At 38.1% G+C, this 285,885-nt stretch overlaps 3 protein-coding genes and 1 non-coding gene across 7 annotated transcripts; 1 reads left to right on the top strand and 3 right to left on the bottom strand.

The window, feature by feature from the left end:
* The first annotated feature begins 41,514 nt into the window (after nt 1–41,514).
* LOC127445308 (E3 ubiquitin-protein ligase NEURL1-like) lies at nt 41,515–98,821 on the top strand. The gene is made up of 6 exons (XM_051705295.1): nt 41,515–41,682; nt 61,392–61,633; nt 62,869–63,190; nt 88,002–88,697; nt 95,041–95,190; nt 97,550–98,821. The coding sequence occupies exons 1-6, from the start codon at nt 41,649–41,651 to the stop codon at nt 97,789–97,791; spliced, it is 1,686 nt and encodes a 561-aa protein (XP_051561255.1). The 5' UTR covers nt 41,515–41,648; the 3' UTR covers nt 97,792–98,821.
* Nucleotides 98,822–109,302: 10,481 nt separating this feature from the next.
* Nucleotides 109,303–249,740, bottom strand: LOC127445307 (SH3 and PX domain-containing protein 2A-like). Of its 3 annotated transcripts, XM_051705292.1 has the most exons (15): nt 247,476–249,740; nt 231,975–232,055; nt 202,784–202,859; nt 199,388–199,464; nt 195,308–195,399; nt 167,124–167,149; nt 156,478–156,525; nt 148,809–148,937; nt 130,629–130,742; nt 127,632–127,715; nt 122,945–123,062; nt 119,013–119,392; nt 118,022–118,071; nt 117,810–117,929; nt 109,303–117,416 (listed from the first exon to the last, which is right to left on the bottom strand). In XM_051705292.1, the coding sequence occupies exons 1-15, from the start codon at nt 247,545–247,547 to the stop codon at nt 115,476–115,478; spliced, it is 3,408 nt and encodes a 1,135-aa protein (XP_051561252.1). In that variant the 5' UTR covers nt 247,548–249,740; the 3' UTR covers nt 109,303–115,475. The 3 variants fall into 3 exon arrangements, with proteins under 3 accessions (XP_051561252.1, XP_051561254.1, XP_051561253.1); XM_051705294.1 differs by lacking the exon at nt 127,632–127,715; XM_051705293.1 differs by lacking the exon at nt 156,478–156,525.
* A 1,962-nt stretch (nt 249,741–251,702) lies between these two features.
* Nucleotides 251,703–269,003, bottom strand: LOC127445314 (CST complex subunit STN1-like). Of its 2 annotated transcripts, none has more exons than XM_051705305.1 (10): nt 268,915–269,003; nt 267,427–267,618; nt 265,390–265,485; nt 263,189–263,266; nt 262,115–262,294; nt 261,783–261,903; nt 253,824–253,974; nt 252,456–252,581; nt 252,094–252,166; nt 251,703–251,992 (listed from the first exon to the last, which is right to left on the bottom strand). In XM_051705305.1, exons 2-10 carry the CDS (start codon nt 267,557–267,559, stop codon nt 251,835–251,837), a joined length of 1,116 nt encoding a protein of 371 aa, XP_051561265.1. In that variant the 5' UTR covers nt 267,560–267,618; nt 268,915–269,003; the 3' UTR covers nt 251,703–251,834. The 2 variants fall into 2 exon arrangements, with proteins under 2 accessions (XP_051561265.1, XP_051561266.1); XM_051705306.1 differs by having other exon boundaries at nt 262,115–262,282.
* A 626-nt stretch (nt 269,004–269,629) lies between these two features.
* trnae-cuc (transfer RNA glutamic acid (anticodon CUC)) lies at nt 269,630–269,701 on the bottom strand. The gene has a single exon. It is a non-coding gene; the product is annotated as a tRNA-Glu (tRNA).
* Nucleotides 269,702–285,885: the final 16,184 nt, after the last annotated feature.

Here is a 285,885-nt window from a genome sequence, read left to right as displayed (position 1 = left end):
CTACCTTTTGGAACAGCCTTCGTGTCGGGAGCCTGTGATGCCTTAAAATGCTGCATCCAGAGGACGCTCACTAGGGATGTGTCTCAGTCAGCTCCCTAACTCCCTATGTCGTGAACACGAATTCAGGCGCTGGCAAAGGTAACAGATAAATGACATAAATAAAGAAATAAAAATATAAAGGAGTGTATTTTAAACCTTCTTTTAACAACTCTAATATTTAAAAGATTGTTTCCTTTTAATTGTGGATGACAGACAAACAACATCTCTTTTAAGCGAAAATAAGGCTTTGACATCATATATTTACACTCGTGCTCGTCATCTAATGACTTGAGAGACCACAGAAGACATGACGACGTTTCCGGTAAGGGAGCATCGTTGCTTCCTGGTTTTTACGGTGCACTGTGGGATTTTTTAGGGAGTGAACGTTTCAGTGCACTGGGACGATTTTGCGATTGAGACAGCCTTGACTACTGAAGGGAGCTGACTAAGACACGCCCTAGGTTTTGGAATAGACCCCTGGTCACCATTTACTTGCATTGTATGGACCTACAGAGCTGAGATATTCTTCTAAAAATCTTAATTTATGTTCTGCAGAAGAAAGGAAGTCATACACATCTGGGATGTGGGCAGGGGTTAAATTGGGATTTCGGAGGTGGTGGAACCCTAAAATCGGGTGATGTCTAAATATGGATTTATTAATAGGCCTGTTTGGTATGTAATTCATAGAAGTTTTTTCTTTCAGATGAATCGATTTGACTGGGATTCTGTTTTAATGATCCATCTATCATTATTTATGTGTCATTATTCAACTTAAATACATAATTACATGGAAAATGTGGTTTCTCAGATGACAAAAAAATTAAAAAATTAAGAATGAAATCACATGTATTTTATACATTTTATAAAAATCAGATGACAGCTTGGACAAGTTACCTTCTTGCCCTACGTTGGGAGTCATCTTATAAAACCGGCTTAACTTACACCGATCAGCCACAACATTAAAATCACCTGCCTAATGTTGTGTAGGTCCCCCTCATGCTGCCAAAACAGCGCCAATCCGCATCTTAGAATAGCTATTCTTCTCACCACAATTGTACAGAGCGGTTATCTGAATTACCGTAGACTTTGTTAGTTTGAACTAGTCTGGCCATTCTCTTTTGACCTCTCTCATCAGCAAGGCATTTCCATCCACAGAACTGCCGCTCACTGGATGTTTTTTGTTTTTGGCACCATTCCGAGTAAATTCTAGAGACTGTTGTGTGTGAAAATCCCAGGAGATCAGCAGTTAAAGAAATATTCAAACCAGCCCATCTGGCACCAACAATCATGCCACAGTCCAAATCACTGAGATCACATTTTTCCCCATTCTGATGGTTGATGTGAACATTAACTGAAGCTCCTGACCTGTATCTGCATGATTTTATGCACTGCACTGCTGCCACATGATTGGCTGATTAGATAATTGCATGGATGATTGTTGGAGAAGTTTTGTTTTTCTATCCCTTTAATTATATTGTTGATCCTTGCCTGAGTCATGCTAGTGTGGTTGTTTTCACGTGTTTAACCAACAGCTGTTACAAAATATGATGATATTTAAATTTCAGTTTGGAAGAATTCCCAAAAATATTCTTATTTAAGTGGGGTTTCAAAACAAGGTGTTTCAAACTAACATAAAAAATAAAATATAAAAAATAAAAACACTGCTAGAGAAAACACGTATTTGTGTAACTGGACCTTTGACACTTACTGAGATAAGTCAAGCCCTTATGACAACTTAGCCCCGGTCTCTACCTAACCGTGACAGTTTTCTGTCCTATCTGGGACAAATCCTTTACAAATCTCCATACTGCACATGCACTCGGATTATGCATTATGTCGAGAACACAATGTTATTTAATTACTTTTTAATGACACTTCACTGTCCCCAGCCATGCTGAATATGATGCAGTAAGAGGTGTGGAAGTTCTACAGACATGTTGAGTCACTAGCACTAGCAGGGATTAGCTTGTTCATTCTAGTAGGTGACACCAGAGACTGTTTAGCACGAGTCGGAGCACTTGTATTAAAATGAATGGGAGAAATTGGAACGCCCAAGTCCCGCCTTACAGGTCAAAGAGCCGATCAACTTTCAGATACAGGTATCACCTGTCAGTCAATTAAAAAATAAATGCTTATGTCTTGGACTGATCTGAAAAATAGTGTTTTTTTTTTAGTGTGATCTGAGTTAAAGATGCACAATTTAAGATGGAATTGTTGTCAGATTTAAATGCTGATTTGAAATATGTTGTTTGATCGCAATCTTGACCTACCGTTTTGGAGATTCCACTCTTTCCCCATTCAAGTAGATAGTAGCTGTACTTGTATGACGCTTGTATCCATAGGAAATAGCTGCCTGGGAGCATCTCCAAGATGCGTGACGTGTGAACTAAGTGACACCCTGTCTACATCGGATGCAAGCGAAGTCGAGCGGCTTCTCAGTGCCTTAAGGCTGTCTACACTGGATGCGTCAAAGGCAAAGCTAACGTTCTAAACCACTTATTTGTCTTTTTGGCAGAAGTAGCGCCAACATGTGCAGCGCAAAATAAAACGTGGCATCCGTTTATTGTTAGCGCTAAAAGTCGTGACGTGATGGACATATCCAGTGTAGACAACATCATTGATTATAATGGGACCGATTTGCTTTTGTCGTATCCCACTGCACCGCTAGCATTTGATGTTGACAGGGAGTGACTTGCCTTAAGAGGGACTTTGATGACACAGTCATCACTCTATACATTGGCAAATCCATAGGCCTGTATAATTTAGGACCTATCCACAGTTTTCCTTAGCAACCACTGGGCGGCGCCATGATGATTCTAATTGCCTGTTTTCTGTTTATGGTCTCGAGATGCAATGAAAAACCAGAAGGAAAACAAGAACCATTTAAGTGTTATTAGGTGTAAAATTTAATTTCAGGCTCAACTTGTGCAGTTGTTGGCTGTCATAACAATTCAAAGTAGTTAATGATATCGTTATCAACATAACTCACTTCGGACCATCGCTTCATGACATCTACACACTCAGGTGAGCCACTGTTAAAAAAAATGGTCATCTTGACTCATGAAGTATCAGCACTCTAGAGCCACATGTTTTTTGGACAATTTTTACAAATGTAATACTTTAAACATCACATTACCCGGTAAGAATACACACAGATGCGGGTGAAAACACTGGAGACTGGAAAATGAAAACAGGCGAATCGTAGAACACAACCACGTTCAGGAAAAAGGTGGATATACTAAAGGATCAATTCAATTTAATGTAATTTTGTTATGAAATTAAAATGCATTTTTTTAGTATACTTTGTTGTACTTGAGCTCAAGGCAGTTGCTTGACTACTTCTGTGCCTCGGAAAAAATGACTGATAAATCCTGTGTGACCAGGGAGAGATTACATGTAGCCTACATTTCAGAAAGTATGTCGTATGTGGCGTAATACTGCCCGATGTTGTTTGTTTAGAATCAGAATTTGCCTTGCCCGATTGGCGAATGAATCACTCTCTTGAGTCGGTTCTTTTCATTGGGTTAGCGGCCAAACGATCTGAATCGTTTCACGGTTCAGTTTGAATCATTCTAACAGCTCACTCGTGCTGAGGCTTTTTAAATAGTTTTTATTAATTTTTTAAGCATTTTCTCACTTAGTAAAACAGTAATGGGATAGGTTACACTTTTTATTTATTGGGGATGTGCCAAGCCCCCAGTACTGCTACTAGACGCGCCCCTGCTTGAACTCTAAATTTCTGATCTATAGCAACAGATCAAAGTATTTAGTGATGCCATTTACTCTATTTACTTGTTTTTTCATTCTCTGCTATGCATCAACATTTCCAAAACACGCCTATAGATTATCAGATTATATAATAATGAGGATGCTCCTGTGCTAATCACCGAGGCAGGATGTGTGATCTCATCGTGGAGACAGATGCGCGTTAAATCCCCGCTGGAGACGTGCGTCAAAAACTGTCCAAAGCAGGATGCCAAACAATATCCGATAATAACGTAGTTAGCACGTCAAACCGATTTTTGAGATGATCTACTTATAAATCTCCGATTTAATTTGATTTCCATTCACTGCAAACCTCCTCGTGTGTCTTGATTTGGTTGAGATTTGTGTGATATCCCGAAGCGCATACGAGCGTGTCCACCTGCAGCGCGAGCGCGTTTGGGCAGCTGGTGTCTCTTTTGATGACAGAGAGAAACTTTTGCGTCTGTAGTCGGTCGGGCAAAGCTTCAGACCCAACTTGTCACCTACATAATAGCGTCAACAAATCTAGAAGGGGACGATCAGGGTGAGTTGTTAAAGCCTGACGCTTGAAGTGCAACATCTGGAGCTCAGCAGCAGCAGACATGGGCAACAGTGTGTCCGGAATCACAGCACTACATAGAGGACAGCAGAGCAGATTTCACAGACTTCCAAACTCACACAAAGGTCAGCTGCTTAAGTTAGGTCTTTGTATTTTTTGAGGCTTTTTAGTAAGACATCTTGTTCTAGTTCTATTTCTTAGCCATCAAGCTATCCTAAAGTCTCTTAGATAAGCACTTTGTACATTTTTGTAGCTTATTATATCAGTGTACTGTGTTATTCTCTGCCTGTGAAACTCATGGTAACTGTTGATTCATGTGGGTGCTGAAGGACACCACTCAGACAGGCCAAAGGTTCCTACACTGAACCTACAAAATGTGCTTCATGTGGTAGTATTTACATTAAATGGTTTAATTGTTAAAAATATGATCTAACATCACTGAATCAGCCTGAATACACGAGGTTACACCAACAAAACGAATGGTTTAGATCAGGTAGAAATAGCTCACGAATAGTTCACCCCAAAAATGAAAAATCTCTCTTCATTTGCTCACACTCATGCCATCCCAGATGTGAATGACTTTCGTTCTTCTGCTAACTACAAACAATGTTTTTTAGAAGAATATTTCAGCTCTGTTGGTCCATTCAGTGCGAGTGAAAGCCAGAACTTTGAAGCTCCAAAAATCCCATTAAGGCAGCATAAAAGTAACACATATGATTTCAGTGGTTAAATCCTTTTCTTATGACGTGATATGATAGGGGTGGGTTAGAAACAGATGAATATTTAAGTCTTTTTTTAGTATAAATCTACTTCCATACAGCCCTCCTATGCATGTTCATGAGAGTTCTTCTTTTTCTGTTTTTTGCCGTTTTGCATTCTTTGTGCATTTTGCCACCTACTGAGCTGTTGTGCAAATATGATTTATTTATTCTTTTCCTTTGTTTTATCCCTCTGTTTTCTTTCTCCTCATTGCCCAGTAGGTGGTGATATGCATTAAGAGTGTGAATCAGCAAAAAACAAGAACTCGTCCTCTTTTGAACGCATAGGAGGTGCAGAGTGATAGTAAAAAAGATCAGTATTAAATATTGATCAGTTTCTCACACATACCTGTCATATCAATTCTGAAGATATGGGTTTAACCACTGGAGTCATTTGGATGATATTATTATTATTATTATTATTATTATTATTATTTATTTATTTATTTATTTATTTATTTATTTATTTATTTAGCTGCCTTTTATGTGCTTTTTGGAACTTCAAAGTTCTGGCCACCATTCTCTTCCATTGAATGTACCTACAGAGCTGAAAATTGTTCTAAAAATCATTGTTTGTGTACAGCAGAAGAAAGAAAGTAATTCACATCTCGGACGGCATGAGGGTGAGTAAATAATTAGAGAATTGTCATTTTTAGGTGAACTAATCCTTTAAGATATCAACTGAAGGTTAGCACGTTTTACAGTTTACTCTTGTGCCACATGTATGCATGACACTTTCATACAGTGAAATATGAATTGCATTACCAACTGCTTATAGGTAAAAACAAATAAACAGAGATCCAATAATCATGGAAAACCTAGACATTTTTTAGTTGAGATTTCCAAATTTTACGAAGTAAAATTGTATTTCTATAGCTAAGCTTTTTTTCTTATGGTTAGCTAAAATATTTAATTGGCTAGAAATTGCTCTTCATGAGTGCAGTCTTTATGAAATTATATTTTAAAATCCTTATCCTTTAAACAAGAATGATTGTAAAAATAATGGAAATTCTGTGGATAAATGGTGTAGGAGCCCTGAACCATGAAATCAGAAGTAAAACTTTATAGTGTCCATGTTACACATATTGTGCATGCTACTCTAATTAAAGGAATATTCCGGATTCAATACAAGTTAAGCTCAGTTGACAGTATTTGTGGCATAATGTTGATTACCACAAAACATTATTTTGACTCATCCCTCCTTTTCTTTAAAAAAGCAAAAATGGAGGTTACAGTGAGGCACTTACAATGGAAGTGAATGGGGTTAATTTTTGGAGGGTTTAAATGCAGAAATGTGAAGCTTATAATTTTATAAAAGCACTTACATTCATTCTTCTGTTAAAACTCATGTATTATTTGAGCTTTAAAGTTGTTTAAACTGTCATTTTAGGGTCATCATGGAAACGAAGTTGTAAAATTGGTTATAACTTTACACAGAAAAGGTTAGAAAGTAATTTTATCACACTAAAATCAAGTTTACACACATATTGTTTATGTCTTGTGGCTTTACTTTTGAAAAAGTGAGTATTTTAACATTCAAAAATTGGCCCCATTCATTCCAATGTAAGTGTCTCACTGTAACCTTGATTTTTGCTTTTTTTAAGACAAAATTAATTTTTGTTGTAATCAATTTATGCCACAAATGCTGTCAATTTAGCTTAACTTGTATTAAACCTGGAATAGTCTTTCAATTACAACAGTCATAACCATAACAATGTGTAATTACAATTCAGGACATGTTGTTCATTTTTATTACTCAGCCTTTACTTATGTAAATACACAGTGTAGCCTACTGTACTCTGTCTAAGATCCCTGTACTGTACAGTGTGAACCAAGTGATTAATTATGAAACCATTTAATAAGTCAGCGACACACCACTAGGATGGCCATAGCCAGATTTTAGTGGCCTATTTCCTCTGTCTGTGCCGAAAGTTCAACTAGGCCTGATTCATCCGGGGAAATGTTTGATGGTCCCACTTTCTTTAACCGAATGTCCTCCAAAAGCATGATTAAACAGGCCAACACTCTCCCAGCTCTTGAACTCCTTGATAACGGTGTTGCGTAGGAGGTGTGCAGTGATGGAGGTAATTTCGAGATTTTTGAGATTTTGTTCTGTTCCAAAGCTCATCTGATTTATGCATAACAGAGCATCTGATTATGAACATGATGCCTCTGCAGATATAATTGTGCCCCTCATTAGCAAAAAGTAATTATATTCAAAGAAGTGTTAAATGGGGCTTTAATTATCTGCGCCATTGACAAAGCACTACAGTACTTTTATCGTGGGCACTGAAGGGCAAGTAACAACAATCAACGGGTGAAACAAATGATTTGTAAATTTCGACAATTTGCAATTGATCCAACACAGGCTTAAAACACAGGCCTTTTTTCAAGTAATGTCCTAAGTTATTAAAGGAAATCTCAGAAAAACAAAAAAAGCACACACACACACACACATATATATATATATATATATATATATATATATATATATATATATATATATATATATATATTTTTATTTTTTTTTTTTTAAACACCTTTTTTTATTTATTATTATTATTTTTTAGAGGTTGGAAGCATGCAAAACACATCATCAGTTCTTTGCACACAGCAGTAAATACAAACATTAATAAGCTCCCAAAGGAAATCCAACAGCCATTTGCCTACAAATTTAGTGATTAAGTGCTTGTATATGTGTGCTCTTGTGTTGAATTGAAACAGGAGGCAGAACGGACAGAGGAGCCCATTATCCTGTCAGACGAGATCTCCTTGACAACAGTGCATAGCGTGTAAACCGTTACCATGGCGATTGTCCTTCAGTGTTATAAGATGTAATAACAGGATAAAGGTTAGGTACTCAGACGTTTTCCTTTTTGTCTTGCTGTGGAGAAGTGGAGTCACTTGTTTTGCATCAGAAATGATGCATACTACATTATAGGTTGGAACGAAATTGCTATATTGAGCAGTGAGATGAAACCTGTGATGTTTAATTTCATACTATAATGGCACAGAATTAGGCCTGCTTCCTTATTCTTCTTGATTATAGTCAAATTCAACTGAAGTAAGCCATTTTGTTTGCTCTGAAAGAGAGATGTCACACTTTACAGGAAATGTTCATCCAAAAATGAAAATTCTGTTGTTATTAACTGACACTCATATTTTTTTCATGGGACACAAAAGGTGAATTTTAAGAATTTGATGAGCCACTCTTTTCCATATAATGAAAGTGAATGAGGTCCAAAATGAAAAAAGGGCCATAAAAGTATCATAATAGTGGTCCAAACAACTAAAATGTATGCCATTATTCACTGAAAATTTTGACATTTGAGTGAATTAATCATTATTGTGAGTTGGATCTTTTTAATGAATCTGTTGACCCAGCTAATAATAATAAATAAATAAAAAGTTAACAAATAATTAACCAGTCAGACTTCTTAAGTTCAGCTCATATATTCAAATTTAAGGCTACAATGGTTAACAGTACACAGATTATCAGTGAATAATTACTTAAATTTCAATCTATTCCTCACACAAAGTTATCGTATGACTTGCAATAATCAAAAAAGTCATTTGGACCACTTTCATGACACTTCTATGGTGCTTTTTTGTCATTTTGGAGCTTGACAGCCACAGTCACCATTCACTTTCATCATATGATAACAGAGGAACAGGATATTGTTATAAAAGTATATTTTGTGTTCTACGTACGATATAAACCCATACAGGTTTAGAGTGACATTTGTGTGTGTGTGTGTGTGTGTGTGTGTGTGTGTGCGTGTGTGTGTGTGTGTGTGTGTGAACTATCACATTAAGCCAGTTCCTTTCTCATCATAAACAATCAAGAGATTGTTACCACATGTTTCATTCAACAGCAGTTGGCCCCAGTGACATCAGAAGAGAAAAACTCTTTTTCTGACCAAATGACTCACTGTAACTTAAGATGAATATGAATGTGATGAAAATTGATGAAAATCAATTTGCTCTGCATATGAAGTATATCTGTGAAAGCAGACAACATGAGATGCGAGATTATTCATGGGTTTCACAAAGGGAGAGGACGTGAGAACAGTTGCACAGTAACCAATCCAGAAAATGTGAGCCTTGAGGGATGATATGTGTGTGGTTTTTATGCAAATGAATCAGTGTCTTTGCATCTGTGTACTGCACATATCATCTGTGGATGTATGTTTTTATTCATGCAGGGTTACATGTGTGTACTGATTTAGACTGTACAGATATGTTGGTGGGTGTGCCTCTAAACAGCGCAGTTCTAGTTGGAAACAACATGATATATGGTTCATTTAGCAAATCTGACATACTGTATGTGAAGTCTTTCTCAAAATGTGCTGTAATGGATAAATGACATCAAACTCAGGTCAGTCTTGCAAAACTCGCTCACTGCATGTTGTATCCACGCAATCAACATCAGATTCAAATCAAAGATCGTTCTCTCACAAAGCAGAGGCAGGAAGAGGCCATCGGGGAGATTATGTTACTGATTGCTTTTTGAACACACTGCCCATAAACACATTTGCATAGAGCACACACACACACACACACACAGACATGCAAAGATGGACAGATACTACATATATATATATATATATATATATATATATATATATATATATATATATATATATATATATATATACACACACAGTTGAAGTCAGAAGTTTCATACACCTTAGGCAAATACATTTAATCTCAGTTTTTCACAATTCCTGACATTTAATCTAGAAAACTTTCCCTGTCTTAGGTCAGTTAAGATCACTACTTTATTTTAAGAATGTGAAATATCAGAATAATAGTAGAGAGAATGGTTTATTTCAGCTTTTCATCACATTCCCAGTGGGTTAGAAGTTTACATACAGTTTGTTAGTATTTAGTAGCATTGCCTTTAAATTGTTTAACATGGGTTAAACGTTTTGGGTTGCCTTCCACAAGCTTCTCATTCTGGAATATTGGCCCATTCCTCCAGACAGAACTGGTGTAACTGAGTCAGGTATGAAGGCCTCCTTGCTTGCACAACGCTTTTTCAGTTCTGCCCACAAATTTTCTATTGGATTGAGGTCAGGGCTTTGTGATGGCCACTCCAATACCTTGACTTTGTTGTCCTTAATCCATTTTGCCACAACATTGGAGGTATGCTTGGGGTCATTGTCCATTTGGAAGACCCACTTGCAACTGAGCTTTAACTTCCTGGCTGATGTCTTGACAGGTTGCTTCAATATATCTACATAAATTTCCTTCCTCATGATGCCATCTATTTTGTGAAGTACACCAGTCCCTCCTGCAGCAAAGCAGCCCCACAACATGATGCTGTCACCCCCATTCTTCACAGTTGGGATGGTGTTCTTCGGCTTGCAAGCCTCACCCTTTTTCCTCCAAACATAGCGATGGCCATTATGGCCAGAAGTTCAATTTTTGTTTCATCAGACCAGAGGACTTTTCTACAAAAAGTAAGATCTTTGTCCCCATGTGCACTTGAAAACTGTAGACTGGCTTTTTTTTTTTAATGGCAGTTTTGGAGCAGTGGCTTCTTCTTTGCTGAGCAGCCTTTCAGGTTATATCGTTGTAGGACTCGTTTTACTGTGGATATAGATACTTGTCAACCTATTTCCTCCAGCATCTTCACAAGGTCCTATGCTGTTGTTCTGGGATTGATTTGCACTTTTCGCACCAAACTACGTTCATCTCTAGGGGACAGAATGCATCTCCGTACTGAGTGGTATGATGGCTGCGTGGTCCCATGGTGTTTATACTTGCGTACTATTTTTTGTACAGATGAATGTACTACCTTCCCAAGGATGAACCAGACTTGAGGAGGTCCACAGTTATTTTTTTTCAGAGTTCTTGGCTGATTTCTTTTGATTTTCCCATGATGTCACTTGCGAGGCACTAAGTTTGAAGGTAGGCCTTAAAATACATCCACAGGTACACCTCCTATCAAAAGCTAATTATCTAATTGTCTAAAGGCTTGACATCGTTTTCTGGAATTTTCCAAGCTGCTTAAAGACACAGTTAACTTAGTGTATGTAAACGTCTGACCCACTGGAACTGTGATATAGTCAATTAAAAGTGAAACAGTCTGTTGTAAGCAATTGTCGGAAAAGTTACTTGTGTCATGCACAAAGTAGATGTCCTAAATGACTTGCCAAAACTAAAGTTTGCTAATATTAAATCTGTGGAGTTTTAATGACTTAATGAACTTAAGTGTATGTAAACTTCTGACTTAAACTCTCTCTCTCTCTCTCTCTCTCTCTCTCTCTCTCTCTCTCTCTATATATATATATATACAGTACATATATATATATATATATATATATATATATATATATATATATATATATGTAAACATATTCACCACAAGATTAATTTTCCCTTTGAAAAACAAGAGTTTAGTTCCGGTACATTTGAAGTCACTTTTTAACATGGCAGGACAAAAAAGGAAAAATCACAGTAATCTGGTGTGAAGAGAAAGAATAATGGCTCAAGCCTCATATGTCTCAGTCAAATTAAAAAGGTCAGACTCACGGAGAGTTGTTAATAGCTCAAAGGCTTTTTGTGGTTTATTAAGCATTGAAAAAGTGCAAATTTTTTCCTGTTGTGAGAAATTAACTCCTGCACCATGCAATTTAACTCATTTGAACTTTAAAGGATTGGTTTAATGCTGATTATCTTTATTTTTTTATGCTTTGTGTGGTGAAAGAAAGAAAGAAAGAAAGAAAGAAGGAAAGAAAGATACCAAACTAGGTTTGATTATAACTATAAGAACTAAGATATTTAAAAAGACATTTTTGCATCAGCTCCAATGTATTGGGATTTCCCTGTGGTGCAACCAGAAGCATGTTGCGTCAGCAGTATGGGAGACATGGGTTCGGAACCAGGGGTGAAACCAGGAAGTAGTTATATTTGCATAATCAGTGATGAGCGCGATTCGAAAGTTGCAGTTTTTTCTTTAACGTTACATTTTTACTCCGCTGATGGTTAGGTTTAGGTTTGATGTTGTTTGGGTTGTGGGGTTCAGTTTATGAAAATATGCAAATATCACTGTATTACAGCCTGTACAGCTGAAAACAACACGCTTCATAACTCGCTTTTGGTGCCCCTCTGTGGATATTACATTCAAGAAATGGAGCTCACAAGTGCCCAAATGCCCAACAACACTTACCTCTTTGGCCACTGGGGCAGTGTTTCACATTTCAGTAAGCACAGACTGATTTCAGCTAAAGAAAAGTCAACCTGTTTCTGATTTCATTGTCAAATAAGTCTGGTTAGGGTGTTGTGGATGGTTGCCAGGATGTTGTTAAGCTATCGTTAAGTTGTTCTATGTGGTTGCTAGGGTCTGTGTTTATGATATTCTGGTCACTAGACTAGATATTGTCCATTCATTAATGTAAATCTATGTTTTGTTTTGTTTTCTTTTTTTATTTCATTTTCTGGCAGTCAAAAATTGCAAGTCCATGTGCTTAGAAAAATAATAGTCCCTCAGCAAGTCTTAAAGATTTGAGGAACCTTTCATTTCCATTTCACAAACAGTGAAGGGAGAGTTACGTGACTGATCTCACTGTGAATTCAGCAGCAGTAGGTCGAAAGTTCTGCAGTTGAAATCGGTCTGTGCTCATCGAAAATCAAACCACTGCCAGCAATGGCTAAAGCTGGAAAAGTTGTTGAACATATGGGCACGTGTGAGCTCCAGTTTCTGAGTAAAATATCCACAGATTGGCGCTAAAAGCAAGTTGCAAAGCAAGTTGGTTTTAGTTGTAAATTATGTAGTACATTCAAAAGGAATGCATATTTTTGTAACCATATACCGTAACCCAAACCTCAACCCTAAGCCTACCCCTCAGTGGAGTAAAAATGTAACCTTGGAGGGAAAATGCAACCTCTAAATCATGCTCATCATTGATTATGTGAATGCGATTACTTCCTGGTTTCCATGGCACCAGGATCCGTGTTTCTGAAGCTGCTAGCGTAACACGCTGTCAGTAGCACCACAGGAAAAGGTAAATACATTTGAAACCTTGGCAGGATGGTGTCGATGTCAGGGTACCGGAACATTCGGTAGCAACGTGGTAATTCCCATGTGATCATATATAGTACTTTGAGGTTACATTCATGTACATAGCACAAACTGTCCATGAAGAGTTATAAGATGAAATGTATTACATAGGGTTAGGTTTTGTTCAAAAAGCACCACTAATGAAATATGTATATACATATATTAATATATTTGTTCCATATATTCTCCTACTCTTTTTGTAGGAAAATATTCTCCCATATTTGTTGAGTTACAGAATAACTAGGCTGGCATTCCTGAATAAGATTTTCAGCTACAGTCTAGGAGTTTTTATCCAATGGAAAACAGCGCACAGAACTATTGGCAGCTCAGGACTATTAATCAGCAGACCTGACTGTGCAGACCAAGGTCATTGATGGGAACATTTCCTCCAAATTTATGTGTGGAAACTGTGAAACACACAAGGCTAACCTGACTTTGACTGCATCCAAGCTGCCCTCATCCAGGTTGCTCAACTGGGAGGGATGATTTCAACTAATCAAAACTTGACCTTGTCTTAGAGTGTCTTCATTAGGGAAATTATGTTTGTTTAGTGATTGCATAGCATTGCAGACATCATTTGGGTTAAGAGTATATTCAATTAAGAGTGGATACTTGAATGCCATCTGTGATCTGTCTCTGACCAGCATTGATTTTATTGGCAGTTAAAGTTGATGCATGTCATTTTTAAAATGTAAAAATAGTGTCTCATATCCTAGCCTGATATGAAGAGCCAACCATAAATAAGCCATTATAGAGTCAATTGAGTCAATTTAAACATTTAAAAGTACAATTCATTTCTTTAATTTAAATGTTTTTTCACTTTTGAAATACAACCCCAATTTGTGAAAGTTGAGACAGTATGGAAAATGCTAATAAAAACAAAAAATGTAAATGAGATTCACCTTGTTCTATTTTGAAAGCACTACAACAACACATTATTTGATGTTTTACCCTGTGAATAATTTTTTTTTTTTTTTTTTGGGTGGGCTACTTACTAATTTTTACTACTTACTAATTTCAAATCAGATGATGCTCCAAAAAAGTTGGAACGGTTGAGTGTTTACTACGGCGTAACACCACCATTTCTTCTAATAACACTAACTAAGCATTTGGGCACAGAAGACACAACTTTGTTGAGTTAAGCAAGCAGAATTTTCCCCCATTCATCCATTATGCAGGTCGTCAGATGCGGGATTGTCACGGTCCTGTCACTTTGTTCTGTCATGTTTTTTGTCATAACAGAATCCTGACACTCATGTTCAGGATTAAAAATCTGTGTGACGAGGATGAGGGCGAGGCCGGGCCGTGACTTCGCATGCCTGGCCCCCAGTTGGGCTAATCAGCCGAGGAGAGGGATAAATGCAGCGGAATGCGGCAGTTTGGGAGAGAGAGAGCCACATGCAGCTGCAGTGTGTGCGTTTTTGTTTATATTTTGTGTTTGTTTTAATTCCTCATTAAATATTATTTTGACTGTTCAGCCAGTTCCCACCTCCTCCTTTCCCAACCTTACCGTGTTACATTGGTGCCGAAACCCAGGAAGGGGAGGGATGTGCTGTCGTAGAGTCCTCGCCACTACCAGCCAACCCAGGAGCAGCTGCGGCCGTCCGCCCGGGGACGGAGACTTCACTGCCGGCCGCCGAGGATCTGAGGCATGCTGCCGTTTCCTCCCATAAAAAAAAAAGAATAGAGAAAAAAGAAAAGAGGGGGGGGTGGAGCGTGACCATCTGCCTGGGGCCGGAGGACCCACTACCGTCCACCGGGGGAGGAGCGAGCTGTTGTCCGCCAGAGGTCGGGGAGTGGCTGAGGGCCGGGCGACAGCGTATCTGGGCACCGGCTAACCAGGTATTTCCTCTCCTCTCTCTCTCTCGCTGTCGCTCCGCTTTGCTTTTTCCCTCGCCTCTTTTTTTTTTTTTTTTTTTTTTCTCGTCCCCCTCCCAGCCCTAGAGAGGCGGGGAAAAGCCTGCCAGCAGGCGGGGCCAAAAGGGCAGTTTATCAGGTAAGTAGAATCAGATTTTCAGAGTTTGTTTGATGCACTTTGTAACAAGTGAACTTGATATCCACAAGCAGAATGGTATCCTATATTCTGCTTAGTTTCCTGAGTTATGTCTGTTAAATAATCAGTACTTATTACTAGTGGATGAACAGAAATTCTGAACAAAATTTTCTACACAGATTTTGCTTTCTGTTTTCTCTATGTTTGCAAAGATTACTAAACTGTGGTTGCTTGCTTTGCATGTCAGTCAGACATTCACTTCCTGTCTAAGTGGGCAGTTCTTAGCCAAAATAAGCTGAGTTGTGCACCAGACGTTATGCTGTTACTCAAAGGTCTCGTTACATAAGACTAAATTTGTGTAGCTTATGGTAATGAGTAGGAATGTCGACGTTGTAAGCCATGTAAATGTGATTTATTCTTTGACAGATGATCGACTGATTCTTTGTGTATATAGTGTACATACCACATAATTACAAATGCACAAACAAACTGAAGAATGCAAACATGTGAAAAATACACATGTTGAACCTGTCTCTCTGGGTTTGCATTGTGATTATTTTGGGTGTAGTATTATCATCGGTCTATTTACCTGTCAGTTAAACTAATATATATATATATATATATATATATATATATATATATATATATATATATATATATATATATATAAATGCTTAAAGAGAAAGGTTTAATGAACACTACCCCCATCTGCCATTGGACAGAAAAACAGATAGTCCCGCCCCAAACTCATGCTATTGGTTGAGGCTATTGGTTGTGTCAAGCTAGTCGATATACTCAAACAAACAGAGAAACATTTTGATATCATATTAAGCTATCAAATTAAGCTTGGATAGAAGAAAGTATTTTGACATCGGAAAAATAACATCACCTTTAAGACCTAATCTGGTTTTATGACCGTGTTGGTTACAGATGTACATGATGTTTCATCTTTCCCATAGTAAAATTGAAAACTTCTGTTGTTAATGGAGACAATAGTCATGTATTTACTTTCATTGGGTCAACAGTCATGATCTAAAAGTGTGTTTATACACTATAATGACTTTATGGAGTCAAGAGAAAAACAATTTCAGTTCCACTTAGGTACTTTACAAAGAGACAGAGGCTGTTTTGTTGTCAGAGTCTCCTGTTAAGCTTGGGAAAACACCTTCCCAGTTTTACTTTGTACCTCATTGTCATGAGGTGCGTATATGTGGTGATTCAAGAAGGAATGGTTTTTTATGTGCTTTGGAAAAATTGCTGTAGAATGCAACAAAATTATATTCTATGGGAAACACAATAAGCATGAGCCATCTGCTTTATATATTAAACTGTGACAGTCTTGTATATTGACCATATTTGTATGCCAGTTCCCTTTACACTAGCAGAGCATGAATTCTGTTCCAAGCAAAATGATTTTAGCAAGATTTGATGATGGGTTTTTGCATGGTTGTTTGTTGAAAAAGTAAATTATCTCTGAACTGAACTGAGTCATTAATGTTATATATTATTTATGTGAGTGCTATGAGCAAACAGACTGGCATAGTGCAAGCCCAGAGACTATAAAACTAGATAAAAGGTAGATAAACAAAAACAGGGAAAAAGAAAGAGGGATAGAGTGAGATAGCAATGCTTTCTTGACCCAGGCTGAACCAAAAATTTAAATGTCACTGTGCAGCTTTAGGCTCGAAACATATTCTACGCAAATACGTCATCACAGATGCTTCAAGCGAACGCAAGCTTGATTTCAAGCCCTGTTGCATTCTGAAATGTGTCAGAACGTAATTCTAATATAATGCAGCATAATGCCTAGCATAATACAAGTACGTGTTACATTCTAAGCATTGCCACAAGGGGCGCTCTTGTGGACATTAATGTAAACTGTCTACGATCAGTTATCTCTTTCACATCAAGTACTGTCATGGCGGAGAAACAGTTTGAAGAGATTCTTGCTGAACAAGTTAAACTGTAGACATATTTATAGCTAATTATTAGAATAATACAGCCTGATCTCATGACAATTACGTGACTGTGGCAATTTGGTTTGCAAAATGATATTACTCTATCAGCTAAGCTATTGTGCTGAAACAAGCTTGTAAATGTAGTTGATTATGTAATGCAAATGTTCAAATGTGTCGCCTAAGAAGTCATGTGCTATTACAAAAGTGTTTTTATGTCATAAGATTGTATAATGTGAGGAACACAGTGAAAATTAAGTGATTATGGAACTGATAATCTGCCGTTTTACTTCATGTTAAACATTATGATTTATTTCTGAGAGGGACTGAAAATAATTGTCGTAGCACCTCTAGTGTTCATTTCACAAGGTAACTGCAGTAATATGTACAATTAGGCACGTAAAAGCATTTTGCAAAAGTGTACTGTAGGTATAGTAATGTGATTCTATTAGACAAGGTTGGAAAAATAACATATCCAGTTTAATGACACAGGAATTTAAAGGCAACTCTTCTTTCGCACTGATGTTTATTACCGCCACTGTAATGCAAGAATACACATTAAGTATGAACAACCACATACTTATGTAACCGGTCCTGCTTGAACTGCTCCAAGCGGGATTTGAACTGGCATCAGACGACATGGGAGGTGGGCACGCTAACGAGGAGGCTTAAAGCTACAGCCTCTAGCATCAGTTGCTAGTGCGCCTCTTGAGGCCACGGGAGTGAGGTTTACACATACCACACAGCTACCACGTACCAGCTGGCTCCTGTTACACTCAACCCCCTAAAAATACACCATTGTAACCGGTCCTGCTTGACCCGCTCAGAGCGAGATTCAAACCGGCGTCAGCCAGCTTTGGAGGCTGACGTGCTAACGAGGTGGCTAACGGCTATGACCTCTAGCATCAGTTGCTTGTGTGCCTCTGGCTCCCATTAAACATATAATACATTGGACAAACATTTGCACAATTTTGTAATGTATGTTTCTGCCATAAGTCTTTATTAACATGAACAGTACCACAATTGTTAAGGCTAAAAACTTGAATTATTGCAAAATCAACATCAGACGAGTCACTAAATTAAACTGTATTTCTTTATTCAACATGAGTATATGCAGAAGAGTATAAGAGAAGACTTTTTTGCCTGGGTAGCTCAGTGGTAAAATACGCTGGCTACCACCCCTGGAGTTCGCTAGCTCACTAGTTCGAATCCCAGGGCGTGCTGAGTGACTCCAGCCAGGTCTCCTAAGCAACCAAATTGGCTCGGTTGCTAGGGAGGGTAGAGTCACATGGGGTAAACTCCTCGTGGTCGCTATAATGTGGTTCATTCTCGGTGGGGCGCATGGTGAGTTGAGCGTGGTTGCCGCGGTGGATGGCATGAAGCCTCCACACGCGCTATGTCTCCGTGGCAACGCGCTCAACAAGCCACGTGATAAGATGTGCGGGTTGACGGTCTCAGACGCGGAGGCAACTGGGATTCGTCCTCTGACACCCGGACTGAGGCGAATCACTACGCGACCACGAGGACTTAAAAGCACATTGGGAATTGGGCATTCCAAATTGGGAGAAAAAAAATAATAAATAGACCTTTTTTAAATTCATAAGGACTGGTCAGCTGAATATAACATGCTAAGATGCACACTAGCTCTATGTACTAAACATTGGTGCATTGGAAGAAGAGGTACTGTAACTGAACCAGAGATAAACCTCAATTGAGGAACCTGACAATATGATTAAAGAGCCCTTAAAAACCGTACTGAGCTGACCCCCTGGCTGAAACAAGCTCTTTCAGAGTCAAAAAAATTGCTTTGTCTGTTTGTACAGAAGAGCTCTTTATGGAGGAATGTTTGCCAACTGAACGCAGAGGTCATTTGTCATAACGAAACTGCAGTACATAAGTAAGATTAATCTGAAAAAAAATTTGATACTTATGAGGATATTATTGTAGAAGAGGATTTTCTGTGCTCACAAAGTGAGCAAGACTTTACTAGAACATACGTAAGATATAGGTTTGGAATGGAATGCCAAAACACAGTTAATTGCATACTGGTGAGTATACACTGAAAACAGCCTTCTATTTTACAAAAATAGCATGTAAATGTACGCATTATGCATTTTTGCACTCTGAATCTGAGCATAGTTGAGCGAAATCCATCTGCCACTGGACAGATCATAGTCTATGGGATCTGATTTCAGTCTTAATTTAATGTTGACAAAATGTGTAGATACTGTGTTTGTCTTTGCACAGCAGTATGGTAGTACGCTATTCTGAACAAAGCCTTAATCACCGATAATCACATAGGATAAACACTCATTATAGTGCTATAACTTTTACATTATAAGCTCACAAAAGTTGCAAAATTGCCATGCTTTTGCTTTAGTATTTCACAGATGCATGGTATATACATTAAAACCTCACTGTACTGGATGTGTATTTCCATTGTTAAGTAGGACCAGACTTGGAACTTGCCTGATGTTGGGGGTTTCTTGCCAAGTTTCTCTTTGGAGCTGAAAGGGATTCTCTGTGTTACAGTTGGGGGATTTGTCCATGTTTTAATGTATTTCAGAGCTTTAAAATCCATGCGTGATCAGTCAGCCATTCTGTTTAGCCCCCTAAAGAGACTCCCTTTTGGGGTTTCCCCCACCACATCAAAAATGGATTCCAAACCTATTCAGAAACAGATGATTTTTTGTCTTTTTCTCGCAGAACACACTGACTTTCCCTGCAATGAAAATGCAGTGCACGCATTACCAAACCAACACTGAAGCTAACAGGGCACAATATATAAAATTTTTAGCAGCTTTAGAGTTACACTGTTTTCGAAACATGTCGTGATAAACTGTCAAGCGATTGAAATCTCCTCCATGAATTTTACACAGTTTTTGTTCTAACCAGCCACAAATGCAGTGAGTGACAAGTTATTTTGTCACTCAACTGTTTTTGTTTTTTGTTTTTTTATCTGTTTCGTAGCCTCATCCACAGTTGGATTTCATTGGTTGATAATTTCTCCCAGCTTGATCTCATGAATATTAAGTAACAACATTTTTGCAAAACAATATTACCTGGTTCCTTTTGAGTGTAACGGCAGTTCAGAGGTGAAATGTCCACTGTGTGGCACTAAAAGCAAGTTCAATTTTCAACCAAACCAACTTTCCAACCTAAACCTTAAACCTTAACTTAACCGATAGTGTCATAAAAAGCCAATAAGATGAAAAACAGAAGAGGTTTTGAAATGTAATTATCTATCTAGTTGTATTTAAAATATAGTGTCACAAAAAGCAAATGTGACATGGAAAATGGAATTGCTGAAGCAACAGTGTCATTCTATGGTGCTTCTATTACACTTTTGCATCACTAGCCAATTCACATGCTCGTAGGACTCATTCTATGGTCTTTTTGCATCGCAAGTGCAATGCTCCATCAGTTGAGTTACCCCACAATTTGATTGCTTTCACACAAGCTTGTAAATGTTGTTGGTTATGTAATATAAATGTTAAAAAGTACCCCCTTACAAGTCATTCACTATAGTAAAACTGCTTTGATGTCATAAGATAGCATTGTATGAGGAACAGGGCAAAAAGTATGTGATTCTGAACTGATAATCTACCATTGAACTCTTGATTTATGTAAATTGGAATAAAAGTAATTGTTGTTTTAGCGCCTCTAGTGATCATTTTACCAGGAAACAGTCCCATTAAAAAAAACTTGCCGCAAATTCGCAACTCATTATTTTCAATTGTAAATGAGCTTTGCGCAAAATCTTCAGTGTCGCCAAAGGTTTGCTGCAGGTTTACCACTATCAGTGAAGAGCTGCAAACTTCTGGCCAACATTTGTGGCGAATCTCAAACTCTTTTGCATGTGAAAATAAAGAGTTGGAAATTTGCAGCTAGGTTGCAGCAAATGTGTGGCAAGTTTGTCAGAACTTTAGATTTTTTTTGTAAGGGTCGTGATACGTACAACGAGCCACGTAGCCTGCAAAATCATTTAGCAAAAATGTAGGTATAGTAAAGTGATTCTATGAGACCAGGTTGATTTCTTTCCACATGACTATATATTAAATACCAAGTATGTTCCGACTGGCTGTGAATTTGTAGTGTCACGCAGCATTTTTGGTTTCAGTGTGAACCAGGTGGCCAATATTTGTAACTGGTAATATAACTGCCATTTGTGTGACCTTATCCAGGAACCATTTCTCTCTCTCTCTCTCTCTCTCTCTCTCTCTCTCTCTCTCTCTCTCTCTCTCTTCTTCCTTATCTCTCTTTTTATCCACCTCCACATCCCAGCCCTCAGGCCTAGATTACACTGTGTGGGCCTCGGCATGTGTACTTGTGTGAGTATGTGTGTGTGTTTGTGTGTTGTGACCTATTGATGCCATGTCAACATATCACTCAGTACTGGATGCTGCAGATACATAAGCCGATAATAACACAGGCATTTCAGTATTACACAATCAGAGCGCTGGCCAATGTAATCGGTATTGTGATATTTTAATATTTTTGATATTTCCCCCAAAAGCAATTTACATGATGTTTTGTGGAATTTTGCTGCAATATTCTTTGTGGTAAGAGTCAATGAAAGAGCAGATGGCATTATACAACCAATTCTGAACTCCCATTAGTCAGTGATGTATGTATTCCTTGTCTTCGCAGTGACATTAACATCTATACACAGCCACATTCACACAGCAGCAGAATGAGGTTGTCAGTCCTGTTTTGAGTGCTTACGAGAGTGACAACCGCATTCTATAACCGAATTGACACCTGCCAATTTTCAAGTCTCACAACCGCATTCTTGGCAAACCGGTGCTGTGTGAACGGAACTGTACTGGACAACTAGTTGTTAGTTACATCATGTAGAGTGAGGGCCACGCTGCACTGTACACGAGCATGTTTCATGTGGGGTTTCGTTAACTCACGGAGATGGAGAAATGAGCTGCGTGCTATCCGAAGATTCAGCCATTGTTTTCCACCGGCTGCTCACGAGCACGAGCCACGTGACACAAAAGCTGCGCTCTGCACGTGGTTAAAAAGCATTCAAAGCCGCTGTCAGTTCATTATGATCTGATGGATAAACTCGCGCCTCAATTGGACTTATTTATTAAATAACACAGCGTCAATTGTGATTAGACATGCCGGTGTTATGGACGTCGCCATTTTCAATATTTACTTTAGTCACTGTCACTATGGTTACAGCTGTTAGAATACAGTTGTGACTTCGGTTGTTCATTCATACAGACAGTATTCAAACTGCTATTGTAAGCTGTTGTATGAACAGGACATTTCAAGACTCACACCTGTAAGTAAATACAGTTGTCAGTCCCAAACACTGACTATGTGAATGTAGCCTGTGAGTCAACAAAGCTTTATTGGCATTGACTGCACAAGAAACAATATTTTTAATATCACCAAAGTATTCAGATACTACATAGGTGTATAAGGTGTATACAATAAATGATTAGTAACAAGATAAAGTTAAAAATGTAAACTAAATTTTCAGGCTTTTTCCAGTGCAAAGGCTGCAGCCAAAATGACAGGGAGTTGTGGGTGGTTGCCAGGGTGTTGCTCTGCAGTTGCAATGGTGTTCTGAGTGCCTTTTTAGGGGAGTTGCCATGTGGTTGCTAGGATGCTCTGGGAGGTTGCTAGGGGATTGATTACTGGCTCATGCCAAAAGAAAAAAAAAATTATATTCTGGTCCCTAGATATGGCGCATGTACCTTCTTCAGTGCAAGTCTATGGGGTTTTACGTAAATTGTATTGTATGCCAGGTAAAAACACACAAGTCTGATCGATTAGAAAATAGTATAGTAATAGTAATAGTAAGCTCCTCCTTAACAAGCTGCACCATTTGAGGTATCATTTATGTTCATAGCACAAACAGTGCTGGACAAGTTATGCGCCAAAATTGAATACCTGGTGTAAGGGCAGTATCAGCAACAATGCCTTAGCAAACACCACCAATTCATTTCAAGTGTAACAAAAAGTAAGGTGACAAAAGGTTGGATGGTTTAAGTCATATAAGACCTATACATGTGTATACTAACAGTAGCTCGCAAATTATAATTATTCAGATGCATATATACAGTATCTTGGCAATTGAATTAATTATTTTAAAGCTCTAAAATCTTCATTCACTCTAAATCCTTCCTCTCAAATAGGCACAGGAAAAAACTACACTATCCATCTCTCTCCCACTCTTTCTGATAGGATAATCTGAAGAGTGAGCCTCGGTCCATGTGAGGACAGGATTACACTTTTATGCGGGGAGTTTTTATCCCACTTGCCATCTGTCAGTGGGACACGAGAGAGAGAGAGAGAGAGAGAGAGAGAGAGACTTTTACTTTTAGGGTCTGTTTCTGACCACTCTGCTCAACAAATTATGACCTCTCACACACTGCCCTCATGTGCTGAATGCAGACACAAAAATAAAGCTTAAAAAATGAGCAATAGGAACAATGAACCCCCCTCACCCCTTACTTTTTTTCTTCTGCGTAACATTGCAAAGATGGCCTTAGACTACTGTCTTGTGATAGATGGGTTTGACCTAACTATGCTCAGATGCACAGAAAACTATTTTATAATCCACATTTGGCTGATCAAATAAAACATTTTGAAGCCATTTTTCTCAATTTCAGTGTTGGCGTAGTTACTGCATTTTGGCTTTGAAAGGCAGTGCAGTCCTATGCCCCCTTTAAATCTTTTCCCCACTGTCCTTAGTTAGTATTGTTAGCACTGTACATAGGCGTAATTTACAGGTGGGATGGGTGGGACATGTCCCTACCACACTTTGACCTTCGCCAATTTTGTCGCCACCATTTTTTGAAATAGCTTTTGTCAGGTAAGTGTCTAATGCAGAAGTAACTTCTTCAGTTCTGATCGTGTGTTATTAAAAGTGGTGATCCAGTGCTGGAGTATGTTATAATGAGTACTCGTTGCGGTTCTTGTCAGTGGCGTTGAGTAACAGCGGGCAGCTATGTTCTCTCTTGCACAAAGATGCATGTTCTACTCACTCCGCTGTTGAGCAACTCGTGCTCCTTTCCAGTTAATTGGAAAGCAAAATGCAAACAGATATGTCCCCGCCATAGGTGGAGTGGTAGAGTGTGTGGAAGGGTTCTTGAATTTACAATAGAATCGACACGCTGTTACACACATCCATCAATAGTGCTCGCCATGTTTGCAATCTGTCACACTGCTGGCACGCACTAATGCTAAAGTTACCTTTGGTTTAGCTCTATGTTTGTTGGCAGATTTATTTCTGCCCAATGCGTCTGAATGAGGGCTCATTGCAGTACCATATTTGACCACAGATTTCCATTGGGGAAAATGAGGGGCGCTATGGAGTTCAGGAGGGCAGCAGATTCTCTGCCCACATGCACGTTTGTCTATTTCAAACACAGTGTAACAGAGGTTTCAGCAAAAATACGACTGTACAAATGTCAGCATTTTGAATCAATTTACGTGGTAAAATATAACAGTATTGGCAGTTTATTGTATGGATCTATTTTCAAGTGGATGAATATTTAGGTGAGGCTCTGCTCCACCTGCCCATGTGGATGAGCCGCCAAAGTCCTCCTGCAGAGGAGCTCAGATAGAGGTCAATGCTTCACCCTTCAGGATCAGTCTTGTCCTTCATCGCCTGCAATTAACAACATAGTGTGCAATCTGATCCACGAGCCGCCCTAGAGGCAACTCTCACTGTCACCCAAAGGCTTATCACCCACCTACCTTTCCTGGTTCAGTTCCCACAGCACTCTAAAGTATTTCCCAGGTTCTCAGCTGCAGTGGAAAAGTGATTAGATCCCGTATTCCCCTCAGCAAGAGGGATTTATACCTTGATAATTAAGTATGCTGGTGTATGTCATGTCTTTGGTTGCCACTTGTCCTGCTGTTTAATGTAATGAGAATGTCGCCTTAGGTCTGAATTTGAAGAGAACTAAACTGAGGAATGTTCTCACATCAGAAATTAACACAAAGATGATACCTGACACTTGTTACATAGATATACCTGTGTTTGTCAACACACAGAGACTTGTTCACCTATACGTATGAGAAACTCACATTGGCATCTATTGTTCTTAAATGTAACAAATTACCAAAAATACCACACCCTAACCCTATCCCTTTCAGATACCTTTTGACATTTTAGAATTAATATCACCCAAAAACTGAAATTCAGTAATAATTTACTCATCCTCATGTCGTTCCAAACCCATATGACATTCATTCTTATGCAGAACGCAAAAGGAGAAAATCTAATGCATATACCATTACATCTTTTCAATACAGTTGTAGTTGAGAGTGACTCACTTTAAAGCATAAAAAACACTTAAAAAGTATCATATAAGTAGTCCATCAGACTCATACATCATATTTGAAGTTTTCCTTTCCAAGGCATTTAATAGGTTTTGTGGAAAACAGCCTAGAATTTAAGTCATTTTTTTCAGTGAATAGTAGGGTTGCCAACTGTCCCGTATTAGCCGAGACCAAGGTCAGAAGTTAATGGAGGGTTGGGGTAAAAATGCCACTGATAATGAGAAAAATGCACCTGAACTTGAAAATGTAGCCCCCATAGTGAGTTGATGCAAATTTACATTTAGAGTAAACAGCCTTTGTTAATTAATTTAGAATTTCTAGTATTTCTAAGAATTTCTAAATATTTTTGAAAGCCTTCATAAAGATAAAAAATAAATAACAAATGCCCCTAAAAAGGAGGCAAAAATTGCCCCATAATAATAAAAAAGTACAATTCTGACCCTGGCCGAGACGTCCCAAAATTTGGCTGAAATTGCAATGTCCCATATGGGCTACCTCTTGTCTCATATTTCAGCGGTGTAACACTCAAGGTGAACCTCACACAGAAAGTTTAATTTGCCAACTTTAAGGAGTACACTTACAGTATACATGACCTCAAAACTAACAGACATGAACTTTCAAGCACAAAACTTTGTCATTTAAGAGGTTACTACACTTAAAGAAAAAAATCAGTTACATTTACGGTAAAATACTGGCAGCTGTGGTTGCCAGAAATTTGCTGTGAAAAGTATGGTGACCATGTTTCAGCCTTTACGGCATGTCATTTTGATGCCAGTTTATTTTACTGTTCACTGCCGTTTATGTTTTTTTAATAATACAAACTTGATATACTGACCTGCTGGAACTGTAAAAGTCTGCTTTTCGCTTGGTGTATTGCTAATCAGGGGAAACAATTAATGATGCCAACAATTAAACAATTAATGTACATGTTAATTACTAACACTGTTCAGTGCACAAAGCACCTTCAGGGCAACACATGTGACACTAACATAATGTAATAAACATTAACTAATCTACCTAAAATAAAACACGCAACATTCCAATGCACATAAAAGATATTCAAATTAAGTAGAAACATAACTATTATACATCAAATATAATGAAATCTGATGGGTCAAGCAGGGACATCTGGAAACACCATTGTTTTTGTTTTGTTTTTTACAATAAGTTTAACAATAGTTTACTGTAAAAAAGTACATGTATTCTCTTGTTAAGCATGAAATAGCTTTTTACCATTAATTATTTGGTAAAATCATACTTTTTACATCTAAAAAACTGCATTTTAACCAAACCGTACCGTAAAACTGCATACATGTTTGTCTTATTACATATATTATCACTTTTTACTGTATATGCTACGATAACTGCCCATTAACCAATTAAATTTTTTTTTACAGTAGCATTTTTACATTCTTTTACCATTCAAATTACAGCCATTTTTTTTTTTTTTTTACAGTGTATTTTACTATTTTTGAGGATACTTTAAGAAAAGTATAGGACAAGGACTTTCACACACAATATAGACATACAAACTTTTCACAACAAAAAGGGTATTGTTCTTTCAGTTTGTAACAGCAAGTGTTTTTGTGGTAGTCCTATACTAGAATGTCCAAACATGTAGTGCTGTCTCAATTTTAGAACATCACTGTCCTTAGAAACTCTACATGGCCTGCTTTTAATTCAGAATATTAATGTTCTGACTTAAAACCTCCTCTGTGTCCTTTCGAGCAAGAACCTTCACCTTAAACAGCATGTAATGTCAGGTCGCCCAGGCTAGAACTGTGACCAACACAATCATTGCAGACTTATGAGAACAGCATTTATCATATGTGTAATATGACTGTCAGGGGCTGACTAGATTTTAAATATGTAACAGTTTTCTTGTATCCACATGGCCTTGAGGGACTCTCAGGTTTGTGATCAAATCTGTTATGGTGTGTAAGTTTGACTGTTTAACTTCTTCCACTGTGTTTTGCAGCCAGAGTTCAGTGACTGATTGGCCCAAATGTAATCCTGAAACCACAGAGAGTATTAGAGTTAATACTTGTGGCTTCATCTCATTGGACATGCTTTAGCACCAAATCATGGCATGATATATCAGACGTGTGTCTTAAGAGAGTTTTAAACAGAAACAGACTTTCTTTGTTTAAAGCAGCATATGGTTTGGCTGCTATTTCACAATGATAATGATATGCATTACAGCCATGCATTACAATGTTTGTGGCCATGGTTACAAATGTTTTGTTGATGTTTATTTAATGTTTAACATTCTATTTTAGAGTAGATTTACAGCAGGGGTCGGCAACCTTTTTGACACGAAGTGCCCTTTTTAAGTTTCCTTGTTAATCACTGTGATTTACTGACCCCTGATTTATAGCTATGCTTCAGTTATGCAGCAGACAAGGGTGCCAAGTACTAGTTTTTTATTGTGGAATTGTGCTTCAGTTGCCACAGGTTTTTTTTTTTCGTTTCATGGTTTGAGTGTTTGACATATCGTACTAATTAGATTTGAATGTAAGCATTTTTTACCAACCAACATTCAGTCTTCTTAGGTCAAAACCGGTTAAATAGATACTATCTTAATGACAACAGACAGGCCATAAATTAAGTTATAATTTCAATACAGTGAATTTACAGGTAAAACAGTGTCTAAACAGAAAATAGGGAAACTACAGGTAATAGGTCATACTAATTAAAAGTAGCACATTACTATATGCATTAATATTATCCAAGAATACCTCTAAGTCCTTCCTCAGTTGAACTGTGTATTGCATTTTGTTACTTTGTAAATAATACAACACATTATTCAATGATGACGTTGACTTTGTCCTCTGTTTTTCTATGCTGTGAATATGGTTGGTTTTTAAACATTGCAAATGTTCAATACAGATTCTTACTTAGACCGACAAATGAAAGGAAATCTGAAAAGGGTAACCCTAACCCCAACCCTAACCATCAGTGGAGTAGAAATGTCATTTGTGAGGGAAAATGCAACCTTGGAATCATGCTCACAATTGTTTATGTGAATGTGGTTACTTCCTGGTTTCCATTTGACCAGAACTCGTGTCTCTGAGGTTGCTCATACAATCAGTAGCGCTTAAGGGAAATGTGTTCAAACTCGAATTATGCAAAAATGACTGATGGGGGATGGTGCTCGTCAGTAATTGTGCTAAATGGGGTTGATTTCAGGGTACATGAACTTTCGGAAGCAACATGTTGATTTTCCTTGTCATAATTTGGCATTGGGACTCTAAAATCTGTGGCTTATTTAGGCTTGTTTTGATGGGTCATTCATTACGCTGTCTACAGTGTATCACACAGACCTGGCAACCCTGGTAGCAGGCTACCTTTCACTACTCATCTCACCCCCAGCCCTGTGTTCTAGCAACACCCTTGACCGAAAACCAAAAACATGTGCTGCCCAATAAACTAATATAACATCCATGTGGTTGCCTATAGGATAAGATTACTATATTAGTCGTGAGTGACCTGCTGCTGCTAGGTTCAAAGTGAAAATCTTGCATTGCACCATCATGTTACCAAAAAGAATTGGTCACAATTAAAATCAGGTGCCAAAATCAGCCTCTTTGTAAAAATCAGCCCAGCCAATGTCCAAACATACTCATCAACTGACTGCAACAATGTCACGGTTCATCTGGTCCGGCTCTGGAGGATGATTAAAAATTTTTATAAAACAAACCTGCAAACATTGATGAAATATCAAATTTGACTCAACAAAATAAATGAAAATATGAAACATCTGGAGCATATTAACACTAATATAATGAATAATAAACAGCCTGTCAAGATCAGAACAGCAATGTCCATGGGCCCGAGATGATGGCTAATAGACAAGAATAAACAAATAATCCACAGAAAAGTGGCATTTTTAGCTGCATGCTAGAAGTGAAAGGCCTGTGTCTTGCTTTTGAATCTTAGACAAGCTACAGTATAGGGCTCCTTTTAGATATAATCTTGCTCGCTCTGTGTGTATTATTAAACCTGAATGACAGATCCTATTACCACCTGACTCTCATCACCTTTTACTGTGAGCTCATGAGTCTCTTTTATTAAAGCCAATGAACCCCACACCCCTCCACCCAGGACACACTCTGATATAAGAGGACATTTTTATGAAATTAATAAATAGTCTAGCGACAGTCTTCGAGACACACTAAAAGACAAGCAGAAAGACATTGAGGATCAACTTGATCAACTTCATTGACAGACGATATGTTTGTGTGACTCATCAATGTACAGACACTTGCAGTAAATACTGTACCGTAGTATTACCATGTTTTTGGACATGTAGCAAGGTAATATCAATGGTATTCTTTGAAATACCTTATAAAATACCATGGTATATGAGTATGTTAAGTATCAAAGCGCCATGGTATTACCATCTAATACCAGTTCTTTCTCATGTCTATTAATGACAGCATCTAATTTTTCTTTGTAAAATTTTGCACATGGCATGTGGCTGTACAACAGATCTGTGTTTGAATGGTCTGTTTGTTTAAAGACTTTATAAGTGTGTGTTTGTGTACGATTGTGTGTTTGTCTATAGACCCTCCTTGCTTCCCATTGCAGCTGCTTCCATATTTAGTTACTGCAGTGACTCACTGAAAGTAAGAGAGAGATTCATCCTTCCTTCTCTTCAGTTTGGGGAATAGAGCACTGCAAAACATCATACTAGTGAATCAGTGTATAATTATCATGGTATTACCATGGTTTTTGGATATAGTAACATGGTAATACCATTTTTTATGTTGTACCATAATAATACCAGGTTTTTGTACATGTGCCATGGTACAGTACCATATCTATTTGTTGTTCTGTGTTTGCACAGGGGATGCTCACTTGCCTACAAAAATTATACGTATTGTCATTACAAACGTTTCTATATATAAACATTGAATTTAAATGCACATATTTCAGAGTAAAAATGTTTAATGTTGTTAAATGTGTGTGTGCATTCACAGTGTTATTCTTTATCTGTCCTCGTGGACGTGTGATTTGAGTGCTATGTGATCACGATCACTGGTTGTCGTGGAAACCTCGACTACTCCGCAGCTGCTGTTCAACAGCAGATGATATCAGCAGAAACGACAGCGCGCACACACCCTCTCATTCTTCCTGGGGCGTTGTAAGTGGGGGGGAAAGGGTGACTGAGAACACAGGGCTCTGGCATGTGAGAGGCCCTCGAAGATCCTAAAATTATTATTACCATTATTATTTCACAATTGTGAAACTGCACGTATACCGCATCTGTGCTACTTCTCAGTTTGTTCCTCACCTGTTTGACAAGCTCAGGCACACGTCTGTGTATGCACAATATATGCGCAATTTGCTTTTGATTGGTTGTCTAGGAGCGATGCCAAATGCCAATTGGCTGTGAGGGAGAGCGGAGAGAAGCAGTCATCTGAGTGTGGTGATTTTTTAAGTAGTGATGCGTACAATGTCCAAACAAAAAAAATGGGATACCAGAAAAGAAAAGAGAGGGAGAAGAAGAAAAAGAAACAAAGTGAGGGGAAACAACTCACAAATTTCTTTCCAAAGAGAGCAGGTTAGAACAAAATTGTTCGAGGCGACCTAATATGCCGGTATGTTGTGTAAATAGATGCCACGTGGTAGTCTGCATTTCGCTACATCTGAGAAACAACTTGTTTCCAAGCCAGTGATAAACGTTCTTATCTCACTCTAAACACCGAAGTAACGTGTAAAGGGTGCGAGCTTGAGACAAATCTTCAGAGATAAAATATTAGCAAATATGGAAAACAATATGTAAACGATGTTTGTAGATACAGACTGATTGCTTGGATCATGCATCAAAATATTAATATGACCAAACTTGGTCATAAAATTAAAATGGGAGGATAATAAATTGGAAAAAATTATATAAATGAAAAATTAAACATTAAACACTTCCAAAAACAGTCGCAGAGAGTGAAGCAGCTGGCCCATTACAAGATCCTACTGCTCTTATTAATGTTGCTGAGGATGTGAGTCAAGGTAAGCCCAGAGTGTATTTAGGCAACTGTACATTGTTTAATCATCCAACACACTTCTAACATTTTCAGCAGAAAGGATATTTGGCCTGGACTGTGAAAATATAAATTGGCCATCTTTATGAATGCCAAGTACATAGCATGTATTGCATATGTATTCTCAGGTTCATTTACATAGTGTAATAATAGCTACATAGTGTAATAATAGCAATAATAACAATCTCAATCACAATCATAAAAGACTAAAGTATTAGCACAAGTGCCATTACTACTACTACTTATATTATTCAGTATACTATGCACATGAACCTGATGGTAGCATACATATCAGACATGTCATTTATGGCTCAGGGTAATCTCAATCCTGTGTTCATCATGCTTGTAGAGGGCTCTGTACCTACACCAAATGAAGAAGAGGTAGTAGAGACAGGAGATAGAAGTAGGACCTGCGAAGAAGGTGATGGAGGTGTAGACACTGAAGAAAATGATTTCTCAGAGGACAGTGAGAAGGACACTGTGATGACAGTGGTGGAGGGAGAAAAAAGTGATGTTAGTGCTGAGTATGTAACTGATGATCCGGCATTATGGCCAGAATCGCGTAGGTTGACAAATCAGCAGAGGGATTCAATTGTTCTCAAACTGGCAAACAGAAGTCCTGAAGAAGCTTTTTGTATTTTATAACATTATATTACATCAGTAATTTTCCAGTGATTACTCTACCAGTGAGTGCTGTGTGTATAGTTGTACACTATTATTTGAAGAAATAAAATAAAAATAAAAATGTGATATATAGCATGGATCATGGGATGATGGGAAAGGGGCCTCCACACATTGTCTTTGCATAGGGCCCAGGATTCTGTGCTACGCCCCTGCATTCTTCCTAACGATCACACACACAGACACACACCTTTGGGAGACAAGGAGTGTCTACTCAGTACACGCCAGCTTGCACAGCACCATGACGCTAGTAGCAATGTCTGTCCTTGATCAATATAATCAAGCTAAATTTGGCTATGGCCTGCAGTTTTCTTTTTTTTTTTTTTTTTTTCACCAAACAGCAAGAAGGAGATACTCCGCTGGAGGCAACATGACCAAAGTGATTATTCGAAAGTGTGAAATGCACTCTGACTTCAGAATATGACAGCACTGTTTCAAAATACACAGCTTTAAATCCACATAATGGAATAATTTGCAACTTTCCAACTACACTCCAAAGTCCATACAGCTGACTGTGTAATTTAGCAATTTCTTAATTTAAATATTTCTAAACAACAAATGGAAAACTTTGTAATGCCACACTTCATTTCATTTCTACAGGGCATTCTGTACAGACTGACCTCACAGTGAAATTGGAAGCAGTAGGCTGACTTTTCTTTAGGTAAATTCGATCTGTGCTTACTGAAATGTGAAACACTGCCCCCAGTGACCAAAGGCGTAACTGTTGTAAGGCACACATGAGCTCCATTTTCCATGTGAAATGTACACCAAGGGGGCGCCAAAACGAGTTTTGAAGCGAGTTGTTTTCAGCTGTACAGACTGTAATACAGTGAATAGGAATGCATATTTTATAATCTGATCAATTACTTTTTAATCCACATGTCAGGAAAAGTCTATATGGTCAGCTATAATTGCCAGCAATTACCTTACAGATATAAAATAGTTCTGGCCCTCTTTTTATCAACCAACAGGACACCTGGGAGAAACAAGGCAAACAAAGGTGACAATGTAATCAGATCTCTGAGGACGAAATATGGCTTGCAGTGAGAGATAACAGTAACCATGGCTGGGCTCCAACAGAATACAAAAACATGAGTCCTATAGGGGCCGTTCACACGGAATGTGTTCTTGCGTCTGTCTGCAGTGTTTTTTATTTGTTTTTGTTTGTTTGTTTTCTTTCTCAAAGACACTTGCAAAATGCAAGAACATGTCCCGTGTGAAGGGCCCTTAAAGTTTACATGTACCATACTATCATCTGATATCCTCATACAATCTAATGTTTTCTGGCAAAATAATGTGTTAATTTTTTTAATCTGGTGCAATAAATACCTATTTGTTCTGACTTTTTCTCCCCCAAAATAATTAATTAGAACGAGACCTTAGACTAAGAGCATTAGTAGGTTTAATGTAATTATGAGGTCTAATTATAAAAGGTAAATTGAGGTATCTTGACATAGGACTAGCAGTATAATGGATGGTTCTATTAACAGGAGCCTCACCAAAGTGTTTTTATCTCTATGAGTGTATTATGTAAGACAATATGTATCTGGAATTAAAGGAGAGAGGGGCATTCCCATGACAACCTAATGCATCATTCACAAAGGCACACACACAGACACACACACAGCCTCAGCAAACTCAACTTTGGCTGCAGAAAAGGAACATTCTCACTTTGCGATTTGATTCTTAAAAGTCAGCATAAATGGCCTTGGCTGACTCCCCAGCACTCAAATGCAGTCTGGGGATCTGCTGCAGTACTTGTCAAGTCATCCATAGTGCTGTTGCAGCATTAGTTGTCTCTTGATTTTAATGAGGATAGTATTTCATGGACTGTTTGCAGGTTGAGCTCTAATTACAATGTACTTCTAGTCATTTCAGGTTTCAGAGTGGTGTGTAGGCTACTGTATCCATTCTATAGAAACATTCATATATGCAAAGCTGCATGATGAGAGTGTTTGAAACAGCAAACTGTAGTCTCATGACAACTCATAATAATTTGTATTAGATGGTGAAATCATATGATATCGTACGACTTGGCTCGTATGAAAATATATGACTTTTATTCCCATATGACCAGCCAATTAACAAACAGAATTTCAAATTGATACTATACAGGCATCAAATTTTATCCAGCCTCCTATCCAACACTTTATTTTAAGAGAGGAAACGTCTGTTAAAGGAATACTTCACCCAAAAATGAAAATGTTCTCATCGTTTACTCACCCTCATGCCATCCCAGATGTGCATGACTTCTTTCTTCTGCAGAACACAATTGAAGATTTTTAGAAGAATATCTCAGCTCTGTAGGTCCATACCATGCAAGTGAATGTAGACCAAATCTTTGAAGCTCCAAAAAGCACATAAAGGTAGCATAAAAGTTATCCATACGACTTCAGTGGTTTAATCCGTGTCTTCTGAAGTGATCCAATCGATTTTGGGTAAGAACAGTTCAAAATGTAACTCCTTTTTCATTCTACATCTTGCCATTGCTGTCTCAAGGCATGATCATGATTCCATGATCGATTAAACTGCCTAGTGCATGCGCAGAGTGCTAGATGGCGATAGAAAATGTAATCGAGCTTGAAATCCTGATTGCCAAAGAGACTGCTGCTGTCAACATTGATATTGAAAAAGTGTTATATGCTCCTGCACATATATATTGTTTTTTGTTCTGTGTTATGTATAAGAATAAATAAAAAACAAATTCATATAAAAAGGAAAAAGAGTTATATTTTGGTCAGATCTCACCCAAAACTATTTGGCTTGCTTCAGATGACATGGAAAGCAACTTTTTTTATACCACGGAAGACAGAAAATGAGATGAGGGAAGCATATTACAGGTTATTCACATTTATCTGTCATTTGTACTGTATTGCTTAAATAATATCAAATAAGTAACCAAATTAGTTTAATGGAATAGTTCACCCAAACCTGGAAATTCTGCCATCATTTACTCTCCCTAAGGCCATCGCAGATGTGTATGACTTTCTTTCTTCTGCAGAACACAAATGGAGATTTTTAGTAGAATATCTCAGCTCTCTAGGTTCATACAATTCAAAAAGTGAATGGTGACCAAAATATTTTAGCTCCAAAAAGCATATAAAGGCATAAAGGTAATCCAAAAGACTCCAGTGGTTTATCATGATTAGGTTTAGGGTTTAGGTAAAGGGTTACACTTTATGGTTACGTTTAGGTTTGGGTTAGGGGTTAAACTTAGGAAAAATCATAATAACATTGTTCATTGTTTCATTTATTTTTCTCTATGGGAGTAAAAGTCATATATTTTTGTGTGAAAAAAACTCATTCGATTTCACCATCTCGTACTATTGAGACCAGGTTTAGTACAAAAACTGTTTGCACTGTTTTTGGACTATTCCCCACAATCTAGACTATATACATATAACACAAGATCTCATCTGACATGTATCAGAAATACTGTTTTCAGAAGTTGTTTAAAGGTTGTAGTGGAATTGTTCACCAAGAAATAAAAGATCTGTCATCATTTATTCCCCCTTATATTGTTCCAAACATGTATGCTTTTCCCTGTTCTGTGGAACACAAAAGGTGAATTTGCTTCATTTTTACTTTCATTATATGGAAAAGTAAATGGAATGGGTGAACTATTCCTTTAATGTGATGTACATAACGGTAAAGCAAATAAAGAACATTTTGTTTGGCTGTCATGTGGCGAGAGGCGTTGAAAACTGTTTACACTATGGAATGGCACCTTGGAATCATTTATTACTTCCTTTTAATTACTTCTTATCAATGTAACCTCTGTAGCAAGAGTAAAAAGTGTGGACACTGTACACTCTATGTGTGGGTATATTTACAGTCGTGCTCAAAATTTGCATACCCTGGCAGAAAATGTGAAATTGTGGCATTGATTTTGAAAATAGGACTGATCATGCAAAAAAAACTGTGTTTTATTTAAGGATAGTGATCATATGAAGCCATTTATTATCACACAGTTGTTTGGCTCCTTTTTAAATCATAATGATAACAGAAATCACCCAAATGGCCCTGATCAAAAGTTTACATACCCTTGAATGTTTGGCCTTGTTACAGACACAAAAGGTGACACACACAGGTTTAAATGGCAATTAAAGGTTAATTTCCCACACCTGTGGCTTTTTAAATTGCAATTAGTGTCTGTGTATAAATAGTCAATGAGTTTGTTAGCTCTCACGTGGATGCACTGAGCAGGCTAGATACTGAACCATGGGGAGCAGAAAATAACTGTCAAAAGACCTGCGTAACAAGGTAATGGAACTTTATAAAGATGGAAAAGGATATAAAAAGATATCCAAAGCCTTGAAAATGCCAGTCAGTACTGTTCAATCACTTATTAAGAAGTGGAAAATTCGGGGATCTCTTGATACCAAGCCAAGGTCAGGTAGACCAAGAAAGATTTCAGCCACAACTGCCAGAAGAATTGTTCGGGATACAAAGAAAAACCCACAGGTAACCTCAGGAGAAATACAGGCTGCTCTGGAAAAAGATGGTGTGGATGTTTCAAGGAGCACAATATGATGATACTTGAACAAAAATGAGCTGCATTGTCGAGTTGCCAGAAAGAAGCCTTTACTGCGCCGATGCCACAAAAAAGCCCGGTTAAAATATGCCGACACCTTGACACGCCTCACAGCTTTTGGCACACTGTGATTTGGAGTGACGAGACCAAAATAGAGCTTTATGGTCAGAACCATAAGCGCTATGTTTGGAGAGGGGTCAACATGGCCTATAGTGAAAAGAATACCATCCCCACTGTGAAGCATGGTGGTGGCTCACTGATGTTTTAGGGGTGTGTGAGCTCTAAAGGCACAGGGAATCTTGTGAAAATTGATGGCAAGATGAATGCAGCATGTTATCAGAAAATACTGGCAGACAATTTGCATTCTTCTGCACGAAAGCTGCACATGGGACGCTCTTGGAATTTCCAGCACGACAATGACTCTAAGCACAAGGCCAAGTTGACCTTCCAGTGGTTACAGCAGAAAAAGGTGAAGGTTCTGGAGTGGCCATCACAGTTTCCTGACCTTAATATCATTGAGCCACTCTGGGGAGATCTCAAATGTGCGGTTCATGCAAGACGACCAAAGCGACATTTGACATTTTGCCAAGACGAATGGGCAGCTATACCACCTGCAAGAATTTGGGGCCTCATAGACAACTATTACAAAAGACTGCACGCTGTCATTGATGCTAAAGGGGGCAATACACAGTATTAAGATCTGAGGGTATGCAGACTTTTGAACAGGGGTCATTTAATTTTTTTCTTTGTCGCCATGTTTTGTTTTATGATTGTGCCATTCTGTTATAACCTACAGTTGATATGAATCCCATAAGAAATAAAAGAAATGTGTTTTGCCTGCTCACTCATGTTTTCTTTAAAAATGGTACATATATTACCAATTCTCCAAGGGTATGCAAACTTTTGAGCACACTGTACATATTTTACAAGTAATTTTGCAGGAAATTGCAATATGGGAAATAAAATGTATTCAGTATTAAAAATATATATATAATAATTAAACTATTGCTCCAACAGTCTTTACGTAATACCAACAGCCATATAACAACAAAGTGGCAAACTTGGATTGCCTAGAGAAGGATTTTGTTAGAGCACAATTGATTTAGTTTTGTCAAGTGTCATAAAGGGATCCTGATTCATCATTCACAGTGCTACTAATGAAAGCCGTATGAATATCCCCAATCCCTGACAATGAATGTAGCACAAGCGCTTGCACGTTTTGTGCATGGGCTCCCAAAATGTGTCCACCATGTGTGAGCAGGAGTGCCTTTTCCACAATCAGCCGATCGTTGGGGAGTAAGCGATGATTTCATTTTGATCAAAGTGGTGGTGTTCTGAACCGAATGTCCGTGGTTTGTTATGGTTCCTTTCAAAGTTACAATTGTTAAAAGGGGGGGACAGCAAATAAGTAAATATTATTGCTAACATGATTGAAGTGGATAATGTTTTCCATATAATCAGAGACACAAAGGTGAGAATGAGTTTAACTGAGTTGATGCCCAGCAGGGCTTTTTTTTGTTGGTCATGTGATTCACTTATACCTGTGTAATTATCCATCTGTTTGGTCATGAGTAAATGTATAACTTTATGTAACGCATATGTTATTTATTTTGAGTATAATTTGTTACCTTATGTCAATTCTAAAATGTGATGAATTAAGATGAGATGCAACTGCCCCTAAAACTGTATCAGAAATACTGCAGTATTGGAATATGGAGCACAGGGAGGTGTTTGTGTAAGATGCAGTGAAAGAGAATGGTGACTGAGGCTAACATTCTTCCTAAAAGTCATATGGGTTTTAAACAAACATAAGGGTGAGTAAATGAAGACAGAATTCATTTTGGGGTTAACTATCCCTTTAAGGTTAGAAAAAACTGGTCTCAGATCAGACTTGGACTCATAGCATTTCATCTAAGAGTACTGTGGTAAATTTGTCAGGAATCAGTGATTGCACTTTATGGATTATTATAAGGTAATTTGCTGTGCCTAGAACAAATGAGACTATTCCCAGACTGGGTGAATAATGCTTTCTCATGAGAGATATACTGCTTATATGTGAAGCGGGTTGGCCATAGGGCCTTTGTTTGGAGTTATACACTATATTGCCAAAAGTATTCGCTCACCCATCCAAATAATTGAATTCAGCTGTTCCAATCACTTCCATGGCCACAGGTGTATAAAATGAAGCACCTAGGCATGCAGACTGCTTCTACAAACATTTGTGAAAGAATGGACCGCTCTCAGGAGCTCAGTGAATTCCAGCATGGTTCTGTGATAGGATGCCACCTGTGCAACAAGTCCAGTCGTGAAATTTCCTCGCTACTAAATATTCCACAGTCAACTGTCAGTGGTATTATAACAAAGTGGAAGCGATTGGGAATGACAGCAACTCAGCCATGAAGTGGTAGGCCACGTAAAATGACAGAGCGGGGTCAGCGGATGCTGAGGCGCATAGTGCGCAGAGGTCGCCAACTTTCTGCAGAGTCAATCGCTACAGACCTCCAAAGTTCATGTGGCCTTCAGATTAGCTCAAGAACAGTGCGTAGAGAGCTTCATGGAATGGGTTTCCATGGCTGAGCAGCTGCATCCAAGCCATACATCACCAAGTGCAATGCAAAGCGTTGGATGCAGTGGTGTAAAGCACGCCGCCACTGGACTCTAGAGCAGTGGAGACGCGTTCTCTGGAGTGATGAATCACGCTTCTCCATCTGGCAATCTGATGGACGAGTCTGGTTTTGGCGGTTGCCAGGAGAACGGTACTTGTCTGACTGCATTGTGCCAACTGTGAAGTTTGGTGGAGGGGGGATTATGGTGTGGGGTTGTTGTTCAGAAGCTGGGCTTGGCCCCTTAGTTCCAGTGAAAGGAACTCTGAATGCTTCAGCATACCAAGAGATTTTGGACAATTCCATGCTCCCAACTTTGTGGGAACAGTTTGGGGATGGCCCCTTCCTGTTCCAACATGACTGCGCACCAGTGCACAAAACAAGGTCCATAAAGACATGGATGAGCGAGTTTGGTGTGGAAGAACTTGACTGGCCTGCACAGAATCCTGACCTCAACCCGATAGAGCACCTTTGGGATGAATTAGAGCGAAGACTGCGAGCCAGGCCTTCTCGTCCAACATCAGTGTCTGACCTCACAAATGTGCTTCTGGAAGAATGGTCAAAAATTCCCATAAACACACTCCTAAACCTTGTGGAAAGCCTTCCCAGAAGAGTTGAAGCTGTTATAGCTGCAAAGGGTGGGTCGACGTCATATTAAACCTTATGGATTAAGAATGGGATGTCACTTAAGTTCATATGCATCTAAAGGCAGATGAGCGAATACTTTTGGCAATATAGTGTATATCACAAACATGATGGAAAAGTGATTGTACATTACATCATTTCCCCATAAGCACATGCCTTTGTACTTCAGTGGATGTCTAAATAACATTACAATTTATAGCTGAATATACAGTATAATACTTCCTTTATACATCATCTTTTGGCATTGTATTGTGACTCTTTATCGAGAAAAGATTATTGTAGTAAAGCTGAAAAAATTTGAAAATTGTCTTTTGTGTCTTTATGTTGGCATTGGAAAATTTGTTGGTACAGGCCAATCTACAAACACCCCTACCCAGCACAGTTCCTCTTTTTTTTTTTTTTTTTTTTTTAACTGAATGCTGTCCTTCCTCTTGAGATAACTGTTTAGGCTCAGCCACATTAGAGAAGAGTGTATATCCTCCTGAGACCCATTTGTGTTCACTGTAGTGTAGTTTTTTGTTAATATAAAATGTTAGAATGTTAGTATGTAAATAAATATAAAAATTAAATGTAATACTATACAATGTAGGGTTGTTAATATAGCTATCTGAGACCTTTTTTTCATATAAAGTATTATTAGTAATTATTATTATTTAATATTTTCGTATAATTAATAATACTACTACGGTAATAATAGAGGGCATTCTAAACTTTTCAGATATCATTTTAATAATAATAATCATAATAATAACAATAACTAGTATTATTAATATTATTTATATAATATGTTTTATAACTAATCATATTAATTGATAAAATTGGACATCCTAAGACTGAGATAATTTGTAAAATAATATTTGAATAATAATAATAATAATAATAATAATAATAATAGAGATGGAATTAAATTTTTACATTGTAATACATTTACTATTAAATAAACTTATATACTATATACTGTGTGTGTGTGTGTGTGTGTGTATATATATATATATATATATATATATATATATACACACACATATATATATAGTATACACACACACATACTATATATATATATATATATATATATATATATATATATATATATATATATAGTAATCTTTTTTTTCTGGGTTTCAGGAGGAAAACAATACGAATTATTTATTTATTTATTTATTTATTTATTTTTATTCTCTGTACTGTTTCTTATTCACCAAGCACTATAATACGTTATTAAGTAATAAAATAAAAGAGTAATAAGTATAAAATTTTAGCTATAAAATATATATTTTGTAGGAACGTTTTTTTAACATCTAAAATAAAACCTTTAATTACATATATATTGCAAACTGGTTAAAATAATACAAATATCTATATTATTAGCATAATAATAATTTAAATGTTTTGTTGTTGTTGTTGTTGTTGTTGTTGTTGTTGTTGTTTGTTTGTTTGTTTTTTTACTGGGTCTTGTTGAGACACTGGCTGTAGTGGAGGGGAGTGTCAAGCCACAGTGATGCGCTCTCATCAGACTCCACCTTCAATGTAAATGTCAGTGTGGCGCTTGTGTCCGCAATCTCACAGTCAATGAGCACCGAGGCAGAAGAAGTGTCCTTCTCGTTCGGGGGGCCGAGAGATATCTTCCTCCAGCATGATGTCGGTGTGGAAATATCGCACTCTCAGCCTTTGAGAAATAATCGCGGCCAGTACTCAAAGTGACCCGGCGTTGAGACATGGGAGGCCAGATAACCCGAAACGCCTTGTATGGTGAGAAACTGCGTTAAGGATCCACATATAACAGCTGAATGGAGAATGATGGTTATTCTCTTTGCCTGTAGATGAAGCGTCTGATATGCGCTGGTTTTCTTGTATTGTAAATAATTTCAGAGAGAGAGAGAGAAACGACTGCCTTTAAATGCCAAATATACGTTAAAATATTTGCAAAATGAAATGCAATACGGGCTAGGTTTAAACAAGCTTCATAAGATCTTGCGCTCGAAGAATCTATTCAGTGCGCGTCTACCCGTCAAGGCGCTCATACATGTGAACGCGCCTACATCAGACGTGTTTCCCCTACAGCAGCTGAACGCGTGAGAAAATGGAAGGGAATTTGTGGGGATTCCCTCTGTTGTTGGGAATAAGAGGGATTTACTGCGGGGTTTCCACTACGTTTATTTCAGTTTATAAACCTCAGAAGCAGCTGGCTTCTGGACTGAATCAATAAATCAATTGAATAACCCTACAGTACATAGAATTGCAGGGGTGTTGGTTATACAGAGTAGCTCTGTTTTCTGATATGTCCTGAAAATAATTGTTAGTCTGCTGTAAATGTTAGCACAATTTGATCAAGCGCTGGATATGTCGATTTGTTTTTCCGTTAGCCTGCAGGGTGAATTATGTTGCATTCATGAATGTAACTGAAACATCCATGAGCAGTTGGGTTCATGCAAATCTCTTTCTGTCTTACACTCACTCTTTCTTTGTGTGTGCAGCTGATTGGCCTAGAGATAATCTGAACCCTTGGTGGACCTGACCCACTTGATCATTAGTTCTAATTAAAGCACTGTATCAGATCCAATTAGGTAAATGGGGACTAGAGAAATAATAGTCCAGTGTGTGTAAAGCATATGGTGTTAGTATACGGTATCCTTTCAGGCCAGAAATGTACTTTATGCAAGTATGCAGATGCAAATGTTTGGCTAATGCATTGGAAGTTCATTATCCCATTGCACATAAAGGTGCTGTTAGCAGTTGTTTTAGAATACCATGAATAAAATGTCTCTACTAACTAAAAGAAATCACTGAAATTGGTGCTGTTCTAAAGGCCAAAATGTCCTTTGGTTGTCTGTGTTGCTGATAGCTCTGTGCACAGTATTTGTGACGAAATTTTGTCATCAGCACAGACCACGTGCTGCCCAGATTTTCTCAACATGCGGACAGCCCTCCTCTGTGCGCATCATTGGTGCATACGCCTGCCATTGACTGTACTAAAGAAGTCACAAAGCAGTCGTAGTGCACAAGCCGCAACCGCGTCCTTATTTGTTTTCAGTCAAAAAAGTATACTTTTGAAAGGCAACACGGTCTAATGGGCGCAATCCAATCCAGAACGCAGAAAAACGAAGTATACTCTGGCCTTAAGAAATCACACTAGTGATTGGAAACTTGACAATAGAATATGCTAATCCACTCTATAGCGCCCCTGGTGGAAATGCTGCGAATACAACACTTGTGTAGCATTATAAATTATGTTTTGACTCATTTCGGAAAATGTCATGGGAAATCTGACTTGTGTAGTTAGAAGGGTTAGTTTTCATGTATATTTTTGGCTTTCATATTTCATTGGTCAAATAAACAATAGAGGACAGGAGGGTGATTCTCACAAAACTTGTCAAGAAAATGTCCTGGTCCCATTTGAATCCAAAATAGAAATAAACAATTAAGAAATTACATTTTGTATATTGAAAATTAAGCCTAGTTTTAGGGCCGATAAGATTTTTTTACATTGTTATTTTAATTTTTATGACAGTTATGCACATTTTACCCACAATTCTCATTACCGCAACAAGAATTTTTTGTTTTAATTTAAATTGCAAAGTATTTATAAATCATAGTAGCACTCCCTTGGTACTATGTTTCATATTAGCTGATTTTAATGTATTAATAAAAAACCACTGTACAACAGTAACTTTTTTACTGTAATATAACTGTATTATGGTAATGAGAATCACTATTGAAAACAATGGGATGGTACAACGTTACGGTAATGGGATTTGGGGGGTAACGTGCTTAAGTGTCCTGAAAATAGTTACAATGCAATATATATATATATATATATATATATATATATATATATATATATATATATATATATATATATATATATATACAGGATTAGGAGGGTTACTTTTGAAATGTATTCCACTACAGATTACAGAATACATGCTGTAAAATGTAATTTGTAACATATTCCGTTAGATTACTCAAGGTCAGTAACGTATTCTAAATACTTTGGATTACTTCTTCAGCACTGGTAAATTTTTTCACTTGTTTTGACTACAAAAACTCTGCCAGTACAGTAAGACAAAATACACGTTAAAAATACATTCTCTGAAAAACCTAAATATATTATGCAGTGTTGTTTCTAAAACAAGTTAAATCAAATTGATCTTGTTTTAAGGATTTTTAGATATTTTTACAGGAAAACAATACAAAAATTATTATCAAGAATACAATTTTTGCCCTAATATAAAAGGTGGAAATTATGATCCAATGTGAATTTTCTTGATAAAAAAAATATGATCGTGCCTGGTAGCACGTGCATGTAAAATGGCTAGAAATAGCATTTTAGCTTAGCGTAAAATGAAGCAAACTTACTTCAAACTTACTTCTCTATCTGCTCGTATGAATGTAACACATCATAAGAAAGTGTTTCACCGCTGTTCAAATGCACTTTGGATCGCATCATTTATATGTATAAATGTTTTACATCTGAAAGGACTAAATATTAAATGAAACAAATGACAATAAAATGCAAAGTAATCTCTTCAGTAATCAAAATACTTTTTGAATGTAACTGTATTCTAAATACCAATGATTTAAATTGTAACTGTAGTGGAATACAGATACTTATATTTTTACGTTACATGTATTTCGTTACTCCCCGACCCTGTGTGTGTGTGTATATATATATATATATATATATATATATATATATATATATATATATATATATATATATATACATACACACTTTTTCACCCACATTCGCACCTAGTCTCAAAATGCCAAAAGCACTGCTAGGCCTACAGCTATTTAGTTATCTTAAAACAGGATGACTTTTACCTTTTGTTTAGCTCAAAGACATCTGGAGGTCATATTTAGAGGATGGCATGATGAACAACCTGTCAAGTTTCACATTCCAGTTCCTGTTTCTGAGTCAGAGATTGTTTTCTGGTTCACACTGCAAGCTGACAGTGGAGACAAATTGTATATCCTGGTACACAAGCATCCTTCACATCAGATACAGCAGATTACAGTGGTTTATCTGATCTTGGTAGGAGAAATGTGAGCATGGTTCTCAACTTCACATGCTGTGTACTTGAACCTGTCCAGAACTAAGAACAAGCTTGTCTGGTTTGTAGTGTTTGAGCCAGATAGAGATGCATTTTGTATGTACAGTATATGTGTAGGACTGTAGGATGTTTCTCATGCAACCTTCACTCTGGAACACATCTTGGCCTCTCAGGCAGGAAAGAGATGAAGAATAAGTAGTTATTTTTTATAAAGGTTGTTAAAAGTGGAACATGACGGTATGTGCTCCAAATACTCCAACTGTCATTTGACCAGTCTCTATTTCAACAGGAACAAATTTGAATGCAAATGTTAGGTTTGAATGTGTTTTTTTGCATATATAAATTCTGTTCATTTCTAATCTAGTCTAATTTTGTCTAGTAGAGTTGAAAATAGTGTAGACTAATCTAGTTTGGAGGGTCAGCTCTATAGTTTGTTTAGTTCTATAGTTTGTAGGCTTAGTTTTGGTTAAACACAGGGATTTTTAGCCTTTGCAGACCCAGGGACCCCCAAAAATGTTCTATGAAAAGCTACATTTTCACACTTTAGAATATCTTTTCATTACAGATATATACACTGCCGTTCAAAAGTTTGGGGTCACTTGACTGAAATGTTTCTCATGATCTTAAAAATCTTTTGATTTGAAGGTGTATGCTTATATGTATGAAATTAGTTTTGTAGACAAAAATATAATTGTGCCAATATATTAATTTATTTCATTATAAAACTAAAATGTTATAATTAAAAAAAAATTTTTTTTTAAATGGATGACTTGGACCGGATAATAAAAAAAAACATAGATGGGAACTCCTTCAATACTGTTTAAAGAGCAACCCAGGGTGATACCTCAAGAAGTTGGTTGAGAAAATGTCAAGAGTACATTTCTGCAAATTCTATGCTAAGGGTGGCTACTTTGAAGATGCTAAAATATAACTTAGTTTTTATTTATTTTGGATTTGTTTAGTCACAACACAATTCCTATAGTTCCATTTCTGTTCTTCCATAGTTTTGATGACTTTACTATTATGCTTAAATATGAAAAATAATAATAATAAAGAATGAGTAAGTGACCCTAAACTTTTGACTGGTAGTGTATGTATGTATGTATATATATATATATATATATATATATTTGTTATTAGTTGTTAAAACACCACACCATGCATTGAAATGACTGAATCAATTACTACGGCGTTGATTATTTTGTTGAAACCACAACAAGACAGCCATGCAAAAACAACATAAGGGAACTGTTAGCACTGGATCGGACATTTGTTTGGAAATGGAATTTTAAATGGGGCATGTAGTGATTGATTATCAGTGATTGGTCGATACACACATACTGTGTATATATATATATATATATATATATATATATATATATATATATATATATATGCAGTTGAAGTCAAAAGTTTACATACACTTATCCACTCCACATCCACAGATTTCATATTAACAAACTATAGTTTTGGCAAGTCGTTTAGGACATCTGCTTTGTGCATGACAAGTAATTTTTCCAACAATTGTTTACAGACAGATTGTTTCACTTTTAATTGACTATATCACAATTCTAAAGGGTCAGAACTTTACATACACTAAGTTAACTGTGCCTTTAGGCAACTTGGAAAATTCCAGAAGATGATGTCTAGCCTTTAGGCAATTAGCTTCTGATAGGCTAATTGGCTAACTGGAGTCAATTGTAGGTGTACCTGTGGATGTATTTTAAGGATTACCTTTAAACTCAGTGCCTCTTTGCTTGACATCATGAGAAAATCTAAAGAAATCAGCCAAGAAAAAAAATTGTGGACCTCCACAAGTCTGGTTAATCCTTGTGAGCAATTTCCAAATGCCTGAAGGTACCACATTCATCTGTACAAACAATAGTAATCACGTATACCCACCATGGAACCATGCAGCCATCATACCACTCAGGAAGGAGACACAGTCTGTCTCCTAGAGATGAGCGTAGTTTGGTGCAAAAAGTGCAAATCAATCCCAGAACAACAGCAAAGGACCCTGTGAAGATGCTGGAGGAAAACAGGTAGACAAGTATCTATATCCACAGTAAAATGAGTCCTATATCGACATAACCCGAAAGGCTGCTCAGCAAGAAAGAAGCCACTGCTCCAAAACTGCCATTAAAAAGCCAAACTACAGTTTGCAAGTGCACATGGGGACAATGATCTTACTTTTTGGAGAAATGTCCTCTGGTCTGATGAAACAAAAATTAAACTGTTTGGCCATAATAACCATCATTATTTATGAAGGAAAAAGGGTGAGGCTTGCAAGCAAAGAACTCCATCCCAACCGTGAAGCATGGGGGTGGCAGCATCATGTTGTGGGTGTGCTTTGCTGCAGGAGGGACTGGTGCACTTCACAAAATGGATAGCATCATGAGGAAGGAAAATTATGTGGATATATTGAAGCAACATCTCAAGACATCAGCCAGGAAGTTAAAGCTCAGTTGCAAATGGGTCTTCCAAATGGACAATGACCCCAAGCATACCTCCAAAATTGATATTGGAGTGGCCATCACAAAGCCCTGACCTCAATCCGATAGAAAATCTTTGGGCCTGAAAAAGCATGTGTGAGGAAGGAGGCCTACAAACTTGACTCAGTTACACCAGTTCTGTCTTGAGGAATGGGCCAAAATTCCAGCAACTTATTGTGAGAAGCTTGTGGAAGGCTACCCTAAATATTTGACCCAAGTTAAACAGTTTAAAGGCAATACTACCAAATACTAACAAAGTGTATGTAAACTTCTTACCTACTGGGAATGTGATGAAATAAATAAAAGCTGAAATAAATCATTCTCTCTACTATTATCCTGACATTTCACATTCTTAAAATAAAGTAGTGATCATTGATAACAGGAAATTTGATCACAGCAGAAGATTTTGACGTCCAACAGCTTGATGGCTGTAGCAGCGGTCATTCACTCTATTCTTATTTGTCAATGTTGCCATCTAGCGGTCTGATATTGGTCAGTAACAACCACACATCCACGTAACAGACCACTCATCCGGGGATCTGAGCCATCTTTCCTGCTTCTCGGATCACTGTATATGTACAATAAACATCAACAGAACTCTGACAAAAACCGGAGGTGGATTTCAGCTGTTCTGTATATACTGTATATGTACACTACCATTCAAAAGTTTAGGGTCACTTACTCCATTCTTTATTTATTTTTTTATTTTTTTTCACATTTTAGAATAATAGTAAAGTCATCACAACTATGGAATAATACAAATGGAAATATGGGGATTATGTTGTGACTAAAAAAATAAAAAATAAATCAAAACTATGTTATATTTTAGCATCTTCAAAGTGGCCACACTTTGCCTAGATTTTGCAGACATGTACTCTTGGCATTTTCTCAACCAACTTCTTGAGGTATCACCCTGGGAAAGATTTTTAAGATCATGAGAAACATTTCAGGCAAGTGACCCCAAACTTTTTAATGGTAGTGTATATACTGTATTTATTATTTAAATTATATAGTTATTATTTATTATATATATATTTTTTTTCAGGTGAAATATGAGATTCACCCAAATAGAAAATAATACATATATCAAATAGAAATAATAATAAAAAAATGTGTATAAGATCGTAGTATGAGATCATTAAAAACAAAACAAAATACAATAAAACAGCATACATGACTGTTATTCTGGGTTATCTCCATTTTTAGGTTGACTGGCCATTCTTGCATTTTAATATGCAACACAACCATGTTTTGGATGCCTGGAAGGCACACTCAAAGTTCAGCCTTCAAAATAAACACATGTATGAAAGATAATTTAGGACTGATTCTAAAGGACTCTGTTTAGAATTATTTTTGCAATGGGTTCAAGGTTTTAGTGGAGTATACAACTCTGTTTCGATTTTGATAATGGTTTGTTTTAAGTTGAGTCAAGTTGTTTGTTTGTGAACATTTTGCAATGGTCTTTGTTTTCAAACAAATATATATTGACACGACAAACATCACCAGAAATATTTTCTCTAGAATCTGGGCTGACTCTTGGTCTGAGCTGTTGTTTGTGGTAAAATAAATAAATAAATAAACAGGCAGTGGTATGTTCTTCTAGTGTTGATGCTAAGTGACAGTATGTCAATCGTACGTCTGTTCCTGATTGATATGTGTTTGTGTGGAGAAGACACTAGAGATATGGCTTTGTATAGACCAAAGCCCAGAGGGTGTGTGCCTGATCATATTAAAATGCAAGAATGGCCAGTCAACCTAAAAATGGAGATAACCCAGAATAATAGTCATGTATGCTGTTTTATTGTATTTTTTGTTTTGTTTTTAATGATCTCATACTATGATCTTATACACATTTTTTTATTTATTATTTCTATTGTATTTATGTATTATTTTCTATTTGGGTGAATCTCATATTTCACCTGAAAAAAAAAAAAAAAATAAAAATAATAATAATAATAATAATAATATATATAATAACTATAATAACTGTTCCAATGAGAGAAACATAGCATTCATCAGAATTACCAAATAACCAATCACATTGATGTTTAACCATGTGTGTTGCCATGGTGACGTGTTGTGGTCACATGATGAGTCTCTCACCTCAGATGGTACAGTATGGCTGCCAAGTACATCACTTCTTAAGATATCCATTGTAGCTAGACTTAATGCTAAAGTTTTAAATTATTACACTCATTTAAATGAAAAGTCTTGACTCTTCTGCAACTAAATTATTAGTATGTTTTTGTAAAAGTATTTGACATAAAGCCATGGTTTTTGGATAATCTTTTACACAAGTTAATAGAATCTCAGTTTTTAATGATTCAGGAAAAACAGCGTGTGAATTCTACGGATACCACTTTAAACATGCAAATCAAAAGCTTTTCAACTGTCTCATTCTAGCTGTTGTTAGAACAGTATTGTACTGACTATTTGTTAAGCAATTGTTTATTTGGCTCTAGACTATATTGGCTTTCTTTTGTCTTCTCGTGATGCATACAAAACTCTGAAGCACTCTTTTGCAAGCCGTTGGTTTTAAATTTTCCATACACGAGGGCAAACAAAACTGCAAAACGTCTCGGTTACGTATGTAACCTCGGTTCCCTGAGATGAAGGGAACGAGACATTGCGTCATGCTGACGCATATGGGAAATTCCTTTTCCGATGACCTAGCTGAAACCCTTCTACAATAACGGCAATTCTAAGATTGGCTATGGTGTTTAAGCCCCGCCCTTTTAGGCGCGAAGCTGTCTGGTATATAAGCGGGCGCAAAAACACCATTCCTCAGAATTTTCTGACTGAGAGCGCTTAGCTCGTACCTAAAAAAAACTCCAAGTCTGTAGTGTGGCCAGCTTATGCAATGTATTGTTCCCTTCATCATATGGAACCAAGGTTATATACATAACCGAGACGTTCCCTTACGATTCAGTTCACTCGACATGCTGACTCATATGGGAAACAGAGTCCCATCACGCCGCACTACACGACATAATCCTCCCAGAGAGGGATACTGAAGCATAATACTCAACATGATGCCGACAGGAGTATGTCGTAAGTGAATAACCCTCATGGTGAGCCAGGAGGGGAGCACTTAGAATGGATATATGCACTATAGTCATATAGTATGAATTAACTCCTTCACAAAAGCCAGTCGGAAAGGACATTTTATTTATAATGGAAGTGCTTGTGACTTTATGGAAATTACAACGGTCTGAACGTAGGCGGTTGTGTAAAATAGTGGGGGAGCCCGTATTTAAAAGGGGGGCATAAGTTTATGTTTGGCCAATGAAATAGCAAGCGCTCTAGACTAGGGATGGAATTACACCATTTTTTCTCTTCTGATCCAAATCCGATACCTGAACTATCAGTATTGGTCGATACTGATCCCGATCCGATATCAGTGTTGTTTTTTTGAGTTTAGAACATCTATAATTCACTGTGTGGAACTGATTGGGAGTACTCTTTGTGTAAAAATCTCTAACAATACATTTCATTATAAAATATGAAGAAAAAAAAACAATTACATAAGAGCAACAATTACATACACAGTTCCCTTTACACATTTTAACTTGTATCTGGACTTATAAATGGTTTCAGATCTCTCTCTCTTTTATTTAATTTTAGTTTTATTAGTATATCAATCCACTTTTCAATCACACAGTAATTTTTGGAACCCAATTTGTTTTTAACTGTAATTTCTAATAATAATATTAAGAATAAAGAAGAATTTTACTATACTGTCATGTAGTGTGTTGCTGAGAGACCAGGGAGGAGTTAGGAAGGCTTAGTACAACAGAGTAGTTTTCCAAATGCCATAGGTGATTTATTTTACAAGCTGCATTTAAAAAAAATAAAAAAAACACTTTTACTTGTGCTAAAAATACAAAGAAAAGGTAAAACCTGGCACTAAACAATGCCTAGTGGTTCATCCACCAGAAAAAAACTGTATGTTTCACCTCAGACAAACATATTCAAAAAGCTTGCACAGGTTACAAGATACAACCTTTCTCTCTTCCTCAAACATGCTCAAACAATGGCTTAAATAGCCCAGTTTCCCGCCAAACACTAGCGGGACGAACCATTGTCATGGGGGAAACCTCTCCCTATAAAACACATCATGGAATTCCACAGTATAACATTGTTACCTAAATACTATACATGCATAGTCAAAAACTCATTTCTTACCCACATAATCATCATAATACAAACAAACACAACATAAATAAGATTTAACACATCATAGCACTCATGTCTCTCTCTATTTTGGAAAATGGTACAACCAAATCACAAAGTAAGTTCTGGCTATGCGTGCTACCAGAGCCCACCCCAAAAACACAGGATCAGACAGGTAAGATCTAACATGTGCCATAATATGCAAAATTACCCAATAAAGAAAATAATTTAAAAGAAACCATAACACTCTGTTATTCTTACATAACATTAACAGGTTGAACAATTGATGCTGGTATTGTCCATCAACACATATACAACATGAACATGCAACAAATAATATATTTTTGTGAAATCAATACAAACAAAAAATAAATATAAAATAGTACAAGGCTAACCCTCTAGTGATGACGTCATCATCCAGGTTTGTCATCACATATACATTGGTAATACATTTCAGTGTTCTTTTATTTTGAAAGTCTGGTGCTGAGCACTCTAGGAAGTCTGTGTTTGAGTGTTTGTTTGTAGGCTAATTCACAGTAGTATATTACGTTTCTCATTCAACATCTGTTAAAATGCTTGTCCGGTGCCATTCTCAATGCATGTTATAGGCGGACCAAAATATTGATCATCTACATCTTAGATGGAGTTTGTGTTTAGCGACCACATATTGCGCTAAGCAGCACATCACAAGCCTCTGCGCGTGTTTATGTGTGTGTGTCAGCAGAGTGGCGCTTGTTCAGTAAAGTGTGGTGCCAGAGACTACTTAGCTGTGCATGCTGACTGTATATTTATTATTAAACACAGCCTTTTGCATTCACAAAGCTTTTGGATGACTGTAAGAGCCTGAATAAAATGCACTAGTTATATGGACTACTTTAATAATGATTTGAAGGTGATTTATGTCATTCTTTGAGCTTGACAGTAATGTCAATAACCAACATGCAGTATTGGATTTGGATTGGGCTCGTCAGACCGATACTCGACCTGGGTAAAAACATCAGTATCGGACCCAATACTGATCCAGGTATCGGATCGGTGCCATCCCTACTCTAGACAGAGAGGACTTGCAAAGAGAAAGGCATTACGTCTAGGTTGTAAAACCTTGTGATTGTGTTTGGAGAAGACCAGCCTGCTGCAAAGCATATGTCTTGTAAGGACACACCGTCCATGTCCATGAAGAGGCCATGCCTCTAGTTGAGTGTGCTTTAACACCAATTGGGCAATTCGCACCCTGCGACTCATGAGCCAGGGTGATCGCATCAATGATCCAGTGGGAAAGTCTTTGCTTGGAGATGGACATTTCTTCTGTGAGTCCTTCATAGCACTCAAAGAGCTGGTCAGACAGTCTGAACTGGCATGTGCGCTCAACGTATGCGTGTAGCGCTCGCGCAGGGCATAACAAATGCAATGACTGTTCCTCATCCGAATTAAATGGTGGAGGGAAAAAGGCCTGAAGGTGAACCACCTGAGCTCTGAAAGGCGTGGATAAAACCTTAGGCACATAACCTTTCCTGGATTTGACAATGGCTTTTGAAAGTCCCGGACCAAAGTCCAGACATGAATTGTCAACTGACAGTGCTTGCAAATCACCTATCTGTTTTACTGAGGCCAGAGCCAGCAGTAATGCGGTCTTAAGAGAAAGCTCACACAATTCAAGAGAGTCCAGAGGCTCGAAGGGGGGCCCCACGAGCCCTTTTAGGACCAAAGTTAGGTCCCAAGTTGGGACTGTAGCCGGGCGAGGGGGATTTAGTCGCCTCACTCCCCTTTATGATTAAATCATATTTGCCTATAGAGATGCTGGCTTCAGGTGCGTTAAACACAGAGATAGTCGCTACATAGACTTTGAGCATTGACGGAGTGAGTCCTGCATCCAATCGCTCTTGGAAATGTAAGAATTTCAGGTACGGGGCAGTTCACTGGGTCTTTGCCACGTGAAATGCACCAATTAGCGAACACATTACATTTAAGTGCACAGAGGCGTCTCATTGACAGTGTTCTAGCCTTTTAAATGGTGTTCATCACCAACTGAGCCAATTCTGGCTTGTCTGCTGTGCTCCGTTCAGAGGCCACACGTGTAGTCTCCACAGCTCTGGCTGGGGATACCAAATCATTCCTTGTGTTTGAGAGAGAAGGTCCCTCCTCAGCGGTATTTCCCATGGAGGACCATCCAGTATTTCTACCATCTCCGGAAACCAGAACTGATTGAGCCATTTCGGCACAATTAACAGAACTGTTTCCATGTCCACTCGGACTTTGCTGATGACATAATGGAAGCGCACCGGGGGAAACACATACTTCGACATGTCACTTGAACCAGTACTGTGGATGTGTAACAAACCTAACGCCATTCTCAAAAAAAAAAAAACCAGCATTCTCTGAAAGTGGTAATGTTTTCCGCAGTTTGAACTGAGACAGACACTGAAGAATGGTCTGTATGTGTTTGTTCGTAAAGTGCACCTGCAAGTCGAGACAAACTCCTAAAAAGGAGATTTGCTCGCTGCATCAGGTTGCTGCAAACTTCTGGCAAACATTTGCGGTGAATCACAAGCTTATTTGCATGTGAAAATAATGAGTGGCAAATTTGTGGCAAGTTTGCAGCTAGTTTACCATAACTCTAGATTTTTTGTAAGGGTTGATAGAATTGCATAGTCTTATGACAACTCATAATAGTTAATAGATGTCAGAAATGTAAGATATCGTGCGACTTGGCTCGTACTAAAAGGTATGACTTTTATTTCCATTAGGAACAAACAATCAGCAAACAGAATTTCACATCGATTCAGTGCAGGCATCAAATTTTAGCTAGCTTCCTATCCAACCCTGTATTTTAAGAAAGGAAATGCCTGTGAACAAATTCGGTTGCTCATTCCATATTTATTTATGCAATGCAAATGACTGATGTATGTCAATAACTTGTAATATGCTTCCCTCGTCTTGTTCCAAGCCCGCTGTTTTCTTTTTTCCATGGTATTAAAAAGCTATTTTCCTGTTAAATTCATGGTAAGGTTTAGGCTTTGGGTAAGGTGTCATAAAAACATCATAAAAACATAAATCGTTAGTTAGTTTAGTTCTATAACTCTATGCAAGTAAAAGACTTACATTTTTGTACGAGAGTGAGTTCTATGCATAATTCCATGTAATGTTTACTCATATACAGTATGGTCAAGTGTGTTGATAGAGACCCCCCAGGCTGAATGGGTTGGTTTTATATAAGAAAATTCTTCTGTCAAATGGTTACATTATATCCTGTTAGATAATTTACATCACTGGCTTCCATTACCTGCAATCTGTGTGTGGTTCTGCATGTACTATGCTATTATATTGTTTGAATATCATGCTTCTTACATAATGAAGTTTATGATGACTACAGCAAGTTATTAATGTAATTATAATTAAATTATTTTAAATAATGAGTCATTCAAGAGTGTTTACACTGGAAACAGCTCATTACATTACCTCACTCAGATAATTCTTCCTATGTGCTTCCTCCGCTCCAAATTAGGGATGTCAATTTTCAGACATTTTCATAATCGATCATCATGGAAATTAACGATCAGTTAATCGATTAATCGTTAACGTTAATATCACAAAATACATGTGGAGGTCTCCGAATAATATGTGCATGTAGCCTATTGTTTAAATATAATTTAAATTAATACACTTAAGAAATGCAAGTATTGGCATTTTCATCTTAAAATACTCTTAGTTCAGTGTATTGAAACACATTTAGGCTATGTTTAGTATGAATTTGGGAATTGTTTAATTACTGTTAATGAAATAGGCTACTGTTAGCAGTAACTTCTATCTTAAAATATTTTAGATATATAATTTGTATTTGAGTTCATTAAAACTTCACGTTGTGGATCGTGGGATATTTCAGATCTTTGGACTTATTTTTTTTATTAGAAATGAAGTCAAATCATAACATGCTGCGTAAACACAGTACATAACATAGGCTACCGCTTCTCTGGTTATAGTGTGATGTCAGCTGAATGTACCTTCGTGCTTTCCTGGCAATCACCGACGTAATTGTAGGATGAGATGAAACGAGGAGATCAACAGTGCTTGTTGTCATGTTGTATTTTAACACACTATTACAGTGTGTGCAGAAAATATTAAAGTTCATTTATAGAGAAACGCTCCAACATTGTTTACATTGAGCTCGCTTCACGGGCTGCGTTCCACTTAACTTTTAACATCCACTCGCTAACTCCCCTAAGCACTTCCCCCCTTGGGGGAATCCCCGCCTCCATTTTGGAAGTCCGTTCCACTTTGTTAAGTGAGCAGGGGAAGTTTCTGTTGACAGACCCTCAACCCCTCGATTTTGACCGAGGGAGCGAGCCTACTCTGATGTATGCTTCAGGCAGCTCCATATCCCACAATGCAACTCGATTGTGATGTGATAGCAGATTGCACTTCATAAACCCCACCCCCAAACAACTCTAATGTATGATGAAAGTATGATGAAAGTGAAGGTCAATTAAGCAGTTTAGAAAAGTTATATTGAGATTTAACAGCATAACACGTGTATCTGTTTGTCACACAGTTATATTTCATTGTTATGTTACCATTTTTGTTTTTGTAAAGCTTGATTAATCCTTTCTAACAATTAATTCTAATAAAAAAAAATTAAACATATTAGATTCATACATAAGCCTCTGAAATTACAACTAAACTTTATCTCTGAAAACGTTGTTTTCTCAGGTGCAAAAATCACTTAATAATTCCACAAATTGACATAAGCCTTCTACGTGCTCCAAGTGATCAAGGGTTTAGGGTGTTCCAGTTAAACCCATTGCACGTCTTCTGCCAGTAGTGGGCACTCTCGCAACGTAAGCAATGATGTACATCTGAGTCCATGAGATGGAGGGAAGTTAGCAAGGGAAGGGCATACAAATTTGAAGTGGAACGCAGCCATGATCTGTGTGGCTGTGGCTTCTTCTGTGATTTGGATAATAAGTAACATGCAGCGTGCAAGCACCCTCTAGTGGTGGGTGACAGTATAGACAGCCTTATCAACATCTGCTGTCATGTTCACTGCGCATTTGTCCTGAAATTCATTAATCGATGATCGATAATCTTAATTGATCAAATTATTAATCGACAATTAATCGATTTTCGATTAATCATTAACATCCCTATTCCAAATCCACCTAAATGCCATTACCAGATTACCAGAAAACGTGAGTAGTGCTTGCCCATGCAGAACTCACCAACATCATGCTAGGTTGTTGTAGGAGTTTGCCAAAGTGTTGCTATGCAGTTGCTAACATGTTCTAAATGGATTTAGTGTGGTGCTAGGCTGTTCCGGGTGGTTACTAGGTGGTTGATCACTAACCTAATTCAAAGGGCCCATCCTCAAGTCTATGATATTCAAGTCCCTAGATATTACTCGGGTCCCTACTTCAATGTAAGTGATTTTTCAGCTGTTTTTTGTCCGCCAGTTGAAAATAGAAAATCTGATCATTTAGAAAAGTAATAGCACGTCTGTCTTCATCAAGCTAGGTGTTATTCATGTCTGAGGTGTTACTCATATCTGAGGTGTTATTTATGTCTGTAGCACAAACTGTGCAGAAAACGTTTGTTTAAATCCCTAACACTCAGTGTAAGAAATAGTCTGACTGATCACACTGTGAATTTGGCAACCTGAGGTTTTGCTACTGAAATCGGCCCTTGCTTACCAAAATTCGAACCACTGCCTCCACTGGATGAATTTGGAAGTGTTGTTGAGATTAAATGTCCACAGGTTGGCATCAAAAGCTAGTTGTATTTTTAGTTGTGAATGATGTGATACAGTCAATCAGAAATGCTTATTTAATTAACTCTACCCTATAACCCAAACCCCAACCCTAAACCTAAATGTCAGTGGAGTAAAAATGTGATTTTAGAGTGAAAATGCAACCTCTGAATCATGCTCACAATCGTTTATGTGAACGCATTTACTGCCTGGTTTCCATGGGACCAGAACCAGTCTCATAAAGGATGGGGCTTGTCAATTTTAGGGTACATGAACATTCAGAAGCATGTCGATTCATGGTGAGAGTTAAGCGCCTAGTGCTTTAGACCTTCTGCTGTGTACCAAAGCTGTATACACTTATTCTCTTTATTTATTTAGATTATATGAACATACCAATGCATGACATGTTTGTAAAACTGCCTCTTTTTGCATTAGCCATCTGTACATGAACTATGGATTTGTTATGAAAGCTTTAGTGGATATTATCTATTGTATTCATGTCCAAAATTATTATTTCCAAATGTTTCATTGTAGCTTTTCTGTGCCTTTGTAAGATGCAATTGTATCTTCATTGGCCTGCATGGTATGTAAGCTCTTTAGATTCTACGAATGCAGTTTAGTCCTATAACGGTTAAAATGCATTTACTGAATTTATGAGGAGGGGGTGGGGGATGGGGGGGATCTGATTAAACCTTGAGAGAGCTGATTTTACACTTATCTGGGAGCAGCTTCCTCAGGCATAAATTTATCCGGACATTTGAAAAGAAAGCACAAATTCTGAACTCAGATCAGCTTAAAACGAAAAGATCTTGCCATGGCAGCGTTGCTAAGGAACATGAGCTGCTACTTAACCTCCATTTTCTGTCTGACAGCTGCAGCTCTTGTGTTTGTTAATGCATTCATTTCAGTGTGCTCAGACTATGAGTTTTGCACACAATGATCGTATGTTAACAGACCAGCCCACACACACACACACACACACACACACACACACACACACACACACACACACACTCTCTCTCTCTCACACACACACACACACACATGTACACCTAGAGACACATACAGTATATACAATACTAGACATGTGCAAAACTACCTATTTTCAAAATTACTCGAATAGTTGTTCGGGCAACTAATCAACTAGTTGACTAATTGGTCTTAAGGAAACCTTTTATAATTAAGCTGTTTTCGTGCTTACCTAATCCCGATTGGACATGTTTCTTTGGGGGAGTTTACATAAGATGCATTCTTGTGTTAAAAAAAAACATCAAAACTGAGCACAACCAAAGTCTTTCTAGCAAGTCAGTCCACTGTCGGCCATCTTTGGAATGCTCCCGAGAGGCTATTTCCAGTCATGATAGTGAAGCTCCTATTTACTTGAATGGGGGAACATTGTAATCCCAAAAACTGCTTGCCGAGCCTACGTTTAAACAACATATTTCAAATCAGCAGTAAAATCTGTCAACACTGGTATCACAAATTGTGCTTCTTTACCTCATATTATGCTGAAAAGCTACATTTTCCCAGCTTGTATTGCTAATGCGCATGTGTGTTCTCAAGTTGATTGACAGCAGATGTCTGTATCTAAAAGGGGATTGGTTCTTTTACCTGTGAGGCAGGACTTCCTTTCTACATCTGTTGACCACTGGCCGCTAGAGCTCCATGGTTGGGTGTTCCAATTTCTCCCATTCATTTTAAAAGAAGTGGCCCGTCTCTCATAAATAAATAGTCTCTGGCTCAACAAAATAGAACAGAATGTAAGGGTCACGTATTTAAAAGTTGGACTATTTTTAACTTGACACGCCATCTTAAAAACATAATGCTTGTGGCAGGACACTCAAAAAACAATGCAAGACGCAATGCATCAGCCAAAAATATCTGGCTATATATGTATGGCTGTTGCGGCGATGCTTTAAAGGACGTGAATGTAAAGACGCAACCTTTCCAAGACCGTGCAAACCGTCTATGGCTAGGGTATATGTCAATTTTTCACATGCCGTTACGTCTCACACAGTCAAGCTTTCTAGCTTGTCAAAGTATGCTCTTTTGACCGTGAACATGTCCATTACATGTTCGACGCATGCGCACTATAACTGCTTTGCGATACAGCAGATATAGAAAAGATGGCCAGTCTTTATTCATAAGGCATTCCTCCTCTTGAGACATGTGTGTTCTTATCTGCATTGCTCAGGAAAGAGATCATTGCCCACTATCAGTTTACTATAAGGAAGCTACAACAGCTGAGCCAACTGGTGTCATCAGTGAATACTCTTCAGACTAGTGAGGGTGTGTTATCCTGTTAAAGGAGCCTATTGCCAATGTTGGGTGAATGTCGGTCATGACTAAATGCAGATAGTAGGCAAGCCTCCAAGGCTGTTTTCCACAGCGATGACAATAGCTATCTTTCGTATCCTTTGTTTATGATACACATGGCATCACGGTTGCAGGAGACAACGAAATGTCACTATGTAAATGTCACCACGTAAATTAATTATTCACATTGCACATGTGCACTTTAAGGGTCTTATGCTTTAGTACAGAAATTGGTACGGTTAAGTTTGGCCTTTTGGGATACCTGATTAAGATTTATTTAGAAACCTAAAAGTCACTCTGTCCAATGAAAATGCTGTACACCAAACCCAGAGTGAAATGGGGTCAGACAAATCTTGCCATGCAAAGGCTGATGCTATTTTATGCGGTTCATTGTTTTAAAAGGAAAGGTCAGGCTTTAGTCATATTGAGCTAGGGCTTTACGCACGATTACTTTGAAAGAAGACTTATCTTCACACCATTATGCTTTTTATGTTTCTAATGTTCTACCACAGTAGTTTTCAACATTTTCTGTCATTCCTAATGCAAAGTGGGATATTTTTTTATAACAGAACATTATACGATTCAAGATTATATGGATGCTGTGTTAGCATCAAATGGAATTGCACTTGTTTTCAAATTGGTTGCCTGAACAGTACACCATCTGACGTTGGTAAGCAAACAGATTGCCCTGCCCCAAATTCACATCGTTGGTTGAGCCTATGTTGGGTTGTGTTATGTTTTGGATGAATTAACTTTTGAATGGTTTATTCACAGTTGTCTCTGCATATTAAGGAGGCATATGATAAAGTATTTTAAGACAAAAATAAAATATACATAATTCACCTTTAAAGATGTCATGACATTCCTTTTTTATAATATTAATATGTTCCTTGGGGTTTACTTATAATATTAGTAAAGTTTTTTGCACAAAAACAGTCATATAAGGTAAAGATAATGTAAGGTAAATTAGAGGTTGATGTGTTGTTGTAGAGGTGGTCAGATCCAAATGTATACCACAGTGTGGCATCACAATATATATACAGTATATATACATTGCTGTGCAAAAGTTTTAGGCACTTTTTTTGCATTGTGAGGATGTCTTCAAAAATAATGCCATAATTAGTTTTCATTTATCAGTTAACATCATAGTCAAGTCCAGTAAACATAAAAAATCTAAATCAATATTTGGTGTGGCCACCTTTGCCTTTAAAACAGCCCCAATTCTCCTAGGTACACCTGGATACAGTTGTTCTTGGTTGTTGGCAGATAGGATGTTCTTAGCTTCTTGGAGAATTCACCACAGTTCTTCTATCTGTTTAGGCTGTCTCAGTTGCTTCTGTCTTTTCATGTAATCCCAGACTGACTCGATGTTCAGTGGGGGGCTCTGTGGGGGCAAAGGCAGAGCACCCTGTTGTTCTATTCTAATATTTTCTATTTGCAAAAGTAATGTTTGGGAGTCTAAAATTTATTTTTCCTATTGACACACTAAAGCTGAAGATATAAATAACCATCTTAAGACAAATGTTTTTGTGAAACATCTTAAGTGCCTAAAACTTTTGCACAGTACTGTATGTATATATATATATATATATATATATATATATATGCCCACAGTATATACAGTATATTTGCATATGATTAAATAAGATATCTCTCTCTCTCTCTCTCTCTCTCTCTCTCTCTCAGACTCTCTCGGTGGTCCGTTCCCCTCAACTGCTCACCGATGCCACCACAAACCCAAGCGCTGTCTGCCTTTACATCCGTGTGGAGGCATCCCCGTGAGCCCCCTTCTGTTCCACCCCAACGCTAAAGGCTCTCAGATAGTCATGGATCTGGCACAGAGGACCGTCAAACGGCAGGCCAGCTTCTGCAATGCCATCACGTTTAGCAACCGGCCCATAGCTCTTTACGAGCAGGTCCGTTTAAAGGTAAGAACTAATAAAGGAAAGAAGTATGGGATAGATGAGTTTGGGACAGACAGATTGTTTGCAATGCTAAAAAAATAGTAGGTAGCGTTTTCACTTTCTAATTTTTTTGCTCCACTTTTTCTGTACTTTAAAGTACCATCCTAAAGGAATTTTGCAAGTTTCCCCTGCCCAAAGCAGCATATCAGCACAATTACAATGTCCAAAACAAACAGTCCTACCCCAGACTATGGTGCTCAGTCTAGTTTAACCAGTTAATCAACCAACATCCACAGACGTTTGTGTGTGCACTCACTCGCTAGTCCAGTTCTCAATGTTGATATTCTCAGGAGCGCCGGGCTGCTGTGACATACTGTAAGTCATTATGTTCTTGACATGTTTGTAGTGCTCATTCCTTTAGTCCAGGCAGTTGTTTCTGTAAGTCAAATGAAACAGAGCTCCTCTACTCCAAACACACCACACGACCTCCTCATACAACAATGAATTGTTCCTTACATTTAACCATTTATGATCATTAAAATGTGCCCCCTATTTGGCCTTCAGTGCAGCTACAATAGCACATAAGGGAGCAAACATTGAGAGAATTCTTCTAAAAGCTGCAAAATAATGATATTTGAGGGAGTTTTTCATTGCCGCTGTTACCTTTGGCTTGCGCATTTGAAATTGTAAACTGCTTTGGATTTATTTGTATTGTGAAAATTATATACAAATAAAATGTAATTTAATTTAATCAAATGAAAAATGTAAATTAAAAAGAAAAAATGAGAACTTTTTTTTTCATAAAATGTTTCAGTGGTTTAATTTTATTAGTTGAATGTCTATGTTTAAATTAATCTGTTAAAATAATTGTCCTATCCCTGTTTAATGAAGCATCTATAAGGAAGCCATTAGGCAAATTTTTCCAAAAAGAGTTAACACTGTGGCACTATTGAAAAATATGTCTTTTTGTTTCAACCAATGCCGTAAACTTGGGACAGGATTATCCGTTTGTCCAACCAATGGCAGACGGGGCAAATAAATTACACACTACAGTAATAATTTAATACATAATTACAAACTTTATTGTTTTAAAATGAAAAGTGTTTCAAGAAATAGCTTGGTGGTACATTCTAACTATTCCTAAAATAAGTCGTTATTCCTCATCATTTATTTAGCTACTGTATACTATGCTGTGTAATGTTTCATGCATTTGTTTTATGTGTTAATGCTAATGAATCTTTCTGGTTTCCTCTCTCTAGATAACTAAAAAGCAATGCTGCTGGAGTGGAGCTCTCCGCCTGGGCTTCACCTCAAAAGACCCTTCCCGAATCAACCCCGACAGTCTGCCGAAGTACGCCTGCCCTGACCTGGTATCCCAGAGCGGCTTCTGGGCCAAGGCCCTGCCAGAAGAGTTTGCAAATGAAGGAAACCTCATTTCCTTCTGGGTGGATAAGAAGGGGAGAGTATTTTATCGCATCAACGATTCCAGCCCTATGCTGTTCTTCAGTGGCGTTCGGATTGCAGAGCCGCTGTGGGCCCTTATTGATGTCTACGGTCTCACAAGAGGAGTGAAGCTGCTGGGTGAGTACAGACAAAAAATAGTTATTAATCCAAAAATTGACATTTTGTCATCATTTACTCGCCCTCATGTCATTACAGCCCTGCATGAATTTGTTTCTTCCATGGAACACAAAATGAAGATGTTCGACAGTATGATAGTCTTGTTACCGTGTAAAGTGAATGGTGACTGTGGCTGTCATTCTGCTTAACATATCATTTTGTGTTCCACAGAAGAAAGTCATATAGGTTTGGGCCGACATGAGGGTGAGTGAATGATGACAAAAAAATATACTTTGGGAGCAGAATATTGTTTGTGAATATTTTATAAAAGAAAATATTTTGAAGATTTAACCCTTGTGCTGTGTTCATTTTCTGCTGACTCCTTTTATGTTCCCGGTCAAAAATTACCGGCCCACTAAGATTGTTTATAAATCTCTCATATTGCATATACTGTATTATCACAAGATATTGCATTAGATCTTTTTATCAACTTCTTTTGTAGTAATTATGACAGGTTTTGTACTCCTTTTTTGAACATATTTTTAAAAATATATATATATTTTAATTGATAGAAGGATTAATTGAACTGAGCTTAAACTGGACCAGTGGGGGGCACTCCCTGCAGAAAACAAAAAATATATAATAATTACTTAATAAATTAATAACCACTTGCTTGATCTGAACAAAATAGGTGTCATTTTAAAGCTTAGAATCTGGATTTTACAATGAGTATAGCTGATCCTACCAGTTCTTAAATAATGATTTTTAATGTGCTGACAAATAAGAACTGTTTCATTCTCATCAATTGCAAATTTGTTACAACAACAATTATATTCAGAGTTGGTGAAAACATAAAAAAGATAAAATCGCCATGTGTTATATATCGTTGGAAATGTCTCAATTAGTAGAATGCAATGAGCAGATTTGTTTCACTCAGCGGCCAAACTGCAGTGAGTATTAGTGTATGAAAGTCCCACTGACACACATAAATATAATAAACAGGAGTGTCTTTTTGTCACGTTTTTCCTTATTACTTCCTGAAACATACATATAACATAGACAATGACATAGCTTAACTTACAACAGACTATCCCGATTCAAACGAGCCTAAACATAACATAATATGATGAATTGATCTTGAAATATTCCTCAAGGAGTGTACATGGAAAGACGATGCACAAAAGGGCGTTCAACACATGTTTTTTGTGTGTGTGTGTGTTTGTGTGTGTGCACATGTCTGAGGACTTTGTGTGTGCAAACACACATCCAAATATGTGCTCATCTAAAGGATTGGTATGCTCCTGAACACTTAATATTTCTGTATTTGTAGTCTAATCCAATAATTTCCAGTGGGCAGTAATTTTTGACCGGGAACACAAGTGTCGCAAACTGAAATATTATTTTTTTTTATTTAAAAATTGGATCCAAATTTATTCATTTATTTATTTATTTTATTTTATTGATGTTTTCAGATACCATATGTGAACAAAGTCAAGGAATTTTATTCCAATAAAAAAACTTAAAATAAAATAAAACTCGGAAGAAATAAATGTTCGGTCAAAATGACAGAAACGCAACATAAGGGTTAAGCATTTAAATTTCATAACAAAATTCCATAAAATTGGATGGAGTAATAGAATACACAATTTAATTTGATGGAATATTGTTATGAAATTTAAATGCATAAATCTTAAAAGTAGAATTTTTGGAGTGAATCGTTCATAAAACCATTACATGTATATTTCAGTTTAAGAATGTTTTTCCAAACTACAGTATGAAACATGAACAAAATGTTCACACTTTGGTATAAGAGTGAAAAAATGTTGGCATCTGTTTATGAACATTTTATAAATTGTTAATAAAAAACATCTGATAAAACTGTCGCATAATTCAACAATTTACATACTAATAAATTGACAAACATTTTACACAGAAATTCGTTCTGCACATATTTCATAAAAAAGGCCCAATGTGTTTATTCACGTATCCAAACGTTTTTCATAAAAGATGAAAATTTGGCATCATAATCAGATTTTATATTTTTGGGTGTAAAACATATTTAGCAAATATTTTAAATTTTTGTTTCATTTAGTTACATCTGACTTGGTGTGAACAGGTCTTAATCTGAACTTTAGTACAGAAACTGTCACAAAAAAATGTCTTTTGAGTCCCTTGGTCAAAAAAACCTGTTGGTCGAGAGTCGAGACAACACGTATCACGCATTCAGAAAAGATTAAATTTAAAGTCAGCATCCCTGCATGGCCGAGCAGCATTGCTGTTTATAATCACGCAGAACACTGGTATGAGGGGTGAATACCATAACCACACTTTGAAGTATCGGCGTGTGTATGTGTCTGTGTGGGTGTTTGTGCATAAAGTGGGGGTGGGATCTGGCCTGTGAGGGGCGAGACATTCACATCTCACACGCATGCATGCAGCAAGCTTTAATGCTGTCATCCCCCAGGGTTAATTATAGAAACAGGTCACATACACCAGCGATACCTCCATTTATCCTAATTGAGCGCTTTGGCAAATGACAGCAGCCGCTCTGTCTGCTATCGGTCTGCTGTGTGGGATACGTTTCGTTACATGTGCAAGTGTGTATGCCCATAACTCTATCTCTACTGTTGCCTCACAAGGAGCAGCGTTGACATGCACTGCTGAACCTGTGTTCTCAACAGTCTGCTACTACGCAGAAACCAGAGAATGCATGTGTGTGAGTCCTGCTTGTCACTGCTTATGTCACGTTTTCTCTTCCTAGAATGGTTTGTTAGTGCAACGCCTGCAGCGCAAGATCAAAAGAGCTCTTCCTGTATTTCAATTAAACATTGCTCCTGGAGTACCGATGCCAGATTCAAACAATTGCATTTGTGTCTGAAGGCCTGACATGTAATGACCAGATTTACAGTACACAGGAAGGAAGAGCATATCAGTGATGATAGAGAGAGGATTTTCACACTCATTTACATGCGCAGTTATAATCGAGCTACAGCAGGTTTTTGTGTAGTCAAACTACAGTCTTTATCTGTCTTTCTAAATATACATGAAGCAATTCGTAATTTAGTATTTAAAGATAGGACATAAATACACGTTGCACGTCACCTCTGTCTTACATTGGATGTGCACAATGGCGGGGCCAGTTGTGGTCCGATTAACATACAGTCACATTATCTAGGTCTGTTAGTCTGACCATGCAGAAATCGGACTGAAATTACAGTCAGACTAAAGAATTTACATGATATTTTAAAAAGATGAATTATTGTTTTAGTCCGATTGAAATCAAACTTTTAATTGTATAGTATTATTGTGGGTTTTTCTGGAAGTTAACATGAATTTAAAATGGACCCTCTCTACTTTTTAAATAAATGTTCCTCATTTATTGTGAGTGAATCAGCAGTACATGGTACTCCAAAGAAAAAAAATCGAATCATTGTCCAATCAATGACCATGTTTACATGCACTTAAGAAAACGGTTTATTCCAGGGTTTTAACAGAAATCAGCATTCTGAAATGTCATGTAAACAAGAATGTTGATTTCCTTACGCCGTTTAAGGCATTAAGAAATTAAGAGGTTTAACACACCTATAGGTTTCTCTTGGCTTAATGTGCTCATGTAAACATATAAGCGGCGTTCTGATGGATGTTTGAAGAGTGTGTGTGCGTGGAACGGACCAGCATGACAAACGTCATAAGATAGAGCTCAACAACATGTCAACACAGCTGAAAATATTCTACATCTCTGGGAGTACAGTGGGAAAATCACATATACTACAGTCTATACCCATTTATACACACAGATGTAAAATATTGACTGTCCCTAACATCCGCATATATAAGCTTGTACATTGGGGGAATCCCGGAGTTTTATGTAAGAGGGAAACCCCCAATACTGCATGGCAATTCAGCTGCAGGTCGCGATAGTAAGTGAAAGAAACAAGCACAGCAACAACTCTGGAATATCTGGAAATAAAGCGAATCAACAGAGTAAAATAGTGAAATCTATCTTGGATGCAATGAGGGTTATTTACACAAGCGTCGTGGAAAATTACGTTGCTGTGGAGAAAGCTGCTTACAAGCCGCATGTATATGGGAGTAAAGAATACACTGCTTATACAGTGCTTGTAAACGGGAACGCTGTTTTTTCGCAATAACCCACTTTATCGCATTAAGCCGCATTCTTGTGTCCTTGTAACTGTACTCAATGTCTTCTTATTCATCAAATGTATGTATTAACTTGGTCCTCCATCTAAGCAATTTTGCTTGTCTTCTGATGTCACCAAGGCCTTGCAGTCTATTGGTTAATGTTAACCAGTAGCCAAATAGCCCTTTAAGATTGTTTCAGGCTAGTGTTGTAGGTAATGTAGCCTTTTTAAAATCTTGCCACACTGTCATTTAATTGCTTAAGTTGATGTAATAAAAGTGATTATACCAAAATAGCAATATATTTGAAAAAGATGCATTTCCATTAATAAATGGCAATATGATCTTGAGGCGGAACTTGAACTTCAGCCTCCATGTCTCCTCAAAAAAAGTCTCCTCCAAATCCTTCCTCAAAAGTGGGTGCCAACAGCACAATCAACTACGACTGTGCATTGACGTCCGACTCCATGCTGATGTGGAGCACTCACGTTTTGCAATCCAATCAATTCCTGTCCTACATTTTTTTTTACTTGAATACTTGAATATATTTCACTTGAGAAAATGTCACATTGCAGAAGTAAAATGGGCCATTTCATGTTAAAGTTTAGGATACATTTTCCTATTTTTTTCTTTAGTTCTGTGCTCGATAATTACATGCTTTGATTGGGGAGGAAAAAAATGGTCTAAATTGTTCTAACCATTTGTAAACCATTTACAGAAGGAGGTTTGACGATGAATTTGAATGCTCTATGACTCATTGGTACAGATGCCAAAAATTCTTTCTTGTAATTTCAGCTTTTCTTATCTTGGAAAACTGGAATGCCTCGGGCCTGAATGCATGATGAAATTCTCTCATGCACCTGTGACTTTGAAACACACACATACACATGAACACACTGTAGACAATAGCAAATGCTCAAACTAACTCTTATGACACAGCTTTCATTAAGAATTCAGATGATTTCAGGTACCTGTCTACGTGAATAACATGCTTGTGAATTATGCTAGTGTGTACGATAATGCATCGCTGAAACTTGCCATATACTGTACTAAACATGCCATTAATGTGATGTTATGGTTGCCATACATGCATCTCAGGACAGGTTTTCCTGCAGAGACTGTAACCAAGTTGAAATCCACCATAACCGGTAAACGTTTATGATTTGTCTAATCCTAGAATTAGTTAAAATACACATCATCTGTCATCTTTTAAACAACCCCATGAAATCAAACTAGCATCATGGCTGTGACTTTTGCAGGGGAAAACCCCTCTTTGTAATTGGATTTGATTATTACTTGGACTATTCAAGAACGGTCTGAGAACAGATATCGTACTATTGAGAACCCTTCTTGCAGTCACTTTAATATTGGCACTGACAATGATATACTGTCTTCTTGCCCCTGAATGGTGTTAAAATTCTCCCTGACACTAATGAACACTGACAGGGAAAAATATAGCCATGAGCTGTAAATCTGCCTCTGTGTGAATGTACATACTCATTCATTGCTTAGAGGCAGCCACTCACACACTATGTGCTCCCCTGTCTTTCGGACTTCCCTTTTCTACACATAAAATCCTGTCTTAAACACATCCTCAATGCTTTTTATTGCCCTGCAGCTAGAAGGTGATACCGTGCCAGTCCTGCAGGCTTCTTTCCAGCATAAGATTTAGTGTGTAGCTGGACCTTGAACCTTGGTGTGGTTTTCAGGGTGCCAGAATATAATGGCAGTGAAATGAAGTCGTACCCTGAGGCATTTTGACATGCAGTGAGGCTGCAATGTTGTTTAATAAATTCCCCTGGCTTCAACTACACTTTTCCGAAACATACTTGCTGGCCAGGCTAAATGCGGCAGAAGCTAACGGACCAAGTTATCGGAAAGATTTATAGCTTGGGGAACTTGTTGTGCCATCAAAACAGGCTGAGGATCAGTGTTACGTAACTAAGCGTCTTGTCAATCTTGTAAGCTTTCCGTACTGCAATTCGCAATTTTCTCGCCCCATAGGTGTGATTCTACCTGTGTTAGGAAGTAGGGTTCGAAAGTGAGAATCAGTTCTTATTCAAAATCAGGTCCATTAAAAAATTAAAATAAAAAAAAAAAAAAAAAAATACGGGAACTGAATGATTTTCATGATCAAACTACTGTCGTCTTCTAAAATACTCTGTCAGTGTTTTATGCGCTGCTATTTGCTGCTCCAGAAGACAGCATGTATTAACAGAGTTCAGGCCATGTCCACACTACATTGATTTTGCTACGTTTACACCTCTGATCCACTGTGTTGTCCTCCACTGAAAACTGAGAATTTAACAAACACCCTCCATAACTTCATACTTTGAAAAACGATGACATTAGGAAACTAAAAACTGAGGTTTCAAGAGCTTGTACTTTGCTCCTTAACCTTGAGTCCAGTGGATGTTGCTGGCAACAACAGTCGCTGACATATTTTCCTTTCATCCATTTTGGCTCAGCTTGTATATTTTGTAAGGTGATCACCACTGATTGTGGTATGCAACCTTGTGTTAGATGACAATGGGAGGGAATATGAGTATGGATTGATTGTGCTAGCGCATGAGGCTTTAAATGCTGATGGATGATGGTGGGCTACCACAGAGTATTCTGTTTGTCTAGCAAAATATGTCAGAGAAGTAGCTAGTGGGACAAAGACTGTCTAATGCCATCTGTTATAGCCCATTTCAAAGGTGGTGATAGAATGCAAAATGCGGATGGGAATCAGACCTTTGAAGCTCCAAAAATCACAGACAGTCAGCATAAACGTCATCCGTAAGACTCCAGTGGTTAAACGAATGTCTTCTAAAGCGAAATGATGCTTTTGGTGCGAAAAGTTCCTTTTTTTCTTTTCATTTTTTTTTACTAGAAATGATCGCTTCCAGTCATAGCATGAGGGTGAGTAAATGATGAGAGAATTTTCATTTTTGGGTGAACTATTCCTTTAACCTGCTTTTGTATTCTAAGTATTAAAGTGTCCAAGCAGAGGATGTAAACACATTCTCAGCTCCTATAATGGGATTTCAAATAGCTTGTCAAACATCTGGTCTTTGTAGCATAAGCATAGCAGCCAAGTTTCCTGATGTAAGATATTTTGTTGTAGATGATGCAGTGTTCAATGCAACCTACCTACAAGAAAAGCTCCTACAATATCTTGATCTTGATTAAATACATTATGATCTCTGAATCTCGAATACATAAATCCCTTTATTGATCATTTTAAGGGCTGTTCACACAGATCATATTCTTGCAAAACAGCTGGATGAACGCAACAGAATGCAAGAGTCTCAAGATGGGTTTTTAACTTGAAAAGTAAAAAAAAAAAAATGATAATGCAACAGTCATAGACTAAAGAATGCATTGTGAGTAATTAGTAGTACAATTATGTAGGAAAAGAAATGTAGCAATGTTCATTACAAAATGTATAATAATACATGTCAGTGTGGCTCAGAATTAGACAGAATCTTGTGATTTATATGATTGACATGCAAGTTTGACTTGGCAACAGTGATCCATTCCAGGCTAATTTTCCTAATTGAATATTCTATGCAGAGTGTATCATCCTCCAAAAATAATATCTTAAATATGGTCTATTTACACTATTCAGCCAGAAACAGTGAATTAGTGAGTCTAAAGAGTTGTCTCTGCACTTGCTCACATAATGGGTATTAACAGTAGTAATTTCTTTTGTTTGGCTGACTGACTGCTTTGGGGTGGAACAAATTACAAAAATTAGAGCAACAGATGTTGTACCATTTGGCTGTTTGACTGTATTTTATGTTTTGATTCCTTTTTTCCTCTTTTAATTGTAGGATCGGGCGATATGGCTAAACAAACTAGATCTTGAATTTTTTTGTTGTTGATATTCAAATATATATATATTGATTTGTTTTCAAATGGCATTTGTTCCCCATAAAAGGAACCTTCGTTTCAACCTAACAGCCTTTGATATAAATTATATTAAATTAAAATATGTATAATGTAAGAAGTAAAATGTAGTAAAAAATAATAATCATCAAGGCATGTTTTCCACATTGTTTTTGATTAAATGAACACAAGGAAGAATGCTATTTAATCATTGACATTTATATGCACCAATATATGCAACAGTAAATAGTAATAAACAGCAATATTTACCTAAATATATGTTTCCTAAAATATTTTTGTACATGTAAAATGCCACAAAGAGACTTTTTTGCATGATGGCACAAAGGAATCATTGAATCAGAGTGAGTCACTGAAACGGGCAGTTTGAACTGATTCACAGAAATTATTCAAACTTACCACCTCTAATGCCATTTTTGCTACTGAAGTCTAAATCAGAGGTGCTATTAATACATCTCTGTCTTAACACTCTCATACTAGCAAATCATGAGAGAAGGAAGTATCGCAAAACTAGTCTAATAACAAATTCGTTCTAATAACACGTTCTAAACTTAAAGGGATAGTTCACCCAAAAATAAAATATTTGTCATTATTCATTCACCATTACATTATTCCAAACCCATATAAAATATTTTCTTCCATGGAATACAAAAAAAAAATAAAAAAAAATAAGAGACGTTAACTAGAATGTTAGCCTTAGTGCCCATTTACTTCTATTGCATCTTTTGACCGGAATGGTGACTGAGGCTAACATTCTGCCTATCCTTTATTAACAACCTGATCTCATGAAATTTACGTAAACATGACAAAATTTTTGCAATTCAAAATTACGTGCTGTATAACACATTTGGCTGCAGGTTTCCAGTGAAATGTCCAGGTGGGGGCGCCAAAGCAAGTCAAATGGTGTCGTATTCATACGAGGTTTTAAGGTGAATTTGAGATGGATGTTTTTAAAACATACCTCCCTAATGTAAAACTTTAGCCTGAACCTAAGTAAAAGTGTTTTATAATATAATCAAGATGTTAAAAAAAGACATCCTTACCAAATCAACGCCTAAACCTAAACATTATTGTTTTAAAATATAAATGAGATATTAAAAGACATCCTTACCTTATCAATGCCTAAACCTAAACATTATTGTTTTAAAATATAAATGAGACCTTTAAAAGACATCCTTACCTTATCAACGGCTAAACCTAACCATTAGTGTTTTAAAATGCAGAAGCAAAATGAAAGTCACACTTTCTGAACCAACAACATAATTTCACACTGCTTCTATGACTCTGTAATGTCATGTGTCAGCTTGAGTTCATGGCTGGACTTGAACCCCAGTCTTTCAACTCTAAGTCCAACACTCTATCAGGTGAGCTACCACACAACTTATTGGAAAAAGTGTTAATGTATAGGTGGGTCTGTAATATAAGCATTCAGATGTATTGTTTTTCAAAAGATGCGTTTGAGTAAAAGTGTGTCGATATCATAAAATAGCAGGGTCTAAGTAATAGAGAGAAAAATAAGTATTTATAAAGTCATAATCAGCCATTAAAGTCATGATTTGAGTGAAATTGAATAAAACACACAGTTGTTGTAGTACCTCTAGTGTTCATTTCACCTGGAAACTGCAGGGAATTGTACTTGGAGACACATATAACAAGTTTTGCAAAAATGTATATAGAGTCACGTTTACACTATGAGACCAGGTTGCAAATTAAAGTCATTGTAATATTTAAATATTGCACCTCAAAACCATTACGAATACTGTATATCATGAAAATTCAATATATCGCCCAGCTCTACTTCTTTGTAAGTACAAAGGAGGAAAAAAATCTAGTGAAGAAGTGCAAGTCAAGAGGTCAAATTCTGTTTTCAAGAGATCACACCAGCACAGGAAGTTCTGGGGAAAGCGTTCAGGGTGGCGGGAAGGTGTAGCATAACCCATCCCAAAACAGAACACCTTCCTTTTCCTGCTGTTAAGTGTACTTCCATTCCCTTCTCCAAACTTAGAACTCCCCTTTTTCTTTATTTTCCCCATGCCAAGGCCTTGGGACATCCAAACATGGACAGTGCATCTGAGATAAGGTGTGGCAGTCTTATATATAGGCAGAGCACTTCAGAGCCTCTTTGAGGGAGTTATGGGCAAACATCAGTTTATAGACTGCTAGATAAACATCCACATATTTAGGGCTAGGACGATATATCATAGACCTTCTCACATTTCCAGGATAAGAGGCCTGGTGCAAAATTTCAGCCTGCCTCCAATTTACTTATTTTAGTGAGGGTTGAATTAATTGTGGTGGTACTGATTAGAAGAACCTTGGAGTGTTTTTATTGTTTGAATCGCCTCTCCCTAATGCTATGGATTTGAAAATCTGCCCATGTAATAGAGCAAAACAACACAGAAGGCTTTTTAGAATATAATAATAGAAAGATAATAACAATGGGTTAATAGTCCACAGCTAGTGTCAGTGTGAATTCCTGGCAGAAGCCAAAAACAGATATGTTGAATAGGACCTATTAGTTAGGACCTGGTTAGTTGTGTGTAATTTGTAGTCTTTTATATGTTAGTGTAAATACTTTTTCCCATCCCAGCATATAAGCAGAGACAACTATTAGTAATCAATTTCCAGCTAAAAGTGTAAACACTGTGGCTCTGTGGCACTTGTTTTGTTTTTTGCAATGGAATGACTTTGGGGCGGGACTTTCTGTTTTCCGACAAAAGGCAAACGGAGAAGTGATCAGTAAAACTGAAAATACATTATTTTTGCGTTATTCTGTCCGGTGGTGCCAAAATTTTACACTGCACCTTTAAAATGATAAGATACTACCGAAAGAGCTAACAAGATTTTTATTCCAAAAATGAACCATACCACAGATGTGTGATTTGAGGCAAAGAAACCCTGTTTGGCTCAAATATAATTTGAATGAGAGCTACACGGATGGTCTTTTGTGGCTTTCAGAGAGCATTTGACAGTGTATGTGTGAGTTTGAGAGAGAGAGCAAAAACCTCAGGGAAGGAGGTTTAGTGACCCAGAGATCGTTTGTCAATGGGTCCACGTGTTGCCTGTGTGGCCATTATTCTGAACAAAGAGAGCCAACAGCCAAGTGTGGCATAGAGCCAACATGCTGAAACCTCTGTTGTCTCCCCCTTCTGTTCCCTCAAACAAGCACACACACGTACATGGACCATATGCATCACACTGCCTTTAGGCCCCCACAATGGCTACCAACTTCCAGTCTTTTTTACACAATGAGTGTCTGAGAACCTGGGATAAAGTCTTGAGCTTGGTGAGATGGGACTAACTAAGAATTTCCTGAATGGTAAATAGATTGAGACTAAAGATATCAAAAGTACCAGTACTTCTGTACCAAGTCAATACTAAAATAATAAAAATGTAACAATATCAAGCAATGATCAAATGAACTTCTTGGAGAAAACTTGACTTGGCGAGATACTAGTGTAGACACAGTTGGTGATATGAATGTAAACAAGCAGGACAAAAATTGGATGTTTCAAACTACTGGAACGATAAGGGTCGTTCAGACAGAACAAGTTTATGCGCTAAAAACAGCTAGACGCAGAACAACGAATAGAAAGTTCTTTTTAACCTGACTGGGCATCTAAAAAATGAGGTGCTCTTTTGCGAAACACTGAAAAAACTGCGCGACATGGTGCAACAGTCAAAAACACGTGCATGGTTATATAGAAAATATAGAAAAACAATAACAAAAAAAAAAAAAAAAACAGCAAAAACACATTCTATGTAAATAGACTGTAATCGCCTGACACTTTCTATTGTCTCGTTAATAATAACAAAATCAACATAAGAAAATTGTTCACATTATATTGTGAACACAGCCTAGCGCTATAAAAGCTAGATGCAGCGAAAAGAACTGAATGCAGGTGTCTAAAGAATTAAAAACTATTAAAGTTTTTAATAGTTACATTTCTTTCTAACCTAACAGCGTCTAAAAAACATGGTGCTCCTGCGCGATATGCTGAAAAAAACTGCAAGACATGCTGCAACGGTCGAAGATATACATCTAACTAATTTTTACATAGAAAAACCAATAATAATAATAAACTCAGCAAAAAAAGAAACGTCCTCTCACTTTCAACTGCTTTTATTTTCAGCAGACTTAACATGTGTAAATATTTGTATGAACATAAAAAGATTCAACAACTAAGACATAAACTGAACAAGTTTCACAGACATGTGACAAACAGAAATGGAATAATGTGACCCTGAACAAAGGGGGGGTCAAAATCAAAAGTAACAGTCAGTATCTGGTGTGTAGGTCAGTAACGTATTCTAAATACTTTGGATTACTTCTTCAGCACTGGTAGATTTTTTAACTTGTTTTGACTATAAAAACTCTGCCAGTACAGTAAGACAAAATACACGTTAAAAATATATTCTCTGAAAAAATTAATTATATTATGCAGTGTTGTTTCTAAAATAAGATAAATCAAACTGATCTTGTTTTAAGGATTTTTAGATATGTTTAAAGGACAACAATACAAAAATGATCAAGAATATGATTTTTGTCCTAATATCAGAGATCTTACTAGAAAAAAAGAAATTATGATCCAACGTGAATTTTCTTGATCAAAAAATATGATTGTGCCTGGTAACATGTGCATGTAAAATGGCTAGAAATAGCATTTTAGCTTAACGTAAAGCTGACAATTTACACAAGGTTTATTTCTATTTCTTCTGCTCCAAACTTACTTCAGACTTACTTCTCTGTCTGCTCGTATGAATGTAACACATCATAAGAAAGTGTTTCACCGCTGTTTGTTTATGGTTCATTGAACAAGCATGGAAAACATTGTTTAAACCCTTTACAATAAAGATCTGTAAAGTTATTTGGATTTTTACAAAATTATCTTTTTTTGCTGAGTTTAGTAATAATGTTTACTTGAGAAATACTTGAAAGCTACATGCAATTGTTTTAATTTAATTTGTTGATTTTTATATTCATCAACTTTTGCGTGTTTTCTGCGTGTTTGATAGCATTTTAGTTTTTAATGTGGAATCAAAATTGCTTTAAGAATCTGTTGGTATCGACTACTGAAATACTTTATACTTAGTGACACATCAGTGAGATGGAAAAAGAGAGAGAATGAACAATGAAAGATTGAAAGAACAACCCTTATCCAGTGCCTCACAGCTAAAACTAGTAAACGGAAGCAAAGAATAATCTCCCTACTCCTACATTTCCATTTTTGGCCATTTCATTCCTGCCGTGTGTCTTTCTGAGTGAACCAAGAACCACTTTTGTTTATCAGAAACATCATCTGCTTATTTTCCACTAGCTTTTGTGTTTAGATCAACAGGTGCAGGGGTATGGTTTTAAATAAAAATAAAAAAAACACCTTAAAAAGACAAAAAAAAGAAAAAGACAGTCAAAATAGCTGTTTGCTTTCTGTCTGCGCAGCTGCATCTCATCGTTAAAGTGGGATGTTAATGCGCAATCTTGGATTCATGTCATCTCTGTTTTTGTACAGTCTTGTATTTTCAGAGAGATTACAATCTGGCCCCAGCCAGTCACATCGCAGCATTGCCGGGGCTTGTGTGAACAGGGCCAATAAGACAAAGGGAAAGTGGCTATTGGCAGCTAAGCAGGTGCAGGGTAATTAGAGGGGTAGCAGCTGCAACCGGTCACAGACATCTTGGCACGAACAAGCTCTCTTGTCTTTACTCCTCCCTCGCTTTTTCCACCTTTTCCTCCAAGCTTTACCCTTGTGGAGCAGGTTTGTTGTGGATTTGTATTTTCTATTTAGTTTTCAGGGAGTGCCAATTTACTTCCATCCTCTAAGAATTATTTTTCTGCCAATCATTACATGAGTTTGGACCCAGCTTTTTGTATATTTGTCACCTACTTTAATAACCGCCCCATACATAGTCTAAGGCAGAATGAAATTTCAGTATCTAAAACCTCACAGATAAAATTCTGGACTCTTACCCAGAATTCTTGAATCTTAGCGCAGAACCACAGAGCATGGGCTGTATCTCCATCCTCCAGCTGACATCGCCAGCAGGTAGGTATGTCTTAAACCAAGCCTAAACAATCTGGAGGGAGTCCAGCAGAAACGATGCAAAATCTTAAACTGAATAAGGCGTACCCTTGCATCCCTAGGCATAGTTTCAAAAAAAATTTTTAATTCTTTCCCACTCATCCTCCAATACCAAGTTCAAATCTCTTTCCCATAACCTCTTAAGAACCGTTAAGGCACCATCACCAAGACTCTGATTCAATGAGGAACAATACACTGAAGCTTCATGCCCCTTTCTAAAGGCTGTTAGCACCATACAAAGAGTTTCTGCAGCTTTAGGGGGTTGTGTACTACCACCAAAAATAGTACAAAGTAAATGCCGCAACTGTAAATACCTGACAAATTGAGACCTAGAAATCCCAAATTCCTTTGTTATATTTCCAAATGATCTCCATTTTCATAAAGGTCACCAAGTGTAGCAACACCCCCCTTGATTCATTCTTTCCAACAAAAGGGGGACTTATTAATATATAATTTGGGGTTCAGCCATTTGCTTGAGGAAACATTTAAGTATCAAAACTGGACATACGGGAAACCTTTGTCCATACTGAATGTAAGCGTGAAATAACGGAATGCATTTTATATATAATTTTCTCCCAATTTGGAATGCCCAATTCCCACTACTTAGTAGGTCCTCGTGGTGGCGCAGTTACTCACCTCAATCCGGGTGGCAGAGGATAAGTCTCAGTTGCCTCCGCTTCTGAGACAGTCAATCCACGCATCTTATCACGTGGCTCGCTGTGCATGACACCGCGGAGACTCACAGCATGTGGAGGCTCATGCTACTCTCCGCGATCCACACACAACTTACCATGCGCCCCAGAACGAGAACCCCTAATTGCGACCATGAGGAGGTTACCCCAAGTGACTCTACCCTCCCTAGCAACTGGGCCAATTTGGTTGCTTAAGAGACCTGGCTGGAGTCACTCAGCACACCCTAGATTCAAACTCACGACTCCAGGGGTAGTAGTCAGCGTCAATACTCGCTGAGCTACCCAAGCCCCCAATGGGATGCATTTTTACTTCTCTAGGCAATTTAATTGAAAGACTTTGCAATGGTGAAATTGGGGCAAGGACCGCTTGTTTAATGTTGTACCAGGAGGGGCTCTCTCATGTGGAAGAGATCAATGGGCCAAGTGTCTAAGATTAAAAGCATAGTAATAAAAAAAATGTTGGTAGGCCTAAACCTCCTTTGTCAATTGATCTATGTAACTTACAGAAATGTAACTGAGGTCGTTTACCATTCCAAATAATAAACTTAGTTATTCTATCAAATTGTTTAAAATAAGAAAGAGGAACTTCTAGAGGGAGAGACTGCAGTAAATAATTGAATTTGGGGTTACAGTTAATTTTTATAACATTGACCTTTCCAGACATAGACAGATGTAGTGAAGCCCACCTATCCACATCACACGAGAACCTTTTCATGAATGGGTCAAAATTAAATAAATCTCTAAAGTTTACAAAATTACATAATGCCTTGCTTGGGCCATTGAAAAGGCGCTTCCGATTTAGACTTCACCCTGTATCCTGAAAATTTAGAGAAAGAATTAATAAATCTGTGGGGGCTAGGCACAGATCTTCAAGGGTGGGAGACAAATGATAATATGTCATCTGTGTAGAGTAAAAGTTTATGCACCACACCTCCTTCTAAAATACCAGGGAAATCATCCTCTTTTCTTATTGTGGCTGCTAATGGTTCCAGGGCAAGACAGAACAGCAAAGGAGAGAGAGGACAGCCTTGTCGGGTTCCCCTACCAAGACAAAAAATAATCTGAAATTAATCCATTAGTTTGCACTGCTGCTGACGGATGTTTATAGAGTGACTTAATCCACCCAATAAAATTTTCCCAAACCCATAAATTTCCAAAATCTTAAAAAGATTGTCCCATTCCACCCTATCAAACGCCTTATTGGTGTCAATGTATTTTAGTTTCAGTTTTTCAGTACATGTAGTTTTCTTTTAGTTTTAGTTTTAGTATGTTAGGGCAGCCAAAGTAATTACATTAACAGATATAATTTAAAAATGTTTAACAGTATTAAAGGTGCACTCAGTAATTTTTTCCCCATTAAAAAGTTTTACTCCTAAAGAAATGAATTGTAATTTTGAAACATATGTATAAAATCATGACCACTCATATGAGAGGTTCATATGAACCTTATAAATGCTGTGTTATTCTACATGGGGCAGGGGCGCCCTCACGGGGGCTGCCATTTTAGAATCACACGACCAGCTGAATACTACTCGCTTAATCTCAGTAACCATCTTGTTATTGGACACTTTCACTCTTGGATTAAATTAATTATGACTGATTGTGAATAGTGAATTTCTACAATGGCATCTGTAACAGAAAACTATTTATTTTAAATGATGCTGCATCCACACCACTAGGTGTCACTGTAAGTCCAAGATGACATGAACAAAAAGTTACTGAGTGCACCTTTACATTTCTCAGGTTTCAAAAATAATGTACTGTGTATCAAAAACAATTTTATTTTTGGTCTTTTTTATTTTATTTTAGTTTTGGAGTCATGAAAATGAATTTTAGATTAGTTTTAGTTTTTCCAATTGTGCTACATTTTATTTCAGGTAACAAAAAAGTTTTATTTAGTTTTCATTAACAATAATAACAGTAGCCTGGACTTCAAGACAAGATATTGTTCGATTTTGATCTCTGTAGTCCCTCAAATTCACCCGAGCGAGTTGAGAATCAAACTTTGCTTGCCTTGCATACTTCTATTTTTCTGTTTCTCCCTGCTGTAACAGCTTAAACCAGCTAGTTTGCTGGTCACCACTGGTTTATTATGGTCTAGCTTGTCTCCCAGCCTGATCAAGCTAGTGTTCAGCTGTTTTAGCTGGTCAGCCAGCTGGTCTCCCAGCCCGACAAGTGCCCAAAACCAGCAAACCAGACCAACTTGGATCAAGCTTGTCTTAGGCTAGTTTAAGAATCTTAGGCTGGTTTAAGACTGTCTTTTCGTTTTTCTCAAGAGAAGTATCATCTCTGTTCCAACTGGATTCTAGGATTGCGTCATCATGTCTAGGTCTACGGTAGTATGGGACACTGAGGCCTGGATTAATCCTATTTAAAGCCTGGCTTTACGGTAATGAGCCAGATCTAAGTGCCACGCAGCAGCCAGGCCCCCAGTGGTGATGTCATTTTGTGGTCAAATGGTTCTGTATACCTAGAAGATACTGAACCAAGGAAGATACACAAAACATTTGTGTATTAAAATATGCTATCAGAAATTCAGAATTAAATTTTGAAAGGAGGAGAATTCTGTACTCCTATTTCACTGATGTGTTCTTTATTTTTATAAACTTATTTTTTTCCTCTTGTCTGGAAAATGGCTTTCAGAAGTTTAAATATGTCTTTGTCTCAGCTTTAGAAATTTGTAGTTATGTTAGAGTCCTATAGCCATCGGTCATGGTCGCTTTTACATTGAAAGTCACTTCGGCTGGATTTCGCAGGCCCCCTACTCACCCGATGCACTGCCTGTAGTTATGACACTGTCTGGGACAATGGCCAATGGTAGGATGGGTTAGATTCAGAATGTCACCAAATCGAAAATGTTTATTTCAAAACTATTCAAAGTGTCATGCCATTTTGTGTATGTGAGGATTGTTAAGTTATGTTAGGTGGACCAGTGTCCCTAAAAAATAAAAGGCGATAACGAGAGAGAAAAAAAAAAAAAAAAAAAAAAACTAAAAGCACAGCTTTGGAACATTGGAAACATAAAACCAAGATCAAGCAAACTGATCAACCTTGAAAATATAATATGGCCAAAATATGTACAGACTTGTTGCACCCATCTCCTCAAAGTTTGCACTATATTTTAGCATCTACCATATCCAAACTATGTAAAGCAACAATTTACCCAAAAATGACAATTCTCTTATGATTTACTCACCCTCCTGGCATCCCAGATGTGTATGACTTTCTTTCTTCTGCAGAACACAAAGATTATTTCAACTATGTAGGTCCGTACAATGCAAGTGAATGGGTGCCAAAAAAAAAAAAATGTAAGCTCTAAAATCCACATAAAGGGAGCATAAAAGTAATCCATATGTCTCCAGTGGTTAAATCAATGTGTTCAGACACGATATGATAGGTGTGGGTGAAAAACAGTGTAACGATGTTGGCTGCTGACAATGACGAAGATGACATGAAGATGAAGAACCCAAGTGCAGTTTATTTACAAAAAGTGAATGCCCTAACTATACACGTGAACTAAAACATGAACTTGACATAAACGTGGCCTAACAAACATCTATACTCACATTCAATACTTGACCAAGACACAATGGAAAACATGAGGCTTAAATACATGGACATGGGGGAACAAACAGAACTGATAACAAGATAATTAAACAAACCAATGAAAACATGACACATGAACATGGAGGGAAAACAGAAATCACATGACAAGGGAAACAGGAACTAAACATTTCAAAATAAAAGACATGAAAACAAAATACACATGACATATCCCCCCCACTAAGGGGTGGCTCCTGACACCCCAACACAAACAAAACACGTAAAACATGACATAAATTCAAAGTTCTGTAGGGAGCGGGGGGGGGGGGGGCGGGGGTGTCTTGAGGCGTGGCAGAGTCCATGGAGGGTGGAGCCATGAGGCTCGAGGGGCGGAGCCATGGAACTTGGTGCCCGGAGAGTAGCCGAAGACTCGAAAGGCCAGGGTGGAGCCGATGGCAGGGAGAACCAAGGTGGAGCCATAGGGAAGGAGGACCCTGGTGGAGCTGACAGATCGGAGGGATGAGGCACAGCCAGAGGATCGGAGAGCCAAAGTGGAGCCAGGTGACCAACAGACCAAGGAGGAGCCGGAGGGACGAGGGACCCCAGCAAAGCCAACAGGCTGAAGGACCGCAGTGGAGCCGAGGGAACGCAGAGCTGAGGCAATGTCGAGGGACTGACAGGCCAAGGCGAAGTCCAGGGCTCGGAGGGTCCAGGCGGGGTCGGAGGGCCGAAAGTTCCCCTTGCCTGCTCAGGAGAACGAAGGGTGGGTATAAGGGTGGGAACTGTCTCCAGGTCCAACTGCTCAGGTGTGGCTGTGACATGGCATGGAGCAGGCTGAGGCGTTGCTGTGACGTGGCATGGAGCAAAAGATGGTGCTAGCTCAGCGACCATGACTAGGACCTCTGGCTCGGCGGCGGCCATGTCGTGGACCTCTGGCTCGGCGGCGGCCATGTCGTGGACCTCTGGCTCGGCGGCGGCCATGTCGTGGACCTCTGGCTCGGCGGCGGCCTCCCCCACAGTGAACGTGGAACCAATGATCTGCAGGGTGAGGTCGATATACTGAGCGAGGGTAAGGGTACTCTTACCACCTGGCATCAGAATGGAGATTGGCTCACTCAGTCCAAACCGGAAACAGTCTTTGAGTGCAACCTCATTAAAGTCCACCTGGATGGCCAGATCACAAAAGTCCTCCACATAGTCCTCCAGGGGACGATTCCCCTGACGTAGGCGCAGAAGCCGAAATGCTGGGTTCATGGTTCGGTCAAGTATTCTGTAACGATGTTGGCTGCTGACAATGATGGCAATGACGAAGATGACGTGAAGATGAAGAACCCAAGTGCAGTTTATTTACAAAAGTGAATGCGCTAACTATACACGTGAACTAAACATAAACATGAACTTGACATAAACCTGACTTGATATAAACTTGGCTTGACATAAACGTGGCCTGACATAAACATCTATACTCACATTCAATACTTGACCAAGACACAATGGAAAACATGAGGCTTAAATACATGGACATGGGGGAACATAAACCAATGAACAAACAGAACTGATAACAAGATAATTAAACAATAAACCAATGAAAACATGACACATGAACATGGAGGAAAAACAGAAATCACATGACAAGGGAAACAGGAACTAAACATTTCAAAATAAAAGACATGAATCAACAAAATACACATGACAAACAGATACATTTTTAAACAGAAGAAAAAGAATGGGAAAGTGAAACTGAAGTGGAGATTGACTGCGCAGGGAAGAGAATTTATAGTAAAAAATAATAATTTTTATCTGTTTCTCACCCACACCTATTATATTGTTTCTGAAGACATTGATTTAACCGCTGGAGTTGTCTGGAGCACTTTTATGTTGCCCTTATGTGGATTTTGTTGCTTCAAAATTTTGGCACCCATTCAGTTGCATTGTATGGAACAACAGAGCTGAGACATTCTTACTTTATTTACTTTACCATATCTTTACTATGTAACTATTTGCATGCTTTAGTGATACTGGAATCCATTTGGAGTCCACATATTCATACCAATAAGGCTTTGTTGACATATTCTAAGAGAGAAAGACAGAGCATGTCACAGATATTTATTCATTATGTTTGCACACTACCCTTGTGTATTATTAAGGGAATGAGCCGTCATGTATTAGAGAACATTTATTTGCCTGTTAGATGTTTGTATTAAACTTAGAGCTATAAGCCAAATGTCGTCTGTCCTTCATACTTATAGAAATGAGTTACGTCCTTATAGAGCTATAGATAGAAGGCTGGAGAACCTCACTTTCTTGATCACTCTCTTACGCTATTGTTTGCTGAGGCACTCTCACAAGCTGTAATTGGGTCTAAGAGGGTTTATCTGTGACGAGAGGTAATCAACAGTCTCTCTGGGTCACTGCGGCTAGATAGAGATAGAGAGAGGAAGAGAAGTAGAGGTAGAAGCAGAGAGAGGCCTTCTGGAGGTAAGGCCTCACACTTCTCTTTTTATCTGCCTCCTCTATCACACTTCTTGACCTCCGCCTTTCCTTTTATCTTCTAGTCACTTCCTTTCTCTTTTAACCATCGCTCTCTCTTCCTCTCACACAAACCAGGGAAGGGCACGAGTACCTGAGTACTTGGAAAAGACCGCTGCTGTACAGATCAGTGTATACCAGCATGAATGTCCATACTGGTCCAGGCTGGGTTGTGCTGGTTAGTGTCAGTTTGGTGCTGGTCTAGATGGTTGGGGCAGCATAGTCATGATTTACCAGCAAACAAAGCTGGTAAAGCTGGTCGACCAGCATGGTCTCTCTGATGAAGCTAGTTGACCAAGGTAGTTTTGCTGGTCAGCCTAGTTAAAAGAATGTTCCCAGTTCAGTACAAGTTAAGCTCAATCGGCAGCATTTGTGGCATAATGTTGATTACCACAGAAAATTATTTAGACTTGTCCCTCGCTTATTTAAAAAAATCCAACATCGTGGTTACAGTGAGGCACTTACAATGGAAGTGAATGGGGCCAGTCCATAAACATTAAAATATACACTGTTTTAAAAGTATAGTCACAAGACGTAAATATTATACATGACGTTAACATGATTTTAGTGTGATAAAATTGCTTACCAGGATTACAGCATTTACCGCGTTACTTCATCGTGACAACAAAGTTGTGATATTGGATATACCTTAACACAGATAATGTTAGTAAACGATTTTATTACACAAAAATGTATAATCTTTATATCATACATCTGTACTTTTGAAACAGTGTGCATTATAATGTTTATGGACTGGCCCCATTCACTCCCAAAGTGCCTTACAGTAACTGCGATTTTTATGAGGGAAGAGTCCAAATTATTTTTTGTGGTAATCAACATTATTCCACAAGTACTGTTGATATGGCTTAACTGATAAATATGACTCTTAGGATGAAAGGCTCATTTTGACTATAGCTAATTAGGGGTGGCAAGCCACTTTTAGCATTATTATTTTTGTCTGGGGTCTGAATGTCTTCGAATGCACAGATGAGGTCTAAATACAGGGTACACTCCAGCAGGGCTATCAGTTACAAAAGAAGCGACAACAGTCTTCAGCTTGTTTGAGTGCTGAGCTATGATAAGCTACACTAGGCTACCTCCAAACTACTGTAATACGCTATTTTAGGCTATTAGGAATAGGGCTTTAAATTTGGTGTACGCACAACACTTTGCTAGCCCAGCACTTCATTAATATTTGACACTATTTTAGGCAGGCGGGAAAGGAGAAGTGGATATGTTGTGACTGCTATACTATGCAACCCTACTATTACATTACTATAATGTTCTATTCCTGGCAGCCTTTGAGGTAACTGGAATAAATGGTAAAGTATGTAAAGTGACACTCCCTGGCAGCCATTTTGGAAACACCTATCTGTTACTCTTTAGCTCTTACATGAATATGTTAAAATAATAATGAGTTACAGTTTACGCTAGCTGTCTTGAATTTACATTCTGATTTACAGAGATGTGCACGAGTAACTGGAGTCAGACTCAAGTTTTAAAATAAGATTCGTGAATTTGTTTAGCACTTTTTGCTAGTTCCATTACTAGACTTAGTAGCATGCACTGTATCCTTTGTTTTGGTAGAAGTTGAAAAGTTACAAGAAGACTCAAAATGTTAAGACCTGAGACTTTGGGATGAATAATGCTTTGGACCTACAGTGGTGTGAAAAAGTGTTTGCCCCCATCCTGATTTCTTATTTTTTTGCATGTTTGTCACACTTAAATGTTTCAGATCATCAAACAAGTTTAAATATTAGTCAAAGATAACACAAGTAAACACAAAATGCAGTTTTTAAATGAAGGTTGTTATTATTAAGGGAAAACAAAATCCAAACCTACATGGCCCTGTGTGAAAAAGTGATTGCCCCCTAAACCTATTAACTGGTTGGGCCACCCTTAGCAGCAACAACTGCAATCAAGCGTTTGCGATAACTTGCAATGAGTCTTTTACAGCGCTGTGGAGGAATTTTGGCCCACTCATCTTTGCAGAATTGTTGTAATTCAGCCACATTGGAGGGTTTTCGAGCATGAACTGCCTTTTTAAGGTCATGCCACAGCATCTCAATAGGATTCAGGTCAGGACTTTGACTAGGCCACTCCAAAGTCTTCATTTTGTTTTTCTTCAGCCATTCAGAGGTGGACTTGCTGGTGTGTTTTGGATCATTGTCCTGCTGCAGAACCCAAGTTCGCTTCAGCTTGAGGTCACGAACAGATGGCCGGACATTCTCCTTCAGGATTTTTTGGTAGACAGCAGAATTCATGGTTCCATTTATCACAGCAAGTCTTCCAGGTCCTGAAGCAGCAAAACAGCCCCAGACCATCACACTACCACCACCATATTTTACTGTTGGTATGATGTTCTTTTTCTGAAATGCGGTGTTACTTTTACGCCAGATGTAATGGGACACTCACCTTCCAAAAAGTTCAACTTTTGTCTCGTCAGTCCACAGAGTATTTTCCCAAAAGTCTTGGGGATCATTAAGATGTTTTCTGGCAAAAATGAGACGAGCCTTAATGTTCTTTTTGCTCAGCAGTGGTTTTCGTCTTGGAACTCTGCCATGCAGGCCATTTTTGCCCAGTCTCTTCTTATGGTGGAGTCATGAACACTGACCGTAACTGAGGCAAGTGAGGCCTGCAGTTCTTTGGATGTTGTTGTGGGGTCTTTTGTGACCTCTTGGATGAGTCGTCGCTGCGCTCTTGGGGTAATTTTGGTCGGCCGGCCACTCCTGGGAAGGTTCACCACTGTTCCATGTTTTCGCCATTTGTGGATAATGGCTCTCACTGTGGTTCTCTGGAGTCCCAAAGCTTTAGAAATGGCTTTATAACCTTTTCCAGACTGATAGATCTCAATTAATTTCTTTCTCATTTGTTCCTGAATTTCTTTGGATCTCGGCATGATGTCTAGCTTTTGAAGATCTTTTGGTCTACTTCACTTTGTCAGGCAGGTCCTATTTAAGTGATTTCTTGATTGAGAACAGGTGTGGCAGTAATCAGGCCTGGGTGTGGCTAGAGAAATTGAACTCGGGTGTGATAAGCCACAGTTAAGTTATGTTTTAACAGGTGGGGTAAACACTTTTTCACACAGGGCCATGTAGGTTTGGATTTTGTTTTCCCTTAATAATAACAATCTTCATTTAAAAACTGCATTTTGTGTTTACTTGTGTTATCTTTGACTAATATTTAAACTTGTTTGATGATCTGAAACATTTAAGTGTGACAAACATGCAAAAAAATAAGAAATCAGGAAGGGGGCAAACACTTTTTCACACCACTGTATGTCCGCCCTTTAGACTCAAATAATTATACTTTGATGTTTTACGGTTTTCACCAAACATCTTCCAGAACCATCTTCCAAACATGATGCTATCCGAATAAGTAAACCTTTTACATTATTACAGATAGCTAGCTATATTTTTACCCTGCTTAAAAAAATAAAATAAAATAAACTTAGACCAGCATTAGGTGTTTTGCTGGTCTTAGCTGGTGCAGCTGGTCTTCCAGCCTTGCCAACTGGTGTCCTGATAGTTTAACTAGCTAGCTAGTTGGCCTTATAGCCTCTAAAAACCCCAAACCTGTCCAAAACCATCAAATAAGACTCTCCTGACCAGTGGAAACCAGCTTGGTGGCCAGATAAGTAAACCACCTTAGGCTGCTTTAAACTGTTTTTCAGCACAGTATAATTAGTGATAGACCTATAATTGGCTATTTTGAGATTATTTGACATCAGCCATTGAAAACCTCATAGTAGTTGACCATTTTTGTATAATACATAACTACCGTATACAAAATGTTAACTTGGCAACTCATAGCCTATAGATCCATCATAAGAGCTGTATATAAATGAAACTTAAGCTTATTTTTCATTGAAATGTATTGCCAGATGTTTGGTATCTGTTATCAAGAACCTCCATACAGTTTAGTTAATCCTAACTGTATTCCTCCTCTGTCCCACAGACAGTGAAATCGTCCCCCCAGACTTCATCCGGCCACGATCCTTTACCACAGTGCGAGGATCTGCCTCCTTTCGACGCGAGGCAGACACTTCCCGTCTATCCGTCAGCCTATGCGATCTCAACCTGCAGCAAGATGATGCTAGGCTTCGACTTCCTCCAGCCCCCGTCGCCTGTCCCATCCCTCAAAACTCCATGAATTCCCAGCAGTCATCACTGCTACCCCACACCTTAGAGTGTGACCTACGTTTCCACCAGCTCCGGGGGGCCCACATAAAAACCCTAAACGAACAGACAGTGGCACGATCCGAAAACACCCGTGAAGAACGCACACTAGTCTTCACCGATCGGCCACTCCGAATCGGAGAAACCATCTTCATCAAAGTCATCAAGTCCAGCCCTGCCCGATCTGGGTCACTGTCATATGGTGTGACATCATGTGACCCAGCAGTTCTTCGCCCTAGTGACCTCCCGTACAATCCAGAAGCACTGGTGGACCGTAAGGAATTCTGGGCAGTGTGCAGGGTGCCCACTGCTTTGCAGAGTGGAGATATACTGGGCTTCCTGGTCACAAAGGAAGGGGAAGTGATTCTGAGTCATAATGGCACCAATGTGGGGATGCAGGTGTGTGTGGATAACTCACGGCCGCTCTGGATGTTCTTTGGACTGCACGGTGCTGTCACACAGCTGAGGATTCTAGGTAAGTGTATTAGAGTTATTAGGCAAAGTTTTGGGCTACTGTTGAGATAATTAATTTCCAATGGTCATTATTTTTTGTACAATGCTTTATTCCCAACACATTACAGAAGTAAAATTGGTTGTGAATATAATTTCAAGTTAACTTTACTTACAATAATTGTTTTTTTAGGGTTTTTTTTTTTGTTTGTTTTTTGTTTTTTGCTCTATTCATTTGAGAGCATTTTTTCCCTCAGTAATTTTTCCTAACTAAAACACTCAACAAAGGTAGGTAATTTTGAAATAAATGTATAAAATCATAACCACTTACATGAGATGAAGACTTTAGTCATATTAACCTTAGAAAAGCTGTTTTATTGTACATAGAGAGGGTCCTCTTATGAGGGCAGCCATGTTAGAATCACATGATCAGCCGAATAGTACTCAGTCTCAGTCACCACCCTGTTATTTGACACTTTCACTCAGGGATTAAAGTAATCATGGCTGACTGTTAATAGTACATTTCTATAATTAAAACTATTGATTTTAAATGATGCTGCATCCAAGCCGTTAGGTCCAAGATGGCACAATTAAAAAGGTTACTGAATGCACCTTTAATTTAATTATGAATTTAAATCCATTAAATTCATGAAATACAAATAAAAAATAACGCAATTAGTCATGCCCCCTGAACTGCATGTAAATTCTAAATTGAAGCAGTTTAAGCGTGAAGTACATCAGCCACGTCAGCAAGGGGCAGTCAGCACAAATCAACAAACCTCGAAAGCAGTGCTGCCACAGAATGAGAGCCGGTCACACAGGGCGTGTTCTTGACAGCTGGGCGAAGCACATAAGAATTCATCTCAAGGCACGATTTTCAAGGTTTCGGCTACTTTTAACTTGACATGGCATCCTAAAAATGCAGCGTTGGGGGCCTGGGTATCTCAGTGGTAAAAGACGCTGGCTACCACCCCTGGAGTTCGCTAGTTCGAATCCCAGGGCGTGCTGAGTGACTCCAGCCAGGTCTCCTAAGCAACCAAATTGGCCCAGTTGCTTGGGAGGGTAGAGTCACATGGGGTAACCTCCTCATGGTTGCTATAATGTGGTTCGTTCTCGGTGGGGCGCGTGTGAGTTGAGCGCAGATGCCGCGGTGGATGGCGTGAAGCCTCCACAGGTGCTATGTCTCCGTGGCAACGCGCTCAACAAGCCACGTGATAAGATGCACGGGTTGATGGTCTCAGATGCGGAGGCAACTGGGATTCGTCCTTTTCCACCCAGATTGAAGCGAATCACTACGTGACCACGAAGCCTTGAAAGCGCACTGGGAATTGGGCATTCCAAATTGGGTGAAAATAGGGGAAAAATCAAAAAAAAGAAAAAAGAAAATTGCAGCGTTTATGACAAAAACCAATTTGACCCTCCAAAAGCATCTGTCTGGTGCACATGTACAAAGACCAATAATTACAAACAGTGCAGACAGAACACAAGAACGATTGACAAACAAATTGACGAAATCAATGGCAAAATGATTTGCTGTCAACTGTAAGCTTTTTCATTGATATGGGAATAAACAATATATTGACTTCTAAAGCCAGTTTTGTATTGCCTTTTCAGTGCTTTACTCATCTGCCACAATATTATATTTATTTTATGTCCTACATATTATAATGATTTGAATTATTATGTATTAGTTACATTTAATTATTTACATTGAATTTTGCTATATCCGATTAATTGCGATTAATTAATCGACTAATTAATTGGTATGTCATGTCAAATAATTCTATTAAATTTTTTTAATCGATTGACAGCCCTAATTTAAGGGACTAAAATTTAGACAGCTAAAGCCACGTCCACTTATCCACTTTTATTTGAAAACAATCTATTTTCAGTTTCCTACATCATTGTTTTCCAAAGTATTTAGTAATAGAGAGTTTTTGAAAGTCTCTGTTTTAGGTGGATGAAAATGCCATTTCAGTGTGGATGGTATGCTTAAACATAGCAAAATCAATGCGTTTTCAAACAAAAATAGATTAGTGTGGATGTGACCAAAGAAGTGCCACTACTAAAATGTACAAAACTGTGCTGTTGCTGCCATCAACAGTATTGCAGGTATCTACTTTTCAAAACTTAATTTCATATGAATCACCTCAATTTTGCAGATGTTGAAAAAAATACAGATGCACTCCAGTAACCTTTTAAAACACCAGACAGTTCTCCAGGTCTCGCCCACACACCTGCGCATGACATACTCTCAATAAAGTTAAACTAAAGAAAGTACACTCACCTAAACACATGCACAGACAAAACAGGCTAAAAACAGGAAGTGTGTGTGGGAGGGCAGTGACCTCCGTTAGCTCTGTATTCACTCTCCAAGATGTCTGTAGCTACAAGCATATTTCCCTCACTTCCTCCCCTCTCACTCTCCCAACGCTGCACCAACGCGCTCACTCATCTCATTAGCATGCACTGAAGGACAGGAAATGAGAAAGTGAAGAGGAGTGTGGGCGAAACACACTTCATTTGAGAGCATTCATTTGAGAACATTTCTTTCGTTTACAGTCTCCTCTTTCTTTCTTGCTCTCAATTTGTCATTCTTAGTTCACCTATTAGCACAGTGTTTTCTTTAAAAATTCAAGGTGTGAAACGTCATTGCTATAACAGTTTAGTTGTTAGAAATCTTATTGTGCTCATTGCAGCAGGAAAATAAAATGAAGACATAAAACAACGCAAATCAATCAATTAAATTTGAGTTATACACTATGACATCATACCACTATGCGGTTGCTATGCGATTGCTTAATGGCGCAAGTCAAAAGATCCCACTACCAAGTCTCTATGATATTCTGATACCTGGATATGGCTCGGCTCTCTCCTTCAAAGGCTACGGGATTTTTCAAGTGACAAGGTAATGAGTCTGATTGCTTAGAAAAGTAATAGCAAATCTCTTTTTAGCACTAGAACTTGTTAGGTTTCAAAGTTGAATACCATGTATGAGCTACAGTAACAGTGATGCTTGCCTTGCCACTAATGTATCCATGTCTATAAAGGACACACAAAACAAACTTACTCTCTTTCCACTTTATGTACAAACAGAGTTGAAAATTGTGCAATCAGACAATTGTGTCTATACATGTTACTAGTGCATAATTAGACAAATAATTTAGTATTTAGGTCTTGCAGTAAGTACTCATCAGAAAATGTGCTTATATACTTTTAATTTTACTCAACCTTGCTTTATGACTTTCCCTTTTTTCTTTTTTGACTGTCTCCACCCTCAGTTTATCCATCATTGCAGGTGGCTGCTACAGTCACTAACTGATCTCTCATAGCATGCTTTTTCCAGCGATGTCATTAAGAGCTCACAATGCCTCACAGTGGTGGTATCAGAAACTAAATTTGATTGGTGGAAAATAGGGGGTTTTAACACGTACATTATGTGCAGAGACAGGAACAGTCACGCTTGACTTTTTATGCCAGTACACAATAACAAATCAAAGGCAAAACTACGTCAGCGAGCCCTGACATGTCAACTTTGATTTCCTGCAGAAAACAATAAGGCTAAATATATGATCAGGAAGTAGCCTATTCTTCTCCGACATAGCTTAATCATCTCTTTTTTGATTGGTCTATACCGATTTGTGCTCAGAAGAGTAACTGGTGCCATGTGAGTGTAATTATATTTCGATGTCAAACTTATCGACTTAAAATGATGTGTCTAAAATACATTGGCCCCAAAGGTATTTGAACACTTGAGACCGTTTAAAAATGTGTGAATGTCTTTAATGCATTAGAGAAAGTATCACACTGAATGGTAAACACATAATGCTAGTGTTTTTCTCAGAACTAACTTTACCCTTCTAAGTGGATGTTTGATATCAGTTACCTTCAAGTTCACACAGGTCTAGCAGAGTAACCACATGTGTAGTTTATCACATGTACTACAGATATGTTCCACTAACACTGAACAACCGGAGAGTTTCCAAATAAGTACCAACTTCTTTTTGTAAAAGTTTTGCTTGAAAAGCATACTTGTGCTATCTTTCTTTAAAATAAATCCTATTTTGTTGTCTAATGCAATGAAGTTCATACATTTTAAGTATGGCTCAAGCGTCCAAATAATTTTTTGGGGCCACTGTATACCATGCCAGCCAGTTTACGCCTTTTGGTTTTTAATATAGAAAAGTCTTTCAACCATGCTGACATATAGTGCTCATTTTACGTATGACAAAGGCATTTAGAGACAGTGGACTTTCTCTAATAGGTTTTTTTCACTCCCTGTATGGGTAAATGTTAGTGAGACTCAGCTGTTCTTGCATCTCTGTTAATCTAGTATAGATGCTTTCGAAGAGGCTTGGCCCTTGTGATCCAGGGCCAGCTGCTATGGCCTAGAGGAGGGGATTTATGATGTGTCTATGTGTGGAATGACAGGAAGGTGGAATGGCATGTCAGACTCATAATGGAACATGCTCTGTGGACTCCACCCCATATATAACACCCTAACCCACCTCACCTTTTCTTCAGCTTAATAGAGGATCACACTGTAGAACTTGTGAGCACAGCACATACAAAGAAAAAACTTGCATGCATAAACCACAACATTGGCAGGCCTAAGATAGATCTTTGGGGAATCCCACTGGCTCCTATCTAATATTGTCACAGATCTAGTCCAGAGTAAGTCCACGCTACAAATGCAGTCATGTAGACTAGCCTGAAAGGATCCTACATTAACTGGGGTTTTAGGTCAGCTTAGTTTCGGTTCAGCCAATTCTATCGCACCCTGTCATATACGCACATATATCAGATGATCAAGCATACCAGGAATGAGATCAGTGTAATTTAACTTTCAGTCTCAGAGCTCTTTTATCACACACGCTGTGACAGTGCATGGTTGTGCCAAATTCAGAATTTCAGAATTTCAGAATTAACACTTTCTATATGAGTTGGAATTGGAATTGAGTTGGCATTCTTCATTCAATTCTGGATGGTGCACAGCCCTGTATGACAGTTAAACATTAGGGAGAAACCCATCCATGGCATGTTTGCAAATATATATATTTAACTGCTCCACACTAATAATTGCTCCACAATATTCTATTCTTCTTTGGATAGTTACAACTCTAAATTCTAATTGGATGAGCCATGTTCAATGCCACTGTTACATGGCTATATATGCACACCTGTAACTGTACATTTTATATGAATGCACCAGGACTTTACATTCAGGGTACCAGATGAAAATAAAATAAAAATACCATGGTGCCATTGGCCATTGTTTTTTGTTGCCAAATTACAGAATTGCTAGATAATTAATGATAGTTTTAAAAATCAGTATTTATAGGCATGCGATCTAAAGACGTAATTCAATAACTGACAAGATGATATCTGACGGAACCACATGTGAACACACACAAAGTTCCCGACTGTTGCCAATGGTGACTAGATTTTAAATTATTGTCGCAGTTATTTATTTTTTGTCACATTTTCAACCATTTTAGATTCCATCCTGAGCTCCAGCAGCCACAACAACGCACTGAGATTAGTGGAACCAATGCCTCCCTCATCATCCACCAACACAAAAAGTGTACTATATGGTTCTGCGGAGAGCAGGAGACCTAAAGTTCTAGTGAACCTAAATTAATCACAGTTAGGGTGACTTTAGTCTAAATAGCAACAAATTACTTTGATTCATTTGTGATGTAGGCTACAATGACTAAAAACTTTGTCTCTTGACACCTACCATTTTGAAATGCCATTTTAAATGTCTTTTAACTGGATTGAACTAATTTCTAGTCTCAAACTCAGATGGCACACTTACGGACTGTGCATGGTTCATTCACCGACCGACAGAATTTATGGGAGTTAGAATGTAGGTTTTTATTTTTCTGCCTGGAAACAAAGTAATGTTCACAAGTTACAGGGATGCAACATCGCTTCAGCGGAAGATTTAGTCACTTGTTTGCAAGGTTTGTGCAATCAATCTTTGAAAGATTAAAAATAAAGAAACCCTCAGAAAAACTTTCAAGCACACACAGATTTAAAGGAGACTCAAATATGAAAACATCCATAGTGACTTGCAAGCCAACGTTTTGGAAATCCGCTTCCTGCACCACCACCGAACAGATGTCATAGCTACTTTGCTTGTCTTGCAAGAGGAGATTTTCATTGAAAAACTGAAAACGCTCCAGATATCCTCTTTTTTAATAATTGTATTATTAATTATATTTAAAATGTAACAGTAACGTGACAGTAATTTATATGCATCCTTTGTAAAAATATAAACACAAATGGGGAAAAATACAGACCGACTAGTAATGTCGACTTGTATTTAAAATGGTCACCTGTTGTATTGTAATGTTTCATTTCAGGTTCCACTGTCTTGGGTGATGCTCGTGACCCCTCCAGCCCGGGTTCCCCCTCTGCCTCACCCCTCTCGCCCTCAGGCCTGTGTGGTGGAAGTCCAGAACCCAGCCTCACTGAACTGGGCTGTTCTGCTGCCTTCTGCAGCTCCACTGAAGGTGCATTTTTCAGTGTCATGTATTTCCATTTCAGGACGTCAAAAATGTAAAATAAATGTATATATGTGAGTGTATATAAAGTGTGTCTTTGTGTTGAAATTTTTTTAAGTAAACATCAAATCAAAATGGACCCTACACTCAAAAATATATATATTCCTGGCAAACAACTTATACAAAACCTTTAAATTAGATTTATCTAGATATGCTTAATTTATTTTAAGTACAAATATAGTTGATTTGCCATTCATCAATGGTTTGATGAATGGCAAATCAACTATATTCAACTATATACCTGTATATACCAAATCAACTATATACCTGTATATACCAAATCAACTATATACCTGTGTATATAATAAAATGATTGCTTTTTAAAAGTTCATACATTTTATTAATTTTTATTCAATACTTAACATTTATTTATAATAATTCATAATATGTACATTAAAGATTACTGAATTCAGGTTGATGGAAGATTTTACACTTTTGAAATGCGTAAATCTTAAAAATAGACGTATATCCTTGATACACATTCTTAGTCTTATTGTAAACAATTCATCAGTGCATCTAATTCCAAAGGAAAAAAAAATGTCTTTATAATCTTTCATCAAAATGTAATACCTTGCTCCGTCTCTAAAATGACTTTACCTTAGGGGTGGGCGATATGACCAAAATCTTATATCATGATATGAGTAATTTTATATCATGATAATGATATATATCATGAGATCGTATTCTTTTTTCTGGAAAACCAATAAAAATCGGTTAACATAATAAATAACCATTTTGTAAGGCCTATTTCTGGAAAATCTACTTCCTCTTTTATAATTTTCTCAATATTATTATAAACTTTCCTTAAGAAACTCAAGATCATTTCAAAGCAAAGTAACAAAGAAAATATTACATGATTTTAGGAAAAAAATACACAACAAAAATAACATGTCTTGCAGAAAATAAATGTCAAATATATCTATAAACACTTTGCAAAAAAACAAAATGCAAAAAAAAAAAAAAGACCGTGGAGGGCATATTTTGACCTTCATTATATACTTTAGCGTGTTTCATTTTAAGTTGGTAATAAAGATTGTTTGTATTAGCCTACCACAAGTGATTATCGTCGGGTGACCCAGTTTGCAGATAAAATTTTTCTAATCAGTGTCGGCTTTTGTGAACCTACACCACAGGTTTCACACCTGTTTTAACGACAAGCTCTCCTTAATTTTCTTGACTTTTCTATTGATCATATCAGCAATAATTAATTAAATGATGGAGAAGTACATTTGTGCTGTGTAGCCAAGTGCACCTTGGCATGTTAAAGAGATGATTCAGGTGTCTGGATTAAGTGACGCTGTCCGGATAGAGTGTCTCAGATCACATTGGACTGCTGCATCCTCTGGTGTAGAGCTCTCAGAATCGGCCCGCAAAATCAGAATTGCAAAGAATCAGCAATGAGTTTGTGTGCGCGTTTGCACCGTTGCTGATATGCATAATAGCTCTTTTTCACACTCAGGGTTTTGGAACGCGGAAGTAAACGTTTGCAGGGTAAACTTCGACAGCGGTGAGTGGGAGTGAATGGGAGACCACAGCAAATATTATTTTAACTTACCCATTTGCTCCAAGACCAAAAGAAAAAATCCACTATTACGTTTGAATGACTTTCCAGAAGAGGAAAAAAATAGAGAGCGGTGGATTAAGACAGTCAGATGGGAGAAGATGCCAAATTTACTGTCACTCTCTCAGCAGTTGTAATCGAAACCCCCTCGCAGCTGTGGTAATTAGTTTTCCAGGGTAATATAACACAAAGAATAATGTTATAAATTTACACTCAATATTTAAAAAATTTATTATATAAAAATAATTGCGAGATTTACGCTGCTAAAGAAGGTGCAACCAAGCCATCACAGTCTGTGAAAAAGGTCAATTCCATTTGTGAATCTGCCGTTAAATCAGCGCGTGCAAATTTTACCGGCCGCAATTAATTCCCCGCTCAAGCCTGGTTTCAGCAAAATCTTTATCTGGTTTCAGTCTCACGTGAAGCGTGCCCACTGATAGATACGCATGCGCTGCGCACATGGATATTTACATATCGCAATATACACAATATAGCAAAATCTCTATCGACTGACACTTTATATCATCACCACGACATATATTGTCATATCGCCCAGCCCTACTTTACCTTTTTCAAAGATGTGCCCAATCACGATCATTTTTCAACCCATCACTTTCAAACACCTGTCATATACACGTCCTACATTTTTACTTGCTGAATATTTTCTTGCACTCGGAAATTAATTGCAAATGCAGTTTCATGCTGACTTTTATATGACAAAAAAATACTTTCTCTTACTCGTTACAGGAACAACACCCAACTCACCCATCAGTCTGCCCAAATCACCCACTTTCCCATCTGCCTCAGGCTTATGGCCGGATGAATGTTCTATCTGCTATGAAAACACAGTGGACACGGTCATCTACGCCTGCGGACACATGTGTCTCTGCTACACCTGCGGCCTCCGCCTCAAAAAGATGGCCAACGCTAGCTGTCCAATCTGTAGGAGGGCCATTAAAGACATTATAAAGACCTACCGGAGCACTTAGGGGTCCCTTACCCCCACCCAACCTCATAAGGGCCATTAAAGATCTCAAATAGATCTGTATTTAAACAGAGGGGTGATGTCACAGTTCAGGGACTTCATGGGGTCTGTGTTCCCATGGCAATGACTATTGAACCCTTGAACCATCAAGGCTCAGGCATCTATTCGCAAAGGTCTGTTGTATTTCATGCTCAAGTCTTTGTTGCAATGGTAACCAGTGATGTTGCTGCTCCATAGGAGCATCTGGATTTTCAACTGACATAAGACAACAATAATGGAAAATATCTCAACCAATTCAGGACATTTCAGGTGATTCACGGAAGACTTTCAAGGTTACATGTCTCCCGCTTATTTTCCCTCTCGGTGAGCCATAAGAAACTGCAGAAGTCTTGTTCATAGCATAGGTGCATATCCTTTAAAGCTGGAATCAATTTCAGTAGTTTCTCATTGTTCTTTGCTGTCCTCTCAGATCTAGATAGATCAGCTACAGCACTTTCACCGATGAAATTCATACAATGTCTCAGTGCCTCACAATTTTTGTCTGTGGTCGGCTGAGACGGATAAAAAATACAGATAAGAGGTACAGTGCGCTCATCCCTCGCCGTTTCATGCTAGTTGTGTTCATTTGGTGTGTTTATCAACAGCTTGCTCTTGTTATGTGTTAGTTGAATTCAGTATTGCCATGATGATATGGAGGTCTTTATGGATTGGTGACTATAAAGCCAACAGGGGCCGCACACTTTTCTAGCGTTAGTCTTGGTTCCGGTCCCATTCATATTCTCCACAGGGATATCAAAAGATTCAACCAAACTGTTTGAACTGTTTGAACCAAACAGCCAATACCGAAGAAGAATCGCAACATTACAAACTTACATTTGAAGTGGAAACTGATGAAGATACAATACAATTTTCTTCAAGTATTTCATGAGGCATCACTATACATCCCTTGAAGCATTGTGAATGATAATTAAATAAAAAATGAAGCAACTAGAATATAAATAAATTGATTTATTGAAATTGATTTTAAGTAATATATATATATATATATATATATATATATATATATATATATATATATATATATATATTACGTTTCAACTGAAAGTGATTATCCCTATGCCCTACTCACTACGAAGGACAGAGCTCTTGATGTGGGCACCCTGACGGGATCATGGCATTACAGTTTGAAAGTACCCTTCCCTTAAAGTCTTGTAAAAGGGCCCTTTGTGAAAAAAAATTATTTTCTTACTTTTGTTTGGAACAACCCTTCGGGTGGCGTTCCCTTCCTGAAGAGCCCTTCAAGGGCGCAAAAATGCCATTTGGAAAAATGCCCTGTAAACCCCAAAACCCGAAAACAACCATTAAAACGCTGATTTAAACAACTTAACTGCTCAAATAATGCACCAGCTGTAAGAAAAATTAATAGAAAAATTTATGTAAGTGTTTGATAAAATTATGAGCTTCACATTTCTGACTTTAAAAATGGGCCCCCTTTCACTTCCAATGTAAGTGCCTCAGTGTAACCACGATTTTTGCTTTTTTTTTTTTTTTTTAAGGAAATGGAAGGACAAATCGAAATACATTTTTGTGGTAATCAACATTATGCCAGAAATGCTGTCAATTGAGCTTAACTTGAATTGAACCCGGAACATTGCTTTAAGTTTATTGTACAATATTCAAATATATACAAATATATAAAAGTATGATATTGGATCAACTCGATTACGTCATTCACAATGCTTCGTGTAAGTAGGTGGTCGTTGTTGAGCAGTTTCAGTTTCCATGGTAGCGGAGACTTCTCTGATTGGTGGATTCATGGCGGATTCTCTTTGGGATTATGGGTAGTATAGTTCTTCACAAATAAATAAATAAATAATTTAAGTTAAAATAGCACTGACGTTTGGCTTATACAGAAGTATAAATAATTGCTCAACAACCTCTGAAATCATGGAAGGTTTGCGTTAAAAGGTTTATATAAGTTACTGTTAAAAATCAATTATCTCTATATGGAATGGGATTTTTACATCTGGAACCCTACTGTTACGCTCTATTTGATCATGTTTCATAATGTAATCTAAAGCTTTGGTAGGTAGCAGGTCAAAACAGTTAACGGTCTGCTATAACTTTGCTTATGTGTGTGTTCAACAAGCACAATGTTATGGTGGGGTTGAAGAGATATAATCTGTTGTACAATTAACCAATGGCTCATGTGATCTAATGTTTTGTAACACCTCTCCTCCTGGATATAGAAAAAGATATTGGACATTTCGAATTGATATAGTGGTGCTGTGATGTGTAATTATCACAGAGGAGAGCAGTTTAATAGAGCATTTCATCTCACGACCCTAAACCACATTGGCCTAATCAAACCTCGATTTACTGTGAACTCGATCTTGACTCTGGATTTGAACATAAATGCAGCTTCTCTGGGTTATCTGCACATGAAGCAATTGAAATGTTGCAAAGGAGAGCAAAATCCAAGAAGGAAAACAGCCTTAAGGCGTTAACCAATGAAAGAGTAATTTGTCACGAGAGGATATTTGACGAATTAGTCCATATTAAATAACAAATTTATCAAAATGTACTATTTTTAGAAAAGAGGTGAAAAAAGGCGTAAAGCTGGCTCAGCATCCCTGTTGATGCTGAGAAGGGAAAAATCATGGACAAAAATAATAAATGAGTACATCTGTAAGACTCCTGCAAAGCCTACTGCAAATAAAGAGTAGGCAAGTATTTGTTTAAGAGAAGATGTAAACTTTTATTGTGGGCCTTGACAAACAGTGTCCAATAAATCTTAGGGCATGGTAGTATGATTAAGTTATGAAACATCCTGTCACTTTACAAATAGCTGTGTGGGTTGGAGCACAAATTTTTTTTTAGGAGACCTGAGCAGTTGTGACCTCCGTTCTTTGTCCCGAGGCAAGTTTGATTAATTTTATATAGTTTTATGTTGGTAATGAGGGTGAACTGTGTGGGTGAATCTCAAAATCTGTCAGGAACATGTCCAGTTCTTATTTCACACATAAATCAAAAGAAACAAATAAGAAATTATATTTTTGTGTAAAGAAAATTAAGTCTATGAAGCTAAGACTTTGCAACATTATTTCTAATCATTTTGCCTCCAAATTCTCACATCATATTGCTTATTTTAATTAAAAAGGTTACAAAAACACTTCCAGATGCATTACGGTCACAAGCATTTGGAGGGAAAATGTGTTTAGTACTAAAAAATAATGTTACAATGCAAAACATCTTAATGGCCCTTAAATGCTTCATTTTCTTTATGTGTATACACTGGTGGCCAAAAGATTATGGAATAATGTACAGATTTTGCTCTTATGGAAAGAAATTGGTACTTTTATTCAACAAAGTGGCATTCAACTGATCACAATGTATAGTCAGGACGTTAATAACATGAAAAATTACTATAACAATTTGAAAAAAAAAAAAAAAACGCTCAGAACTTTTTAAACTACTTCAAAGAGTTCTCATCAAAAAATCCTCCACGTGCAGCAATGACAGCTTTGCAGATCCTTGGCATTCTAGCTGTCAGTTTGTCCAGACACTCAGGTGACATTTCACCCCCCACTTCCTGTAGCACTTGCCATAGATGTGGCTGTCTTGTCGGGCACTTCTCACACACCTTACAATCTAGCTGATCCCACAAAAGCTCAATGGGGTTAAGATCCATAACACTCTTTTCCAGTTATCTGTTGTCCAGTGTCTGTGTTTCATTGCCCACTCTAACCTTTTCTTTTTGTTTTTCTGTTTCAAAAGTGTGTTTTTCTTTGCAATTCTTCCCATAAGGCCTGCACCCCTGAGTCTTCTCTTTACTGTTGTACATGAAACTGGTGTTGAGCGGGTAGAATTCAATGAAGCTGTCAGCTGAGGACATGTGAGGCGTCTATTTCTCAAACTAGAGACTCTGATGTACTTATCCTCTTGTTTAGTTGTACATCTGGCCTTCCACATCTCTTTCTGTCCTTGTTAGAGCCAGTTGTCCTTTGTCTTTGAAGACTGTAGTGTACACCTTTGTATGAAATCTTCAGTTTTTTGGCAATTTCAAGCATTGTATAGCCTTCATTCCTCAAAACAATGATTGACTGATGAGTTTCTAGAGAAAACTGTTTCTTTTTTGCCATTTTTGACCTAATATTGACCTTAAGACATGCCAGTCTATTGCATACTCTGGCAACTCAAAAACAAACACAAAGACAATGTTAAGCTTCATTTAATGAACCAAATAGTTTTCAGCAGTGTTTGATATAATGGCAAGTGATTTTCTAGTACCAAATTAGCAATTTAGCATGATTACTCAAGGATGAGGTGTTGGAATGATGGCTGCTGGAAATGGGGTCTGTCTAGATTTGATCAAAAATGACTTTTCAAATAGTAATGGTGCAGTCCTGACTATACTTTGTGATCAGTTGAATGCCACCTTGGTGAATTAAAGTATCAATTTCCTTTCGAAACAGCAAAATCTGTACATTATTGCAAACCTTTTGCCGCCAGTATGTGTGCTTTTGTTTTTTATTTGTTTTTGTTTTTTTCATTTTGGTTTTGGGGTGCAATGTGACCTAGACATGTTTTTGTGAGAATCACCCGTGAATGGGTGGTTAGGATAGAGGTCTTCTTCAATTCAATGAAGAATTTTTATGTCCTGTAAACGGCAATTCAATTTTCCACTTAATTGGTGATCCACATCAACAGCTAAGAATGCTTTTTAAAAATCCAAATCACATTTTGTAATTTCTTGCAAATAAGTATAAAAGAGGACACAGTGTGTGTTTGTGCGTGTACGCCTCTGTGTTAGTGACTGCGTGGATGTCTTTGCAGCTCGAGTAATATAATTTAACTACAATGGACTGCAGGCTAATATTGTTCAGAACTAGCCAGTGAGCTTGTGTAAAGCAATCATTATAACTGGCACCTAAATTCATGCTGCTATTAGTATTAGCCAGCACTCCTTCAGGCAATGCTAACAACGTGTCGAGAAGCGTCACTCTTAACAGGATACTCTGTGAAGAGCTTTACTCTATTGTTTGAGGTGGTGATTCACTTTTGAATGTTAATTTATGTCATTAGAGGAGCCTAATAAAATAGCTGAATCTGAGGTGTTTCTGTAGAGCTTGACTTTGTTTTTGTTATTATTGGACCGAAAATTATGATTGTATACTTTGCTCTTCAATCCTCTGGGGATCATACGCCAATGGTTTTCAAAAATTTGAGCTGGATGTCTTGTATCCACAAGCTATAGTGAGCACTGCACCTGTCGGGGGTTTTGCAGTAAACAACCAGCTTTTTGTTAGAAGCCAGATAAAACTGAAGATTATGTACACTTGATTTGGTATCAGGTCTTTTTATAATTTTATTGGCAATGTATTTTGTTCTGAGGTATTTTTTTCACCAATCTGAGCTTGCTACAAGTACATACAGTACAGTTCCAAAAATGCCCTAAAGGCCTAATATTTGTGGCAATAGCTTTTGTTGAGTTTGGAATTCATAAGGGAAAAAAAACTTGAGCATATTGACTAAAATTTGTACATGTTTATTAGTCACATAAATGAGGCACCTTTTCCTCGAAAGTTAGTCACTTTATTTTGACAACTGTTTCTTTCCCCTGAGCTTTTCCCCCAGTTCTGTAATTCTCTAAAGATGTCTTTTGCACAATTTAGGGTGTATTTTAAGGCCAATCTTTGTGTTTTTGTCACTTTATGAAATTTGATTGTATTGTTTTTAATACATGTTACCCCCTTTATGACATCATCTTTCTGATTTAATAAAAATTAAGTTCATCTTGTTTAAATAAGTGTACATCTATGCCAGAATTCTATAATTTATACTTGAAATTAAATCTCAGTAACACTTTACAATAAGGTTCTATATGTTAATGCATTAGTTAATGCATTAGGTATCATGAAATAACAATTAACAACATTTTTACAGCATTTATTAATGTTGGTTAATGCTAATTTAGGAAAACACAATTTTACATTGTTAGATCATGTTATTTTATTATGCATTACCTAATGTTAACATATACAACTTTAAATTTGAAAACAATTATTTGTATTTAACATAAATATTAATAAGTGCTGTAAAAGTATTGTTCATTGTTAGTTCAGGTAAACTAAGGTAGTAAACTAATATTGATGAATACAACCTTATTGTAAAGTGTTTCCAGAATCTCAACAGAACGGGATTATTTATTTTACATTCACGCTATAGTCACACCGCATTGTTTTACTTAGCAACAACAGAGGGTTATACAGTCCTTACAAACGCACCACAGTTGAATTTGTTTTTGATTGTCGTCGACCCTGTAATGTACTTTATTTATGTACTGCGTTTAGAGCATGATGTGTTGAATCTCATATGTGTTGCAGAATCTGTGGTAAATGTTATTTACCGTATTTAGCTTTCCTGTTTGTTTGTTTTTTTAATTATTATTATTTTTTTTTAATCAAAGCTCTAGATATAATGAAAACAGCCATATTAGCACAGTGACCAATACTTTGTTTCGAAAGAAAAAAAAACAAAAAACTTTTTGATGTTTTGTGAAGCAACCACATGTGGGATCAGGGAATGCATAAATTTACCCCAACCTTAAAAATTTTAAATTGTAATATTTATCAAATCTGAATATTTTTGTCAATGGTAATGAACCCTTATTTATTTTATATATGTATATACACATTCAAATATGATTGGAATTGCTTCTTTTTTCTAGTAATTGTTCTTTCCTGTTAAGCATTTATGATCATTGTGTTTCGTTCACTCATTACCCATTGGTGAACAGTGAGACCAAACTTATATTTGAATCCAAAATGTATGATTCCTCTTTCCCAGGGTTCAGTTAAGGGCTGTGTTGTTAAATGAATCAGTGATTCATACGAGTCTATGAGGTCAGTAGTGATGCAGTCACAAAAATATGGTTCAGCTTATTGTGGCATTTTATTTTTGACTCAAATCCATGTTTAGATTTTTTTTTTTTTTTTTTTAAGTCTGTGATCAGTTTATGAATCTTTGTTTTGTCTAAGTCAAAGATGACTGTGTCAATAAACTTTGCAGATGTTTCAGTGATTGGGCTGTTGATTCTTTGTCCTCTTTATTAGCTAACAGTGAATCTGTTTAAGACAGTCTCCAGTGTTGATCAATCAATTAATTGTAATATTTATTATTATTTGATACAACATTTTATTTACAAATTGATCTCATAATTTTAGTGACAAGTTGACTGAAAAAAGTATGTGAATTTCTTAGTATTTGCTATGTCTCCCTTTTTGCTTTAATTTGCTTAGATATAAATAGTGACCTACTGTAAATAGTGCAGAATCAAATATATTCTTTCTACATTTAGAAAACGTTCATTAATGTTCAAAATCATAAAACTGAAGTTTATTTCCAGAAGTGATATGATAGGTGTGGGTGAGAAACAGATCAATATTTAAGTCCTTTTTACTATAAATCTCCACCACTGACCAGCCCGACGAGTAGGTGGCAATATGCACGAAGAATGGGAATCGGCAAAAAACTAAAGAACATGGAAGTGAAAGTGGAGATTTGTATTATATATATATATATATATATATATATATATATATATATATATATATATATATATATATATATATATTAATCTGTTTCTCACCCACACCTTTGAAGACATGGATTTAACCACTGGAGTCCTATCCACCTTTCTCCTGAATGCGGAAGTGTTCCACGATTCAACTTTTCAATTTCCAGTCTCCAGTGTTTTCACTCACATCTGCGTATATTCTTAGCGGGTAATGTAATGTTTAAGGTATTACATTTGTAAAAATTTGTCAAAAAACATGCCGATACTTCACAGAATCGAGATTACCGTGTTTTTATAGACAGTGCTTCACCTGAGTGTGTAGATGACATGAAGCGATGGTGAGAGATAAGTTACGTTGATATCATTCATTATTCTGAGTTGTTATGACAGCCAACAACTGCACAATTTGAGCCTGAAATTCATTTTTACACCAAGTAACACTTAAATAGTTGTTGTTGTTCTCTGGATCCCTCCTTTTGGCAGTTTTTACTTGGCGCCTGGAGACCAGAAATACAAAACAGGCAATTAGAATCATGGCACCGCCCAGTGGTTCCTCAGGAAAACTGTGGATACATCTGGGATGGCATGAGGACAGGGCAGTATCAAGGAATTCTGGGACCCCTAACTGTATATTGCTCTTGGCCCCTTACCTAGTCAAAAAATACAGTTTTGAATTTGTTGTGGGCCCCCCTGGACCTTTGGGCCCATAGAATTGTTTCCACCTTTTACCTCACTAGCTAGGGCCCTGCAAGAGGATGAGAAAATGATGATAGAATTTTATTTTTTGGGTGAACTATTTCTTTAATGACAATCGCCTCAAACAGACCTCCCATAAAGTAACAGATCACCAACCCACAGCAGCTGACCCTTGATCTGTTAAAAAGAAGGTTGAAAATACATTAGGCTAGCGAGCTGACCCTAAATCAGACATTAAAGGTGGAGCGTGAGAATAGAAGTGAGCAGATGAAGGATCAAAGGTATCTTTGATGCTGTGCTTGGACGTGCTCTGGAGACGAGAGGAGGATGAAGATCTCCCCTCATGTTTAATGGTGCATATTTCTGAGACCAACCGGAGCGGCAACCCTCTGTGAACGCACTTATATCCATCTCGACTGAATGTCAGCACTGCACTCTTTGCACCACAGCTCAGGCTTGTTTAAGGCTGCCCCCTAGTGGACGAAAAAATATTGTCTCCCCACTTAACTACTGTCCTAATCAACACCCTATCCCTCATGTTACGAGTACGACTATAGAAAACAATTATAGATTGGTGACTGTTAGGATATTATATCTCGACTGTCAATAAAAATGCCTTCAAAAAAGGATAGTTGTAAAAAGTTTTGATTAAGCTCAAAAGCTGCACAGATCATTGTGTCGATTCTTATGTTATGACCAGTGTTGGGTAAGTTATGCTAAAAAAGTAATTAATTACTAACTACTTATTACATCATCTTCAGTGTAATTAGATTACTGTACTAATTACTCTGTCTGAAAAGTAATTGCATTACTTATTACTAATTACTTTCTAAAACCCTTATCAACCTCGACCAGATGAAAAATATAAGGATAGACATGAAACAGTTCTTTTAATTCTTTCAAATAAATCATATAAAATCAAATAAATTATTCATGAACTGGCCAAAGAATTTAAGGGGGCTGCATTAAATTAGAGAACATACATTTTAACGTTAGACGTTACATTTCTATTTTAAATTCACAATTGTTTTATATAGACTTGTTCTTTAGTCTATACAGTATTTAACACAATTACATCAGAAGTAACTGTAATTAAATTGCTGAAAAATTAAGAGTAATCCCTTACTTTTTCAATGAAAAACTAATTTAACTACAATAATTAATTACTTAGTAATGCATTACACCCAACACTGGTTATGACACTGCAAAGCTATTATGAAATCATAATTGGCCTCTGCTCTTAGTGTGCTTTACTCTGTATGCCCAGAGAGAACCTTTATACCACGGGATCTTGAAGAAAAAGTAAAGCATAGGAAATGCCAGTCAATGAAAGAATAGGCCTACTGCCGATTTAAAATGTCCAGTTCAATTCACATTGCTTTGTATCAGTAGTGTATAGCGTCACCTGTAAAGCATGTTCATTTTCTCAGACTTCTAAGCGGCTGTTGAAGACACAACGCGTTGTTGCGTTAAAAGCTAGACGCAGCGTGACAAAAGGAACATAACATTTGAAGTTCTTAGCTCGACATGGCGTCTTTAATACGAGACGGCATAACAGCAAGACACGGCAAAACGTTCAAAGACGTCAATCTACCGCATATTTACATAGACAAACAATTTTAAAAACAGCACAGGCAGACGTTGCACTGCGTCTAGACGTTCTGTGTGAACGTCACTTAACACTTAGATGCCTAATTTATACCCCCCAAAAGCTATTTAAATCCTTTGCTGAAAATGTTCCCCTCCTCTCAAATCTTCAAAAATGGCGCTTCCAGGTGAGTCCGCAATGACAAAGGGCCACGTGGCACACGAAAACTGAACACGTCATGCGTCAACCCTGGCGCGAGGCATAAACCACTGCTGCATCCAAATGTCCATACTTCCCTACTATATAGTACGCCAAATGAGTATAGTATGTCAGAATCCTCTGTATTCATAAAAGAGTAAGCAAGAAATACCAGATTACCTACTATGTATGGTGAAATTCTGAAGTGCGTGTTGACTGGACACTTAACTATCCCACAGTCCCTCGGGAGATGAAAAGACTTCATGTTCAAAATGCTGAATTTTATTTAAGAACGCCGGTGAACAGCAAGACGGATGCCTCTTTTCAACTGAAGCCTATGTGATATCCATACCAAGAAAGTTGTTCCTTGTGCTTAAACTGTGCTTGTTTAAAAAAAAAAAAAAACAGAGATTATTTTTGCGGTTGTTGTTATATTACGTCCTATACTTGGGTCAAGGGTCAGTGTCCGGAATCTATTACTTACCTGCGGCATACCTAAAGAACGTACTCTTTTACTGGCCGAGAAGTGCGTCCTTCACCAAATACAGTACATATTCAGACAGTATGTGATTTTGGACGCAGAGCACATCTCCTTTTGTTACACAGATGAGAGAAAGGCCATGTTCAGAAAGGAATACTAAGCCTATCTTCTTAATGAGTTCTGCGCAGTATACACTGTACACTTCTTACATTTATTTTAATAGTGAATGGTAAGTTTTTAAAAATAGTACGTTTCAAACAGTAGTAGGTATGCTACATTGTTGCCACATAACCTTAGCGAGTTATAAGTAAACTAGGGCCGTTTCTGGGCATATGGGGCCCTAAGCGAAATCCTACTTGGAGGACCCACATCCCGACCACAGCCTCCACCACCCCCAACCACCACAACGGGGCCCCTATAATTGTCTAATTGAGCTATAACAGCTGCCTGAGTCTTACTCTGAGCTTTTAGTATATTTAATATATATATATATATATATATATATATATATATATATATATATATATATTAATAAATAAATTATAAATACCGCTTATAGCTAGAAACAGCACTGATGTGAGCGGTGTCAAGTTATTTTCTTTGAAATATTTTTTTTTAAACTTAGGATAAGTAATGACATATTATGTGTATTTTTAGACGTTATAAATTAAACCAGGATCTCTTACAGTTAAAAACAACCGTGCTGATGACGAATGGGATTTAGGATAGAGGAATCGTGATTGCCATGGTAACAGTGGAATGTAGGAGTGGATGTCAGAGAGAGTAGAATAGTAAGGAAAATGTGTTAGTACTGCTACTGCTAATTAGTCCAGACATAGCCAAAGTCATACAGGTTTGGAATGACATGAGGGTGAATAAATTATACCTATAAATCTATAAACAATGTGTGCTCTGCGGCCAGTGTATGTGTGGTCTGTTTATACTGCACATAGACGAATGCATGACAACTGGGTATAAGAACAAGGATACATTTTATTGTGTTTTCCTCTAGGACAATGCAAGATACAATGTAAACATAAAAAGGTACAAAAACAAAACAAAAGTTAAAAAACATAACAAAAATGCTGAAAATTAAAAGCTGAAGCTGTAGACCACTTATCTTTAAAAGAAATGCATACAAAATGTAGATCTGGCTGAGCGCTGAATAATATCAATGCAAGGCTTTCTCTCAACATTTTTTTAAGGGCACACGTTTTAATGCATTTCTGATGACAAGGGGGAAATTCAAATATGCAACCAAACATACTTTATGTCCAGTGATCTGTAACAGAGAAGATTGCAGCCTCCCATTTAGTTTAAGAGCAGAGGAATGGTAATTAGATCAGACAGCCGCACAAAGACGGCAACAGAAAACAGTGAGAAATCAGATGTTCCTGCATGTTCCTTCTCTGCAATGGTTCTCATCAAAGTGTACACAAAAACATGGCCTGCTCACTCAAACCAACACTCTTGTATCTATGACATACTCGTAAATGCAAATTAACACGAAAACAAAAAAATAAAACGTACTGAAACTCCTACTAAGCACTTATAACGCAGTGCCACAAACGTACGACTTTCTCCACCCTAATTCACTCCTAAAATAGGCCTAATCTAGCACACATCCAGATTACATGAAATGCTAGTGTAACAGATTATGTATCTTAGTCTAGGTAGGCACCATATTGAATTTTACGTGAATGAAAAGGATGTTGTGAGGGACAGAACTAGTCCGTTCAGTAGGTTGCGCGCTACTATTTTTTTGTTTGGTCACTACATATTTACCATACTTCCATTTGTGTTATTTCATAGTCTTGATTCTACAATATGAAAATAGTGATAGTAAAGAACAAGTAGGTGTTGAAACTTTTGACTGGTATTGTATTTTCGATGTTTCGCCGGCTCAAAGGTCAACACCAAGGTACACAACAGTGCGACATTTTGAACACACTGTATAGGTGCATCCAAAATCGCATTCTTAAGCTAGCGGCAACACATCACATGCATTCGAAACGTCACTTCCGTCAGCTGAAAAACAGTGAATACTTCTATGTAGTAAAAAAAAAAAAACTTTAGTGTTCCATTCGGGACAGTTCTACGCTTTGAAAATTCACATGCCAGCTGGCTGAGCGCATAGTGCGTCATTTGGAACACAGCTTATGTCTATTCCTCACAGTCTCGTTTTCATTTGCGTCAAATTAAATATGCCGTCTACCCTAGATCTGATTTATCAAACTTTCTGTTAAATATTCGTGAATTCAATCATTCAACTAAACAACACACCTCAATCAATCATATTCATTCTTACAACTTTCATTAAACCCAACAATGCAACAATTCGACATTATATAGACGCCTGGGCAAATGAAGCCATTCGCAGACATAGATGATTCCTCTTGATGATGTTTATCTGTCTTGACACGCTGTGAGCCATTAGAGACACGATCAATCTATCTCCGCATATGGCATCAGCCCAACATCCGCAATCAGTGTGACATTTATATTCACTGCGTTCGTCCCGAGCATCTGTAATTAACCAAGTGTTCACGTAATGTGATTTCACAGCGAGCCCCTACTCCTGACAGTGCAGTGGGTGTGCTGGAGACGAGGAATCCTATTCTCTCTCAGATTCTGACAGCAACTTTTTAATTGTTGTAACGAGGTTTGCAACAGCACGCGATGGAACATCATAGTTGTTCTTGAGTCTCTGAACCTCAGCATGTGTGTAGCGAAGCACTAAGAAATGTTTTCAAAAACATTGGCCTCGGAAGGCCAGGCTGCATGCTTGAATTAAGTTGCAGACAGTTTTCCAACAGAAATAAGTTTCCAAAGATGCTACAGAGAATACTGTGACTCACCAGTGTTATTATGACTCTGCAATGCCATTGTGACATCATGCTGCTAGTATAAACTTCTCTGAAGTGCTAATTACGGCAAAGGTCTCTTTCCTTTCTAGGACACTTGTCCACTCTTTTCAGAGTGAATATTTCTTCAGAAGTCCAATTGAGCTGTTCAATCATATCTGACCTTACCTAGCTTGTTTCCTTTTTTAACCAAGCATTCCCTCTATTCATCTTCTCTCGCCACCATTTAAAAACTCCCTTACACAAACCACCTCAGAATACACCACACAAGCACACAAATTTACTCACGATCCTATTCTTCTTATTGGTCTTCTCTTCTGATTCTTGATCTTTATATATGTATATATACACTACCGGTCAAAAGTTTTGAAACACTTGACTGAAATATTTCTCATGATCTTAAAAATCACAACATAATTCCCATAGTTCCATTTATGTTATTCCATAGTTTTGATGACTTTACTATTATTCTAAAATGTGAAGAAAAAAAAATTATAATAAAGAATGAGTAAGTGTTTCAAAACTTTTGACCGGTAGTGTATATATACATATATATATATATATAAATCTTAAAACAATACTATGAAATGAAAACCGAGAAAAGGAAATGACAGCAACTGTCTAAAAGAGAACTTAAAAGTTGCTCTTTAAACAGGGAAAGCAAAAGGCAAAATTTCTCTAATAAATGGCATCTCTTGTCTAGGAAATCCAAGATAGTCCTTCATAAACCTCCTCATTTTCAACCAGTGTCAAATTCTCTTGGTTTTGGTACATGCATTCAACTGAATGCACTCAGAGGCTTTCGCAATATAAACACAGAAATTTGACTTTCAAAAGTCAGTTCAAATATGAATAAGTTCAGACTGGAAGAGTAAAGATTGTAATACACTCTACTTAGGATATGTAATGACATATTACGTGTGTTCATGTCATTTTTAGATGTTATAAATTAAACCAGGATCTATTACAGTTAAAAACGACCTTGCTGTTGACGAATGGGATTTAGGATAGAGAAGTCGTGTTTGCCATGGTAACAGTGGATGTAGGAGTGGATGTCAGAGAGACATGTCGATCGTTTGGCAGTGTGTGGTAGAGCAATAATATAGCTGCTGCTGCTGCTGCCATCTCAAAAACGTGACTGTGATTTGACAAGTTCAACTTACTGATCAGATATGCCCATGCTTCCTCATTATTTCCATTGGGATTTACCATGGAATGGTGGAGTCACTAAACCCCTTAAAAAAGTTCTGGTTCAGTGGGTAAAAGGTGTGAGTAGAAATCACTTTGAAGTCACGGTTGGGCGGTAAACTGTAGGGGTCCATCGATGGGAGGATTTTAACATTCAGTATAACATTTCAAAATATATTGGGTGATGTGATATGCTCACTTTGACGAGGATACAAAATACCTATGGGACAAAACCAGGCAATATTGAATACATTTTGAATTAATTCGATTCTTAATTGGTGAGATGAGTGTTTGTGTATTGCACATTTCCTCATTCCATCTGAGTAATGTCAAAAGTGAATAAAAGTGAGAGAAAAAATTAAATAACAGTAAAACAGTAAAAAAAATCATAAAAATTAAATAAATAAACAACATAAAACAAAGCTAGCAGATACAGAAATAATATGAAAAAGAACTAGTTTGACACTCAACAGTTCCCTTGTAAATGGTTTAGGCGTAAATGAAGATAAAAAGCATTGTGTTAATGGAGCTTTGCAGCATCCATCACAAGCGCTTTGCTGTAGTGAGCTGACACATTTCTATAATGCCTTCGTCAAAAGGAGAGCGAGAGTGCAATGGCTCATATTTCACTTTCAAATTGAAAAGTTAAAAAGTAAAAAAAAACAAAATTACCCGAATTGGAACTTTAAAATCCCATTACTGCTGTTTTTTTTAATGATAATCCATTCTAATAACACTCAGATCTTGTGCCATCAAATTTGGTCCATCACAATTATTTGAAATCCACATAACATGTAACTATAGAGACATGATTTTTTCCTCCAAATTCCATATTTGCAATTATAAAATGTATGAACTATTTAACTGTTAACAGACAGCAATATGATTCTCTTATTTTGGGTAGACTCTTTCCAATTATTAATGCTGGCTTTTGCTTGGTTTATAATTAGTGTGTAGTCTGGAAATGTAGTTGCTTTCATCTGTGGGAGTGATGAAATTAAACTAACATGAAATGATTAAGAAGAATCAGGCATTATATGTGGCTCAATAATGAGAAAGGAAGTGTCCATAGTTGCTAAAGGTGCAGCATTCAGCCTGGGGGGAAAACAGATTCCCAATAAAAAACAACTTGAAAAATAAAATGTTTAGCTGAATTCATTAAGAATAAATGTGCGGTTTTAAGACACATCTGCTGTAAATAACTGAGGCCCAAATCGGAGGCAAAAAATTACAGCTTGGTAGAAAAAAAGCTTGGAATACAGAAGCAGCCAATTTGTGTTACAAAGTTTAAAGAATTAAAAAAATTTTTTTTTTTTTTTTTTTTTTTTTTGGATAAAGCCTCCAATAACAATATAACATTGCAACATCTTTGCAGGACAGAAGTACTGACAAAACTATAAAATAATTTACAAAATATAAATATAAAAAGAATTATTATTTTTTAAAATAAATTATATGCTGATGAAGGACACTGCATCTTTAAACCAATGCATTTTTGCTTTTAAAAGCTTAAATGCATTGATTTACAACAAATGACCCACCTCAATCATCATTATTGTCCATGTGTGATCACACAACAACAAACGAACAAAACAAACAAGAAAAAATAAACAACTTTCTGCTTAATATAACTGCAATCTAGCAGGTAATTAATGTTTTAATTGTTTAACACTATAATACTGTCCAGCAGAAAACAAAATAACATAAAAGTAGAGTTAAACCCATTTAAGAGCTCATACTACTCATTAGAAAAATATTTCAGCAGTCTTGAACATCAGATGTTTGATGCAGTTTTCAATGAACATTATATGAGTAAATCGCATTTGAAGAGGGAAGTACTCAAAGCTCGGAAATCTATAAAGAAGACAATTCAAAGTTTGGACTATTGGACTAAGATTGCAAGAAATACTATTCTTTAAATGATAAAAGTAAAATCTTTGCTTTTAAACTGCTTATTGTGTGAACTTTAACTTTAAATTCAATACTGCCCAGCAATATCGTAATGTAGGAATTAACCTTGCATAATAATGCACTTTTCTTTGGGTTCAAAAAATCAAGTGCTTCCAGATAAAACAATTAGGTACACTGTATTTCTTTGTATCCATAAAATAAATACTAATTCTAAAACAAACTAGCAAACATGTCGGTTTTCTTCTTTGGTGCAATCACATTTTGGGCTCAATGTTACGTAACTACTTCCCTGGGATAAAATGCAGAAAAAAAAAAACGTCATATTTTCCAGTCCTGATTTATGAATTATCGCTGCAATCACAGCCGATATAGCACACATAGAGCAGCAAAATCTAAAGTCTTGTCATCTTAAGCCGTTTACCCTCATGATATTACCAGAAACCATAGGACCAGATGCACTTTGTAAACTAAACTTGGGCATAAACCCAGTAATGAGGTGGGGAATGAGGTGGTCTATGCACAACCGCATGTTGCTTTCACAGACTGTTCCTTAAACATGTTTTATTAATTTTGGACTGCCGAGGATTTAAAGAATGGGAAAGACAAAGAGACGTAAATAATCATGACCTGCAACTGTTTGGATGTGTTAGGATGTTACAAGAAAGCAGAAATACATCTCTAAGGAAAATATAAAACATTAAACATAAAAAAGACAATCAAAGTTTTGCTTGGTTTCACTCAATAGAGTGCACTCAATAGCAGATAACATTTGATATTGTTGGTATTTCTGTACAGATTTCTGTTTCTTGTTTCTGAGTGCAAAAGATTAGATTTGCACTTATTCTTACGCACCTATTCTGAAATTATCTTTTTAACATTGTAACAAAATAGGTTTGGTGATTTCTGCACTCATAGGGCTATGGCACTAAGTTGAAGTTTGGTTTTAATGTTGGTTCACTGGTGTTTGACTGATTCCTCTTTTCAGTGAATGATGGAAAAAGGCACCCATTTGGCATAAAATTACGGCAGGTATTTTGCTAGACATTCACCTGCATTACTTAATGTAAACCCCTTTTTTAAAAGCTCTGTCCCTCTCATTTTAAACCAAAAGCACAGTCCTCCAGACAATTCTTCTTTATACATTTTGATTACAATTGTGTATGTTTAGAGCATTTCTGCGGAATTATTTTTTCCTCTCCAGGTAGTTAGATGGTACCCAGCCTTTACGTCCATGTAAGCCATCTACAATTTGGCAGTACCACCATCCATTTGGATTCTTTTCTAAAACTTCAAGACTAGTGCCCTCTGAGAAACCCATGGTCTCTTCATCCCCACGGTAATCAGCAATTGAAATGTAAACCTCTCGAAGGTTGTTGTGAATGAGGTGAGTCTTCTCAATGGGCTTGGGTTTTACTGTAGAGACAGGAATGCCATTTCTCTGAGCAATCAAGAGGCTTTGACTTCCAACGGGTGCTGTAATGGTGGTTCCAGCCCTCACTCGCACATCGTTTGCTGGCTGTAGCCGAACAGCAGTGAAGGATGAGTTTCGTCGAACACCACCTCCAGACCTCAAGTGGTCACCTGCACCCAGCGATTCATTTCTTCTCAAAGATCCAGAATGGATGTTTGCATCCTTCAAAGGCTGTGGTGGAGATGCAAAGACAGACTGCGGTCGCACTGCTGCCTGACGAACGCCATTTCTCATCCGTACGCCAGAGCCATTCAGCATTGCAGTTGGTTTCCCAAAGCCCCCGGGTGGTTTGGATGGGATTGGTGGACTAGGGTTGCTCAAGCTCCTCAGGTTCTGCTGATTGAGGTTGTTGAGGGCCTGAACTCGCTGCTCGTTCTTCTCAAGGCTGTTGGACTTGTTGGTGCCACTGAGATCAACAGTAGTGCAATCACGGACCTCTTGAACACCTACATCATGGGTATGTGAGACTGGCTTCAGGTAGAAAGTAGGTACCCAACCCTCTTCTTCACCCCAACGGACAAACCACCATCCACTTTCCTGCTTTTCCAGCACCTCCACCTCGACGCCAGCTGGGAAGCTGAGCTCTGACTCCTGGGCTCGTTCATAGGCATCTGTGGTTCTGTAGAATGCACTTTCGTGGTCTGATTCCCCACCACGGCTGCCCTTGGAATATACGCTTGAAAGATCCGAAGTGCTCCTCGTGGAGATGGAGTCCTCAGAGGACACAATTGAAGCCGTTTCGGAATCCTCGCCACTACGTACCGCACCGACCACACCTTGCCGGAAACTGCCGGTGGGACGCAGCTGCCGGCGTAGGCTGCTAATGTCCATTCTTTCAGGACTTTGTGGCTCTGACTTTGTAAGAAGTGGTTTGGGTCGCACTACTGGTTTGGGCCTTGCCAAGGGACTCTGACCGATCCGAATTTCTACGTCTTTACGCATGACGGGTTCTCTTTTGGGATTGCGACCTGATTCCTCTGATGACGACCTGGGACTATGTCTCTCGGCCCGACCAAGAGAATGACTTCGGCTTATATCCGGGGGTACCTTGTGGAGTGGCCTCCCTGCTCCAGGAGAGGAAGAGGAGCTGAGAGGTTTGCGACCCAAAGTGAGACTCCTTGGGGTGTCCGAGTCGCAACCACTGGAGTTTCTAGGAGAGGTGAAGTCATTGGAGGAGAATCTGAAGCCTTCATTCTCGTAAATCACCTCCTCCTTATTGACATTTTCCAATGAGTTTCTTTTCCTCAAAGGAGAGGTCATCACCTTTAATAAAGGTGATGCTTTGCCGGCCTGTGCGATTCTCTCGGCAGCCAATGGATTGCTTTTGATTTCAAATTTTCGAGGTTCTGGTTTTGGAGTACTTTTAGAGTCCAAATCATCAAAGCCAAGGGCAGGAACATCATATTCCGGTTCTTCGTAGACATGCTGACTGGGGGACTCTGGCGCTTTGGAGGCTGAGCCACCCAGAGAAGGTGATTCCTCAGAATCCTTTTTAACTGGCGGAGCAGGGGGTGGAACTTTGGGGCGGGTGAGTGTGCTGGTTCGCCGGCTCAGGTTGGGCTTCTTGCGTTTATCAATGTAGGAGCAGGGTGCCCAACCCTCCATATCCCCGATCTGGACATACCACCATCCACCAGAATTTTTCTCTATGACCTGGAGACCACACCATACAAACTTATTGTAACGGAATATTTTATTACACAGTGGAGTACAAAAGCCTGAAAAAATGCTTAGAAATGCATCTTTTTTTCCATTCAATGAAAGTGAATTGTGACTGAGGCTAACATTCTGCTTAGCATCTCCTTTTGTGTTCCACGAAAGAAAGTCAAGCAGGTTTTAAAAAATGTAAGATTAAATTATGAAAAAATTATTAAATTATGGCAAAAGTTAATATATTTAGTTTTTAAATACATAAAAAAAAAAAAAAATGGTAGTTTAACACCAGTTCGGTGGCATACATTGGCACAGCACATAGCACTGCCATAGTTTGCAGTACTACTAAATCACGGTCACAGCTCAGAGAAAACAGAATACGTGAAGACTTACATCAGCCTTTTGTCCTCCACGGAAGCTGATGCCATCTGAGATGCTGGATTGAAACTCTGCTATGGTGTAGTACTCGGCTTCCACAGTAGGGGGCTCTGGAGGTTTGGGCAACTGGAAAGCCTTGCGCATTGGAGGCAAAGGCAGTATTATCTAATAAATATATACTGCTCTGTATGAATTAAAATAATAATAAATTGGCCCTCATAACTTACCAGATTTGTCTCTCTTCGAGGAGGAGGTTTTTGCCTAAGGTTTGGAGAGCCTGCCAATTAAACAAAACATATTTATAAACTTTCTCTCAGCTCAAGACAGTAAACATTATATACATTCTTAGTTTAATAAAATTTAGGATTTTGAAATTTGGAAACAAATAGTTTTGTTATGCACATTTCACAATTTTAGCCCCAGTTTTTTTCACACACAAATCTTCAAGGCAGGTAACCATAACCAGTTTCGGCACAAAATGATACACAAAAGACAAAGATGGCAGTCTGATCAGGACACAATATGACAGTTATTTGAAAAGAATTGGTCACTTTTTGTGTGCTTTCACTTGGTGACTTATTTTTTTGTGATCGCACGCTCTTTGACAGGGTGGAAAATCTTGCAATTTGAATAACCTCGTAAGTATCAAATAGTCATATAGTGTGTGCACCTCTTGTGTTGACAACAGAATTCAACAGAAAAGTCAACAGAATTACAAGAAAGCAGTTAAGCGATTAAGGAATTGTATCATTTGTAGCTTATACCTGCCATTGTTTTAATAAGTAAGCAGACATTTCAAACAGCAGTAAGTTACTGAGTGACAATGACAGTCAGTGTTACTAGTCATTATTTTGGTAAACAACACCCACACAAAATGCTAGGAATAATTTACCTATGGCTTCAAATCCTATATGCAAAATAACAGGAATGTAAAAAAGTATAAAAAAAATATATATTGTTATAATGTATTTTCAAATATCATAAATAATTACACTATAATATGGAAGAAAAATTAATTATATAAAATAAATATTAGAACAATGATAATTTAATTTAATGATACATTCTTCTGTAATTCAGGTGCACTTTAAATGCTTTCAAATAAAGTGAAGAAAAAAACTTACAAGTCATACACAGGTTACGATTGTATTGGATTGTGATGCATTCTGATCATGTAGATGCTGATTATTTTTAGTTCATGTCCTAACATACACTCACCTATCTCGACTCTGTGTGGTGCCACCCGGGCTATAGCAGGTGACCCCGACTCTGCCCTACTCTTGTTCTCCTGCAGGGCGACACTAGATCCAGACCCCATTCCCAGCCCAGTGCTGACTGCGGGTGCCACTCCAGCCTCTGGAGCAAATGGGATGGGCAGACTGATCTCACTCTTGGAGATGTGGCGCTCAGGGGTGGTGGGCTCTCCATCGGTCTGAATGTCCTTCTCGCTGACGGCCTTCTTGTTGAGGAGGTTACTGATCTCCATTATGTTTCCGATGATCTCCACAGGGCCAGTCAGAGTCTTCTTCCTTGGGGAAAGGTCATCTTTGAGTTTCTTCAGGTATGAAGCTGGGGCCCAGCCCTCCTTGCCCTGATACCTGCAATACATTCAAACAGTAGCACAATTTTTTATTATGCAAAAATATCAATCATTGACATACATGTCAAAAATAATAATAAACAATTGTTAAAGGGGTTATGACTTGAGAAATCACATTTTCTTTGATCTTTTGACATATAAAAGGTCATTGTACTATAAAAACATACTGTAAGTTTCAGAACTCGAAACTTCCTCCTCACTGCAAAAAGAGCATTTGTTGAAACAAAGCTGTAAAAACAACTTGTTCTCTACTTCCTCCACTTTGTGATGTCACAGTGTAGCAGACATTTGCATCTGACTGCCTCCACAACAAGCCTATCCCAGCTGTCTCAGGCTGAAGACAGGGAAAAACCCTGGGCAGGTGGTCAGTCCATCATAGGGCAACACACACAGACATACATTAGGGTCTCCAATATCTTGGAGCACCCCACGCGAACACGGGAGAACATGAAATCTCCACACAGAAAGGCCCAGTTGAGCCAGGACTTGAACCAAGGACCTTCTTGCAGCCAGGCAACAGTGCTACCCACTGAGCCACCATGCCTTTACAGTGACATAGTGGGTGTTGCATGAAGCCTCGGAGAAAGGAAAGTGTCCAAACTTAAGAGGAATCTGACATCCTCGTGGTGAGATGGGACTTTTTGAAAAATGGGGAGTGTCCAAAGGAATAGTCCAGGATGTGGGCGGGGTCCGGCGGCTTCTGTGATAGCCTGTCTTCCCCGGGGCCGTGGCGAGTGTGAGGGGAAGGCCACCCGGCTTCCTAGCCCATCGGCCGCGACCCGTGCTCCAATACCTTGACGTTGCATCTAATTTGCGCTGGGGGTCCGGGTGCGGGTCCGGCAAAATATCTAACTCGGTTGGTACCCTCCCCTCTCTGCTCCTGGACCTGCGAGGACACCAGTGTGTACACACAAGGAAATAGAAGCCGGCTTCCCGAGTAGAGGCGCGCTCTGCATTTTAATGGCAGCGATCAGCGAAGTTGCACCTTGAATTGACCATAATTCAAGGCACCTTTGTAAAATGGACATATTTTCATGACGTGTTTATACATATGAAACCTTGTTTATTAGCAAACTATGCAAGGAGAATCAAATGCATTTATAAGAAAGTCTGATTAATTTTAGTGAACCAGTTTGTTCAGATGATTGAGATCCAAAAAAAAAAAAAAAACAATGTCCTTCCTTTTACTATATGATCTTAGGTTCATAATAGCCAAAAATAAAAAATAAAAATATTTTTAAGATTTCAATTTCATAACAAATTTTAAATTGAACTGTGTGATTTTTGACAAAATGAAATTAGTCAAACTTAAAATATAAAATAATTTCTTTTAACTTAATTTTGTTAAAGATTACTCAATTTAGTTTACATCTGATGTGCATTTATTTGAGTTCATTTGGTTTTACAAATGTTTTTTAAACTTTATACATAACTTCATTCCTTAAACATAAATATTTATACATTTTAAAACTCAAGAAAACTACTTGGGGACAGACTAATTAAATAATATGTTAAACCTGCACACATTTATTTTATTATTCTGAATTTATTTTTCAATTTCATAACAAAATTCCATCAAATTAAACTGATTAATCTTTATAATAAATAAATACATACATAAATAAAACATTATGAAAAATGTACGAACAAATTATGAAATAAAATTGTGAAAAAGTTATTCAATTTAAATGTGCTCGTAAAAATTTCTTTCGAGTGTATTGATGTTATTGCTTGATTGAATTATTTGCTACACATACAATAGATTCCATGTCAAACAAGGAGTAAACAATCATAAATATAATATGTTTTATTTCTTGTATGATGGCCAGAAATGTGTTTTTCAGTCAATGATCACATGTCCAGGAATTTTCCAGGAACAAAGTGGCAACCCTACTTGTGAGTCTGGCTGAAGGACGGCCCTAAGAGGCGGGGCAACGATGACAAGAGGGAGGGGCGGGTTGTTCCTCCACACACAATATTGTTTAAAAGAATATTCTGGATTCAGTTTAAGTTAAGCTCTTTTGATATAATTTGTGACATGCTGTTAATTACCACAGAAAATAACTTCGACTGGTCTCTCAGTTTGTAAAACAAGCAAAAAATGTGTTTACAGTAAAGCACTCAGAATGGAAGTCTAGGTGGAAAAGCATTCCAGAGGGTTTAAAAGATTAAATGTGCTCGTATTTTTGCTACAGCACTTTTATTAATTCCTCTGTACAAAAAAAAAAAAAAAAAATCGACCTTTTATTGGTGGCACTACTGTAGGCGGATGAACTTCTGGTTATATATATTACTTAATTCCAGTAGGTGGATTTTTCTCCATGTAAACAGTCCCTTTCTGGTATCTTTGCATGTATGGTGCGAAAGTTAATGGGTCTACTAGCTTCATGTGGTCATGACTACAGTTAACAATATCATCACCCTAGTCTAATGTTATAATGTATAATGTTTAAGTCTTTGTGGCTATTATTTCAGAACAGAGTCTAGATACAGTCTTTTCACATTTATCCAGGTGGGATGCATTGTCCAATCATCTTCCACTGTACGTGTATTATAGTAAACACGATTTTGCTTGTTTTTACAAACTGATGTTTGAGCTGAAATGATTTTCTTTTGTAAAATGTCTCAGATGCTGTCGATAGAGCTGTTAAAGAAGAGATTCATTACATCAACATGACAATAAATGAGCCATGCTTTTTCAATTAAATCTGTGAATGTCTGAACTCTGCTATTCTCCTTCTGACCGCCAGAGGTTAGCACAATCTATGTTTTAAGTTTGATCTCTCCCTTTCAACTACTGTACATGAACGTGTTTACAAGAGCAGTTCCAGTGCTCCTAACACAGAGACAGTTTCTGCACCCATATAGACTAACGGCAACAAATTAGAATGTGAAAGAGAGAAACAATAGCTGCACACAATGCCAAGATATTAAGAACTGAGTCATGTTTTACCCCAAAGTCAAAAGAACTGGGGTGACTGAGAATTCTCATTAGCCTAATGTAGTGTTTAAAAATATTAATGATTTAAATAGTAAAGTACACGTGTAAAGTACAATTTTTACTATACATGATAGTATCTGCTTTAAATCTGAATTACATTTATGCTGATTTTAATAATACAAAATAATAATTGTTTTCAGACAGGATGATTTAAATGTATTAGCCTACAAAAAATTCTAAATGGCCTTAAAATAGGCTACATTTTCTATATGAAAACTGTGATTTTAGGGTGAAACGTGACCTAGACATTTATTTGACAGATTTCACCCTATAGTTAAAAAAATAAACTGCATAAACTGCACTGTTTGTAGCAATACAGACCAATTGAGAGTGTCCCAAGTCATCAAAACAAAGACATAATACAGCTTCTGTACTATGACACTTCACTGACTTCCCAGATTTTATTCAGCAATATCACCAGACGTATTGCTAAATGAGGGAGGATTGAAGGGTTAGTAGGTTTATATCATGTTCATTATGATGAGAAATGAGTAAACACAGGATTTCCATAATATACCAACTAAAATTTTGAGGAACCTTATTTATTACCTGATGTACCACCATCCCTCCAGGTTCTTCTGGATCACCTCCACGGTTACTCCTTTCTCGAACCCGATCTCATCCTTCCCCTGACTGGCATAAGCTTGAACAGTGACATATTTCTCCTCTAAACACAGACAGAAAATGGAAAGAGTTTGAGGAAGAATTCCTTCATTGTTCTCATAATGTATTTGGGCCTTTGCCTCTTTTGTGGTCTAATCGGTTGACAAATGGATTCAACTGTTTCCTTACAAACTTTTCAAACGTAGGAATTTTAGGCCAAACTGTGACTTTCTTTGGAAAAAAACAAAGAAAATGCAAAACCTCAAAGTTTATAATAAATACCTTCCAAAACTCATCCCTTCACCACAGTAATAATAACAACACTCATCTCACAATTCATCATTAATAATATCTTTTATTCTAAACAACCTCTAGGAGACTGTGGGCCTTTTGTAAGCCAGAGAAATTCAACCACATAACCCAAGAATTATGGGTCTCTCCCCTCTGGTTTTAGTTTTATTCTAAGGGAAAGACTTCGTAGGATGCATCTCACCACAACATGTACAGGTCACATTTCACCCCTAAAGTCAAAAGAAAAATTATGTAATGAAATGCTGTATTTTTTTAACTGCATTAAAATATGGTAATCATGGTAATATTTTTTTTTTTTTTTACATCTGCATAGATTAAATGCAGGACAAACACCATGATGTATAAATATTGTAAAATTTTAATATTATATTTACTGCATTTGTATGCAATATTTTCTATAGGCAAAATATAAAATATGAGTTATTTCTTTCTTTTGATTTTGGGGTAAAATTTGATGCAGACATGTTCTTGACAGGTTTCCGTGCGATTCACCCAGTAAGAGAAACAACTGATCAGGGACCCGCTTTTAATACCATTATTCATTTTTAGCTTTGAAGACTCATGAGGCCTTATAAAGTATTTTTCTTCCCCCAAATCACACATAATTCATTATTTAACATTGTTTACATATTACATGTCTATGTTTGCATCTGCTTATCTAACTCTGATGTCAGTCCCTCTGCGACAGAGTTTACAGGCTGCTCACAGCAATGCCATAAATTTAGATTTAGTTACAGAGCAAGGCAGAGAAAGAAACAGTGTTGATAAAAGACATTATTAGAGGGAGAAGTGTTGAAACAGAAAAAAACAACATGAAGAGAGATGAATATCCTACTTCTCGTTTTCCTAAGCTATGAATAACACATTCTGTCAAAAAACAGATGAGATGAGGTCAGGGCAGTTAGTCATTCTGTTTCGTAACATTTCTATCAACACTAAATACTTTCCTGGCAGCAGACACGCATTGAAATCTACTAACTAAACATACAACTACACGGCAAAAAAAAATAAAAAATACCCTGATCAGATCATGAACTTCTGACCTAAATCTGTTTATAAACTGTTTATAAAACTTATAAAAGCTTGTCTTGGAGCATAAAACATTTTTTATTTTTTATTTCTCCAAACAACCTAGCAAAAAAATTTGTCAAAACAAAAAAAAACAAAAAATATTGTTACAAAACACAATCTTTGTGTCCATTCAATTTACTCGTCATCATTTCTGTCAATTGTACTTGAGTTTCAAATAATTAATAATGAAATTCAAAGTGGATGAATAAGTGCTATGAACTTACTACTGAAGGTTTTAACTTTGGCACCACTTTGACTTTGAGCCTTACCTAATGAAAAGAACTTAACTGTGGCAATATTTTTGTATAATGATATTACGTGGCTCCTTGTGCATATCGCGGCAGTTTCGAGGTGAATTGTCCACTTAGTGGCGCTAAAAGCAAGTAGAATTTTCTCTCAAACAGATGAGGTTTTTAAGGGCAGTGCTCTATCGAGTTTTAAATCAACAAAACTTACCTCCCTACCCTAAACCTTAAACCTAAAACCAGGGTGCGAATTATGGGGGGATTTGACCCCCCAATAAAGGCTTGAACCCCCCACCAAAAGAAGGCGTAGAATGTACTCATAATATGAAGCTTTAATTGTAAATATGTACATTTCTATAGCTCTGCTTCATTTTAAGTTGTAATCCGGGTCATACCATTGACATTGCCTTAGCAGTTCAAGAGAATGCGTGTGAAAAACAAATGCTCGTTCAGGGACACACAATCATTCCGTTCCCGCCACTGCCTGCCAGGAGGTGGTGGCCGTTCCTGCCACTGCCTTTGCCTCTGCAGTGCTGCCAACCTTCCGGAAGAGGAGGAGGCCGTTCCCCTGCCGCTGCCAGCTCGGCCACAGAGGCCATTCCCCTGCCGCTAACAATGTCCTCGGCCACGGAGGCCGTTCCCCTGCCGCTGCCATCATCCTCGACCATGGAGGTCATTCCCCTACCACTGCCCGCACTGCCATCTGTTGAGATCGGTATGCCAGTTGAGTTTACCATCTCTCACCTGGCTACCATCCTCCTCTGTGTCTGGGCAGCGTTAGTGACTAAACTCTCCCCTGCGGCTGCCGTTGACCCCGTGTTTTTACCTGTCTTGGATATTCCACCGTGTTTGTTATTTGCTTGTTAGTTTTCCAAGATTATTAGTTTTAAGTGTCTTTGAAACTGTTACTACTTCAGACCTGTTTTGAAGATTGCATTTTGTGTTTATGGAGAAACAATTCTTATGAAACTACTGGCCGCTCTTTGTCTCTGAAACAGCCATGGTTTTCTCTGACTCAGTTTATATAGAGTAAAAAATAAATAAATAAAAGCAGTCACACAAAGCACCCACTGACCCACTTCCACACTTTCCACTGTAAGTTTCAATGACTTCTCCAAAGATGCAGAGTAAAGTAAGTGAGAAATAATGTGGGAGAGGCAGCACAGAGTTACCGTTACAGTGCCACATTCGATCCAAAACTAGAATATTTCTCCCAATCTACATGAACTTTACCATGGTAACCACAGTTTCTGTCAAAGTTACCCATAACTGAATTTAAACAAATCCCTCAACCTAAGTATGAAACCTAAGTATGAAACTTCAGTTCGTAATTTGTCCTGTACCAGTTGTGCTACATACATTATTGGTACCTCAAATCAAGTGGCTTGTTGAGTTGAGGTGTGTTACTGTATGACTTTAAGCAGTCTGATCTATTAAATGGGTAAAACAAATACCTTAGACGTACCATATCTAGTGAATAGACTATCATAGAGACATGGGGGTGGGCTCTTTGGACTTGGGCCAGTAAACAACCACCTAGAAACCACCCAGAACACCCTAGCCATGACCTAGAAACCATACAGCAATGCACTAACAACCACTCAGAAGAGCTCAGCACCCTACCATTTGCTCCTAACAATTCCAGATCTAGTTCTAACATGCTCTACTAAGAGCAGTTAGTATGTTAGCACACTCCAATAGCAGAACAGATGGAAAACTAAAGGAACTTTTCATGGAGGTCCATGCCATGACTCGATATGGAACGAAAGTTATCCATGGATACTCTTTACCATACAAACATTCAATCCCACAATGATTCAGACATAGTCTTCATCTCAGGTCAGGCACTGTCTGGGTGTTTAGAACCAAACGCTTTGATTCTTAAAGGTCAAACCTTATGTACTGTATGATTCCACTCGTGTTTAAGCTTACAAATCAGCCACCGTTTATGGAAATAATTAGTCATGCAGTCAAGCTGTAGTATGCCAAATGTGACCATTGGATTCAGAATTCTCTTAAACAAAACCAACACCCTTTAAGTCAAGCTAACCAATGTAGGATACCTCAAGCAACCAGTGACCAGCCTTCAACCAACTACAGATTCCAAAATGTAGTGTAACAGACAAATTTTGTGGCCACAGTTAAGATCTACAAGAAATGTTGGCCCACACAATTGGAGTCAAGACCAGAACAAAGCCAGGCACAGACTTCCTATCGAAGCACAGGTGCTGAGCAAGACCTAACTCCAAGACCAAGACCCAGACAAAGACCACCTTATTGAAAAGACCAGCATATGCTGTGTTTTGGATGCCGATTTCCAGCATAACATGCTGGTGTACCAAACAGGTTTCTTAGATTGCTTAACCAACAAAAGTTCCTTGGTCCCAAGAGTCCCAATAGTTTTCTTGCAGGTGACCTAGACCAGCACCAAACCAGCACTAAACAGCCTGAACCAGCCCTAAAATTCATGCTGGTCTAAGCTGGTCTTTTCAGACCACGTTTATGTGGTCCCGAGAGGACTCAAGACCACAAGATCAAGACTGCAACTCTGGAAACTAATGCCACACAGAAGGTTTCAGACAACTAGATATCAGTCTACAACATTTTAGTATTATGATTAAAATTAAAATTTGTCTTCAATCTGGGAAACAATGTAATAACACTTAGCATTTCAGGTTTTCTCTGTCTAAAACGAATCAAATCTAATCTAATTTTGAATTCATACACACATTTGCACGTACGCACAAATAGAGACATAAAGCAAGCAAAGTGTAATGAAGATTTTACAGTGGGGAGCAAATGAAACAATGGAGGCCACACAGCATACTTTGGGAGACGGATCCAAAAGTTGGATCCAGATGGAGAGTTTAGATGACTAAAAACGTACACTGCAAAAGGGAGTGTATTTATGCAAAGTGTAAAAGATAGGTGCTGTGTAAAACGCATCATGCAGATTGGTCACACATGTGATCAGTCTATGCAGGCGTGTTTGCATGTGTTTTCACCTCGACTCTGTTGGCGGTTGACTATTCCCCCTAGTGTCCATCTGCGGTCCAGCCTCTTCAGATGAGCCTTACGTCTCTTAGTAACTGACACAGGTGAATGACCACAGCAGAAAGTGAACACAGACATGACAAACTCAACATAAACATAAACTGAAGAGAACTGGTGGTATTAGTGATGAAGACTCATTATTACATGGAAGAAAGGTTTATAGTTGGTTAGGAGGGTTCCTGGCTTGCACACTGACAGCAAAGCAATGGAGTTTGATTAATATACATGTTATTGGATTTTAGTACCACACATTGCGGCATGTGACGGTAAAGTATGTACATTTTATAGCGCTTATAAAATATTTACCCCATTGGACCATTTTCACTTTTTATTGTGTTACATAATGGAAACTTCATGTATCATTCATCAACACATAGTACACAAGGGTTTTAAAGGTAAAGAACAATTTAACTACTAAGAAGTAGATGATAGGTTCAAATATAGTTCAACCTGAAAGAGCTTCAGTGTCCAACTAACCACCTTACCAAAAAGAAAAAAGGTGTTGTGCCCAGATGGGTAACTACTGTAAATTACCCATTAGGGATCAATAAACAGTGTATATGTAGGTAGGTCAGTAGGCTTTGATTTTTCTAAGCCAAATACATTGGCAAAATTTGGCTGACAATTTCTAATCTTCTTTATAACTTTTATTCAACTTCTCAATCAAATATAGATTTCAAGAGTGCTGTTTTCGACAAATCATGAAAGTTGACTGAGGTTTGGGTAGTGTTTTTCCACAAATAGTGCAGACAACAGCATGGGTAGAAAGCAAAATATTTCAAAATGAGATTTCTTTGCAGTGAGATAACAGGTTTTTATGCAATGTCTAGTTTTGAGATGTTATGAATTACACCATATATACACGTGTAACCTTAGAGTAAAATTTCATATGTATGTATAAACTGGGAGATATTCTTTCTTTCTTGCTACTGCTTGTCTGTATGGTTTGAAAGATGTGTGGAAACATGTCATGAATATGCATTCACCTGTATGTACTGTATGTGTAGGTGAACACTTTTGTCTATGTCTATTGATATGTGTAATGACATCCCAGTACAGAGCTTGTCATAACAGATTAAACAATCCATGCGAGCATGTGTGTAAAATTCTCTCATCATTTACTCTTTCTTTCTTCAGCATTTAAAGAGAAACTGAAAAATTTCTCAGCTCAGCAGGTCCTTAAAATGCAAGTGGATGGTGATCAGACTTTTGAAGTTCCAAAAATCAAAGACAATCAGCATAAACGTCATCGATACAACTCCAGCGGTTAAATTAATGTCTTCTAAAACAACACGATTGCTTTTGGTGTGAAAAAGATCAATATTTAAGTACTTTTAACAGTAAATATTGTTTTTGTTTTTCACACAAAAAGCGATCGCATCGCTTTAGAAGACATTAATTTAACCGATGGAGTCGTATGGATGACGTTTATACTGACTGTCAGTGATTTTTGGAGCTCCAAAATCTAATCACCATCCACTTGCATTTTAAGGACCCACTGAGCAAAGATATTTTTAGTTTTTTCTTTAAATGTGTTCTGCTGAAGAAAGAAAGTCATACACACCTGAGATATCATGAGGGTGAGTAAATGATGCGAGAATTTAAATTTTTGGTTGAACTACCCCTTTAACAAGAGCAACTATCTGTTAACAGTGTTCTTTAATTCCATATTAAATATACTGTCCATGTTTTCTCCACCCCCCCATAAATTTGACTCCATTAGAGATTTTAGACTATGCCAGTCTAAAGGCCTATTCATGACTAACTCAGAATTTTTGACGTAGAAAAAAATGCACAAATCTAAAATATCAAATGGAAGATTTCCTTTTTTCTAATTTAGACTATATCGATTTTTTTTTTTCATTTTACAATTCATTCAGTTCATTCAATTACATTGATGCATTTTGCTATCACTTTTATCCAAAGCAACATACAGAGCATTCAAGGTACAGGAGAGACAGGGCTATTTGTAAAGCTGTGAAAAAGGCTATATCTCAGTAAAAATAAGATTTGGAATCAAAAGTCCAATTATGCAAATGTGTGTTTTCTCGGAGCAGAGGTTTCATGTTTTGGTTTAAAACACTTGTAATTAACACTTTTAATTATGCTATTTTTTTAAGATAATTATGATAACTATTATCCAAAACATTGTTTTTTTGTGTGTGTGTGTGTGTGTTTTTTTGCTTTTCTATTTGTACTTCATATTCGTTTTGTGCTTCATAATTGTTTTCCTTTTTACACTTTGCTGAAAAGCCAGCTATTGAGGCATGTTGTCAAAAAAGGTAAATTGTGTTCAAATAACTGCATCTTTTTTCCTGTGCAAGAAGAGTGAAAATGTTCAAAAGCTTTTTGTAGCCAACACTTCAAGGTATTTGGCTATGCAAAAGTAAACCTACCCTGAGAAAAATTCACCGGAGTAAAACCGTGACAGTGACAACTAGCCACGGTCTCCCATATACAGGTATATTTTGTTTGCGTATGCATTCCCTAGGAGTTGAACCAATGAACTTGGCTAACAAACTATTTACATAGGACGAAAATTTAGCTATAGACAAAGTGTGAAGAGATGTGGAGTGAAAAACTGTGCAGATTTTAAATGTTTGCATAATTTAGCAACATCACACTTGATGTGAACAGGTCATAATAGATTCAAAACAAGAGCATGGTGTGGTGCACACCTTTGCATAGGTGTTAGGTGATTCCAAGGAAATAATAGGATGTAATACATGACCTCAGCAGTCTACAATGAATTACATTTATTTATGTGCGAATAACTCACATCTACTTCTGTATTAGATCTGAGCGAGGAATGCAAGAAGATGAAGAATGCTGAGGAATGTGGATCTGGTTTTACATAGAGAGAGAACATGTCCATCAAGATTCAAATGAAAATAAGTGTCTGCACATGTTTAAATAAGTACAGAGAAAGTGTCTTTAGTTAGTCCTACCTTCTCCTGATCTAGATGTTCCGAGGTCCAGATCATCTCTGGTGCCACTCTGAGAGTCCAGGTATGTGGCAGGAACCCAGCCCTGTTCTTCAGCTGTGCTGACAAACCACCAGCCTGTACACATACAAACAACAGAGGAGAAAATATTAAAAAAAAAATAATATATATATATATTATTAATTAATAAATATAAAATTATCTATGATTATATTTATTTGTTTTATTATTATTTAAATTTAATTATAAAATTACACAAAAAATTAATAAATTATAAAACAGTTATGAACCTCTAATTGGATTCGACAAGCTGTGTTGTAAGAGTGCTGAAATTTAGTATAACTTTACAGAAAGGTTATAATGTGGATTTAAAAAATACCAAAATAAATCATGCATTGCTTGACAAAATAAAAGTTATTGTTTTCACCAAATAAGACCCTAAAGGTGTGAAATATTGATTAAACTTGCATATGACATTTAGGAGGCATATTTAGAATGTTACTGTGATTTGTTTCATTAACCCTTAAATGCATGGGAATTTCACCAAACACTTTTACATATTCGGGTCTTTAGAGACCCGGCGCATATATACTATATTGCCAAAAGTATTCGCTCATCCGCCTTTAGACGCATATGAACTTAAGGTACATCCCATTCTTAATCCATAGGGTTTAATATGACGTCGGCCCACCCTTTGCAGCTATAACAGCTTCAACTCTTCTGGGAAGGCTTTCCACAAGGTTTAGGAGTGTGTTTATGGGAATTTTTGACCATTCTTCCAGAAGCGCATTTGTGAGGTCAGACACTGATGTTGGACGAGAAGGCCTGGCTCGCAGTCTTCGCTCTAATTCATCCCAAAGGTGCTCTATCGGGTTGAGGTCAGGAGTCTGTGCAGGCCAGTCAAGTTCTTCCACACCAAACTCTCTCATCCATGTCTTTATAGACCTTGCTTTGTGCACTGGTGCGCAGTCATGTTGGAACAGGAAGGGGCCATCCCCAAACTGTTCCCACAAAGTTGGGAGCATGGAATTGTCCAAAATCTCTTGGTATGCTGAAGCATTCAGAGTTCCTTTCACTGGAACTAAGGGGCCAAGCCCAGCTCCTGAAAAACAACCCCACACCATAATCCCCACTCCACCAAACTTCACAGTTGGCACAACGCAGTCAGACAAGTACCGTTCTCCTGGCAACCGCCAAACCCAGACTCGTCCATCAGACTGCCAGATGGAGAAGCGTGATTCGTTACTCCAGAGAACGCGTCTCCACTGCTCTAGAGTCCAGTGGCAGCGTGCTTTACACCACTGCATCCGACGCTTTGCATTGCACTTGGTGATGTATGGCTTGGATGCAGCTGCTCGGCCATGGAAACCCATTCCATGAAGCTCTCTACGCACTGTTCTTGAGCTAATCTGAAGGCCACATGAACTTTGGAGGTCTGTAGCGATTGACTCTGCAGAAAGTTGGCGACCTCTGCGCACTATGCGCCTCAGCATCCGCTGACCCCGCTCTGTCATTTTACATGGCCTACCACTTCGTGGCTGAGTTGCTGTCATTCCCAATCGCTTCCACTTTGTTATAATACCACTGACAGTTGACGGTGGAATATTTAGTAGTGAGGAAATTTCACGACTGGACTTGTTGCACAGGTGGCATCTTATCACAGTACCACGCTGGAATTCACTGAGCTCCTGAGAGCGGCCCATTCTTTCACAAATGTTTGTAGAAGCAGTCTGCATGCCTAGGTGCTTCATTTTATACACCTGTGGCCATGGAAGTGATTGGAACACCTGAATTCAATTATTTGGATGGGTGAGCGAATACTTTTGGCAATATAGTGTATCTATCACAAATGGATCTACAAAATGCCCAGATAATGTAACATTTTCTAAATATTTTCAAGACAATTAGAAAATAATAAACTAAAATATATTTTGAGTTTTGTTTTTTTGTTTTTTCAGATATCAAAGAGATGATGCAACAAATCAGGAAAAATCTAGACCAGGATTTAATTCTTTCACACTGAAATTTCACAAGACACAACTGGCTGCCAAACATATATTTAGCTACACATAACATATAAGATACTCATAAGCTACATATAAGTATTTTATTAGGCACTTATTGAGTCTAAATAGATGCACAAATAAAAATGTCAGTAGTACACACAAATGGCAACAGCCAAATCATAACGTTCATGTGTTACACTTGCTATAGTTTACTTCCATGTTGTTTCTTCATCAAATAGCAATGTCAAATGTAAATCAAGTCAATCACAAAACAACAGCGCCACCTTGAGTAACAAATAGCATGTATAATACAGTATGTATGTGTAATTTACCATTATTGCAAAATACATTTTTTTATGAATATTGTACTAATTTCTCTTGTAATAAACAAAGATATCATGTGATAGTAAACTTATATAGATATGAAATAATCCTACAAATATAATTTATGCTCAAATACTACATTATGACATCATCAGTTTAGTGAATCATTATGTAATGCAGACGTCAATTAATTTAAACTGTATAAATGGCTTAAGTGAATGCCAGTGAATGAAAATTCAAAACAAAGCTCTCTGCATTTGAGCGAGATTGTTGCCAAGGTAACAATATTGCTGAATTGCTGTTGCTGTTCATAACATTGTTATGTCATCAGTCAGTAATATTCCAACTCTGACATCGTAATGGCATAAAAGCAAGTCTTCTGACAGGATGTTGAGTGATGAATAACAAATGTTTTTATCACCAGCTCAGTGAAACGATTAAGTCAGAGGAGTGCAGATCATGCATTAAATGCATTTATACTGTACACCCAAACACACAAGAAAAACATGCAAGAAAATTTAAACTACACCAGAAGTAACTTCATCCAATGGCATTCCAATGGCAGTTTAGTTTGTCCTTTATCACCAGTCAGTTTATTTTGTAATAAATGCTGTCCCCGAAATTGCATTGCATTGCAAGTGAATGGTGACTGAGACTATCACACTTCCTAGCATCTTCTTTTGTGTTTACAGAGGCAAAAATCTAAAAATCATTGCAACATCTGAGACAATGAGCCAACAGAAGAGAATGACACTTGTATAGAAGCCATCACATTAACTTGAGTCCAGTTGGCAACACCATTACACCACACTAATATTACTTATGTGTGTATGCATTTGTGTGCGAGCTGAGAGCAGGTTGTGGCCACCCTGCCTGACTGCCCCTCTTTCAATGGGATACTGAGCACCGGGAACCGTCTATGGTGAGCACAGAGGGTCAATTCAATCAAAATGCAAAATGGCAAGGGTTGCTTGCAGTTTAGCCACCACAAAGATACTTTTCACTGCCATTGCTTGGTGTAGGCTGTGTGTTTGTGGATAAGTGTGTTTCATCACAGCCTTTAGGAAAAACTTTAAAAGATGTTTTACTTTCTCCTATCCTTCCTTTTCATGCAGAGTCAACTATAAGTTAGCCATTTGTATATTAATTTGGAACCATCAAAACATTGCTCTGTTTGTTTAAGCATCTCGACCAGCCCGACATAGCGGGTGATTTCCATTCGGAATTGAGCATTCTTATGCCCTACTCACTCCGAAGGGCAGAAGCCCCTGAAATGGGAACTCTGGGTGGAGCAGTGCACTCTCGTCTGATATATGACTGTCTGGAACACCCTTGATAAAGGGAGTAATGACTTTAACGGAGGTGAATAACGTCACTTCCTCTTTAACTTTGCCTGAAATTTGAAAATGATGACACAGCAGTGTCCATTACTTCATTAGCTGTTCTTATAACAGTAATCTTTTATTTATTGCTGTTAATTTGTTGTTGCAAATACTGTACATATACTTTTTGTAATAGCTTTTTTTTTCAAACATTGCCTTTTGTGTATTATTTGAAATTGCTTACTCTTTCCCTGTGTGCTGTTTTTATTTTAATAATAATAATAATATTAATATATAGCTGTACTACATCAGTGTATATATAACACCATTACACCACGCTGATATTACTTATGGGTGTATGCATTTGTGTGTGAGCTGAGAGTAGGTTGTGGCTGCCCTGCCTGATTGCCCCTCTTTAAATGGGATATATATATATATATATATATATATATATATATATATATATATATATATATATATATATATACACATACATTTGTGCTCAAAAGTTTGCATACCCTGGCAGAAATTGTGAAATTTTGGCATTGATTTTGAAAATAAGACTGATCATTCAAAAAAACTGTCTTTTATTTAAGGATAATGATCATATGAAGCCATTTATCATCACATAGTTGTTTGGCTCCTTTTTAAATCATAATGATAACAGAAATCACCCAAATGGCCCTGATCAAAAGTTTACATACCCTTGAATGTTTGGCCTTGTTACAGACACACAAGGTGACACACACAGGTTTAAATGGCAATTAAAGGTTAATTTCCCACACCTGTGGCTTTTTAAATTGCAATTAGTGCCTGTGTATAAATAGACAATGAGTTTGTTAGCTCTCATGTGGATGCACTGAGCAGGCTAGATACTGAACCATGGGGAGCAGAAAAGAACTGTCAAAAGACCTGCGTAACAAGGTAATGGAGCTTTATAAAGATGGAAAAGGAGATAAAAAGATATCCAAAGCCTTTAAAATGCCAGTCAGCACTGTTCAATCACTTATTAAGAAGTGGAAAATTCGGGGATCTCTTGATACCAAGCCACGGTCAGGCAGACCAAGAATGATTTCAGCCACAACTGGCAGAAGAATTGTTCGGGATACAAAGAAAAACCCACAGGTAACCTCAGGAGAAATACAAGCTGCTCTGGAAAAAGACGGTGAGGTTGTTTCAAGGAGCACAATAAGACGAAATGTGAACAAAAATGAGCTGCATGGTCGAGTTGCCAGAAAGAAGCCTTTACTGTGCCAATGCTACAAAAAAGCCCGTTTACAATATGCCCGACAACACCTTGATACGCCTCACAGCTTCTGGCACACTGATAAGCACCATAAGCACCATGTTTGGAGAGGGGTCAACATGGCCTATAGTGAAAAGAATACCATCCCCACTGTGAAGCATGGTGGTGGCTCACTGATGTTTTGGGGGTGTGTGAGCTCTAAAGGCACGGGGAATCTTGTGAAAATTGATGGCAAGATGAATGCAGCATGTTACCAGAAAATACTGGCAGACAATTTGCATTCTTCTGCAGGAAAGCTGCGCATGGGACGCTCTTGGACATTCCAGCACGACAATGACCCTAAGCATAAGGCCAAGTTGACCCTCCAGTGGTTACAGCAGAAAAAGTTGAAGGTTCTGGAGTGGCCATCACAGTCTCCTGACCTTAATATCATCGAGCCACTCTGGGGAGATCTCAAACATGCAGTTCATGCAAGACGACCAAAGACTTTGCATGACCTGGAGGCATTTTGCCAAGACGAATGGGCAGCTATACCACCTGCAAGAATTTAGGGCCTCATAGACAACTATTACAAAAGACTGCACGCTGTCATTGATGCTAAAGGGGGCAATACAAAGTATTAAGAACTAAGGAACTTTTGAACAGGGGTCATTTCATTTTTTTCTTTGTTGCCATGTTTTGTTTTATGATTGTGCCATTCTGTTATAACCTACAGTTGAATATGAATCCCATAAGAAATAAAAGAAATGTGTTTTGCCTGCTCAATCATGTTTTCTTTAAAAATGGTACATATATTACCAATTCTCCAAGGGTATGCAAACTTTTGAGCACAACTGTATATATATATATATATATATATATATATATATATATATATATATATATATATATATATGATAAATTAACATTTCCCCACTGAAAGTTTTTTGGTGCACGATAGGTCTCAACAATAAGGTAACACCAGGGTTTAGACCACTAGAGGAAAAATGGACCCTGTTTTTAAAGTATCTCTGCTTATAGCTATTCCACTACCTTATGTATGAGGATGAATGTAAACTTCGGAGGAGGAGACGTATCTGTTACAAAAGGGCTATAGCACTTGCCTGAGCGTTTGTACAGGTAATATGTTCTTATTGACAACCTTGCTTCAAAATATATTGTGACGACACCCAGGGTCACATGATCAAACTGTAAAATTACTTCCTCGAAGTGACCATTGCATGTACCCTTTGCTAACGGCCTTGTGGAAGGGCCCTTCTTGGAGGGGTTGAGTTGCTCACTTTCATCTGGAACACCCCTTCGTGTGGTGTCCCTTTCCCGCAGTGCCCTTCAAATTTTTTGGAATTTGTCCAGCAACACTTGCTGAGTTTGGGGCAGGACTTTCCAATGGCAGATGTGAAGAGTGTTCAAAAAACCTGTTTGAAAACAGTCAATCATTTTTTTATTCAGTTTGGTGACGCTACTGGTGCAGAAGTTACACAATTCACCTTTAGGAAATCCTTTAAGGCTTAAAGACATTGCAGAGCTTTTGTTTGGAGATTTCAGAACCTCCAATACAGCAATAATCAATATAAACAGCCAAAAGAGTGAGATGTTATTTGACTTATTCTCTAATCTGAGTTCAGATGGAATTATGTGAAAGCTTAGATTGATACTGGCTTAAGTTATGCTGTACTCCCCAGATTTCCAAAGCTAAACTCTTGTTTAATGTCAAAGCATTATACACCTATGAAACCAATAATATGACAGGTAGACCTCAGGCAAGTTAAGATTAACAACACGTGAATGCTTCTTTGATGTTTAAATAATGTTGTACTCTTCTGAATTTCTCAGCAGTTCAGGGAGGACCTTACAATGATCTAACTCAAAACAGATAACAGAAGCATTTCTGCTGAGATACAGGTGGGCTTGCTCTTCAAAGAACAAAATCTAGGCCAATTAGGAAAGATAGTGCTAAACTTGAGAACAAAAACAGGTTAATAAATCTTGACTCTCTTTGTGTGTGTCGGCTTCTGGGAAATGTTTATTCTAAAGGCTGCATGTTTGTTCCATGAACTTCATTCTGATACATATGGTGAAGTAGGTCATGTATGTGTTTGTGTATAATTTTTTTTAATAATTTTTTTCTTTATTTATCACACATATACAGTGAAATTCTTCTTTTTTCACATATCCCAGCTAGGCTGGGGTCAGAGTGCAGGGTCAGCCATGATACGGCGCCCCTGGAGCAGATAGGGTCAAGGGCCTTGCTCAAGGGCCCAACAGTGGCATCTTGGCAGTGCTGGGGCTTGAACCCCCAACCTTCTGATCAGTAACCCAGAGCCTTAACCGCTGAGCTACCACTGCCCCCAGTGTGTGCACTGCTACCACTGCACACACACACTGTGTGTGTGTGTGTGCGTGTGTTTGCATGGTTAAATAAGTGGTCTGTAGACCAGAAACCAAGGATTACATAATGATTCATTGAATTTACAATGTCAGAATGTAGTTTTGAGCAGCTGTATATGTAATTTACAACAATACTTGATGGGCTAGAACTTTTTCTCAAAATATCACTCTTTTTCCCCCTATTTATTTTTCTGAAATCTTTTACTCCTTTGTTTGTTTGTTTGTTTGTTTTTTTTGTTTTTTAAACCTGCTTAGAATCCTCTTTGAGTTATTGTGGAAATGTGGAATATGAAATAATGATACAAATCATAATTCTGCCACTCTATTGACTGAAATTCGGCTTAATAATGTTTATTATAATGTTTTCACTGCATGGCTTCACCAGTGAACTAACTATTTCTTTACAAGAAAGAAAGAAAGAAAGAAACCAACAAACAAACAAACAAAGGACAAACAAACAAACAACCAAACGAAAGACAGAAAGAACAAAATAAAGTACAAACAGAAGAAAGAAACTAACAAACAAACAACCAAACGAAAGACAGAAAGAAACAAACAAACAATTGACAAACGAACAAACAAGAAAATGAAAGACAGAAAGAAAAAATAAAGCACAAACAGAAGAAAGAGAAAAAGAAAGAAAGAAAGAAACAAACAAACAACGGACAAACGAACAAACAACCAACGAAAGACAAAAAGAACAAAATAAAAGACAAACAGAAGAAAGAAAGAAAGAAAGAAAGAAAGAAAGAAACTAACAAACAACCAAAGGACAAATGAACAAACAACTAAAAGAATGACAGACAGAACAAAATAAAGCACAAACAGAAAGAAAGAAACTAACAAACAAACAATGGACAAACAAATAACCAAACAAAAGACAGAAAGAACAAAATAAAGCATAAACAGAAGAAAGAAAGAAAGAAAGAGAAAAAGAAACAAACAAACAAAAAACAAACAAACAACCAAACGAAAGACAAAAATAACAAAATAAATGACAAAAAGAAGAAAGAAAGAAAGAAAGAAAGAAAGAAGAAACTGACAAACAACCAACGGACAAATGAACAAACAACCAAACGAATGACAGAAAGAACAAAATAAAGCACAAACAGAAGAGAGAAACAAACAAACAATGGACAAATGAACAAACAACCAAACGAAAGACAAAAAGAACAAAATAAGACAAACAGAAGAAAGAAAGAAAGAAACTAACAAACAAACAACGGACAAATGAACAAACAACCAAACGAATGAGAGAAAGAACAAGAAAGAAAGAAACTAACAAACAAAAAAACAGTGGACAAACAAACAAACAACCAAATGAAAGACAGAATGAACAAAATAAAAGACAAACAGAAGAAAGAAAGAAACTAACAACGGACAAACGAAAAAACCACTAAACGAAAGACAGAGAGAACAAAATAAAGCACAAACAGAAGAAAAAAGAAACTAACAAACAAACAATTGACAAAGCCCACAACAGCATCCCCCTAGATCTGGCCCTGATACCACAGCTGGAAAGCTGAGCTTAGTTGAACACACTAAGCTTTTTCCCCCATTTGTTTGGCTTCGTGTAAAAGTCCTTCCTGCAAGAGCAGACAATTATACTCTGACAGAAACTATTTAGAGCACTGTAGATCTGACAACAGGTGCAGAACCCTCTTTATGATGCTCACAGGTACTTGTAAATGTCACTCTTTGATCATCTGCTAGTGTGTGGTGGAATGAATCTGATTATCAGCTTTGATGATCTAAAATGAACAAAGTTGAATTTAATTGACATGAAAAAGCCAAAAGCAGAGAAGTGAGAGAGACTGAAAGAAATAGGGAGAAATCAAGAGAGAGAGCAGATGTTTGGCCTGCACTTCAAAGCTGCAGTTTTCGCCACACATTCCCTCCATCCAAACCAGCAAGAAGAAAAAAAAAAAGACTTTCCTTTCACTTTCTTATTTTAGTAGCTGAGGAAGCACAGAGAAATTCCTCTTCAACATAAAACACAGACAATTACAATGTTTGAAGTCAATCCCGTGCATCCTGCAAAATCTTTTTTTAGTAAAAGAAAACTTAAAATATTCTAATTCATAAGGAAAAAGATTAAAATATGTCCAAAAGCAGAATATTTTTTTATTAAAAAAAAACAAAAAAGCCATGGCACGCAACATTTTTATTAAGTTCACACACTGCACTCAGGCTACAATTATTCTAGACAGAAATGAAAAAAATAAATAAATAAAATATGTGTGTACTAGCCTGAAGTCGACACAGTTTTTAATGTGAAATATAATATTTGTAAAACATCAGAAAGCAATAAATGTAGGGTGAATTCTGGTAAATTTGTCATATATTTCTTAAAAAGCAATACGGCCTCTTATAAACCTGGTTTGAAAATATATAAATGTCTCTTCAGGTTCTGGTTAACTTTAAACTATATCTCATTTGGGCTTCTGCATAATCAAAATTTGGCAAGCGCATCAAGTCTTCAATATCCGAGTTAGATTTTTTTGTAAACCATTAAAAGCTGTCGTAAGACATCAAAAGACTTGGAATATAGCACACAAGTTATATAGACAATTTTACTGGTACTTCTTTGCCCTTTTTGGAGCTTGACAGCACTTGTTCATTGTATGGAAATGAGCACTGTGAACACATCTCCTTATGCAGAATTTTTATTTTTCCTTGAAGAGTCTTTAGCTTTCCATGTAGCTAACAGTTTATATGGTAATTTTGATTAAAAGCAGAGGTTGCACTGATCTGGTTCTGGATCTTTGAATTCTTCATAAACAATGGAAAGAAAAATCTAATTTGGGAAATTCCTTCAAAAATATTTGAACACATGCCAGGACCTCAATCAATAACAAGACTCCAACTGAAGCCATCAGCATGCTCAATATTCCCCAAAAAGTCTTCTTAGAGCTTTTTTTGGATGACCAGACACCACATCATTCATTCAGTAATAACATCATGCCACATCCAACACTTCAGAGTCACTGACCGACTCGTTTTTCTATCCATATATCCGCCAACATTAAAATCTCTTGTGCTTGGTTACCAGCAGGAAGATCTAATAATACTCAGGCCTAAATCACTGGAAGAATATTTCAAAAGACTTTCTCCAAAATCCAGGCCAGCAGCAGAGAGTCTGGCCTATATATTCAGTCACCCTCAAGTTCTTTCCTGAAAAGCTAGAGTATCAGGTTTTGGACCAAAGACCAATACGGCTTTTGTGTAATCTGTCAATGCCAAGGAGGTAAACAGGCTCTCTTTGGTCTAAGCTTCAAAGGCTGATGATGTAGGCTGCACTTTCATGCTAATTTGAGATCACTGTTGTGGTTTTTATTTCAAGGGCTTTAGAGGTTGGGATTTGTTAAGGAACAGCTGGTCCTAGATTAGCATAAACATGTTTTTTATTTCCTGGATGTTTTTCCCAGACTGATTCATGGAAATAAGAGCAATGTTTTCGAAGAAAACGGCAACTGGCATGTACTGTTCATAATGATAGAGACCATGTGGATCGAATAATACAAATCAAAGCCCAGTCTTTGTAAATGCTCACATGCCTATTTCAAAATGGATGCAAAATCTTAAAGACACAGTTCATTCAAAAAAAAAAATTCTGAACTCCAAAAGGGTAAAAAAAAAAAAAAAAAAAAAAAAAAAGAACTATAAAAGTAGTCCACATTACTTGTGCACTACTGTATATTTCAAGTATTTTGAAGCATTACGTTAGCTTTGTGTGAGGAACAAACCGTAATTTAAGTGTTTTATTTTCACTGAAAATTTTCCCCTACGCCTCAGCTTTTAAATCTCATTCACGTTCAACATGCCGAACTTCACTGGCTCTGCATATCTTGTAACTGAACGTCACGCACCACATTTGAAAGTGCTATGAGATTTGCAACCTTTTTGGAAATTTTTATTTTTACTTTTATGATCACTATTCACTTTGACTGTATGGAAGCTAACCATTAAAACATCTCATTTTGTGTTCCACTGAAGAAAGAACAACACGAGTAAAAGACAGAATTTTCATTTTTGAGTGAACTATTCCTTTAAACGATATCACATTAATTTAAAAAAGGACATTGGAATATTGCATTACCTAAGTTAAAACATTTTTACAGAGTGTATACAGTGGCGTCGTATACGCTAAGGTTGAGAGTCCAGATACTGATTGATTTCCTTGCCATTCAATCACAGAAAGCAAAAATTGTATTGACCATTCCGTTTTCAAAATGGTAAAAGCCGTGACAGCTACGTATTTCAGCTTTGCGGCCCTCTTACTATTAAGAATATTATCTGAATGAGCTGAATAGATAAATCAATAGAGACCAATGATAGATATAGTACAGCACCAGACTAATAAAGATCTTTTCAGACATACTAAGAGCTACATGCAAATGAGAGTTTGAACTCTTTGGTCCAGGTTCAGTGAGGCTCTCCATGGACCGGATCTCCAGTGGGAGCAAGGCCAAGACAAATGCAGCCTACCCGAGACCAGGAGCAGCCCTCTATTGATTCTGTTTCAGTAAGCGGCAGTTCCGGCTGAATGGATGGACCATGGGGAGAGAGAGGCAAGAGGATGGGAAGGAACCTAACAATATTGATAGCACAGATCAATTTTCATAGTAGAGCATTGTTCGGAAAGTGTAGCGTTCTTGTGAGAATCCAAAAGAGCTAAAAGGGAGACTCGAACATGTTTTGCTGCTCAATGGAATCCCTGATGAATTTTCTTTAGCATAACTTTATAAATAGCACGTTATAACCCATTAAGGTCTAAAACAAACTTTATGCAAATACACATAAGCAGATGGGAATGACTGGCCATTGCATTACAGACGCTTTGTCTGACTGTACAAGCCTAACGTGTGTTCTTGCATTACAGTGGCGGTAACAAAGCTCAATACTTAAGGGGGCAATAGAGTTATGTTCAAAAGCCTGGGCCATTAAACTGGGTGTGTAATTATTCAGGTAATTTGTTATAAATATATTGGCTTTACTTTAATTGCTCAGCATTATTCTCTTTAAACTGTTGCTCCGCCATGACAGTAGTTGGCTTGAAAGAGGAAACTTACGGCAAAAGTACACAGTTCACACTAACGTCCGCTATAGCACCACTTGTGGCAATGTTGATGGCACTTGTGGCAATGCAACACATACTTGTGTTGTGTTATGAATTGCAGTCTGACACACTCTGGAATGCAACAACGCACAAAATAGAGATTGCATAGCTAGAAGCGCCTGATTTCACATACTTGCATGAAGTATTTTTCGACCTTAACACTATTAACATGGGATCCATGATATTTCAGTGACGATATTGGTTTAGACCACTATTAGCATCCAATTCTAATATTATCGACATGTGTCTGGATTGGCCAAAATTTAAAGTAGAATATATGATCCCATTTAAACAGTATTGCCTAGACTTTACAATGGTAGATTACAAAAGTATTAAACAGTTATCGACCTTATTTACAGTATTAAAATATTTTGATGCCTGATTTCACTTGTAAAAGCTTTGCAGCATGAACATTGTGAAAATCATGAACCCACCCTCATTTCATTTCAAACCCATATGATTTTCTTCAAGCTCCAAAAAGGACACAAAAGCATTATAAAAGTAGTCCATACAACTTTTGTGCTATCTGTAAGCAACAGATTTTTTGTTATTCCCTGAAAATCTTCCTTATGGTGGAAAATCATCCAACGTGGCTCTCAAAACTCATGCACATATTCAAACTTGCCAATACAATATTTGATGTCAACAACATCTCTATTTCGGTATACCTCTACTATTAACTTTATGTAATAGTTTTGTTAGCTGTCACCTTAATTTAAATTTATTTGGAGGCTTTGCTAAAAAAATGGATTGTGCCATGGAAGAACATAAAATAATGACATCTACATAGTAAATCGCACATTGACCTTTAAACCTTGGTTGCTTTGATTGAGATTATCCAACTCTATATTATAGATACTCAGGAAAAACTTAATGGTATTGGTATGGGGTGCATGACACAGTAACCGCTCTGGAAGAGTCTGAGGCCCTGAAAGATCCATTAGGCTATTATGAAACTCAGGACAAGGGGAATTTTTCCATCTTTCCCTCTCCATGACCCAGAGAATAGCCAGAGCTGCCTGACTTCTGCCAATTGCTTCTTATAAAAGCACTTTCAGGCACATTAAAAAGCTGGTTTGAATGATAACCAAGTAATAAAATTAGCCCTTTGACAGTCACACTGCCTTCTGACGAGGGTAGTCGTTTACTACTATGTTAAAAAAAATAGGATAATGAGTTTTGGAGTCAGTCTGCTGCAGTGAACAGAGTTTGGAGGATGGGCGGCTAGTGCTGTCACAATGGGCTACTGCTGCTCATCTTCAATTTCAGTAAATTCTTTGGACAATTGAGGAATTGGAGTCAGTAGAGGACAAGGAGTTCAAATAATGATTTTGCCTAGCTGTCTGTTGCTTTTTTAAAGGTTTGGCCATTTAGATTCCCTCCTTTTCTCTCACTCTGACACTCTCTGCATCTTTTTCTCAAGCTCATTAATCATGTGACCCATACGCTGGCCATGCCTGGTTTGTTTCTTCCCAAACCATCAGCTCCAAACTCAAGTTAAGCCATTGCACTTTGCCTGCACGGTACTGTAAAACAGCTGTAATTTAGCTGTGGCTTAGAAAGCCAAAGGTTTCAGGGACAATCACATCCTGAGACAGGCTCTTACGCCAGGAGTCTCTATCAGTCTTTTGTAATTACATTACATCTGCAACTGATAGAAGCAATCTCCAGACCGTTGGTCATAGCAACTGATTGCTTTACCTGAAAGCCTATACTCTACTTGGACTAAAAAACAGTAACAGTCACTCAAAATGAACAGATCAAATTTCAAAGTGCCACAGAAAGACAGACTCAGAATTAAGTTTGAAACCAGCAAGTATTTTCTCTGTGAGAAGACAATGGTCTTGCTGTAGCAATCTTTGGTATTATTCATCTTAATAACTCCTGAACAGTGCTACCCTCTAATACCCTCCATCCCTTTTCTATATGATTTAAAGGAAATAATAAAGTGAATACTCGCAAAAATAAATAAATGGGTTAATTTTCTTCCAAAAGTAGGATGCTAGTTCTCTGGCAGCACAAAGAAACAGTCAAACAATATGCATTACATTCAAGCGTTTGGCTGCAGTGTTTGGAAAGCATGACTAGAAACAAAGTTCAGAAAACTGGAAAAGTCAACATGTTCTGCCTCGGTTGTACAAGGCCAAAAGATTCACTAGCATAAAACAATTGTACAAAGTTTGAACATTTACAGCATTAGTGAGGATTCTCTGAGACAACAGAAACCAAAGGAAAGAAAAACTACACTCAGAGCTATCCATCTCCACTCCCTTTCGTCCTTGCATTGTTGTTGTTAACCTCGACGTTCTAATAGATCCTGGTCCATTAGCACATCTTTAAACCAGAAACTTGTCAGGCCTATCTCATGGAGATTCCAAATCAATCTGGGTTCTAACCCAGAGATCCATATGGGGTTCTGGCCATCCAAACATTAGGTAAAGTGGTAAAACGACACCTCCAGGTGGAGCCAAAACCAGTAGAATTACATGGAGGTTTACAAAGACTAAAGGAGTTGTCCTTGATGAAAAAATCACCTTAGAACAGCATACATTTTCAGGCAAGAAAATGCTGGATTGGTGCTGGTCTAGCTGGTGAACCAACATAACAGACATTACAAACAACATTTCTTTAAACCTCTTGCGACCCCGCATCCTCATGTGTGGATTGTGTGTTTTATACAATATACAGTTTTATTTCATATAAATAGACTGATCTCAGTTCAGGACACTCTGGGCTGTCATTAAAAACTTTTGAAGTGTCAAGTCATGACAGATCTCAGTGGAGTTTGTCTTTGGTAGAAACACCAAAAAAATTGCATCTGGTAAGAAATCTTAAGTTTTTACAGTAAAACCAGTTTGACTCAATAGACTAGAGTCTCTAGTTTCAACCGATATTCCATTTTGAAACTGTATCGATTTATTGTGAAACGACATGCTGTTAAACACAATGACCACCAACATGGACTATAGGGCTATTTTTCCATAGAAATCCTATATTCACTGTGCATTATCACATTGAGGGCCCTATTTAAGAGTGCTAGCAAAGTCAGTGGGCATGGCCATGAAATTTTGGTATTTACGTGCAAGCATGCACTAAGTCTAGGCGCAAGTAGGTTTGGCGAAATCGCACGCGCAACGCGCAAATGGGCTGGATAAAGTGCAATTTATTTCTGAGATTTCCTCCAGTTATTATTCCACCGTCTGCGTCCTATTACATACAGTAGTTCATTCCCTCAAGTACCAGTGATATTAACAAAGACAGCACATTCATAAGAAGTTGGTAGTGTAAATGGACTGTAAGCAATGAATTAGAAGAATTGAAAATTACGTTCTTTTGTGAATTAACTGCGTCGCTGATGATTGTCGGGCATATTTCTATGACAGTGACACGCTCCTTTTATACGCATGGAAAATGTGATTCTCAACAGAATTTGGATGTAGGCTCCGTTAAATTACAGAGAATGTAAGTATCATTAATCATTTTCATCTACTGACACACAAATCATGGCTAGTATTAACCGTGACTGTATCAGCACGCACTTCACTTCTACCGGTCGATATTGATAAATTAAATTAATTTATTGAAACATGATAAAAATAAACCAAAATATTTCTAAATTGAAATACACTTCAAACTAAATGAAAATATAATAAAAATAACGAAGTGGTAAAAAAATCATAACCTACCAATTCCAAAAATCCACCGCCCCATTTTGCAGTGACTTAAAAATCACTCTACAACAACAGGTGGAAAAATACATTTAGACTTACAAATTAAACCATAAATACAATTGTAAATTTAAACATAATAATAGTAATTGAAAAATAAGCCATGACCTATAGACAGTTTAACACAAATCTCATACTTTTTTTTTTTTTCATATAAGACTCGTATAAAACTCTGATGGACATACAGTAATTTGATGTTCCACTATATTTTCAGAGTTTGGACATGAACTGTATTACCACCTTCTGGTGGAGTCTTCAAACTGCAAATGCAGGAACTGAGTTTAAACTTTGCGGTAAGTTAAGACATGGTTTTCAAACATCTTAGTGCAACGACCTATTTTTCTGGAAAATAGCAAATTGCGCTTAGCGCCACTTCTTTAACATACGATATACCAACAATTTGCACGCATTCACCCACAATAGCGCAAACACTCCCACGCACGCCCACTTACACTTTGCACTGGCCTGAAAATTGTGATTAGAATTAGTGCTCTCACAAAAACTGGACAAGACGTTGCGAATGGTCGTCATGCGTAGTGCTGTGCTTTGCACGCTCACGAAATTAGAGCTCTGAAAATTAATGGGTTCATCCAAAAGATGAAAAATAGAGTTAGGGTGAAAATAAAGTGCATTTTGAACTGTTCTGAGGCCAGTGCGGACAGACAGCACACTTTGAAGGTTAAGTCATTCACTAAATAGGGATGAAGGGTGCATCCTATAGATTTCTTATGCAGCTAAGTGCATGCACACTTAAAATCTGACCAAAAGTCAGTTTCAGGCTGCAGATCATGTTTGGACCACTAAACATGGTTGACAGACATGGGACAATGGTAATCAGTACATAGATTTAGAATTTGAGATGCTAAATTTTATTTTTAACATGGTTGGCAGTGATTGGATGATGCTGGCCATTACTTTGAATTAGAATAAATAATGCTAATTTCTGATTGGTAAAATGTTTCAGCACTGGATATCACTTGTTTGTTTGACTGTGCAAAGAGAAAATTTTTGTGCAAAGAGCATTGAGATTTTGTTGCCAAAGTAGAAAAAAACATTGGAACATAAAAGTCAAATCAAGTCAAATAATTTTTATCAGTAAAGTTTTTTATTTGTGCTTTTCCCATTACACATTGTTCCAACAATTTGATTTAAAAAATATAACGTTCTATAGCTTCATCTTATTTTAATTATTTAAAACATAGTCCCGCTGTCCCCATATGAGGACATACATTTTTAGGAAAACTATTTGCTCTTCAAATTTATTTTATTTTTTTTGCATGTTTATTATGGGCTACTAGTTACAAATCGAAAAAAGGGAAATTCGCGCTCGGGTTTCAAGAGGTTAAAGAGAAAATAAGGCATTGACTTAATAGTTTTATACTTGCACTCTTCCTCTAACGACTTGAAAGACTTCAGAAGACATGACGACGTTTCCGGTGAGAGAACTTGTTTTTTTTTTGTTGGTTTTTTTTGGTGCATTCTGGGGATTTTTAGGGAGCTAACATTTTAGAGCACTGGAACAATTTTGAGACTGAGACAGCCCTAGAAATGGCTGACTCTCTGATCAGAGCCCTGACTACTGAACTAGGCATCTGACTGAAACACACCCTAACACTCTGCCTAACATCAACTTTTGTGTTCCACAGAAGAAAGTAAGTCAAACAGGTTTGAACAACATGAAGGTAAGTAAAGATTGAGATAATTTTCATTTTTTTGTGTAAAGTACCCCTTTAAACAGTTAAGAAGCCTGCTGGGGATTTCTAGCATACTAGCATACCATGCTGGCGACCAAAACAAAACAAAAAACAAAAAACTGTTCTGTTGAGCATGTTTGAAAGTTGTGCTTTCAAAAGGATAAAAACAGAGATAACAGATTTCAACAAAGGCTTGATACTCTGGCATCATTGTGCAAGTGTATCTGCGAGCACTTGAAAACATTCAATGTATGTCTAGGCAACTATGCGTGTTTGTGGTTTTGTGTGTACACAAGCTTTCGCCAATAAATACCACGTGGTGAGCCAATTAGTGTGTGTGTGTCTCAGGAACTCACCGCTCTCGCTCTTCTCGATCACATCCACTGTTTCTCCAGATTTCAGGCTGATTTCTGAGTTCTCCTGCCTTTCGTAGTTGGCTACCACCACGTACTGCTCCAGCACCATGGGCTCACTGCTGTCCAGTCCTGCCGGGGAGGGGAAGAAACAAGCTGTCAGCCACCGTCCCGCTATCCCTGCACCTCCCCCGACAACCCTGCCCTGCCAGCGACCTCCGTTGTGACCCCTGTATGCCGCCATTCACTTCCGAATCCAACGCACTCCACAACCTAGCGCTACTCAAACTCCATCTGAACGTGCAAGGTCCACAACGATTGGCCATTTAGATGAACCTTAGCCCTCGCTGTAGCCAGGGGTACACGCGCATTTGAAGGGGGGAAATGACTGCCAATAAAAAGCAAGTAGTGGTAAACTTCCTTCAGGGAGTTGATAGCTCAGTGGTGTCGTGGCAACGCCGGGTCTCCATAATACAGTGAAGATTTTTGGGAAGAAAGAGGAAGGAATGTTAGAGGAGGGGAAAAGAGGCAGACAGAGAGCTGCTTACGGTAGGGGCCGTGACTCTGGAGTGGAGGAATAGAACGTTTTTCTTGAACAGATGAGCGAAAACAGCCTCTCTCTCTCTCCTCCCATCTGGGTGAAATGGGGGGAGAAAAAAAATGCCAATCAGGGCAGACTGCTCTCCAAGCCTTAAATAGAAACATATGAGTGGGCCGAGTAAAGACAGATCAGATGAGAGAGAGAGAAGCTGTGTTTATGTGAAACATAAGAAAGCAATTCAAACTGGGGTTAAGCCACTCTTTTTGTCTTTATCCTCTTCTCTTTTTTGTCTCTTTTCCCCCTGACAATTTCTTTAACCTGTTCTTCTCCATCCATGACTTCATTTGTTCAGTGGATCTTAAGGAGATGTCTTTTTACGTTATCATTACGTGCACATTTGGACTGTAAAAAGTGAAACTGTGCAGTTATTACCTTAAGAACTTGCAAAACCCCCCGGTCAGGTGTCTTTAAATACTATGTACTAACAATAAAATACATAAAATACAATGTATTTACTGTGTTACTACACAAGATTCACATTTGCTGCTATTGAGGTTGAAGTGCGGGTAGGTTTAGGAGTAGGGGTAGGGTTAGGGTTAGGAGTTAGGGTTAGGTTAAAGGGTAAGGGTTGGTTAGGTTAAGGTGTACGATAACATTGTAACTACAAATTTTATTAAATGCAGGTACTTTAAAAGTAAGTACAATGCAACAGCACGTATGTACATAGTAAGTACATTTGATCAAATGCTTAAGTACATAATAGACCCCCCTTTTTACGGGGTAGTTGAAGTTTGCTAATTTTCATTCTTATTTTCTTACCCCTCCAAATAAAGTTTGTAAACATTTTATTAATATCATGAATGTTCAAGAACTCAAGATATTTAGTATTGTTGATGCTGGGGGAGAGGAGAGAGCAGGTGTTCTGTGTCTTGTCACTTTCACCATCAGGGACGGAACAGGTTAATTAGAGCTGATTCATGCTTAATGGCACCAAGTAATGCTAACTTGACAACATATTGCTCAACCGAATGCTTACGGCTGTGTTAAAGTTAACTGTGAAGTAAATTTCTGGCATTTAGCACTGTATGTGCCAATGGTGCAAAGATTTCATTACATTCTGATGGAATAAACAGGCTAAAGGGAAAAAAATCACAACACACACACACATAACTGAAGCAAACGCCATGTGTTGTAGCAGGGTTTCCCAACCAGAGCTTTACTAACCTCTAGGGTTTTATGATGGAACTGCAGGGGGTTTGTGAGATTTTTATAGAAATGCCAATGTCAAATTAAATTATAAAAACTGACAACATTTCAGTTATACATTATACAAATCATAAACTTGAAATTATACTAAAAAAAAAAAAAAAATGTAATGATAAATTACAACTAATAAATTATTAATGATTACATTTAAATAAATAAAAATTTATATTTTATTAATAAAATAATAATAAAAATATTTAATAAAATAATATAATACAAATGAAATAAGAAAATCTAATTATTAAATCATAAAAACAATTAAATTTAAATACATTATTACATTTAAATAAAAATAAATAAAAACATATTTAATACATTTCACATTTACTTAAAAAATTTTTAATGTTATATATTTAATAAAAAATTATACTTTTATTACTAAAAATATTATAATAAATGGTCTTATAAGTTGCTCTAATTATTTCTAAATAACATGTGAAGATGTTGTTTAATTATATTTATTCATAGGTAAGCATTACAAAAAATCTCAGGGGGTACTTCAAGTATTTCATTTAAATCATAGTGGTTTGACTGACAAAAAAGGTTGGGAACCCCTGCATTATAGAATCAATACGTTTTTCTCTATTTTAACAAACATTAACCAATTATGGTGTGTGCAAAGATGATGAAAACATGCTCAGAAAGGGCCCTAACTCTTTAAGTGTCAGTATTTATTTCCGAAAACTAAGCACATTCTTTACTGAAATGTTTATTCGCAGGCCTTCGTCTGAAAAACTTCCCAGGGGAGGGCTGAGAGGAGACCACGAGGTCTCATGCCATATTTTACATCATCGGTTTTCACACTGCTAACCTTGTAACACTACTTCAGCTATTTCCACTTTCAGCATAAACTTCATAAGCCACATGTAAACCAGTTATTTAACTTATTTGAAAAATAAAGGTTCTAATTAGAAGCAATTACAAACCAATAAGGGTTTTAAGGCCTGATACCGTTAACAAACCCTTTTAAGTTTCATAAAGAACATTTTAACAGCGACAGGAGAGGATGACTGCTTGCCAAATTTTCCAACAAGTTGGAGAGTTCATCTAGTGAGTTAAGCAAGATTTTTTTCTTTAGCATTCATTTCAGCTTTAATATCTTTAAGAATGTGTGTGTTAATCCTGAAGGATAGTTGACCCAAAATGAAAATTCTCTCATCGTTTACTTACCCTCATGCCATCCCAGATGTGTTTGACTTTCTATCTTCTGCTCTATATCTCAGCTCTTTAGGTCCACACAATACAAGCAAATAAGGTCAGAACTCTGAAGCTCCAAAAAGGTAGTAAAAACAGCATACAAGTAATCCATATTCCTGTGGTTTAATTCATGTATTATATGATAGGTGTGGGTGAGAAATAGATAAATATTTAAGTCCTTTATGTACTATAAATTCTGCTCCCTGCCCAGTAAGTGGTGATATGCATGAAGAATGTGAATTGCTAAAACAAAATGAGGAATGGGAAAGTGAAAGTGGAGATATGTAGTAAAAAAAAAAGACTTATATATTGTTCCCTATCTGTCACTCACTCAACGTTGTGTCGATGTAGTGACACTAGGGGTCACTCTTGGAAGCCCGAGACACCTCTGGTCTTTGATAAAAGGCCAATGAAAATTGGCGAGTGGTATTTGCATGCCACTCCCCCGGACATACGGGTATAAAAGGAGCTGGCGTGCAACCACTCATTCAGATTTTCTCTTCGGAGCTGAATGGTCGATGTTTACTGAGCTGACTGTTTATTCACCTCTGCTGGATCTGACGACGCATTTCAGCAGCTTCTCCCTCCTCTGCACTGGTGCACTGCAGAGAATGCCTCTGGGCGCTTCGGCAGAAAAAAGAGAGTATATTTTCCTAAAAGAGTATATTTCTCTAAAAGAGCGGCACACACGGAACGTCTTTTTAAAGACACATCTTTTTAAAGATGCCTTTCCGTTTGTGTGTTATTCCTGGTTGCGGTCGTTAACTCTCAACTTCAGACGGTCACGATCGCTGTCTTTCGTGTCTGGGCGCGACCCACGCGGAGACAGCATTTGTGAATGGTTCATGTACTCACTGCGAGAACATGACCATGGCAACGTTGCGGTCGCGGCTTGCTTTCATAAGAAAGCAAGCCACCCCAACGGCTCCCCGCCTCGGTCCTTCTACCTACAGGTATGAGGCCAGCGCGGCTAGCACTGGGGGCGATTTGGGGACCCCAATGGGACCACCTCTGCCGGGTATTCCCCCCGCAGATCTCCCATTCCCCAGCATGCTCGTTTGCCCCAATCGGGCTTCTGGATGAGTCCTCCGGCTCGTCTCAAGGCGAGTTCGACCTCTTGTTTGGAGCCCGCAAAGCTGATGAGCTCTCGAGCGCAGCATCAGAGAGCGGGCTTGTCCAGTCGGACGCAGAAGCCTCAGCTGGGCTCCCCCCTTCGAGGACGATTGCCTAGTCACAGGCTGATGCGGAAATGACGGACATGCTTTCCTGGGCGGCAGCAAGTGTCGGGCTAGAGTGGGACACTCCGCTCTCCCCCGAACCCTCGCGGCTCAATGATTGGTTCCTGGGCTCGCGGCACTGCTCAAAGCAGCCGCGCACCGCTCCAGTGCCTTTCTTCCCGGAAGTGCATGAGGAGGTGACAAAATCGTGGGAGGCACCTTTTACTGCCCGGTCCCGATTTCTCAGTTCCCCCGCCCTCACTACCCTCGATGGCGGGCGGCCAGGGGCTATACGGCAATTCCCCCGGTGGATAAGGTGCTCGCGGTGCACCTATGCCCGCAGAGCACCGCCACCTGGCACGGACGCCCAAAGCTCCCGTCCAAGCCCTATAGGTTCACGTCATCCCTGACGGCCAAAGACTACAGTGCTGCTGGACAAGCCGCCTCTGCCCTGTACGCCATGGCTCTCCTGCAGGTCCACCAAGCCAAGGCGCTAAAAGAAATGCACGAGGGTAGTTCCGCCCCAGATCTGATGCAGGAACTGCGCTCGGTGACCGACCTCACTCTCCGGGTGACGAAGGTCACGGTGTGGTCTCTTGGGCGGGCGATGTCACCATTAGTGGTCCAGGAGCGCCACCTTTGGCTCAACCTGGTCGAGATGGGTGAGGCCGACAAGACACGGTTCCTTGCTGCCCCTTTTCTCCCAGGCTGGCCTATTCGGCGACACCATCGAGGACTTTGCCCAGCAGTTCTCGACGGTGAAGCAGCAGACGGAGGCTATCCGGCATATCCTGCCCTGGCGTGGCTCAAGATCCTGCACCCCGCCTGCTCATCGCCAAGGGTGTCCCCCTGCGGTGACTACCCCGGCTCCACCACAGCCCGCCCCTTCAGCTCGGCCCCGGCGTGGAGCCCACCGCAGGAAGCAGACGCCACCCGTCTCACGGCCGGCCACCAAGAACCTGTTCCGGGGGTGGTCACAAGGAGCCAGGTAAGTGCTTCAATGTCCCTGGACTCAGCACGGCCACGACATGGTGTGGCACCTCGAGCTCTGCCCCGCCGCGAGGCCCCACCTGCCGGTACGTCCGACGAGGTTGTCCCTTTGGTCCCCCTCGCGTGGAGCTTGGATGCTTGGCTTGCGCTTTCCAATCCATCGCGATGGCTGATCCGGACCGTCCGACTCGGCTACGCGATTCAGTTCGCCAGGCGTCCACCCAGGTTCAGCGGTATCCACTTCACCTTGGTGAAGGACAAAAATGCTGCTACCTTGCGTGCGGAGATCGCCACCCTCCTACGGAAGGGTGCGATAGAACCTGTCCCTCCGGCCGAGATGAAAGGTTTTAAAGCCCCTAATTCATCATACCGAAAAAGGTGGTGGGTTGCGGCCAATCTTGTACCTGCGAGTACTGAACCGGACTTTACACAGACTCCCGTTCAAGATACTGACGCAAAAACGCATTCTGGCGAGCGTCCGGCATCAAGATTGGTTTGCGGCGGTAGACCTGAAGGATGCGTACTTTCACGTCTCGATTCTACCTTGACACAGACCCTTCCTGCAGTTTGCATTCGAGGGTCGGGCGTATCAGGTTTCGTCCCGGGTAGTGGCACGCAATACAAGCGGATAAGCCCGGGATAGCCGGCCGGGTGTATTGCTTGCACAAAGCACCTTTCACCTCCTCTGAGCTGAAGACGTGCGCCATTAACTCCCAGTAGTGTTCACAAACTATGTTCCCTGGTTGACTTCCTCTGAGCCCTGTGGCAGTCGAGTTTTCGGAGAGACTCACTGCTGGCCCAGTACACGTGCTAACTAAAAGCCCTGTTCTAGGGTAGGTGCTCTGCATGTGGCAGTTCCCAGTAGGCAACCCCATGCGATGTATATCTTCCGCTAATTCGTTTCCCTGTTGGGTAGGACCTACCATGAGACTTCTCCACATGACATACTTCCGACATAGTTCGGCAAGACCATGTGATGTATTTTCCACTTAAATATCCCCCCTCTCTCTGGGCAAGGTGTGGTCTTTGCGGTGTCCTCCCCTTGAGAGGGACACCCCCCGACTAGACCTGGTCGGCCCAGTCAGATATTCCCCCTTTTTTTAGGGAGTGGAAAAAAGAAGGGGAAAAGAGGCCACAACTGGGCTAGCCTGTCTCTATCTTTTGGGTAGTCGACTTGTCCCCAAAGGGCCGTTCGACACTAATAAATATGTTGGGGGAGGTTATGTGTCGGCCTGGTGCGCTGGCTATGAGGCACACAGTGGTCTGCCCATCACACACCGCCAGTTCACGTAACAGTTCAGCCAGTTGCGGCGTTTTGTATAGGGACCCCTAGTGTCACTACATCGACACAACGTCGAGTGAGTGACAGATAGGGAACGTCATGGTTACTTGTGTAACCTCCTTTCCCTGATGGAGGGAACGAGACGTTGTGTCCCTCCTGCCACAACGCTGAACTACCCGCTGAAATGGCCGGACCTTGTCTCGGCTCCTCAGCATAAAACCTGAATGAGTGGTTGCACGCCAGCTCCTTTTATACCCGTATGTCCAGGGGAGTGGCATGCAAATACCACTCGCCAATTTTCATTGGCCTTTTATCAAAGACCAGAGGTGTCTCAGGCTCCCAAGAGTGACCCCTAGTGTCACTACATCGACACAACGTCTCGTTCCCTCCATCAGGGAACGGAGGTTACACAAGTAACCATGACGATTTGTTTCCCACCCACACTTATCATATCTCTTCTGAAGACATGGATTTAACCACTGGAGTCATATGGACCATATGACATGGATTACTTTTATGCTGTCTTAATGTACTTTTTAGGCCTTCAAAGTTCTGGCCACCATTCACTTGCATTGAATGGACCTACAGGACTGAGATATTCTTTTAAAAATCTTTGTTTGTTTTCTGCAGAAGACAGAAAGTCATACACATCTGGGATGGCATGAGGGTGAGTAAATGAAAATAATTTTTGGGTGAAGGCAGTTTAAATTATTGTCATAATTACAATTACAATTATTATTTAAATAACTTTATATTAACATACGATACTACAAGCATGAATTTCAGCAAAGTGTAAAAGGATTATACAATGCAAAATTTGCTAATTATAAATATCACGTTTTTAAATTCTTTAGAAGAACCCAGAAACCAATACATACACCAATAATTGGGGTAACAATACGTAATTTTCATAATCTCTAAAGAATGGCAAAAATGACGTTAAATAATATTTATTTTAAAGAATGTGGAGTGTAGGGAACACCATGATATTCAAGGGTCTTGCTGGTCTAAGAACAGTGTCTTCAACCCAAACTAGTAACTAGTAACAAACATTCAAAATGAGAATGAGATTAAGAGGTATTTTGATTTAGCAAAAAAGTGGGAAAATAGGATAAATGACCACATAGAAGAGTTGCAAGAGGAAAAGTGAAAGTACATGCACACACATAGTATATCTACCTGAGGCCTCAGACTTGGTTGGACTTTCCTGAAGGCCATACATCCAAACTGAAGGCAGCCAAAAAGAAAGGGGAGAGAAATGAGAGAAAAAAGGAACAGAAAGTTGAGAACAGAGTGGAAAAGACATTACAGTCAGTTGCATGTTTGCATCTACACTGCAAATCCAAGTCAAGTTAATTTCTAATCAGTCACTGAGACCCGTGCATACTGTTGGCCTACAGATTTTGCTTTTACATTAGAGTTATTCCTATAAAGAGGGGGTTGGGAGGGGGGGAAGTTATGCAAAGTATCTAGACATTTGTTTATGGTTTTCGTGAGATTCAAGCTGTAATTCATTCACTGTCATTTTCCACACCCTAACATATCTCTGCAGCTCCTTAATTGGATTTGCCAAACACCCCATACTGGCTAAATGGCAGATAGTGCTGAGCGCCCGCAGATTAATAGAGTTATTAAGCAAGGCACCATCTGGTTACAATACTCATAAAACATCACATGGTGCTAAAAACTATGCGACTGTTTGTGTGTGTGTGTGTGTGTGTGTGTGTGTGTGTGTGTATTTGTACTCTGACAAATCTTTTGCTTGGAAAGCCAATTTGTCTGTATTTAAGGGTGTGCGGTCAAAGAGGAGTTTCTTAATATCTCCTCTGTTATCACACACAAACCATCATAACGAAATTAAATGTCAGGCCTCACTTTCGGTAAACAACTTGAGACGGGCACTTGGGGTGAACTGATGGGAAGAATTACTTTTATTACTGTTTCCCTTTTTTTTTTTTTTTTTTGCTTTAAACATGTAAATAGACATCCCACAAAAGCATGTGCATACGTGCCGCCAAAAATTAGGTATGACTTAAATGTGAAGTGTGTCATTTCTCAAAACTGGTCAAATAATTTTCAAATTTGTTTTCAGACATTTTTCCCGAACTCTCCATGTATTTCGTTGGCCGTACAAACAGGTTGAGCCAATGTTGATATGTCAGGCTGGTCCAGATGCTCAAAAATAAATAAATAAACAGGAGCAATGTTAATAAAGTTAGGATAGAAGAAAGTGTTTTAAAGGAATAGTTCATCCAAAAATTACAATTCTCTCATCATTTACTCACTCTCATTATATCCCAGATGTGTATGACTTTCTTTCTTCTGCTGAACACAAATTAAGATTTTTAGAAGAATGGCTCAACTCTGTAGGTCCATACAAGGCAAGTGAGTGGTGGCCAGAACTTTGAAGCTCCAAAAAGCACATAAAGACAGCATAAAAGTAATCCATATGACTCCAGTGGTTATTCCATATCTTCAGAAGTTATATGATAGGTGTGATTGTGAAACAGATCAATATTTAAGTCCTTTTCTATTATAAATCAACTTTCACACAGACCTCCTGAACGTTCATGAGAGTTCATCTGTTATTCTGCAGATTAACATTCTTTGTGTGAATCACCACCTAGTGGGCTGTTGTGCAAATATGATTTATTTATTCTTTTCCTATTTATTTATTCTTTATCCCCCTTTTCTTTCTCCTCCCTGCACAGAAGGTAGTGATATGCACAAAGAATGTGAATCGGACCTACAGAACTGAGATATTTTCCTAAAAATCTTCATTGTGTTCTGCAGAAGAAATAAAGTCAAACACATCTGGGATGGCATAAGGGTGAGTAAATGATGAGAAAATGTTCATTTTTGGGTAATCTATCCCTTTAACATTGAAAAAATGACACACTTCAGATTTATGCGGCGTAAAAAAAAAAAAAAAACGCTGAAAACACACAGAATTCAAGCTGAATTTGGTTCTCACTTTTGCATTTTCACCTTCAACATCACAGGAGGAACCTCACCCAAATATCCCTCCACCCTTCCATTTCATTTGACACCTCCGTCTCCTAAACTGTTCATTACTGATATTTCTTCCCTCCTACATTCCATATAATTGCATGTTAAACATTAACACAACAAATAAAATGTAGAATTTGATCAGAGCAGCTGTTACCCTTTCATGCCCTTTAGGGATTGGTCCCCACCCAAACCCCAATCTCAACATTTCTACAACTTTGAAGAATGGCACCCGCTTTACAGGCAAACTGCCAGAACGTCTACTGAATCAGTTACAAAAATGTCAAGCAAATGCCATGATTAAGTTCATCATCCCCTTTTAGCTTAAAAAGATTACAAACGATTTTCAAAGCAGTCATTTGAAGTTATCATATTTTCTGCATCTATACACTGTACAAAAAAATGAAATTACATTTTATCCAGCTAATGGGGATTTTGAGTCACTGATAATACAAAATGTGAATTAATTTGCATCTACATAAAAACACATGTAAGACCAACAATATTCCCCTAAATGTTGTTCCAACTAGCCTAACAGAGTTGTCTGAATGAACAATTTCATACTGAACAATGTTGCTGATTTGCGAGTTTGCTGTCTGCTGACTTTATTTATGCTGTTATTGTTGTTTTTGGTTGCCACTGTTAGTTAATGTATGGTGAGGTTAAGAGCACATCTTTTAACTTGATTGATTGTTATAAAGGTTTTTTGTTAAGGGTTGGGGTCTATTTTGTGTCTGTGTCAAACAATTGTAAGTACTGTCTTGCGTCATATTCCAAGTCTTTTGAAGGCATACAATAGGTTTTGGGGAGACATAACCTGGAATTTAAGTAATTTTTCAGTGAAAATGTTGATGTTCGTTGTGCGATCACGAACACAATGAGAGAAGCTTGTTCACAGTGGCTCAAGGCACAAGTTCTGGCATGGACATGTGAACAAGCTTCTGCCATAGTGGTTGTGGGTTTAGAACGACTTGAGGGAGAGTAAATTATGACAAAATTATATTCCTTTATATTATATTCCTTTTCTTAATAAGCTTTTTTTTTTTTTTTTTTTTTTTGCAGTAAAAATATCTAAACATTCTTAAAACAAGAAGAAAAATTACAGTTCTAGAGAGGCAAAATGACATCAGATATTTTGTCATGTTTTTAGAGAAATTTTGTACAATTGAGTAACATTTATGCTTATATTTGGTAATGTGGTAAGACATTTTTTATTTTTATTTTTTCACATCAGCAAACAGTTTTTTCATGTTTTAAGCATAAACTCCAGCAAATTTTGTAAAGATTTCTCGAAAACAAGTCTTTATATCTAATATAATTTTGTTTCTTAAGTAATTTTTTCTTGTTTTAAGGATGTTTGGATATTTTTATCGGAACATAAGACAAAAGTACTCCATAACATTTTTTTTATATATTTTTATTTTTTTTACAGTGTATTCCTTTAATTTCAAAATACAGTTTACTTCTAGAGGACGAATTATTTTACTCTTAATCAATTCTTTTTTTATGTATTTATTTACCTGTACACGACTCTCTTCTTTAAAGGGATAGTTCACCTAAAAGTCATCCCAGATGTGTATGACTTTTTTTCTTCTGCAGAACACAAATTAAGATTTTTAGAAGAATATTTCAGCTCTGTAGGTCTATAAAATGCAAGTGAATGGTGGATTAATTAATGTCTTCTGAAGGGAAATGCTAGGTGTGTATAAGGAATAAATCAATATTTAAAAATCTTTCCTAAAAATTCACAAGGGCCAAATACACGCTGCCTCTCACGTGACGTTAGCACATTGTTAAGTTCACACGAGAACTGATGCAAGAAATACGAAAAAATATGGAAGCACATTGTTGTTTACAACAGAGGGGCATAAATAATCATACATAGATGCCTCATTCGGCTGGTTTGGATACGTCAAATGCACCGCCATCTAGGAACTGTCAACAAGGAGAGCTGTTTGAATTGGTTTGAATGCAAGTGAATGGAGAAGATGCCTCAGACTGAGCTCCTTGCTAAGACCACAGCATAACCTGCGTTTGTGTGGAAACATTATTGCTGTCTACAGGAACAGTTGCTAATAAGGGATCTACGTATGAATATCTATGCAGAGGAGGCTTTCGCGCTTACGTCACACAAGAGTGCTTTCAGTTTGAACTCCACCCTCATCAACAAGCTGGCCAGAAGCAAACAATTTTAGTTAAAAAAGTTTTAAATAATAATCTATTCCTTAAACACACCTAGCATTTCACTTCAGAAGACAATTCATCCACCGGAGTCATATGGATTACTTTTATGATGGCTAAATGTGGTTTTTGGAGCTTCAAAAAATTTGGCACCCATTCACTTGCATTTTATGGACCTACAGAGCTGAAATATTCTTCTAAAAATCTTCATTTGTGTTCTGAAGAAGAAAGAAAGTCATACACGTCTTGGTTGGCATGGGGGTGAGTAAATGATAAGAGAATTTACATTTTTGGGTGAATTATCCCTTTAACACCCATTAAGGTAAACACAGTGCCCATACACATACACACATTCCATACTATAAATGTTATCAGCATTCTTCTCGACACACTAATATTTACATTTTCAGTAGCTCTCTAATCAATGTTAAACTACAATCATTAAACATCATACCATTAAACCACACGGACCTATTTAAACTCATTACTTAATACACAAACTCACATTGTCCATATATACACAAACACATGTCCATTGCTCTAAAACTAAAACTAATCTCTCCTCCCCTAAAACTTCCATCTGTTCAGCATTCCCCTCTGTCTCTGTTTGCCTCTCCACTCCTCCATAGAGCCCACAGAGCCCATAGAGACATGTGTAAACAAGATTAGCTAGTCCGACATCACACATAACTCACTCTGCCACGTAAACCGGGGCCTGTCTGACTGACCCCATTCCAAGAGAACCCCACGATCTCCCCCTCTGTTCTTCCCCCTCTCCACATCTGGCTCTCACATGAGGATGAGAGGATGTGGGGTCACTGATGGGAGAGAAAAAGACAAGCACCAAAAACTACATGTAAAGTGTGTCTAATCCCAGCAATGGAAGCAGGGCCAGGGGTTTTTCAGTGAATTCATGGCCCCCACATTTTGGAAATGCTGATCTAAACTATTGCTTTTCCAGTATTGATGCCAAATGCATGATTAAGCTGTAACGATGTGTGACGTGAGAAAAACTACGATATTCCTATAGAGACTAACAATCTAAAGAAGGGTTTCATTGTAGGGTTAGGTAAACAAGAGGGAGATCACAAGCTGGCATACATTGCTTTGTGGTAGCAGGAAGAGAGGGGCCTTGTTTCGCTCTGAGGAGGCTCATAACAGTATATTATTACACTATAATCACACGCATAGTGCATAATTCAATAGCATTAGGCTATAGCTGTGGAGCTCTACATAAACAAACTGCACCGCCTCAAATGAACTCTTCACAAATCGGTTTTGAGAACCTTCAGGTGATGTTTCAAACTGCTCAGATGCAGGAAATCACGTCACTGCAATTAGTACATATCAGTCAGCTTTTTTGTGTAAGTTCTGTTAAACTTAGGATTTTGTTGATGCTTTTCACCAGATTTCATTGATGCTTTTCGTCTGATTTCGTGGATGCTTTCTGTTGGATTTCATTGATGCTTTTCGTCGAATTTCATTGATGCTTTTCATTGGATTTTGTGGATGCTTTTTGTCAGATTTCTTTGATGCTTTTTGCCAGATTTCATTGATGCATTTCATCTGATTTTGTTGATGGTTTTTGTGGGATTTTGCTGATGCTTTTTGCCAGATTTCATTGATATTTTCACCAGATTTCATGAATGCTTTTTGCCGGATTTGGTTGATGCTTTTTGTTGGATTTTGTTGAGGCTTTTTGACGGATTTCATTCATGCTTTCGTTTTTCTTGATGTTTTTCATCAGATTTTGAGGATGCTTTTTGCCCAATTTCGTTGATGCTTTTTGTCAGATTTTCTTGATGCTTTTTGCTGGATTTTGATTACGTTTTTTGTTGATGCTTTTTGTAGTAATTCAAAGATTCTTTTCACTTTAGTCTGATTCTATTGATGCTTTTCACTTTTCGTACAATTTTGGTCATGCTTTTCATTTGATGTTTTCGCTTGTCGAAGGATTTCAATTATGCTTTTGCTTTTTTGTAGCATTTATTTGCTTTTCATTGATGCTTTTCAGTTTTTGTAAGATTTCAATGATGCTTTCCATTGATGTTATTTGCTTTTCCAAAGAATGTAAATACATTTAGCTGATTTTTTATTTTTCATAGAATTTTGATGATGCTTTTCATTTTATGTTTTCACTTTTCATAGGATTTCAATTATGCTATTCACTGATTCCTACAGCTTTTCGCATGATTTTGATGATGCTTTTGCTTTTCGTAGGATTTTTTGCTTTCCATAGATGCTTTTCAGTTTTTGTAGGATTTCAATGATGCTGTTATTTGATGATATTTTCTTTTTATAGGATTTAAACGCTTTTTGCTGATGCATTGTTATTCATATAAACTATTTGTTGATAGGCAAACTAGGCAGTGTCCTAGGGTGCCATCAGCTAGGGGGGTGCCAATGCAGATGCAAATGTCAAGGTCGCTGTGCAAGCCGACATCCCACCCCACCCCAACTCTGTAAGTATACCTAAAGTTACATCACTCTTTAAGACCCAAAAGAGCTCAGTTTGGCGTGTAAGCCCTATTTCCACAGGGAGAGACCATCTTGACAAGCAGATGGGTTTAAGAAACTTAAGCCCCAAACAGGGATCAGTTTTGCCTGATTCTGGCAGAAGACTGGGTTCTCAGAACTGCACTTATAACAGCCTGAAGACAGGAACCACCTGTTCAAAAGTTCAACACCCAGAGGTTTAGGTCAAGTGCACCAAATCAGACAACTGCCTGATCCAGTCTTCAGGGCTATCCAATCTATGCCTAACGATAGGGGAAGTTACGGAAAAGCAGTTTCTAACCAATTTACTAATTTGCCATTTAGCATACGTTTTTTTTATCCAAAGTAACTTACCGCTTATTACAGAGACAATCCCCCTAGAAACAATCCTCTTGTTAAGTGCCTTGCTTGAGGCCACAATGCATCCCCATATATTTAATGGATTGCTTTTTGTGGGGTTTAAACCTACAACCTCTCAGTTATCAGCCCGACCAGGCCACACCATAATGCAAACTTGATCTGAGATCAGCCTGAAATTGTAACTTTATTTGGAACCCCAATACTAACCGAGGAGAGAGAATCCAATGCCCTTGATGTGACCCATGGTGGGACATGAAATTACAGATAGTCAAACTTCAGCCTTTTTCAGGATTTGAACTTGCAACTTTTGTTTTCAGCCTAGTTCTTTAACCATTAAACCACACTAGCCCATACTCCAGGTACTTCCTAGAGCTGGTTAAGGACACTTTGGATGAAAAATTGTTAGAATGGTGTACAGAGAAATGCAGTCTTACCCCCCCAAAAAAATGCTGCCATGAAATGGTACAATCAAAAACAGGTCTTCAAGGTTGCACTATTTAATGCAACCCAGCAGTCAATGTGCCTAACATTGATTCCAAAGCTATCAGCTTTTGGGGAAGCAAAAGTTATGTCAGTGTGATATCACACAGAGCTTTGGCGAACGTGAACGCCAGGGGATGTGTGAACTTACCATAGCCCACGCCTACAACTTAAAATCTAATTTGTTTGTGATAATGATACATCCCAGCTGCAGTTTCCACCTGCTAAACCCTCATAGATAATCAATTTTGAGAGAGCCTGAGATTCAAACTTAGAAAATGGGGACAAGTTGAAATCATAAATCTATAAACAAAAATAATTTACACATTTCCAATCATAATAACATATGTACTTGGGTAATTAGAGTGATATCTTCCAGATGTTTTTGACTTGAAGCTACAGAAAAAATCACCGCTTACTGATGTCCGACAGATGCATATCCAGCGGTCAGCTTGAGAAAATAATTTAAATAATTAAATCAGACTGGAACAGACTATGATGCTAGTATTAGTGATAATTTGAAGAAGTAGTAAACTCTTTGAGGGATATATAAAAATAAGATTAATAAGACCAAAATATTTCCAGTGTTCTCAAGGAACAAGAGAGAAAGACTAATGATAAGTGGTTACACATGATTTGATGTCAAAATCTCGCAGAGGAAATAAAGACAGCTGGAGATGCTTATTACATCACTTCAGCTGCTTGTCAAATTATAACCAAATGTTAGCGATTTCCAAACATTGTGAGAGCAAATAAATGTGGATGCACAAACAGACAACAAACAGGTGATGAATGGAAAGACATATATTTGAATAGACATTGCAGACCTAATATAAACTGTAACTGGGTCAAAAATATTGTGTGTGTGTGTGTGTCTGAAGTTTAAAGGGATAGTTCAACCCCCCAACCACCCCAAAAAAATGAACATTCTGACATTATTTACCCATCTTCTTATTGTTACAACCCCATGTGACTTTCTTTCTTTATGCTAGTCTCAGTAAACCTTTAACTTTCATTTTATCTTTTTTTCATACAATGAAAGTGAATGGTGACTGATGTTAACATTCTTCTTAACCTCTCCTTTTGTGTTCCATGTGAAAAAAATAGAAAGCCAAACAGGTTTAAAAAACAAACAAACAAAAAAACATGAGGGTAAGTAAATAATTACAGTAGTCAAAAGTCATGGCAAATGGTCTAATACTAAAAATGAGATTAATTAAAATCTGGAATTATAATTATTACATCTTTACACTTTTGAAAACATCTATATTATAACTTTGAAAGCCCAAAAACAAATGCAAAAGTTATAGAATTTGAAATATTGTCAGAATATTCCAACACTCAGGGCTCCAGACTACAACTAAAATGGTCGCATTTGCGACCAAAAATAAACGATTGCGACAATAATTTAAAATCTAACAATCCAGTTGTGTGCGTTCACATGCGGTTTCTTCAGATATCATCTTGTGAGTTATTGATTCTTTACACCGTTTAACACCCTTGCTGTTTGAGATGAGTGGCATAAAGTCACCCAACAGCAATTTGAAAGACTGGTAGAGAGTATGCCAAGACACATGAAAGCTGTGATTGAAAATCAGGGTTATTCCACCAAATACTGATTTCTGAACTCTTCCTAAATTAAAACATTAGTATTGTGTTGTTTATAAATGAATATGAAATAGTTTTCTATGCATTATTTGAGGTCTGAAAACACTGCATCTTTTTTGTTATTTTGACCAGTTGTCATTTTCTGCAAATAAATGCTCTAAATGACAATATTGTTATTTGGAATTTGGGACAAATGTTATCAGTACTTTATAGAATAAAAAATATTTGATTTTCATTTTACTCAGACACATACCTATAAATAGTAAATCCAGAGAAGCTGATAATTTTGCAGTGGTCTCTTAATTTTTTATTTCAAGAGCTGTATAAATATATGTATAAATATATGCTGAAGGGGGGGTGCTGAAGGGGGGGTCCGTGCTGCCCCCGGTAAGATGCCACCCCAGGTGGCTGCCCGTGTCGCCCATGCCTAAATCCGCCACTGTATATACATATATATATATATATATATATTATACACTATATAATGTATATACTAACCCCCCCAATTAATGATTTATCAGCTGTCTTCCTTTTCATCGGCTTTCTATCTTGTTTCTGAACAACAATCTAAATCGAGCAATTCTGTAATTTGGCAACTTAAAATTGGATTTTGGTTCCTAAATATTTCAGTTGGCTCTCAATGGCTCCAAAGTCTTTATTTTAATTTTTTTTCTGGAGCCCTGCCAGTGTAATAACAGCATAAAAATATATACAGTATGTACAATACCAGTCAAAAGTCTGGACACACCTACTCATTATTTAATATTGCTATTTTCCACAGTTAAGAATAGTAGTAAATTCATCAAAACAACACAAATGGAAGTATATGGAAATACACTGATCAGCCACAACAATAAAACCACCTTCTGCGGATGGAAATGCCTATTTGATGAGAGAGGTCAACAGAGAATGGCCAGACTGGTTTGAACTGACAAAATCTACGGTAACTCAGATAACCGCTCTGTACAATTGTGGTAAGAAGAATATAATCTCAGAATGCTATTCTGAGATGTGGGTTGGCACTGTTTTGGCAGCATGAGGGGGACCTACACAATATTAGGCCGGTGGTTTTAATGTTGTGGCTGATCAGTGTATGTAGTGAGCAAAAGATGTTGAAGAAATCAAAACTATTTTATATCTGGGCTTCTTCCAAGTTGCCACCCTTCACCTGGATTACAGCCCTGCATACTCTGATCATTCTCTCAACCAAAGGTCTTTAATTTAAAATTTTTCAAAAAGTTTTTGAAGAAAAGAACATATTGCCAAGTGTCAACTCTTAAACACAGTTTGGTTGAGCATTTCATTGTCCTTTTATGCAGTACATGCCTTCAGTTGGACAAGTTGGCAGGAACCGTTCTGGCAACGGCGTCAAGTACAAATGCACACCCTTTCATGTTGCTTCCTCCAAAGTCCCACCACTTACTTCTAAACCTTTTACAGCTGACACTCCCTGAGCTCTACAAACCTCTGAGTCATGTCCAAATCTCAGAGGAACCTTAGTTATAAAGCAGCCAAACCCTTCTCTATCCTAAGCTGAACATAAAAAAGCAAGTCATTCAATGCTGCAGCAACAGAGGTGGCATGCTGAGTTAGGCAAGCGGGGCTGTGTTAGTACCAGTTGTTAAACACTAACTCGGCCCGGTGCAACAGGTTTAAGACTAAGATGGGAGGTAAATAAGACGTTGTCTTACCTGACTTGCGTTTGGATCCATAATCCCTGTAAAACAAACAACAGCAGAGTGACATAGTGAGTCGCAGTGAGACAACGTCCTACAGCAGACAGCTGTCACACACACCCGCATACACACACACACACACACTTGAGATGCAGCGTGAGCGAGATGTGTGCCAGGGCAGGGAGCAAATGTTTGAGTGTGTGTGTGTGTGTGTGTGTGTGTTAAGATCAAAGGGGCCAGCTGCTATTGGCAAAATATCAGATCACGTGACCCAATCAGAGCTATGGCTCTTTCTGTCCTTTCATCCCCCCCTCCATCCCTCCTCTCATCCTCCAGCTCTAGGATAAAGAGGGCGGATCTCTTAACACGCCCTGATTAATAGATCAGAATGACGCTCAGTCATGAGCCTGTATGCGTAAATGTGAGTGTGGAATTATGTGCATGTGCCTTTTTATCCATCAGCATGAAATTCAGTCAAAGAGTGACAAGGGAAAAGGTGAGACAGGAAGGGCATCTATTTTTTTAGGGGAAAGTGATGCCAATGCTGGGAACAATAAAATTCAAGCAAATGCACACACACATACAGGTGCTTTCTCTGTCTCTCTCACACACACACACGAAACATGAATTGTGGGATAAAAAGTGCACATAGCAGGACCTAAAACCTCTAAAAGGCATCTGCAATGTGTCCGATTTTCAGTGTGATAATTGTGAAGTATGCTTAATTAACTTTACAATTTCCTTTTTTTTTTTTTTTTAATACAGCGGTCACAGAAAGTACATGTATCTGGACACTTTTGTCTCATTCGAAATCTCTGAATGTCATTGCAATGGAAAAAAAACTACAAAAATATATATAATATATACCATTTTTGCAACAAATTTTTAAGCAACTGGTGTTTTTTAGAGGATGTATGCAGTCAGTTACTTTCAAGTTCACACAGATGTCCTAACAGAATAACCACAGGTAGTTCATCACATTAACTATAGACATGTTACATTAACGTTTGACAACCAGAGAGTGTTCAAATACTATGTCTCCATTTTGAACAGTATATCTATTGTTCAATCATTAAAAACTTAAAACTTTTTCGCTTTAAAAGTGTGCTTGTGCTATATTTCTTTAAATAATTGCCACTTGCTTAGATATTTTGTTATTTTGTTATTTAATGCAATGACATTCAGACATTTTTAAGTGTTCAAATACTTTTTGGGGCCTCTGTAGTTTTTATATTTGCTTTGAAAAGAAATATTTTCACCATTTCAAGCTAGAAAAACAAACATGAACTGCAGTCTGGTGACTTTTCATGAGATACGCAAGCTATTTTCAATACTGACTTGAATGCTCTCAATTTTTTTTTACACTGGTCCAAAAAGGCATAAAATGTACATATGGTCTAATCCAAAACACAGAATGTACCGTAAGATTGTTGAATCATAAAAATTGTTACATTTTGCAAATGTAGACTATTCTTAGAACTTGCACATAAAAGATATAAGCCCAAAGGGGCCATTACATTAGGCACAACTAGAAGTGGAGCACTTTTAGAAAACAGCGGCAAAAGCAATATAATAAAAGACACCAATATTCAATATTTATTTACATTTATTAATGACAATAATCAGAATAAACTCTTCTGGATTTCTGTGACATTTTTCAGTCAAGTAATATAGCTCCAAACTCTAGACTATTTGGTGTTACCAAGCAACACTCAAAAACAATATGCTAGCCTATTTTTAAGATTTACGCATTTCAATTTCATTACAAAATTACATCAAATAAAATGTAGTAACCTTTAACAAAATGAAATTAATAAAACTATATTTAATATACTTTTGCAGGGTATACTTTTTTACAGCGGTGAATGGGAGACCACAGCAAATATAACTTTTGTGTATCCATTTACACCAATAGCAATCAACTACTGTGTTTCCAGGACGTTTCAAAAGAGGAAAAAATAGAGAGAGATTAATTACAACAGTCAGAAGAGAGACTCACTCCCTCTTGAGCTGTATTAGAAACTCCATTGCAGCTGTGGTAACTTGTTTTTAGGTAATTGATTCCAGAGTACAAAGCATAATGTTATAAATTTACAATAAATAATAAATAAAAATTCAATTTAAAAAAGTTTGCTAGATTTATGCTGCTAAATATGTCAGGAACGTGTCCCCACAGTCTGTGAAAAGTGTCCATAATGCCAGCTGTGTGAACTTTTGTGCATAATACTAAGCATACTGTTCCTGGTTACTTCTGCCGTTACACAGGGATTTGAATAGTACAATTTAAAAAGACTGAGTTCATCACTTGTAATACATAATTATGAAAATACTCCAGATGACTTTCTGATCCCCTTCAGAAACACACCCACATGCTCGGTATTCCCCCTGATACCCCTAAAGGGCCATTTCCCTTAATATCCCCCTAATATTCACTCCAAAATATGACAACCCCTCCATTCTTCTTCCTTTCATCTGGTCATATCGCTTCCTTTTTCATCCATCTCCCAGCTCAATCTGCTCTTTTGTGGCTCCCGTGGGAGAATGAGTACTGGCTTTTTCTGACTAGTACTATGATGTCACTGTGAACCTTCTAGAATGCCACATTCTAGAATGAAGTCCTTTGTAGGCAAACAGAGCAGAGAACAGAGGAAGGACACTGTCCTAAAAGCCCTAAATCAGAGATCTGCTATATAGCATAAAAGGAAACTGTCACCATAAGATGGATCTAGGACATGACATTTATGAATACTGTATGTGCAGTCAATGTTCAAAATGAACTGTAAGAAAATTCCCAGGACAATGCAGTTTTAAGAGACAACACCATGCATGTATTCACTAATCTAATGAAGCCGCGTCCACACTAATACGTTTTCGTTTGTAAACGCATCTTTTTCTCTACGTTTTGGCCTTCTGGCCACACTGAGATGGTGTTTTTTGTCGGCAAAAACTGAGCTTTTTGAAAATGCTTTCCCAAGTGGATACATTTGAAAACGCCGTCTTCACGTTGTAGTGTGGACTGGGAAAATATTATTTGTATTTGTTGACATGTGCTGCAGTCATGTGATCCATTTAACCAAAACAATCAAGATGGTGGCCCATGTTATAGCGGCGCTGTTGTGCCTGATATTCACTTTGATAGCATTGTTAATGATAAATGTTAATTTGTAAAACATTCACATTGCATTCCTTCAAAGGCGACGGGAAGTTTACTCGGAACTGGTGTCTGGCGACGGAATATGAGGGCAATTGCGTTTCAGACCATACATGCAACGGTGATTTTTCTCATGCGCAGTAAGAGGACTTAAGCGTTTTTGAACGTTTCAGTGTGGACAATCAAGTTTTGGAAAAAGCTTGAAAACAGCAGTGTGGACGGAAAAACGAAAACGCCATTTTCAAATGTATCCGGATTAATGTAGATGTAGCCTAGTCTAATTTTCAGCATTCTCTGATTAGTCTATGAGATAATAGAATAATAGTTCATCATCATCCTCTGAATAAATGCATTCACAGATGCATTTTAAAGTCAACATTAAACAGTTTGCAAACGATTTTACATCCATAATGTGCTTATTTCTGAGTAAAACAGGATATTCATTGAGAAAAGAATCTGGGGCGGGACTTGGATTTTATCCTCTAAGAATTGATCTGATTGTGAAAAGTGGTCTCCATTAGAGGTGGTAGGAGGCGAAGGGCTGAAAATCAAGAGAGCTTGGTGATGTCAGCCATCAAAAGTTTTTTGTCACATTTGAATTTGAAGATTTCTGATTAAAGATTCCTTTTTTCTTTGGAATAACATGCACCAACGAACTGTTCACAATAAGACCAACAACCTGTATTGTTTTAGTGCAAAAAGGAAGACTTTGAATACAGAGTCTCTGCAAAACCTGTAGGCCAACAGAATTTACAGACTGCTAACATCTTGAGCTTTACCCTAAAATATATAGCTCACATTTATTGCTTGAGACCGTTTATCGGGGAAAGTATTATTGGGAGTGACAGTTGATCGCTCCCTGCGCTCAGTAAGCCACAGGTAAAATAAGGTATCACTGGCTTGCCCCAAAGTTTTAGACAAAAAAACTACAGTTCTCAGCTTTATAACTCCCATGATCACTATTAAATAATGGCAGTGGATGATCACGGTTAAGAAAATGCCAGAAACTGTAGTTTAAGCTGATTGGTCAATGCTCAGTTCATTCACCCCACCTGATCATAAAGATGTCATCATAAAGAGGTAAATTAATGATGTACTATAAATCGTGTATAAATGTGTGACACATTACAAAAGACTGTTTCTTCTGTGGAATTTTCTGTGGCGTATCTTGGTGATATCTACACACAGTCATATCTGGCATTTGCTGTGGTATTGTAAAAAAAAAAAAAAAAAAAGGCCTTTTCATTGTTTATAAGTTAATCTAATAGAAACTAATTGGCTTATTCACAAATTTAGACGAGGCAAGAAAACCGTGCTAACAAGAGATTTGCAAACATCTGTTTTTTTTCTCTGTTTATGATGTCAAAACATAAACTGACATGCGCAAAACACTTGTGCACACTGAATATGCCGCCTGAACGACGATAAAGGTGTTTTCACGCAGAGCAAAATCAGGGTAATGGGCAAAAACCTGTATGCTGATCGCTTTTTTCTTCAACAAGTTCACACGGGAAGTCAGCACATTGTCTGAGTGAGTTCCGGTACCCTAGGATCGGCCACAATATGCCGACTCGTCAAATGCCATCTCACTATGGAAGATAGTGGCTCAAATGGAAGCGCGTTGCATTAGTGGCGTGGGAAACCCAGGTTCAGATCCCACGTTGGAACCAGGAAGTAATCATGTTCACAGAATCAGTGACAGGTGTGATTCAGAGGTTGCATTTTTCCCTCTTACATTACATTTTTATTCCACTGATGGTGAGGTTTAGGTTTGGGGTTTGGGTTGGGGGTTCAGCTAAAAACAACTCACTTCACAGTGAGTGCCCTTCAATGGTGCCCCAAAAATGGAGCTCACACATGCCCAAACGCCCAACAACACCCATTGTACGTTGCTGTATTTTGCACCCTGGCTGAGTGGACAATACTAAAGAGAGTGTTTTATACTAATTAACTGCTCAAAAGAAAAGAATGTTTATTGTTTGACGTGTTTGGCATGTACTTCATGCACTGAAAGTTTTATAGCTCTCAGCCCGAGCTGGAGAAGTGTGCTGGTTCTAAAGTGTTGGAGTATTCCTCTCCCAGAGGAATCTAAACTGCAAGAACGCCACGCTAGCCTCACTTACAACAACAAGCAAAGAGGCCCTGAGCAAAAATGAAGCACAATATCTTTAAGACAATATCAGCAAAGTCTACTTTACAAGAAAAGTGGTAAGGGGTATTTAAAGATACATATTTGGAACAGAGTTTTGCAGTAAAAATAGGTACTTTACTTCACAAAGACCATCAAAATGTGCAACAAAAAATCGTACTGTTTTGTTTAGTAATTTGGTTCAGTATATAGTTAGGACAAATTATTGAAGGTGGGGGATGCTTCCTAAAAAGTACTAAAAGAACCGTTAATGGAAACTTTAAAGGTGTACTCAGCAATTTTTTCCTCATTAAAAAGGTTTTACTCCTAAAGACATGAATTGTACTTTTGAAACATTTGCATAAAATCATGACCACACATGAGATGAGGATTCTAGTCATATCAGTAACCTTATAAAAGCTGTTTTATTCTACATGGGAAGGGGTGCCCTCATGGGGGCTGCCATTTTAGAATCACATGACCAACTGAATACTGGTCCAACTGGTTACCTCAGTAACCGTCTTGTTATTGGACACTTTCACTCTTGGATCAAATTAATCATGGATGATTGTGAATAGTGAATTTCTACAATGGCATCTGTAAATGAAAACTACTGATTTTGAAATATTCTGCATCCACACCACTAGGTGACAATGCAAGTCCAAGATAACACGAGCAAAAATTAACTCGGTGCACCTTTAAGGAACCAATCATTAAGTGGGATTGGAATCAGAACAACAATCGTGGACCAGTGAATAGCAGAACTGTTGCAGTAGTGTTTGCTAGACAGGTCCAGTATGCTCATCAGGGGTTGTTAAAGAAAGAAAGAAAGAAAGAAAGAAAGAAAGAAAGAAAGAAAAGGGTGTTGTTATGATGTACTGGGTGGTTTTCATGGTGTTGCTATGTGGCTGCTATTAAGAAATCTTCACACTCTGAGGTCAAGAACTTCTAAATGTTCAATGATGTTTGGATGTGTTGATTGGGGAAGCCCTGAAATTATTCTGACTTCAAACTGGTTTTCAGGAAACCATTCTGATTTAGTTTTGGGAGACATTATCTATCTAGAATATGGAAATAAAATGAGGGAACTGTGTATGCACAATGCATGCACCACCAGGTCCACTAACATTTAGTCATTTTCCTTTGCCATTGCAGAACCACACATAGCAAAAATCAAGCCTAACTGTTTCTAACAATCTGGATTAAGGATTTAAAGGGATAGTTCACCCAAAAATGAACATTTTCTCATCATTTACTCACCCTTATGCCATCCCAGATGTGTATGACTTTCTTTCTTCTGCAGAACACAAATGAAGATTTTAGAGGAATATCACAGCTCTGTAGGTCCATACAATGCAACTGAATGGTGGCCAGAACTCTGTAGGTCCAAATATCACATAAAGGCACCATAAACATAATCCATACAACTCCAGTGGTTTAATCCATGTCTTCTGAAGCGATCCACTCGGTTTTGGGTTAGAACAGATTAAAATGTAATCCATTTTTACTATAAATCTTGACAGCACTTTTCTTGGCGATCGTGATTTCAAGCTCGATTACACGTCCTATAGCGCCATCTAGCGCTCTACGCATGCCAAGCACTAGGAAGTGTAATCGAGCTTGAAATCATGATTGTGCCTAAAGACTGCAATGGCATGATGTACAGTGGACCTTCAGAGTTCTGGCAACCATTCACTTGCATTGTGAGGACCTACAGAGCTGAGATGCTCTTCTTAAACTCTTCATTTGTGTTCTGCAGAAAAAAAAAGTCATACACATCTGGGATGGCATGAGGGTGAGTAAATTATGATTTTTTGGGGGAAGTATTCTGTTAAGCTAAAATGACAAAAATGGACTGTTGTTTGCCCTTTGTCTTTTTATGACTGGAATAGCATGCCACGAGCAATGCCAAGGCCATGGGGTTTGATTCCCACAAATCCTGGAACACACATACTAACAAAAACAACTTGATCACACAGGAACTGGACATGTTGCAACCGAATGTGCCGGTACCCTGTCATAGACCCCATTCTGCCGAGTTACTGATATGCATCTCTAATCAGACATTTTTGCATTCATTCAAATGTGTTTACTTTTTCCTTTGGCACTACTCATAGCACGTAGTGCGGGTAACCTCAGACACATGTGTTCGGCCCCATGGAAACCAGGAAGTAATCACATTAACATAATCAATTATAAGCACGAGTCTGAGGTTGTGTTTTCCCTTTAAGAATACATTTTTAATCCACTGATGGTTAGGTTTAGGGGTACGGTTTGGGGATAGAGTTCATATAATATGCATTCCTTTTGACTTTATTACATCATTTACAACTAAAAATACAGCTTTTAACACTTCACCTGGTAACTGGATCTTACACGAGCTCATACAGCAACACTTCCAGCTTCAGCCACAGGGGGCAGTGGTTTAAATTTCAGTAAGCACAGACCGAGTTCAGTTGTTCTTCTTTTGCAGATGTAGTTTGTTTATGTTTGATGATTCTACCTCTTGACTCATAAATAATTTAGCAAATTTTAAAATGGGTGTTTGTCATGTAACTTTACAAATTAGAGGCGCAAATGATCAGACCTCTTTAATGGCTAAAACACTGCTAACTGGCAATCAGGCTAATATGACCAACCTCTGCATTAATAATAGCAATTCAAGGTTACCTATACAATGTATCTGTACAAACCTTTGTCCTCTCTCTCTATCTCTCTCTCTCTCTCTCTCTCTGTCTGTCTTTTTCTGTCTGTCTCTCTTTGACTGATCATCTAATCAGCCCCTCAAGCAATGGCACTTTAGATAATTAATTGGCAATAACCTTCGCTAACCCCTGTACTGTGACCAGTGACCAGTAGTCTACCTAAACCAAATCAATCATAGACAGACTCCACTAAATTAATCCACCATTTTATTCCTGAAGATCCTTAAATCACTTTAAGCTTTTTGTTTAAAGATGCCTCATAAATTTTTCCTCATTAAAAAAGTTTTACTCCTAAAGAAATAAATAGTAATTTTGAAACATATGTATAAAATCATGTGCACTCACATGAGATAAAGATAAAGCCATATCAGTAACCTTATAAAAGATGTTTTATTCTACATCGGGAGGGTCCCCTCATGGGTGCCGCCATATTAGGATCACACAACCATCTGAATACTTTCTCAGTACCGTAGTTGCCCTGTTACTTGACAATTTCACTCATGGATTAAATCAATCATGGTTGACTGTGAATAGTGAATTTCTTCAATGACATCAGTACCTGAAAACTATATGTTGTTTGAATGACGCTGCATCCACGCCCCTAGCTGTCAATTTGTGGGCTTCCATCCAACTATTTTTATGCACATTTTGAAACTGTGCATAAGAAATCCTGAATGGAAATGCTTGATGTGCGAAAAACTTTTTAAATTTGCTTAAAATGTAATGCGCTAAGAGGAGGTGGATTTTCTAGAGTTTCGCATTAGTTAAAATGCGCATTAAGGTGATGGAAATGGTTTATTTGCGAAACGATGACATGTTTTGACCATTCGTGCAAGTGTTATGAGTGTGCGATAGCTTGATGTGACTAGCCCACCAAAAGGTCCAACCTTGGCACACAATTTTTTGAACATATCGCTTGTCATACGGAAGTGTTTATCCCACAGCTGTTCGATAAAGTGCGTCCTCACAATCCGCCAGAACAGTTTTGAGAGCGGGCGCTCCCAGGTGGTGTGTGGGCATCGCAGCTATTTCAGCCCACATTATATCAGACCACTTATTCTGTGGTGTCTCATGGATGCATTTAATAAAATGAGATACTTGCTCCAATCTTGCAAATAAGACTGTCCACAAAACAGGGAGAGGTCATTCAGCTGCTCCATCATGACGAGGCGGCTCCCTCATGATAATTCGCATTACGTAGTGGATGGAAACGCACTACAATTTGTATTTTCTTAAGTCTAATTTTTAGAAATGTGCTTAAAAATGTTTTGTGATAAACCACACCTATGTGAACCTGAGGGGAACTGCCTTCATACATGCACTTGAGCTTGGGACCAGTTGGTTAAATGTCATTGTAAAAATGATCAAGGAAAGTAAAGTTAGTTATGAGAAAAGTTTGAGCATCATTTGATTGCAGACGCAACTAGGTTTGATATTTAGAATTGAATGCAATGACATACATTCATTTTTAAACTTGGCTTACAGTAACTGGGGCCACTATATCTAAGTTTGGACATATGCAGTATACTGTACATAAAATGTCAAGTCTTTAATTCCAGGTCTGAGATCACATGTCACCTGTCCCCTCTAAGTGGTTTAAGTTAGATCACCCTCCCCCTTATTTAATTATCCTGAAAGACTATAGGTTAAACGGGTCAGGATTTACAGCAGTCCATGTGGGAATACAAAGCCTACCAGACCATCCATCTTACCAGCTAATCACAAAACATACCCCTGTAGAGCGTCAACAAAGAGAGAGAGAGAGAGAGAGAGAGACAGTGCGAGGGTCTGCTCAACATCTGATGGTCTAAAATAGCAAACGTCTGTTTGTGGTGGAAACGCTGTTCTGATCATTACCATCTGTCTCTGTTGTAAGTGTTCGTGTTCAATGCATGGAATAATAGACAGAGAGGTTCAGGGATTGAACATTTTGAGGCTTTTCCCTTCAAAATCTCCAATCTTTGCATTTGCAAACTGATGGGTTAGCCAATGGCAACAGTAAATTGACATATTTAAATTCACTACAAATTGGTCCACAAAAACACTTCAAAAGTATCCAAAAGTTCTCTTGCTATTAAATTAGGAACAGTTTCTCACACATTTCAGCTATGACTTTACAGTTGTTTGAGTGGGCCAGGAAACACACTTAAGGGTGTAGTATACTTCAGTGTACTGCAAGCACATGTCGCCATGTTCACAGATCTCCAGGGATTCCAGCAACTTGACTGGGAGCTATGGAAATGTAAGGCATTCTGTGTGTGTTGGAAGGGGGGATGTGTCTGACAGGAGGAAAAGCAACCAGTCAGAGAGTATTTAAATAATGAGTGTGATTGTGTGTGAGTGAAGATAACGATCTGCATCGGTATGTCAGTTTCAAAATGAACTGACGGCCTTGTCAATATCTGTCTGTCTGTCTGTCTATCTATCTATCTATCTCGGCCATTGAAAACTCAAAACCCTCGACCCCCAGTAGACAACACTGTCCATTTAGTGAATAAACCAATACTTTAATGTATATAATCTATATAACTTTATAATACTAATACTAATGTCTGTAATGACAATTCTTACATTCCCATTTGAACCGAACTCTGTTCAGCATCAACAAAGCAGTGTAAATTCCACTAACATCTAATCTTGAGCAGCATGACAACTCCAAACAGATGGCAAATAGTGAAATCTTGTGGTCAAAGGCGGTATAACCGTTACACTCTGTCAGTTAAATCATGTCAGTATAGAATGTTATACATTTTCTAACACTAATTTCAAATAATGTATAATTCAATCATTTTTTTTTTTTTTTTTTTTTACACTTACATTTTTTGGTCAAATAAAATTTTGGTAGAAAAAAAAATGACTGATTAATTTTTATTAATATTTCTCTTTTTTTCTTTCTTTTTTTTACAGAAATCAGAAATGCAAAAATCCAAAATGCATGTCAAATGTTAAATTAAATGTCCCAACTGTTTCTACAGAGGTTTAAAAATATTTATATCTATTGACATTAAGACCAAGGAATATGGGGAAATAATGAGGGATTTATGTTTGCACCACAGCATGCACCTGGTCTAGTAAAAATGAGTCAATATTCCTTGGCCATTAAACTAACATGCTGAGCATTCATCAATAAGGAATTATGCTGAAAGATGACTCAGACAACAATTTATTTTCTTTTTTTCACTTAGATTGTAACAGTTTAAGGACATTTGTTTTGTTTTGTCTCCATGTCTTTCTTATAAGGCCCTTTAATATACACGTGATCAAGTGTGGGCTTCTGCATCACTGTTAAACTTCAGAACAGGGATATGTGAGGATGAAATCTTCAGTGTATGCCTTTTCTATTTAAGCTGCACTTTGGAGTTCCATCAGCAGATGGTTCTAAATACAACAAGCAAAGCAGTTCTCCCTGTTGAAGATAGGGGACAAGCTTTCCGTTTACAAATGTTATGTTACAGTCATGAGGTGTTGACTGGCTTTATCTATCTATTAAATCTTAATCTTAAATAATTAAATGTTACATTGAATTATTAAAGACATTTTACCAAGCAACTTAATCATTACTATTAGAGTGGAGCACCATTTTTAACAAAGTTTGAAAATAAGTCAAACAGTTTAAATATAGGTAAAACAGTTCTTTGAGGAACCATGACAACATTATAATCACTATAGTATCTCATTTCTATGAGCACTATTATATATTATAATACACCAATACAGTCAGTAACTAACACTTGTATGACTCCCAGGATTCATAGCCTGAAATATTATGCCACAAAATACGAATCAGTCGTGGCAGATTCTGAGCTTTCAAAGAGCATCTTTGTCTGTCTTTGTCAGATGGATACAGTTCTTGCCCTCCAGCTGTGCTAACAGAGCACATTTCATTGTCAACAGTGCCCGACGCAGTCCCAGAGAGCCATGAAGTACACATAGTATAAGTACTAGAATCAGACTTAATGGTAGTTGGAAAACAAACACACTAAACGAAAAAACAAATCTCGGGTCAGAACGATCACCATGATATTGTGATTGCCAGAGTACAGGTCTGGAGTCATTTATGCTTTTGGAATAAAACCAGTGTGAATTTCACTTGTGGGGAGAAATCTGATCATAGATCAGTATTGTTTTGAAAGTGGCCTAGCTTTCAAGATCAAGAGTGCTCTATGTGTGTGTGCATTCCTTGAGGAATTCATTTCCCGGTGGATATCTTCAGTGAATCAATAATACATATCCCTCTAAAAACAGATACACCAGCAACACACTGCACACACTAACACTTCACAAATGCATCTCAAATTTCACCTTCACTTCAAATGTCCTGATGAAGTCTGAAGTTACCACATTCAGCCATTCAATGAACTCCATGACTCTAAATATCACTTAAAGACAAGTCCGGGTAATGTTACCAAATGACCATGTTTCAAGTGATAACAACCTTGCAACATGGTAGTAATAGTTTGAAAGCAGTCATATTAAAGAGGCTTTCTTGGTGTAGACTAGTAATAGACACAGACATTTTATCAACCAATTTCTGGTCAATTTGCGATTATCACCATTGGTGTCTGCATGGCCAATTAATAGACTTTTTAGGGGTCATTCACACCAAATAGCGCAAAGAAGTGTTTTTACAGTTGAAGTTCATTTTAACTTGACACAGCTTTGAAAAAACTTGGCGCTCCTGCGGCAAGGAGCAGCACAACAGACAAAGATGTCCATCTACCGCATGTTCACATAGCAAAACAACTGAAGACAGCACAGACAGATGCAAAAATGTGTTCGGAGTGAACGGCCTCTTATTTGTCTCTTTGAATCTACTCCAAAATCTACTAATTGTTTTGTCAACAGATAATACATGTTTAGTGTTTTAATTGAATCTAGAGTAAAAACTGCATAAAATACTGATTTCAGCCATTTTCGATTGACTTCTGTCACAATTGCCATCGATAAATTGTATTATGTACAGCATCAGTGTTAAATCAGCCTCTCTGCTCTCTACATATCGATTTCGGCTATTAAACAAAAACCATATTGGTTAACCATATTTATTAGACAGCTTAATCTAAAAGTCCATTTCATACTTTTAATATAAAAATAATGGTCACTGCAAAACATCTACTATGACATAATGAACTATTTGCAATTTAAATAATTTTAATTTATCAGAATACACAGCTACCTTTGAATGGCCAACAATGGACAAAGATGCTTTTTGGCAGCAAAATGGTATAGTTACGACATCTGTAGCAGAACAAGATCTAAGACTAAGAAGAACTATGGAAACAACATTACCAATACTAGACAACTGACTAGGGCTGCCCCCGACCAAAGATTTTCCTAGTCGAGTAGTAGCCGTTAGTTTAAGCCATTAGTCGACTAGTCGCACGTTTATGATATTAATTTAATTACTTAAATATATATATTTTGGGGGGCATCAGAAAATGGTTTGAGTTCCAGGGCTGAGAAAGAATGTCGTATGTAACATTGCTAACACTGTTCTACATTACAGTGAAATACTAAACCATAATAATCAGCCTTTAAAATATAAATTTTACAAGCGCACGCATGAAGCGAGCCGCAGCGACACCGGCAAAAGAGGTAATGATTCTGAATGTGTCAGAAAAACCAGCAAGGAGACTGTCTAAACATTTTGTTAATTTATAGAGAGAAATGCACATTAGGATTGTTCGGAAAGATGATGATCTCGGGGATCGACGATGGTCAGAGTGATCGCCAATAGCTGATGCCTTTGACGAAGACGATATTTGGCTCGTTTTCCCATGTATGAAATTATTATTATTATTAGGCTATTATTATTATCAAATTAATATTACAAATAATTTGCCCGTAGACACAGACATGCCCTTGAAGAAACACACTTTATTATATTATTAAGAACAGATGACAGAAAAGCCGTCTATGCGCATGTATGACGCGCTGGTACATGCAGTGCAGTCTCGTGGAACACGCGCAGCTAAAAGGTTCTCACTCTTTCTTTGTTTCTGTCTTTTGAATTTTTTTGTTGCAAGAACAGTATCGTCTATGAGTGTTGCAAATGACCTCAGACATCTCAGCTCAGGAGGTGTTTTGAGTTCAGTTCACTTTATTTCCACAGAGCAGTTCATTGTGAACGCAACTCTGCAGCCTAAACATCTGTGATTAAAACATAAAATACAAAAACATGCTCACCTCGAACCATGAATTATATTTCAGTGATTATTATCATCATTATAATTATTGTTTTTATGTCTTCATTTTTGTAAGTAATTTTCCGCCATGATGTTAAGACGGATTCTTGCTTGACGGTAAATGGAAAGGTGTATATATATTATTCTTTTATCACTTCATTATTTTAATTGCTTTTTCGTTTCGTTTGGAGTGCAATTTGAATTTAGAATTGTATTTGATTTAAGTTTTTCCTTTTTTTAATAAATTAATTTAATTTTCAATGCAAAATCACTAAAGCAAGAATATTCACCAATCCCTCAGCCCAGGGGTTGCCGATGTAATTGGATATTGCAATATATATATATTTGCAATTTTTTGCAAATATATATATATCGCGATATATATATCGTGAAGGAGGGAACAAAACGAATTTATTCACACACATGATGTTTTTTCACAGACAACGAAATACCGGTCCGTTAGAGAATGCACAGATGAAACAGGTTCTTTGCCAAAGAGATGTTGCCCTTCACAACTGTTGTAAAACCATCTTTCAAAAAGTTGAACAACACACATTTTAATTGAACAATTTTTTTTTTTTTCATTTTGAATTTTTAGTTAAAATAAATACAAAATAAAGTTCAAAGTTTGAAATCAAGGTGTCTTGCTTTATTGTGTAGGCTTAACCCTAATCCTGCTTAACGAAAATTACCCCATAGTCCCACCTAGCGTCCAACCAGCGGTAATACCGGTGTTCGTCATTTTTCTGTGGAGTTTATTCTGCGACCAACCGACCAATCAAAACTTGGTCGACCAAAACTCTTCTCATCGACTAAAGTTTGGTCGACTATCAGGGGGCAGCCCTACAACTGACAAAGGCGAAATTGAGGGCTTAAATACACAAGTACTAGCAAGGTTAACAAGACTAGAAACAAGACAACTAATGAAATGACAGAACTAATAAACTAAAGACCAATCATTACAGGACACATGAAACATGAGGGTCACATGACAAAGAAAACACATGACTAGACACATGACAGGGAACAGGAACAAGGAAGTGAACTAAATTTGAAATTAAAAGACATGAATACAAAACATGAACAAAACACACATGACTGTGACATGCATGTGTATGACAAACTTATGGGTAGTTGCCAGGGTGTTAATATGCAATTGCTAAAATGTTGTTTAGCGTGTTGCTAGGTCCCAGCTAGAGTGTTCTGGGTAGTTACCAGGGCATTGTGAGATGGTTGGTTGGTAAGTGGTTGCTTACTGGTCCAAAGCAAAGATCAGGTACCTCCTTCAATTTAAGTATATGCTGTTGCTGTTGATGGTTTTTTGTCCCATTTTATCATCAGCCAGGCAAAAATCATAGTCCAATTGCTTAGAAAAGTAATAACACATCTATCCTTAACAAATGACACAAGGGATATCATTCAGTACAAAAGGTGGAAGACAAGTTACATGCCAAAGTTACTTATAAGCAGTGTTGGGTGTTTCTTAAAAAAAGAATCCACTACAAATCAATAATTACTGTACTGATTATTTCAGTGTAAAAGTAATCAATTCCTAATAACTTTACTTTCTAAAACACTTTTCACAGAAAAGTTGTTTTTCCGTTTAAAGGGGTCATGGCATGAGTAATCAAATAATCTTTGAACTTTTAACATATAAGAGGTCATTGTACTATAAAAACATACTGTAAATTTCAGAACTGAAAACTTCCTCCTTAATAGAAAAAGAGCATTTATTTAAACCAAACTCCAGAAACAGCTCGTTTGGAATTTGTGGAACTTGTGATGTCACAAGGACCAAATACATCTGCATAATGACTGCCTCTTCAGCAAGACATCAACGGCTACTTTTCGTCTTGCACTATTTTGTGACGCTTTTAAAAGACAAAATGTCAAGTTATAACTCTAAAAAGGAGCTGTTTCATTCAGCTGTGCTGTATTGCTGTTTTAAAGGCATCCTGAACCATTTTTGCACCCATCTGTGATATATTTGATTGTTGGTCTTTTGTAAACATAAACAAGATGGATGTCTTTGATCGTCTTGATGCATTTCCGGCAATGTGTGCCACATTTTAAGAGCAGTACAAGCACAACTTTGTACTTTTGTAAAAAACGCGTCTCATTCTGCTGCTGCCACTGACCGGGAGAAACACATGCAGTCATGTGTATAAACAAACATGGAAGATATGAGATGTGAAGACCAGCATCTCTGCTTTGACCTGTTGAAGCCGGTCGAAGCATCCAACATCACCTTGGATTGTATTACGCTTGCATATTCAGAACATTTCAGCATGGATTGTATGTGTTTACTGCTCATATCAGCATGGATTGCTTTTGAACCAGTCACAATATGATTCAAGCTTTGCAAAGGAACTTTTATTGAAAGATGGGGCAGTTAAAACACTATTGGACTGTAAAACCGTAAGTAAACAATTTAATTCATGAATTTCAAAAATGTCATGACTGTTTGATAGTTGTTGTGCTTGAGTGAACAGTTTGATACATTCAGATGAAATGTGTTGGGTATACATTATGTGTTAACCCTGAAATATAGTTCTATAAATTATACTGTGAAGCTTGTTCATTTTCTTCTGATTGCATTTCAAATATGTCTGTATTTGAGGGGCTGCAAAATGTTAATCAGAACAGTGGGCATTTACACTGAAATCTTAAAGGGCCAGAGAGCTTAAAACCGAGCGTTTCAGACAGAGGGCCAGAGACAGTGTGGAAAATGCTAATATATTATTAAATTATGACTGTTTTGTGCAAAAAAAAAAAAACTTTACTAACATTATAAGTGACTCAAGGAAGATAAAATTACAAAAAAAGAGTATGTCATCATGACCACTATAAAGATTTCAAAATAAGGTCTATATTTCCTCCTCGTCCATTGTCACACACCCTTCAGCTGTCACAGAAATGCAAATAGACGTAAATATACAAACAGTGTAACAACGATGAACATAATTAATATTTCAAATGTATTAATCATAAATTATATTATTTTAAAAATATGTGTAACTCAAGTAATGTTCTTAAAAGTAATTACCTTAATGGAAAGTCAGTAACTGTAATCTTAATACAAGAATTTAAAATGCATTGTGTTACACTACTTTTTGACAACAATGCAGTTCGATTACAGCAAATAATTACATTGTAATGAGATTACACCCAACAAGTTTGATACTTACGGTTAGGGTTTTTTTTTCAAATACCTAGTGCTAAATTGAGCAATTATAATTGGCAAGCACCACAAATGATATTGTAGTATCATTACTTAAAGATGAACTGTAAGACACTTACAGTATAATTGACACGTAATCAATTAATCAACAAATGCATTTTATGTCTTTAGTCTAAATTATACATAAAAATACAGGCATGCATGCAGATAACAAACAAACAAACGCAGTCTCTCTCCATGTCACTCTACGAAGGATCAGGGTCCCTGTTTCATTCTGATTTATTAACTGCAGGTCTGGCTGTAATTCAGCCTATATATCTAAGGCTCATTGACATACTCACCCAGCTTTACCTGAAACACCCCTCTATTAGATACAGCTCAGTCTCTACAGCCCCTACAGCCACACAAACTCAAAAAGGGCTTAAATTTCAAGTAACTAAACCAACAGTACAAATTCAGCAGGAGAGGCAAGTGTTATTAGGTTAATTACCTTTTAGCAGCAATATGCGTCAGCTATAACAGAGCTCTGACAATTAACACATGGATATTTGAACAAGATATCAAAGCAACATGAGAGGGAATGCAACCAATTTCCGAAGGTACATCAGGTTCAAAACAAAGCTAAATTACTCAATGTGTCAAGAGGAACAGTCTCAAAATTATTGACAGCATTAATTAACATAGACAAACTGCCTCTGCAAAAGAGGAACAGGGGATGCAATTTGAAGGGACAAGCATCCAAAACACAATTTATGCCGGTCTTTCAGCAGGCACCACAAATTTTTACGAAATTACAGCCTTAAAAGATTACCACAGAATTGAATCAACACATCTCTGACTCAGAATCTGCAAAAACTTTTCAAACATGTAATTTATGGCAGTGGTGCCATTCAGAAACAGCCTGTATTTGAGGCCAACACACACAATAACTCATAACCTGGTGTAAGAAGCTGAAAACCTGAAGACCTGAGCAATGAAAAAATAACCTGGACTAGTGAGTCATCTCTAAGCCTAATTCCACTATCCTGTGGTGGAGAATAAAGACCGAAACAGTGCGACAGATTTAGAGACTGAAATCAATGTGACATGCATCGAGGCAGACTGATCTCACAGTGAAATTGGAAACAGTATGTTGACTTTTCTTTAGCTGAAATAGGTCTGTGCTTACTGAAATGCAAAACACTGCAAAATGTATTGATGTAAAAATGTAATGTTAGAGGGAAAAATTCAACCTCCAAATCACACCTGTCACTGATTATACAAATGCAATTACTACCTGGTTTGAACACGGGATCTAAACCTGGGTCTCCCATGCTGCTGATGCAACGCTCTTCCGATCACACCACAGGGGAAGGTAAACAAACATGTTGGTGCTGATGCAAAAATGTCTGATAGGAGATGGTGCTTGTCAGTGAGTTGGCAAAATGTGGCAGATCCTAGGGTACTGGAACTCTCTGAAACATCATGCCAACTTCCCGTGTGATCATGTAGGTTGCTGGGATTATTATTCTTTTTTTTTTTAAGGAAAAATAACAATAAACATTTGTTTTATAATGTCCTATAAGTGACTTTGGATCAGATCTTTTGCCAAATATTTATATGAATTTATTGTATTTTATATCAACATTCTGTATGGTGCTTAAATTATTTGTACACATACATATACTGGCATACAGCCATACTTGTTGTGATAGAATTCAGACTGCTATAATATACAGAACTATCCACAGAGACGTAAAGCAACATTAAATCACAGAGAATTTTCAAGGTTGCACTGTAGATGACAGACAAAATGAAGCTGTATTTTTTCTAAAGAGCTACAACTTGTTGGTTACATGATGAATGTGTTCTGAACATGAAAATCTGATTGCCTACTTCATACCACCAGGGAGAAATTCACACAGAGGTAAAGTAAAACAGGGAATATTCAAATAGGATGTGACGGACAGCTGTGACTACAGCAAGAGCATCATAAAAGGCAAATAAAAAAGTTAAAAGAAATGTGGTAACACTTTATGATAATGTTACATTTGTTAACATTATTCTTTGTTAATGTTAGTTAATAAAAATACAATTGTTCATCGCAAGTTCATGTTAGTTCAAAGTGCATTTAATTAAAAAAATAAATAATAGTATATGTTGAAATAACATTAACAAAGATTAATAAATGCTTATAATTATTCAGCACATAATTTGATTAAAAAGTGATTGACAGCCCTACTCCAAATTAATTCCAATTGGCATGCTCTGTAAAGCTTGTCTGAACGAGCAACTGTAACCAGTAGCGGTTTTAACCACCACGCAATTGCGTGGGGCCCCAGACGTCAGGGGGGCATGTGCGAATACGCTGTTGTCAGCACTATTAGAGCTGTTCACGTTAGAGGTCTGCCGAGTTCGTGTTAGTTTTTCAAGTTGGACTTTGGGTTTGGGTTTGTAATTTCTGATAAAATGTATAGGATTTCCGAACTTGTTTCGCCCATGAGTTAGGGGCCGCTCACACCGAATGCGTTTTTACGTGTCTGCTCTATTTTCCACTGTTTTCCTATGTAAACATGCCCTGGACGAACGTCCTTGTCTACTGCACCATGTCTCGCTGTTTCTTCAGTCTCATGCAGGACTGGCATATTTTTAGACACTGTGTCAAGTTAAAAATAACTTCAGGTCTCAAAAACACATGTCGAGACACCTACATTCTGTTTCATTTGTTGTGCCGTATCTAGATTGGGGATCTTTTGTGCCCCCTTAAAAATGGGTAGGTAAGGGGGGCTCTGTAGCACCCCCATTTTCACCAACAGTCACCAAAGATGGTAAATATATAGTTCTCATCAAGCCGAACAACTTTCATACTCACAGTCATTATCTCCGCCCCACAGGAAGTTGGCCATTTTCTGAAAATTGCAGGCTCTGAACCTTTAAATACTCCTCCTAGGGCAGGGGTTTTCAAAGTATGGGAAGCGCCTCCCCAGGGGGGCGCTAGAGCATGTCAGGGGAGGCGTGGAGATTGGTAAAAAAAATTATTCAATAATTAATATGAATATATATATATATATACAGGTGCATCTCAATAAATTAGAATGTCGTGGAAAAGTTCATTTATTTCAGTAATTCAACTCAAATTGTGAAACTCGTGTATTAAATAAATTCAATGCACACAGACTGAAGTAGTTTAAGTCTTTGGTTCTTTTAATTGTGATGATTTTGGCTCACATTTAACAAAAACCCACCAATTCACTATCTCAAAAAATTAGAATACATCATAAGACCAATAAAAAAAACATTTTTAGTGAATTGTTGGCCTTCTGGAAAGTATGTTCATTTACTGTATATGTACTCAATACTTGGTAGGGGCTCCTTTTGCTTTAATTACTGCCTCAGTTCGGCGTGGCATGGAGGTGATCAGTTTGTGGCACTGCTGAGGTGGTATGGAAGCCCAGGTTTCTTTGACAGTGGCCTTCAGCTCATCTGCATTTTTTGGTCTCTTGTTTCTCATTTTCCTCTTGACAATACCCCATAGATTCTCTATGGGGTTCAGGTCTGGTGAGTTTGCTGGCCAGTCAAGCACACCAACAGCATGGTCATTTAACCAACTTTTGGTGCTTTTGGCAGTGTGGGCAGGTGCCAAATCCTGCTGGAAAATGAAATCAGCATCTTTAAAAAGCTGGTCAGCAGAAGGAAGCATGAAGTGCTCCAAATGTCTTGGTAAATGGGTGCAGTGACTTTGGTTTTCAAAAAACACAATGGACCAACACCAGCAGATGACATTGCACCCCAAATCATCACAGACTGTGGAAACTTAACACTGGACTTCAAGCAACTTGGGCTATGAGCTTCTCCACCCTTCCTCCAGACTCTAGGACCTTGGTTTCCAAATGAAATATAAAACTTGCTCTCATCTGAAAAGAGGACTTTGGACCACTGGGCAACAGTCCAGTTCTTCTTCTCCTTAGCCCAGGTAAGACGCCTCTGATGTTGTCTGTGGTTCAGGAGTGGCTTAACAAGAGGAATATGACAACTGTAGCCAAATTCCTTGACACGTCTGTGTGTGGTGGCTCTTGATGCCTTGACCCCAGCCTCAGTCCATTCCTTGTGAAGTTCACCCAAATTCTTGAATCGATTTTGCTGGCCTTCATAAGGCTGTGGTTCTCTCGGTTGTGCATCTTTTTCTTCCACACTTTTTCCTTCCACTCAACTTTCTGTTAACATGCTTGGATACAGCACTCTGTGAACAGCCAGCTTCTTTGGCAATGAATGTTTGTGGCTTACCCTCCTTGTGAAGGGTGTCAATGATTGTCTTCTGGACAACTGTCAGATCAGCAGTCTTCCCCATGATTGTGTAGCCTAGTGAACCAAACTGAGAGACCATTTTGAAGGCTCAGGAAACCTTTGCAGGTGTTTTGAGTTGATTATCTGATTGGCATGTCACCATATTCTAATTTTTTGAGATAGTGAATTGGTGGGTTTTTGTTAAATGTGAGCCAAAATCATCACAATTAAAAGAACCAAAGACTTAAACTACTTCAGTCTGTGTGCATTGAATTTATTTAATACACGAGTTTCACAATTTGAGTTGAATTACTGAAATAAATGAACTTTTCCACGACATTCTAATTTATTGAGATGCACCTGTATATTGACTTTATTATATTATATGTAAAACATTTAAACAGTTCTGAAAATAATAGGCAAAAAATATTTATATATAATCTTTGTGAAGATTCTCTGATATTTGTAAAGCCCGCCAATAAAGCAGACATGACGTATTACTCTGTAATTACAATGGAGCGGTTTCTGAGGCCACCAAATTCGAATCCTTCAGTTTCAGGGGTCAAACCCAAAAGACGACGATACGATGAGCAGTATTTATGTTTAGGATTTACATGGACAGGATCAGCTGATGCACCACGACCTTTATGTGTCATTTGTCAGGAGATTTTAGCTAATGATAGCATGCGACCTGCTAAACTCTGCAGACACCTTGACACCAAAGGTAGCGGGAGCAGGAAATGCTGAGGTAGCGGGAAAACCTGAGTTTTTCCAAAGAAAACTTCAAGCCGTTCAAGGTCAGAAAAATGTTGTCTGAGAATTTGTCAATTAAATGTAAAGGCCACTGAAGCGTTACGTTGTGCTGCGTATTGCCAAGATGGACAAAGGACAACATCGGAGAGACATTGATTCTGCCGGCAGCCAAAGATATGTGTTCCTTGATGGTAGGAGAGGCAGCGGCTTCTAAGCTTGATTTTAGTCCACTCTCTGACAACACAGTGGGTCGGCGCATCTCTGACATGGCACAGGATGTGAAGGAGCAAGTGTTAGACATCATCAGGCACAGCCCATTTTTTTGCACTCCAGATCGACGAATCCACTGATGTGTGCACAGCTGTTAACATGTGAGGTACGTGAAAAACATGGACATTCAAAAAGAGTTTCTATTCAGTAGTCCTTTGCCCTCCTACACACACACACACACACTCCTCCTCTCGGTTACAGATCTTCTGACTGGTTTGACTGAGATGGACTATTATTGGAATTTAAAATTGTGTTCTTTTTTTTTTTGCTAGGAACTAGCATTGTTTTTGTTCCATTTTTTCCTCCACCATTGTAAAAATGATATAATATAAAAAGTTGTATATTCAATGACATAATTTAGTAAATAACTTCTGCACTTTTCTTGTTCAACAATAAATGATAAAAATTATTAAATAATATCAAGCAATTGTCTGACAATCTGTTCAGATGTGTTTGTGTGGTGTTTGGGGGGGGGGGGGGTCGGCCATTAGGACTTGGCAAAGTTGCAGGAGGGGCATGCAGGGGGCTCTGTAGCACATCCCTTTTGAGCTACCAACACCAAACTTTGTACACGTATAGATCTCATCAAGCCGGACAACTTTTGCGCTGACAGTCATGAGCTCCGCCCAACAGGAAGTCAGCCATTTTGGATTGTTTGAAAAATGCATGCTCTGGAATTTGAAATACTCCTCCTAGGGATTTCATGTTACAGGTACCAAATGTGGGCTACATCATGTCAAGACAGTGACGATGCTAATTTGCAAACACATTTTTGATATATCGAATGGTGTTGCCATGGCGATGCAATAAATTAATGTCAAAAAATGGGAAAAAGGAAGTGTTTCATATCTTCTGCGTGCATCGTGTGATTTACATCAAAATTGAGCCAAATGTTTGGCCTTGCCAGCTGATTACACTGATGTGGCTATTGTAGTGGTCACGGTCGTAGCACCACTAACTGGCGGAAGGAAGTGTGGCACTTTTAACAGACTTTGAAATAACCCTCTTATGTATACCTGAATTGCTTAAAAAAAAAATGTGAATAATGTCAAGACAGTGCAGATTTAAAATTCTGAAGGGATTCTTGATATCTTAAACATGGCAACGCATTAAATGTCATTATTCCTTTTTATGTATATTCACATGTTTTTGAGCATGCTTGAATTTTCATGATATTTTGCACACACATCAGAGTTGTCGGCTATTAGGCCTGGGCAAAAGTTAACATATGGCCGTGGCTGAGGAGCTCTGTAGCACCACCTTTTGACAAAAGCGGTGTGGTCAGTTTCTTCTACGGTCACCAAACTTGCTACATATATTGCTCTCATCAAGCCGGACAACTTTCAAAATTACAGTCATTAGCTCCGCCCAACAGGAAGTTGGCCATTTTGGATTGAATGTGCATTTTTTGAAAATTGCAGGTCCTGAACTTTTGAATTCTCCTAGGGTATTCATGTGACTGGCACCAAACTTAGGCAATACTGTCAAGACATCGAAGATACTAAATTGTGAACAGATTTTTGATAAACTGAATGGTGTTGCCATAGCAAGCCAATAAATTTATGGTGAAAAAAGGGAAATAGGAAGTGTCTCATATCTTCTGTGTGCATTGACAGATTTAGATCAAACTTGAACAGTATGTTTGGTCATGTCGGCTAATCGCATTGATGTGGCTATAGTGGGTCATGGTTGTAGCGCCACCAACTGACAACAGGAAGTGTGACACTTTGTGTGACTTTGAAATAGTCCTCTTATATTTACCGTCTCAAATGCATGCACCCACCATGCTTTGTTTTACTAGAGCCACCAGGGGGCAATGGCACCATAGTGATTAGGTCCGTCATCGCTGCTTGCAGCTATATTTATTATTATTATTATTCTTCTTTTTAAAAAGTTTTCGGTAATTTTGGGGTACTTAACATGTGTGAAAACTCTTGAAATTTTGCACACACATCAGAGTCGTCGGCCATTAGGGCTGGGCAAAGTTGAAGGGGGGGGTGTGCAGGGGGGATCTGTAGCACCCCCTTGAAAATGGGCATGTAAGAGGGGCTCTGTAGCACCAATATTGGTAAATATATAGTTTTCATAAAGCCAAACAACTTTCATACACACAGTCATTGGCTCCGCCCAACAGGAGAAACCCGTTCCCTGTGTCCTCCTTCCCTCCTGACCTTGAAGTGTGTTATAATAGTCATTAGGTCTGCCCAACAGGAAGTCTGCCATTTTGGATTTTTTTAATATTGCAGTCTCTGAACTTTTAAATACTCCTCCAAGGTGATTCATGAGACTGTCACCACATTTAGACAACGTTATGCCAAGACATTGAAGATGCTAAATTGCAAACAGATTTTGATATATCGAACGGTGTTGGCATAAAATTAATGGCAAAAAAAAGGAAGTGTCTCCTATCTTCTGTGTGCAATGTGTGATTTGGGGGCTAATCACATGGATTTGACTATTTTAAGTCACGGTCATAGCATCACCACCTGGCAGAAGGAAGTGTGGCTCTTACAACAGACTTTAAAATTGTCCTCTTATATTTACTCAAATTGCTTCAAAATTGTTTACAATAATGTCAAATGCCAAATTCATGTGTCCACCTTGCATTATTTTCAGAAAGCCACTGGGTGGAAATGGACCAGTTGTGTTTGGGCCCGTCATTGCTGCTTGCAGCTATATTTATTGCTTGTCTTTCTTTCGCCCAGGTGATTTCTGGCACCGTGCTCTGTGGTTTTACTATAGTAAAGCCGCATATTTATGTTATATAAAAGATTCAGCTAATTACAAAACAGCAAGGGGAAGACGTTTGCATACACCCACATCAGTGTTAATTATAACAATACCACAACTGTGATGAGAAAGTGTTGGGTTGAGAAAAACAAAAAGAAGAAGAAATCTTGTTCTGCTTATTTCACATATTTGCACTTCTCTTTTGCACACACACACACTTTTCAATTAAGTGGTGACATTCTTGAGATGCAAAGTAAGAAAATTAGGGCTGCCCCCTGATAGTCGACCAAAGGTTAGTCAATGAGAAGAGTTTTGGATCGACCAAGTTTTGATTGGTCGGTTGGTCGCAGAAAAAACTCCACAGGAAACCGACGAACACCGGTATTAGTGCTGGTTGGACGCTAGGTGGTACTATGGGATAATTTTCATTAAGCAGGGTTAGGGTTAAGCCTACACAATAAAGCAAGACACCTTGATTTCAAACTTTGAACTTTATTATGTATTTATTTTAACAAAAAATTCAAATGAAGCTGGAAAAAAAATAAGTGCAATTAAAATGTGTTGTTCAACTTTTTGAAAGATGGCTTTACAACAGTTGTCAACATCTCTCTGGCAAAGAACCTTCTTCATCTGTGCATTCTCTACCGGTCGGGTATTTCGTTGTCTGGGAAAATACATCGTGTGTGAATAAATTAGTTTTGTTCCCTTCTTCACGATATATATATATATATATATATATATATATATATATATATTGCAATATCCAATTACATCGGCAACCCCTGGGCTGAGGGATCGGTGAATATTCTTGCTTTAGTGATTTTGCATTGAAAATTAAATTAATTTATTTAAAAAATAAAAAACTTTGAGATTGCACTCCAAACGAAACAAAAAAGTATATATATATATACACCTTTCCATTTACCGTCAGGCAAGAATCCGTCTTAACATCATGGCGGAAAATTACTTGCACAAATGAAGACATAAAAACAATTATAAATGTAAAAACAATAATTATAATGATGATAATAATCACTGAAATATAAATCATGGTTCAAGGTGAACATGTTTTTGTATTATTTTATGATTTCATCACAGATGTATAGGCTGAAGAGTTGCGTTCACAATTAACTGCTCTGTGGAAATAAAGCGAACTGAACTCAAAATACCTCCTGAGCTGAGATGTCTGAGGTCATTTGCAGCACTCATAGACGATACTGTTCTTGCAAAAATAAAAAAATCGGAAGACAGAAACAAAGAGTGAGAACCTTTTAGATGCGCGTGTTCCACGAGACTGCACGCCTCCATATCAGCGTGTCATACATGCACATAGACGGCTTTTCTGTCATCTGTTCTTAATAATATAATAAAGTGTGTTTCTTCAAGTGCGTGTCTGTGTGTCTACGGGCAAATTATTTGTAATATTAATTTGATAATAATAGCCTAATAATAATAATAATAATAATTGAATACATTGGAAAACAAGCCAATTATCATCTTGACATCGTCAAAGGCATCAGCTATTGGTGATCACTCTGACCATCGTCAATCCCCGAGATCATCATCTGTCGGCACAACCCTAATGTGCATTTCTCTCTATAAATTAACAAAATGTTCAGACAGTCTCCTTGCTGGTTTTTCTGACACATTCAGGATCATTACAGCTTTTGCCGGTGTCGCTGCGGCTCGCTTCGTGCGTGCACTTGTAAAATTTATATTTTAAAGGCTCATTATTACGGTTTAGTATTTCTCTGTAATGTAGAACAGTGTTAGCAATGTTACTTATAACTTTCTTTCTCAGCCCTGGAACTCAAACCATTTTCTGATGCCCCCCCCCCCCGAAAAATATTCAAGTAATTAAATTAATATCATAAATGTGCGACTAGTCGACTACTGGCTTAAATTAACGGCTACTGTCGACTAGGAAAATCTTTGGTCGGGGGCAGCCCTAAAGAAAATCTTCATAGAGCCAATTAAAGGCAAGTTTACACATTGTATGCAAATACAGCAAAAGGCTCAGAGAGGGTGTGGGAGTGTTTGTGAAAGCATGCAAGTGTGCAAGTGTGTGTTTGTAGGGGTATGTTTGGAAAGGCATTCTACCATACTACTTGTACTTTAAGAGTACAAGTACTTGTACTCAGAAGGCAGTATATACAGTAGTATGTATACTGTGCACAGTTGGCACATTTTCTGTGTGCATTGAATAACCAGATGACCCTTAAAAAGTAACTGTTCTTATGTTATAATTTGCATTTGCAGTATACAGTGAGGGCACACTGTGTGGAATGCTGTATCCCACAACGAAATGTTCTCAGCTTGACCTTACATTTCCAATGAGAAGAATGAATCAGTATTTTTAATATTTTAGTATTTAATCTTTAAGCAGCTTTTCACATCTCTTTTTTTAACTCTTTATTTTATCAGACTGCCAAACGTTAAGATGACACCAAATTGCATTCAAATACTATTTTTACCAAAACATTATTGGATGAACTGGATTACTTGCTTAATTAAACATGCATCTAATAAGATAATGTGACAAAAATGTGGCAGAAACTTTTATTGTTATATACTGCATTTTGTTTCACATAAAAATTTTAAAGAGTATACAGTACATACTGTGTAGTATGCAGTATACTAGTATTCCATTCCAAAGACACAATAGCTTATGTGTATAAGAAGGTTTGGGAACATGTGAGAGTGAGTTCAAAAGTACTTTGCATCCTATTTGTGTAGATTATAGTCCCTGCTATAAGTATTTGTATATGTATGTGTGTGCATTTCAGTGAATACTGTGTGCATGTGCAGACACTGGTGCTTATATGACACTCACTCTACAGGAGGGTTGATATCATCTGGTTTGGTCTCAAAGAAGCGCAGAACTTCTTCACTCTGTGAGATCTGGGGTGGAAGCCGGACCAGCGCCTGATGGACAGACAGGACAAGAGCTCACACAATCAGATGAAAAACAACCACCCAGAAACACAGCAGAGACTAATACATCCAAATGTTATTTCCTTTGAAAAATGTCCAAAAGGGTCAATGACAAATACGGATGTCCAAGATGATAAAAAATGAAAATATTTTAAAAGTCTTGTTTAAAACACATGTGCCAAGTTCTTAGAGATGTAATATTTGTATTCATGTTGGTTTCATTTGAAAAACTTTTCAAAAAAAGTGGAAGGTCAATTGGTGTAACCATCAAGTATAGAGTACTGAAATACTTTCTTTGCACCTTGAATACATGTGTACACATCTCATTCATTTAAAAAAAAAAAAAAAAAAAAAAAAAAACTTTCAAACATATTTCTCAAGGTGAACATTTTTTTTTCTTACAAATATCATGCATTTTTGAATCATGAATATTATCAAGCTTTCTTGGGGTTTACTAATTTTTTAATAAATGAACAGATCCAGACACAAAAAATTAGCATAATATCATTGACCCTTATATAATACCAAGAATGACTTAAGGAAGGACTGATTTGTTTTTGTGTTTTCCTAAAATTACTCACTCCAAAAAAAGAAAGAAAAGAAAATCCTACCTGTGAGATTATGGCTTTAGTTTTAAGGGGTCATTGTAAAAATTGTAAAAGTGTTTTTTTTTTTTTTTTTTATGTAATTTTTTTCCCCCTGAGGTCTATTACCTTTTTTACTTTTCTATTAGTTTATCACCAAAAACAGTCAGAATTTTGTTTTGTTTTTTTATTACCAATTTACCATCCTTTCTCTGACCCTTAAAATTAAACATGCTGATTTTTCCTGCTGGGTCTCATCATTCTCACACTCACCATCATGCCATTCCAGATGTGCATGACTTTCTTCTGCAGAACACAAACAAAGATTTTTAGAAGAATATTTCAGCTCTGTAGGTCCATACATTGCAAGTGTATGGTGGTCAGAACTTTGAAACTCCAAAAAGCATATAAAGGCATCATAAAAGTAATCCAAATGACTCTAGTGGTTAAATCAATGTTTTCTGAAGTGATTTGATAGGTGAGGGTGAGAAACAAATCAATGTTTACTATAAATCTACACTTTCACTTTCTTCTTTTGTTTTTGGTGAGTCACATTCTTCGTGCATATAGAGAATTTATAGTAAAAAAGGACTTAAATATTGATCTGTTTCTCACTCACACTTATCATATCGCTTCTGAAGACATGGATTAAAACACTGGAGTAGTGTGCATTACTTTTATGCAGCCTTCATGTCCTTTTTGGAGCTTCAAAGTTCTGGCCACCATTCAGTTTCATTGAATGGACCAACAGAGCTGAGATATTCTTCTAAAAATCTTTGTTTGTGTTCTGCAGAAGAAAGTCATGCACATCTGGGATGGCATGAGGGTGAGTAAATAATGAGAGAATTTTCATTTTTGGGTGAACTGTCCCTTTAAGACTTCACTGTAAACATCCTGATTTCACATTGCAGGAATACAGAACAAGCTGTGCAACTTTATCATATATATATATATATATATATATATATATATATATACACTACCAGTCAAAAGTTTTGAAACACTTGACTGAAATGTTTCTCATGATCTTAAAAATCTTTTGATCTGAAGGCGTATGCTTAAATGTTTGAAATTAGTTTTGTAGACAAAAATATAATTGTGCCACCATATTAATTTATTTCATTATAAAACTAAAATGTAATTTAAAAAAAAAGTTTTTGAAATTGATGGCTTGGACCAAATAATAAAGAAAAGCAGCCAATAAGTGCCCAACATAGATGGGAACTCCTTCAATACTGTTTAAAAAGCATCCCAGGGTGATACCTTAAGAAGTTGGTTGAGAAAATGTCAAGAGTACATGTCTGCAAATTCTAGGCAAAGGGTGACTACTTTGAAGATGCAAAAATATAACACAGTTTTGATCTATTTTGGATTTTGTTTAGTCACAACATAATTCCCATAGTTCAATTTATGTTATTCCATAGTTTTGATGACTTTACTATTATTCTAAAATGTGAAGAAAAAAAAATGATAATAAAGAATAAGTGTTTCAAAACTTTTGACCGGTAGTGTGTATATATATATATATATATATATATATATATATATATATATATATATATATATATATATAATTTATTATTTATTATTTTTCACTGTGGAGGAAACTTTAAGTTATGAAAGTTACATACATTTGCATAGTACATTTAACTCTTACCTCAACAGATCTTTGAAATCTGGTTCTTGATTATATATTCCCTTTATAATACATAACTGGCATTCTAATGATGCCGTTTTGCTTCTATGAATCTCATAAACATTTATGTCTAACAAATCCAGTATGTGTTCGCAACTGCTTTCATAGGACTTTAATGATTTGAAAAATTGTTAGAGGAAAAAATAACAAGGAGAGACAGAGGCTGCATGAGAGAGAGAGAGAGAGAGAGAGAGAGAGAGCTCCTCTGAAGAATCCCTGGAGTAATTGCCGTTATTTATTCATCTTTGGAGAACACAGTGCAATTAAATGGGGATGGTTTTGTCTCATTAAAGCTTTTAGGAAATAGCTGGTAAACATCCTACATTTAAGCCCTTCAAAGACAGGTCTGGTTCACTCGTGGACAGACGTTGATGTGTCTAACTGAGACTGTAGAGAAAATCTACAAGACGTTAGTTTTCCAAATGTCATGTAATTAAAGGTCGACTGAAATAAATGTTTAAACGAATGCAAATAAATGCACCATATCAGTTCTTGAAGAGCTTCTGAAGGAAAAATTTACATTAACATTAATTCTACATTTTTTAAAACTATTTTTAGAAGTGTCTTTTAATGTAGTTTGTATGGATGTCATTATTGCCACAACAGCAGTCTTTCCAAGATATCCTAAAATGCTACCTATCTCACTATCTCAGCTCATTTGAACAGCTGGTCTCCACTTGAGTGTGTGTGTGTGTGTGTGTGTGTGCGTGTGTGTGTGTGTGTGTGTGTGTGTGTGTGTGTGTGTTTGTTTACATCCACTGCATGTGTTTATGTGTGTGGATTGTTTAAAAAGTGGGCTCTGTTCCATCAGGATGGAGGAGGAAGGAAAGGAAAAGAGACAAGACACTCAAGGGGAAAAGATAAAGAAAGAGAGGGAGGATGAAACAAGATGTTAAATTCCCTCAGTAATTTTAAGGGTGTTTTTGTAACTTATCACTTTTTGTAAAGTAAAATGACAATAAACACCAATTAGTGCATACATAGTAATTTAGGGAAAATCATATACATATCTCTGCATAACTGAATGTCAAAAAACTATCACAGACTTTGCCAAAGCATGTTTTTTGTTCGGCAAGTTAGCAAATTCCAACAAAATGACAATTATAATAAGTTATTACACAGCTCTCTGGAATTCTTGATTGTGATTCGTGAATCGCACTGCTATTCTGCGGTCAAATATTCTTTTATATTGACTGCTATAATTGACTGTTGTCCCAGGCAACATTTGGGCTAAAAAAATAAATTTCTTTAAAAAGTCATTGAATATGAAAATCATTGTATAATTATCACAATGCCTTCAATAATATGTTTAACACAAACTCACTACAGCTGCTGAATATTTTTTTTTTATTCATTACTTTTACCATTTTTTTATTTTTATTATTCATTCTTTAATGAACATGAGGACTGTTGTTCAAAGAATGTCATTAACAGTTAGCATTGTACCCTGCAGGAACTCCACAAACAGCTAACACCACACTCAATGTTGCTTATGCTCAACACATACACACATGTGAGCAATATTTCCCTATGAAAACATGTGACACATTGTGAAAAACACTGTTTGCCAAGAGAAAAGGACCACAAAGAACCTCTCACAGTTTAATAGCTTTCTAAATAAAGTAATACAGCTTTCACATACTGGATAAGAAAATAAAAGACAAACACAAAAGCACAAGAGAGAGAGAGAGAGACTTACTCTGCAATAGTCATCAATAAAGCGTAGTCTTTTCATGGCCACATCTCTTACATGACTTCGTCGGAATAGTATTTTGCCTTAAAAATAAAAAGTAGAATAATTGAAAATGTGCTTTTTTTTTTGTCTAATCCACAACATGGTGAAAAAAAAAAAAACATATAAATCACTTGACAGTGTATTTTCTATTGACATGGCAACATGATCACAAGGGAAATTAACATGTTGCAACCGAATGTTCCGCTATCCCTATCCTCATCCATTTTGCTGAGTTGCTGATAAGCGCCCATCAATGACAAAGCAGATGTTTTTGCAGCAATTCAAATTGGTTTCCTTTTTCCTTTGGCGCGACTGATTAATCAGGGAGCAATTGCGTACAATTCTGAGGTTGCATTTTCACATTACATTTTTACTGGGTTTAGGGTTGGGTTGGGGTGTATGGTTAATAAAACATGCATTCCTGTTGACTGTATTACATGATTTACAACTAAAAATACTCCCTTTTGGCACCACTCTGTGGACATTTCACTCAAAAACAGATGCTCACATGAGCCCATATGTTCAAAAGCACTTCCAACTTGGGCCACTGGGGGCAGTAGTTAGAATTTCAGTAAACACAGACCAATTTCAGCAGCAGAACTTTCAACCTACTGTCACCGAATTCACAATGAGATTAGTTAGTACAGAAAGTTTGGGCATTTCAAAGGGCTCATCCCTGTTTTTAAAAATGGCCGGCATGCTTTTGTTTACATCACAGCCATGAGCCATGATTTGCTAGTTTGTTGCAGGTGGTATTGGAGGAGGGATATTCTCATTCTAGAGAGGATTTCATTGGAAAAAAAATAAAAATCTGGGTAGTGCAACGTTTGCGCCATAGAGAAAAACTATACATTTTAAATGCTTTTAGGGCTCAACTTTTAGGTGTTTACTAAACTACAGATGGCTTCAAAACTAACAGACATAGACTAAAAGCAACAAAAACTCCAATTTTGATTTCAGTGTCTTGAACATCTGCTCAGTTAAGCATTAACCCATTAGAAAGCATTCGGAAACATGATACACAGAGCAGCTACTGAGGGGAGACGCCATGTGTTCCCATCTACATGAGATCTGGAACATCTTAATCAGACTGAGACACTTGCAGGAGATAAGATTACGACGTATCATGATCTCTGGCTGTCAGGCGCTCCTGTCTCAAGCTGTTTATGCTCAAGGAACCACTGTGAGCTACTCAGCAAAGTGCGGAATGAACAAAAACACTGAGTTGACTTGAAGCTACTGACAACAAGTGACAAATGTTTAATCAAAACCCTGTAGATTCAACTTCTGTTCATTCTCCTATTCTCCCCATAAAAAACACACAGTAAAGACTCTTTTAAATCAAAATAAAAAATGAAGCTTTGTGGCTTTTAGCTTTTGTCATTTATATCAAAGTCATTTATAAACTAGTGTACAAAAATACAAATTCATAATCTTTCACTTTCGAGAAAATGGAACATGAAGACTTTTGTTAGGGGTGTTTAGAAGGTTTTGTCCAATAAAATGCTCTCAATAATAACAATGGCTCCTCCCATTTATACCACCTGCAACCGACTAGCAATACAAGTTGGAAATCAGGGTTTTCCAGGCTGTTACCAGGGATGTGCACAGTTACTGTTTTTAACATTCGGTTAACCGTGAGGTTTCATGAACGATTAACTGGTTTTTCGTCGAGACGTGGGCATAAAGAACGTTTATTGCAATGAAATTTCCTCAAACACTCAAAATAGCAGCAAATAATGTGCACAGTGTGCTATAAGCCTAAATAGCTAAATACTTTCTTCAAATGATAAAATCTCACATTAAACTTAAACAAAAATAATCAAATTGTTACTGCATGTAGTAAATGTGCTCTGCCTAGGCGGACCGTGAGGCAGTGAACGCAAGTATTGTCATGTGGGTGGAGTTAACAGTGCTTCGGTTAAATAGCCTCTTCGGGGTGCTTTGATTTTTAAATGGTTTAAAATCAAATGGCATTGCACTTGTCTAACTATTGTACAGTACGTAAATATGCACAGTTTTAACACAGTTTTACCGTTTATAAAGCACTGAAACTTTCCTTGGTGAAGAACAACCTGGAATCATGTTCAACATGAAGTCCTCTTTGCAATATGAACTTCTTCAGAAAGCAGCACAGCCCAACGAATGAAACAACGCAGGTGTTTTGTGATACGTTTATAAAAAAATTAAGTTAATTTTAACTTTACTTGGTGTCTAAAAATGTGGCGATCCTGCGCAAGACGCAGAAAGAGAAAACAGTGAGATTCAGTGCAACAGTCAAAGACGCCCATCCATGTCCAGCGCGTTTTAACAGTACATAGAAAAACAGCGCAAACACAAAGAAAAGCATGTTTGAACAGCCCCTCCCTCACCCTGTACTTGAAAAGTGGACCCAAACCCGACGGTTTTTCAGAACTCATCTAATTCGGGTCGGGTTGAAGACCTCTCTATTGCATATGTAGGATAACTGAATAGTGATTTTGGTACTCGAATAGTGGCACGTCGAGTGGTTAACCGAATGTCAACTATCCATGCACATCCCTAGCTGTTACGTAAAATAAAGTCTATTGCTATTTAAAAAAAACAACAAAAAAAACAAGCCTTTCGATATGTTCCGCTCCAACTTCCTGTTTCAATAGGAAATACATCAAAAGGAAACAAAATTGCATTCATCAAACCTTTTCAAGGGATCTTTAAGTAGGTGGAAAAACATTAATGCAACTTTTAATAAACAATCAATATATATTTTGTTACAGACTATAGATAAATTACTAAAGATATCTGAAATCTGTCACTGTTCAGCATCCCAATGGAGTATAAGAATTAAAGTGAATTAAAAGAGGACAGTACATAGATTTAAAGGTTTGAAACTTGACACCCCGAAAATTCCTTTACAAATGCTGTAAATGATCTTGTAATCTATTTAATTTTACACTTATCCAGCCAATCACACAGCAATCTAGTAAATAGCCCAATGAAGCCAGTGCTAATGTGGCTGCATGTGATTCAATGAGGGATAAGAGACCAAACGGAGACTATCAGAGTGGGAGAAAAAGAACAAGAGACACTAAATGTCCAGGGAATCGAGCAGCCGAGTCAGCAAGAGAGGAAAACGTGTCCCGAGCTCTGTGTCTTGCTCTCCTCATTTTCTTCTTATTGATGGCTCTTGTTCTCAGGGAACTGCTGCTCATCTCAATGCCTGTGTGTGTCAGTGTATAAGTCAAGAATGGAAGATGGCCCTATCCCAGAATTATGATGACTTATTGTGGACAGATCTGCTGACACTGTGTATTTGTGTGGGGGTGTGTGCGTGTGTGCAGAGCAAGGGAGTACTGAAGAAAAATTGTCTCCCATGATTACCTGGAAGAAAAGGGATGATCCTCTTTTTGGGATCCTTCTGCCCTCCCTCGATTGGGAACTTGTCAAGAATCAGCATCTGTAAAAAAGACGAAAAACAACACAATATGTAAACTAAAAACTAGCCAATAACAATAACGATCTACTCATCAGTGTAACAAACTACTGCTTAAAATGTTAATCAATGAATAATTCAAATTCATATGGGGAACATCAGAATTCAGGGCAATATAAGGCCTGCGAGACCATTTTATCCAGCCATTCGAGAAATAATTTGAAAAACAAAAAAATGGCCTTGATCACATTAAAATACTCATTAAAAATAATGGAAAATAATAATAACACAAAATATTGCATAAAAGACAGATATTTGTAGTTTTTTTTTTCTTGGTGCATGAGCACGTAACATATGTTAATTTCAACCTACAATCAGAAATTGCAAGTAATTGTATGGCCCGCGAATAATTTTGTAAATACTCAAGAATTTCTTCCCCATCCCTGTTTTACAGTCTTTAGATTTAGACTCTTTAGAGTCTTTAAGTTTAAAATATTTAGAAATTATAATACCTTTAAATTTAGAATCTACGGGGTCTTAATATTAAGAATATTTAGAATCGATTATTTAGAATCTCTCTGCGACAATCAGTCAGTCTGAAATTTGGCAAATAGCAAAAAAAGGGTAAAGGAAAAGCTGAAAGCTACAGAGATATTTAGCGGTTGTTGGTGGCTTTATGTCTCATCTAATTCTTTCTAACTTGCGTATAATTTATCTCCCATACAGCCTGTCACAATGTTTATTCTCCTGGTTTCACAAGGTCGGATCCGTGAGCCAGGACACACCAGATGTGCAGCGTCTCTCTCTCACAGTTTCAGCTGGCCCTGCTGAAATATCTCCCCCAAAACCCTTTTGGTCATGCTTTACTATTAATCCATGGCACAGAGGGAGGGGAGTAATTGAAATTCAAGTCAATCTGTAATTGAGGCCACAAATGTATACACACACATAGCTGACCCCCCTGTTTTTATATATATATGTGGGGTCAAGGCAAGTCCATTTTTACTGGTGCACACTGTTTGGGTTGTAAGCAGAGGATCTGGGGGAGATAGCATAAAGAATTGGGGGGTAAAAAGCACCCCCCCCAAACACACACACACCGCTAAGGTGTTTGCATGTTACTGAGTCAATGTGTGCGTTTACATCTGGAAGCTATCCTTTTTAGAGCACTGGCTCATCTACATAAACATTCTCTGGTAAATGACATTCAGCAGATGTTTTCATGACATTTATGATGTAGAATGTGAACCTTTTACCATGTTTATCAGACGTTTAAACACAAATGTGACACTTTCCAGATGATGCGCTCTTTCAACAGCAAATTTGGTTGAATTTCACAAAAATGTGTCAGGTTATATTTCACCCCTAAAATTAAAAGATTAAAAAAAGGAAAACAAAATTTGCATAAAGAAAATGAAGAAAATTTTAGGACCATTACGAGTTTTTTTAATTTTATTTATTGTGACATTCTTGACATATTCTTGTATTGTTTCTCAATAGTAATTCTCATTAAAGTCAGATAATCTTTTTTTATTATTTTTTTTTTAATATCTTTTTTTAGTTCCGGTAAAAATTGTGTATACAGTGATATTTCAATTTAACAAATTAAATGCAGGACAACAAATACTATCATCATGTATAAACACTTTACAATTTAAATAATATACTATTTTATAATATAAAATAATATATTTTTCAGAAATGAGAATAAGATTTTTTTTTATTATTAATTATAGAAATAAGATGGGGGAACTGTAAAGAAAATAAAGCAACAAAATATGATGTACAAAATAAATATGATGCATATTTACATTGATGTGTAACATTATAAATAAACAGTGGTGTAAGATAAGGTGGTCAGTGTCTAACCAGAGTGTAAAAAACAAAGAAAATCATTTGCTGGAAGAGCTCTGAAAAATGTGGAGGAGGAAGACAAGACAGCGCTTGTTCGCGGCTCTCTCTCTCTCTCTCTCTCTCTGTGTGTGTGTAAAAAAAAAAAAAAAAGAAGAAAAAGGAAAAAAATAAAGTGATATAGGAGGGAAAATCAAGATATAGAGATAGAGAGGGAGAAGAAAAGACAGAACGAGAAATGGAAAGGGAAAAAAATATCAGGATAGATATAATAACATCGAGAGAGCGAGAGAGGAAGATGGAGAGAGTGAGAGAAAGAAACATTAAGATACGAGTGAGGAAAGACAGAATGAGGAGAAGTTGCTTTTTTTCCCAAGCACTGAGACACCTGGAAGAGTTCCTGAGTCTCCATAGCAACAGGGGGCGGGGAGACAGGAGAAAGAGCCAGTGATTGGAGGAGAGGGTGTGTGATGAAGAGAATGCATAAGAAGAATCTAGACACACATACAAGGAAAAATGGAGACACACATACACGGACCATCAACTTTTTAAACACAGGGGGTGCATTCAGACTTTTGCAGTATCATGTACACTCTTAACACATGCTGTGGGCCTTTATCTGTTCCCATTAATTCTGCCGACTGTAGAATGTGTAGAACGTGTTCATTGATTTCTAGAATTACCACCTCTTATAGGATCTTATAGGAATGATATGCACTCTAAATAGGCTCTTCTTTTTTTTTTTTTTTGCATGACTCTTATTATTGTAGTACAAAATGAAAAATCAACCTGTCCAGAGTCTGAACACTATATAACATAATTAAAATTATCATAAATAAAAAAATAAAATAAAAAATAAAAATAATAAAAATACTACTTTCATGTACTATATATTTACAATTGCATGTTTCAATGTATTTTATAATGATATTATATTTATATTACAATAAATTACAACTGTTTTAATACAATATGTTTCTACAATTCAAATCAAAGAAAGAAAGAAAAAAACAAAAAAACAAACAAACAAACAAAGAAAAATGAAAGTACAGAGAGAAAGTGATTTGCTTAAAAAGTTACATCACAAAGCTGCACCAGGGGGCCTACATCAAATCCTGCCCCATGAGGTCGCCTGTTTAAGATGAGAGTGATTCTGACTCCAGCATAGTCAGAGATAAGTGTGCAAGCCACATAAACCTCATGATTAGCCCTTTCAAGGAGCTGCATCATGGGGCCCTCCTGGTAAAACACAGCTAAAGGGTTTCAATGCATTACAGGAGAGTGAGCTCTGTCATGCAGCTCCATCAATGAGCTTAACCAAGTCAAGACTTCAATGCATGTTTCATGACAATTAATCCCTGTTATGGAGGTGTGCCGGGGGGATGCTCTGCAGTTTTAAAGGGGCCATAGTTTACCCCTTTTTTTTTTTTTTTTTTTTTTTTTTTTTTTTTTTAGCATTTTAGCTATTAGTAATTTAACTTTGCATAAGCATTTTTCACCATCTCTCTGGCCCTGAGAAATAAAACAGGCTGTTTTTTTTCCGGCTGTACCTTTAAGACTTCCATGTGTTCATGACCTCTGTTATGATTGGCTAATTTCTTTGCACTAGATTTTGTATTGCATACTACACATTTTGGCAAGGTATTAGGTCAGCTGGGGTAAATGTGCACGGTAAACATACTGCACACTGTGTCTGTGTGTATAAACAAACAGTAAGAGTAGTATGGTATTATGCTAGCAAGTAAAAAAAAGAGCTTTCTTTGATGTGGCCTCTTTAAAGGACACATGATGTGTTTATACTGTACACAGTAATAAACACAGCTGAAGAACTCTGTTCACTTGGACCCTTCACTTTCTCTTCTCTTTCATTTACTCACATTTACACATCTGCACACGTCCCATGACCCATATAACGGCAGTGGTCATGTGACCCTTTGCTAATGCTTGCTGATTGGGCTCTTGATGCATGACGTCATTAACAACCAATTACACTCACTTCTGTTTATACAAACATAGAAGTTTTCCTGAGTACACACTGTCAAAGAAGCTGAGCTTTAAAGAAATATCGTTTTCGGGAGAACTGTGAATTAGTTCGAAATGAGTCAAACAGTCTCCGAAATTACTTGCTGAGTGAGTTTCAGCTGGGTGACAGATTTTAAAACATGGAAAACTAGACGCCCTCGCTGAATACATCCACCTGGAACCACACAGAACATCTGCTCTATAAGCTGCTCTTTCAGAGAGAAATTACAAAAATAAACTAGACAAATAAAGTGATGCTGGCTTGACAAAGCATAGTCTGAAAGTTGAAAATCAAATTGAATTTTGAAGGTTTTGCAGGTCCAACAGAAAAGGTCAGATAGACAGACAGACAGATTTATACTGTACGTCATTGTAAGTCTACGGTATTTTTGGTCACTTTGAAGGTAAGATACAGTATAACCGAAAGTCTGATCAGTTAGAAAAGACACAATGCACTAAGTTAGAACAGTCTGAAGGTCTGTACCAAGTTTGGTGGATGCAGCTTGAAAGCTCTTGGAGGAATTACAATCGGAAATGTTCGTCTTTGTATTGGGATTTTGGAAAAAATAGCAGCATGTTGGCTTAGTATGTTGTCATGCCAGCATAATGCACATAATGTGAATGGTGCTTGCCCATGCAAAACTTGCCACAACAATGCTAGGGCGTTGCTATGCAGTTGCTAAGGTGTTCAGTCCCACTTTATATTAGGTGTCTTTAACTACTATGTACTTAAGTATTTGATACATTGTACTTATTTTGTAAATATTTGTTGCTGCACTGTATTTAGATTTAAACTGCCAGCATTTAATTTCATTTGTAGTTTCACTGTTAACCTTATCCCTAAACCTAACCCTAACACTAACCCAAACATTACCTTAAAACCCTAATCTAACCCCTAACACTACTTCTAAACCCACCCGTACCTCAATCTCAGTAGCAGCAAATGTAAATCTTGTGAGAATTTTGCAGAACAGCATCTAGTTACACAGTATTGAATGTATTTTAATGTTAGTACATAGAAGTTAAAGACACCAAATACAAAATGTGACCAGGTGTTCTGAGTGCTTTTTATCACATTGCTAGGTAAAATAAAATAAAAGTTGGTAGAGTGTTCTGGGTGGTTGCTAGGGCATAACTAGGCGATTACCATGTTGTTCTTGGTGGTTGCTAGGTTGTTGCTTAATGGGTCAAGTTAAAAGAGCCCACTCCCAAGTCTCTATGATATTCAGGTCCCTTTAATACAAGTTTATGGAATTTTTTTAATCATCCACCAGGCGAAAATTGCAAGTCCCTTTACTAAGAAAAGCACACCTCTAACTATGATTTGAGGAATCATTCAAGTCTGTTGCACAAACTGAGTGGGATGAGCTACATTCAGAGGTTTAATACCTAAAGTTCGGGGTTTGTTCAAATCCTTAACCCTATGTTTGAACAATAGTAGTAGAGATGCATGTTTTAGCAAGCACCACTAAAAATTAAAGGGTCACTGTTCAAATACAGTTAAACAAATGTGCTGGAAAGCACATTTCAGTGTGCTTTAAGAATCTACTTTCGACTGGTAGCCATATGGTCAGAGTAGTTACACTGATCCAAGAACACAATCAATAAATCCCCTGATTACAGAATTGCAGGCAGTTCCACTGACTCCATTTATGTAAACAGTGTGAGGAATGGAGGAAAACCAAAGAGAAAAGGAAAGGTAGAGAGAGGGAGAGAGAGAGCACTGTTTTCCTTCATGTATTCCATTCTCTGGTGCATTAATTGACAGGACACACATGGATACAATTGCACACTATCACAAAAGAACCTCTACTACACACATGAACACACACACTTTCACATTTCTGGAATCTAATAGGGACCGTGAATCACTCCAGCCTGCACACACAGATGCCCATCATGTAGTAAGGTTACTAATGGATAGTGTGAACCAAGTGCGCACATGCATTAGTGAGCACAGTATGGGGTTTCAGGAGACTTACAGTATTTTGTGTATTTGGACTGACAGCATGCTCACACACACATGTACACACATGGTCTATATGTTCTCGATTTAGGTTTAATAATACCAGTAAGATCAATGGTCTTTTTAGAGGAAAGTACATCAACAAGTTGTTCTGTGATGAATGAACAATGAACCATAATTTACTACCCAACATGATCACACGGGAAATCTGTATGTTGTTTCCGAGAGTTACGGTACCCTAGTATCGGCCACATTATGCAGATTCACTGACAAACACCATCTCCTCTCAGACATTTTTGCATTGACTCCAACATTTTTACCTTACTCTGTGGCGTGACCAGAATCGTGTTGTGTTAGCAGTGTGGGAGAACCGGGTTCAGACCCAGAAGTAATTGCATTTGCATAATCAGTGACAAGCGTTATTAGAAGGTTGCATTTTTCCCTCTAACATTAAATTTTCACTCAACAGATGGTTAGGTTTAGTTTTGGGGTTTGGGTTGGGGTGCAGTTTATTTTTAAAAAGCATTCCTTTTCACTCTATTACAGCATGAACAGCTGAAAACAACTCTCTTCACATCTCGCTTCTGGCAACCCTCTGTGGACATTTCACCCGGAAAATGGACCTCACACGCGCCATTTAAATGCATGATTTTCTGTAAAGCTGCTTTGAAATGATGTGTGTTGTAAAAAGAACTATACAAATAAAAATGACTTGACTCGTTTCTGATTTCATTGTGAGATCAGTCTGTGTCACATGAATGGGGCTGGTGAAATTTGCTAAGCACTAGCTAAACACTAGCACCCTTGTGGCTTAGAATTGTGCCATCTTAGGTTACAAAGACAATCTCCATGGAGCAATCTAGGGTTAAGCGACAAGGGCATACTGGTATAGTTCATAGGTTACCCACAAACTTTAGAACAAAAAAATATATATATATACAGTACTGTGCAAAATCTTATGCATATAAGATATCTCACAAACATTTGTCTTAAAATGGTTATTTATATCTTCAGCTTTAGTGTGTCAATAGGAAATATAAATTTTAGACTCCCAAACATTCCTTTTACAAATAGAAAAGATTCGAATAGAAGAACAGGGAGCCCTGCAACAGATGTCGTGACCCCCATAGAGCTCCACTCTGAACATCGAGGAGGTGACTCAATGCTACATAGAGGTAAGCAGCTGTTTATACTCTGGCTGTGTGATTGGTCGAATTAAATTAACTTGCTCTCCCGAACCTTGTTAATAAAACTACAATTCAGTAATTCACAGTTAATGTAATCCTGTATTAAGGATAGTGTAAACATGTGTGGCTCGCTGTCTGGGGCGAAGGGCTTGAGACTTGACCCGAGCTCGAATACCCCCCAGAAGAAGCTTATAAACAGGACAGCAAGTCTTTGGCTACGGAGCCTTGGATTTAGAAGGAGATATGATTTATATGTAATCTCTTATCCCCAAAAGATGAACCAGAAACGAACAAGATGTGGGGGGTGGGGGGTTGGAGGTCGCTTGCCAATCCTGTGAGGGATGGGCAGGTGTGCCAAAGAATATAGAATCAGCCTTCCACTAGGGTTCTTGTCGGGTGATAGGAAACTGGGAGGTGTAGGATAGGGAGAGATTGGAGAGGGCATGCAAGTTGAAACACTGAAGGGACAGTGGCAGTATCAGCTGCAGAGAAATGAGCTTGCAGAGAGCTGTTGTGCACAGGAGGGATCATTACGCCCTAACCTGGGGGGGCACCCCCGTGAAAGGGCAGGGTCACCCTGGACGAAGGCGTGAATCATGACCACCCAGGTTGACCTTAAGTCTCCCTCCTGGCTTGGTTCGACGGATGGGCTCGTGCGGCGAACGGTGCGATCCCCGTGGGAGACTCGGTGGCCGCTCAAGCAAGCAAGACCAACCAGTATTCGAACGGGAAGGCGCTCACAGTATTTGATGGGGAAGTCAACAGGCCACGAATGGGAAAGCCCATGATACAAATAAATGTGAACAGCTCACACTGCGTTCAGGCGGGAGATCCCGCTGCTGATCGAACGGGAGAGCCCTAGAATAGATTGTGTTGGAGGGGTCTGCAGTGCCCTATCATGGGGGCCTCCCCCGTGATCTGGCAGGATCGGCCTGAGTGGAGGCGGGAATCCTAGCCAGTCGTATTTGTTGCTCAGGCAATCCTTTTTGGGCTGCTGTGGTTGCGGTGCTGATGCGGAAGGAATGGCTTGAGAATAATTTTTCAGGGATGCCGGATTTGATCAGGACGGATTTGAGGTGTTTTTGGAAACAGAATCGGGAAACTGCATGGTTTTATCATCTATAAAAAGTGGATCGAGGGGGGATCTGGTTAGGGATTTCTGTAATGGAGACAGTGTGATAGCGATTGGAAGGGCTGGATGGGAGTTGGCAGACTGTCCTTTTTGCTTTGTTTAATAAAGTATCTGATTGTCTCGTTGTCTATGCAATGGAGGTCCGAAATGGTGGGATGGATTCTTGGGTCGAATTTAGCTGTGGTAGTGAGTTCTGAACAGCGAAGGAAGCCAAAGAAGGTGAGGATGAACATTGCGTCTAGTGTTTTGCGGTGTTTGGGGAAATGAAGCCCTGTTGGAGAGTATTTAAGCATCTGATTAGCAGGTCAATGGTGAGGGGGAGCCTTGTGTCGGTTGTGGTGGGTTGGAATTTGTGGATACCTTTAAGGAAAAGTAAGCTTATTGTGCGTTTTTGATGTGAAGATGGTTGGTATGGATGTAGTTAATGTAAGCGTCAGATGACCAAAGGCCCAGTAATCTAATTTTTATTGCGGTAGTGAGTTCTGAACATCGGAGGAAGCCGAAGAAGGCAAGGATGAACATTGCATCTAATGTTTTTGAGGTGTTTGGAGATATGTAGCCCTGGCGGAGGGTATTTAGACATTGGATGAGCAGGTTGATGGTGAGGGGTAACTTAGTATCGGTTCTGGTGGGTTGGGATTTGTGGATACCCTCGATGAGAAGTGAGATCTGGGAATGGTTTATTGAGGAGGAGTTTTGCCGAAAATTAGTTTATAGAAGAAATGGATGCCGCTTAGGTACCCCTTGATGGTTCCTGGATGGAGGTTTTTGGATTGGTTGAGATGCGAGGCAAAGGAGGATATGGAGAGGAGAGAAAATCGAGAAATTACAGGTTGTAGGTTTGATGGAAATTCTGGGCTGGCTGAAAAAGGATTCTGGAACGGATTCACTTACTGAGGCAGCCTTGCGCAAGGGTAGGGGAGAACAGGATGGTAGGAAGGAGGGGGGTAAAGTGAGGAGGGGAATGAGTCTGTGGCGGAGTTCACCGGCGGATGCAGCCTCACACGCTCCAGAGGTCCATGGATAGGAAGAAGTAGGGGGAAAGATGTTAGCATGAGGAATGGATTGTGTTGGAAAAACAGAGGCATTTGGAATGGTTGTCAATGGAGAACGAGGGAAACGGCCCGTATGAACAGTGGAAATTTCTGAGCATGGATGGTGGGCTTGCTGCATGTAGGGAGATCTGTTATGAGTGGAGATTTGTTGTAGTAGCTTGGAGAGGAAGAGAAGGAGTCGGAGTGGCCGTGGATGCTTAGACACGTGGCTTGAAAGATGTGCCGTGGTTGTGGTCTGTGAACGGCGCATTGCACTGTTTGCAGGGTAGTAGGAGTTTGTCACATGGCCCGAAGACTCCACAGTTGCGGCACTTAGACAGTGCATGCTTGGACGGTACGTTGCACTGTTTGCGATGTAGTGGGAGGTTTAGTCACACTGCCCAAAAGATGCCGCAATTGCGACACCTGAACAGCACGTTTGTGCTGCTTAGGGATGTATTGAGCCAATGGTAAACATGGTAACGTAGTAAATGTAGTGTCTACAGATGCCTGAACATAACTGGTTGCTAGTTTAAATGTCGGGAACATATGTGAAGCAATGTCAGGATACATGCTTTCATGTGTGTACATACAACGTAATTTAAGTTTGGTTTATTGTGAAATCAGAAGGCACCTGAAACAACATATCCACATAAATACCTTAGTCTGATGTTTATTTAACTTAAATGTATGGTTTGGAGCTTTGTAGATTGTTTTCCAATGTGAGGCGAGTAATTTCATAACTCTGTATTATTGGCATGGGTGACTCGTCTCGTTTGACGAGGACATATTAAATAATTTGGAGTTTGTGCCTGGGAGTTGGATTTAAAAGATACTATATGGGCGCCATTTGCAGTAGTGAGATGAATAAAACGTCTTGTTATATTGATGACCTGTAACAATTCTACAGAAAAACTGAAATATTGAGAGTATGAAGCAAAGTGCAAAGCCGAATCATCCAGCGTCAATATAAATCCATTATTTTTAGACTTGGAGTGTAAGATTGACAGGTTGTTGAACACTTTTAAAGTCATGCAGCAATTAGGTTCTATGGTCGAACTTGTTAAGGGTTTGTAATCCAATGATTCGAGCCAAAGTAGAGAAGACTTGTCTGTAAGAATAAAAATAATGAATGGTTTACCTGCGTGAAGCGTTTATCCAGGGTGGGAATAAAATCCTGTTATAGTCTAAAGATGAGTAGAAGTTGGTCGAATCGCTTGCTTCATGGTTATCAGGCTGCGCGGCGAACTCTGATGCTGTGAGGAGGGAACACGTGTTTGCGGAATGATTATGAATGAGTTGTGATGCAGCACGCAGTCCGCCCCTTGCGGAGCCGCGTTTGGCACGTGTCTGTTCGGACAGAAGCTGTATATACTGTAGCTGTAGCATGGCCAGAGCGGGTGCTGCTGTGGCAGCGTGCTCATGCTAAAAATGTCTGCTTTGATTTGAAAAGATGTTGTAATTAGAGAAGCGGTCGTTTGGGAAGGAGTTCGCTTGTTGCATGATTGCCCCTGTGTTCCGAATGGAATAAATTGCACTCTGAAGGGCACTTCGGAAGGAGAAACACTCATGATAGTCATGTTGGAAGTAACGAAATTGCTGGATAGAGCACGCCCTAAGCGAGCTGCGAGGTATTGAGGCTGAAAGGAATCACCTGTGCAGAAGAACCAGATTAAAATGCTGAGGGGATTGAAATGGTGGTTGAACTAAATAGTTAATCTTGTTTCTCTAGCTTTCGATTAAAGCTGTAATGGAACTCGAATGGCATGAAGCTGGAACGACGAACATTTGGGGATGCAGGTCATGCAATTGACCACTCCGGGAGGAAAGTTTAGATTAAAGAATTTATGAGCAGTTGTTGGGAGCTGTTTCACATGTATACAGCGCCAGGGCGGTCGGTGCACGGAGGCGGGCTCGCGCAGCTGGCCACTCCGGGTGGGAAATTTAGATAAGAGAATATATGAGCAGTCGTAGAGAGCTGTTTGACATGTTTACAGCACCGAAGCAGCCAGTTTGCGGAAGCAGTCTATGATTTAGAAACTCTCAGTGCCAGAAACTCTCAATGCTACATAGAGGTAAGCAGCTGTTTATGTACTCTGGCTCTAACTTAATCCTCCCAAACCTTTTTCCCAATTCCCAATGTGCTTTTAAGTCCTCGTGGTCATGTAGTGATTCACTTCAGTCAAGGTGGCGAAGGATGAATCCCAGTTGCCTCCGCATCTGAGACCATTAACCTGTGCATCTTATCACGTGGCTTGTTGAACACGTTGAGCACGTTGTGTGTGGAGGCATCCACTGTGGCAACCACGCTCAACTCACCACACGCCCCACCGAGAACGAACCACATTATAGCGATAATGAGGAGGTTACCCCATGTGACTCTTCCCTCCCTAGCAACCGGGCCAATTTGGTTGCTTAGGAGACCTGCCAGAGTCACTCAGCACGCCCTGGGATTTGAACTAGCGAACTCCAGGGGTGGTAGCCAGCGTCTTTACCACTGAGCTACCCAGCCCCCCCCAAAAACCTTTTTAGTAAAACTACATATTGTGTTGTAAGTTCATCAAAAGAATAATGCTCGATTGCTACCGCATTTCCGACATCGCGTACCACTAGTGTAGACAGATTTATTAATTATAAGGGGAGCGGTCAAATCGCTTTCAGTGATATAAATTAAATTCGTCTTTTATAGAACATTGACATGAACTGAAGGAGCTGTCAGGTTCAGCCAAAGCCAGTTTGGTTTTGTTGAAACTAACAGGCCATTAGACTAAAAACTTTCAGAAAAATACCATTCGGTTACCACAGTACTGCAGCTTCCTATACGCATATTACGCAGTCTGCGTAGGGCACCAACTCCCTAGGGGGGCACCATTATATCCTAGGGGGGCACCAGAAACTCCACCGCCTGCCCTTACTCGCATGTTATACATCAATCAAAGACTCTGTAGCATTCGCGGAATACAGTCGATCGCCTTGCGCTCGCACATTCATCGCGCTTTCGCACCGTGCACCACGTTACCAGGGTAATGCCATACTGAATGATTGATCATGTTCATATTTCATGATGCTGTCATGGAACTCCAAGGTACTTTAAAAAAATACCATGGTTTTACTATGACACGTCATAAACATGGGGTTATCACAGACCATGTCTGAAAATAAATAAATAAACAAGTGTATTACCATGGTGCTTTTTGTGAGAAATATAACAGAATAGGCTATTATTTGTGATAAAGGAAAAATGGAAATAATCATGTACAGTATATACTGTATATACAAGAAAATGCTCAAAATAAATACTCATAAAGCAAAGAAATTAGTTAAGTATTTATAAATACTCATTAAAAAATCTGCCCATGTCCCTGCTAAGGTCTGTGCACGTCACTGCCTGAGTGTGATCCCCAGACCAGCTGGGGTAGAGCTGGGGGAAAGTGTGGGACATGAAATGACTGATAGTCAAACAACTATGTGTCATCTGAGACGCTTGATGCAATGTATGGGGCAATATTAAAATTAATCACACTGACACACACACACAAGCAGAGTCAAAGCAGTTATCTTTCATGTGTTCCTCACCTGTCTCTTGTACACTGGGCAGCTACTGTATGTCAAACACAGACACACATTCTACAGAGATCTGAGACTAAAGAGAGAGTGAGAGAGAGCTGGAATTGGTATATTCATGCCTTAACAAGCACACTTCCCTCACAGTACAGCAGTGAGTTATTGTGGGTGTCCATGCCGACTATTTCAGCAGCATATGTAGGGCAGCCAGCAGCAGGGACAGAGAGTTTTTCTGGCAGTCTCATCTGCCCACGCCCAGATTTAGATTCCTGTTCTCCATATCACTCTCTCCATGTGAGGAGCCAGAACTCAGGTCTAAACCCCAACACCACACTGAGCTAAGAACAGTAACACAGCGCTTCTGCTGGTGTGGCTATATGGTTATGAAGACACAATCAGGGTACACTGTACTCTTTTTGACTTTGGTATAGTGACAATGCTGCATGTAGCTGCTACTTTTTAGTCTCACTGACCTGATGTGTACAAAAAGAAAGAGTCATATTCATATGGTTCTAAGACTCATTATTGTGTTGTGTTGGACAAATATAGTGTAAATTCTGTAAACAAACAGGAAGTTGAGATACGTCTTCACAATATGTAGTTGCATATTTTGGTGAAATGATGTGACATTTTTGCAAAAGGACATTACATAGTTCAATACACTAAATGTGGTGAAATGTTCATTGCGCGGCACTAAAAGCAAATAAAAATTTCTCCCAAACATATGAGGTTTTAAAGGTTAATGCTCTATCGAGTTTTAAATCAACAAAACCAACCTCCCTATACTAAACTTAAACTTAAACCTAACCGATAGTGTCATAAAAAGCGAATGTGAGATAAAAAAAAACACAATCACAGAAGCAACCGTCATTTTGTGGTGCTTCTGTGACACTTCGGCTCACTTGTCAACTTGTATGCTATTCCGGACATGTATCCCAGCCCTTTGCGTTGCAAATGCAATGCTTTATAAGCTGAGCTACCACGCAATTTGATCGCACTTGAATAAGCTTGTAAATGTAGTTGGTTATGTAATGCAAAATTTCAAAAAGTCATGCGCTATAGTAAAAGTGTTTTGATGTCATAAGATAGCAATGTGAGAGGAATAGGGTGAAAAGATAATGTTTGTGAACAGATAATCTGCTCTTTTCCTCATGATTTGTGTGAAAGCGAATAAACGTTGTTGTAGCGCCTCTAGAGTTCATTTCACCATAAAACTGCTATGAAACACACAACGAGCCACGTAAAAATAAATTTGCAAAAATTTAAGTACAGAAACATGATTCTATGAGACCAGGTTTGTAAATAGGCTAAATAGCTATAACCTTGTACAAAACTTTCATAGTCCTCACAAAAAAAGGCCAACAGATTGAGACTGATCTCACAGTGAACTCTGAAACAGTAGGTTGACTTTTCTTAAGCTAAAATCGACCTGTGTTTTCCGAAATTCAAAACACTTCCCCCAGTGACTAAAGTGGTAAGTGTTGTGGGGTGAATAGGCACGTGTGAAATCCATTTTCCTGTCAAAATGTCCACTGAGGGGCGCCAAAAGCTAGTTGTGAAGTGAATTGTTTTCAGCTGTAAAGGCTGTAATACAGCGAAGAGGAATGCATATTTTACAAAAACCGAAACCCCCAACTCAAACCCCAAACCTAAACATAACCATCAGTAGAGTAAAATGTTATGTTAAAGGGAAAACTGCAACCTCCAAAATCAGGCTCTTCACTGATTATGCAAATGCTATTACTTCCTGGTTTGGGCGCGGGATACAAACCCGGGTCTCCCATGCTGCAAACGCAACATGTTTCCGGTCGCACAAGGGAAGGTAAAACTAATGGAGCCAATGCAAAAGTGTCTGATAGGAGATGGTGCTTGTCAGTGAGTCGGCATAATGTGGCTGATCCTAGGGTACTGGAACTCTCAAAAAAACAACATGCCGACTTCCCATGTTATTATGTTGACAGATTCTGCATAATATCAGGAACGCTGCTTACTGCAGCATTTTAAGTCTGACAGTAATTATAAATTCTTGAAATTTATGAAATCAGTCAATTTGTCACAAAAGCACTGCTTTGATGGCTCTAGCAGCAGTGCTTTATAGGAGATGAATTTCAAGATGCAACTTTTCAGATACAGTATTAAAAGAACAGTATCATAAACAGCCTGCTTTATTCTGTGGGTCGGAGAGAGGGTGGAAAATGGTCATGAAAAATAGTGTTTCTAATAGAAACTCAGTTCATGCTATGCTGAATACTGCACACTCCAGAAGCAGCCTACTACAGTGAGAGAGAGTGAAGTAAGAGTGTGTTAAGGAGAGAGAGATAGAGAGAGAGAAAACGTGTATGTTTCAGTGTGTGCAAAGAAACTTCCCCCGGGAAAGTGGCAGTGCCCAAAGTAGGTGTGTAGTTTTGTAAGTATGTATGTGTTTGTGTACTGTAACCAGGTGCAGTTTGTTCTGGCTCAGTGCAAGAAACCCCCAGTAAATCTGGTAAACCATCACTTCATACATCCAGCACACATTAACCTGACCGACCTTCATTGCAGCCACCAATATAATTGCACATATTTCTCATTATTACACCACAACGGTTTTATACATACAGAAATTGTGCTTCAAAGTCAGGAACAGTCATTAGTTTGTGCCTCTCTGAATAATTTCCGTGTTGTGTGCCAACCAGGCTAACTTCAGCTCAGGGGATCAAACATAAACGTGCCCATCCCAGCGACAGTGTGTGTGTAAATGTCCAGTGAAAACTCCAGAGAGAAGACTTTAAACAAACAGAGTCCTCCCTTTCAGAGAAACACTTCTACGACTAACAGCATTCAACATTGGTTTCCCGTGCACACCCTTCCTTTTGGGGCTTTTGTGTGAGGTTTAGGCCAAACTTCAGACAAGACAAAAGAAAGATTCATTTATTTATAATGAGCAACCTTATTCACAGGATCTGTGCCACTCAACTAAAACAACATTATAAAACGGCTAAATCTTAGTGACTTCAGACATGCCTCATTGTGTTTCAACAGCCAATCAGTAGCTGAGATCCCTACCTAGACAGCATTTGGGGGATCAATGGCACGCTACTGGCCCAAAGGTTGTTCCACAGGAACATTATCTTGCTTTATTCTGAGCTGAGAGAAATATAAGTCTATAACATTTATAAATGTCAATTAATGTTGAAAAGTGTCAATATAAAGTTTAATCTAATACAAATAAAAATAAAAATCTGCTGGAAAGACCGACCTAAACTGTTTGGCTGGTCTTATCTGCTCTCTCATCCTGGTCATTTTGCTGGTTTTTGAGGGGTTTTGGGCACATTTTAGCTGGTCAGCTGGCTGGTTTTAGATGGGTTTTGTGCACTTTTTAGCTGGTCTTGCTGGGTGACTAAATTAAACCAGCTAGTACCAGTTGTTTTTTGTTTTTTTTTTCTGCAGGGATAACCAATATATTTGTGTGATACATGTATTTGTATGCTCATTGCAGTATAGTGTCATTAGCTTAGCAAAATGCTAACTGTTAATCAGTTGAGTTGAGTCTCCAGTGCACCATTGCTGCCTATCTAGAAAGGCATTCCAAATCAGTCACTTTTAAGGTTCCAGGAACATTAGGATGCTGCCTTAGAAGGCAGCTGCCATTTTAGGAAGTAGACAGCAATGCAGCTCGCTAGGTTTCAGCACTGATTTTAGCACTGACTGAATATAGCCTGACTTGTCATATACAGTAATGAGAGCCATGCAATCTTAACTTGTGGGTATATAAGTGTGTTTATGTAGTGCAGATCCACACTGGGTCTGTTCCAAAACTTAGTGAGCTGCCTTGCTGTCTCCTGCCTACTTAGGCAGCTGTCTTCTATGGCAGCATCATAACATAAACTAAGCCTCATAAGAGACCGATTTGAAATGCTCTACTCAGTTTTCTATAATTAAAAGAAATTTAAAAATATATATATCAATACTTTTCAGTATTGAATGGATTATACTGTAAGTAGGGCTGGGAATCGATTAAAATATTTCAACTAATTAATTGCACAATTTTCTGTAATTAATTGGGATTAATCGTGATTAAATTGTGGTACATGCACATTACAACAAACATTAATAAAATCTTTATAAATATATTTACTTTATACATGGTCTCAAAGAACGTGCAAGAAATTGGTTAGTCATCATTTATTTTAATTAAAATAAATATGTACGTTCAAACGTTCAAGGTTTTTTTTTTTTTTTTTGCGGATAGAGTTAATTAGACACAATTTTACAGGTATTAATCTTTGATACAAGTATATGTATACATGTCATAAAATCAGTGAACATGCTGTTATTAAAAGTTGGGCAAAACCCTCTGGCGTTTTCCAGTGGACTTGTTTTAATAATAGGATCAAATGGGCAGATTCAATTCATATCAAGCTTTCTTGGCAAGATAAAGTTAAGCGTACACTGCCAGTGCATTATTAGATACTATATACAGATATAAAACATACTGAATGAAGAAGTTTAAATTGCTGAAGTTTAAAAATCTGAAAACTATTATTTTCTCTGGCTGCCGTTCAGTCTCAACAAGTATACCTGGCTGCAGCTTGCTGAACGGCCAGGTCCTTCAATCTCTTTCCCGCACACGCTGGGTCTCTCTTTTGCGGTTCCGCTTTTGAAACAGGTTCAGATGACAGTAGTTGCGCATTTACAGGCGATGAAAAGAGAGATACAGCAGCTTGCCCGTATCTCTCGCATGCCTGGTTCACGTGAAGTCTCCATTCTCCAAATCCGCTCCCTTTTTTAATATGCCCGGGACATGCATCGCATGTAGTGAAATGTGCACTGCTCCACACAATTAGTTTTTGTGCTATGATGTGCAGTTGTGTCGAGCATGTACCTCCTGAAAATGTATATATGCCAATTAGCCACAAAATAAGTGGGGTAAAACATTAGTGAATTTTGCCCATTGTACAAAGGTGCCTCCTGGAGGCAGGGTTTGTTCCTGGAAGGCAGATGCCCTAACCCCTCCCCCACCCTATTCCTAAGAATACAGAGCCAGTAAGGCTGAGTAGCCTGCCAGGAACAACTCGAGACACCTTTTTCCCATCTTGTGAAGGCTCAGAAAGAAGAAAAAAATGGATACTGGATATTTCTTTTTCTACCTAGCTCATCACAGTGCACTCTGGCACTCTACCCGGGCAAGGATACATTCGATAATACCTTAGAATTTAGCCAAAACAAGATATTTTAGGAGGCATAATTAAGATAATTAAAATACCTACCTTTTGGAACAGCCTTAAGACACCCAATAATGTCTTTAAATGCTACCTCTGAATGCAGCACACTATGTTTTGGAACAGACCCATTGTGTGCATTCACTAGTTACTAGACACATCATCTTTTTTCTGTTTGCTAATTGTGCTTAACAATCATAAACCATTTCCTTTGACCAACAGACCTCTCTGTTATCTCCCGTACAAATTAATGCATGTAATTCAGTCAAGCATTGCGACTTGCTTTGTTCTTACATTCATAATCTGGTTCTTAAGTGTCTCCAACTTGTTTCAAAGTGGGTTAGATGGTGTCAGTGGTGCCACTGCTGAATGGAAAGGAAATTATTTACCGTTTTCCATTCTAATAGCTCACAGACTGGATTAAATCATCTACTAGCTCAAAGTTCAAGCTTGTTTAGGCAGTGACACAGACTCAAAGCCTTTGAGAACATCAAAGGACATCAGAGAGGTGGTCAAAGCCCACAGTCTGGCATCAGCACACAGAGACATGCACATTAAACCCACATGCAGACATGTAATTTCAGATACACAAACATGACCATAGCCACAATGACAAACACATCAAAAGAGTCTTACGTAATTAAACCCACAGCACAATACTGGTACACACACACACACACACACACACACACATCCAGTTCACACATGCTGTTCACTGAACTTCACATTTGGATGAACTTTATAGTCACCGGTTCCTCTCCCTCTTTCTTTCATTCTTTTACAAAAGGAAAATGTTATCTTTCAATGATCTTTAATTTAAAGGGTTAGTTCACCCAAAAATGAAAATGTTCTCGTTATTTACTCACCCTCATGATATCCAATATGTGTATGACTTTCTTTCTTCAGCAGAACACATTTGAAGAAAAATAGGAAAATATCTCAGCTCAGTAGGTCCTTAAAATGAAAGTGGATGGTGATCAGACCTTTGAAGCTCCAAAAATCACAGACAGTCAGCATAAATGTCATCCGTATGACTCCAGCAGTTACATTAATGTCTTCTTAAGCGATACGATCGCTTTTGGTGCGAAAAAGATCCTTTTTGGCATGAGGTGGTATTTTTTATTTTCCTGGGCAATAGCTGTGCCGACGTCTAACCCCCCAAACAACAAAAAAAGTACATGCGCATGTACAGTTTGTGATTTTCTTTCAGAGTCCACTTGTGTAAATGTATCTATTTTTCTAATTTAATCGTTTATTTTTCATTACAAATTATATTTTCAGCATAACTGTTTGAGTGAAAAGTTTGTGCAAAACCCGATGATTATGATATAATCATGATCCTGCATGATCATTTTTTTCAGAGCATCTTGTGAAAGTGCTTTAATGAAAGAAAACCTGTCCTTTTGTACAAAAAGAGTTAACACAGTTAATGTCACAAATTTGCTTATTTGATTACTGATCACGAAATTGTGTGGAATCTTAATTATTTCATATTTTATGTCATACATTTTTCAAAAGAATGCGGTGGGGTAATCAACAGTACACAAGCAACAGCGACTGAGGAGTAGGCTATTTAATTTATATGAAGTGCTGTAGGTTGCCAACCCCTGCTTTAAACCATCGCTTCCGGTCAGCAGCAGTATGTGCGTTCGCGTCACCAGAGTGCTGAATTCATGCAGTCTTTCGTGTGGTGAATTCAAGTTAGCATGTTATGGACGTAAACTCACGTTCTCCACTCGGTTGAGACATCCAGGATAAGCACACAAAAGCACCATTGTGAGTAAAGAAACAGATAAAAATACAGATCTAAACCAAAACCAACAAAGCAACTGTACAGCATTCCTCCTACTCACTTGTAAACAGCGCTGCTCTTCCGGGTGTGTCGCACGTGCCTCAGTTCTTGTGTGAACATGCCAATGCGATTACTTCACACGTGCATAATGCTGCTGACCGGCAGTGATGATTTATAGCTAAAAAGTACTTAAATATTGATCTTTTTCACACCAAAAGCGATCGTATCGCTTTAGAAGACATTAAAGTAACCTCTGGCATTATCTGGATGACATTTATGCTGACTGTCTGTGATTCATCACTTGCATTTTAAGGACCTGCTGAGCTGAGATATATTTCTATTTTTCTACAAATGTGGTCTGCTGAAGAAAGTCAAGTTTCAGATGTTTCTACTGCAGTTTGTTAGTAGACAGAAACAAATAATAGAAACAAAAGAGACCATTATTGATGCATCAGCCAGATCATTTGGTTTGTGAAGAATTTGATGAGAAATGTTTGTGCTCATTTTCAAATCTCTGTAACACTTTTCAATAAAGTTCTATTTGTTAACAACATTTAATGCATTAGGTATCATGAACTAACAATGAACAATTATTTTTTACAGCATTATTTAATTTTGTTTAATGTTAATCAAAATACTATTGTGCATTTTAGTCCATGTTACCTCATAATCCATAAACTAATGTTAATTTATACAACATTTAATGTAAAAAAATAAATAAAATAAAAACTGTTAAAGTAAATTTAGAAATAAAAAAAATAAAAAATAACCAATATTAATAGATGTTGTAAAAGCATTTGTTAGATCATGTTAATTATGGTGTTAAATGATTTTAACTAATACAACCATAGTGTTAATTTTTAATTAAATCTCTGACTTTTAATTGCAGACTTTGGTATCTTGGCAAATCTCAGCACATTTTAAGAGATTGTTGAGATTTTTTTTTTTTACAATACAGATATTAAAGATATCTCATTTGTGATTTTTCTTTCCTACCAGTCTCTTTCATTCTATAAAACACCCAAACCTAAACTTGGAAAAGAGTTAAATAAAGAAAAGGAAAAAACTTGAGTATGATTAAAACCTCCAAACTAAATGACCTGGACTGTGAAACACTACATTTAGTCTCTCTTCTCTTTGCACAAAACTGGCCTCAGATCAGAAGCCAACGGCAGCGACTCCCTTCCCCACAGGCTCAAAACCCACCATTGTCTGTCTGAGCACAAGGGCAGTGTGTGTCTCTGAAGTGTAGGTGTCGATCTCCTGACTAAAACCCAACCTTTTTATCCAGCTTTAATAATCAGAGCCCTTCTTCCCACACTGACCTCAGTATAGTATGTGGACTGGAGTGTCCCTGACAGTCTTAAAAGTGCTGAGGCCTCTGGGCATTGGTGGGGATGTGGCGTGCCTGCCTTGCCTTGTGGTAGACAACCATTTTGGACTTTTGTCCGGGCAGGGCCATGCTGCCCGTGCATTCCCAAATCTAGATTGGATGACCTTCTATTTGCCAGAGCATGTACTGGATGAGATGAGTCGGATTAATTTGGAAGTTCCATGCGGTCAGAAAAATGGAGGAACCGTTGAAGGTATCAAAAAAAAGTTCTGCTGGACAGAAATGTGGACAAAGCTGTTACAAATATGCCTCAATGTTTCATAGACTAAATATCAATGATATTTAAAGCTGAGGTGGGTAGTTTCTGTGCCATTAGCATCACCAAATGGATTTACAACAATGTTTGTTTTCCAACAAGTTTCCGGAATCATCCATTGGAAGGACAAATAGATAGCCCTGCCAAACTCACACCACTGGTTGAGCCAATGTTGCTGTGTCAAGTTGGTCAAGATTTTCAAACAAACAGTGCAATATTTTGAATATATTCACACTTTTTGGGGAAATCAATCTACAAATGGATTGCTTTGATATTTGAACCAATATGTAGCCACTTTGGAAGCCACAACCTCCATAAATTCATGTGACGAGGAGGAGGCGGGAACTGGCTGAACAGTAAACAAATTTTAATATTAAACTTAAAACCAATATAAACAAACGTGCAGCGTGGCCGCGTGCATCTCTCTTTCTCAAACCGACGTCTCCGGCTGCCCCTTATCTCGCTCTCCTGCTGATCAGCTGATTCAGTGCTGGCCGTGCTCCATCATGGCCCGGCCACGCCCCCCTCCTCATCACACTTCCATTAGGCAGATATAGACACATTAAAAACCTCCCTATATTGAGAACCAGAGTTCTTCATGGCCAAAAAAAGAAATATCATCAAACAACCATGGTTCCAACTGAACTATTGAGAGGTTTTCAGTCAACATGAGTTAAGTCAGGCCATCTTGGTGAAAACAGCTTAGATAGGGTGCGGTTGACAAAGTCAGTTCAGATAAGAAGAAAACGCAAAGCAGATGTCACGACTATGTCATTTTTACAGACCATGCAATAATGCACTTAAAGCCTGGGGAGATGGCATGTACGTCTGGGCTTTCAGTTCAATCAGAACTTATCAAGAACCCAAAACATGGGATAGGACATAATGAAGAATGACTCAATATGCTGTCATGTTCTGTTTTGCTGTACAGAACTTTCCAAATCAACAAGTCATTGGGTTGTCTGAACAACTAGTTAACTGGTCCATCTTTAGGAAACCTTGTATAATTATGCTAGTTTTGGGTCATATCCGACAGACACAGATCAGATGTACTTCTCAAGGGGACTTCACATTCTGGCGTCCAAAAAAAGCTGTATGAAGTGAAAAAGAATAGAACAGAATGCAGGGGTCTCGAATAGTGTTTTTAAAGTTTAAATTAATTGAAGGTGGTGAATTTGTTACAGAAGTGTTTTTGATAGCTATAGCGACAGTCCTTTAGTAGGAGATGAATTTGGAGATGCTACTTCTTACATAATGGCTTTAATAGTCCAGCTGTTGGCATGCTGTCAATATGCTGAAACCCTCTCCAAAACGTTGCAGCTCTACATTCATCCCCTTAAAGACCCAATGAAATTGCTTGATGTTTTGCATCTTTGGCAGATGGCAGTTTTGCATCCTGTGTTAGCATATTTTCAATTGAAATATAAAGGGGTGGGACATATAGAAGAGCTTATCCCACTTTTTTTTGGGGGGGGGGGTTGTGGTGTGCTGCTAGTGTACTTGACAATGAGACACACCCACCTCCTCAAAGGAGTTTGTAGGAGTAACCTCACCAGCTGAGGTCAGCTCTTAGTATTCAGCTCACAATGCTTCACACTGTACCTGCATATCCTTACAGTATAGAGACTCTGGTTAAGATTCCAAGAGAATTACATGCCACTGTAAAACAACCTAGAATTGTCCTTCGTACTAATCACAACTCAGACTGAACAAATTTACAACACATTCAAGTGACATTCCCTTAAAGGTGAAGTATGTAATTTTTTTAGCTGTTAAAATACTTTCTCCTGTCCTAGTTTAATATGTAAAGACAACTATACCAGCCCAACACAGCAACATTGGCTTGACCAATGGTGTGATATTGCATCACATACTGTACATATCAGTTAACTTCTTTTTTTTTAAAAAAACATGTTTTAGTGTTTCATGAGGCTTTAAGATTATTTTTTGTAAAGCTTCAAGGCTTCCATTTGCTTTTGCATATCACCAAATTGCTACTAGAAGTGAGTTTAAAATGGTCTTAATTTATTTTACGTAGAGTTAACTCTATGCAAGTTACATGGGTGGTTTTCCAAAGAGACCGGAGAAGACAAAATAGAAACCTGAAACTTCAAACAAGAACCTAGAAGTACAAACAATATAGGCTTCCGGATATACAACCAAGAATATACGCCCATCCTTTATGAACATTTACCATAGTTCTTGTATAATAACCATAGTGAAACTGATTGCGAGCTCCGATCCAATGTTGCAGTTTTTTGTTTGTTTTGTCTACGATTCTTATGTTTTTTTGTCTTGGATGTTGTCTGCCTTATTGTCTACGATAGACAAACACTTTTGGACATTGGTTCTGCAATAGCACACCAAAAACCGGACTTTAAATACCTCAATGCTGACCCGCTGTTTACAAACACGACAGCGGAGCCCTTTGTCTGGGTGGCCCAGCCATGGAAACGCAGCAGGAAAAGGGGAAGGAGAGCCAGCGTTCTCATCAGACTAAGATGTCTCACAAATCGACCCCCGCTACCCAGTATTCAACTGGCAAATGTTCAGTCTCTAGACAACAAGCTCTGCGTGCTGAGAGCGCAGATCTCTTTCCAACGACGGACTGCTGCATTATCTGCCTTACAGTAACTTGGATGTCTGCTGAGATTCCAGATTCAGCCATCGAACCTGTGGGGTTCTCCGTGCACCGAGTGGACAGAGCGAAAGACCTCTCAGGTAAAAGCAGAGGTGGTTTTATGATCAACAAATCCTGGTGTGATCAGAGGAACATACATTCTATCAAGTCTTTCTGCTCTCCTGATCTAGAATTTCTCATGCTTCTGTGTCGACCATTCTGGCTAGCGAGGGAATTCATAGCGGTCATTATCACAGCTGTGTACATCCCGCCCATGCCGACATAGACCGGGCACTCAAGGAACTGTATGGGAGTATAAGCAAGCAAGAAACCGTGCACCCTGAGGCCACGTTCATTGTGATCGGGGAATTTAACAAAGCCAACTTCAAGTCAATAGCACCGAAATACTACCAACACATCAGTTTCAACACACGAGGGGATCACGTTTTGGACCATTACTACTTTCCCTTCTGGGTTGGCTACAAATCCCTCCCCCGCCCACCATTTGGCAAATCAGACCACTCTTCCGTTCTCCTTCTGCCCAATTACAGGCAGAAAACAAAACAGGAAGCAACCGCCCTCAGAACGATCCAGTGCTGGTCGGACCAATCAGATCCTATGCTACAAGACTGTTTTGATCACGTGGACTGGGAAATGTTCTGGTCCGCCTCTGATGATGACATCGAGGTTTACGTTGATAGCATAACTTGTTTAATCAGGAAGTGCATAGAGGATGTTTTACTGACCAAAACAATACGGATCTACCCCAACTAGAAACCGTGCGGCACTTAATGCGCGGACCTCCGCTTTTAATTCCGGGAATGCGGAGGAGCATAAACAAGCCAGTTATGCCCTCCGCAAACTATCAGAGCAGCCAAATGCCAGTACAGGGACAAGATTGAAGGACAGTTCAACACCACCGACTCTAGAAGCATGTGGCAGGGAATTAATATCATCACGGACTTCAAAGGGAATAAAAACTCCTCCGTGAACACCGCTGACTCTCTCCCGGATGAGCAAAATACTTTTTATGCTCGTTTCGAGGGAAATAACTCTGCCCTCGTGGAGAGCGGCTGAAGCTACAGAGGTTAGATCACTCTCGGATGTAACCCGATCCTTCCGACGGGTGAATATTCATAAAGCTGTGGGTCCAGACGGCATTCCGGGCCGCGTCATCAGAGTGTGTGCGAACCAACTGGCTGGTGTTTTTATGGACATTTTCAACCTTTCCCTCTCTTTGTCTATGGTCCCCACATACTTTAAAACATCCACCATTGTCCCTGTACCAAAGCAATCCAAAATCACTTGCTTAAATGACTGGCGTCCTGTTGCTCTGACCCCCATCATCAGCAAATGCTTTGAGAGGCTAATCAGAGATTACATCTGCTCTGTGCTGCCCACCTCACTGGACCCAATGCAGTTTGCTTACCATGCTCCACTGATGATGCCATTGCATCTACACTACACACTGCTCTTTCCCACCTGGTAAAAAGGAACACATATGTGAGAATGCTGTTTGTAGACTACAGCTCAGCATTCAACACCATAGTGCCCTTCAAGCTTGATGAGAAACGCCTGGCTCTGGGCTTAAACTGCTTGCTGTGCAGCTGGATCCTGGACTTCCTGTCAAGCAGACGCCAGGTGGTTAGAATGGGCAGCAACATCTCCTCATCACTGACCCTCAACACTGGAGCCCCTCAGGTCTGTGTTCTCAGCCCACTCCTGTATTCCCTGTACACACATGACTGTGTGGCAACACATAGCTCCAATGCCAGCATTAAGTTTGCTGACGATACGACAGTGGTAGGTCTGATCACTGACGATGAAACAGCCTACAGAGAGTAGGTGTACAATCTGACACGCTGGTGTCAGGAGCACAACCTCTCCCTCAACGTCAGCAAGACCAAGGAGCTTGTGGTGGACTTCAGGAGAAAAGACAGAGAACACAGCCCCATCACCATCAATGGAGCACCTGTGGAGAGAGTCAGCAGCTTCAAGTTCCTCTGTGTCCACATCACTGAGGAACTCACATGGTCCGTCCACACTGAGGCCAATGTGAAGAAGGCTCACCAGTGCCTCTTCTTCCTGGGACGGCTGAGGAAGTTTGGAATGAACCACCACATCCTCACACGGTTCTACACCACACTGTAGAGAGCATCCTGACTGGCTGTATCACTGCCTGGTACGGCAACAGCACTGCCCTCAACCGCAAAGCCCTGCAAAGGGTGGTGCGAACTGCCAGACACATCATCGGAGGTGAGCTTCCCTCCCTCCAGGACATATATACCAGGCGGTGTGTGAAAAAAGCACGGAGGATCATCAGAGACTCCAGCCACCCGAGCCATGGGCTGCTCTCACTGCTACCATCAGGCAGGCGGTATCACAGCATCAGGATCCGCACCAGATGACTTCATGACAGCTTCTTCCCACATGCAATCGGACTTTTTAACTTTTGATCTCTCACAATCAATATACATCTGCACTGCACTTTATTAATTTCACACTGGACTGTCATAAATATATTCTCTCTTAACAACACACTGGCAACTGACTATCAGCCTGAATGTCAATACAGCACATACAACCTATTGTATATTTTATATATACTATTTTTGTATACTGTGTATTCTATATTGTGTGTAAGTGTATTCTATATTGTGTGTATTGTATACTGTACATTGTATATTATTATTTGTATATTGTGTTGTGAGTAATTATGTGTATATTAGATATGTAAATCTGATGTTTATTGTAAATTGGTATGTCTCATCACTGTCATGACTGCTATGTTACTCGGAACTGCACCCAAGACTTCCACCCACTGTTGCACTTGTGTATATGGTTGAGTGACAATAAAGGGATTTGATTTGATTTTAAACTGTGTTTATTTCTAGTAAGACCATAGTTACCACAAGTATATCCATGTGGCTCATCATCACTATTGTTAGATCATTGTAACTATGGTCACTACAAAACAAGCTTGTATATATATAAGTAAATTAAACACATTTAGAGACTACACTACAACTGCCATTACTCTAATGAAAATAAGGTAGATTACCCTGCTTCCTTAATCGATAATTTAATAAGAATCTGCAACATTTTTGCCAAAATGCCATTTTTGCTACAGTTAACTTTAATATAGTAAAACTGTGAAGCATAAAATATGTTGGCAATAAACATAGCATATCCCTTTCAAAAGTAACCATAAATTTTAAGAAATATCAAGCAGTTCATTCATTGACATCTCCAAACGATTCAGGAGCTTCCAGAATTTTTTGCCATTTGTTTCATTTGTTTAAAAACGTAGCTAATTACAATTTTATTGAAGTCACTACAAATAATTGTAGTAACCATGGTATTTGCTGGAAATAGTTACCATGATATTTTATTTTTATTTTTTTCAGAATCATTGAAATCAAAGTAATTGAATCTACTAAAATCACACATTTCAGTCTGCACAATGTTGTATTTGGTTTGAAGACCTCTGCTCAGCTAACAGCAAAAAGAAAGAAAGAAAGTTTGAAGCCTTATTCTTGGCTAGTGTGCATGATTTTATTTTAAATGAACTGTGGAGCATTAGGGAATGGTTAAACAGTGAAGCTCTTTAACACAGTTCCCTTGTTTAGCTTGGAGTTCCACCTATATGTGCAGCATGCTAATTCTAAACAACAGTACATTGGCGGCAACAGTGAAAGATAAAGACTTCTTATGGATTGATGTTTGTACAAATACATAATGCTCAGCCAGGATAACCATCCATAGACACATTGACCAGATAGTTGATAGGTCCCCAATTCTCTTGGGTCCCCAACCACTGTGGATGACAATGGCTGCAACACTTTAAAAAGAAATTAAACTAATGCTAGTAATGATAAAATTACAAGAGCAACTGAGGGAATTGAAGAGGGAACCGAAAACCATCTAGAATCCATGTCAAATCAGCTACAGTACCATCAACATCCTGGGATTAGCTTTATTCTCAATAGGAACCACATCAGGAAGCTACGTAACTACTAAAACTACTTAAAACCTGAAAACAGCACTGTCAGCACAGCCAAGTACATTATTTATAAGTTCTTACAACCATTCATGGCATCTGTTTACAGCTCATTCCTCTTCCTTATGTTTGTTATTTCTCCTGACGTTTATCCCATACGGAGAGTTAGGAACAAGAGAGGAGGAAACTTAATGATTGGGTTAGCCAGGCCGCTTGGTTTATCAATAGAGGCTTTACCACCATTACCTCCTGTGTTAAACACTTAAGTTTTTGATAGAAGACTAATCAACTCAACAGACTATAGAAATGTAGCAGAACCTTAGGGAGACCCAACAGTCTTTTTAAAAAAGCACTACAAACACACACAAACAAATAAATCCATTCCTTACACAAAAAAAAGAGTACTATGTTGGAATTCATATTCTAATATGGTACTCCAATGTACTTCAGTGAATACCATGGTATTACCAAGGTTCTTGTTCAAAGAATACCAAAGTATTGCCATGGCACATGTAAGAAAATAACATAGTGTTACCATGGCACATGTCCAAATGCATGGGATTACCATGGTGTCTGTCCAAAACCATGGTATTACATGGTACATCTTCAAACAAGCATGGTAATACCATGATATATTTCCATAAAGTATTGCCATGGTGTATGTATAAAAAAAAAAGGCAGAGGTGTCCTGAGATCCTAAACATTAGAGTCGTGGAGTTAGACTCTAATTTGCAAAATACACCCATAAATGTAATTCTGCCAAACGCCTTGGCTGAGGCCTGAAATGCATGGTACATTAAACATCATAAAACTTTTTTATTCCACTCATTATTATTATTTTTTTTTTGCACTATTATAACTTTTGTCTAACTTGCGACTGCTTTGGTAATACAAAATATACCATTACTTATTTATCATACCAATAAAACACATTGAGACTGAGAAAGAGGGAGAAACAGACCAAAATATAGCCCTGGCTTGCATACAACAGCTATTAAAAATACATTATACTCAGTTCTGAGGTGAAAACCAAGTAACCCAAAAAAAAAAAAAAAAAAGACACAATATAAAAGTAGGACAAGTGAGACAGAAAGAGAGAGCAGCTTCTAAACTTGAGTTACCTGAAGGTCAAAGAATTTACTATATCTTCTGTAGATGATGTGGGACGTGGAGTCAGAGTATGTGACATTGATGAGATACACCTGAAAACAAAGAGAAAGACATAGAAAACAATTAAAGTCTGAAAACAATGACACAAATGCTGAAAAAATTAACCAAAGACCATTTTACTGTAAAAGCAAAAACATACTCGGCACTGAGCTCAGTTTCATGTGTCGATGCGTTCCGAAATGCATCATAACTAGTTGGCTAGTCTAATAGTTTCACTAGTTGATGTTTGGGGCCTGTGTCGACTAGTACTGTATTAAATCCCATGACTTCAGTTGCTATTGTTCTGTATGCCGACAACAGGAGGAAAATTCTATTAAAAAAAATGTGTCCTATTGCTTTTGTGTCATTTGTTTTGTACAGTGAACTGTAATGGTCAAATATATTTGAAACAATAGTGAAAATAAAGTGAAACTGGAGCACTTTTCATTCATAATGTATGCTTATAAAACCAGACATCAAAGTGTGTCTTAGTTTATTGGGCATGTTCACATAAAAGTCACTTTTTTTAGCCAAATACATTTGCATTTTAAACAATTAGTCATTTAGCAGATGCTTTTATACAAAGCAACTTACAAATGAGGAACATAAGCAATTTGTCATAAAAAAGTAAACAATACCTGCAGTATATCACTGGCAAGTTCCAAAAGTAGTTTGAGTATAGAAGCTAGCACAGAAGAAAGAGACAGACAAAGAAAAGTTTTTTTTTTTTTCTGATTCCTCTGAAACTAAGCAATTGTCAGTTGACTGAAACTACTGACACATTGATCACTAGCAACCTAAATCATGACACATTTGGTTTAATGGCCCAAACATTTGAAGGTGAACTTGTTACTGCCACAGAAACACAAGAACGCATGTTACTACAACAAGGAAGTTCACTTACAATGTCTGCATTTGCAAACTTACATACAGTAGTCTGCTTCTGATGTAAAATTTTACACTGCCATGAGTCAAGCTAAGTCTCCTTATTTGGATGACTCTGAACAATTAATTATTATCATTACTTATTACAAGGCACTCTGGAATACTACATTTTGATTGGTCAATGGCGCCATCTAGTGGTCTGACATCTCTGAGAAACAACCGCATTTCCGAGGATTAAGACATTTCAGACTCATTGCGAGTCATCTTTTCTGCTTCTCGCATCACTGTGTGATCTTTACAAGTGAGCTAATAAAATAAATTAAACTTAAATCAATGTTTCGTGTTTATTTGGCAAGTAGTCTTGTAATAGGCTGAATAAGGAGGAGTCAGACTGTCATTTTCACAAAAACACTAAGAACTCTGACGCACACCAGAGGTGGAATTCAGCTGTTCAGCAATTTTTCTCAACACATAATTAAATAATTTCAATGCAAATCAATATTTTATGTCCATTTATATATTTATTTGCTTAGTAGCTGTATAATAAGTGGGATAATGTACAGTCAGCCAGTTGTTATCGCAAAATAAACTCCTTCAGGTTGATACAAGGTTCGCAACGGGGTCCTGATCACTCCATCTGGACTTATTTTGCGATAACAACTGTCTGACTGTACATTATCTCTTTGTCAAACAAATGTTAAATTTACCATTATTTGACAAGCCAATAAAACATATTGAAAGAAGAGCGAATCATAGAAAAATATTGAATATTGAAATATTGAATTTATTATGAACCTTTCTCAAAACCATTTCACCGCACTGAGAGATCAGGATGCACCACTGTGGCATCAAAACAAATCCAGCCCTATTGTCCTGCAAACAGAGTGAAGATCAGTGGTTTAGTCCCTCCACAAGGCCACCAACAGACAATATGACATCATCTGAAACAGAGCACTCAGTGGAAATGAAGTAGAAGGGAACTCCATTTCGCACGAATTTCCCTCAGGAAGAATACTTGCAAGGTGACTGGGCACTGCACCCAACTGAACTCTGAACAAAAGGGCTTCCTCTGTCCTCTCAACCCAGGACATATATGATCTGTCTTACAGGATGGTGTCATCTTAACATCACCCCCAATAAAGAGCATTGTTTGAGTTTTGGATGGCAAGTTAAACAAAAATAAGCAATTTTGTCTTTATTCGCTTATATTAATGGTGCACTCAGTAATTTTTTCCCCATTAAACACTTTTTACTCCTAAAGAAATGTATTGTAATTTTGAAACACATATAAAATCATGACCACTCACATGAGATGAGGATTCATATCAGTAACCTTATAAAAGCTGTTTAATTCTACATGGGGCAGGGGTGCCCTCATGGGGGCTGCCATATGAAACCATATCCTGTTCTACTGAAATACTCAAAGCAAAAAACCCAGAGGACTGAGCACATGTGGAGAGCATTGATGGTCACTTTGACATCTGTTGCAAGAAAAACACATTTCATAAGATAGCTGATACTTGTGTGAAAGTATCGCTTGTCTGTTTTTTCACAATATGTTGAGTGCAATTGAGTCTGGCCTCAATTATTAGACAAGCAAACCGTTATATTTACCGTTTCTCCATGTAACAGGCCCATAAATTCAGTTGTGTATCAAAGATTATGTCATGAACCATAAAGTGGGAAACGGCATAAGCCTTTTTGTAGGTAATGAAATATGACAGATAACATATAAAAATGGGTCAGATGTTTGTGGCAGAGCTGGAGAGACTGATAGGCTACATTCACTTTTCAGAGAATAGAAATGAGACTTGACTTTTTAAAGTTAAAGTGCCTCCTCTGTTAGTTGAATGCTGGGAAAGACCTTGACTAAATCACCTCATGCTGTTTCCCACAGTGTGTGTACAGCTATCCAAATAGATACATATCACAGACTGTTTGCCTGAAAGAGCATGGGACGAGGTGTGTGTGAATGTGTGAAAAAGAGTGTGAGAGAATTTCTTTTAAAGCAAGTGCACTGAGTGTGTGTGTGTGTGTGTGTGTGTGTGTGTGTGTGTGTGTGTGTGCTTGCCTACGGGAGTTATTTAAAGACCTCCGACTGGACTGGCATGTATGCTTGCTGATTCTGTCCTTCCTTGCCCAACCATAATTTGTAGTTTCACAGTGGAGGGCAGCCTCAAACGTGTCTCTGTGTGTATTAGATGCAGACTCATCAGCTCTCCATCATGATTGGCTGATGGGACTGTCCTCATGGCAACCACAGTGGAAAACAGGATTGCTGAATGCCCACGCCCAAAATATCAAGCGCAACTTCAATGTCTCAGTGAGCTAAAATTAGCATTTGAGGAATTTACACCAACAGGAAAGCCAACTATGAGTACAATGTCTTGACCAATTTTACAGATGCTAATTTCTAAATTTACAATGACAAATTTCTATTATAAACCATGTCCAAAATGATTATGAAGAACGGACATATGTAAATCCTTTAAATAACTCCTGGTAGTGTTAATACTACTTAGGGTTAGGGGTTCTGCAAAATTCCAAACATAAGTATTAAATTTGGAGCGTAATTCATCCCGCAACATTTGTGCTACAAATGATGACATAAATGATACCTCAAATCATGTGACTTGTTAATAAGATGTGTGCTATTACTTTTCTATGTTATCAGACTTACGATTTTCCCCTGGTGGGCAATAAAATACTCGCAAGAACTTACATTGAATGAGGGATTTGAGTCATATCTAGAGACCAGGGCCTGTATTCACAAAGATTTTTATCTTACCAATAGGAGTTTTCCAAAAAGTTCCTAGTTAGGAATTTTTCTTAAAATCTATTCACAAAACTGCTATGAGCAAGTTTTATTAAGGAAATAAGATAAGAGTAAGGCAGGTTTGACCTTGTTGCTATGGAAGACGTCACGGTTTTTGAGTGCGCCTTCCTAAATCGCCCAAAGTAATTGGTAGACAGGGGAGTGCAATTTGTCAGCATGGATGGATGGATGGAACAATCCTGACCCGTTTGACAATTTGTCAATGTAAGCCAGTGTATTTTTTCAGTTGCGTCCCATTCACTGTATTAACTACACCGGGTAGCCCCATGATGGCCATGAATGCCACCTTTTTTTCTCTTGTCGGATGATGTGCGGTCTGGAGAGGGCATGTATAGTTTGATAGATGATTCTGCTGATGAATTACAGAAATTCCCAATTCATCTGCGCTACACAATTTCATTTTGCCCATGGCCAGTTGTCAAAACCTTCATCTCCGAGGTAATTGCATCACTAAGTAAGTTTATGATAATGAAAACACAGCTGATACAGCTTTTTTAAAACTCAATGTCAATTTATGATAAAATATTATATTATTATAATACATCAACTCATTTGCAATTCAGGCGATACCTTTTTCAAAGGTCAATGTTGTTTATAAAATACACAATAATATTCGTATACATTGTTTTTAATGTGGATTGACAATGGCAGTTATGCTTCGGATCGTTTGTGATCCACTCTTAGGAATTTAGAAGTCCTCAGGACAATTTCTAAGCTGTTGTGGGTTTAGGAGCTACTTTAAGCATAAAAAATGCTTTATGAATTACTCTTAGATGAGAATTTTATGAATACTACAATTTTTGACTTGAGCAAGTAAGCAATCACCTAGCAACCTCCAAAAAGGACCTTAGAAACTTCATAGCAACGCACTGGCAACCACCCAAAATACACTAGCACTGTGATGGAAGTTTACATGGGCAAGCACCACTCACATTTTCTTCAAAATCTTGCCTATTTTTGCACACTATAACTGAACCCTGTCAACAGACACCTCACCATATCCAGCCACACAAGCTTTTATAAAACAGCTTTAGGAATGTGTTATCATCACACCTTTCTCTCATTCCTCTGGTACATGAGCTGTTATTATAAATCAAAGCTTGTCAAAACATCATCTTTAATATGCCATCTTCTTTTTCATGCAGCAATATTCCATGAAATTAAGTTATCTGGCAGGCTTTAGTTACTGTAATTGACTTTCATACAAAGGTAAAAGACATTATCATGTCCAGATAGATCTGGTATTCAGATACTAGCACTTTGGAGCATAAACCAACTTGCTATTGCCTGTTATTTGGGTTTCCTCAACTTTTAAATAATCTAGCCAGTTTTTAAAAATCAGCAACAAGCTATTCCATTAGCTAAATTTTGCATTTAGCCCTCTGACATCAATTCTCCAACATCAGCTTTAGTTATGCTAATGATGTTGAAATAAGAATGTAACAATGTGTTGTGATTTCAAATGTTCCCAAAAACTCTCAGACAGATGTAACACAATGGAGACCATCTTCTTCCAAATAAGTATCTGATGACAGAGTCAGGGAACATGATTAAGACAAAGCAGCTGGATTACTGGAAGCCAACAGAGACCATGAATATTAAATGCATATGAGAAAAAAAGAGCACATTATACCATTTCATCCACATTCAAACTTCTAATTTGAGAGAAGAAAGCCCTCCTTCTGCTTCCAATGAGATGATGTGGGATGCCAGACAAAAACCTTTTTCAAGCAATTCTATACCTGCAGAGACTCATCAATAACCCATAAAATATGGCACCAAAACAAATCAAATAACATATTACTCATAGGAAGTGTCTAATAGGAAGTGTCTCAAAGGGGGTAACTCAAAACTCAAAAGGCAAAACTCTGCATTTCATCCAAAACCAAAGCTTTCACTATAAACATGCATTAGTTAAGTCATTTATGAAAGAGATCTTAAGAGAACATCGGCTATTCCTTGAAGACTGTATGTAATTCTAGCATACTCCAACATTTTTAAATATTTCAAAATATACATCAAGCATTCGCAGCGAGTAGACTAGTAGGAAAGAGACAGAAACTTACTGGTGAAAGATGATGTCTTGTCTTCAGATTTGTCTTGAAGAAAAGGTTGAGAAACGTTTAAGCAGCCTTGGTGGGGCTTAAAGTACAGGCCTTACCACTAAACTAAGCCAACCCCGCCTAAAGAGACTATTTCAAGAGACACATAAAAGAATATCCATCTACCATATTTCCAACCATACTGCATTTATAGCCACAAAATGGCAATTCGTTTTACAACTGTCAAGGGCTGAACAGTTCAAATCTGTGATGTGTAAAACGTAGAATCAATTCGCCATGCTTTGCAAGTATGTACCTATATTGCACATCTTCTACAACATGAAATTGTTGACATATCTGGTACATATTTTTACAAAAAACAATCTGTTGTAGCTCTCAAAACTCATTCACAATTGAGAACATTCAGATTTACCATGTCGCAAGGGTTGCACACATTTTGCCACACAACACATGAGCATTTTGAGTGCTTAAATTTTGGGCGGCACCATCCAGTGGGGTCACCCTACAGTGCTGTGCTGAGCATTTTTTCACTTCAATACGGGATGCTTAAATACAGGACAATAGGGACGTCGTAATTTCGTCCAAAATATGGGACGTACCGGCTAATACGGGACAGTTGGGAACCCTACGTGTTGTCAATGTTGCCAAATGGCATTGTCACCAATCATGACATACCAAGTTTGATTATGCAGAAGAGCAAATGAGGTTTTAGAGCTACAGCCGAGGGCAAGACTTTCAATAATAGTGATTTGATTTTCAACATGATCACAAGGGAACTTGACATGTTCCTAGCGAATGTTGTGGTACTCTGACATCGACCCCATTCTGCTGCATTATTGACAAGAGGCATTTCCCATTAGACATCTTTTCACCAATTCGAATGTGTTTACCTTTTTCTGTGGCGCTACTGATGGTGTGTTGCACAAGCAGCATCAAAGACATTGGTTCTGGTAATTAACCTGGTAACTCGCTTTTGGCACCATGCTGTATACACTACACCCAGAAACTGGAGCTCACACGTAGCCATACGTTTAACAACAATTCCAGCTTCGGCCACTGGGGGCAGTGGTTCAAATTTCGGTAAACACAGCCTGATTTCAGCTGAGGATCATCTGAACTACTGTCACTGAATTCAGAGTGAGATAAATCTGTAATTTCGGTCTGTTACTCACACAAAGCTTCAAAAGACTTGGAATGTAGCACATGAGTCAAATGGACTACTTTTTTAGTGTTTTCATGGTGCCTTTTTTTTTTTTTTTTTTGCTTGACAGTCCCTGGTCACAATATGATTTTGTTATAAGGAAAACAGCAGCTCTGATAGTTTACAAAACATCTCCTTTTGTGTTCCATGCACAGAAGAAAGTCGTACAGTTTTTAACAACCAGGGTATGAGTAAATAATGACAAACTTTGAACTGCCAAATCTCTATATCTTGCAAAAGAACTAAAGGTTATAGAAGGAAATTATATTTTCTCACACAAAACACAGACTCAAACTCACAAGACTACGTTAACAAGTACTCCAAAGGCTTTCCCAACAGAGTGGGTTTGGCACTAGTTCCAGGGCTTGTCCTCTGGAGGTGACCATTTACTGCATGGTTTAAGCTGCATAACTGCACATGGGACCATTGGTAATGAGACTCCATACAGAGAAAGGCAAAAAGGTTGTGTTTTTTGAAAAGTTTGCATGTGCCACTGGATGCCCTCTTGATTTTTCACCCTGATACCCACAAGCACACTTCCAGCTTCCAGAAAGGGATGTAGTACAGGAAGTGGAAGTTGAGTGGACCGTTTCCTGGAGCAGATGAAAAAGTGTCAATTCAGCATACACACCAACCTTTCACCATCATCACTATTGGTCTTTCAGAACTCGTGCTCTGGGACCAGATATCCTCTCCCAAACTCAACCTTAAACATTACTCAACAATATTACTATGTTATAATTAAAGGTCAACCAATATGTGGTTTTCAACGGCCAATGTGTTACCGATATTTAGAGAGCAGGGTAGCTGATATATGACCAAATTGTACTGTATATTCACAGTAGACAACACATATTCAAAATGTCATGCTTTCTTCAAAGAATTTCTTCGCTGGCTACACACAAAAACAAACAAATACTGTGACAAGTTTAATCCGGTTCTCCAACAAATGACTCTTACGAGCCATATATATATAAAATGTGTGTGTGTTTATAATCCATTGAGAAGGCTGACAGGGGATTTGGGAACTGACCACTTTTTTATCACCCAAGTGGGCAATATAAGTCCTTTTTTTACTCTAAATCTGCACTTTCACATTCTTTTTGGAATTCACATTCTTCGTGCATATAGCCCCCTACTGGACAGGGAGGAGAATTTATAATAAAAAAGGGACTTATTGATCTGTTTCTCACTCACACCTATCATATTACTTCAGAATATATGAATTTATCCAACTGGAGTCATATGGATTACTTTTATGCTGCATATATGTGCTTTTTGGAGCTTAACATTTTTGGTCAACATTCACTTGCATTGTATGGACCTACAGAGCTGAAATATTCTTCTAAAAAACTTCATTTGTGTTCAGCAGAAGAAAGAAAGTCATACATATCTGGGATGGCATGAAGGGTGAGGAAATGATGAGAGAATTTTAATTTTTGGGTGAACTATCCCTTTAAAACTTATTCAAACTTTCAGACGAGGCCTTGTCAAGCCAATATCAAAGTTTGTCTTGACAAATTTTACCTATAGTTATTATCATTTTTCTGATTATGACTATTGAAAGTCAAACGCTTTCAAAAACGTGAAGAGTTAATTGTCAGCCTCCTCCACAAGATATTATGTGCCTACTGGATGTTGTAACTAGGGCTGTACAGACAAAACTGTCAGAGAGGGTACATTTTACTGCTATTTTTCAGCTCCATTACACCAACATGGCCTTTCAAACACCCTCTCATCACAATCTCATCGTTCATCCCAGTGCCCTTTTAGAGAGCCAGACTCAGTGTCCCACGCAATAAAAACACTTCACAAACAAACATGGCATTAGTTCACATAATTCTAGCTTTGGCTGCTGATCGAAGTTGCTTTAGAAACTGAGCTGTTATAATGTATTAAACATCCTACAAATTAGGGATGTTCCAGTATCGAATTTCAAAGCCGATACAGTATCCGAGGATTAACAGCTCCTTCTGGCCGATATGATAATCGATCATTTTACTTTTGGCATGTTAACCCTTCAACTGAAGCTAGCTTATTAATTTAAAACTACTAAAAAATATAATTTTTGTTAAAAAGTTTAGAATTTGGACTTGACTTAATGCAAATAATCTGACCAACTCTTAACTACTGCTTTTTAATTTGCAAACAAATTAGAAGTGTTCCAATAGATAATTTAGTTTGTGTGTAGTCTGAAACAGTTAAACAAGCAGTATTAGGTAAAGTAAAAAATATCATGCTAGACTTAAGAACATTTGCAGCCCAGAAATAAACGTAGAAAGTAATAAACAATGAACATTTTTTATGTGTGCGCCTAACTAAAAGGCAAGATATAGGACATTTCTTACTAGCTAAAATAATTTAAATCTAAAAATAGATAGAAACAAGAGTCTACAAATAAATATTTGATATCAGCTGTTAAGTATCAAATATCGACCAACACCGATAACTAAAAAAACAAAAACAATAAAGTGCCAATATGTTGAACATTCCTCCTGAAAATATGGTCAGACTCTAATAAACTATCCAAGCAAATCCCTTTGCAGTACAATTTCCCTTTATGGTTGATGCCACCAATAGCTACTCTGAGATAGGAGGCTATTTCCCATGAAGACTGCTCCACCGTGGCAGGGCCTTCACATCCTGCCCACACATGTTGTCAACAGCAGCTCTGGCATCATTTATTCTCTATGATGTAATCAAGCTGCACTGAAAGCAATAGTGTGCTGGCAGCAAGCAGTCAGATCCCCCAAACAAAGGCACTGAGCTTTAGTGCTCCATGAAGTCATGTTGGACAAGGAACAAGAGGAGAGGAGGAGGAGAGAGAGAAAAGGGAAATTAAATTTTGGAAAATTAAGGACAAGAGACAAAAGACAGGATGCAGCAGGAGTCATTTGTCAGTACATAAATGTGTCTGAGAGACACAGTGCTGATATAGGATGTGTGGATTTTGGAACAGGGGGGTTCCTTTAATGGAACTGTTCAGCCAGCAAGAAGTTTATATTCTGTTATCATTTTCTCACCCTTGTGTTGTTCCAAACCCATTTATTTTTCTTTCATGGAACACATGGACAGGAAATGTTTCAAAGAATGTTTAAGCTGCTTTTGTCCATACAATGCAAGCATACTGTTAACAGTGGTTGTCAGGCATCAAAAAAGCACCATAAAAGTAGTCCATTGGCACTGATTCATGCTCTAGTCCAAATCTTCTGAAGCCATATGATACCTTTGTATGAAGAACAAACCAAAATGTAAGTAAATATTTACTTGCACTAAAGGGTGGCTCTAAAATTTTATTAGCTTTTCTCTGTATTCAAATGTGTTGCATTTCAATAGGTTAAAGAACACCCAAGAACCCCAAATCAATAAATATATATATATATACTCTACCGGTCAAAAGTTTTGAAACACTTACTCATTCTTTATTATATATATATATATATATATATATATATATATATATATATATATATATATTTTTTTTTTTTTTCACATTTTAGAATAATAGTAAAGTCATCAAAACTATGGAATAACATAAATGGAACTATGGGAATTATGTTGTGACTAAACAAAATCCAAAATAAATCAAACACACCAATTTTCTCAACCAACTTCTTGAGGTATCACCCTGGGATGCTTTTTAAACAGTATTGAAGGAGTTCCCACCTATGTTGGGTAATTATTGGCTGCTTTTCTTTATTATTTGGTAAATCAATTTCCAAGTAATCAATTTCAAAAACTTTTTTTTAAATTAAATTTTACTTTTATAATGAAATAAATTAATATGGTGGCACAATTATATTTGTGTCTACAAAACTAATTTCAAACATTTAAGCATACGCCTTCAGATCAAAAGATTTTTAAGATCATGAGAAACATTTCAGTCAAGTGTTTCAAAACTTTTGACTGGTAGTGTGTATATATATATATATATATATATATAAAATAAATAAGATGAGAAAATCATATTTTACAAAAATAAAATAAAGCCTACATTTAAGACCATTGAGATTTTTTTACACTGTGATATTATTTTCAGAACACTTAATCACATTTTACATATTTAATTCTTATCTTAAGATGATTCTTATTACCGTAACAGTAATTTTGTACTGAATTACAATAAAAAAGGTGCTTTTGTAATTTTCCTTTTAATTAAAATCAGTGAAAATGAACAGCAGTACCAAGAGTGTACCACTATGATGTATAACTTCTGTACAATTTAAATAAAATAGCATTTTTTTCATGTTGCGTCAATTAGAATATCATAATGACAATCTGCATTTGGTTTATGGTTATGACAATTGCGGGTGGGGTAAAATGTGTCATGAAAATAATGTCACAATGTAAAAAAAACATAATAACACTAAAAAAATGCTTCATTTTCTATATGCAAAATATTTTTATTTCTTCAATTTTTTTTCCTTTTTTCTTGACAGATTCACGAGTATCAACCTAATGATGTCTGCTGTAAGATTTTGGTCTGTTCTTCACACAAAGCTATCATTTGGCTATCATAAAACTTCAAATAGAAGAGTTGTGTGGACTACTTTTAAGTGTGCTGTTATTTCTTTTTTATTTGATAGTCCCTGACCAATGTGTGCTTTTGCTGTATCCAAAAAAGCAGCATAAATATTCTTAAAAATAGGGCTGGGTATTGATACAGATTTCCCAATTCGATTCGGATTCACAAGCTCTCGATTAGATTCTGATTTCGATTCGATTCAATATCAGTTCATAAGGATTTATTTCAGTTATAATGTCCCTTTTGTTTACATCTAAAAGCAATTCCCAGCTAATGCTGCTAATTATATAGGGGACCTTTGAACTAGGTACATTAGGAAAATATTAATTTTACTAATTATATTTTATTACTTTTATCATTTTGGTCACATTTTGGCTTTTTAAAAATGAACAGATAAATGTATTCAATCAATAAATAAGATATTATATTTCATATATTATTTTTGTTACATATTTATTGTTAAATTGCATAATTTGTACTATTTACAAGTATTTACTGAACATGTTCTAAAACCGGTACTGTCTCTTTAACAATGAGCCTTTAAATGAGCGCATGTTAGAGAGGACTAGAGGACGATAGAGGACTCAAATGGCTTTACCTCATCTGTGCGATGCGTTAATTAGAATTAAATGTTTTTTGTAGTTGTTTTTGATCAACAACTGACTGTACAGAACAGAAAGGGCATTAAAAGAGACAGTATTCAATGACAAATGGGTTGCGTGGATCTTGTCTTGGACACACATTACACGGAACAACTTTTACTCTCAACACGCTGTGAAAGGATCTCGCTGCTGAACACTTAACGACTAAACTACACAATTACTGGCGAGTGAAATGTAAACATTTACCAGCCAGCTGCCAAATACATTCACTTTGCATAGCGTGAAATTTGGTTGCAAATGCGAGTGATTTCCTCTAATTAGAGGGTTGCGCATTGTGTGAAAGATCGATCTTGGGATTTAAGAATCGATACTGAGATCAAATGAAGATCATGATTAATCGGAAAAACTATATTTTGAACCACCCCTAATTAAAAACATCTCCTCCTGTGTTCCACAGAAGAAAGTCTGGTTTGAAATGGCATGAGGGTGAATTAATAATGACAGAAGTTTCATTTTTTGGGTGTTTTCTTTAAGCTATAACACAAGCCAAATACAAGCCAAACTAAATCAAACATCCATGGCTTCAGTCACATTTTGTGGCCAATACCAATGTTTTGATAGCCATGATACACACCAAACAATATCAACATGGCATGTCATGGCATGAATTTTTGTTGTGGCCCATGACAGTAAATTAACAGATGGAAACAGCAAATAAAATGTGTCATAGACAAAAGCTGTCAAGACAGCAGATTGTCTGGGGAGAGCCTCAAGGCAGCTTGGTGTAACACTCACACACACACACACATACAGAAACACATTTCGGACACTGATGGGATCCAGGGCTAGGTAATGAAGTTTATGTGTGTGAGAAAACATGTTACACTCAGTACCCTTACAAAGGAATAATAGAACCAATCCATTGGAGGAGTATTTCAGTGTTTACTTCCTGTCTGGAAGCATGACATTTTTCCATTGCATGACCCCCTATTTTTATTGAATTTTCAGACTTCAAATTATCAGCCACTGTATTTAAGACTGCTCCAAGACCAGCATAAAGAAAGCAATAAAAATTGGAGTATTGTGACTTTTAGTTTTAATTTATGTTAGTGTACTTCTGATAGATGACAAAAATGAACTTTTAGCAGATAAACGCATTACTCTTCTGGGAAAATGGACAAAAAATATTAACAACTCTTGCAATACAAATATTTTTGGTCAAACAACTCATCTCTAGAATGAAATTGTCCCTCCCTCTAATACCATCTGCAACTAACCAACGAGTAGCAAATCACAGTTAATGGCTGTGACTTAAACTAAAGCCTGTAGAACGCAACAGTTCCCACCCACTTTTTTGAGCCATCTTGGTTCCGGAAGTATTTTTCCCATTCATTTATTTATTTATTTTAAAAATAAAGAGTCGTGAACCAAACCAACCAGCTCCAAGCTGAACCACAACATTGCAAAATTTTATTTGTAGCAAAATATATTTGAAAATCGGTCAAAAAGGTCCAGAGGCCTTTTTGGCCATTTAAAATATATTGCAAAATATTCAGATATATTAAAATAAATAAGTAGTTAAATATGAAAGGAAAAGAGTTTTTTGCACTTTTTTTGGGGATTTTCTCTCCCTTTCTCTCCAATTGGGAATGCCCAATTCCCAATGCGCTTTAGGTCCTCGTGGTGGCGTAGTGACTCGCCTCTATCCGGGTGGCGACGGACAAATCTCAGTTGCCTCCACATCTGAGATCGTCAATCAGCGCATCTCATCACATGGCTGGTTGATCGCGTTACCACGGAGACCTAGCGCATGTGGAGGCTTCACGCTATTCTCCACGGCATCCACGCACAACTCACCACGCGCCCCACCGAGAGCGAGAACCACATTATAGCGACCACAAGGAGGTTAACCCAACGTGACTCTACCCACCCTAGCAACCTGGCCAATTGGTTGCTTAGGAGGCCTGACTGGAGTCACTCAGCACGCCCTGGATTCGAACTTGGGAGTTTTTTGCACTTTGATAAAATGCATCCAAGTCTCCATTCAAAGAGAGAGGAAGTCACAATGCTTCCATGGGGAATAAAACAAGAGCATGTGGCTTCACAGTTACCCTCCACCTTTCTCTCTCTCTCTCTTTTTCTCTCATAAAGAAAGCATACCCAGCTGTTTGACAAACATAACTAACAAGACTGAACAACTGCCTTTCTTTTTTTACTCTCTTTCCAGAGTCTGGGTAAGCCTGTGGGACAGCGCCATGCATATTCCAAAGTCTTGTTCCAAAGCGAGCGACTCCACTGAGAGCTATAGATAATATTGCACTAATGCTGATCTGAGAACAGTTGTGTAGCTCACACTGGTTGAGAAACAAAGGGTTTATGTTAATAACGCTGTTCAATACAAAAAGTCCTAACAACTGATGAATGTTATAAGCTAATTTGTCAGCTAAAAGGCTACATGTAAATTTGGCCACTAGCATGTCAGTTTACTCTATCTATTTGGCTGGTTGGCTGTTCTGACAAAACCACATTGAGTTTTGCTGTTTTTATGACAAAATCAAACTCTATATAAGCTACTCTATATACAAGTTATTGCACTTATTTACTATAAGTCTGAGACCACATTAAAAATCTTGGATTTTCTTTTGCAATTTAACCTGGAAGCAGACAAAATGTGTACGGATTTAAAAAAAAATAAAACAAAGGTGTTATATTATTTGAAATTCTGCACTATTTTAGGTCACTAATTCAATGTAACAAATTCTGACAATGGCCATGTTAGGTCTTCCATATGAAGTTCGAAGCAATGCTCATTGAGAAATTCTCACATCATGCTGGAATAACATTTGTTTTGCAAAAACTCCAGTGCATGCTTTCATTAAAGCAAAGGATTTTATTAAATAGGAATGCAAAATAAAAGCACTTTCACTTGTGACCTTTCAGACTTTGGGACCACATTGCTTTTCATAGGCATGTAAAGGCCTATATTAAGTAGTCTATTACTAATTCATCATATGGTCCAGCCATATATGGGTACTTCTTTGGACCACTAAAGCCCAAAATCTGTCACTGAAGTTGTGGCCCAAATTGCCCGTCAAGGGGGTGTGACAGTTACTCTGGACTTCATGCATAAAAGTTTAATCAAAGTGAGACCCTTCCAGCAGATCACTTCATGCATGACACCAGCTGATCAAACCACACACGTCACCGATCAGTTCTTTAATCGATCATGAACTCTCTGACTCATCTTGCTTAATTATATAGTAAAGAGACTTTTCAAACGGCAATGCGCACTCATCTGCAAAATGCAATTTAGTTAATGAATAAGCATCAGGATCGAGATGTAATTAGGTAGCCAACTCACATAATGTTTGGATGGATGCCTCCTCTTCTCCACATCCACGACTTTGACATCCAAAACTGTCCGAAACTGCATTTTAGAAGCGGACGCTTCGGCGCTGTTAGTGATCAAATTGCCGAACGTAATAAATTCTCTGCGCGAAGGACAGTCACGAATTCGTTCGCTCGAATAATATCGCTGTTCTTCTTCTCAATGAAAGCGTACGATTGTTGCGCCCCGGCCCGTCCGTTTATTCCCCCTTGACTTAATATAGATAGAGTATTAAATGATCAGGGTCTAAAACTGCAGGAAACGCAAATCCCGGTATCCATTTCTCTCGCGTTCCAACTGAATTCGAATCGAGACGCGTTCTACAGTGTCCTTCTAGAATCCAGACCGACGAGTCAAGGCACGAGCGCTTAAGTTGAGGATTGGCGCGTGTCCTTTGTGTGCACTATGGTGGTCTACCTTAAGTCGGGGGGGTGGGGAGGGGGGGTTCTCCTCCAACGTGAGCGGAGCGCGTCATAAAGGCCGGGGCGCATTCACCGCGAAGTCCATTCGCAGGAGAACGCAGTCAATGCTCGCAGGAAGCGCGCGCACACACTGGGATATCTGGGCAATGTGGGGTTGGGCTTCTTGACAAAGGCTCTGGTGCCGTTCAAGAGCCTCTACGAGGAGGAAGAAAAATCCCCAGAGTGTTCTTTTGATAACACCGTTGTCTTCCTTCTTAAAAGAGAGGATGACTGGATTTTACAGAACAGACGTTGTCCCGTTTGCCTCACAAAGTGTGTTTATGGAAGTCTGAAACGTTTGTAGGGCAATTGTAGAAGAAACAAAACTGCAAAAACTACTGTAATAAATGCCGGAGGCGAAATATGATTAATTGCCTTATCAATGTACAATCTAATAAAATAATCCATGTAGTAACCTGCGCATCCAATTACCTGACTATAACACGGACAGAGTTTGAATTAACAGGCTGAGGCGTGATTTCCGTTAGATGAACTGCATACTGCCAATAAGAATGAAGAATAGACCAGAAGCGGCATGGATACAGATGTGCTCAAGTGGCGTATTTAAGGCTAACACTGGCCTCGTGTGGCCATATACGGTAACTACAATTTTAAAAGACAGGCTGGTAAAAAGGGCAAATATTCCTGATTTCAAAAGTTATTGTTATTTAGCCTTACGAAACAAGTTGATTTCAATATTCAGAACAATTTTGAAAATATATCCATATACTTTTCTTATACTGAACCATTCAAAAGCAATTACGAGTGAGGATGCAATCATTATTAATAAATATGAAATTAATGGTTAAAGTAAAAAAAAAAATGCTGTATTTTTAACTGTAAACAATTGTTTGCCTAATTATGTTCAAACACACACACATATATATATATATATATATATATATATAATGCACACACAGGGTTGGGAGGGTTACTTTTGAAATGCATTTCACTACAGATTACAGAATACATGCTGTAAAATTTAATTTGTAACATATTCCATTAGATTACTCAAGGTCAGTAACGTATTCTAAATACTTTGGATTACTTCTTCAGCACTGGTAGATTTTTTCACTTGTTTTGACTATAAAAACTCTGCCAGTACAGTAAGACAAAATACACATGTTAAAAATACATTCTCTGAAAAACCTAAATATTTTATGCAGTGTTGTTTCTAAAACAAGATAAATCAAAATGATCTTGTTTTAAGGATTTTTAGATATTTTTACAGGAAAACAATACAAAAATTATTATCAAGAATACAATTTTTGCCCTAATATCAAAGGTCTTACTAGAAAAAAATTAATTATGATCCAACGTGAATTTTCTTGATAAAAAAATATGACCGTGCCTGGTAACATGTGCATGTAAAATGGCTAGAAATAGCATTTTAGTTTAGCGTAAAGCTGACAATTTACACAAGGTTTATTTCTATTTCTTCTGCTCCAAACTTACTTCAAACTTACTTCTCTATCTGCTCGTATGAATGTAACACATCATAAGAAAGTGTTTCACCGCTGTTCAAATGCAATTTGGATCGCATCATTTATATGTATAAATGTTTTCCATCTGAAAGGACTAAATATTAAATGAAACAGATGACAATAAAATGCAAAGTAATCTCTTCAGTAATCAAAATACTTTTTGAATGTAACTGTATTCTAATTATCAATGATTTAAACTGTAACTGTAGTGGAATACAGTTACTTATATTTAGTATTTTAAATACGTAATCCCGTTACATGTATTCTGTTACTCCCCAACCCTGTTTATATATATATATATATATATATATATATATATATATATATATATATATATATATATATATATATATATATATATATATATATATATATATATATATATTTTATATAGTTGTGCTCAAAAGTTTGCATACCCTGGCAGAAATTGTTAAATTTTGGCACTGATTTTGAAAATATGACTGATCATGCAAAAAAAAACTGTCTTTTATTTAAGGATAGTGATCATATGAAGCCATTTATCATCACATAGTTGTTTGGCTCCTTTTTAAATCATAATGATAACAGAAATCACCCAAATGGCACTGATCAAAAGTTTACATACCCTTGAATGTTTGGCCTTGTTACAGACACACAAGGTGACACACACAGGTTTAAATGGCAATTAAAGGTTAATTTCCCACACCTGTGGCTTTTTAAATTGCAATTAGTGTTTGTGTATAAATAGTCAATGAGTTTGTTAGCTCTCATGTGGATGCACTGAGCAGGCTAGATATTGAGCCATGGGGAGCAGAAAAGAACTGTCAAAAGACCTGCGTAACAAGGTAATGGAGCTTTATAAAGATGGAAAAGGATATAAAAAGATATCCAAAGCCTTGAAAATGCCAGTCAGTACTGTTCAATCACTTATTAAAAAGTGGAAAATTTCTTGATACCAAGCCAAGGTCAGGTAGACCAAGAAAGATTTCAACAAAAACTGCCAGAAGAATTGTTCGGGATACAAAGAAAAACCCACAGGTAACCTCAGGAGAAATACAGGCTGCTCTGGAAAAAGACAGTGTGGTTGTTTCAAGGAGCACAATATTTGTTGACCCCTCTCCAAACACAGCACTTATGGTTGTGACCATAAAGCTCTATTTTGGTCTCGTCACTCCAAATTACAGTGTGCCAGAAGCTGTGAGGCGTGTCAAGGTGTTGTCGGGCATTTTGTAATCCGGCTTTTTTTTGTGGCATTGGTGCAGTAAAGGTTTCTTTCTGGCAACTGGACCATGCAGCTCATTTTTGTTCAAGTATCATCGTATTGTGCTCCTTGAAACAACCACACCGTCTTTTTCCAGAGCAGCCTGTATTTCTCCTGAGGTTACCTGTGGGTTTTTCTTTGTATCCTGAACAATTCTTCTGGCAGTTGTGGCTGAAATCTTTCTTGGTCTACCTGACCCTGGCATCATGAGATCCCTGAATTTTCCACTTCTTAATAAGTGATTGAACAGTACTGATTGGCATTTAAGGCTTTGGATATCTTTTTACATCCTTTTCCATGTTTATAAAGTTCCATTACCTTGTTACGCAGGTCTTTTGACAGTTCTTTTCTGCTCCCCATGGTTCAGTATCTAGCCTGCTCAGTGCATCCACGTGACAGCTAACAAACTCATTGACTATTTATACACGGACACTAATTGCAATTTAAAAAGCCACAGGTGTGGGAAATTAAACTTTAATTGCCATTTAAACATTTGTGTGTCACCTTTTGTGTCTGTAACAAGGCCAAACATTCAAGGGTATGTAAACTTTTGATCAGGGCCATTTGGGTGATTTCTGTTATCATTATGATTTAAAAAGGAGCAAAACAACTATGTGATGATAAATGGCTTCATATGATCACTATCCTTAAATAAAAGACAGTTTTTTTGCATGATCAGTCATATTTTCAAAATCAATGCCAAAATTTCACAATTTCTGCCAGGGTATGCAAACTTTTGAGCACAACTGTATGTGTATATATATATCTATATATACACCTCCATCCCCCGGGATGTAAAAAAAAATATGCTAAACTGACCTCGTGTGGCCACAGATTGTAACTACAGTTTTAAATGGCAGGTTGGTAAATGGTGAAAATATTCAAAAGATATATTTTTTTAGCCAAAAAAATAAAAAATTATGTAATTTCAACTTTAAGAACAACATTACAAATATGTCCACATACTCTTCTTATACTGAAGCATGAAAAATAATTACAAGCGAGTATGCAACAATCAATCACAAAATTACTTTAATGGTTCAAATCAAACAGGATTGTGCTGCTATAACTGTTAAAATTCTGTTTGCCTGATTGTGTTTGAACACTTTGCTAATATTTTCTTTTACAGAATGTTTAAAAAGGGATGCTAAAGAACAGTGTAGTGAGCCTCTGTTGTGCTGATTATATCACTGTTGCATTCTAAGAATGTCAGGGCAACCTCAAGGGCCTCACGATTCAGGTTTTGGCTGTAACGTTGTCTTACACTGGACAATATATGCAGGATATGGCATCCTTTCTCAGCATCTGCAAAACAGCAAGAGACAAAGAGTTTTCTCCACTCACATTTGTATTTGAAATATTGTGTGTGTTTCCAGCATCTAAAGCAAGTATGCACAAACACATACATTTGTCTCGTTTGGTATCCTCTCGTAAAATGTCCCTGATCACTGAGAGGAGATCTTTGTCTTGTTCAGTTACCTAGAAATGCAGCCAAGGTATAGAAAATATAATTAAACTTTAAAGTAGTTTTCATATGTTCAGAGTTACATAACATTTCAGTTACAAAGATACCACATTATATATAATCCTACTTGTACAATCTTTGAGACCTAAAAATATTAAGAAAACATGTATGGGTAGCAAACATTTAATATTATCCCTTTATTCAGTTACCAGTCTCTAACCACAACTACACTATCTATAATGACATCATACTTTCTCAGAGGTGTGTGTGTGTGTGTGTGTGTGTGTGCGTGCACGCACATACATTGTAGACTTCATCCTGGGTCCGCATTTTGCGGAATATTTGTCCCTCGCCTTGGAGGATGCTCAGGGTCTCTTTCAGAAGTTTTCGAATTTGTGTGGAAAATGAGGTTCCAGGGGCATCTGACTCCTTCAGACAAAAGCAATGCCTCAAATTGGATGAGTCATCCTCACAATGAATTATCTTCATGTGATTCATCATTCAAAATAACCAATTCTGCCCAAATTTACACAATTGTAGAAAAACCTTTGTTGTAACAAATAAGGAACATTTAAATAAGGTGATACTACATAAAACGCTTTTGATACATTCAAGGTGCGTTCTCATTTAATCGCTAAGGAAGACATTGAAAAGCTTCTCATTAGCATACTTCTCATCACCATATGTTGCCATCCTCCAGACTAGCAGCATCTCAGAGGAGGCTTCATAAAAGCACTCCATACGATCATTCCCACCTGCTGCCATCAAACAGCATAACACGCCCTCCCCTGCCGTGTCTACCACACATTATTCCTGGCTGTTACCCCAGTCAGGAGTACTGACATTGAACAAGGACAGTTTTATTGCTAGTTTAATGGGATCGTTAACCCAAAAAATTAAAATTCTCTCATCATTTACTCACCCTTATGCCATCCCAGATGTGTATGACTTTCTTCAACAGAACACAACGATTTTTAAGAAAAATATTTCAGCTCTGTATGTCCATACAACGCAAGTGAATGGTGATCAGACCTTTGTAGCTCCAATAATCACATAAAAGAAACATAAAATTAAACCATAAGACTCCAGTGTTTATATCCATATCTTCAAAAGCAATATAATAAGGTGTGGGTGAGAAACAAAACAATATTTAAGTCCTTTTTTACTCTAAATTTCCACTTAAAATTTTACTTTCAGACATGAAAGTGAAACTAAACAGGCACCATATGAGACTTCCAGATGTAAAAGTGAAAGTGTTTTTGATCTGTTTTTTGAAAATTTTGATCTGTTTCTCACCCAGACCTATTATATCGCTTCTGAAGATATGAATTTAAACACTGGAGTCGTATGGATTACTTAGCTGTTTCCTTTATGTGATTTTTGGAGCTACAAACGTCTGATTACAATTCACTTGCATTGTATGGACCTACAGAGCTGAGATATTCTTGTAAAAATCTTAATTTGTGTTCTGCTGAAGAAAAAAAGTCATACATCTGTGATGGCATGAGTGTGAGTAAAGGATGAGATAATTTGCATTTTTGGGTGAACTATCCCTTTAATGCATTTATATTATGTATCCTATAACAGCACTGTACTCAATGTAATGTTTTGCACTGTTGAGCCTAATTGCACTATCTACCTATCTATCCATCCATCCATCCATCCCAGTACCTGTTCTGCTGAAGTGCCCTGGATCAGTGGATGTAACAGAAACTCCACGTCATAAGGTCGAAATCTGGCCACCTCTTTTTCAGCAAGGAATTCTTTAAGGGTGAGAACTGACCGAGACAGCAAATACTGGAAATGTGAGGACCCACCAGCCCTGAAAACACAGTTTAAAAAGCAGAACGAATATTTGAAGTATTTCACAAACACATTAAAGAGAAAAAAAAACAAGACTCCACATGTATGGTTCCCAGATTTAAACAATACTTTATTTTAAAATTATTTTCTTCCCCTTGTGGCGGAATGACCCGCCCCTCCCTCTCGTCATCGTCGCCCCGCCTTTAAGGGCCGTCCTTCAGCCAGGTTCACGACAGGAGTGGGCAGGAGAGAGAAGAGGCACATAATTAATAAGCCTCACTTGGGCAGCGGGGGAATGAGACACACCTGATTGTGTGTTTAGCCTCATCCCCGCTGCCAATAAAACGTAGAGCGCGCCTCTTCTCAGGAAGCCGGCTTCTTTTGATGGGCGATACCACTTATTTTCTTTTCGATCCGATACCAAGTACTTTTAGGCCAATATCACCGATGAGAGTCCCTCATGTTGGTCCAGCAGGGGAGCACTCAGAATGAATATATGAACTATAGTCATATAGTATGAATTAACCCCTTCACGAACCGGGAGTTTATTTTTAATGAAAGTGCTTGTGACTTTATGGTAAATTACAACGGCCTGAATGCAGGTGGTTGTGTAAAATGATGGGGAGCCCGTACTTAAGGAAAGGGGCGTAAGTATATGTTTGGCAAACGAAAAAGCAAGCACTCTAAACAGAGAGGACTTGTGAAGAAAGAGATGTTACGTCTAGGTTGTAAAATCTTGCGAATGTGTTTTGAGAAGACCATCCTGCTGCAAAACATGTGTTTTATAAAGACACACTATTCATCCATGCCCATGAGGAGGCCATGCCTCTAGCTGAGTGTGCTTTAACACCAATTGGGCAAATCTTACCATGCGAATTGTAAGCCAGGGCAATCGCATCAACGATCCATGGAGAAAGTCTTTGCTTGGAGATGGACATTCCTTTCGTGCGTCATTCACAGCACACAAAGAGCTGATCAAACAGTCTGAACTGGCGGGTGCACTCAGTGTATGCGTGTAGTGCCCGCACAGGGTATAATAAATGCAGCGATTGTTCCTCATCCGAATTAAATGCAGGAGAGAAGGCTTGAAGGTGAACCACCTGCGCTCTGAAGGCCATGATTAGAACCTTAGGGACATAGCCTTTTCTGTGTTTGACAATGGCTTTTGAAAGACTGGGGCCAAACTCCAGACATGAATTGTCAATTGATAGTGCATGTAAGTCACTGACCCATTTTACTGAGGCCAAAGCCAGCAGCAGTGCGGTCTTAATGGAGAGCATGTGCAAATCAACAGAGTCCAAAGGCTCGAAGGGGGGCCCTGCAGGTTAGTTGCCACATAAACTTGATGGAGTAAGTCCTGCGTCTAATCGCTCTTGAAGAAATATGAGAATTTCCTGTATGGGGCAGTTTACTGGGTCTTTGCCATGTGAAAGACAACAATCAGTGAACACATTCCATTTTAGCACCTAGAGGCATCTCGTGGATGGCGCTCTGGCCTGTAAAATGGTGTTCATGACTGAAAGCGCCAATTTCTGCTTTGCCAAATATTTCCCAAATCCTCAGGACAGTTTGATGATGAAGTCTCCATTCCTCCCGGTATCACCCCTTGGCGTGACAATAGGTCCGCATCATAATTCAGACGGCCTGGGACATATGTCGCTCTCAGGGAAAGATGACGACGCTCGCTCCACAGGAGGTGGTGATACGTCAGTCTCATCAATCGCGGTGAATAAATTCTGCCTTGGCGGTTTATATACGCCACAACTGTCATGTTGTCTGAGCGAACCAGAATATGACAGTTTGCTATTTCTGACTGAAAAGCCTTCAAGGCTAGGAATACAGCCAATAGCTCTAGGCGGTTGATGTGCCACGCCCTCCTCGCACCTGTCCAGGTGCCGAAAGCCGGGCGTCCATCTCACACCGCCCCCCCAACCTGTGTTGGAAGTGTCCGTAGTCACGCGTGACACCTCGCTGGTAAAAGGCAAGAGCTGTCCAAGGTGCTAGAGCAGCTATACAGCAGCGAGATACAGTGATGCGCATGCGCCCATGGTGCCAAGCATGTCGTGGAACACGGCGCTTTAGCCAGCACTGAAGAGGGCTCATGTGTAAAAGACTTAATGGAATGACCACAGATGTTACCGCCATAAACCCCAATGGTTTTTGAAAAAGCTTCAGTGAAAGTGTCTTCCCCAGTTTTAACTAAGACAGACACTGTAAAATGGCCTGAATGCGCTCGCTCATGAGGTGCGCATGCCCACTCGTGGAGTCGAGGTGGGCTACCAAAAAGGAGATTTGTTGGCTGGGGAGAGCGTGCTCTTCGCCCAGTTTACATTGAGGCTCAAGCTGTTTAGATGCTAAAGCAGTAAGTCTCTGTGCTGGTATAACAGAGCCTCTGATTGGGCCAGTAACAGCCAATCATCGAGGTAGTTCAAAATGCACACGGTGCTCAGTTTCAGAGGGGCGAGAACCGCATCAATGCACTTTGTGAACATGCGAGGAGCCAGAGGCGGTCCGAAGGACAGGACTTTGAATTGATATGCTGTTCCCTCGAACGTGAATCTCAAAAACATCCTGTGATGTTGTACAATTTGGACATGAAAGTACGCATCTTTCAGATCTATTGATGCAAACCAATTGTGTGGGCGGACGTGCGATAAGATCCTTTTCGGAGTAATCATTTTGAAAGGGCGCTTTGCAAGTGCGCGATTCAAATGTCTCAAATCTAGGATTGGCCGAAGCCCGCCGTCTTTCTTTGGAACAAAAAAATAACGGCTGTAAAACCCTTTTTGGTTTGACAATTTGGAACAACCTCTATCGCGTTTTTCGCGAGGAGACGTATCATAACACTGGCACGTTGAAATGGGGTGGCCGGTGTGCAAATTGGACCGTATACCCATGTTTGATCATTTTTAGCACCTAATCTGAAATACCCGTAAGGGCTCGCCATGCATCCATGTAACGGGACACAGGGCAATTTGTTTTTTTCATTGTATGATATAATTGACCACTCACCAGTGGGAAGCGGTTGTGCAAACGTGTGGGCTTTTTATTGAGAGCTCTTTATTGAGAATGTGTAAGCGTCTCGTGAATGTGCAACGAGCGCTGTATTCCTTTTTGCATTTATTGCATTTTTTATTGCGTTCACACAAATGTGAGACACAGAAACAACATTTTGAAAAATACTGTGAACAGCAATATTCCTTTCCCGACAACCAACAGTGGCGAGATGGGGAACAGTGTTGTGTGTCTCCAATCGAGCCTTCTTCAGAGCAGACCAGGAGGGAACATTCCACTGCAAAGAGCTGTGCCTGTCAGGAACGCTTTTGCTGCGCTGGGGGCAGGGTGTGAGTTCCACTGGCGTGGGCGCTCATATGGCTGCTTCTGTTTGGGCCACGGCACCGGTGGGTCGGCAGTGGGCATGGGGCTTTTGGCCAGGTGCTGGCTCGAAACAGAGCGGGAGCGAACCGGCTGTGATCATTACTCTGTTTCAGCATTAAATGTCTCATAGCCTGTGACTGTTGCTAAGTCGCGATGTAACGCTCGGCAAACTTATCCACAGAGCCACCAAAGAGGGTGGCTGGAGACACTGGAGCATCCAACAGAGTGGCTTTTTCCTTGTCATGCATTTCAGTGAGGGTCAGCCAGATGTGACGATCCAGAATTTACCAGGTTGCCCACTGACTTGCCAATGGCCTGTGCAAAGACTTTCATGGCGCTAAGTCCGTAGCGGTGCGGAGCTCTTTGAATGTCTCTGGATTGTAGCCTTGCATGTCCATTTGCTTGAGGAGCTTGGCTTGAAAGACTTGGAGCCCCGCCATCGCATGGAGTGCTGAACCAGCTTGGCCTGCCGCTGAGTATGCTCTTCAAGCCAGTGCAGACATCAGTCAACAGGGCTTGGAAGGATGAATGAGGCGTGATTTCCACACCCTGCTACTCACTGGGCAGAGGTGTGCCGCTACCACCTACTCCACAGGGGGTAGTTGGGCATAACCGTTTTCTTCCCCGTGATCCACATTAGAGAGGATGTAATCGCTGCATGGGTGAGCTGAATAGGGCTGAATTTTGAAAGTTTATGAACTTCAAGGAAGAATGGGGCAGATCTACGAGACGTGGTCGCTTGACGGCGTAAGGACTGCAGGAACCATTCATCAAGGCGAGATTGTGTAGGTTCCTCTGAAGGAGACCACTCGATATCTAGCTCCATCAACCCTTGAAAGGATGTGAAGCATCTCCTTGTTAGTGGTGCGTACACTCTCCTTGCTGGGGGAAGGGGCGATAGCATCATCCACTGACCACTCGCCTGATGCAACGAGAGAGATGACATCGTCATCATCCCCAGTGTCAGAACCACCGAATGAGACGAGGCCGAGCTCTTCACGCACATAATATATCGGCATAGACGCGTTGCATGGAGGTTGAGGGATGTGTGCCGGCACTAGGTCCACATCAAATTCATCCTGCTCTACCTCGCAGCCCTGCCGTGCCTCCTTGTGTGATCCCTCAGGTATCACAGAAGAAGTGGGTGGGAGGGCGCAGGAAGCTGAATAGTCCATCAGAAAGAGGGCAATTCGCGAGCGCAGCGACTTCAGACTCATGCCCTCGCAGTTAGGGCAGTCTGTCTCCATGAGAGCTGTCTCTGCGTGGGCGCAGTCCAGACAGTGAATGCAGCTCTCATGCTGATCTGACGGTGGGATGTGAGGAACACTTACGGAACGACATCATTAAAAAGACTCAAATACGTAGCGACTCTTTTAGATATACAGTTGAAGTCAGAAGTTTACATACACCTTAGCCAAATACATTTAAACTCAGTTTTTCACAATTCCTGACATTTAATCATAGAAAACATTCCCTGTCTTAGGTCAGACAGGATCACTACTTTAAGAATGTGAAATGTCAGAATAATGGTAGTGAGAATGATTTATTTCAGCTTTTATTTCTTTCATCACATTCCCAGTGGGTCAGAAGTTTACATACAAATTGTTAGTATTTGGTAGCATTGCCTTTAAACTGTTTAATTTGGGTCAAACGTTTTGGGTAGCCTTCCACAAGCTTCTCACAATAAGTTGCTGAAATTTTGGCCCATTCCTCCAGACAGAACTGGTGTAACTGGGTCAGGTTTGTAGGCCTCCTTGCTCACAAACAATTTTCAGTTCTGCCCACAAATTTTCTATCGGATTGAAGTCAGGGCTTTGTGATGGCCACTCAAATACCTTGACATTGTTGTCCTTAAGCCGTTTTGCCACAACTTCGAAGGTATGCTTGGGGTCATTGTACATTTGGAAGACCCATTTGCAACCGAGCTTTAACTTCCTGGCTGATGTCTTGAGATGTTGCTTCAATTTATCCACATAATTTTCCTTCCTCATGATGCCATCTATTTTGTGAAGTGTACCAGTCCCTCCTGCAGCAAAGCACCCCCACAATATGATGCTGCCACCCACATGCTTCAGGGTTGGGATGGTGTTCTTCAGCTTGCAAGCCTCACCCTTTTTCCTCCAAACATAACAATGGTCATTATGGCCAAACAGTTACATTTTTGTTTCATCAGACCAGAGGACATTTCCCCAAAAAGTAAGATCTTTGTCCCCATATGCACTTGCAAACTGTAGTCTGGCTTTTTTATGGTGGTTTTAGAGCAGTGGTTTCTTCCTTGCTGAGTAACCTTTCAGGTTATGTCGTTGTAGGTCTCGTTTTACTATGGATATAGATACTTGTCTACCTGTTTCCTCCAGCATCTTCACAAGGTCCTTTGCTGTTGTTCTGGGATTAATTTGCACTTTTCGTGTTTATACTTGTGTACTATTGTTTGTATAGATGAACGTGGTACCTTCAGGCATTTGGAAAATGCTCCCAAGGATGAAACAGACTTGTGGAGGTCCACAATTTTTTTTTCTGAGGTCTTGGCTGATTGCTTTTGATTTTCCCATGATGTCAAGCAAAGAGGCACTGAGTTTGAAGGTAGGCCTTAAAATACATCCACAGTTACACCTCCAATTGACTCCAATTAGCCAATCAGAAGCTAATTGGCTAATTGCTTAAAGGCTTGACATTTTTTTTTTTTTTTCAAGCTGTTTAAAGACACAGTTAACTTAGTGTATGTAAACTTCTGACCCACTGGAATTGTGATATAGTCACTTAAAAGTGAAACAACCTGTCTGTAAAAAATTGTTGGAAAAATTACTCATGTCATGCTCAAAGTAGGTGTCCTAAACGACTTGCCAAAACAATAGTTTGCTAATATGAAATCTGTGGAGTGGTAAAAAAATTAGTTTTAATGACTTCAACCTAAGTGTATGTAAACTTCTGCCTGTATACACACAATAAACAATTGCTTTATAAGGATACACAACTCCTGCCGAAGCACTGCGAGGAATCAGGATGCTGAAGCAGCCCGTTCACCAGCAAAGCGTCAAGCGACAAGGCGGAGTGATGTTAGCAAAGCAGTAGAGAGCTTCTAGATGTGAGATGAATCGCTGTCTTGAAAGAAGAAAATTCTGAGGAATGGTGTTTGCACACCTGCTTTTATTGCGGACAGCTTCGCGCCTAAATGGGTAGGGCTCAAACACCATAGCCATTATTAGAACCACAGCGTTATTGTAGAGAGGTTTCAACTAGGTTGTGTGGAAGGACATTCCATATGCGTTAGCACGCAATGTCAAGTGCACGGACTCATAAAGGAACCATGGATAATTGTATCAAAACTTTGGTTAATGCCAAAAAGAAAAAAAACATTGTTACTACAGTCGTGGTTACTATGGTTAATACAATACTATTACAGTAAATCCATGGTAATTTTTCATAAGTGTATCATTTATTAACTAGGACTAAAGATCATTATCAATGTTTTAACAACTATGAATTTAAATAAACCTGTAAAAATTGTCAAACAAGCCCATTATAATACGTCATGTCTAGGTTTGTCATTAATTAGTTAGTGTGAATAACTCCAGATGCTGCACTGCTCCCTCTTTGAACGAGTGCTATGACTGAAAGGATGAGCGCTATCTGACTGCTAGTGTATTTCAGCATCTCTGCACGTCAAGATGAGTAGAATTAAAAATAGTTCCGGTGCCATGCAACAATTCGCTCATAATTATTTTTTTCCATTTCGAAGCATTAATATTCATGTAATCGATAAAAAGAATCAATATTTTTATGTGCCGACCAATATTCTTGATCCCATATCAGTATCGGAAGTATCGTTACTTCAGTATCGATCCGCCCATCCCTAACACACACTGGCATCCTTGCAGGCCCAGGAGCAGAGCGGGGAGGGTTGCTGGACCCGCTCCTCGGACCCCTGGCGCAAATTAGATGCGATGCTGGGGAGAACAGCATGCATTGCGGCCGACAGGCTAGGGGCCGGGCCGCCTTCCCCTCTCACCTGCCGCGGGCCTGGGAAGACAGGCCGCCAAGGATGCCGCCACCCCACACACCTCAGACCAAGGAGGGGAGCGTGTGCAGCCATCGGACCAAGGAGAGGAGCGCGTGCAGCCATCGGACCCCTCTCTCGCCAGGGCCATTCCATGGACACTTCCCCAACCTCCACGGAGCACCTTTTCACCAGATTCGCCAGATCCCCCTTTGTATTACCATTCCCCCGGTCACTTTATTTTCTCCTTTTATTGAAATTTTATGTTTATTATTATTTCTAATAAATGCCTCTCCACGGCTTGATGCCACACCCACTGTGTCTATCTCTTGCTCACCCCCCCATACCCTTACTAAGAATTAAGCTACAAATGTAAATCAGTGTAAACTCCGAACTCAGTCCGTTTGATGACTACAAAATGAAAAACACACGTATCATTGTGTCTGACTTACTCTGAGCCGCCCACTTCATCACTTGGCATCTGGAATGGCTGATCATAGCACTTCTTGTACAGCTGAGGCATTTCCAGCATGTGTGAGATCTGCACTGCCATCACAGGGTCATTCACTTTATCTACACACACAAAAACAAACAACACAGTGACATACACTGCAAAATAAACAGTTCCTTGGTGTTAATCACTGTAACCAATTAAGAAAAACTGATTGGCAGATCGCTCCGTTTTGATGTAGTTAATAAGTTTTGGTCTACCACTATCCCAAAAAAATTCATATCATGACAGAATTGGCAATTTGTCATCCAAGTCCCCAAACATTTCACTCACAGAAGGAGGTGGCCTTGATCTCCCTCTGATCCCTGGAGGTTTTGACAGTTCCTCGTACCCTCAGCAGGTCTCCGATCTCAAGCATTGAGCTTTTCCTTTGGGCTTCCTTTAGCCGTCTGAGTTCATCTTCAATGTTAAAGCCTCCAGCAGATGTGCTAGGACCTCTGCCTACAACATCCACTGTATTAAAGAAACAGTTCAGACAAAATTGACTCACCCTCATGTCATCGCAGATGTGAATGAATTTCCTTCTTCTGCAGAACACAAAGGAAGATTTTTAGAAGAATATCTCAGCTCTGTAGGTCATAAGACTCCAGATGTTTAATCTATGTCTTTAGAAGCGATCTGATTGGTTTTGGGTGAGAATAGACCAAAATAAACACTGATCAGCCAAAACATTAAAACCACCTGCCTAATATTGTGTAGGTACCCCTCATGCCACCAAATCAGCACGATCATGATTTCAAACTCGATTACACTTCCTAGGGCTTGACGCATGTGCAGAGCGCTAGATGGCGCTAGGAAGTGTAATTGAGCTTGAAGTCATGACCGCCATGGAAACTACTTATGTGAAGTCAGACTTTGGTCTGTTCTCATCCAAAATTTATTGGATCACTTCTGAAGATTTGGATTAAACCACTGGAGTCATATGGGTTACTTTTATTATGCCTTTATGTACTATTTGGAGCTTCAAAGTTTTGGTCACCATTCACTTGCATTGTATGGACCAACACAGCTGAGATATTCTTCTAAAAATCTTCCTTTTTGTTCTACAGAAGAAAGATACACACATCTGAGATGGTATGAGGGTGAGTAAATGATGAGAGTATTTTCGTTTTTGGGTGAACTATCACTTTAATGTGTACAATTAAAGCAGAATTTGGCATCTTAATCTACAGTGTCCACAGTTGGTTTGCAAAAAAAGTTAAAAAGTTGTCTATATAGTTTTGGGGTCACTGTGTATGATCTTGGATACAAAACTACTTTGAAAACACATTTCTTCAATGTAAAGTATTAACTGTCTACAACATTAAACAGACTATGTTTCTTGCAGTCAGGAATGTAACAACTTACATCTAGTTGGCTCTCCCTGATCTCTCCATTTCTCATCTTTCCAGCAGAGACAGTTTATGACACCAGTCCCATCATCAACTGTGTTTGGAGGGAGAACAGACTAGCTCCAATAAAACAATCCATTAATGATGCTGCTTTTATCTTGGTTTAATGTTTTAGTATCAAGTGTGGTTCTGACAATTTCCGGATTACCTGTTTTATTCAGAATCAGAATCAGCTTTATTGCCAAGTATGCTTACACACACAAGGAATTTGTCTTGGTGACAGAAGCTTCCAGTGCACAAACAATACAACATCAAGACAGAAATAATAATAAAAAAAAAATAGAATACAAATAAAAAGTGAATAGAAAATAAGTATATATAGAAATACACAATCAGACAAAAATATATATACATGTATGTACAAATACAAATCTGTTATATACATATGCAAGGGAATGTATGGCAGAAGAGGTAGGGCATGTTGGATAAATATAAATAGACTAAGCTGTGTATTGCACATAAATATTGATCAATGGGGCAGTTTTAACTGTTCAATAGGTAGATAGCCTGAGGGAAAAAACTGTTCCTGTTCCGGACGGTTCTGGTGCTCAGTGCTCTGCAGCGCCGGCCAGAAGGCAACTGTTCAAAAAGGTAGTGGGCTGGGTGAATGAGGACCAGAGTGATTTTTCCAGTCTTTTTCCTCACTCTGGAAGTGTATAGTTCTTGAAGGGATGGCAGGGGGCAACCAATAATCCTCTCAGCAGTCCGAACTGTCCTTTGTAGTCTTCTGATGTCCGATTTCATAGCTGAACCAAACCAGACAGTTACTGAAGTGCAGAGGACAGACTCAATGACTGCTGAGTAAAACTGTATCAGCAGAGCCTGTGGCAGGTTGAACTTCCTCAGCTGGCGAAGGAAGTACAACCTCTGCTGGGCCTTTTTCACAGTGGAGTCAATATGGGTCTCCCACTTCAGGTCCTGTGAGATGGTAGTGCCCAGGAATCTGAATGACTCCACTGCTGCCACAGTGCTGTTTTGAATGGTGGGGGGGTCAGTGTTGGGGTGTTCCTCCTAAAGTCCACCATCATCTCCACTGTTCCGAGCGTGTTCAGCTCCAGGTTGTTTTGACTGCACCAGTGAGCCAGCCATTCAACCTCCCTTCTGTACACAGACTCATCGTCATCTTGGATGAGGCCGATGACAGTGGTGTCGTCTGCAAACTTCAGGAGCTTGACAGAGGGGTCCTTGGCGGTGGGAACAGAGAGCTGGTGTAATTTAGTCCGGAGAATAGCTGGGATGATGGTGTTGAAAGCCGAACTGAAGTCCACAAAAAGGATCCTTGCATATGTCCCTGGTCTGTCCAGATGTTGCAGGATATGATGCAATCCAATGTTGACTGCATCATCCACAGACCTGTTTGCTCGATAAGCAAATTGAAGGGGATCTAGAAAGGGTCCAGTGATGTCCTTCAGGTGGGCCAACACCAGTCTCTCAAATGACTTCATGATCACAGATGTCAGAGCAATGGGTCTGTAGTCATTAAGTCCTGTGATTTTTGGTTTCTTTGGGACAGGAATGATGGTGGAGTGTTTAAAGCAGTGGGGAACTTCACACTGCTCCAGTGATCTGTTGAAGATCTGTGTGAAGGTGGGGGCCAGCTCGTCAGCACAGGATTTTAGACAAGTGGGTGAAACCGTTTGGGCCCTGTGATTTCCTTGTCTTTTGTTTCCGGAAGACACAATGCACACCTCCTCTTCACAGTTCATAAGTGCAGGTTGAGTAGCAGGAGGTGTTGATGTTTGTGTGAAGTGAAGGTCAGAGCGGGTGTGGGGTGTGAGACTGGGCCTTTCAAATCTACAGTAAAACACATTCAAGTCGTAAGCCAGTTGTTGGTTCCCTGCAGTGCTGAGGGATGGTGTCTCGTAGTTAGTAATAATGTCTTTCAGGCCTCTCCACACTAATGCAGGTAGCTTCTTTTAGCAACTCTGATTTCCTTATTTAGTGTGTTTCTGGCCTGATTGTACAAGATTTCATCCACATATTTATTTATTCTGCTCTAGTAAAGCAATGCTAAAAAGAAGGTGTTTTACAAGTATTTTCTGGTCTCAAGACTCTTTATTAGGATTTTGTTAATTACTTTTATTCACTGTGATTTAAGCCATCAAATAAGGAATAGTTTCTACAGATTATTCATATATTTCTGTTTTCCCACATTACCTCCATAGCAGTAGAAGTCTTCTCTCTCCCGCTTATAAACAACTGTCCCCAGAACATCTACCTGGAAGAGTGGGTGGGTCTTGTAGAAATAAACTCCTAGAAGACATCAGATATGGAAGCTTTGTGCTTTTTAACAGATATATTCTTCTCTCCCGCCTACATATTATTACTTAAAAACTGCAAATCAATTTGGGGGGAAAACATGCAGTTGACAAATAACATAAAAATGTATATGAATGCACAAGGATAACTGCATTTTTCAGGTGCCGTGAATGTTCACCATTTTATTTGTTTTTGATAACTTTTTATAATAATCTTTTTTTGCTTGTTTTATTTTTTTGCAATTCACTCAAATAGCCCTACAGTGTGACAAATTCATTTGTAAAAATAAAAATATTACATGTAGTCTCTCCAATAATACGAGGTCATAAAAAGTACTGTAAATTACATGTAAAATAATTATTCAAGAATTAGGAAAAAATTATTTAGACTAGTTTTAAATGAAGTTTTTCAGTGTTAAAATACTTTCTCCTATCCCAGCATAATATAGCCATACTTAGGTTAATTTTCTCGAAAACTGTAAACACTATGTCTTTGTGGCGCTATATAAACTAGGGATGTGTACAGATAGTTGACATTCTATTAATCGTTCCACGCACCGCTATTCGAATACCAGAATCACTATTCGGTTATTCTACTCGTGCAATAGATGTCTTCAACCCGAACTTGATGAGTTCCATCAAACCGTTGTGTTTTGGGTCAGTTTTTCAAGAAGAGGGCGAGTTAGGGGTTGTTAAAACATGCTTTTGGATGCATCTGTACTGTTATATATATATATATATATATATATATATATATATATATATATATATATATATATATATATATATATATATATATAAATAAATACACACACACACACACTGTTAACACATACGTCTTTCACTGTTGCACTGAATCTCACTGTTTTTTCTTTCAGCTTCTCGTGCAGGATCGCCACATTTTTAGACACCAAGTTAAAAAAGAACTTTCATTTTTATAAAAGCATCTTGAAACTCCTGCAGTGTGTTTTATTCGTTGTGCTGCATTCTGAGGAAGTTCTGGTTAAAAAAAGGGACTTCATGTGACTGTTACACCATTAAACATGATTCCAGGTTGTTTTTCACCGTGCAAAGTTTCAGCACTTGATAAACGGTAAGACAGTGTTTTTCCCCTTTTGCTCTGGTGTGTATATTTACATACAACAATTAGACAAGTTTAATGCCATTTGATTTTAAACCGTTTAAAAATCAAAGCATCCCAAAGAGGCTATTTAACTGCAGCCTCACGGAAATGTGAACCTGCCAGGGCAGAGTGCTCGTACAGGCAGTGACAGGCAAATCCCAGCTGCCTTCGCATCTGAGACCATCAACCCGCGCATCTTATCATGTGGCTTGTTGAGCGCAGTGTGTGTGGAGGCTTCACGCCATCCACCACGGCATCCGCGCTCAACTCACCCCACTGAGAACAAACCACATTATAGCGACCAAGAGGAGGCTACCCCATGTGACTCTACCCTCCCTAGCAACTGGGCCAATTTGGTTGCTTAGGAGACCTGACTGGAGTCACTCAGCACACCCTGGGATTCGAATTAGCGAGCTAGCAAACTCCAGGGGTGGTAGCCAGTGTCTTTTACCACTGAGCTACCCAGGCCCCCATGATTAATGTTTCTTGAAACCTTGTGATTAACCTCATGTTAAAAAACGGTAACTGTGCACATCCCTAATAAAAACTTCTGTTTTAAGCAGCCCGTCCAGCCAGACACAACACTGACTCGACTAATTGCATGAGTTGGTGCAGGACTATTTGTTTGTTCGATCTGCGGGGGCGTATTTGGAAGGTTTAATAACAACGTTTATTTTTGCAATTCCGTTTGGTTGCGCGGAAATTACACATTTCAGCTTTAAGGACCCATAATAACATGAGGCTTTGGCCTTCATTATTGCAACTTTCATAGTTAGAAACACTGCAAAGCTGTTTGTGTGATCTTTACTGTACCTGGCACTTGTCTGGACTCCCTCATCTGTAGGATGTCAGTGATGTAGAGTCTTGAGTATGCGGAGAACACGGGGTCCAGACCCCACAACATAGAAGGAAGCTCATCAGCATCTGCAGCAAGATTCTCCGCCATCAGACATCAGAGACATCACAAGTTAAGTCAGGCATCCGGATGCATTTCAGTTCCGTGGCCTATGTTACAAAGCAGGGTAGATAAGTTTAAACTTAATTTAAGTGAACTCTGAATTTGCGGTACCAGTAAAGTGGATAGGCTTTCATCAGTGTTCCTCGCCATAGTAATATACACTAATCAGCTAACCTGCTCCGGGGCAGGTTATGTTCTCGATCAGAGATCTTATACAGATACTGGACAAGCTGTGAGCAACGTGACAGTCACTTCCCCCAGTATCTCTCAATCCAATTTAAAGCGCACTTCAATGATACAATTTTATAAATGTACAAAATAAGCTATTTATGATCATTATTTATTGCAAGAAATTGATTTTTAGCAGTCTTGCGTGTATTTAAAGACACTTTAATTTTTTCCCCAATCATTTCCTCACACTGGCCATAAAAAATGTATGAATAAATAAACCTAAGATAATTATATAATTTCAAGTAAGATATTAATACAATATCAATAATGATCAAATGACTTTAAAATATAAAAACTTAATCACTCCACAATATACTGTAGATATATCAGAAAAGTGTGAATGGTACCCAAACTCCTCATTAGGATTTGCTGGCAGAGATGCATGAACATACAGTATTTCACTTGACATTCAATAAAAGCACACTAGTACACCAAATATGTCTTAACTGTGTCTTATGCTGTTAGAAAGAACAAATAAGCCTTTATTAGTGCATACCATCTAGTCATCTTCCAACTGCTCACATTTTTAATATTTGATAGTGAATTAATATCTAATAGTATTAAATGATATTAAATGAGCAATTTAAATTAATACTAAAGCCTTTAATTTCAAATCAAGATATTACACTTTTAAAATGACAAGCCTGAATGTTCTTGTTGTGGACTTACAGTATATAAAGTTACTTTCACATCGATATATTATCCATTTTAAAATTTTCATCACATTCAGATTTATTTTTTCGTGCTCTAGCAGCAGCAATGTTTCCTCTTGCTGTGTAAATGCCTTTAAATTCTTAAAGTGATCCTATGTGCTGTGTGAATGTATTATAATTATTCATGATTTCATCGTCATCATTCGTGTTGTCTATATGTAATTTGATTGATCATATTTTTTTTAACGTCGTCTTTTGCTGTGTTATGAAGCCTGGTTGGATTTGGTGAGTTTTGTCAAACTAAAACCAATCCTGGAATCCAGAATTTTTTGTGTATACAGAATACAAATGTCATGAAATACAGGTTTAAAATAAATGTTCAAGCAAGAGACACTGCAGTAAGTAAATATCTAAGCCTCTACACTAGTTTTGTCTAGTCTTAACGCTTCACATACTTGCCTGAACGAGATGGACAAGATTAAAAAAAGTTCCTTGTGTTGTTTTCCTTCATTATCCGTGAGTGTGTGTTTTTCCGGTCTTGCGCAATAGACGCACTGCGCATATGGTTAGGAACACGTTATTGGCTCATGAATATTAATTAGGCAATGTATTTGGACGCTCAAAGGTAGTTTACCAATCAACGACAGTATAGCATAATGTTTGCATATCTTTTTTGTTTTTCAAAAAGCTTTTTATTTCCATATCCACTTTGTTTTATTGAATGAAACATTGAAACAAAATTATTACTATCTATTACTGAATATTTTAGGACTACCGACTTTTATCGTACACTGAATAGGGGGGCTCTCACATCGGTGAAACCATCTCACTACCCTGTCCAGGTCGCGAGGAGATACACATAAATACGTATTTAACAAATAATTGGTGTCAATTAGTAAAAATTAGTTTTGGCCAGAGATCATAAATATTTTAGTAATGTCATCAGTATCATATAGTACCCCAAAATCACCAGAAGGGAGCGCCATGGCTCCAGTTTTCTTGCCGCAGCTAAGGCTGGAGCGCTATAGTTGTGACAAAAAAAGATTGTACTGAAATATTGAGAATGTAGGATCCACCCACAAATACGCTGCACTACCTTCACATATATTTGCTTGGGTAAGTGTGTATCTCGTCTACTTTCATATTGCGGGTATTTTAAGTGACAAAAAGTACATTCCCTGACCGGGAATCGAACCCAGGCCGCGGCGGTGAGAGCGCCGAATCCTAACCACTAGACCACCAGGGAAGTGGTGTAATGCATATAAAATATCAAATATTAATATACGTCTAACATTTTTATACTATATTATTATTTAGTAGACTCTATAAGTAGAGTTTCTGAGATGTTTATATCTTTTCTGATACATTTTTAGGTTTCAATGTGAGGGAATATAAAGTAATAGTTCACCCAAAAATGGAAATTCTCTCATCATTAACTCATCCTCATGCCATTTCAGATGTGTATGACTTTCTTTCTTATGCAGAACACAAATTGAGTTCCCTATCGACTCAGTTCACTCGATATTACCATAAGCACAATGGGAGAGTGGCCTTCTTACACGACCTTGTTGAAACCCTTATACACTCACGCCAATTCTCTGATTGGCAATGGTGTCTGAGCCCCGCCCCTTTAGGTGCACATAATAAGCACATAGCCTAAATGCATTTTAAAAATAATCCGTATGACGCCAGTGGTTTAATCCGAGTCTTATAAATAAAATGATGAGAGAATTTTCATTTTTGGGTGAACTGTTCCTTTGAGGTGGCATGTAACATTTTAAGTAAGATTATGGATTTGGGTTGCTTTCGGTCTATCCACATGTGAATAGTGTTGACTCACCCTACCTTTGACGTTCCTCTGAAAAACTGTTCTGTTAGTACAAAGGGAAATGGACACGTTCCTTTTCTCAACAGTAGAGTTTTGCAATCTATGTCATGTCACTGTCAGATCGTAAACAGTAATAAAAGACTGATATTTGTGACAAGGCTGATCCTGTAGCTACATCGGGTGTGAGCAGACTGTGTATGAATTGGCCATAAATGCATCTCTCAGATATTGATGTGAACCCACTGACTCAAAGTTCTCAGACAAAGCCATACATATTTACCTAAATGCATTGTGCAATACTGTAAAAACTATCATGCCTGTATGACCCAATTCAGACTGACCAAAATGATAACTAGCTTCTGATAGGAGGTGTACTGAATTGGAGGTGTACCTGTGGATGTATTTTTAGGCCTACCTTCAAACTCAGTGCCTCTTTGCTTGACATCATAGGAAAATCAAAAGAAATCAGCCAAGACCTCAGAAAAAATAAATAAATTTGTGGACCTCCACAAGTCTGGTTCATCCTTGGGAGCAATTTCCAAATGCCTGAAGGTATCACGTTCATCTGTACAAACAACAGTACACAAATATAAACACCATGGGACCAGGCAGCCATCATACCACTCAGGAAGGAGACGCATTCTGTCTCCTAGAGATGAATGTAGTTTGGTGCAATAAGTGCAAATCAATCCCAGAACAACAGCAAAGGACCTTGTGAAGATGCTGGAGGAAACAGGTAGACAAGTATCTATATCCACAGTAAAACGAGTCCTATATTGACATAACCTGAAATGCTGCACAGCAAGGAAGAAGCCACTGCTCCAAAACCATCATAAAAAAGCCAGACTACAGTTTGCAAGTGCACATGGGGACAAAGATCTTACTTTTTGGGGAAATGTCCTCTGGTCTGATGAAACAAAAATGTAACTGTTTGGCCATAATGACCATCATTATGTTTGAAGGAAAAAGGGTGAGGCTTGCAAGCCGAAGAACACCATCCCAACCGTGAAGCATGGGGGTGGCAGCATCATATTGTGGGGGTGCTTTGCTGCAGGAGGGACTGGTGCACTTCACAAAATAGATGGCATCATGAAGGAAGGAAATTTATGTGGATATATTGAAGCAACATCTCAAGACATCAGCCAGGAAGTTAAAGCTTGGTCACAAATGGGTCTTCCAAATGGCAAGCATACCTGCAAAGTTGTGGCAAGTTGGCTTAAGAACAACAAAGTCAAGGTATTGGAGTGGCCATCACAAAGCACTGACCTCAATCTGATAGAAAATTTGTGGGCAGAACTGAAAAAGCATGTGTGAGCAAGGAGGCCTACACACCTGACTCAGTTACACCAGTTCTGTCTGGAGGAATGGGCCAAAATTCCAGCAACTTATTGTGAGAAGCTTGTGGAAGGCTACCCAAAACATTTGACCCAAGTTAAACAATTTAAAGGCAATGCTACCAAATACTAACAAAGTGTATGTAAACTTCTGACCCACTGGGAATGTGATGAAAGAAATAAAAGCTGAAATAAATCATTCTCTACTATTATTCTGACATTTCACATTCTTAAAATAATGTAGTGATCCTAACTCACCTAAGACAGTTTTCTAGATTAAATGTCAGGAATTGTGAAAAACTGAATGTAAATGTATTTGGCTAAGGTGTATGTAAACTTCTGACTTCAACTATATTTCTATACTGTGCTGGGTAGCCATCATAGTCTATAGCCTGACTTTTGGACTGAAGAGTTAGGGCAGATTAACTGTCAATACAAAAAACAAAAGAGGTTAAAGAGTAACCCTTCATGTATTGATTGCAATAATGTTCAAGAAAAGCAAGTATTTAATTTGTTCTCTATTTGTCAGGAGCTTGTAATTTGTTTGGCAAACTGATCCCTTAAAGGAGGGGTTCTCAACAGGGGCATGATGTAGGGGGCATTCATCAAAAAAAGGTTGAGAACCACTGCTTTAAAGGAATATTCCAGTTTCAATAAATTAAGCTCAATTGACAGCATTTGTGGCATATTGTTGATTACCACAAAAATAAATTTTTCTTAAAAAAAATAAATGTAGGTTACAGTGAGGCAAATGGGGGGGTCAAGTTTTGGAGGGTTTAAAGGCAGAAATGTGAAGCTTATTATTCTATAAAAGCACACATTAATTCTTCAGTTAAAACTCATGTATTATTTGAGCTGTAAAATTGTTTAAATCGTCATTTTTATAGTCATTTTAGGTTTTATGGTTTGTTGACATTACATCATCATGGTAATGAAGTTGTAAAATTGGCTATAACTTTACACAGAAAAGGTTAGTAAGTGATTTTATCACACTAAAATCATGTTTACGTGCATATTTTTATGTCTTGTGGCTATACTTTTGAAAAAGTGAGTATTTTAACGTTCAAAAATTGGCCCCATTCACCTCCATTGTAAGTGCTTCACTGTAACCTCATTGTGTAATACCACTTGAACTACTGTTTCAGGCATGGTACAGTTAAAAAACAAACAAAAAAAACATAGGGTACAGTTCTGGGGGTCTGACAACTTTAAACCTAATATAGTAATAACCTGTGGCCAGATTCACAAAAATGTTCTTAAGAAAAAAAAATGGAAAAAAGATAAATATAAGTTTGTAGGAATGTTCCTAACTGCAATTTTTGAAAAAGTACTCAAATATTTTCTTAGAGCATCTTAATTGTTTTTCTTAAGATTAAAATGCCATGTTTGACATTGCCTGATTATACTAGCCTGCTCATGCGGTTGTCTTTTTTTATCTACAAAGCAACAACAAATTCAATACTTCAACACTGGTAAATTGTAACAATAAATTAATCTATTAACTTTTTTTTTTTTTTTAAGTACCAAGCACCTCGCGATTATTTTTTATGTAAAGTGCATGAGATATGTTAGTTTAATGACATTAACAGTCATAGGAGAATTTACTTGCTAGTAACAATTTGACGACTTTTAATTTGACATGGAGGAAAAGAAAAGAAACAAAAACTTTAGTAGATGAACTGGAGGTTCTCAGTAATGAAATTACAGCAAGGAAAAAAGTTCTCTTTGTAGGAGGTGGGCATGGGAAAGTGGGGCAGAGGACAGATTCAGCTTTCTAATTATATAATTATTGTGTTTCTATGGGCTCTAAAGATCGCAGAGAAATAGCGCTAAACAGTGCATCCATTTGAATTGACTAGCATGATTGGTCACCACATTAAGAAATTATAATAATTTTGTATATATATATACATAAACAGCCCATTGCGCTTTCTGAAGTCAACATGATAGAACGCATCACATTTGAAACGACCCAGTAAATTCATTAAACATCTTACCTTATGGGATTTAAGACAACTGTGAGGTTATCCTAACTTTGTTATTTACGATTATTCTTAAGAATTTAAATTCTTCTTAAGTTTTTTCTTAAAAACAATCTTAAGAAAATAGAAACGTCGACAATAAAAAAAATTGTTGGAAAAAATTTCCATTGTCAAATAGTCGTTTGATGTAATTTAATGTAACATGAGATCATATGAAACTAATGATGGCGCACGATAGCAGAACTGCAGCTCACACCTGATTGGGGAGAGAAAGAAAACAGCTCACAGTCCAGATGCACTCCAAAACTTTTAAAACAGCTTCAGGTGATGTAGATCGCAAAGTATGAGGGAATTATACAAAAATACAAAATAACTAAATACAGAAACACTCTTGTTGTGGAATAATCGGAGCTGCAAAACATTAAGCCAAACTTGCATGTTGAGCGTCTTTAAAGGAAACACCCCGGCGTTACATCTTTAATACAGTTATATTTAATGCATTATAGCTTTATTAAATTTCAAATAATAAGGAAGCAGATCATGTAAATAACTACAAATTCCGAAACTGGCATTTCTCTGTGCGGTCAGCGCCTCTTCTATGAGTTGCACGAAGTGTCCGATCTAAGGGGGGAGAGATTGAAACTGTACCCAGCTGATGCACACTCTGTCACGGGGACACTCGCCCCTCGAGTGCGCGCTTGCTGCAGCTAGATTATAACATGATGGCTCGTGACTTATTGTATCATAATATATGTCACTGTGCATTTCTTATCGTGAAGAAAATTGGCAATATGCAGCTTTATTAATTAGAGAGAGGTTTTTTTTGTGTGTGTGTGAGTTAAAGATGGATTGAAGTGAACAGAAAGGTGAGAGAGGGTAGTCTTTGCCCCATTATACAATGTAACAAAATACGTTTTTGATTTGTTTTTGTTTTGACTTGTTTTCCAATATAAATATATAAAACTCCTTTAAAAAAAATTACATTTACTTTAGCAGCTATACAGCAGAAGAAAAAATTATTATCAGAGGATGTTGAATATAATATGAAAAATACAAATATTTTAAAATATCTAAAAATCCTTAAAAAAAAGATGCATTCATCTGAGTAGCATATAAAATATTTAGACTTGCTTTTAGAGAATAGATATTGAATCAAAGTATATTTTGTCTATACTGCACTCGCAGAAGTATAACCAATTGAAAAAATACACACAAAATACACTTATATTTAAGATACATTTACTTGAGAAGCAACATATATGATATTTAGGCTTGCTTTCAGAGAATGTATCTTGTTTTAAGGATTTTAGACAATTTTAAAATGGAAAACAAGACAAAAACACTTGATAACAATAGGATTTTTTGCAGTTAATTTTTTACTGAATTAAACTTAATAAAAGTATTTGTTTCCTTTAATTCAGTGAATGTCATTTATAGGTATTTTTAAAAGATGATTTTGTCCTCTTTATTGTTAGCAAGCACGTTTAATACAAACTTTTTAGTCGTGCACAAGCTGAATATTCGGTAAAGAGCTAATGATATTGCTAATGAGCAATAATCGACTGAATAGTTGAATAGTCAATTATCAAACTAATCATTAGTTACAGCCCTACTTTATAAACACTATTTTTTACACTATTATTCACACACTGCTATGTTATGATATAGTAACATTTTACTATAACGCATCATTTGAAAAACAATATATTTTAACACTTGTAATTTAACTCACTCTCCGTCACTGTAGCGGATGTAACCCGATCCTTCCAACGGGTGAATATCCATAAAGCTGCGGGTCCAGACGGCATTCTGGGCCGCGTCATCACGGCATTCCGTGCACGAACCAACTGGCTGGTGTTTTTACAGACATTTTCAACCTTTCCCTTTCTTTGTCTGTAGTCCCCATATGCTTTAAAACGTCCACCACTGGCGTCCTCTTGCACCCCATCATCAGCAAATGCTTTGAGAGACTAATCAGAGATTACATCTGCTCTGTGCTGCCTACCTCACTGGACACTCTGCAGTTTGCTTACCGCAACAACCGCTCCACTGATGATGCTATTGCATCTACACTACACACTGCTCTCTCCCACCTGGAAAAAAGGAACACATATGTGAGAATGCTGTTTGTAGACTACAGCTCAGCATTCAACACCATAGTGCCCTCCAAGCTTGATGAGAAACTCCAGGCTCTGGGCTTAAACAGCTTGCTGTGCAGCTGGATCCTGGACTTCCTGTCAAGCAGATGCCAGGTGGTTAGAATGAGCAGCAACATCTCCTCATCACTGACCCTCAACACTGGAGCTCTGCAGGGCTGTGTTCTCAGCCCACTCCTGTATTCTCTGTACACACATGACTGTGTGGCAACACATAGCTCCAATGCCATCATCATGTTCGCTGATGATACGACGGTGGTAGGTCTGATCACTGACAATGATGAAACAGCCTACAGAAAGGAGGTGCACACTCTAATACACTGGTGTCAGGAGCACAACCTCTCCCTCAACATCAGCAAGACCAAGGAGCTTGTGGTGGACTTCAGGAGAAAAGACAGAGAACACAGCCCCATCACCATCAATGGAGCACCGGTGGAGAGAGTCAGCAGCTTCAAGTTCCTCGGTATCCACATCACTCACTGAGGCCGTTGTGAAGAAGGCTCACCAGCGCCTCTTCTTCCTGAGATGGCTGAGGAAGTTTGGAATGAACCACTATATCCTCAAATGGTTCTACACCAGCACTGTAGAGAGCATCCTGACTGGCTGCATCACTGCCTGGTACGGCAACAGCACTGCACTCAACCGCAAAGCCCTGTAAAGGGTGATGCGAACTGCCAGACACATCATCGGAGGTGAGCTTCCCTCTCTCCAGGACATATATACCAGGCGGTGTGTGAAAAAAGCTCGGAGGATCATCAGAGACTCCAGCCACCCGAGCCATGGGCAGCTCTCACTGCTACCATCAGGCAGGTGGTATCGCAGCATCAGGACCTGCACCAGACGACTTCATGACAGCTTCTTCCCACAAGCAATCACTCACGATCAAAATACATCAGCACTGCACTTTATCAATCTTACACTGGACTGTCATAAATTATATTGTCTCTTAACAACACACTGCCAACTGACTATCAACCGACAGCCTGAATGTCAATACAGCACATACAACCTACTGTATATTTTACATATACTATTTTTATTGTATATATATATACTTTTCTATTTTTATTGTGTATGTGTGTTCTATATTGTGTGTATTGTATACTGTACATTGTATATTATTATTTGTATGTTGTGTTGTGTGTAATTGTGTGTATATCAGATATGTAAATTGTATTGTGTAAATCTGATGTTTATTGTAAATTGGTATATGTCTCATCACTCTCATGACTGCTATGTTGCTCTGAACTGCACCTAAGACTTTCACCCACTGTTGCACTTGTGTATATGGTTGAGTGACAATAAAGGAATTTGATTTAGATTTATTACAGACCCCCCTATACACACTTATTCAAACATGATTTAATTGTGCAGTAGCTTACTTGATAAAGCATTTGACTTCCAATGTAGAGGGCAGTGGTTCAAGACCAACTAAGTGCAAAAGCTGGCATGTGAGACAAAAGTGTTATAGAAATTACTTACTTGTTTCAGAAATTGTGCTTTTCATGTCGCAATTGACTTAATGACACTCTCGGTTAGGTTTAGGTGTTAGTTTAGGCTAAGGGTGCCTGTTTTGTGTCCACCTCTCATTTGATTTTAGATACCAATTGGTTAGGTTTAGAAGGTGGTTCCACCTGGTGGTCCCGTCGCAAAGAGGCACAAAGTCTATTTCACGATCATTCACATTCTCTGTGGTGGAATGAGCTTCTAATCTCCACCTGATCTGCTGATACTATCTCAACATTCAAGAACCAGCTGAACACATCTGTTCTATGAGTACAGTATTTATTAGTGACTACTTCTTCCCAGACAGCACTTGTACATCTCCGAGATGTCTGTTCTAGATCGTTTTATCTGGAAAGAATCACTCTAATTAGCATCTCCTAAACATCATAAAAAGATCAGATTTACAAATATTCTACATCATAAATGTGTCAAAGACATCTGCTGGAGTAGCATACAGCCCCCCTAAAGCGGCAGATACTCTGGAAGTGGTGATTACTGCTTTTGGAAAAGACCATGAGGCATCAGTGTATTACTCCCTGTTAATTCAGAGTCGGGGGGACGGAGCTTCAACTTCTCTTAAGAGATTATGGGAGAAAGATTTAAACTTGGTATTGGAGGAGGGAATGTGGACTAGGATTCTAAAAAATGTCAAGTCCACATCTAGAGATGCAAGGGTGTGTCTGATGCAGTTTATGATTTTACATAAGAGTCTATTGGACCACCTCTAGGTTGTATAGGCTTGGTCTTAAAGACACACCCACCTGCTGGCGATGCCAATCTGAAGACGGGGACACAACTCATGTTTTTTGGGGATGTGTTAAATCCAAGAATTTTGGTTGAGGGTTCAGAGCTTTATGTGTGACGTACTGGGCACTCAATTCTCACTTTGCCCCAGACTCTGTATCTTAGGCGATGGGGCAGTTTTTAATAATGGGGATAGTCATTTAAAAATTTGGGTCCTAGCCAGATTTATGATCAGCAGACAAATAATCCTCAAGGGGTGGGAGTCGGCTGGGGCACCCTCGTTTCAGGAGTGGTGCGGGGAGATGGGCAGGGTGACAGCGTTTGTGGAGGTGATTTTTAGAAGGCTGGGAAAATGGGATTTGTTTGATAGGAATTGGGGTGGATATTTGGCTTTTTTGGAGGGTTCTTGGGTAGGGGCAGTGGAGAGAGATTTCTAGTTTGATGTGTATGTGCATTCTTGTTTTTTAAGTATACTTTTGTTTTTATGTTCTAATTGTTGGTGACCACTGTAGTGCGTGTTTGTGTCGGGTGGGGGGAGGGGAATGTTCGGAGCAGGGGTTTAATGTATATAACTGATTCCATATTTTATGTTGTGTTTGTTTGTCTTATGAATGGAATCAATAAAAACTGTTAATAACAAAAAGACATCTGCTGATTGTCTTATTGACATCAGAGAGGAAACATCTTATAGAAGTATTGCAGATGAGTAAACAACCTAAAAAATATGTCTTCCAGATGCAAACACACACATCAAATAGATGTCTGGGTGATGTATATGTGCTGTCAGGGTCTGTTATTAGATCTTTTCATCTGAAGAGCATCACAAACTCCTTTTTCACTGTACATCTTGCCATTGCAGTCTCTAGGCACGATCTTGATGAATTACACTTCCGCATGCACTTGACACATACACAGCATGGTAAATGGAGCTACGAAGTATTCTTGAGCTGGAAATCATGATTGCCAAGGAGCTTGTTGATGTCTCGTTTCATTTAGAAGGAAAATAAATAGTTATTCTAGCCCAAAAATGATTAGATCTCTTAGAAGACATGGATTAAACTACTGGTGTCTTATGGGTAACTTTAATGCTGACTCTATGTGCTTTTTGGAGCTTCAAAGTTTTGGTCACCATTCACTTGCATTGTATGGACCTACAGAGTTGAGATATTCATTTAAAAATCTTCATTTGCGTTCTGCAGAAGAAATAAAGTCATACACATCTGGGATGGCATGAGGGTGAGTAAATGATGAGAGAATTGTAATTTTTCGGTGAACAATTCCTTTAACTACTATTTTCTTCTTATTTTATTTCTTAAGAAGAATATTTGTGAATTTGGTCCCTGAACTTACAAAATAGTTGTGTAACAGTTTCTTGTTCACACTCATAGTTTTTTGCCTGTAATTCAAAAGTAGCAAAAACATTATTCTGTCATCAGGAACATTAGTAAAGCTGTAAACTTGAACACCCAGTATGGCACTTTAAAAGGTAAAGAAATTAGATGTCAAGGCAAAAATCATATGACAGTAACATTTTGCTATTAAAATAAAGTCAATCAGACCATACACACCCAAATTTCAAAGATCAAAAGCAAAACACTTGAATTTTACATTTGTTGATCAGTTCAGGTTTTTACAGCTTGAACTTTATTGTACATATGTAGAAAGAATACATTTTGAGGTTTTAACTGAATATTCATTCTTCCATCTGACCACTTTCACTCTTTGATGTTTGCTTCAGTCAACTGTCATGATCTTGACCAGTTATTAAAGGGACATGAAACCCTAAAACAATTTTTTTTTTTTTTTTTTTTTAATGTTAACAGATATGTAGTGTATATGTTGCACACTTTGTAAAACAATGATGTCAGACATTATTTTAAATAGTATGGAGAAAATAGTTAATATTTAGAGTTTTTGCTGTTGTTGTTTATTTAGTTTTTTTTAGCAATTTTGTTCTTTCGGTTTAAAAAGCAATGTTGAAGCTACGTCACTGAATGTGACGTCTTTTTGGCCAGACTGAATTGTGACTGGCAGGGAAGGCAATTCATACATTGCAGATTCAAACATGTCATGCGTTGAGAGAATTTGTGGGGTAATTTTGACTATCCAATGTAACTGATTTCATTTCATTTTACATCTGATATCTTTACAGCATCAAGAGTGAATGCATCTCAGATCTTTTCTACTGCTTTTTGCTGTTCAGTTGATCTTTGTCTTAATTTTTTTTGCCGAGTTAACACCCTGTACAGAAACATTAAAATTAAACTAAATGTATAAAAACATTATTTAAAGGATTTTAGTAGTTTACACAACAAGTACACAACATATAAACTGTCTTATAACAGCAAAAAATAAAAAACAAAAAAAATAAAAAAAATTATATTACAGAGTATGCTTTTGAGAACTGCACTAATTAATACAATAAACTAAATTGAAAACAATGATTAAAAAGTTGACATTTTTTTTTTTTTTTTTTTTTGCTCTCTTCCTCTTGTTGTTAGACTTCTTTAGTGGCCACTTTCATCCTCTCCACGGTTTCCTATGAAAACAAAAAGGGTAAAAGGCAGACATTTTATTTGCTTTACGCCCATGATGAACCAACCACAGCAGGGAGGAAAATGATTGGATACCAGCACTGGATGTTAAGAAGAATGCATATATGACACTTCATTAACAGGAAAAGACTTGGCATGCGGTGAGGGGCCATGTTTCCATCAAAACTGATTCAGAGGTTTCTGCACATGCTCAGAACCAACCTGATGTTTATTGAGTACGGCCAGTCGCTGCGTCCAATCCTCTTCTGTCATCTCCTGATCATTTCCCTCCATTTCTTCAAGAGCATGTAACTTATTTGATCCTGAAGAGAGAGGTAAGTCAGTAAGTTAGACCATATTCTACACTTACAGAAAAATCTGATCTCGGTCAGGTGTATTCCTTATCCAAATACTAGCCTTGAGGCCAAAAGCAAGAAAAACACCACAATCTCAGTTCAGAGTTTTGGCTTACCGTCACAGGTTACAGCAGTGCAGACCCAGTTTCTGCAGGCACAAACGCAGCGGTTACATTCCACCTGAGTTTCAGCACCATCATCGTACGTCTCATCCTCCAAGGCACACTCTAAAAAACACACAAAATGAACCAAATTCCCACAACAGCACTAAACACACACTGTCTTATATATGTTTATACTCAGCTGTGTTTATACAGAATATTTAGTGATGGACCAATATATTGGCCAAGCCATTTAAGTTTTGATATTTGACCATTTTCATATTATCGGCATTAGCCACTAACCATATCCACTGGGAAGAGCACAACTGCCGCAACAGTCAGGTTCCGGAAGTAAAAATCCCATTAATTTTTTAGACAAATAAATTTTTACAGATAACTTAAAAACCTTTTGAAACAGAGATACCATGAGCTCTGAGATTATTAATCGATGGTATATGCTTCAGTTGAAGCCATCAGTCCACATTATTTTTGACTTTATTTTTTAGAAATCGTATTTAATAGCAGAAATCCTGGTGAAGAACTACACTACCCATGATCCTATGTGAAACGCTCCACCAATCAGGGAATCATGGCCAACAAAGCATGCCAAACAAGCTCTGCGGAAACCGCCAACTCCCACAATTTAAATAAAATTGAAATATGTTGTTTCTGTACATATAATCAACAACTTTATATCAATAGTTTTCCATTTTTCCACCGTTTTAATTTATGTAGTTCACAATGCTTCATTGGACTGTAGTTCATAACCTCATGAAAGATGTTAATAAACCGTCTAGTACCTTTAGACGGTACCTCTATTGTTGTGCTCTATTAACAGTAGTGTTACCTGGCCTGTGTCAACAACGAATAGTAAGTCATTTCTTTAAGTGAATTTTGGAGAAATATTTTGTTGGAATAGTGTATAGATTGTATTTCTGCATTATGTCATTAGCCACCCTGCTCTCTAGAAATTGGTGTCAGCACTGGCCATTGAAAACCCACATCTGTTGACCACTAGTATATTTTTACTCTGTCCTACAGTAATGGAGCATCACTCAAAAAAAGGAAATTAAGTGGTTGTAGATCTTACTCCTCTCTGGAGGGTTAAATCCAGGCCTGAGGCAGTTGAGGAACTCATGATAGCTCAGTTTCCAGTCAGCATTCTCATCAGATGGATAGCCTGAGGGAAAAAACTGTTCCTGTGCCTGACGTTTCTGGTGCTCAGAGCTCTGAAATGTCGGCCAGAAGGCAACAGTTTAAAAAGGTAGTGGGCAGGGTGAGTGGGGCCCAGAGTGATTTTTCCGGCCTTTTTCTTCATTCTGGAAGTGTATAGTTCTTGAAGGGGGGGGCAGGGGGCAACCAATAATCCTCTCAGCAGTCCGAATTGTCCTTCGTAGTCTTCTGATGTCTGATTTCGTAGCTGAACCAAACCATACAGTTATTGAAGTGCAGAGGACAGACTCAGTGACTGCTGAGTAGAACTGTATCAGCAGCGCCTGTGGCAGGTTGAACTTCCTCAGCTGGCGAAGGAAGTACATAATATAGTATTGACAAGCCTGTGTGAATTTTGACACTAGAATGCCCATTTCTGTTAGCTAGTTAATGACAAATTGCCAGAAGTCTTAAAATTGCCATCCCTTTAATTATCACTAATTAAAATCAGTTGGATAAAACAGCAGACCTTTTTGGCGATACATAAAATATCAAATTAAGAACAAAAAAGTATCCTTTATAGCCTAAAGTGGAAAACATTTCCCTTTATATATATATATATATATATATATATATATATATATATATATATATATATATATATATATATATACACACTACCGGTCAAAAGTTTTGAAATGTTTCTCATGATCTTAAAAATCTTTTGATCTGAAGGCGTATGCTTAAATGTTTGAAATTAGTTTTGTAGACAAAAATATAATTGTGCCACCATATTAATTTATTTGATTATAAAACTAAAATGTAATAAAAAAAAAAATAAAAAAAAAAGTTTTTGAAATTGAAGACTTGGACCAAATAATAAACAAAAGCAGCCAACAAGACCAAAAAAACAAAATAACATGCTTCCTCACAAAATAGATTTCAGTTCGGATATTGGTTTTATTTTCTTGAATGGGGCTAGTTTAAAATATCTGGTTTAAAAGATTGTAACATATTTTTTTTTTCTACACTGTAAAAAGTGAACTACAATTACTAACCTACCTTAAGAAATTCTATTTCTACCTGATCTGATACCTACTTATTTGCAGCATTATTAAGTCATATTTTGATGCATTGTTTTTTAGAACACATGAAATCGCATTTTAAGTTACCTGATAAAGCATTTTTACAATGTGATATACTGTTGGCCTTGTTCAAGTCATGTTTAAGTAATTGTATCTTTTATGAATCAGTATTGGAATGTAATAATGTCATGTGAACATCTCTTAAAATAATGCACAGTTCAATCAGTGGGATTTGTTTAGAAGTCTGACAATAGTTAAAGTCCAACCTTTTTTTTGTATTCCCAGTCACTTCAACGAGAACCCATTAAAAGAGAGAGAAAAACTGGGATATGTAGAGAAACGAAGAATGAGAAAAGGAATTCACAAATGCTCAGAGTTGGGACCAGACTGGAAATCCTTTTGACTTGTAAGACAAAGTCTTGACCCAAAGTGAGAGGGCAGACACACATTCCTCACATTCCAGTGTGTCAGCTGAGATTGTCTGATGGAGATGAAGACCAGACAGACACCTTAACACCTAAAAGACATTGAGCCTGTTTAGATGCACTTACTCCCAAAAATCAGCTTATTTAGAAAATCCTTAGATCATGATCACACAGGAAGTTGGCATGTTGTTTCCGAGAGTTCCAGTATCCTAGGATCAGCCACAAAATGCTGACTCACTGACAAGACTCAGACATCTCAGACATTTTTGCAACAGCTCAAGCATGTTTACCTTCCCTTGTGGTGCGATCGAATGCGTGTTGGTCAACAGCATGGGAGATGTGGGTTTGGATCCCACATTAAAACCAGGAAGTAATTAAAATCATTGATAAGTGTGATTTGGAGGTTGCATTTTTCCTTCTAACATAAAATTTTTATTCCACTGATGGTTAGGTTTAGGTATGATGTTTGGGTTGGGGGGTACAGTTTCTAAAATATGCATTCCTCTTCACTATATTACAGCCTGTACAGCTGAAAACAATGCGCCTCACAACTTGCTTTTGGCACCCCTCAGTGGACAATACACCTCACACATGCCTATACACCCAACAACACTTACTGCTTTGGCCACTGGGGGCAGTGTTTACAATTTCAGTAAGCGTAGACCGATTTTAGGTAAAGAAAAGTCAACCTACTGTTTCCAATTTCACTGTGAGATTAGTCTGTTGATCAGATAGATAGATCATCTGAACTATTCCTTCAAACATGCATACCTGAAATTCTGCCTGAGATCTAATCAGTTTTAGCCACAATGGAAAATCTCTAGAGAAGAAAAAGTGGACTAAACTGTCATGTACATATACAATTAGCCAGTCTAGTTTCCAAAAACGGTCCTCATTCGTAGTGAAGACAAAGGAAAACATTTTTTTTCATGAACCTGCTCATAATCATACGGATGGTACTTGTGAAGTCATCTGTTAAAATGACCCACCACACAATAGCACTCAAACTCATAACTAAATGCTAGAGTTGTGTTTCTGAGTGTGAGTCCGGTTGTTTGTTTTCTAATGAAAGGGGATGAGGTTGTTCTTCTGTATGATGTGCAGGCTTAACAGGTCTCCAGGCACTAACATGAAAAGACCAGCACATCTGCCATGTCTTAGTATGTGTCAACACCTGAACACGGCACAAGGCCAGCTGAATGATCACATGCCAGAGCTTCAAATCCAACATTCCTGCATGCATCAACACACACACACACACACACACACACACACACACACACACACACACACACACACACACACACACATTTATGACTTTCAGTGTGTGATTTTGTGAAAGATAGAATAGCTGTGTGTTTGCATCAGTCTAATAATGTTAAAGGGATAGTTTATCCAAAAATGAAAATTCTCTAGTCATTTACTCTAAAATCATCTTAAAGCCATCCAAGATGTGTATGACTTTCTTGCTTCTGCTGAACACAAATGAAGATTTTTAGATGAATATTTCAGCTCTGTAGGTCCATACAATGCAAGTGAATGGTGGCCAGAACTCTGAAGGTCCAAATATCACATAAAGGCAACATAAAAGTAATCCATACGACTCCAGTGGTTTAATCAATAATTCAATTGGTTCTGGGTGAGAATAGACCAAAATGTAACTCCCTTTTCACTATAAATCTTGACAGCAAATCTTAAAATGCTACAACTGCTAAAAGAAATCCAGATAAAGGGCCTACAACTTATAAACTGACAGTTCCCGAAACTTCTGGAATGACAAAATTAACTGTGATTAATTATTTTAATATATTGACAGATATCGGATAAACTTCTGAAGGATTCACGTATCTTCTCGCATGATTCACAAAACAAATATCCATACTATAGTAATAGACTATAGTATTAAGTTGTAAGTAATAAGTAATTTGTTGTAAGTGTTGTGAGTTGTAAGTGTAAGAAATAAGTTTGCTATGGACATGCTTATCTCAAATTGTACGACTTGTTGGGGAGACAGGTACTTTTGTTATTCAAAGCAATCAGACATAAATCTTTTGCCTGGCAGACAATAAATTGGCAAAAAGAAAAGAAAATACATTGAAGGAGAGGCCTGAGCCATACAGTATCTAGGGACCAGAATATCATAGAGACTAACTTGGGCCAGTATGCAACAACCTAGCAACCACATCACAACTCAGAACACCATACACATCACCCTGGTGTGACGCTC

The sequence above is a fragment of the Myxocyprinus asiaticus genome, chromosome 8 (assembly GCF_019703515.2).
Source record: "Myxocyprinus asiaticus isolate MX2 ecotype Aquarium Trade chromosome 8, UBuf_Myxa_2, whole genome shotgun sequence".
NCBI classification, from domain to species: Eukaryota; Metazoa; Chordata; class Actinopteri; order Cypriniformes; family Catostomidae; genus Myxocyprinus; species Myxocyprinus asiaticus.
The sequence above is the reverse complement of the archived record's forward strand: the minus strand, read 5'-3'. Positions and strand labels throughout refer to the sequence as shown.

Excerpts from the sequence above, each read along its gene's own strand:
- LOC127445308 (XM_051705295.1), top strand. The coding sequence starts at position 41,649 with ATGGGAGGCCAGATAACCCGAAACGCCTTGTATG. Across the intron at positions 41,683-61,391 it reads AACCCGAAACGCCTTGTATG|ACTCTCTCGGTGGTCCGTTC; the intron begins GTGAGAAACTGC and ends TCTCTCTCTCAG. Across the intron at positions 88,698-95,040 it reads CACACAGCTGAGGATTCTAG|GTTCCACTGTCTTGGGTGAT; the intron begins GTAAGTGTATTA and ends GTTTCATTTCAG.
- LOC127445307 (XM_051705292.1), bottom strand. The coding sequence starts at position 247,547 with ATGCAGTTTCGGACAGTTTTGGATGTCAAAGTCGTGGATGTGGAGAAG. Across the intron at positions 127,716-130,628 it reads AACATCTAGATCAGGAGAAG|TTACTAAGAGACGTAAGGCT; the intron begins GTAGGACTAACT and ends CACCTGTGTCAG. Across the intron at positions 117,930-118,021 it reads CTCGAAGAGAGACAAATCTG|GCTTTCCAGTTGCCCAAACC; the intron begins GTAAGTTATGAG and ends CCAATGCGCAAG.
- LOC127445314 (XM_051705305.1), bottom strand. The coding sequence starts at position 267,559 with ATGGCGGAGAATCTTGCTGCAGATGCTGATGAGCTTCCTTCTATGTTG. Across the intron at positions 265,486-267,426 it reads GGAGTCCAGACAAGTGCCAG|GAGTTTATTTCTACAAGACC; the intron begins GTACAGTAAAGA and ends GATGTCTTCTAG. Across the intron at positions 261,904-262,114 it reads GATCAAGGCCACCTCCTTCT|ATAAAGTGAATGACCCTGTG; the intron begins GTGAGTGAAATG and ends TTGTGTGTGTAG.